This window comes from Bos indicus, chromosome 3 (assembly GCF_029378745.1).
Source record: "Bos indicus isolate NIAB-ARS_2022 breed Sahiwal x Tharparkar chromosome 3, NIAB-ARS_B.indTharparkar_mat_pri_1.0, whole genome shotgun sequence".
Lineage (NCBI taxonomy): Eukaryota > Metazoa > Chordata > Mammalia > Artiodactyla > Bovidae > Bos > Bos indicus.
In genome coordinates this window covers 19,916,187-20,200,860 of record NC_091762.1, presented here as the reverse complement: position 1 = coordinate 20,200,860, position 284,674 = coordinate 19,916,187, and the positions used below count along the sequence as shown (strand labels likewise).

Genomic DNA, 284,674 nt, shown 5'->3' with positions numbered 1-284,674 from the left:
ACAAATGTATAACAATTGTGACACACTTGATGAGTTATAATCAATTCCAACTTAAGTCTCAGAAATTTGTCGGTAATAATGAAGTACCAAAATTTACAAGTGATACATTTAAAATTAATTAGATTCAGGTTATCTCTGTAATAGCATCACTTTGAAAGAATATATGTACATTCCAATATGCTTTCTGGGGGAAGAAAGGGAAGTTTATGGATAGCTACCAGAGACTGACATTATTTCGTGAGTGTACCCATGGAAATGTGTCACAAGCAATAGATGTGAGCAACATCTGTCTTCTCCACAGGAGTGGAGAATATTAGAGCTAAAGCATGTCTTACAGTGTACATTATTTGTCTATTTCACCAAGCCATCATTTCCCCTTCTTGTGGTAATATCATCTTTATTTGAAATCAGGCAGAGCAGGACAAGGGGGAACAAGCAATATGTTCAAGGAAGTCTCTGAGGCAGCCTCCACAGAGAAGCAGAAGGAATTGGAAGATAAAGTGACGAGTCCAGAGAAAGCTGAAAAAGTAAAATTAATAGCAAGGGATCCTCATCTGGGACAAAAGCCTAGAGGTTCAGATTTTTTAAGAAAATGTTTGCAGAAAGGGAAAAAATACTTCAATTCTGGGGATTACAACATGGCAAAAATGAAGAACAAGCAACTTCCTATTGCAGTTCCAGATAAGACAGAGATCACTGGCAACCACAAGCCTACTCCACAGGATCTTTCTCAACGAAAGCCTTGCCTTGTTGCCAGCAAGCTGACTGGCTGATTAAAAGAGCTGAACTGCGTGAATCTTCTAATTTCCTTTATTTCTGTGCTGTTCAATTTATTCAGAAACATAGGTCTCCCATTATTTCTCCTTAATATGTTACTTCTCCACTTTTAGTTTAACAATGCACTGATGAAAAGAACATGTTAGTGTGCAATATAATCTGCTTGAAAATGATTGTATGTATTGTTGTTCAGTTGCTAAAGCATGTCCAACTCTTTGGAACCCCATGGACTGCAGCACGCCTGGCTTCCCTGTCCTTTACTATCTCCCAGAGTTTGCTCAAATTCATGGCCATTGAGCGGGTGATGCTATCTAACCATCTCATCTACTGTCGCCCTCTTCTCCTTTTGCCTGCAATCCTTCCCAGCATGAGGTCTTTTCCACTGACGTGGCTTTTTGCATCATGTGGCCAAAGTATTGGAGCTTCAGCAACAGTATTCAGGGTTGATTTCCTTTAGGATTGACTGGTTTGATCTCCATGCAGTCCAAGGGACTCTCAAGAGTCTTGCTGTTGTCTAAGTCATATCTGGCTCTCTGCCACCCCATAGACTGGAATACAGCCCCACCCATCAATAGATAGGCTGCCTAGTCATATTAGCTCACACGCTTAGTCGCTCAGTCGTGTCCAACTCTTTGTGACCCCATGGACTAAAAAAAAAATTTTTTTTTTTAAATAAGATAAAACAGGGACCCACCCCCTACCCCCCCCACACACATTGGGTTAAGAGAAAAGCAACTCCCCCACCAGCTCCAGGGGTGGGTGTAGGACCCAAGGCTAGACTATCAGAACTTTGCATCCTCTGGCTATAGTGACTAGGAAAAAAATATTTGGCTGCAGGAACTAGCAGGAGGAATTGAACCAAGGGCTACTGAATTGCTATAGAAACTTGACAAAGAATCCCCAGGCCTATCAGTCTATTGCCTTTCTAGGCTCCCAACTTGTACCACAGCTAAAGCTGAGTAGTCAGTCTCAAGAAAGGGCATTAACTCCATACCTACAGGGGGATCAGTGGTAAAGAATCTGCCTGCATTGCAGGAGACACAGGTTCAATCCCTGGGTCAGGAAGATCCCCTGGAGAAGGAAATACCCACTTCAGTATTCTTACCTGGAGAATCCCATGGAAAGAGGAGCCTGGTGGGCTATAGTTCACGAGGTTACAAAAGAGTCAGACATGACTTAGCAACAAAACAGTCACCACCACCACCTCTGGTATAGCCATGAAGAATAAGAACAAGCAAGATTATCTAGCAGGAAGAACCAGGGGCCAATAAAGAAGATCCCTAGAGAGAACAAATTTGGTGGTTGCCAATTGGCTGGCCAAGAAACTCACTTCACCACCAGGGAAGGGGGAGTCTTCCTTATTCTAGCCCCGCTGGGTATAATGTATGCTATGGATCAACGATAACTGTTCTATTTTTCATCCATTCTCTCCTTTCCAGAATTAGACTTCCATTGTAGTTATTCTATTTTTCTCCACCATTTTTTAGATATGTTAGATATAGACAAGTTTTGGTTGCCAGACCTCAAGGGGCCATATCCAAACTTGATGAGGAAGACAACATACATCAGTCAAAACTCTTCATCTTGAACCTGAACAAAGGATCCAGATAACATCATAGGTTGTCTCACTGGGGAGGGAAATTTGGTAAGCATTTTTTCAATATAAGCATGAATATTTTTTAACCACAACTACTCACCCCTTACTTCCTTTCTAACAGAATTCTAATCTTGTTTATAGAACTGTTTTCCACAAGGCCATGGCCTAAAATGAAGTCAGAGAGGTAACCTGGGACCATAACATGCTTGTAGGTCACTTAAGAATTTGCATTGTATTCTAAATTCACTAAAATATAAGCTCCATGAGGTCATAGATTTTTGTCACTGTCCTAGAACAGTGTCTGGCATGTTAAATACACGATAGTTTAATGGGAGGGCTTTGTGCAGGGCAGTGATATGACCTGCTGCCCAGAGAAGAGACTACAGGGTACAGAGCGTGCAGCATGGAAGTAGGGAGGTTAGTAAGTCTACCACAGAATCCAGGCGAGAAGTGACAGGGATTCAAACTGTGGGCAGGGGTTGTGGTTGAGGTAGAGAAGTGGCCAAAGCACATTTTGAAGACAGAGACAGAATTTTCTAATATGGATTATAAGAGAAACAGAGAAGACAGGAATAACAACAAAACAGTTATTAATAAACATGGAGCAATGTTTGATTCAAAATCACATGGCTAGATAATAAAGCTTTAAATAGTTGCTAGAACTTCTCTCCTTGGTTCATTTTTAAATTCTAGTAAACAATACATAACATAAAATTTACCACTTTAGCTATTTTTAAGTATACAATTAAGTGGCCTTAAGTAAATTAACAATGTTGTGTAATTATCACCACAATCTATTTCCAGAAATTTTTTTAAAACATAGACTTTTTAGAGCAGTTTTAGGGTCACAGCAAAATTGAGCTAAAAGTACAAAGAGTTCCAGTATTTTCCTTTTCCCAACATACTCATAACCTCCCCTACTTAGAAACTGTTCATCATTCCAAACAGAAAACTTGTACTCTTTAAACAATAACTTAGGATTTTGCTCTCTACTCCCTGATGGCGCAGTGGTAAACAATCCACCTACCAATGCAGGAGACGTAAGAGACACTGATTCGATCCCTGGGTCAGGGGGAATCTCTGGAGGAGGAAACGGCAACCCACTCCAGTATTCTTGCTTGAAAAATTCCACGGATAGAGGAGCATGGCAGGCAAAGTCACAGAGTCAGACATGACTGAGAGACTGAACACAGCCAGCCCCTGCCTATACTTCTAGTCTATTTTCTGTTTCTATGAATTAGTCTATTTTTAAATGCCTCATATAAGGCATTTAATGAATCATTTGTGCTTTTGTGTTTGGCATATTTCACTTATCATGTTTGCACTGTTCTTTCATGTTGTAGTATGTATCAATGGTTCATTTCTTTTTAAGGCTGAATAATATTCCATTGTGTACATATATATACCACATTTTGTCTATTCATCTGTTGATGCATACTTTATTTCTACCTTTTGCTATTGTGAATAATGTTGCTAAGAACATTAGTACACAAGTATCTGAGTCCATGTTTTCAATTTTTTTGATGTATATCTCACAGTAAAATTCCTAGAGTAGAACAATATGGTAATTCTATGTTTTACTTTTTACAACAGTTGCACTTTATGTTTCCACCAACAATGTACCAATTTTTCTACATTGTTCCCACACTTGCTATTTTTTGCTTTTTTGTAATAGCCACCATAATAAGCGTGAAGTGGTATTTCATTATTTGATGTGTACTTCTCTAAAGGCTGAAAGTGAAAGTCGCTCAGTTGTGTCTGACTCTTTATAACCCTATGGACTATACAAGTCCATGGAATTTTCCAGGCCAGAATACTGGAATGGGTAGCCTTTCCCTTCTCCAGAGGATCTTCCTAACCCAGGGATCAAACCCAGGTCTCCCACATTGCAGATGGATTCTTTACCAGCTGAGTTGCAAGGGAAGCCCAAGAGTACTGGAGTGGGTAGCCTGTCCCTTCTCCAGGGGATGTTCCCAACCCAGGAATCGAACCAGGGTCTCCTGCATTGCAGGCAGACTCTATCAACTGAGCTATGAGGGAAGCCCTCTCTGAAGTCTGGTGATGAGCATATTTTCATGTGTTTATTGACCATTTGTACATCTTTGGAGAAAAGCTCATTCAAATCCTTTGCCCATTTTTGCAATGGGTTGTTTTCTATTGTTGAGTTGCAGCTCTTTATATATTCTGGATATTATATTTTTAGTCAGATATGTGATTTGCAGACATTTTCTCCTACTTTGTGGGTTGTCTTTTGGCTCTCTTGAGTGATACTTTGATGTACAAAAGTTCTAAATTTTGATGAAGTCAAATTTATTTCATTGTTGTTACTTATATTTGTAGTGTCATGTCTAAGACAAGGTCAGGAAGATTGATTGATTTTTCGATATAAAGAAAAGCACTAAAATTATTAACTTGACATACCTATTCTTTGTAGTTAGCAGTAATTTTTTGACAAGATGTATGCTTGACTATGTGTATTTCCCAGCTAAGAAAATTCATATACATATTTGCTCCTCCCCCTAACTCTTTGGAGCAGTCCCCTTATAGCAACTGAGAGGCTGTTTCCCAGGCTATAGTACTCAGTAAGCTCCGTGAATAAAACGTAACTCACAACTTTCACCTTGTATGTTTTTCCTTAAGTTGTCACAGGAAAGCAGACTTTAGGCTATAAATGCCCAGAAGTGAAGAATCAAATTCCTGAAGTCCATGGACAAACTAAGCTGTATTTTAAAGGTTTTTCCAGAGTATTAGAGCCTGAAAATTCAGCAAGACGGATGTGTACTATAAAAGAATAAAACTGCCCAGTAGTATTATAATATCTGTGCCACTGAAAGTTAATGGGCTGTCTCTTGTAAATTTTCATATCCTCCTCACAACATCTATGAAAGATAATGAGAAATAGAGTATATTATAGCTAAGAGCACTAGGACCTTGGATTCCAAAAGAGCAAGCAGTCAGCCAAATGCAGAGTATGAGACATTCTATCGGACAAATGATCTGGCTTCTCCATGGAATCAATTACAAGAAAAAAAAGTAGGTGTGTGTGGGGAGAGGGCAGGGTGAGGAGGTGACTGTCAACAAATACAGGAGACTTCGGAAATACATGCAATGCATAAAACTGTTTGGATACTAATTTGAGAAAACTAACAGTAAAAAAACACCAGTAAATGATTGGAGAGGTTTTAAAATGGGCTAAATATTAAATGATACTAAGAAATAACTATTAATTTTGTTGGATGTACTAATGGCATGGTGGTTATATTAAAAAATTTCTCACTCAGAGAAATATAATGAAATATTTATGAAGTGATATCTGGGATTTGCTTTAAAACACTGAAAAAAATGAGAAGGGATAGACGAAACAAGATTGGAAAATGTTGGTAATTGTTGAAAATGGTGATGTATACAGGGATTCACTCTACCACTCTTTCTCCTTTCATATATATGTTTAAAGTGTTCTATAACAAAGTTAAAAATAAAAATAAATAATAAAATATGTAAATGGAGAAAGAAAAACAAAACAGACCTGGTCTGCATCCTGGTTCAACCACTTACTTGCTAGGTTACCTTGCAGAAGCTATTTGAAATCTGTAAAATGGCAATAATAAGGGTAGGTAAAGCATTTAACACATTATGGTCTGCATAGTAAAGCTCAATAAATGTTAGCTAATATTATTATGAAAAATAAAAAATATAATTACAGACTTGATTTACAGTAATTTAAAAACTTCTTTGTGTCAAAATATTAATATTTAATTACTGTATGATTTGTAACAGAACTCTGGAAACAATATAGATGTTCATTTACTGAAGTTTACTCACATGAATTATATACATTTTTATAAGGGAATTTCTCACACATCTATAAAAATAATCACGTGCTAAGTTGAGACCTATCAATTCTATTGCTCAGCATCATTTTGGAGATACTATCTAATATAAACAGACAAAAAAGAAATTAGAGGTAAAAATCAAAAAGAAAACAGTAATACTGACTTCTGTGGATGATATGCTCACATACTCAAAAACCTCTCCCCAAAATCAAAAGAATCAACCGCAAAAAGTACAAACCAAAAAAGAATTCAAGGTAAGGTGGTGGTTGTTGTATTAGTCGCTCAGTCGTGTCTTACTCTTTGCAACCCCATGGGATTGTAGCCCACCAGGCTCCTCTGTTCATGGGATTCTCCAGGCAAGAATACCGGAGTAGGTTGCCATTCCCTTTTCCAAAGTATAATGTTACCTGTAAGTATTTTGTGGATGTTCTTTATCAAATTGAATGTGTTTCCCCCTATTCCTAATTTGCTGAAGGTTACGTGACACCAAAAGCACAGTCTATACACGGGAAAACTGCTAAACTGCATTTTATCAGCAATAAAAATCTTTGCATTTCAAAAGACTCTCTTAAGAAATTGAAAAGAAGGGACTTCCATGGTGGTCCAGTGGTTAAGACTCCCAATGCAGGGGGCACGGGTTTGACCCCTGGTTGGGGAACTAAGATCCCAAATCCCATACGCCACACAGCATGGCCTAAAAAATTTAAAAATGGAAAGAAAATTTGCAGACTGGGAAAAAATATCTGAAAATCATACATCTGATAAAGGAGTTGTATGCAAAATATATAAAGAATTCTTTGGACTAAATAAAAGACAACCCAATTAAAAATGGGCAAAAGTTTGTAAGTTCACCAAGAAAGACATTTGAGTGGCTCTTTAGCCCATGCAAAGATACTCAACAGCATCAGTCACCAAGGCAACTCAGACCAAATCCACACTGAGACCCACCTCACGCCCACCAGGACAGCTGGCATCAGACAATACAGAGAGGATGAGGAAGTGAAGAAGTGAACACTCAGCACTCAGGTAGGAATGTGAAATGGTGGCTCCACAAGTCTACTTAAAGTAAGGTAGCTGAGTACAAAAACTAATATAAGAGAAATCAACAGCTTTCAAATATACATCCAATCAGAAATTATATTGGAAAAGATCACATTTAAAGTGCAAAATAATAATAAAAGGTAAACTCACTAGAAAAGAGGTTAGCAAGAAATGGGTAATATCTGTAAGAAGGGCACAAAAGAACATTTGACAAAATATAAAGGCACCTCTTACTCTTAGATAGGAAGATTCAATACTATAAAGAAGTCAGTTTTCCCTAATTAAAGATATAAATTTAATGTCATCCAAATAAAAATACCAGAATTTTAGACAACATGGCAAGCTAATTCTAAAGATCACATGGAAAAAATAGAAAACAAGACTTTTCAGGAAAAAAAATCTAGAAAAGGAGAGTAATAAGGGGAAGACTAATGTGACTAGATATTAAAACATTATTAAATGTATGAAACCAGTTAAGTACAGATATACATATTAAGGTATCAGAATAGAAAATCTAGAAATAAACCCAAATACATATAGGAATAAAATAAATCTTTGCTCACATAGCCATACAAAAGGAAATTTTAAGGGATGTTCTTCAGGCAGAAAGAAAAAAAAAATCAAAATACTAGAAGTGTGTAGGTTTGCATAGAGTGAGGAGTCAGACCTCTCTCAAGCTTGTCTTTACAAACATCACAGAGACTACCTGCAGATTACTGCATGTGCTCACTCATGCCTACACATTTCAATATACTATTCTTGGGGTCTGAATGCCGTTTTACATTCCCAATCTGCTAAATTAATACCTGTGCTTCAGAAAAGTTCAGGAGTAGGAGTTATGCTTCCATTAAATATTCTTTTTTGAGAAGAAATAGAGTATGTATGCAGAGAAGGCAATGGCACCCCACTCCAGTACTCTTGTCTGGAAAATCCCATGGACAGAGGAGCCTGGTAGGCTGCAGTTCATGGGGTCGAGAGGAGTCGGACACAACTGAGCAACTTCACTTTCACTTTCATGCATTGGAGAAGGAAATGGCAACCCACTCCAGTGTTCTTGCCTGGAGAATCCCAGGGACGGGGGAGCCTTGGTGGGCTGCCGTCTCTGGGGTCGCACAGAGTTAGACACGACTGAAGCAACTTAGCAGCAGAGTATGTGTGTGTGTGCTCAGTCATCTCCGACTCTTTGCTACCCCAAGGACTGTAGCCATCAGGTCCCTCTGACCATGGAATTTTCCAGGCAAAAATACTGGAGTGGGTTGCTATTTCCCACTCCAGGGAATCTTCCTGACCCAGGGATCAAACCAGCATCTCTTATGTCTCCTGCATTGGCAGGTGGATTCTTTACCACTGTGCCACCTGGGAAGCCCTAGAGTATGTGCAGAGTCTCCTAAATGTTGACTTTCCATTTTCTTGCATCTCCATTTTGTTCCTCATCTGTTATTTGTTCTTTATAGCACTGCCAGAGGAACACTGCTAACATTAAAAAAAAAATCTGATTGTGTCCTTCTCCTGCTGCTGCTGCTGCTGCCGCTAAGTCACTTCATAGACGGCAGCCCATCAGGCTCCACCGTCCCTGGGATTCTCCAGGCAAGAACACTGGAGTGGGTTGCCATTTCCTTCTCCAGTCCTTCTCCTACTCAAAAATATTTGATGCCAATTAAATGCCTGAATGTTTCTAGAATAAAGTATGAACTTCTTGGGACACCAAATGCTTTCAAGGCCTTCTTGGACTCACCTCCAAACTACTTTCTCTCCTCGGCTCTACCGTGTATATGTGTTTGCACCCCATACTTGCAGCCACTGCAGCCCTTATCATTCACATACATACTTTTCTCCTGGTGCTTTGTTCACCCAGAACCGTCAGCCTCACCTCATCCAACTCTTCACATCACGCCCAATCTCTCCATTCCCTCATCCCCTTCAATCCCCAGTCTTCTCTGCACATTCAGATATTTCAAAGCTTTGTTTTCAATGAAACTGCATCTAAAATATTTTAAGAATGAATGACTCAATCCTGAGCTTCCATAGTTCATATTTATTTAATTATGGTTGATATTATTAGTTGTTTTTATGTCTGTCACTAGTCTTTAACTTTCACAGAAGTCAGGGCCACATCTTACTAATTTGTTTTATCCTGGTAGCTTTGAATACATTGCAAATGACATGGTAATTAATATTGACACAAAAAATAAATGGTTTTTGCACAGCATGAAATAAAGTAGTGCCTGACACATGGTCAGTGTTCAATAAATGTGAACTCTTTCTAGTAGTAGTAATAGATGCTCAAAAAACATTTTGTGAAAAATGGCAAAAGCTCATTGTGCTGATTTACTATTAGCCAGCTAAGCTCTTTTAAAATTGATACTGCTTAGGAATTATTATAAAGAGTTTCAATTTCCTCTTTTGGTAAAAGCAAAAGTTTAGGTTCTCAAACCACAGATATTTTTCAAGACCTAGGTTCATGTGTCACTTAATCTGGTCTCCATACAGATAGAATTAAATATTGAAATCTTTTTATATCCATTTAATCCCTGAAACTTGATACAATTCTTAATACCAAGTAAGCACTAAAAAATGTTAGTGGAAGGAATAAACAAATAAATGAATAATAATAAACAAAGGAATAAACAAACAAATGAATTAGGATGAATTGTTTATGCAACAGAATCTCCAAACTGTGAACACATCATATATAAGGAATATGTTTTGTTCATTTTTTTGTCTCCAGCACCTCGTCCAATATCTGACACAAAATGAATGTTTACTAAACAGCTATTTATTAAATTATAGATAAGCGATAAACACAGTTTACTTTAAAAATGCAAAGAAGGAAAAAGAAAACACATTTGTTGTATCATGTAAACTTGTACCAAAGATTGTGGATAGATATATTAATGGGGTGGAATTTCTACCTGGAAGATAGAGAGGTAAACATGGAGACTGAGAGGTCAGGTCACCTTAGTCCTCTCAAGTGGTTAAAGCTAACTAGTCCCTGTGAATGAGAATCCAGCCTCTCTGAGGGTCTCTAGCCTCTATACAGCATTGGCCTCAGAACAACACAGTCAGGGCAGATGTTGGTCACATCTCTTAGCCTAAGAGTACATGCCTATTAGGGAAATTCTACTGTGGCAACACTGAAAAAATAAAGACCTTGGGTGAAGGGAAGAAAGCAGTAGGAGTGTCACTTGAAGCACAAACAGGGAGACTGAACGGACCATCTCTGTGTCACCACATCTGTGTCAAGAAAGGCACGCCAGTTTCCTTCAAGGTACATAAGCATGTTGCACCATTGTGGAAGGAATGGAAGAGCAGGACGGGGTTGGCTGGTGGAAGTCACATCTTGGGGAAGCTGGCCAGGTTGGCAATGCCACAAGCGTTGTTCTTATTCCGGGCCATGAGGATATAGCCTTTGTTTCCCCAGTTTTCTCCCCAGCTGTAGGATCAAGCAAGGAAAATACTTAGTACCCTCAGTTTATTCAATAAAACATTTACTGAGTATTGTGCTAGGTTTTGATGGTTTACCAAAATAAATAAATCAGTTTTAGCTTTAAAGACTTTAAAGTCAAGAAATGGAGAGAAGGCATAGTGTTACAAGAGAGATTACTTCTGCTCAAGGGGATAAAAAAGGGCTTAACTAAAGAGGTGGCATTTGAGCTGAGCCCAAAGGCTGATAGAATTTGGATCTGTGGAAACGGGAAGCCAGCGGGTGAGAGTGAAATGAGTAATAGAGGCAGGAAAGCATGGGATATGTGTTAAGATCATGTAGCTAACTGCCATACACCCAGAGCTATCACAGAATCGTGGATCAAGTATACTCCAAAAAAAAATCATATATCTGAAGAACAGGGTGCCTGACAGGGTATAGTGGGAGATTAGGTTAAGGGAATCTTTCTGGCCAAGCTAAAGATTTTGACTCTCTGGCCCATGATAGTGGAGGAGACACTGAAGTTTTCTGATTAGGAGAGTGAAGTCATTCAACTTGAGTTTTATGATGAATTATCTTGAAAACATGAGTCTAGAGCATAAGAAAGAGGCAAGAGAGGCTGAAGCTGGTGATTTTGGTTTGGGAGTGAACCCACAGAAGAGGTGGCGACAGAGGATGAGATGGTTAGATGGTATCATCGACTCAATGGACATGAGTTTGTGCAAACTCCAGGAGATAGTGAAGGACAGGGAAGTCTGGTGTGCTGCAGTCCATGGGCTCACAAAGAGTCAGACAAACTGAGCACCTGAACAACAATCATAGGAGAGATGAATGAAGCCATAAGAACAGATGAGACTGCTAAGGAGACAAGTGGAAAGCTTGGAAGATTAGATACAGATAAAGACAGAGGCAGACACAAAGACAGGGGAATGGGGAGAGATTGGTCCATATATCTTCCTAAATTATTTTCATAAGTTTACTGTCCTTTTTTTCCCAACCAGAAAATTCACCTATCACCTGGTACATTTACTTAAGCAATTTACCCCACCCCTGTTCCCTTATCCAGGGGTTCCCAATGACCCTGATCCTGCCTGGGCATGTCCTTTATTCTTCCTAGCTCTCTTGGATATAGAACTTACCACTTGATCAAAAAGAAAGGACAGGGTAAGTGCCTGGGCTGAGAAAGGAGAAAGGAAGAACACAAGACAGAAGCTGTGGGAGAAGGAATACACTCTTAGGAAGGTGCACAGGCTCACCCTTAGTTCAGACTGTGATTTAAAAAGTTATTCCCAGCCTCACATTCCATCCTGCCAGCCCTCCAGGCAGCATACCGAACTTGAGAACTCCCCAGAGTCTAGGATGCCTGTTCCTCTGGAGAGCATCAAGGACAGAAAGTTTAATCAGTGCTACTGCCAGGCTGGTATTGATCAATGAGGAAAGGAAAAGAATAATTCCTATAAATCTGCACCCCATCCATAAAGTCATAAGGAGCTAAAGAGAAATAGGGAGCCAATGGGCCCTATAGTTTTATTTGTTCCCAATAATAGAGAAGGAAATACTAATTTTGTTTTTGGTGCTCATATCTACTTTCTGAAACGCATTTATCTTCACAGACTTCAAAATCTCTGCCCAACTCTGATATATGTCTATCCTAAGAGCAAAAAGCTACACAAGGGGATATTAAACTTTTACATTGTTTATATTGTTCCCTAATGCTTACCATCAGACTCATGATGGAAACCTCCCTAAAAAACCAATCACATTAGAGAAAAAAGAAAAAATACATGTAATTCCACAGCTCCCGCTGGCTCCTGGTGCTCCTTTATGTTCTCACATTAGCTAGGTCTGTCTTTTTTAGGGGCTGTGAGATCACTGAAGACAGACATCTGCTCACATGTTTGTGTACGTGACTAAGTACCTTGAACACAGATTAGCTGTCCAACACATACCTTTAGTACTCTTGTCTGGCCATTATGTTAGAATAAATAGCCTCAGATTGGGAAGGTAGAATTGAAACATGTGAGAAAATTTTCTTTGAGGGAAAAAAAGGAATATTGGGAAGTTGAGGTTGAGTGTTAAGAGAGTGAGGGGGTGACAAATACAGGGTTCCCATAATTACCTGTTTTTAATTATCCAGTGCTTGTTCCCCTTCTGGATCCCATATCCCACTGCCAAAACCGCGTGGTTGAGATTATCGCTATTGCAGTTTTCATCGTAATACACACCTAGGAAACAAATTATCAAGGTGAAGCTTTCTGCAATCCAAGGGTTGCCCTGTGGGGTCTCCCACACTAGGAGACCCTCTGTAGAATCCTGTCCCAGTCTTTTGTAAGAGGACTTACAAAAGAGATGGTCTGTGCTGTGGGAGCTGTTTCTATCTGGTGGACTCAGTCTGATTATGGAAACAAGTACTGAAAATGCCTGGTACCCTTGGGGAAGCTGCCCAGTCCACATCAGGAGAGAAGGTTGATTGTGCTCTATAGGAAGAGCACCTTACCTTTTCTGTAAAACTGGAAGGAGGTCAGGCTTGCATCAATGGCCACAGAGATGGGTCCCACTCGGGCTACTGCCCTCTTCAGGGCTTTTTCATTTCCTTCGGGGATCTCTCTGTATCCTCTGCACTTAGCTGCCTTGCCTGTTGGATTGTACATACAATTTTCATCCTGGAAAAACAAGGTTAAAATAGGACTAGGACCAAGCAAAGGCAGTTAACTGGTGAGAAAGTCTGTTAAAGTTTTGGGTGACATCAGTGCACGGCAGCAGACTTGAGTCTCCACCAAGGGTCTGTTCTCTCCTCACCATTTTAGAAACTGTAAGAAAAGAATATGGGGTGGGAGGTGGGAGGGAGGTTCAAGAGGGAGGGGACATACGTATACCTGCTGGTAATTCATGCTGATATATGGCAGAAAACAATGCAATGTTGTGAAGCAATTATTCTCCAATTAAAATTAAATTAAAAATTTTAAAAAGAACATGAAAATTGTATACCTTGTACCATGCACAAAAATCAGCTCCAGGTGGTTTTAAAACATAAATGTGAAAGAAAACACTGTAAAACTTTAAAAAAAGAATATTTTTATTACCTCAGAGAAAGATTTCTGAAATCAGATTTTAAAAAAAAACAAAAACCCACAAATCAACTCCAGCAATGCAGTATGTGTGATCCTCAGTAGGCAAGGAGGCAGCAGCTCCTGCGTTGAGAGGAGGTCCAGCCCCAGCTAGACAGAAGACCTTGGCCCCATGCACCTGTATCAGGCAGCGTTCTGGCTGACCTTGTGCCCTCATGAGAGAGAGAGGTAAAATCACATAACAGGACACTAAAACAAATTAATAAAGAACTCAGTAATTTAGCCTGTGAATTTCCAACATTATGTTTTGCAGGTCTAGTTAACAATGATGTGTTTCACTGTCAAGCCAGAATCATGGAATCTAATGGCAACCCACCTCAAAGTGGTGTATTCTTTTTGGCAGTTCATTTTCCCAGAGGCTACCCCTCAAAAACCCTAACGCTGCATCTACAAGAATACATTACATAGGGCTTCCCTGCTGGTCCAGTGGTTAAGAATTCACCTGCCAATACAGGGGACATGGCTCGATCCCTGCTCTGGGAAGATCCCTTATGCCATGGAACAATTAAGCCTGTGTGTCAAAACTACTGAAGCCTGCATGCCTAGAGACCGTGCTCTGCAACAAGAGAAGTCACTGGAATGAGAAGCCTGCATGCTGAAACAAAGATTAGCTCCTGCTCGACACAACTAGAGAAAGCCTCTGCATAGCAACCAAGACCTGATCCAGCCAAAAATAAATAAATAAATACTTTAAAAAATTATTTAAACACTAACAATAATGGTAGCATTTGACATGATAGTCTAAGATTATAGTAACGTCCTGTATTAATAATTTCTCTAGATTCCTTTGCCATATAATCCAAACCCTTGGTGCCTCCTAGTACCAAAAATTGCATAGATATACAAGTACAATAAAATATCTAGGGGATGGATTTGGAAGGATACCATGTAATGATATTTTAAAGTAAAAATAACTTGTATTGTGGCTGGAATGAACCTAAATTACTGTATTATCTGCCTGCTGCCTTCTTTTCTAAGCTTTGTTTTTTCACAACCTCTTTCCATTCATTTACATGTTCATATAAGAAGTTCTTTCAGTTTTATACAATAAAAATAATGAGAACAGTTGTCCAAGATTCAGAATATTAAAAATGGAACACATGTCTTATAATGGCTAACTCTTCATTTTGACTGATTATAAAACCAAAATTATTACATATTCCTCTAAAATGCTGAAGAGATCATTTGAGGGGATAAAGGAACAAAAATTGTAAGTCAATTGTTCCTTCTATTTCAAAACAGGGATTCAAATGTTATATAATTTTTATTCAGAGTTTCTGAGTTATTAAACTATCCCTCAACAAACTGGTTAATACAGTACTGAATAAATGATGTAAGCTGTCAATGGATAAGTGATCAACACTAGTTCTAATAATATTTATTTTTTTAATATAGTTAGACAAACCTTTAAATTGGCTGCCTGGATAAAGCAACATGGAAAAAAAAGTTATAACCATGAATCTGTTTTTTTGTATATACTATTAGGATTTAATTTTTTTGATATCAAGTGACAACAAAAAGTTGTCAAAAAATATTTAACAATTTAAAACAATATTTTGTCACATTTGGGTTATGTCACTAATGGCCTGATGTATTCAGAATTAAAAAGCTAATCTGTTAGGGCAGCTTTAGTATGCTGCACCTTACACTAGCAGCCCTATGAAAACTGTATACAGATTAAAGAAAAATCTTTCCACATACAACCTCCAACTTTCCTGATATGTATACCTGACAACTAAAAAAAAAAAAAAAAACAACATGAAATAATAATGGCATGAAATTTCATGAGGATGTGTTGAAGTGACTTTACTATGTAGATTGTTGAGTATCCAGTGAAATGAATCTGTTCAGTCATTTATATTAATGAGCATTTTATTGCATCAGATATCATTTCAGATGACTAAATATAAATAAATAAAACTCACTGTTATTGGCTTTTTAAAGGCTCAAATTGCAAAGGAAAAAAATAATTTTTCTAAAATTAAGAAATTTTCTGGATTGAAAGACATCATAAACAGAAAGAAAAGAAAACACATAGTTAACACATAGTTATAGTTGTTGTTTAGTCGCAAAGTCATGTCCGACTCTTTTGCAATCCCATGGACTGTAGTCTGCCAGGCTCCTCTGTCCATGGGATTTCCCAGGCAAGAATACTGAAGTGGGTTGCCATTTTCTTGTCCAGGTGATCTTCCTGACCCAGGGACTGAATCCACATCTCCTGCATTGGCAGGCAGATTCTTTACCACTGGGCCACCAGGGAAGCCCAATACACATAGTATTAGTATCCAAATATCTTTTTACATTTTTGAAATATTAGTAAGAAAAAGAATAAAATCTAATTAAAAATGGGCAAACGATATAAATGCTTCCATGGTAGCACAGTGGTAAAGAATCCACCTGCCAGTGCAGGAAACCCAAGAGACACGGGTTCAATCTCTGGGTTGGGAAGATCCCCTGGAGTAGGAAATGGCAACCTGCTCCAGTATTCTTGCCTGTAAAATTCCATGGACAGAGGAGCCTGGTGAGCTACAGTCTACAGGGTTGCTAAGAGACAGACACGACTGAGCACACACACAATCACACACAAAAGATATAAGCAGTCAATTCATAAAGAAATGCGGATATTGACGAAGCTGTGAACCAACAGGATTTCTTATACTATGCAGATGGGAATATAAATTTTTCAAATACCTTGGTAAAAAATTTGACATCATCTAGTATGGTTGAAGATGCACAGATCCAAAGACTCAGATAATTCTGTTCCTAGATATTATATTCTAGTAAAGAAATTCTTGAATGTGTGAATAGAAGACAAGACTGGGGATATTTGCAGCAGATAAACAGATCTGATGGGTAGATCTTGGCTTTGTTACATAACTAGAGGCATGAATTTGAATATGCCATTTTATCTCCTTAAGTGTCTATGTCCTTCTATGTCCTCACCTATTGATGCTTTTGAACTGTGGTGTTGGAAAAGACTCTTGAGAGTCTCTTGGACTGCAAGGAGATCCAACCAGTCCGTTCTGAAGGAGATCAGCCCTGGGATTTCTTTGGAAGGAATGATGCTGAAGCTGAAACTCCAGTACTTTGGCCACCTCATGCGAAGAGTTGACTCATTGGAAAAGACTCTGATGCTGGGAGGGATTGGGGGCAGGAGGAGAAGGGGACGACAGAGGATGAGATGGCTGGATGGCATCACTGACTCGATGGACGTGAATCTGAGTGAACTCCGGGAGTTGGTGATGGACAGGGAGGCCTGGCGTGCTGCGATTTATGGGGTCGCAAAGAGTCGGACATGACTGAGCGACTGGACTGACTGACTGACTGACTGACAGGGCTTTTATAAGGATTAAATGAGAACATGCACTAAGTACACGGCTTAGCACACGGTAGCCATCATTTGTATTACTCAGACTTGCAATCCCTACTTTAAAGGCTCCTGCTGCAAAGGCCCCATATTACCTATCAACTCCATGTATATAAAAATGTCCTCAGATCTTCTTCCTTTTAGATAAGAAAGATCTTCCTATTACTAAAGGACCTTATGGGAGGAAGTGAGTTCATCTCTAAAATTGCAATATGAAGCAACTTGCTTTTTTCTCTCATTTTAAACATGCTAACATGTTAACTTACATAATTTGCTTAAATGTTCCCCAAATCCACATTGAGATCATACAAAATAAAGCCACATGATTCATGAAATTAGTATGGTGGGCTTAGAGATTTCTGATGGGAGTGGAAGAGTTGAATAGAGAGTTATAGAGACCTACTCAGAGATCTATGGGATAGCCTGTCTTTCTCCAGGGCAGAGAGACAGCTAGGAGCCATGGTAGCCTAAGCTCCCCAAATTTTCCCAGACTGGACTTCCCTGGTGGTCCACTGGGTAAGAATCTACTTACCAATGCAGGAGACACATGTTCGATTCCTGATTTGGGAAAATCCCACATGCTGTGGGGCAACTAAAACCTGTGCTCCACAACTACTGAGCCCACATATCTTAGAGCCTAAGTTTTGCAATAAGAAGCAACCACAATGAGAAGCCACCAACTAGAGAGTAGGCCTCACTCACCACAACTAGAGAAAGACCACGTCAAGCAACAAATTAATTAATTTTAAAACACACACACAAATTCTCCCAAACTATGGGAATCTTCTTCACCTTTTGTGGGAAATCATTTCATCAAGAAAGCTGGATAGGGTAACAGAAAACAAGATTTCTGGAACTGTTTCCAGAACAAAGTGTCATGCTGGAGAAGGAGAAGCCATTACAGAACTATATGGCTATGTGGGACAGTCTCACCTGTCCAACATATGGGTAGGCATCTTCAGAGTCAATGCCTCGGTTCTTCTGCACATACTGGAAGGCATTGGTCATATAGCCCCCTCCACAGCCATCATTCTCAGACACACAGTCCACCAGGTTCTGAGGACTCAGATTTAAGAGTTTGCCGGTTTTCTTCTTGAGTTGGCCCTCCAGGGCACCCACAGAGCTAAAAGCCCAACAGGAACCACACTGACCCTGAGAGGCATAACAGAGAAATCATTAGTAATTGCTGTTCACACTTTCTGTTTCTCTCTTCTACCTGCCCGATAAAATTTCATACATTTTATAAATTCCAGCACCCATCCCCTTTGCTATGAAGTATTCCTATTTCCCTTCACTTAACCTTTGTTGCAGTGTTCTATTGCTATTGTTGCTATTAATAACTGTTGTAGTAAAGCAGAGTACAGCACTTCAATAAATCAATGAATCCATCATGAATTGAAAAACAGTAAGGTGAAAATGCAATACCCCTAACTTACTGAATGTCACCACTTAGCCCAGCCTGACTTACATGTACTCACAACACTTACGTTAGCCTACAGTCAGGCAAAATAATCTCACACAAAGGCTGTTAGTGTTGAATATCTCCTGTAATTTACTGAATTATAATTATATTGAATATCTTATGGAATTTATTGAATTATAATTGTACTGAAAGTGAAAAACAGAATGGCTGTAGTTGTGTTCACCCTCAGGACCATGTGCCTGGCTGGGAGCTATGGCCTGCTACCACAGCCTAACATCAAGAGAAGGTATCATACTACATATTGCTAGCCTGGGAAAAGATCAAAATTTAAAATTTGAAGTACAGTTTCTACAGAATGCCTATTACTTTTACACCATCATGAAGTCAAAAATATCATAAGGTGAACCATTAGAAAGTCAGAGAACTACTCTAGGATAGGAAAAGTTTTCCATGTTCTTTAATACTTTTACAAATGAAGAAATACTGCAGATAAAAGAAATACTCTTTAAAGGTAGGTCTTGGGGGCATAGAGAATAGAAATGTGGAAGACTTATAAAAATATAACCATTGTGTTGGAAACAATGATACTAATTGTGTATATCTGCATAAGATACTTGCTGTAAAAACAATGTAGAAGAATAATTAAGGATTTATTATCTTGCTAAAAAAAAAGTCAGGGACCATCTGTACTGGCTTTGTAACACAATAGATCAGTGACCTTGGGTAAATTACTAAACTTCTCTGTACCACACTGTCTTTATGTATAAATTGTGAATAATAATAATGTAATGAGATTATGAGAATTTAAAAAGTTAATTCATATAAAGGATGAATTATCATGTGCAATAATAATAATCTCCCCAACAGTGCTAGCTATTATTATTGGTGTGTGTTCAGCTAGATGATACATTTTTTTCTTTCCTGCTAGTTCTATTTTTTAAGATTGGGGATTTCCTGAGAACACAAGTTAGGTCTTAGTCCTCTCTACTGTCTAGCACTATACCTGGTAGGTTCTGCAAAAACTGTAGTTGTTGAATGAATGTTAGATCAAGTGTTCATCTGGCAGATATAATCAGCATTGTTAAGACTGTGGGAAAACTTACATTCTCAGGCTGGTAAGAATGTAAGATTGTAAAAACTTTTGTGGAAAGGATTCTGTGACCTACTGATTCCAATTTTAAGATTTATTTTGCATAAATATTTGTATATATGCACACAGGTGCTTATAGCAATACTATTGTAGAAAAGAAAAAAGAAAAAAAAACAACCTAAATCTACAAAAACAGATGATGAGTTAAACAACAGAACAGGCTTTATTCTCTTGGCAGTGGGAGGTGTAACTTAATTCTTTCCCCTCTCTTTCTGGTGCCCTCATACCTTAGGAACAAAGAAGCAGAAAAAGGGAGAGATCATGCTAGCTTACATACCCACACCCAACAGAAAGGAGGATACCTGGTTTTTGACAGGAGTAACGTATCCCTTCTTCCGATAATCAATAGAGTCTGGGGCTCTGCCTTCCCAGTCTGGGATATAGAGGGTGTCATTACTGCGGGAACGAGAAGCGGGTACTTTGAGTCCAGTCATCTTCTGAACCACTTCTTCACTGGTCTGGGACAAAGAAGAAAGAGACCAGGCATAAGCAGGGAACCAAGACAAAACAGGCAGATAGACCAGGAACTGAGGTTCAACTCACCATGTCCCCCAAGTGGTTCATGGCCAGTTCATATGTATGGACACCAAGTGAGGCCTCAAGATTATGGATGGAAATATGCTTCAGGTTTTTTTCCCAAATTAAACGCCGAGAGATCTCATCCCCCTAAACAGAGCATAATTAGTATTGGCATAGACTGTGTCCTGTGTATAAAGTTACTTACATAGTACTGTGGAAGTTTTCAGAAGAGATTAAATTTATAATCATAGAGGATTTACCATCTAGTTGGGGAACTGACCATGGCATTGTTAAGAGCATGCAAAGATCAATATATAAACAACTACAAATAAAAAAAACTCAAAGCTCTTATTTATAGGGGAAAATTGCTTATGGATTAATAGCATTATTTGAGAAGGCTTCCCAAAAGAGACCTATAAGACAGTTATAAAGAAAAGATAGGACTTGATTGAGGATGACTTGAGGAGTAGGAATAGAGAGTATATGTTAACAGCGAACAGGGACAGGTTTGCTTGGTTGTTATTATAATACTGAATTTGAAGAAGGGAATTTGGAAGCTAGGGTTGGATGTCTTGGGTTCCAGCCCTCCCAGATTCTCCTCCAGGTTCCCAGGCACCTTGCTGTTATACTGCTTTCTGTAGGTCTTCTTCCATAGCTCCCACTGGGTGTCCAGTATCTCCTCAGGGTATAGAGCAAAGCTCACCACAGGCAGCAGTAGAACCGTGAGACCCCACATCCTGGAGAATAGGATAATTAGGGGCATGCGTGGTAGTTCCAGTCGTGTCCAACTCTTGCCGACCCTATGGACTATAGCCCACCAGACTCTGTCTATGGATTCTCTAGGCAAGAACACTGGAGTGGGTTGACATTTCCTCCTCCATGGGATCTTCCTAACTCAGGGATGGAACTCAAGTCTCTTATGCCTCTCGCATTGGCAAGCAGGTTCTTTACCACTACCACCACCTGGGAAGCCATAATTGGGGGAGACTCTTCTGTTTGTCCAGAGGTTCCTAACCTGACTTGGGATGAGGAAACAGCTGGAACCATATGCTCAGACAGATGGTTCTTAATCTTTGGGAAGCATAGACTCACATGACAAGCTAATAAAAAATTGCAACCCACTATTAATTCCTCTTGCCAGAAAAATGAATACACACACAATAATTCTGGGGAGTTCCTGAACCCAAAGTTAGGAGCCCCTTCCTCTGGACCATGAGGCAGAGGAAAACTAGGCTTTATGAGGAAGGCAGACAAAGACTGAGGGTGATTTCCATATGATAAAATGATAGGTAGGGGAAGGGGGGTCTGGGTTTGGATATGATGCTGATACATCTGGTCCCAAGTATTCTGGGAGATCACACACACATACACACACACACACACAACTTGGACAGATAACCAGAAATGGGAAAGAAAATGGACAATCAGGATGGGAACAACACCTGTCTGCTCCACTGTCCCCAGCAGACTTGGAGGAGATGGACAGGTATAGGGTTAAGATAAATGGAATTGGAGAATACACAAAGGAGAGCTAAGTCTTTCCTTCCTGATCATTTCTTCAAGGTATTCTTCTGTTCCTTGCCTAAATTCTGATTCTGCTCCTGATCTTGCCAGCAGGGAACAAGGGAAAAGTTGACAGCATCTCCTATTCTCTCTGAGATATCCCCTCAGTGTTCTTATGCACTTCCTCCTTTCTCTTCCTGCTCCTTTCTTAGGCAGGAAACTGTCCTAATCTCAACCAGCTGCTGTGGGAGGAAAGCTTTTCTTTTTCTGACCAAAAAACCCACAAATACCTCTGGGACTGCCTCACAGGACAAAAAAGCCTCAGAACCAAAGTGTGTTAGAAGAACGTAAGACAGAAAAGCAATGTTGTGTGATCAGTAGTCGCACAGCTTTTCAGAAGTTTAGCTTCGTTCACATCTTGTAGTGTCTTACTAATCACATGTCCTCCATTTTAAGAAAAAGTTTAGTCGGCGGCAAGTCGTACAGCTTGCATGATTTTTAAACTTGTCAATTTTTTGTGTAATCTTTGCACAATGGAAAAATGTCCAGCAGGACATAGTATCTGGAGTGTTAGAGCTTTTGAGATTCTCAAGAGTAGGAAGACCTTGAGCTACCACCCCTCTGCATTCTCCTCCTCCCTGCTAGTAACTTAACCCTTTTAGTACCTTTGCCTCCCCACCAAAAAAAAAAAAAAAAAAACCCTGAGGCCACTCTTTGAGGGATGGGTAAAGGCCTTATATTCTTTGCTTTCACTAACCACCACGTATACATACATATAAACCATAAAAGGAGTCCTAAAGATTTCCAGGAAGATTTTACTTAGCCAGGAAATAACCAAAGAGGACATCACCGTTTTCCTCCAGAAAGCCTATAAAGTTCATTTTGATATACAAGTCACTACGTTCCTAATATTCCTAAAAATGGAGAACTGACAGGAATGAGAGGTTAAAGGATCCAGGAAGCTGAAAATGTTACCTGTTGATGGGCATCTGTTCTCTGGGCTCGTCTCAGCAGAGAAGTGTGGATAATGTGGCCGGATGACTAGGGGTGCTGGATTTATTCCACCCGGATTGCGGAAGTCAGCTCTGGCTGCTGGCTGGAAAATTTGGATGGGGAGGGCAGTGGAGACAGAAATGCTGAGAGAGGGGGATTAGGGAGGAGGGAAGGAGGCAGCAGATTTGTATCGTTCCTCTGTGCGCATGTGGAGCATGTGTGGCAGGGCGGAGAGTTAGGTATTTAGTTTCACATAGCTGCCTGCCTTTGAGACAGACAAAAAAGACCTCAATACATTATTACCCAAGTTGGGGCTTACCTTCTCCTTGGTGGATAGACAAGCATATATTATGTGTTACACTAAGGGATTATCTCTTTTCTGGCCCTTTTCCTGTTATTATTCATTTCTCCAACTCTGAAACTTGCTTTAAAATTTGTGTCTGACCCTCACATCATGGGTGAGGAAATGAAGACAAAAAACTAGAAAAAAGTATCTTAGGGAAGTCACAGGCTCCAAAATCATTTGTATTTTATAGACCCGTTGCCTAAAAGCTGTCATTGCTTTCAGGCAGGGTAATAGCTTTTCCAGACTAACATGATTTTGCTGAGGAAGGATAGGCCCCCAAAATCCATATGAAACCAGTTCTAAAGTAACCAGAAACAGTACTCCTGGTTATGACAGCGCTTGAATCAATGCCATAAGCACTGACAAATTCACTTGTGACTTCTTCACTGCCAAAGCCTGATGAACATTATCTGTCTCAATTATTAAAATCCCCAATCCAGGGCCAGTCATATGAGCTTCTCCAAATGCTTCCCTCAATATCCAGGCATGTGACAGATCATGAGAATCTAGTTCAGTCCCTAAACCACATCCCCAAACATTTTCTTCCATAAACATATGTGGAGGGAAGAGGAAAAGAGGGTCCTTGGAACAAAAATAATAATACATGGTATCCAGCTTGTTTCTAGCTGGGTTACATACATAGAGCCTCAATAAAACAGGTTTATGCTCATGGGTTTAATTTCTTAATGAAACACATTATCCTAGAGGGAAACGATGTCTAGACCTAAATAGTTTAAATTTCCCTATCCCTGATTCCTTTAAATCCAGAAGTGCCCTATTGGTCTCAAGTCCCAACTTATCCCCCTCTCCCAAGGACTTGGGCAATCCCCTACCCTCCGTCCCATGGTCAGACGTCCCTCATGATTTTACTCCAAGTGAGTCAGGATCAGGAGGACAACTCAGGAATGCTGACTGATCAGAGCCCTATGATTTCTGACTCCTGAAATTACAGACACACTGTGCTTCATGTTTGTGTATTTGAAGCACAAGTTATGGATTCAACTGGTTGTGGGTGTTTGTTGTTTTTGAGCTGGGATGGAATAATAAGGCCGCAATTAAGATCACACAACACAAGGAAGTTTACAAAAGGAAAAAATATTTTGTTTTAAAATCTTTGCTACATGTCCTTATTTTTGCCACTGTAAGGCTCAGCACAGATGCCAGCAGTACAGAAATGGCCAACAAGAAAAAAAAAAAAAAAATCAAAAATAAAACCCTGAAGGAAAAGCAGAAACAAAACCCCCAGAGCATCTTCTCCACCCCTCCCCTTCTCCCAAAGCCCAATAATAACTGTACAATATTATAGTCCTGATCACATTTAAAAACAGTTGATTATTAAAAAAACACGGATTTCATTGGAAACTCAACTTTTTGGTTTCTTAAAGTGTGATATAAATATATATGTATATTGTATGTGTGCACATAGAATAAAAAAATAAACTGTCTCCTTTTCCACTTCACTACCTGGCACCAGACTGGAGACAAAAGGGAGGGAAACCTAATGACATTCTCTCAGCCCTCTCCAAGGCCACTATGCTCCTCAGTCCCCTATGGCTATATTTAGTATGTCTTCTCCTTGTCAATTCAGTCTTGCACTTAAGATACTGGCCTGAGCCAAACAAGTGAACAACAACAAAAAGGCTGATACACATGACTGTTACCTGAGGAAGGTAAAGAGTGAGAATAGTAACCTGTATCCGCATTTATATGGCTATAATTAATTATTAAGTGACCCTGTCGGGATGGGAGTCCAGGTCCCATCTATCACATGGATTTATTACACTTGTACTATAAAGCAAACTCCAGTCTCAAGATTGGAGAGGGAGCAAAGAAGAAAGAACTATAGGTCCAGAAGAGACCTAAATTTCAGTTCTTGCAGACTGGATACTTTGAGTATGGGATGAAAGAGGTTACTCTGCAAGAAGGCTTGGTATTTGGTTTAAATTCCAGCAGTGAGAATTTTCACTGGGACTCCTAATCCAAGAAGTTGAGTTTCCATGCAGACATAACCTCTAGAGAACACACATCATATGTGATTCTGACAGAAAAATGCAGCATCATCCTTATGGACAAGTAGGGGGTTCTGAACGTGTTTACCTTGCCAGCCTATTTCTGTAATGCAGATGTTCCATACAAGGTGACAGCACCAAAAGCAGGAATGACCCAGCTTTATCACTATATATGTTCAATGAGAGACCAAACATATCAATAGAAGACTTCATATACTTGCTTACAGTTGCATAGTGGCTGGGCACAGATATAATAAGCGCAGCAAAGACATTTACTTAAATACTCTTTGGCTGCATTACTAAGTGGAAACTAATTGGAAGATTCAACTCTTTAGGACTCTTTGAAAACACAGAAAAAGACAAAGATAAAATCTGGGACAAATTTTGCATAACTCCCTAATAGGGAGAAAGAAACAAACACAGAACAAATGTGCACACTCACACGCACACACACACATGCACGCGCGCGCACACACACACACACACACACACACTCTTTCTCATTTCCTTACTCATATTTCATTCCAGAGGAACTGCTCACAGGCAGCAGAAAGCGCCTGTACTCACTTCCGAAAACCCCATGTACACCTGCCATGTTTCATGGTCCTCAAACATTGAGGACATTTCTCCTCTCTCTCACCTTATTCAGAATTTCTTCCCAAAAATAAGCCATAGTATCCAAAGGAAATAGTGAATGTTTTCTAACCTGCTCCTTGACCCAGCACAAATCGTTTCTGCATAAATTTCTGGTCAGGAGACATAAGGAAAGACATTCTTAACCTAACCCAGCCTCCATTTTTCAAAGGGTCCCCAAAGCGTTGAGGAGTCACTCCATTTCTTCTATAAATGTTATCTCAGAGATGCAGGAAGACAAGGGAAAGGTCAGAAGGGAAAGGGGGTATACATCAGGGGTGAGGGAAGGGAAGGGAGAGGAACTTTTATTCTGTTTACAGAAAGATTTGCTTTTTTAAAAACAAATGGTGATTTTTTTTTCTCCCCCACCCTTTATCCTCACCCCAATAGTTCTATTCTGAAAAGGAGGGAAACATAGTTAGGTCAGGAAATTCTTCATTGTTGTAACTGTTGCTCTGGTCTCCCAGCATGGACAGCATCTCCTAATAAGAGAAAAAGAATAAGCTTGCGTCACACATCTTGATCCTTCCATTTACTGAGCTCCTTCCCAACATCCCCCTGAACTATCATCCCTGGCCCCAGAGTTTCTGCTGTGCTGAGTTCTCTTAGCCTTCTTTACTACCAGCGACTCTAACTTCTTCAGATGACAACCTATTTTCCTACTTCTCTCTCTGCCTTCCCCCTATAGTTCTACATTCTCCCCCTTTTCTAGTCCTCACTATTCTCAATTTGAGAAAAATCTCGTCATAGTTCATAAAATCCCCTCTGGATATTTATGGCGTATCTCTTATCCTATTTGTTTTCCACCAAAACCTTGTTTTGCCTTCTTCCCATCTGTGTTTTAAACTAAGCTCTTCCTTTATCCCACCTGAGATTACTAACTACTGCAGTCCCCTCAGGATTTATGTAAACAGACCCTTATAGCTGTATTCAGTATTTTTATACCTAAACTGCTATCATCAAATGGGCATATGGTTCTCCATGAATGGACCAAAATTACTTTCTTTTACGTCTTCACGTGATGCTTCATGTCACTAATGACAGTCTAGTGCAGCACATTAAGTTCACAATCTTTTCAATTAATGACATCTGTTTTCACGTGTCCCGACTCTTCTCCCGCTTACTAACCTCAATCCATGCATGCTTTCTTCTCTGTCTCTCCTCCCTGACTCTTTCTCTCCCAGTTTCTGGTCTTCTGAAGTCTTTAGACCCTCTCACCTGGAAGACCTCAGGCTGGCCAGGTTGCTGTGCTGATGGCTGTTGAACATGTTGCTCATTAGAACTTGAACGATGATGCGACTGCTGGCCCTGCCACTGTGGCCAGACACCCACACCCTCTGCTGTCCGTGTCTGGAATTGTCCTGCAGTTTGTCCAGTCTCAGGAGCTAGAAATATAGCAAGGAAAAATAAACAACTTCAATCTGCTAACTCCACTAGAGAGGAGAAACTAGCATATAACCGCATGCAGATCATTAATTTTACCTAGATACCCTCTGTCCTTTCTATTTCAAACCCTAGTCCCGAATTTATTTTTCTTCTCTAGGTAGAGTCTTTTCTACAGGATCCTTTGCTCATTCAGACTAAATGTGCATATTATTAAATTTATAATACTTTACATGCTTTTTGTTACACATGCTAATAAAGTCCTTTTCGTGCTGGTAGGTTTTCAATTCCAAATGGACTGTCACCATGCATTTCCCTATAATTAGGTCAGTACAGCCAGGACAAAAGCAAACTATTTTAACCACTAAATCCTTTCTCCTTTGTGATGTGATTTTCCTGTTCCCCTGACTCTGGCGTGAACTCACCAAAGTTGGATCCACGATTGGTGAGACTAGGATAGGCAGCTGCACCAGGTGACGCAGTGGAAGCACCAGGAAGGGACATGGGGCTGAAAGAAGATGGAGTCTGAAAGCTGCCTACACCAAACTGGGAAGAACGAGTCTTAGCTGTAGCCTGGGTAACCACTTGCTAAAAGAAAGAAAGGGGTAGAGAGTAAACAGAACATTAACATTATTGCACAGACCATTCCTATGAGAGTTAACCCTCTGTCAATCATTGGATTCTTCGGAGCCAACCTCATTACTTATTTCCCATTGCACATTTCTTCCAATTAACTCCCAGTTTCCTTTGACACTATTTTTAGGCACTTGTGATGAAGTGTAAAAAGCAAAGAACTATGCGATTAGTAAAAGTATACACATTTAGAGTTGAGAATTAAAATGAAAATGACATAAATGAAAGCATTTTATAAACTGTAAATCTATACAAAAACTAGAGGCATTAATAATAGTATAGCATTATATAAAGAGAAAAACACACTTTGTATCATTTTATTATTCAATCTGTACCACATTTGTTTGTTCCTAATGATATCTTTTTTTTTTTTTTGGTAACTAAACATTTTCCTCACTATAATAGTAATGCATACGCACCATGGGATATCTTCAAAATGAAGGAAAATAAAAAGGAAATAATCATCCATAATCCTACCACCAAAGACACATGGTTAACATTTTTGGATAATTTCTTCCAGTTTTCATTTATGTATTTTTTTATAAAATGAGGTTATACCATGTATAATAATTCTAGAGTTTATTTCTGATTTTGGCTTTTTATTTAAAATATTACTTATGCAAAATAAGTACACAGCAACATATAAAAGGATATTAGCTTTAGCCTTAACATATATATACACATATATATTCTATGAGGATTTTTCAACACAATTCCTGCTCCCAATAAGATAAAAATTGGAAGACAGAGGATGGCAGGGCAGTCAAGAAAAGACGTTTAAGATAGACAATAATAATTTTACATATGGAAAAAGCCTAACCAACCAAACAAACAATAAATACAAGGGACAGACAGATGAGAAGGTTTACCTGGGCAGAGAAGCCTGGGCGGGTGCTAGGGGTCCAAGCTGGGGCTGCTCCCTGGGTAGGATTGGAGTGGCGGGAAATCTGGGCCAACATCTGCCCTGCGGAAGTTGATGGCTGGACAATGGTTACAGGAGGGGCCAGACCACTATTTCTAGGAGTGAACAAATAGTGAGGTAAGGATGAAAAAGGTGCATTTATCACAGAATCTAGGAATCACAGGACAATCTAGTGCTATCTCTAGATTCCCTCGACTCCCTGGGGGTTAAGGAAAACTTGATAACAGAATCTGGAAAAGACGAAGAAGACTGACAGTCACACACTGATCAGGACACACAGAGATGGAACCTGGAATACGGCAGCAGGATAGGTGCAAAGAAAAAGGAGGAAGAAAAGCAAGCTCGTCTCATCTGAGGCCAACAAGTTCCACTGCTTTGTCTGAGATAACCAGAGAAAGCCAGGCAAGAATAAAACCTGGATTCAGTAACTGAATCCCTCAGTTGCCCTGTAAAGCAGCACACACATACGGGGCTCACCTGAAATTCTCTGCCGGCCGGGGGGTAGGAGGGAATGTGTTGCCCTGGGAGAATAGCTGTTGGGTGGCAGGGACAGTGCTGGAGGAGATGCCTTTACTCTGATCTGTGGACCAAAAGGAGTTGGGGGAGGGCCAGTCAAGGGGCTGTAGTATATTAGTTCAGCAAGTTCCTATTTATTCACGAGGTATTAGGGTTAAGTGGAAATATGCTGGGAGACTACTGACTGGGCAGCTGCAGGCCCATCAATAAATGATCAAAATAAGAATTTAAAATGAGAATAAGGAAAAAACATACCCGTACTGATGTTGGAGTAGATTTCTGAAAATCTTGGATCTCTATCTTGGGCAAACAGACTCTCTGACTTCTCAAGAGGCTTGCTGTGTTCTGGCCCTGTGGTTGTCACAGGCTGAACAGAAACCTGTGGAATGTAATGATAAAAATAACCATCAAGGTTTAACATGACAATTCAATAATTCGAAAATTCATATAAAGATACACATACACTTTAACTGGCTCTAGGGGACACTTCTTAAAGAAATGTTCACCATCCTTTAAAGACGACATACTAACCTGGGAATGATTGTAGCTGGTTAGTCCATCTCTTCCTGGTACCACATCCAATTCTGTTTGCTGCTGCTGCTGCCTACATGTTAAAGGCAAGTAAAAAGAAAAATAGGGGGAAAAAAAGTTATTTTAAAAAGGATCTGGGGAAAGGGCTTAAAACAAACAAAAAAGTGTGACTGTAGACTGCCACTCCCCAGGCTAGTCACTGCTCAATAAAGAATTGTTCCACCATTTCTCACCTGGGTGCCAGCTGCCCTGAGCCCATCTCCAGGGATAAATTAGCTGTGGGACCTAGCTGTGGCCTCTGGATTGTGTTCGACAGTGAAGGTCGTGGTTCCTGGCTAGAGTTCCTGGGAAAATGAAGAGTAGAGACAACAAAGAAAAAAAAAAATATCTGACTCTGTACAAAAGATACTACAGATTCACTGATACATGGGGTAATCACTGATAAATTCCCCTTTAAAGCCCAATCCCTATGATACCTGTAACCTCAGATTCAGCAAAGAATTCGCACTATAAACAACATGATACAAATAGAAACTATGTCCTACAGCCAAGAGCTCATCCTGTTTGGGCTCTAACTCCTTCCAGTACTCAATACCTAGTAGCTGTGGATGTGTGTATGTATATGTTGCATATCCATAGATTGTGTTTAAAAAAGCATAAGTAAAAAACTGATGAAAGTACACACTGAAACATTAACAAAGACTATTTCTTGATGGTGAGAATTTTTTTCCTTCTCTTTACTATTTTCAATACTTTCCAAATTTTCTACAAAGAATATTAATTACAAAATAAAATATTAAGAATTAATTAAAACTAACTACAGTAGGAAAAACTGTAGTATGCAAAAATGGGAAAAGCCATTATTTCCAGAAACAACTTCTTAAAAAGACTTAAACATTTCAAAATTTAAGCAAAAGAGAAACACAAAACAGCTGTTGTTCAGAAATATAAAAGATGTAAAAAAACAAAACAACTATAATGACCTGAGTCCTAAGTTAATGAAAATTTCTAACTGAATCCACTGTTATACTAAATTAATTAACAAAAAATTAAACTTCATGAGCCCTAAAAATTGAATTAGAGGACACAGAGACTCAATGTTGTCACCAAGTATTATTCACACTTAATAATTATTTCTAATCAGATCTTCAGAAGTGGGTTCAAGGCCAATTCTACACAGAAAGATTAAATGGAAAAGAAGTACCTTGACAACTGACACCCACTAGGTACAATAAAAAAAGACAGCAAGAATGTGGAGAGGCTGAACTCTCACACACTGCTGATGAGAAAAGTACAGCACTGCTGCTCAGAATGCAAACTGGTACAGCAGCTTTGGAAAACAATTTGGGAGTTTCTCAAAAGATTAAGCATAGAGTTACCATGTGACCCAGCAATTCTGGGCTGTGCTTAGTCACTCAGTCATGTTCAACTCTTTGCGATCCCATGGATTATAATCCGCCAGGCTCCTTTGTGCATGGGGATTCTCCAGGCAAGAATACTGGAGTGAGTTGCCATGCCCTCCTCCAGGGGATCTTCCCAGCCCAGGGATCAAACCCAAGTCTCCCGCATTGCAGGTGGATTCTTTACCATCTGAACCACCAGGGAAGGCCAAGAATACTGGAGTGGGTAGAATATTCCTTCTCCAGGGGATCTTCCCAACCCAGGAATCAAACCGGGGTTTCCTGCATTGTAGGCAGATTCTTTACCAGCTGAGCCAGTATATACCCAAGAGAATAACATATCCACACAAAAAGTTGTACACAGATTTTTACAGCAGCATTCTTAGTATCCAAAAAATGTAAACAACTCAATATCCACCAACCAATGAACGGATAAACAAAAATGTGTTTCCATTTATAAGAAATGTCTAGATCAGGCAAATTTAGAGAGACGCAGAAGAGATTAAGTTACACAGGTCTTGAGGAAGATACTGTTAATTAGTATAGGATTTCTTTGGGGGTAATAGCTATTTTGTGTGTGCTAATACCCACACAGCCCTGTAACATACTAAAAAAATTATACCCTTTAAATGAGTACACTGTATGGTATATGAAATCTATTTTAAAAAAACTCTTACAAAGCTGAGAAAAAGTTCAAACAGAAAACAATGAAAGACTAGAGAAACAGAAACTAATAGTTAATATAGCTATGCTCTAAAGCAAACTATGGTCCACAGGCCAAATCCAGTTCACTGCCCGTTTCTGTAAATAAAAGTTTACTGGAAAACAGCCATCTTTATTCATTTCATTTGTCTAGAACTGTTTTTGTACTACAAGAGCAGAGTTGAGAAGCTGCAATAGAGACTGTATGTCCCACAATGCTGAAATATTTACTATCTGTTCTCTTAGGAAAGTTTGCAGACACCCGTTCTAGAAAAAAAAAAAAAAAATCTGCCAGACTAGAACAATAAACTGATGTATAAAACAAAATTATTTCTAGACAAGACGGAAACAAAATTGAAATACAGTTGACCTTTGAACAATTCAGGGTTAGGGGCACTGACTCTCCAAGTAGTCAAAAATCCGAGTATAACTTATATAGTCAGCCCTCCATATGGGGTTCATGTAGTACTGTATTATTTACTACTGAAAAAATTCTGTGTATAAGTGGACCATTGCAGTTCAAACTCATGTTCAAAGGTCAACTGACCAAACTCTTCACGTCAGAATCTACTCTCTAAGTTATTGTTTGCTAAAATTTTACTCTACTAGTGTAAATCAACTATATTTCTACAAAAAATTAAAATTTTTTTAATTCTACCTGGATGAACTACCCCAAATTCTAAGCAGTTGGCAGATGCGCAACTAATGGTATTTACTACTACAAAAGTAGAAGGAAGAGGTAGGTAGCCAAGCAGACTTGTCCCATGAGAAATTCCAACACTGGAAAAGTTCTTTAAGGTACATACTTCACATTGGTGTTGGTACAGATGATATACTCAATTTCATCTGAGTAAGGGTTCTGGAAAGTAAAAGAGCTGGTTCTCATCCAGAGCCATTCTCGGTTCTTAGACCGAAACCGGAACATGACAGACAGCACCTGGCCTTTTAACTTCACGACCTGAAAAAGTTTTCATGCTATCAGTTGAAACTCGCAAAAAAATTTTCTTTAGACATGTAAAATCCTAGGATTCTTGTGTTACTATCCTTGAAATAACAATATTTTGCAATGTTACTAACAAAACAACATGGGGAGTGAAACATTATTAAGCGACTAAATAATAAGGAGGTATATTTATCATGTTTCTTTTTAGAGTGCCAAGCTATCTGACCACTTTCACCAATGTCAAACAAGAATAACAATTATTTCCAGGAGAGAAAAGACTATGTTTCCCCACTTCCTTTGGAAAGTCCCTTAAAGATACACTGATCTAGCAAATTTACTAAAAATTTAAAAGTTTAACGACAATGAACATAGCCTACATGCTGCCCCTCAATCCCAGTTTCTACCACTATGCCTGAGAATTTCTGTTTTCACAGCACACATGAAGGTTTCTATAAATAAAACCAAAATGGCTTTAGTTTTATTTTGCTTTTTAAAAGAAAGTAATTTTTTAATTATTTTCATTTCTGATCTCACAGAATAGAAAATAATCTTTTGAATCCTCCTCCTTTATAATAAAAATATTAGAAGCTAATATTTGTTTTGTTTTTACTATATGCCAAGCCCTAGGCTATGTGTTTTTTCTTTAAGAACAAATTTACTTAACATCTAAAAAAATGTGATATGAACAACTGTTAAGTAATCTTTAACACTTTCATGTGCTCACTGAATAATATATACACAATGAATATTACATTTGTATACAAACCAAGTACTGGATTTGAAACCTGATTATGGCTGTACGTATCTACACCAACAGATTATAAGTTCAGTACTTCAAAATACCTACACTATAAATTGCTTTTTAACCAAAAGTTAAGTGATAACATTTGTGTTTAAGTTGACAGAAGAGTGGCAGTTACTGCTGGTATTACAGTTTAAGAAATAATTATAACAGAAAATGGGATATATTTCACTTAACAATAATAAAATGGTACATTTTAAATATATAAATAAAACTTTAAAAAATCAAATGTGAAACAAAGTACAGCAAGAACCAAAATGGGAAGAAAACAAGGAAAACAAGTTTCATTAGAAATAGTAACTAAATTTATGTACTGAGAAGCAAAAAGAAATATAAATCCATCTAGACTTAAGAAATATCAAAATCTAGAAATCAGCAACTATTAAGCACCAACTAGTCTGCACAGTAAAAAGTACCTTTGCTTAGTACTCTAGTATCACAGCAGCAACTGATGTCAGAATAAAAACCTTGAGATCACAGTGTGTCTGAATCACCCATTGCTTTGGAATAAACACTTTCTACAAGTGATAAAATGGTAGGAACTCTGTGGCCAAATGTGTCAGAATTATGAATTTCATGGATTTAAAATATACTGTACAATATCTTCTCACACTGCCAGAAGTCCATGTCCTTAGCTTTGAACAGTTTCAACAGAAGTCAGAATAGCTTTTCTAAGACTGCACATATAAGGCAATGTGATCCTTCTGCATGGATAAAAAGTGCATGGATAAAAGTGATGCTGAAAAATCAGGAAACACTTTTTACTGCCATTGTCTGATTTCCTCTAGAAGTTGGGCTATGTGTTTTAAATGCTTTATCTTATTTGCCTACTGTATCAGTAAAAATACTATGCTGTGCTGGGCTTAGTCGCATCCGACTCTTTGCAACCTCACGGACTACAGCCCACCAGGCACCTGTCTATGGGAATTCTCCAGGCAAGAATACTAGAGTGGGTTGCCATGCCCTCTTCCAGGGGTCAAACCCAGGTCTCCCGCATTGCAGGTGGATTCTTTAATGACTGAACCACAAAGGAAGCCCAAGAATACTGGAGTGAGTAGTTTATCCCTTCTCCAGGGGATCTTCCTGACCCAGGAATCGAACTGAGGTCTCCTGCGTTGCAGGTGGATTCTTTACCTGCTGAGCTACCAGGGAAACCCAGTAAAAACACTAGTGAGGCTTAAAGAGGGAAATTAACCCATCTAATATAAATAATAATAAAAAATACATCTAAAGCCAAGTCTGTCCTGAAATTAGAATTTACCAGATGTTTTCAGAATCTAGGGCCTAAAAAGTACAATTAAGAGTTAGCTTACAATTAAGAGTTAACTCTTACTTATCTATAGAAGAACTGTGAAATGAATTATTCAACTACTACTCACTGTTCAATTAAGTGCAGAATATTTTAAATACTTTAAAGATGGCCACTTTAATGTTGAGTAGCCAAAGCCAATGTACCTTGAACATTACATTATCCATAATTTCCAAGTACTGGTCCTTTCTGTTTCTTAAAAATACAAGTTAAGTAATAGTGTAAAACTGCAAGGCCTGCCATACTGCTCGATTAATCAGTACTCAATAAATATTTGTTGGATGAATGTAATAATATATATTAGACAAAAATATTATTCCAATTCAAACCAGGAAAAAAAGCTACCTGTTGGAAGCTGTCTCTTAGAAGCTGCTGGTCTTCAGGATGACAGAATTCTACAATATTCTTTCCTAAGAGTTCCTAAAAGAGGAAAAGAAAAGTAAGATCAACACTTTTATGATCACTTAACTTCCCCTGGCCCATTAGGAGAGGAACTGGATTTAATTTCTCTTGCTTTTATCCTAGGATTATAGATTAGAGGGGAAAAAAACACACAAAAAAATGGAATCTGCTAAATAACTGACCTCTAGAGCAATTTTCTTTTTCAGGATATTGCACATTTATTTTAACTATACTTTTTACAGATTTGAGGTATAATTTACACTCATTCCAAGTGAATTTTATAATTTTAATTTAATGATCTATAATAAATTTATATAGTTATATAACTCTTATCCCCAATTTAGTTTTAGAACATGTCCACTGCCCCTAAAATTTCCTTTCTGCCAGTCTGAGGTCAATCCCTGTGCCATCCACTGATCTGCTTTCTGCTTCTTTAGTTTAGCTTCTCTGTACAAATGAAATCATAGAACAGGCAGTCTTTTGGGTTTGGCTTCTTTCATTTAACCTAATATTTTAACGAAGTTCATCTGTGTTGTTCCAAATATCAATAGTATATCCTTTTTATTGCTTATAAGTATTCTCACATGGATATATCACAGTGTGTACCCATTCATTAGTTAAAGGACATTTAGGCTGTTTTCACATTTTGGCTATTATCAATAAAACAGTCATGAACATCTGTGTATAAGACTTTCTGTGAACATATGCTTTCTTTCTCTTGGGTAAATACTTAGGAGTGGACCTGCTAATTTGTAGGGTAAGTGTGTGTTTAACTTTTTAAGAAACTGCTAAAATGTTTTTCTAAAGTAGTTTACCATTTTACTTACCTACCAACAATGTATGAAGGTTCTGTTTCTCCATGGTCTTGCCAATATTTTTTGATTATACCCATTCTAATGGGATACAATGGTATCTCATTGTGATTTTAATGTGTATCTTCCTAATGACGAGCAACTTTTTATGTGCTATTCATATTTCTTCTTTGATGAAATATCTGTTCAAATCTTGTGCTCTTTTTTTCACCGGCTGGTTATCTTAACGAGCTTTAAGAGTCCTTCATATATTTTGGATACAAGTCTTTTTTTCAGATATATGATTTATAAATATTTTCTCCCAATTTGTAGCTAGTCTTTTCATTTTCTTAATGATATCCTTTTAGGAGGGCAAATTTTAACTTTTATGAAACCCAACTTATCAAATTTATTTTGTGAACCACGTTTTTAGTGTCATAAAAAAAAATCTTTGTCTAGGGAATTCCCTGGCAGTCTGCTGGGGAGGACTCGGTGTTTTCACCGCCATGGCCCAGGTTCAATTCCTGGTGGGGAGCACTAAGGTCCAGCAGGCTGCACAGTGCAACAACAACAAAAAAGTCTTTGCCTAACCTAAGATCACAAAGATTTTCTCCTATTTTCTCCCAGAAGTTTTATAACTTTGGTTCTTACACCTTTACATCTTGGAGTTGACTTCTGTGTATGCTATGAGGTAACAGTCTAAGTTCTTTTTGTTTTATTCTATTTTGCACGTGAATATCCAATTGTCCCATCCCCATCTATTGGAAAAGCTTCTTTTCCCCTTGAATTATCTTGATATCTTTGTTGAAAATTAGCTGATCAGTTGACCATAAATGTGAGAATAGACTCCATTCTGATCTACTGATCTAATCCCTACACCAACACCACACTGTCTTGGTAACAACAGTTTTACAACAGGTGCTGCATTAGGAAGTGTAAATGACTTTGTTCTTCTTTTTCAAGATCTCTTTTTCACCAGCTTCTTTACACCGCCACAGCCACAAGTCCCTCCTGGTGACTAGAATTTTGAAGTTTATATAACGACCTATTTCTCAATTCAGATATAGTTATATCTGGTCTGCAGAATGAGATATCTAAATAAATTATAATAACTAGTTCTAAAGTTACAGGAGATCCAACCAGTCCATTGGTTGGATTCTGAAGGAGAATCCATTCTGAAGGAGATCAGCCCTGGGATTTCTTTGGAAGGAATGATGCTAAAGCTGAAACTCCAGTACTTTGGCCACCTCATGCGAAGAGTTGACTCATTGGAAAAGACTCTGATGCTGGGAGGGATTGGGGGCAGGAGGAGAAGGGGACAACAGAGGATGAGATGGCTAGATGGCATCACCGACTCGATGGATGTGAGTCTGAGTGAACTCCGGGAGTTGGTGATGGACAGGGAGGCCTGGCGTGCTGCGATTCATGGGGTCGCAAAGAGTCAGACACGACTGAGCGACTGATCTGAAAGTTACATATTTAATGGGTTACTATGCACCTAGATTGATTATATGAATTATCTAAAGGTAGCCATATCATTATAGCTAAAGTGCATCATTATCTGTATTAATATCATTAATAACAAAGAAATACATGTTCATACCTGCTGCTCCCACCTGATTTCACAAGTCGTATTTTTCTAGCTCAGATGCTAACCTTGGTAGGAAGCTGAGATTATACTTAGCTATCAATAGAATAGGGTCATCTCTTTTTCTGAGCTGGGGCTGCTATGTTTTGACTATCTCTGGAATTACATGAATGAATAATCTCAGCACATCCAAGGGAAAACAGAGGCCTAAATATCAGTGGTGTAACAACTCCAGCTCCTCACCTGTGGCTGGTAGCCAACAGTAGCCACACAGCGATGATCCACAAAAGTGAAGATTCCCTCAATATTGTGTCGAGAGATGAACTCTGTTGGTTGACAAACATTACTCATGTCTGTACAATTGGGAGAACTAGTTACCTGAAAGTAAAGAGATAAAAATGAGAAAAAAATTGAGATAAAAATGAGATAAAGAGAGACACTATTCTTTACAGATGTACTTCCCATCAGGTTCCCAATTTTAGGATTCTGAACTGTCACAACTTATCCAGAAAGGAAAAAACGATAATCAGATAGGGCATGAGGCCTAGCTCCATTCCCACACATGTACTCTTCACTAACTGTGAAGAAAGATAAAAATTCATTCAACCCCAAACCCACCTACTTTCATTTAGCTAAGTTGTATTCATTATTCATATTGGAAAATTATTCTCCCAAGTAATCAAGAAACATCTGTTTTTGTAAGGAGAATCAAAATAATTCCACTTCCCTACTGTCAGTCATGAAATGAAAAATGAGAAGAACTCTCTTATATTGTATAGGAGCAAAAGAAATTAGTTGGAAATAGAAATAGAAAATTTAGCACTGCAAAGCTAAAAGTATGAAAGAGGAAAAGACTTCTCTCTCCAAAAGATCTTTCACTGTCTTCAGTTTCTGCTAAATCGAACAGAAGCAATGTTAAGTGTGAATGCCATACTCCTCCAAATATTTGGAGATTTTCAGAATGCTTCATTTGTATTCAGAGAGTAAAAGAAAAAAATAACATGAACACATCCTGAAGATTTTCTCCCACTGAAAGTGGGTGATATATTAACCGATGCAGAAAATTCATACTTGCCTGCAGTCTGCCAATGGCCACTAGGCAAAACTTGCTCCCCTGGCCAGCTTCTGGATCATCATCTGGAAGTGAGACACCTTCAAGAAGTTGAAGTTAGAAGGTTTAACATGTATCTCAAACACAACTGCCTTCAAAAATTAGATGTGTAAAGATTTAAAACACACACAGATATGATGAGACTAGGTATAAAACAACAAAGAGTGCTAAAAGATAAGAATAAAGGTAAATAACCAAAAGAACTTACCATATATATCAGGTACTGTTTTAAGTGTTTTTATATATGTTAATTCATGTATTATACTCACATTAACTATAAAAAATTACAGAGCACAGGTCCTACACAAAATATTCCAAAAGATTAAGATGGCCAAACCAAATACATATGAAGACATTGTATTTGGTCACTCTGTGACCATATCATCGTTAAGAGAATAGATGTCTTGCCTAACCTGTGACTTTCAAATTAAGCAAACAACCAAAAATGAAATTAAACCAAACACCAACAGTTATCTTCTTTGGAAAAGAGAGAAGCCCTGGGATTTCTTTAATGTTTTATGTGGAAAGGGAAGACGGTTGCATTTTCCCGCTGCTCTTTGCATATTTATCTTCTTTTTACCAAGAAAAACAGTATTTCTTTCAAAGCTACATAGACATATAAAAGACCATATATATTGCAAATGTATCGTTTATACAGTATATAATCTAAAAAGTTCAAATATCATTACAACTTAAAATTAATTTATCTTAATTACATTTAACTACCACTTTGGGGGTGCCTACCATATGCTAGACAGTAGGCTAAGTTCTTTTCCTACATTAAACCTAACCTTCATAATAACTTTCTATGGGTTATATTATCTCCAGATTACAGATGAGGAAATTGAGGGTTTTTTAAGTCAAGTAACTTACTAAAATACACCACTAGTAAATAACGTCAGAAACAAACCTAGGTTTTTACAAATTCAAAGTTTAACCTCTTACCAAAATACACTACGTTGGCTCTCTTAGCTGCTATCCCTCTAGAATCCCCCAATTCCCAGTCATACCTATCTAGCAGGGAGGTAATAAAGTTGCTAAGAGTTGGAAATTCTGACCAGCCAGGTTAAAAGGCTGATCCTTGTACCCCAACCACTTTTCTCACATTCCCTTTTGACCTTTAGTTCCAGTAAAAGACACAGCCAATACTGAGTCATTTTCAAGTCTGAGAAATCCATCTCCCTAACTGGAATAGAAAATCCATAATGGAAGGAAGAGAGTCTACTTTTTCTCTCCTATCTTCTTACAGTTTATACCAAAGCACATTTCATATGCAACGGGTATATGATAAATGTATATGATAAACGTTAGCTAACTTTCTTGGACTCTGAGGAACTAGCTGCACCCGGAAAGAAATCACTGTTCAGCTTTCCTACCTGCTGGGGGCCAGGCCTTGATATAGCCTGTGCAGTGCACCACCACGAAATGAGGTTCCCCATCCTTCGCAGAGCCAAGTCCATTCCTAGAAAAATTAGAGGTGTGAGGAAAAAACTTTACTCAGTATCATTTAAAAAGCAATGCTGGCTTAGTACCTTTAACTTTAGGCTATTGGGTGTTTAAATAACAGGATGAATATACTTGGACCTTTCCCACCCAGAAGTGACCACCATATTGTTTACCTTTGCCAAAGTAAAGCAACTGAAAGGTACTGCAGCAGGAAGAAAGCAGGTAAAGTGGGAGTGTAACTTTCTTAAACAGGATGAGCAAAGGATGCTTTAGAAGTTCAGGAAAAATAAAAATGTAACTGAGAAGTAAGGGATGAGGGTAAGGGCTGCTGAAGGAAGTACTATAGTAAGACAGTTGAAAATGTGATGATCTCTACAGGTACTTGACCATCCCTTTGTGTTTTTTTTTTTTACTGCTTAAGATCTCACCTGCATCTGTTTCTCACAAAGCTCAGCCTGTTCATGGAGACTGAATCCACAGAGCTATTGCCACACCTGTTTCAATGAACAGAGAGATTAAAAGCAATTAAGATGCACTATCATTCACACAACTTGAAAAAAAAAAAAACCCAATCGAAAAATGGGCAGATCTAAAGAGACATCTCTCCAAAGAAGAAATACAGATGGCCAACAGGTATGTGAAAAGTGGCTCATTAATAGAGAAATGCAAATCAAAACTATAATGAGGTACCACCTCAAACTGGTCAGAATGGCCATAATTAAAAAGTCTACAAATAAATGCTGGAGAGGATGTGGAGAAAGGGGAACCCCCCTCCACTGATGGGAGGAATTCAAGTTGATGTAGCCACTGTGGAAAACAGTATGGAGGTTCCTCAGAATACTAAAAACAAAATTACCATATGATTCAGCAAAATTGTAATTAAAAAAGATAAATGTATTCCTATGTTCATAGCAGCACTACTCACAATAGCCAAGACATGGAAGCAACCTAAATGTCTATCTACACATGAGTGGGTAAACAAGATGTGGTACATATATAAAATGGAATACTGTTCAGCCAAAAAAAAAAGAATCCCATCTGCAGCAACATGGATGAATCTAGATATTATCATACCAAGTGAAGTAATAAAAAGAAAGGCAAACAACATATGATATCACTTCTATGTGGAATCTAAAATAGGATACAAGTGACCTATCTATGAAACAGAATCAGGGAAACAGAGAGTAGACAGGGGGCTGCAAGGGGGGCAAAGGTGGGAGAGGTTTGGATTGGGAGTCTGAGATTAGCTGATGCAAACTGGAATATATAGAATGGATAAACAAAAGGTCCTACTGAATGACACAGGGAACTATATTCAATATTCTGTGATAAACCATAGTGGAAAAGAATATGAAAAAGAATGTATACATAAATATATATATAGCTGAGTCCCTTTGCTGTTCAGCAGTAATTACTACAATACTGTAATTCAACCATGTTTCAATAAAAAAATAAATTAAGGAAAAAAAGCTGTACTATCAAAGAAGTTTTCATCATTTAACAGCCAGATAACAGGCTCTGGATACAACTTGACACAGAAAATTGGCAACAATGCTCCTAACAATGAAAGATAAAGAAGTCAGGTTTGGTATTTCTAAAACTTGTTAACTGTCTCAGAGTTTTTAAGTCAAAATGTTCTATATGCTCTACAAATGGAGATATTCTCTACATCAGGAGTTAGTACACTTTATCTGTAAATAACCAGACAGTAAATATTTTCAGCTCTGTTGGCCAAACAATTTGTTACAACTCGTCGACTCTGCTATTAAGAGTATGAAAGCAGCCAGACAGTATGTCAATAAATGGGCATGGCTATGTTCCAATAAAGCTTTATTTACAAAGAGAGCTGCGGTTTGTAGACTCGAGCACTATGCTGCAACAAAATCTATTTGCTGTATTTTGTTATTATCTAGGACTTCCCAGGTGGCACGAGTGGTAAAGAACCTGCCTACCAATGCAGGAGACTTAAAGAGATGCTGGTCCGATCCCTGGGTTCAGAAGACCCCTGGAGGAGAGGCGCCTGGAGGGCTACAGTCCATAGGATCATAGAGTCAGACACGACTAAAGCGACTTAGCACGCACACAATCACGTTATTATTTACCTTGCTCCTCCGTATGTCATTGCAATAGCCATGTCCACACATTGGGACACTCTCTCCCATTCTCACTACTTTCTTTAATAATAAATAAAACATACACAGAATTTTATGAGTCATGCACTATTCTAAGCATCTTTTAAAAATTTATTTATTTTGGTGTGCTGGGTCTTCATTGCTACACGTGGGCTTTTTCTCTAGTTGCAGCAAGTGGGCTTTTCATTACAGCGGCTTCTCTTGTTGAGGAGCATGGGTTCTAGGCAGTAGTTGTGGCACGAAGGCTTAGTTACTCTGAGGCCTGTGGGATCTTCCCAGACCAGGGATCGAACCTGTGTCCCCTGCACTGGCAGGTGGATTCTTAACCACTGGACCACCAGAGAAGTCCTAAGCATCTTTATATATATTTATTCATCTAATCTTCATAACAACTTTATAAGGCTGATATAACTCCCAATATTAGGTGAAGAAATAAAAACACAAGGCAGTCATTTAATCCATTCAAGGTCAGAAGATAAGTGATAAATCCAGTAGTCTGGGTCTAGAAGCTACTCCAAATAACTAAGCCAAATAATATTAAATTTTGTAACATCCCCAGGAAACCTTTCTTAATATCCTATTCATCACTTCTAATAAGCATCCTCTCAACAGTCAATTTCCATTACACAATCTGAATTTACTTTGTGACATGGAGATGTTTTCTCTACCTGTGATGAAAACTACCACCATCCTTTCTTCAGAATCCTAAAATGTACAGTATATAATTTATAAATGTTAACTATTAAGTGAAAGGAATCAGAAAGTCTACTGAAGGGAAGAGAGGGGGGAAGAAGTAGCCTGAGTACATGGACGTTGTCTTGGAATACACCAGGAAAAAAATATAGATACTGGCATCCAACTAGTATGCATTAAAATAAAATCCTGAATCAAACATGGGAAGTCAATTTCTTTGTGTCATTTTTTTTTAAATCAGCAAAATAGTAACCTTGAATTCTACTCTACAGGGCAGTTGTGGAAAATGAGATGACACGTAAAGCACCTACCTATCATAAGAAGAGTTCAGGAAATACTGGTTTGCTTATCACGTTATTTTGTGTTATGACTAAATCGGGTCTTGAGAGTTAAATTTAATCTACCTGGAGCTTAGACTTAAAAGTTTAACTCCTCTGACCAGAAATTAAACCCTCAGCTCTGAATTCTTCCTATGACAAGTCACAATCCTCATCCTGACACTCACCTCATACGGCAAATAAATGATCTCCTTGAGCCCATACACATCCTCATGGAAGACTGCTGACCTTCCTTTTTCACTGTTCCAGTCTTCAGATCCAGGATACGCCCTGTAAAGGATGTGAAGGAGAGTCTGGAGTACATTCTTGTGTGCAGAGAAGAGGGGGAGAGATACTGGAGGCCAAGCTAAGTAAATAGCCTATCCACACTCTTCAATCTCCTTGCTTATAACAGAATAAGCCAAGTATGAGATGGATTTTTTCCAAGTCTAAAACACCTCGATTCCCATCAATGAATCTTACGCTTTAGTTCAAAGGCAGCACTGGAAATAGCTTTGTGCAAGGCAAGGGAGGACAGGAGCAGAAGTAGGTAGAGCTGGCAAAAAAGAGCAAGGTTATATTCTTGGGACTGATTATTTTTATACACATGCATGCATGTACGCACACACACACACACACAAACACACACACACAGAGTGAATGTCATTGGTTTAAAAACAAATAATTTTATATGCTATAGAAAAACGCATCTGTCTCATGCTAAAATTGTCCCTCCTATATCATATAGAAACCAAATGGGAATGTTTGAGAAGAACTAGGAAAATGAAATCCATAAAAACATAAAAGAAGGGAAAGCTAAATACCAACATTAATATGACCATAACGGATTTGATTTCAATTACCAGCTTTAATCTGCTTCCACATTAAAATTTTTTCCAGATTGCTTAGAAGCAGATGTGACTTATTTCCTTCAGCCAAACTCTGGCAAAAGGACTAAATAACATTAAACAGAGGCAGCTGGGGGGGAGGGGACAAAAACAAGACAGAAAAATAGTGCAGATACAAACAAACAAAAAACAACTGAACAATAACCATTCCCCTCTAAAATAAAAATCTATCATCACAGAACCAAGTACAAAGTCAAAGCCAAGCACAACTTGGTAGAAAAAATACCCAGTAATTACCCATACAAATGAGACATAAACATGGGTAATTTAATTCTTTTAAAATGACAAGGGAGGTGGTGGTATTGTAGGTTTGGCCTTTATGGTGTATTTACACTAATATTAGGATTAAAGTAAAATTTTATATAAACACTGTCACTAATGAAACATTTTCTAGGGATGAGTTACAAAATATATTACTTGCATGTGGATAAAAAGAACAGATTATATTCATGAAAGAAGAAAATTCTAAAAGTTTTGCCAGATACAATGGGAAAATTTAAGCGTTAAAATACCTCTTCTATCTCAGAAAAAAAGAAGAAAGGACTTGCTATTCATTTCCCATCTATGTAACTCATACCTGTCAGCGCATTTTCTGAAGTGGAAAGCTGCTCACGAAGTTTGTCCACATCATCTGGGTGCACCTGATCATACAGCGTGCTACCAAACCACTCAGACTGTGGTTGGTTCAAAACTGGGGTCACTGAGTCAGAGACATATACCACCCGGCCTGTCTCACATGAGACAATAAACAGAAAGCCGTCTGCTGCCTCCAGGATCAAATGTTTCAGTTCCTGCCCAAGGAAGAGAAATACAAGTTAATACTGAACTCTCTTGAAAAACACAAATATTACTATGGAAAGAAGGAAGACCCTTCAGATCATATGTATCTTTCCATAAACAACGGTGGCCTTCTGTTTGACCCACAGGCACAGCTTTGTACCTTAAATATAATCACCTTCACTGACAAGGTAGCTTTTTCCAATAGGTAGCTATCAATGTGTGTATGTCACTATCCACCTCCCTCCTCTTTACCTCAGATCTCAAAACAGGTAATAAAAATGCTTACCATTAACAAAAATTAAGTTCTTGATCTCACCCTCTCTGGTCTCTTAGGAAGCTCTACAAATATTCATATTCTCTTTCCCCTCAAATCTTAAACATGATCAAGTTTTCTTAATTCTATACAAAACTTCCCTCAACTCTGCCCAACTCATCTTCCAGGGCCAAGCTTAAATTAAGAGTAATGTTATACTCACCGGCTCTACTGTCTTACTTTTCATGTATTTCTCAGCCCATCTGCAATCTTCACTCTCAACCACTACATCTTTTTTTAGCAGGTTACTATTAATCATGTATTCCTAACTGCCAACTCAAGTGCTCTTTCCCGAGTCTGGACACAACGTCACTACAGATCTGACAGTGTTGTTCATTCTATCCTTTAAAATTTATTTCTGCCTAGCTTCTATGACACCATTCTCGAACTTTTACTTCCTTTTCAAATGTCTGTTGTCTGCTTCAAGCTCCTTTTCCTCTGTTCAGGTGCGGGCATTTCCAACATTCTATCTTAAGTTCTCTCCTCTATTTATTCCATACTCTCTCTCAGAGAAATCATATCCACTTCTCCACTACGAAATGATACCCAAGTCTACATTTCTAGACTTGCCTAAAATCTACTAAGCATCTCCAAATAGACATTCTATCAGCAATTCAATTTCAACATCTCGAAACCCAGCATTATTTCCCTCTTCAAAAACTATCCTCTGTGCTCTTCCAGCACTCTCTTTCTTGACTAACAATATCCCCTTCCTCTCAGGGTATAGGTCTAAAAAATCTAACTAATCTCTCACACTCCAGTGATAACCCAGCTTATCAATTCTATTTTTGAATGCAACGCCACTTAGTTATCTCATGCCAAGACTAATGGTCTCCCAGCTTTCACTCTTTTCAGTCCATCCTCAAAATGCTACCACATTTCTTATAGCTACCCATTGCCTAAAAATTAAAATCTAAGTTATTTAACATAACACTTAAATATTCCTTCATCAGGTACCATCCTATCTTCCCATTATCATCTCCCAGGGCATGGTAAACTGATTCTCCTTGAATAACCTGATTATTCTCACAGGGCTTTTAATCAAGCTATTTCCAATATTTACAACACTATTCCCCTACTCTTCGTTTTCCATATTTACATTTCTACAAGACTTATTATTGCACCTCTGATATGGATTGGATTCTGTGTTTATATCATGATTTATTTATTTACACATGTTTTTTACCTGTGACTACCTCTTACCACAGAGAAGGCAATGGCACCCCACTCCAGTACTCCTGCCTGGAAAATCCCATGGATGGAGGAGCCTGGAAGGCTGCGGTCCATGGGGTCGCTGAGGGTCAGACACGACTGAGCGACTTTACTTTCACTTTTCACTTTCATGCATTGGAGAAGGAAATGGCAACCCACTCCAGTGTTCTTGCCTGGAGAATCCCAGGGATGGGGGAGCCTGGTGGGCTGCCGTCTATGGGGTCGCACAGAGTCGGACACGACTGAAGCGACTTAGCAGCAGCAACCTCTTACCATTCTTTACATTTCTAACAGCACAAAGTACCTGGTTAGCTCACAAAAAGTGCCTAACTGGAAACTGTTGAATCAATATCTGTATGTATTCTGTTAGTACCAACTGATTAGCTATTTCAATGTACATATATATATAATCTGTGCTATATGTGCTTTCATATAGACCATCCTATTTGGAAAAATTTTACTGCTTTCTTCTAAACCACATTCCTTCCTTCTGATCCTCTGAATAAAAGTATGGCTGCTGCTGCTGCTGCTAAGTCACTTCAGTCGTGTCCGACTCTGTGCGACCCCATAGACGGCAGCCCACCAGGCTCCCCCGTCCCTGGGATTCTCCAGGCAAGAACACTGGAGTGGGTTGCCATTTCCTTCTCCAATGCATGAAAGTGAAAAGTGAAAGTTAAGCCGCTCAGTCATGTCAGAGTCTTCGAGACCCCATGGACTCAGCCCACCAGGCTCCTCCGCCCATGGGATTTTCCAGGCAAGAGTACTGGAAAAAGGATGGCATTACAGGTCAATTTTTTCTTCCTTGTACTTCCCGTATTTTCTGAAATTTTCTGCAATAAATAAGTGATACTTTTAACAATCAAAACAGAACATGGCTACCTTATACTCTTTGAAGTCTCTGCTGACTGTTCTCACTCAGGCCTAGCCGCTCTATTTACTTTAGCCATCCAGCTAGTACATATGTATTTGTGTGCGTCTGTGTGCTCAGTCTATCAGTTGTGTCAGACTCTTTGCAGCCCTATGAACTGTAGCCCGCCAGCTCCTCTGTTCATGGGACTTCCCAGGCAGAAATACTAGAGAAGGTTACCATTTCTCCTCCAGGGGATCTTCCCCCCAGGGAGGGAACCCATGTCTTCTGCATTGCAGGTGGATTCTTTACCACTGAGCCATGAGGGAAGTCAACACATATATTTAATCCTATATAAATTGTTAATAAGTTCTTTAAAGGCATTTCTTCCCATACTCATTTTTCACTTATGTGTGTATCCTGCTACTCACATATTCATATTCAAACCGAGTTTCTGAAAAGCTGGAAATGTTTCTACCTTCTATTTCTCTCATAGTGCATCGAATGTAACAGAGCGTATCTCTAAGCAACAACAACTGCCTGTTAAATTCCTTTCATCACTAAAACTGGAAGCTGCTTCAAGAAAAAGAAATATATTACTTTCATCTTCTATAACCCTAAAGCCAAGGAAAAGGACTGGTTCTTTGGGGATGAACACAGTCATCCCCAAGATTCCACTGTTCTTCTACCCTGAAGACTGGATTCATGAGTAAAGTTCTAAAATACCTGTAAGCGTGCTAAATAGTTTTCACAATTCTTCTCTACTTCTGTTTCAAAGCTAATAAATGGTATAGTCAGGGATCAAAACTCACTTTCCTATGACCTGAATATTTCCTTCAGAGCTGAATTCCTATCCTTTAAAGAATCTACAGATTCAGCTCTGCTCTGACTCCCAATATAACACACACTTCACGATTATGGGCATCTACCCCCAAAAGATCAAAACTTTCAAAAAATTCTAGACCCCCTCATGTGTGCTTCCCAGAGACCTGATCAGTGAGGAAAGACGGCTTGTAGGTGCCGTCGGTGGACGTGTTGCCAGTTCCTCTCAAGGACTTCATGTGAGAAACTGCCATGCGTAAGATGGTTAGCTTGTCTGGTTTCCGAGCCAGGGCGCTACAGGTGGGTACCATGTCTGACAGTTCTGTTATGTAGGCTGTCATCTTGTTCCGTCGTCGCCGTTCAATCTCACTGTGGTTTTCCCTGCATGGAAAGAGAGAGAGAGAAGCCCCATCCAGGTGGTCATATCTGGCCACTTGGGAGCAGATAGAGTGATATGGATACCAAGTGAGCTGCTGAAGAAATGCGGTACTTAGATTTAGTAGTGCTTAAGTCTCTGATGTTAAAGTCTGCCAAGCTTCTCATGCAGAGCAAGCATGGAATAGAAACTAACGAGGTAGACAAGAGTACAAGCAGATACCAGCAAATCTCTCTAACTCCTGGAAACTTCCCTTCCTGTGTAAATTACCACTCCCTCAGAACAAAAAGTGTTTTAAGAAATGACAATCTTAAAAAATGTTGATTTTATTCACTTAAGTTCCTCAGCTTGGCTGATTTCTTATTTACCAATTCAACTTTTTAAAGGCTGAAAACATAGAACGACCAATTTTTTCCAACAGAAGTATGTTGCTCAACAGTTGATACAAGAATTGATTAATATAGACTCCCTTGATCTATAAAATATTGTTTGTTCTAAGTATCTCTCTTATTCTCAACACTAGGAGGCAGAACTGGAAGTTCTACTTGTCCCCCTAATGGACAAGGCCCTAGCTTCTCTATCTGGGTGTGGTGCCAGTACACTGAGCTCAAGAGATTTATAAGATGCCATTTACTAGAAGTCCCTTATGATGCCCAATTTGGGACAAAGTGAACTGGAGAACAGGATGCTTAAGAACAGACAATCTGGATCTCACCAGGGAGAGCAGAACACATCTCCAATACTGACTTTCTCAAAATCAGGGTAACTGCTGCTGCTAAGTCACTTCAGTCGTGTCTGACTCTGTGCGACCCCACAGACGGCAGCCCACCAGGCTCCCCCGTCCCTGGGATTCTCCAGGCAAGAACACTGGAGTAGGTTGCCATTTCCTTCTCCAATGCATGAAAGTGAAAAGTGAAGTCACTCAGTCGTGTCCGACTCTTCACGACCCCATGGACTGCAGCCTTACCAAGCTCCTCCGTCCATGGGATTTTCCAGGCGAGAGTACTGGAGTGGGTTGCCATTGCCTTCTCCACAATCAGGGTAAAATTACTGCTAAAAGTATAATTCAGTATTTTTCAAATTGGATTTCTGAAAAGCCTAACAGTTCCTCAGTATCTTTCATAGGAATGCTTCAAGGAGAGACTCAAACAACATGCTGCATTCCTATTTCTGTTTTGAGCAGCTTTGCTTTATCTTTTTTACGGACTTCTATTACCACTAAAGATTCTATCCGAACAAAAGTTCTCTGCCAAAACAAAAAAAAAGAAAACAATGAATCTAACTTAAATCTCTTTTTTATGATTAGAGCAAACTAATGTCCAGTAGTTAACCGACTTTTCCAAGGGCGGCCCCCATTCCCAATGAATGCAACGTTCTTCCCACCATACCACACGTTTTATGAAACGTGAAAGTGTTAGCAGGCATAAGTTAAACTGGCAGCAAAATGAGACTGTGACCCAGCTGAAAGAGATAACAATAGGTCTCACAGCGTAGGTCCATATTTAGTTACTCTGCCTGGGAAACATAAAATTCTACTCTTAAACATAAAGCACCCATTTCCTTGTATCTGACAGGTTTCTGACACTGAAATCCAGAAGACTGATCTTTTAAATAGCCACATCAAGGCTGCTAAGCTTTTCTAAGAAACCACAAGATTCACTCACCAAAGCCACACCAGTACTGCTGTGACAAAGTAATCTAGGCTGTGAGTGTACCCAGGAAAATAAAGGTGAGCTTTCTAGAAGGGTGTGGAGTAAATACTGAGGCCTAAAGACTAGGAACTAATTGCAAATACAGATATATTTATTGGCTTTCTGATAAAAGAGCATTTTCCTGCTGAAGTATCGACTGGCACAGCTGCACTGTTTCTAAAAGCTTTTTATTCTGCGAAATTTAGTGTGCTAAGATAAAGATAAAGAGAAAAATCTATAAAACTAATAGCAATTTCTTAAATTCTTAACTTCCCTCAACTCACCCACTTTCTGGTGGGGGAAGCCAAAGTTCCTATTATATACAAACTTCTAAAAATCTTGTCCTCTCTTGACACAAAGAAAAACATGAAGAGAAAGGAGAAGAAAAGAGCAGAAATAAGAAAAAGGATAGAAAAAGCAGCAGCATCCACTTCATCGTGCTAAAAGATACCATTTTCCTACCTGGCGAGTCTCTCCTTATCCGCAGAGCTCTGCTCATCATCCGACCTAAAAACAGAATTAATGAACTAAGCTAAACGTAAAATAAAAAGAAGGAAGGAAGGAAGGGGGTGGGGAGAAGGAAGGAAGGGGGGAAGAAGGGAGGAAGGAAGAAAAGGGGGAAGGAAAGAAGGAAGGGGAGAAAGGGAAAAAGGAAAGAGGGAGGAGAAAGGGGGGAAAGGAAGGGAAGAAAATAACAGAAAAAAACAGATGCAGAGAAGAGGGGGAAATGGAAATATAGACAAGAACCTTGCCTGTACTCGACAAAACCATCTGTCAGAATAAAGGAAAACTAACTTACAGGACAAAGGTCAACATAAAAGCAAGTCCAATATTCATTATAAATGAACATAATCTGAGCAGAGAAAGCCAATTATCTCTTTAGAAACCAAGCAGACATACTATCTGAATAAGAATGAAACAAGGGGTACCATTTTCACATACTGCTTCCAATCTGGAAAGAAAGTAATATTCACATATGCTATTTCTACATTGAAAAATAAAAAAATCAAACAGTAAATCATGTCAAGAAAGTCAAACAAGTGATCACAAACACAATCTCTCAATAACACACATACAGCACACATGTGCTCACAGACAAAATAACCAACCAGGTTTCCCTGGAGAATTATATAACTAAAACTAAGAGCTAGGTATCTAGTATATCCCCTATCAATGATTTGATCTTGAAGTGGTATATTTCTCTTCTGTCGCTTTCCCATTTCTCTGCAATAAAGCCATAACGTTGCTGGATCCTAGATCAACTCCCTCTTCCCTGGAGGGGGCTACAAAGGATTACCACTAAATTTCTCTGAATAACTGAAATACTATGAGGGTTTGTGGCAAGTTGGTAGTTGGTATTGGTAGTTCAGTTTATCAGTAATCAATTCCATCTTAAATATATATATAAGTATGTGTATATAAAGATATTAAGAATAGATTAAGCAAAAATATCTAAGTATGATATATTGACAGGCTGAAAAACCAGCTATTAAAAAATGACAACTACAATGATTTTATCAATACACAGGGAAATTTCTAGAAAATGGTCAGCAGGGGGGAAAAAAGAGACAAAAAAATAACACAGTAATGACAAGAATCACCTGAGAACTTATGCATATTGACAAGAGAAAGAAAAAAAAGGTGATATTAAGTAAAGTTTCATATTCACTGGGTTATTGTAATTCCTTAACAAACTACAAATATTTTTTCAAAAAGTTGGGAAAATTCACTTCATCTTTTGAAGACACTCCACTGAATCCCAAACGAGAATATTTGAGGTGAACTAGCTTAACAAATCTTAAAGAAATGAGTTCTGGGAATTCCCTGGCAGTCCAGCAGTTAGCATGCCACACATTCACTGCTGAAGGTACCAGTTCAATCCCTGGTCATGGAACTAAGATCACACAAAGAAATGAGCTCTGTTGTTTGCAAGTTAAATATCTAAAATTACTATTACTACTCCTACCAATACAGATCCATAATCCCTTATTTACTTCAGTATTTCCAAATAAAATACAGAATGTATAAAAATTCACATTAAGCAAGGCAAATGAAGACTAAAACAGTTCAGGTCATGTTTTCATAGCTTTCTGGAATTTCAGTCAAGAGACTGTGAAACCCATACCACCACTATTATTTGACGACTTCACTTTCTAATGCAGTTTTTTAAAAACTACTGCCCAAATATCTACTATTAACTTCACATTTGAGAGATGATTCACAGCCTAAAGTGTTCGTATCTACTTCAGATTTGAAGTAACTACAAATTCTTCAGAAACCTTTAAATCTGCTCCTTTTCTATTGCCACTGCCACCACTCTAGCCCAGGCCCTCATGATTTTATCACTGTCTTATTGTTTCAACGGTCTCCCATTTACCTTCTTGACTACAGTGCTTCTCTCTAATGAGTCCTATATAAAGCTACTAGAGAAAAATTCATATGCATTTTATATTAATACATTATCATTTCATTCAAAGCTTATGATGGCATCTCACTGCTTCAGAGTAGTTTAAAACTACTCTGATTGATATTGCTTAGCCCTTGACATCAATGGTTCTCAACGTATGGGCCCCAGACCAGCAGCATCAGCAATGAATAAGTAGTAATTGCTTAGTTAAGCAGTGGATTTTGCATGATTCACTTTTCTGATGTGGTTGCAAATTCAATTTTTAAAAAACAAATAATTTACTGCTTAACAATATACAGAATAAATGTTCTAAGAATAAACCAATATCTGAGTTGAGAGGATTTGTTTAATATAAACCAAAGTGTTTTTCATGCTCTAGACAGGTAACTTAAATGTATTTCAATAAAAACTGCACTCTTTGTGTAAATTGTTTCTTTGCTGTCATCTTTAAAAGAATAAAATCATCTGTAGAGATTTTGTAGATCCACTTAATAATAAATGCAACCAAGAAATTAAATATTGTTTGTGTTTCTGTGGACACCCAGCAAGCACAATGTGTAGCTATTTATCACATATATAAAAACACTGTTTAAGTATACCATTAGTTTGGTGCCATAAGTCTGAAGCCATGTTACCTGACCATAAACAACAACTGTAATACTAATTTTCACCAGTTGAGACTGGGCAGAGAAATTAACTCTCATTGAGAGAAAATTAAAACTGAGAATTTTTAAATTGCCTGGTCCCACAACAAGGACCAAGATGCTCTACTACATTACCTGGCAAACCGCTCCTTATCATTAGACATCTGATCATCATCACACCTGAAGGAGAAAAAAAAAGATTAATCCAAGGCATTACACTTGTTATATCTATTTCATTCTGAAAGGAGAACCAGAAAGGGGTAAAAATATTCAGCAAAAAAAGCCAACTGAAAAGGCAGCACAAAGCAATAGAGATAATATCATCTCACAGAACTTAAAAATCCATGATTATTATTTGTCTGTTTTCTAATGTCTCCTTTACTCTTACTTACCAAACATTCCAAAAAAAGATGTTGAGCTCATGAGGGCACAGCTGACTGCCCTGTCAATACCTCCCTGAAGTTAGAGATAGTTTTGTTTTTCTTAAATTACGTCAAAAACCATGTAACATCAAATTTGCCATCATAACCAGGTTTAAGTGTATGGCTCAGTAGCACTAATTATATTCACACTGGTGTACAAAGTATCTCTAGAACTTTTTCACACTGAAAAACAAACTCTACAGCTACTGAACACCATCTTCTCATTCTCTGTCCCCATCCCACCCCCAGCTCTTGACAACCACCACTCTACTTTGTCTCTCTGATTTTGACACTTTACAGCCTCACATAACTGAAATCATACAGTATTTATCTTTTTTTGACAGGCTTATTTCATTTAGTATAATGCCCTCAAGGTTCATCCATGTTAGGTAGTATGTGACAGAATTTCCTTCTTTTTTAAGGCCGAGTAATATTCCATTTGTGAGTGGATATGTGGGGTGCTTCCACCTCTCAGTTACTGTGAAAAATGGAGCAGTGAACATGAGTGTACAAATATCTCTAAGATCTTGCTTTCAATTCTTTTGGATATATAACCAGAAGTGGCACTGCTGGATCATATAATATTTCTGTTTTTAATGTTTCAAGGAACCTCTGTACTGTTTTCCAAAGTGGCCAGACCATTTTACATTCCTACCAACAGCGCCCAAGAATTCCAATTCCTCCATATCCTTACCAGTGCTTGCTATTTTCTGGATTTTTTGATGGTACCATTCTAATGGCCTACTCATTGTAGTTTTGATTTGCATTTCTCTAAATGATTAGTAATGTTCAGTGTCTCTCCATATGATTTTTGGCCATTTGTGTATGTTCTTTGGAGAAATGCCTATTCAAATCCTTTGCTCATTTAAGCAGGTTGTTTTTTTGTTACAGGAGTTCTGCAAGTATCAATCAGATATACGATTGGCAAATATTTTCTTTCATTCCATATGTTACCTTTCCACTGTGCTTCCTTTGATGTGCAGAAGTTTCTAAAAGTCTTAAATTTTGATTTAAACAATGAACGATATCTCTTTGATTAAGAAAACACAATCCATTCATTTCAAGAACGTCTACTTAACAAGCTGATGCATCCTGTTTGCTACTACAGAAATCACAAAGGAGGATGTGTTGAAGAAGGTAAACCTAACTATGAAAATACCACTCTCTTCTCCGGATGGTCTAAATTTTCCTCTTCTCACTGCTATAGGACGTAACAAAAATCCATCAGCTTTGGGCAGAAAGAGCCTTTGTGAGACAGGTAAGACACAAAATTTTCAGTTAAACCAGTTATTTGTATTACAGCCCAAATTTATACTTCACAGGCTATATAAATCCTCAACTAATTTGACCCCAAAATTTTTCTTTGAAAATAACTGGAGAGGTGTAGTGGAATTTCAGCTCAAGGACAAATTTTTGTTTCTAAGACACAAAATATACTATAAATCACACGCTACAAACTCTTAATGAAAAAAGAGACCTATAATTTACATATTAACTTTGAATCTCAAGAATGTATCTTCCAGGTCCTTGCTACTCAAAGTGTGGTTAGTGGACCAGAAGCAGCAGCATCACTTAGGAATCTGTAAAAATGCAGAATCTTGGGCACTATCCGAGACCTAACAAATTATAATCTTCATCTTGTCAAGAACCCGTTGGTGGATTTGTACCTGCATTTCTTTGAGTTTGAGAAGGATTATTTTAGTACTAGCAACTCTGATATTGTATATAGAATTTCAAATCCTTCATATTCTTAAAAATTATTTCATAGTGTTGTCTGGAGAATATAAGAAAATGACACTTGAAACAAAGTGATGAAAAGAGGTAATACATTACAACTTGGATCCACCAAGGAGACTGATTTAATCCACCAAGTATTCACCAAGTATTAAGCTGATTTACAGATTTACAGATACAATGCAAGTAAGACTTTCACTCCCAGACCAAAGTGGAAAATTCCAATTAAAAAAATGTACTGGGAATTCCTGTTTAGGACTCCATATTCCCACTGCCTGGGGCATGGTTCAATCCCTGGTTGAGGAACTAAGATCCTGCAAGCCATGAGGCCAGAAAAAAAAAAAGTTCTGATGATCAAGTAAAAAAAATTTGGTGATGACTCTCCTGGGCATGCATAATGACCTATTTGGTAAGATCAATTATGAATACTTTTCTTTAAGGTTGGGGAAAGGACAAATCAACCTTTTAAAATTTGTGTGTAGTTTGTGACTACCAGATTTTGTGGAATGGAAGCAATGACTCAGGGCTAGAGCTAAATGACAGTAATAAATAAGACTAGTGATTACCTCTATCCCATTCATATACACATCTACTACTACTATTATATTTATTATTATAATTAGGAATTTCTAATTGGAGGAATGTACACTGGAACTGTGTGGAAAAAGTCTATTCTTGCATAGAAACTGAAATCTTTTCCCCTCTTTACATTTGCTGACACTCATTAACGTTCAAGACCTCTCTTGGAAAATGGTTTTCTCCAATATTTTACAACTATTTCTTTATGATAGCCAAGTCACAGTTATTGTTTTCGAGAATACCTGGCAGTGTTCCACAGCTGGGCAGAAGCTAAACACATGAGCTTTAAATACTGCAAAAACAATAATAATAGATAGACAAATGTCACTGACTCAACTAAGCACTATAAAACTAAACAATGGCAAGCAATTTACAATATGGGCATCTTCTGTATAAAAACAAAAAATGAGGAGACAATGACTGTATATGCACACATATACGTGCATTTAAATACACTTACATATGCACCGAATATTCGTGGAAGGATACTTAATAAACTGGAAACTATAGTCTCAGGAGAAGGATTCTGAAGGTATAAAGTGAAATGAAGATATACTTTCATTACATATAACCTTGCACTGTTTAACAATTTTGTGATAAAGTATGTCCATATTTCGGAGAAGGCAATGGCACCCCACTCCAGTACTCTTGCCCGGAAAATCCCATGGACGGAGGAGCCTGGTGGGCTGCAGTCCATGGGGTCACTAAGAGTCAAACACGACTGAGCAACTTCACTTTACTTTTCACTTTCATGCATTGGAGAAGGAAATGGCAACCCAATCCAGTGTTCTTGCCTGGAGAATCCCGGGGACGGCGGAGCCTGGTGGGCTGCTGTCTATGGGGTCGCACAGAGTCGGACACGACTGAAGCGACTTACCAGCAGCATGTTCATATTTCTTTTAAGAACTTAGTTCAAATAATAAAATCCAGAAACTCACATAGTAAAATAAATTTTTTAAAGAACAGGGTTCCTTTATTTATTTTTCAAATATGTGTTACTCTGCAATGCAGGCATTACCTAGGTAGCATTTTCAACTTTGAAAAGAAAAAAAAGGCAGGGTGCAGTCAAGGTTATCTTCCATTCTTTGACTCTTATTGCTTTCCTGACTTAAAAACAAAGCAAAGTAAGGACTTCCCTGGTGGTCCAATGGTTAAGACGCCATGCTCCCAATGCAAGGGGCCTGAGTTCGATCCCTGGTTAGGCAACTAGGTCCCACATGATGAACTAAAGATCCAACATGTAGCAACGAAGATCCTGCATGCTGCTAAAACCCAACACAGCACCAACCCCACCGCCCAAAAAAAACTCCACAAAGCCAAGTAACTGGTCTTAAACAAGAATAGAAATTTCCTTTCTCTGAAAGTACTCCTTCATCAATATATTAAAAAGTTCATTTTCAGTTCTCTAGAAGGTTCAGTACTACAAGGATACAAATTCCAATTCCTGCTCTGTAGGAGAAATCAATGAGTATCACAGGGCAACATTAGAACATTAATGACTTGCCAACTAATTACTCCTTGCAGTATTCACCACCTGGTGCAGCCCACTCCCACACTGAGTCAGAACTTGGACATACGACTTGCTTTGGCCAATGGGACAACAGCAAATGTCAATACAAAGCAGATGCTTGATATTAATAAGCACCTGGACTGAGACTTGCCCTTTGTATTACAGCCATCACCATGTAAAGAAACTCATATCTGCCCTCTTTAAGGATAAACGACCACCAAAAAAAAGGAGAGAGAGAGAGAGATACCCAGCATTATCATCTGAGTCCAGTTCCCAGATGACAAGGCAACTGAATGCAGTCTTAAGAATGAGCCTAGGCAAGATCAGCAGAAAAACCAATCGACAGAATTGTAAGAAATAATATATCATTGTTATTAAGCCACACAACTATAGGTAACTGATACAGAGGGTCTTGTAAATTCTATACCCTCTTCTCATTGAGCACTTTCCTCTGGAGTTATTACCAGAATGCTTGGAAATTGTATGGGGTATAACAGGAAATTTTAGTTTTAGGATGAAGGACTCTCCTTAGGTCTAAAGACAAAAATATGAGTCATAAAGATAATTAACTAATTTTAATATCAGAAATCCAGATAAAGTTTTACGATCTTACCTCAAAAATTTACTGTTCCCTTCTCCATCATCATCAAAATCCAATCTGAGGAAAGTCAACAAAAAATATTATAAGCCTACTGATAATGCAGAATATTAACAAAATTAAAATTCTAAACCCACAATCTATCTGAACACCCACTCAGAAGGAAGAAGGAAAAGAGGAAGTGGACATAAGCAAAGATATACTTACTACCTCTTCCTGTTGAACCAAACTGGGCAAAGAAATTGGTCAATCAAAAATGAGTACCAGACTTCCCTAGTGGTCCAGTGGTTAAGAATCTGCCTGCCAATGCAGGGGACACAAGTTTGATCTTTGGTCTGGGAAAACCCCACATGCCGCAGGGCAACCAAGCTCATGTGCCACAACTACTGAGCCCGTGCACATAAGCCCAAGCCCTGCAACAAGAGAAGCCACCACAATGAGAAACCCAAAATCGCAACTAGAGAGTAGCCTCTGCTCTCCACAGCTAGAGAAAGCCCGTGCACAGCAACAAAAACCCAGCACGGCCAAAAATAAACGATAAACAAGTAAATAAATAATTTTTTTCTTTAAAAAGAGTGTGCCTACTGCTACCTTTATTTTCCTAGGGTAGCAATCCACCTTTGTCAAAGTTTTACATCAGAGTACAACCTCACAAAAGGAGCAGGAATCTACTCAAAAAGGACAAGGAAAACATTAGTATGAGTAATTCATGTCTTTAATTTTCATTTCTATAGTCTATCCTAGGCTATGTTACCAGCTCTCTGAAATATCTCTCAAAACAGGGAAGTGATTTAAGACCTCTGAAGGTTGGGTTTTTGTTTGGCCACACTGCGCAGCTTGTGGAAACTTAGTTCCCAGGTAGAACCAAATATGAGCCTTCAGTTGTGAAACGGAGAAGGCAATGGCACCCCACTCCAGTACTCTTGCCTGGAAAATCCCATGGGCAGAGGAGCCTGGTGGGTGCAGTCCATGGGGTCTAAGAGTCCGCTAAGTCCGCTAAGAGTCGGAGACGACTGAGCAACGTCACTTTCACTTTTCACTTTCATGCATTGGAGAAGGAAATGGCAACCCACTCCACTGTTCTTGCCTGGAGAATCCCAGGGACGGGGGAGCCTGGTGGGCTGCCGTCTATGGGGTCGCACAGAGTCAGACACGACTGCTAAGCGACTTAGCAGCAGCAGCAGCAGCTGTGAAAGCGCAGAATTTTAACCAATGAACCACCAGAGAATTCCCTGAAGGTTGTTAAATAATGTTTCTTTCCTTCATTCATCCAATGAACATGTAATACATGCTACATTCCAGATACTGTACTAGATGAGTTGAAAACAAAAGATTTGCCCTCAAAGGCTTCTTCTCCTAGACAAATATAAATACACAAGTGAAAATGAGAAAGCATCATATGAGGAGCACAATCAATAAGCTATAGATGTGTAGTGAAAAAAGAGGTGACTTTCATTTCAAGGGATTAGGCAAGATTATAGGTAATGAGATAGGCAATCTCCTATTAATCTGTATACTAAACTAAAATGTAACTCATGTTACCACCTTAACCCAGTGATCTTGGCATCTCCATTAGAGCGATAACCTGATATTATAGACCTCTAAATGGATTATGAAGTACATAGTATCAATCCTGAAAGTGTCCATTTTTCTTACATGTCAAAATCAGCCTACTGACCCAATAACTTCATTTCTAAGACTCTATCCTAAAGAAACAACTCAGAAAAAATTTATGTACAAAGATACTCATTAAGCATTACAATATAATAGTATATCTTCAAAATTGTTTAAATGTCCCAAAATAGAAATTAAGTACATCCTTCTATGTAGCTATTTTAAAATTATGTTTCTATACAATATGTAACAGGTATGGGAAAAAGAGTTATTTTATACAATTAGATCAAAAGACTAGACTACATAAACCAATATAATTATATGATTATAACTGCACATAAAGAATTAAGTAATTATGCAAAAAAACTAATGGGAGATGAATTTGGGTAGTAAGATGATTGCTTTACTAGTCTTCTAACTTTCTACATTTTCTAATATTTCTTTAAAAAAAAGTTATTATTTCTTTTAATATATTTTCCTCATTACCAATATTACAAACACTTCAGAAAATTTAGAAATAATTAAAAACAAAAGAAAAAATAAATCACCCATAATCCCATCATCCAGACTAACTGATAAATATCCTTTCAGCTTTTTGGCTATGCATATGTGTTATATACATATTTATTTCTGATAGGAGTTGATACATTACATACACTGTAACCTCTTTTCTCAATATATTATGAACATTTTTCTGTACTGATACATATTTGCCACTTCTAATAGCTGTACACTTTCAATATAACTTTCTCAGCCAATCTCAATTTTGATATTAATATTGATTCTGATTCTAATTGTTAAGATTATATATAATCTTAATACTGTGTTTCAGGGAGTAGACTCTAAAGCTAATCTCTCAAGGTTTACACTATAGATCCTCTACTTACTAGCTTTAAAACCTTGGGTAAATTACTTATTCACCCTATGCCTCAGTAAACTAAATGCTTCTTGGAGACATAGCAAGCTTTAATTCTGTTATTCTGTTACCATCTGAATGCAGAGAACACTCCTGCATTACTACAGGTAGGAGGAAACTTAAAGACTAGGTGTAACATTACCTACAGAATTTTTTAAAACAAAAGAAAGAAAAAAACAGAAAATATAAAGTAGGTAAAATACTACCCATTCTCCCAGGCCTTTCTAAAACAATCTCTTTTCTGAAGCCTTTCCCAACCTCTACCAACCAATGGTGATATTTCCGTACAGTGAAATACACAGCACTGTATTTGTTCTTTTCTTAGCAAACCTGGTGTATTCTATCTTGAATTACATTTATGTGTGTGATGATTATCCCTTTAAGAACATAAGCAACTTAGAGACAAGGACCGTGCCTTATTTACCTTTGTATTCTAGGAGCAATCACACAATGCCTTACACTAATTAGGCATTTAAAAAATAATTCTGGAACCAAATGGACTCCGGATTCCCAAAGAGGCAACATATCAATAACTTAAAGGAAAAATATTCTAGATTTCAGCATTCTCTAAATTCAGGAAAGTAAAAACCCTACCAAAAAGATTCTGAGAATGGAGATACAAAGCTTAATGAAAGCAACGAAATTTTCTCAGCAACAGTGAAATATCTGGGCTTAGCTACAGTCCTTTACCTTGCAGATTTTTGGTTTAAGAAAAAATAAAACTGCCTCTAAGCAACTTAGATAAAAACATCAATTCCACACAAAGAAAAATCCAGGGACTAAAGAAAGTTATCTGAAAGGAGTGTAAAATGCAGCCAAAAGAAGCAAGAGGATTAGGAAAAGGGGTTTAGTAACTAACAAAATTAGGCAGCTTAAAGGAGAAGCATTCATGACACACTACACTCAAACTTACCCTGGTCGCCGCTTAATAGCCCTCTGGACGATGGCTCCTCCACCTTGAATCCCAGGCCCAGGGTTTCCAGAGGCAATGGCTGGACCCAGAGGTGGTACATCTGATGTCATTTCTGTCAGACAAAAACAGAAATACAGATTTTAGAACGATTGCCCTTGTTTATCATAATCATCACTATCAAACTAGCTAGAAGAAAGGTTGAAGCTATGGATGATATCTCAGTAGTTTGCTAGAAAACTCAAATGCTCATTCTAGATTGCTTTTCTTGAATTCTTACTCTGGAAAAAGATTTCTCTACTTCAGTTTCCCCAACTTTATACAGTTTGGAAGAGGTGGCACTATATTCTGCAGCTTCCACTTCTAAAAGCTTGTAAAGTGACACTAATCTAAAAGACACAAATTGGTTTACATATTTCATTCATGCAACAGATATATATAACTTAGCTCCTCTGATTTACTTAGAAAATGCAGAACAACCTGAAAATTAAAAATCACCTAAAGTCCAATATTCAAAAATACTTAGAGTAAAACTCTAAGTCCTTTGTTATGGCTCCTCTTTTTAATCCTTCCTCTCTCCTATCAATTCAATCTCATACCCCAGAAGCAATCATTTTTAACACCTGAGTTCAGTTTATCTCTTATTTTTCCCCTCAGATTATATACAACTATCTCTCTGATCAAAAATGGGCACATTTGATTACAGTGGGTTTGTTGAAGACGACCACTGGCCTTTAGGGACTAACCTTACGTGAGAGTCCACGAGACAGGCCAAAAATGTTGTATACAAAGATTCTTGATATTTTTGGACAAATCTCTGAACATGTAGCATACAGAAAGTATACAGAACAGATTACAAATGAGAAGCTGGGTATGGGTAAAGTGAAACCAGATATTAAAAGAAAAAAATTAAGAGCAACTTCAGGGTGGCCAAGTAGAAGAGGTATTTCTCCAGGCTGAAAATGATCTAAGTCTGGAGAGAAAAATGATGCAATGGAATGGAAACATGGGGAGCCGTTAGTGCAAGAGTCTCCTGCCAACCAACAGATATGGCCATCATTAAATGACATGTGTGTTGATGGGGGAGGAGGCATTTTTCCTAATAAAAAAAGAATCCTGATCTGCAAGTTGCTTTTAGCATTTAAATACGTATCAAAGATATCCATACACACACACACACACACACACACACACACACACACACACTCAAGACAGATGCCTCATCCCTTTTCATAACCTCACAGTGTAAGAATATATCATATCTTATTCAACCATTCCCCAAGTTGACTAACATTTATGTTGTTTCTATTTACTATTACTAATTATCTACTATTACAAATAAGCAAATGTATTTATACTTACTAATACAAGCACATAAAACATTTACACATACAACTTTAAATTCTCTTCTGCTTTTTAGGACAGATTCCTAGAGATGAAATTCACTGTATCCAGGTATATAATAAGCACTTAAAATTATGATGGGTACTGTCAAATTACATTCCAAAAAGGTTGCTACAATTTCTGCTCCCACTAACAGGATATGAGAGTACCTATCTCCCTCACCAGGACTTGATATTATACTTTGTAATTTCACCAAAACTGATAGGCAAAAATGGTACAGTATTTAATTATTATGTGTTTTTACATTAGTCCTCTGAAGTCAATGAGTTGATGTATCTTTGATATTTTTATACTTAATAATGTATCTTTTTGTAAAGCAGCCATGAAATTAAAAGATGCTTGCTCCTTGGAAGGAAAAGTTATGACCAACCTAGACAGCATATTCAAAAGCAGAGACATTATTTTGCCAACAAAGGTCAGTCTAGTCAAGGCTATGGTTTTTCCAGCGGTCACGTATGGATGTGAAAGTTGGACTGTGAAGAAAGCTGAGCGCCGAAGAATTGACGTTTTTGAACTATGGTGTTGGAGAAGACTCTTGAGAGTCCTTGGACTGCATGGAGATCCAACCAGTCCATTCTAAAGGAGATCAGTCCTGGGTGTTCTTTGGAAGGACTGATGCTAAAGCTGAAACTCCAATACTTTGGCCACCTCATGCGAAGAGCTGACTCATTGGAAAAGACTCTGATGCTAGGAGGGATTGGGGGCAGGAGGAGAAGGGGACGACAGAGGATGAGATGGCTGGATGGCATCACTGACTCGATGGACAAGAGTTTGGGTAAACTCTGGAGTTGGTGATGGACAGGGAGGCCTGGCGTACTGCAATTCACAGGGTTGCAAAGAGTCGGACACGACTGAGTGACTGAACTGAACTGAAGTGAAAGAATTTACAGGATCTATCAGTATATAAAAGATATTATCTATTGGTATATAAAAGATATTAAAGGATATCAATTTATAGAGAATAATGCATGCCTATTATGTATTACAAATATTTTCCATCACCTACCTCAGCCTTTAAACATATAATGTTTTACAATTTTATGTTGTTAAACTTATCAATGTTTTCCTAAATAATTCCTGGATTTCTGTCTTGCTTAGAAAAGCTCCCCACCTTTGAATTTACATCCTTATAATACTTTTGTGTTTCTCATTTAGATTTTTAATCCATCTGAAATTTATTACTTTTGCCTACCTGGCATAAGGCAGAACACTGAGTATCTTCTTGTAAGTGGTTAGCTAATTATTCTAATATCATTTGCTGGTTAATCCATCCTTTTCTCACTTATCTGAAATGACTCTCTTTACTATATTTTTGGGTAACTACAAGCAATTAATCTCTTTCTATACTTTTATTGTATATTAATATATTTTCTAGCTCCTGTGTCAATACTGAACACTTTTGATAAAGTGTTTTTATAGCACATTTTAATTATCAAATAGGAAAGTCCTCCATTCTCCATTAATTTATTCTACAAAATGTTCTTATTAAATGGCATACACTACTTCTGCTTCCAGGACAATGGAATAGATGTACTTTTCCCTATTCCTCCTGCTAAGCACAACTAAAAGTTCTAGACATCATACATAAAACAAACATAAGAACATTCTGAAAGGTAGACAGAAGAAGGCGGACCAGCTAAAGACTTCAGGATCTGAAGAATTTATGGGGATGAGTTCTGCTGGGTTTCCCTTTCCTAAAGGCTTAGTCTCTCTAGACAAAGGACCAGGAAAGAGAAGAGGTTATCAGGACAGAGAATCCTTAAACAACTACTACTCTACTTCAGCCAAACACCAGAGGAAAACTGTGACCCAACCTTTACTCTGTCAGCAAAGGCTGAGTGGGGAACCTAAACATCTGTCCTTGCAAGGCTGTAACAAAGTACCTCAAAAGCCCTCCTGGGATGGTGTCAGAGAAGGCCAAGTAGGGTCTTGCAATTTTCATTTCCAGTGGTCAGAAATGAGGACCTGTCCCTCCCAAGTGTCAGTGGAGACCATGTGGGGAAATGTAACTCCCATCCAAATCCAGCAGTAAGAAGTCCTACCTCAAGTGTCAAAATAGGCTCAGTGGGGAACCTGGAATTCTATCTCTACCGAGTAATAACAAGGTAGCGCCATTATTGATAGCACTCTTCTAAAGTGGTATCGTGAAAGCTAGATAAAATAGGTTTAAATAAAGGCCAATATCACAGAATACAAAAATGTTCAGGCTTCAAATTTTTTTAAAAAATCACTCATCATACTAAGAATCAGGGAGATTTTAAATTCGAGAAAAGTAACAATCAATAGATACTAACAATGAAATGACACAGATGTTAGAATTATCTGATAAAGACTTTAAAAGTGAGTATGGTAAAAATAATAATAAACACTGAGTCATGTCTGAGTCTTTGTGACCCCATGGACTATAGCCTGCCAGGTTCCTCTGTCCATGGGATTCTCCAGGCAAGAATACTGGAGTGGATTGCCATTCTCTTCTCCAGAGGATCTTCCTGACCCAGGGATGGTAAAAATGCTTCAACAAGCAATTACTGTCACAGTTGAAACAAATGAAAAAATAGCCTCAGCAAAAATAGTCTCAGCAAATATGTAGGAAATATAAAGAAGAATTGAATAGAAATTTTAGAACTGAAAATATGAATTGAAATTAAAAGTTAAGTGGATAGGCTCAACAGCAGAAAGGAAGGAACAAAGGAAAGAATCTATGAAATGAAAGAACACTATAAATCACCTAATCCCAAGAGAAAACATCTGTAATCCAGTCCCATCGCTTCATGGCAAATAGATGGGGAAACAATGGAAACAGTGACAGGCTTTATTTCCTTGGGCTCCAAAATCACTGCAGATGGTGACTGCAGCCATGAAATCAAAAGATGCTTGCTCCTTGGAAGAAAAGCTATGACAAACCTAGACAGCATACTGAAAGGTAGAGAGACATTACTTTGCTGACAAAGGTTCATCTAGTCAAAGCTATGGTTTTAACAGTAGTCATGTATGGATGTGAGAGTTGGGCCATAAAGAAAGCTGAGTGCCAAAGAATTGATGCTTTTGAACTATGGTGTTGGAGAAGACTCTTGAGAGTCCCTTGGACTTCAAGGAGATCAAACCAGTCAATCCTAAAGGAAATCAGTCCTGAATATTCATTGGAAGGACTTATGCTAAAGCTGAAGCTCCAATACTTTGGCCACCTGATGCAAAGAACTGACTCACTGGAAAAGACCCTGATGCTGGGAAAGACTGAAGGCAGGAGGAGAAGGGGACAAAAGAGGATGAGATGGCTGGATGGCATTACCGACTCGATGGACATGAGTTTGAGCAGGCTCCGGGAGTTGGTGATGGACAGAGAAGCCTGGAGTGCTGCAGTCCATGGGGGTCGCAAAGAGTCGGACACGACTGAGCAACTGAACTGACTGACTGAAGAGAAAACAGACAGGGAAATAAAATGAATAGAAAAAAAAAAAAAAACAAGAGATGCTCAGGGACTTGCGTAACTAACAAAAGAGCTAGTATTTGTGTCATTTGAGTCCTGGAGGGGAGAAAGAAGGCAAAGCTGAAAAATAACATCTAACTTCCCAAATTTGGTGACAGTTGTAACCTATGGATTCAAGAAGGTGAGCAACCCTTAAAGGATAAACCTAAAGAAACTCATTTCAACACACATCACAATGAAACATAAAAAAATTAAAGACAAAGTTTTGAAAGAAGCTAGAGAAAAATGACACTTAAAAGAGGAAAAATAATTCAGATAGCAGATTTTCATCAGAAACCATGGAGGCCAAAAGAAAGTGGCAATAATTTTTTAAGTTCTGAAAGAAAGAAACTACCAACCCAGAATCCTTTACCCAGTGAAAACATCATTCAAAAATGAGCAGAAAATAAACATATTCTCTGATGATGGAGAACTAAGGAGGATCTGTCATCAGCAGCCCTATGCTAAAGAATAGCTAAACAAAGTTCTCTGAAAAGAAAGGATGTTAAAGAGAAGAAATTTTAGAACACCAAGAAAGAAGGAAAAAACACTGTATTAATAAAAATCAATAGGTTGTGCTTCTCCTTTTGAAGTTTCTAAATTATATATAATGGTTGAAGCAAAAATGACAACACTGATGCTTCTAAATGTAAATACAGAAATTTAAGGCAAATTATAAATGGAGAGGATAAAAGAATGTAAAGGGAGGTAAGATTTCAACACTTTACTCAAACTGGTAAAATGACATCAACAGACTGTGCTGAATTATGTATATGTATATACAACATAAGGCCCACTATAGCAATTACTGGAAAAGCTATTCAAGAAGATACACTAATAAACATTATTTGTTGTTACTGTTCAGTTGCTCAGTCATGTCCAACTCCTTAGAAGTTTTAAAAATGTTCAAATAACCAGGAAAAAGAAAACAGAGAAACAAAAATCAAAACGAACAGAAAACAAAAAATAAAATGGCAGACTTAAGCACTAACACATCAATAATTTTATTAAATGTAAATGGTCTAAATACACCAATTAACAGACAGAGATTGGCAGAGCAACTTAAAAAACATGACAACTATATGCTGTCTACAAGAAACTCACTTGAAATATAACAGTTGGGGTGGGGCGAAAGTAAAATAATGGAAAAGATACATCTTGTAAAATATTAATCAAAGAAAAGTAGAAGTGTCTATATTATTAATAACAGATAAGGTAAACTCTGGAAGATGATGAGGGACAGAGAGGCCTGGCATGCTGCAGTCCATGGTTCTCAAAGAGTCAGACACAACTTGGTGACTGAACAACACGAAAAGGTAAACTCCAAAGCAAATAAAATTACCAGAGACAAAGCAAAACATTCTATAATAAAGATTCATTTCAGCAAGGAAACATTTGGTGTACATGTATGACAAAGCTGCAAAATATGTTAAACAAAAACTGCCAGAACAGAAAGGAGAAAAGTTATAGCTGAGAGACTTCAACATCCCTCTCTCAACAATGCACAGAACAATTAGAAAGAAAATCAGCAAAGGTACAGAAAACCTCAGTGACACCTCAATCAACAGGGTCTAATCAACATTTCCACTTCATGGGTCACAGCTTGTCATGATGAAGGGGCTTGTGTATGAAGCTATACAAGCCACGCCATCAGGGCCAGCCAAGATGAACGGGTCACAGTGGAGAGTTCTGACAAAATGTGGTCCACAGGAGGAGGGAATGGCAAACCACTCCAGTATTATTGCCTTGAGAACCCCATGAACAGCACGAAAAGGCAAAAAGATATGACATCGGAAGATGAAGCCTTGAAATCCTTCAAGCTAGGCTTCAGCAGTACAAAAACCAAGAATTTCCAGATGTACCAGCCAGGTTTAGAAAAGGTAGAGGAACCAGAGATCAAATTGCCAACATCTGCTGGATCTTAGAAAACCAAGGGAATCACAGAGAAACATCTACTTCTGCTTCACTGACTACGTTAAAGCCTTTGACTGTGTAGCCTTTGACAACAATCTGTGGAAAATTCTTCAAGAGATGGGAATACCAGATCACCTTACCTGTCTCTTGAGAAACCCGTATGCAAGAAGCAACAGTAAGAATGAGACATGGAACAACGGACTGGTTCAAAATTGGGACAGGAGTACATCAAGGCTGTATGTATATTGTCATCCTGCTTATTTAACTTATATGCAGAGTACATCATGCAAAATGCCAGGCTGGATGAATCAAAAGCTGGAATAAAGATTGCAGGGAGAAATATCAACAACCTCAGATACACAGATGATATCACTCTAACAGCAGAAAGCAAAGAGGAACTAAAGAGTCTCTTGATGAGGGTGAAAGAGGAGAGTGAAAAAGTGGGTTAAAACTCAACATTCAGAAAACAAAGATCATGGGATCCAGTCCCATCACTTCATGGCAAATAAAAGGAGAAAAAGTGGAAACACTGACATTTTATTTTCTTGGGCTCCAAACTTGCAGTAGACAGTGACTGCAACCATGAAATTAAAAGATGCTTGTTCCTTGGAAGGTAAGCCATGATAAACCTAGATAACACATTAAAGAGCAGAGACATCACTTTGCCTACAAAGGTCCATACAGCCGAAGCTATGTTTTTTTCCAGTGGTCACATACGAATGTGAGACATGGACCATAATGAAGGCTGAGCACCAAAGAATTGATACTTTCTATTATAGTAATGGAGAAGATTCTTCAGGGTCCCTCAGACTGTAACGAGATCAAACCAATCAATCCTAAAGGAAATCAACCCTGAATATTCACTGGAAGGACTGATGCTGGAGCTGAAGCTCCAATACTTTGGCCACCTGATGCGAAAAGCCGACTCACTGGAAAAGACCCTGATGCTGGGAAAAACTGAGGGCAGGAGAAGGGGACAACAGAGGATGAGATGGTTGGATAGCATCACTGACTCAAAGGACATGAGTCTGAGCAAACTCCAGGAGATGGTGAAAGACAGGGAGGCCAGCGTGCTGCAGTACATGGGGTCACAAAGAATCAGACACAACTTGGTGACTGAACAACAGAAGTCAACATTTATAAAAATACCACACCCGACAGCAGCAGATATACATTCAAGTGTTCCAGAACAGATACCCAAGACAGACCATATGCTGTGCCATTAAGGAAACCTCAATAAATTTAAAAGAACTGAAATTATAGATTGGATTCTCCACCCACAATGGAATCAAACTAGAAATTAGTTAACAGAAAGATAATAGGAAAATCTCCATTCGCCTGGACACTAAATAACACATTTCTCAATAACTTAAGAAGAGGTCTCAAAGTGGATAAAAAGTATAGCAAACTAAAATTGAAATTACAAGATGGTAAAATTTGTGGAACACACCAAAAGATATACAGTCAGAGGAAATCTTACAGCACTAAAATGCTATGTAAGAAAAGAGGAAAAGTCAAATAAATCATCTAAACTAATAGGGAAAAAACAGGTCACTTCCATCCAGGCCAGATCCCAAGATGATTGAGCTCTTGTTGAGACATGTTGGCTATCATTGCCTCCACGCCCACCTCAGTCCTCAGTCCAGTACCAGAAATGTTGTTCCTTTGGGAACCACAGCCAGTGAAGAGATTGAGAGGTTCTGGAAAAAAATACTATTTCAAATAGTCCTTTGTCTCCCCATATCAGTATCTACAACTGGTCTCTTTCCATGGTGACGTCCATGTGCCACCGTGGCACTGGTATTGCCTCGAGTATAGGGATCTCTTTGGGCTGCTGGCCCTCTTGGTCCCTGTGAGCTTTGATTCTCATTTGGAACTTGTGAAGTCCTGTGTTTGGGACCAGCACGGATCACACAGCCAAATTTGCACTCGTCTTCCCTCTCCTGTATCACACCTGGAATGGGATCCGATACTTGATGTGGGACCTAGGAAAAGGTTTGTGCTTGCAGATCCTCTTGAAGCTTAGCAGTAGAGTGCCTTATAGAACCACAATAATGGAAAGGGTCCAGTTTTCCCCTTATTTCTAAAGAAGGAATGACTGCAAAAGTTCCCTTTTCTTGCCCCCAGCTTGCAGCCTACTCTGGACCTGGGAGCCTTCATTCTCTCTTCATGTTAGGTCTTGATTTATGATGAGGGTCAGCTTTTGGCTTCTTCCTGAGACAGTGGAGGGCTTCCCTTGTGACTCAGCTGGTACAGAATCCACCTGCAACACGGGAGACCTGGGCTCGATCCCTGGGTTGGGATGATCCCCTGGAGAAGGGAAAGGCTACTCACTCCAGTATTCTGGCTTGGAGAAGTCCACGGACTGTATAGTCCGTGGGGTGGCAAAGAGTCGGACACAACTGAGCGACTTTCACTGAGACAGTAGAAAAAATGTCAGCTTTGTGGCCTCTGCTGTAGGGACTGGGAGTGGGGCTTTGGCCTGTGGGTTGCTGGCTTAAAGGACAGTTCTTTCACTGGTCAGCGCTCAAGGTCTTTAGCATTCACACATTCTGACTGAAAGAGGGGTGGAGGTGAAAGGGAAGTAGCCTGTCCCAGCTAGACAGAGATAAAAAGAGTAAACTAACTCTTGGAGCAGGTGCTTTGGGGAGATGTATAGCTTTTGATGCAAGAGGAAGATCCAGAAAATTATCATTGAACCTATTAAGGGTTATTTCTCTTCCTTGTGTTTCCAGAAAAACCAAATCTCTTATTGTCATGTTTTCTAATCCAAATTCCTGTGACAGCTTTTTCTGAAGCTGAATTAAAATTACTGTCTTTGGGAAAAAAGAAAGAACAAAATAAACCCAAAACAAGCAAAAAGCAATAATGAAAGACATAAAATAATAAACTGTAAAACAGAATAACAATTTAAAAATAAAACAAAGAGTTCTTTAAATCAATCAATAACATTGACAAACCAGACCAAAAACACACAAACTACCAAAATCAGGGGAAAAAACAGGAATTATCATGACAGACCCCAAAGAAATCGAAGAGACAACTGAGAATACTAACTTAAATAAATCTGACAACTTAGACCAAAAGGACCAATTCCTTAAAAAACACAAACTGAACTTTCCTGGTGGTCCAGTGGTAAAGAATCCACCTGCTAACGCAGGGGATGTGCGTTCGATTGGGAAGACTCCACTTCATGGGGCAACTAAGCCCTTGTGCCACAACTACTGAGCCTGTGCTCTGGAGCCCCTGTGTCCTAGAGAAACTAGAGAAAGCCCATATGCAGCCACAAAGGCCCAACAAACCCAAACAAATAAAAACATTCAATTTTAAAAGAAACAAAAACACAAACTAAAACAACTAACCAAACACAAAATAGGTGACATGAATGGTCCCATAATTACTAGGAAACTGAATTCATATTTCAAGAGCTCTTAAAAAAAATTCTAGGTCTAGATGATTTCACTGGAGAATTTTACTGAACATTTAAAGAATGAACAGCAATTTTACATAATCTCCTCCAGAAACTAGTTGAGGAAGGGAACACTTACAAATTGATCTTATGAAGCTATAAATCTGATACAAAAACCAAACAAAGACAGTAGAAAAACAAAACAAAAACCCAAGACCAATATTCCTTAGGAAAACAGATGCAAAAATTCTTAACAAAATATTAGCAAATAGAATTTAGCAAACAGAATTTGGCAATAGGCAAAAGAATTTTACAGTGTAACCATATGTGATTTACTCAAAAAAAGCAAACTGGTTAAACATTTAAAATCAATCAACACATTACTAGGCTAAGAAGAAAAATAATGATCATATCAGCCTATGTATAAAAAGTATTTGCTGTAGGGTGAGAGGGAAGTGCAACAGGGAGGGGTAAAAAAGAATTTAAAAAGTGAAAAAAAAATAAAATAAAACCCATGGGGTATTAAAAAAAAGAGTATTTCCTAAAATTCAACACCCATTCTGACAAAAACAGAAAAATTAAAGTGAAATGTCTTCACCTTGACAAAAGTATCTACAAAAAGGGAAAAGAGAAAAACTACCACTGTGTGGGGGTGTGGGTGTGGGTGTGTGAATGCGCTCACTTGCTCAGTCATGTCCAACTCTACAACCCCATGGACTGTAGCCCGCCAGGCTCCTCTGTCCATGGAATTTTCCAGGCAAGAGTATTGGAGCAGGTTGCCACTTTTACTTAACAGTGAAAGACGATGCTTTCTCCATAAGATCTGGGAACGAGGAAAAAAATGTTCACTCTCATCACTTATTTAAACACAGTATGGGAAGTTCTAGCCAGTGCAAAAAATGCAAGAATAGGAAATAAAAGGCCTATAGATGAAAAAGAAAAAAAAAAAAAAACTACCCCCATTTGTGGATTACATGATTATCTTTGTAGAAAATTCTAAGGAACCTACCAAAACAAAAAAACCTCTTAGAACAAAAAAGTAAATTCAGCAAAGCTGCAGTATACAAGATAAGCACACAAAACTCAACTGTGTTTCTATATGCCAGCAATTAATACATGGACATAAAAATTTTAAAGCACAAAACCATTCATAACCCTTTCAAAAAATAATTAAATGCGAATTTAACAAATGCACAGGATTTGTATGCTGATGCTGATGAAAGAAATCAAAGCTCTAAACAAATGGAGAGACATCACATTCATGGACTGGAAGACTCAACAAAAGATGTAAATTCTCTTCAAACTGATACACAAGTTTAATGCAATTCTTATCTAAATACTAACAAGATATTTTTGAAGACATAAACATGACCATTCTAAAATGTATATGGGAAGGTAAAAAACTATAATAGCTAAAACAAAGTGGGAGAAAAGAGTCTACTTGAGTTCAAGACCTCTAATATAGCTACAGTAATTAAGACTGTGCAACCCTAGCAGAGTCACAGACACTTAGGTCAATGGAACCCAGAAACACTCACACAAATATGCCCAAATGATTTTGACAAAAGTGCAAAAGCAATTCAAAGGAGGAAAGATAGTCTCTTCAACAAATAGTGCTAGACCAACTAGACATCCTTAGGGAAAAAAAAAACAAACCTTGACCCCTCATTACAAAATTTAATCAAAATGAATCATGGACTTACATGTATAATGTAAAACTATGTAACTTTCAGAGAAAATATACAGGATCTAGGGACTAGACAAAGAGTTCTTTCTTAGACTAGGTACCAAAAACATGATCCAGGAAATGAAAAACTGATTAACTGGACATCATTGAAATTAAGAACTTTTGCTCTGGGAAGACTGTCAGAGGATCAAAAGACAAGTTACACAGTGGGAGAAAACAGTGCAACAAAGGACTTGTAACTAGAATATAAAAAGAACTCTCAAAACTCAACAGTAATAAAGCAAAAGTCTTAAACACACATTTTACCAAAGATTGTTGTTCAGTCGCCCAGTCGTGTCCAAATTTGCAACCCCATTGACTGTAGCACACCAGGCCTCCCTGTCCCTCACCATCTCCCAAAGTTTGTCCAAGTTCATGTCCATTGCATCAGTGATGCACAAATGGTAAATAAGTGTATGGAATGTCATTAGACATGAGGGAAATGCAAACTAAAGCCACAATGAGATGTACAACATATCTATTAAAATGGCTACAAATAGTACTAATAAAAAACAGGAAAGATACAAAAAAAGATCACTATATACTGCTGGTAAGAATATAATATAGTACAGCCACTCTGGGAAATAGTTTGGTAGTTTCTTTAGAAACTAAACATGCAATCAACATAAATTCCAGCACTGCACTTGCAGGTATTTATCCTAGAAAAGTGAAGACTTATATTTACAGAAAAACCTGTACCCAAATGTTTATACACTTTTATTTGTAATACTCAAAGACCAGAGAAATTGTACATACTGTACAATTCCATTTATAGAACATTCTTGAAATAGCAAAGTTACAGAAATAGAAAACAGGTTAGTAGCTGCTGGGGATTAAGGAGAGGGTGAAGTACGAGGAAAGCGGATGTTGCTTTAAAAGGGCACCACAAGGGACCCTTATGATGACAGAAATACTCTGTACCTTGACTACCAATGTAAATATCCTGTTCATGATATTATACTATAGTTCTGCAAGATACAACCACTGGGGGAAACTGGGTTAAGGGTAGGGGATCTCTGTATTATTTCTCAAAACTGAATATGAATCTAAAATCACCTCAAAAAAAGTTTAAAACTTTTTAAAACATTTTAATGTCATATACTTCATCTTCCTTTTGAAATTTAAAATTTAAGTAAAGTTCTAATAACAAAAAACTCTTAAGGTTAACTAAATTACATTAAATTTATATAAGAACTTTGAAGGAACAGTAGTATGGTACTGCATTTCATCATCCAGGAATATGGTACGTCTTACATTTATTCAGACATTTCCTAATGCTCTTTGATAAAATTTTACAGTTTTCCTCACATAAGTCTTATTTTTAAGTATTTTATAGCTCTTAATACTATTATATCTTGGAATAAAATCTTCTCCATTACAACCTCTAATTGGTTACTGCTAGAATAAAAGAAAGCTACTGACTTCAGTGTGTTTATGTACTCAAATATCAAATAACTTTACTAAATTCTCTAAAAGCATTTAGTTTACTGGATTTTCTTAATACATAATCACATCTGTAAGGAATGATTATTTTACCTTTCCTTATTCAATATTTAGTTTTATATACTTATACACTATTTAGTTTTCTTCATTTACTGCATTATTGCAAGGGCTCTTGATCTGTGGGTCAGTGGCTAAAACCTACTCATAAACTTGGACGAAGAAAAGTTTTATTCTCATTAATCATTAACTGAAATTTAGCATTTCCTTCAATCAGGAAAGTAAGGTAAAACACAGTGGTTTCAGCAGCTATCTGTGACTTTGTCATCAACAGAAATCAGATATTTTCATATCACATGACAGTTAACACAAACATCCAGAATTGTTACATTCAATACTATTTTGAGAATATAGCAATTATGAGACTTGTCACTACACCTTATTGTGTTAATAAAGAAACATTAATTACTGCATTACAAACTTGTAATTTCTCCTATTTTGGTAATTGTACTTTTAATAAAATTGATTTTTTCATAACGCTGTATAATGTTATCTTACGCAGTAACACGCTAGGGGTTCAATGGGGAGAGCAAGCCACAGCGCAGTGAGCCTGGGGCCTAGGCCCTGCACCACCAGCGCCCCAAGGTTTCCTCCCACGTGCCTGTCTTTCTACTCCTCACCAAGGGCTCCAATCTGGCCCGAACCAGGGGAGGTTTTTACTAATATTCTGGAGTGGGTGCAACACAAAAGTGTGACAAGAACTTTTGAAGACTCAAAGTAAAAGTATTACTCCTGGCTTTACAGTCAGTGCGTGGATAATCAGTGATTTTTCCTAAGCCCTCACTGTGTATCAGGCACTGTGCTGAGCAACTTGCATGCCTCTCGTTTATTTCCACAGTGATCCAACGAGGCTGAAGGGCTTCAACAGATTTCACCAGTCGTAGAGAATGTAGAATAGAAGAATGTAAAAAATGCATGTCCACAGAGACTCAGAATGTGATCTTATTTGGAAACAGGGTCTCTGAAGGTATAATTAGTGAAAATTGAGGTCATATTGGATTAGGATGTTTTCTAAATCCAATGAATGATATCTTTACAAAAGCAAGGAGAGGGACATTTAGATACAGAGACTGGATGATGTGTCTAGAAGCTAGAAAAGAGAAAACCAAATCTACCAATACCTTCATTTCAGACTTAGAGCCTCCAGGGATGCGAGAGAATACATTTCTGCTGTTTTAAGTCCTCTAGCTTGTGATACTTCGTCACTACAGGCCTGAGGAACTAACACAATAATGATGCATGATTCTTTCAAAATACTCTGGATTTAATTTTCTAAGATCAGCTCCTTTTAAATGGAAGAGGAACTTAGTGTGATGTCAAGTGTGGCATAGTTAAGCAGTATTCTTAGTGTACTGAACTCAAGCACCTTCTATTAAAATCACCATTTGATAGAAATTACAAAAAAAAACCCCAAACTAGTAAATATTTCAATCAGTCAACACAATCTCACAGATTTATAGAAAAGTCACTTCTGAATGTGACTTCCTTTCCTGAAATAGAAGAAATAATATAAAACTAAGTCACTGAAAACATGAGTGAGGAAAACAGAAATGATAAAAGTAGCATTGTAAGTTGAATAGATGTTCAAATGTTAAAAAAAAAAATACTGGTAACAATAATTCATCATATTCCTACACTGTATAAATATGAACCACTTTGGATACGTTTTTTAAAATTTTACTTATTATTCCTAAAATCTTCCTCCACACTTGACATCACACTAAGTTCCTCTTCCATTTAAAAGGAGCTGATCTTAGATCAGATCTAAAATCTACCTCCAAACTGTATTGATAATAAACTGCACCTAAACCCAAAACACAAAACCTCTTTTCTGCACGTCTTTTATTACAAGCCCAAGGATTGTAACTGCCTTCAGTACTGGATAAAGAGAGTACTCGTACTCACCATTAAAATGATGATACGTCACAAAGCTATCATAATCAAAACAGTGTATCACTGATATAAAGACATACAGACCAATGGAATAGAATACAGAGCTCCAAAATAAATCCTCACATATATGATCAAATGATTTTCAACAAGGGTCCCATGACCATTCAGTGGGGAAAGACTATCTTTTCAACAAATGGTTCTTGGAAAACTGGACATCCATATGTTAAAAAAGTGAAGTTGAAAAAAAAAAAATGAAGTTGTATCCTTCCTTACATTACTCATATACAAAAACTAACTCAAAGTGGATCAAAGATCTAAATGTAAGCTAAAACTATGAAATTCATACAAGAAAACATAGGGTAAAGCGTCCTGATACTGGGTTTGGTAATTTCTTAGATATATAAAAAGCACAAGCAACGAAAGTAAAAAGTGATAAACTGGACTTCATCAAAATTAGCAACTTCTGTGCATCAAAGAACACTATCAACAAAGTAAAAAGACAACCCACAGAATGAGAGGAAACATTTGTGAATCATTTATGTGATATGGGATTAATATCCAGAATACATAAAGAACTCCTGCAACTCAACAACAAAAAAGTACAGCCTAATTTAAAAATGGACAAAGAACGTGAACAGACATTTCTCCAAAGGAAATACACAAATGGCCAATAAGCATATGAAAAGATGCCCAACATCACTAATCATTAGAGAAACACAAACCAAAACTACAAGGTATCACCTCACACCCATTAAAATGGCCACCATAAAAAAGAAAAAAATAATAAGTGTTAACAAGGATGTGCGGGATTGAAACTCTTGTACACTGTAGAAATGTAAAACCTGCAACCACTATTGAGGATAAAATAGAGATGCCTCAAAAAATTAAAACAGAATTACTATATAATCCAGCAATTTCACTTCTGGGTGTATACAAAAAAGAATTGAAAGCAGGATCTTGAAGAGACACTTGTACAACAGCAATGCTCAAAGCAGCATTAGTCACAATAGCCAAAAGAAAAAGCAACTCAATATTGATCAAGATGAATGGATTTTTAAAAATGTAGCCTATATAGCCAATGGAATACTATTCAGCCTTTGAAAAGAAAAAAATTCTACAATATGCTACAATATGGTTGAATCTTGAAATTATTATGCTAAGTGAAATAAATCACTCACAAAAAGACAAGCACTACAGGATTCTGCTTTATATAAGAATAATCAGATTCATAGAGTGTAGAATTGTGGCATGGACTGGAGGAATTGTGGAACAGGGAGTTATAATAGCTAGAGTTTTTAATTTTGTAAGATGAAAAAGTTCTTGAGATGGAGAATGATAATGACTACACAACAACAGGACTATACTAATACCACTAAACTATACACTGAAAAACAGTTAAAAAGAATATAAAAAAGAGGGACTTCCCTGGTGGTCCAGTGGCTAAGACCCCATGCTCTCAATGCAAGGGGTCAGGGTTTGATCCCTGGCCATGGAACTAGATCCCACGTGCTGCAACTGAGAGTTCACATGCTGCAACTAAAGAGCAAAGATCCCATGTTCTGCAACTAAGACCCAGCATGGCCAAAATAAATATATAAATAATTTTAAAACAAAGAATATGTGTGTGTGTGTGTGTGTGTGTGTGTGTGTGTATAACTGGGTCACTTTGCTATACAGCAGTAATTAACACAACATTGTAATTTAACTATACTTCAACTATATAAATTTTTTTTAAAGTTAAAAGGGCAAATTTTATGTTATATGTACTTTCCCATAATAAAAAAATTTTAATATATAAAAAAATGTTTGAGGTGGATCTACATCACTGAAAGGGAAAGCTATTCACCATATATGACTATGGAAAAATGGAAACATAAGCTACAGAAAATTATATACAGTAAGCTTATATGCATAACAAAAGCCTGGAAGAATTCATTTAATATTTATTCCATGCCTACTATATGTCAGGCACTGTTGCAAGCCCTAGAGATAAAAAGAACAGACAAAAATCCTAACTCTTACGAATTCTGCATGCTAGTAGAAGAGCAAGACAAATCGAGAAACAAAATATAAACTGGGCTGACATTTTATAGATAAGAAATGGATAAACAGCAATTTCATTTGGTTTGATCTAACAGTATGTTATATAGTGATAAATATAGAGAAAAATAAACTAGGGGAGTCAACTCAGATGCATATAAAGTTCAAGCAATTTTAGATAGGGAAGACCTCGCTGAAAAAGCAGCATTTAAGGAAAGGTCAGAAGACGGTAAGGGAATAAACCATGCAGGTATCTGGGGGAAATGCATTCTAGGCAGAGTACAGATGCCTGGAGGTGAGAGTATGCCTGTTAAATTCTAGAAATAGTGTGCATGACCTCATGGCTAGAATGGAGCAAGCAAATGTTACACAATAACCTATTAACAGTGGTTATCTCTGGAATGGCATTTAGAGACTTCTATATTCGATTTTCTCCATATCCATTTTGTTTTATCTTTTATATTAGACATATATTACTTTTATAATCAGAAAATGCATGATCCCAATTTTTTAAAAAGAATATTTATGTGCATGTACCTGTGTGTGTGGCATGCACTGAAAATCTGACAGAACATACCTCAAACTCTAAAGTGACAGAAATCTAGATTCCAATCCTAGGGTTACCACTTACTACATGTATGACCTTGGGCAAATTATTTAATCTCTCAGGGTTTATCTTTAAAATGCAGCTGTAACAGTACCTACCTTCTGCGAAGATGAGATAGTAAACGTGAACAGTGCCTAACATACTCTAAGTACTCCTTAAATAGGAGCTTTGTAAAAAATACATCAAACACTAAAAAGGCTAACTGATTTGGCCATTACTAATTTTTACATTACAAAAGTAATGTATTAAAATATGGGTATACAGAAAATAAGATGTAGAAGTCTCCAAAAATAGTCAAACAATACAGAAGCAAACTGTCAAAAGTAAAGTCTTTTGTACATATACCCCAATTTCTGCCATGGGAAATTGCTGTTAACATTTTGTTATGAATCCTTCCACTATATATTACAGGATCTTAGCAATTTTTACATAACAAAGGAAAAGGAACCATATCATATTTATTCTGAAACTTTTATTTTCCAATTAACAATGTATTCTAGAAGGTATGTCACATCAATAAATACTGTTAGGTCATTCTGTTTTAACAGTTACACAGTATTTCACAGAACATATATATATGACTGGAGAAAGAAATAGCAACCCACTCCAGTACTCTTGCCTGGAGAATCCCATGAACAGAAGAGCCTGGCGGGCTACAATCCTTGGGGTTGCAAAGAGTCGGACACAACTGAGCAACTAACACACATACACACACACACATTTATGACGTTCAAGCTATCACTATCATAAATAATGTTTCATCAAATATCCTTGTACATTTTTAAACACATATGCCAAGATTACCTACAACAAAAAATTTCTGAAAATGACTTTCTGAATCTAAAGAAGCACATTTAAAACTTCGCCAATTACTCTCCAAGACCACTGAACCAGTGAAATTGCTCAGTCGTGTCCAACTCTTTGCAGCCCCATGGACTGTAGCCTACCAGGCTCCTCCATCCATGGAATTTTCCAGGCAAGAGTACTGAGTGGGTTGCCGTTTCAGTCATTCCAATTGAGAACTTCACCAATGATATAAATTATCCATAGCTCCAAAAGCACTGGATCTCAGCAATCCTTCAAAGTTTTACTAATTTTCTAGGTATAAAATGATTATCATTGTTGGTTTGATGTGGATTTCTCTATTATTAGTAAGGCTGAGTTTATTTTATATATTATCGCTATTAACTTTTTCTATTTCACCCTATAAATTTTAAAGTTAGTATACGTAACTTTTCTAAGAAAAAACAAAATTTTTCCTTAAAAAATAAATTCCATACTTTCAATAATAGGTTTAATTGGGATCTAAGAGTTGGAGAAATTTAAAGAAGATAATTGAGGTGGTTTAAATTAAAGTCTGACACAGTCCTTAGCACAGAGAAGGTACTCAACAGGAAGGAAAAACTAAAGGAAACAAAGCTGCCGACCAGCCAGCCAGGAAGTTTCAGAAAGGTAGGTCAAGCTGAACCTCAGTAAAAGTGAAGAAGAGGAGAAAGGTATGCCATATACAGAAAAGAAGATGAGCAAATCATAATGGGGGGTGGGGGGTTATGAAAACAGCTGTAAGGAGATAGAGGGAAACAGGCCTACGAAGAAGCACAGAATCTGTATTCGGCAGAAAATATAACATGTCAAGTGCTACCCAACTGTGAGAAGGCCCTGAAGGTCAAAATGAAATCTTAAATCTGATTCAATAGCAACTGAAAGACAAAGCATACCTTTAAGTTGGAGTGACAAGAAAATATAACTTAAAAGATCAATCTGACAGACTTAAAATTTGAATAGAAGCAGAGAAACAAATCAGACTAACCAAAAAGGAGGTGATAAAAGGCCTAAATTAGGATAGCAGGATGAAAAAGTACAGGAACCTCTAAAGTTTTAAACTATGTAACTTCTGAATAAGAACAGTATTTTAAATATATATACACCTACTTTTAATCTCTTCTGCCCCCACCACCTCAAATTACATAAAGGAGAAAAAAATTTTACACAAGATAGAGAACCATATAAATGGGGGGGAAAATGGGTGAAAGAAAAGAATAATAAATTTATGGAAACTGGGACCACTACCTTTGGTAGACCCATAAGAACCGAATTCTAAACCAGAAAGGGAAAAAGCAAAGCAAAAAACCAACTCTATTTACATACCAGAATGCCCCAGGCTCAGGAACTAGAGACTCTGGGCGCTTCTGGGGGAGGGTAGGGGGGAGGGCAAATGAAAGCTAAAATAAGGATTAGTTCAGTAACTGTTTAAGCAGCAGGTCAATTTCCAGATCCTCTCCCTGTTTCTTCCAAAAGGGAAAATGCCCCTCCTCAACCCAGTCAAAAATTGATTTATTCTCTCGAAGAGTGTAAACTAAACCAGAGGTCCCCTGGCCCGGGGAACACCAGGCAAAGCTGTAAGTGAGGTTACCAACCTGAAAACAGGGAAACTAAGAACAGTGTCTGTGAAAGGGCTGTACCCTATCGACCACTTCTTCCCTGAATTTCATGTGTCCTCTTTCTTGGTATAGGCCTTCCCTGTAGCTCAATGGGTAGAAGAATCTGCCTACAATGCAGGAGACCCAGGTTTGACCCCTGGGTTGGTAAGATCCCCTGGAGAAGGGAATGGCAATCCACTCCAGTATCCTTGCCCGGAGAGTCCCATGGACAGAGGAGCCTGGCAGGCTACAGTCCGTGGGATCTCAGAATCGGACACGACTGAAGCGACTAACACTACTGCTGCTGCTCACCCTCTAGAAGCTCCTGGCAGAGAGTATACAGGAGACCTTGAGTATGTGAAAATATCTTTCTTCCACTTCACTGATAGTCTGCCTAGCTATGGAACTCTAACTTGGAAATTATTTTCCCTCAGAATTTAGAAGGCATCACTCCACTGTCATCTATCTTCCAGTGTGATTACTGTACAGAGAAGCAAAACCATCTGATTGCTATTGTTTTTCACTCATCAATTTTCTCCTCTCTGGAGCTTATAAAATACTCTGTATCTGATGCTGAAATTTCGTAATAATGTGCCTTGAGTAGCTTAGTTTTCATTCATTGTTCTGGCTTTTTCAGTTTAAAAACTTGTATCACATCTGTAAAAAATGAAATTCAAATAAAAATAGCAATGGAATAAAAAAAAAAAAACTTGTATCTCCTATTTCCGGGACATTTAATAAAAAAATTAAAAGTTTGGTTAAAAGAAAAGAAAAACAGATGTCACCAGAGAAGGAGGTAGAGTACTGCTGTTTTTATAACAAATCATGTAAAACCAACTAAAATAACTTTTAATATATATGTTTAAATAAATTTAAGAGTCACAGATATAAAAAACAAACTTATGCTTACCAAATGGGAAAGGGGGGGAGGGATAAATTGGGAGACTGGGATTGACACATACACACTACTATATATAAATGGGGCTTCCCTGGTGGCTCAGTGCTAAAGAATCCGCCTGCCAATACAAGAGATGCAGCTTTAATCCCTGGTCAGGAAGATTCCCCTGGAGAAGGAAATTGCAATCCACTCAAGTATTCTTGCCTGGAGAACCCTATGGACAGAGGAGCCTGGTGGGCTAGAGTCCTTCAGGTCGCAAAAGAGCTGGAAACAACTAGCAACTAAAACAAACAACATATATAAAACAGGTAACTATTAAGTACCTACTGTATAGCACAGGGAACTATACTCAATGCTCTGTAATGATCTATATGAGAAGACTCTAAACTAGAGTGAACATATGTATGTGTATGACAAATACACTTTTACTGTAAACAGCAGAAACTAACATAACATTGTAAATCAACTATACCCCAATAAAAATTAATTAAAAAATAAATCTATTTTAAGTATATATTTTATATAGTTAAAATGTTTTATATGCTTTAATATTCTTATATGCTTAAAATGCTTTTTTTAAATGGAAAAAAAAACAAGATGTGATAACAAATCTGATAAAAACATAAAAGAATCCAAACACTTCTAGTTACTTAGCCTGGGGAACTGGAAAAACTGTGATAGTCATGAAAGATACAGAAAAGTTAGGAAGGGCACCAAATCTTAAAGAAATACTGGTGACTACATATCTATATATACATACAAACATACACACACACACACACACACACACACATGCACACACATATATATAAAACTTGGGAAAGTGTTAGGCACTCATTCAAGTCCAACTCTTTGCAACCCCATGGACTGTAGCCTTGCAGGCTCCTCTGTCCATGGAATTCTGCAGGCAAGAATACTGGAGTAGGTATATACTTGTATAGTGCTCGGTCACTTCAGTCGTGTCCAACTCTTTGTGACCCCATGGACTGTAGACCTCCAGGCTCTTCTGTCCATTGGATTCTCTAGGCAAGAACACTGGAGTAGGTTGCCAAACCCTCCTCCAGTGGATGTTCCTGAGCCAGGGATTGAACTCATGTCTCCAGCATCTCCTGCATTGCAGGCAGATTCTTTACTGCTGAGCCACTGCTGCTGCTGCTAAGTGGCTTCAGTCGTGTCCGACTCTGTGCGACCCCATAGACAGCAGTCCACCAGGCTCCCCCATCCCTGGGATTCTCCAGGCAAGAACACTGGAGTGGGTTGCCATTTCCTTCTCCAATGCATGGAAGTGAAAAGTGAAAGTGAAGTCGCTCAGTCGTGTCTGACTCTTCGAGATCCCATGGACTGCAGCCTACCAGGCTCCTCTGTCCATGGGATTTTCCAGGCAAGAGTACTGGAGTGGGGTGCCATTGCTGAGCCACTAGAGAAGCCCACATACCTGTATATATATAATAAATAATATGTTAGTTCAGCTGCTCAGTCGTGTCCGACTCTTTGCGACCCCATGAATCGCAGCACGCCAGGCCTCCCTGTCCATCACCAACTCCCAGAGTTCACCCAAACCCACGTCCATTGAGTCAGTGATGCCATCCAGCCATCTCATCCTCTGTCGTCCCCTTTTCCTCCCGCCCCCAATCCCTCCCAGCATCAGAGACTTCTCAGATTATTCAAAAAGAGATTTTTTTTTAGACAGATGAAAATACAGAAAATAAGCTTATGTGAAAAGACAGGAATAAACATTTTGGACAGTCTTCAATACATAAAAGATAAATGAAGGGAAGGAGATACAGTAGTTACCAAATAAATTTGAGTCAGGTGGATGGGCAAACAGAAATGAAGGAAGTTGACTGGCTTATTAACTAAAGAGTTCCAGTCCTAAGAGTGAGACTTGGAGAAGCATAATGAACAAGAGAAAGAAAATGAGCAGGCCTAAGGAACAAAGCAGGAAGTCAGTGAGAAAAAGCAAGCAATGCACTGTTTCTGAAGCCAAATTCAAAAAGTTAATCAAAAAGGCACAATTATGGATTATTAAGAACCAGGAGAAAGATTCCAGTAAGAACCTTAAAGTCCTTTAAAGAGCTGAAAAACAATTATGAATAAAGGATGTTACAGAAAAGATTTTAAGAACTACAAAACTTTTCCAGCAAATTTTTCAGCACTGTGCACTCATCTCGCCATCCAAGCAACTGTGCTCTGCTGGCTGCCATATGTGGTATTTCACCTTCATCTACAAAAAAAGACAATACCCCACCCTCCTCCTTAAAAAGAATCAATTGTGCTACACTTCTATAGAAAGTGACTTTAAGTCCAATGGAGAAAATCTTGTAACTTAGCAGTTAAGAATACTGACTGTGTAAAGACCACAAACAATAAATGTTGGTGAGGATGTAAAGAAATGAGAACCTTCATACTATTTTCCACTGTGGCTAAAATGGTATATAAAATGCCTATAAAAAAATTTTGTGTAAATGGACTGCCAGCAATCACAATGTCTCTACCCGCCCCCAAAATTCTCTCTACCCCTACTAGCTATGTGACTGCAGACAAACTAATCATTTGTTCTGTGCCTTAGTTTCCTCATCTAAAAACAAGAATATTAATGCATACCTCACAGGATTCTTACAAAGATTAAATGAGATAATATACACGAGCATTAAAAGAGATGATATATTTAGAATAAGTGACCTATAATGTTAGCTATTATAAGTGAATTCATGATGTTATGGTTTAATGAGTGTTATCCTTTCAAAGGTATTTTCATGTTAACAGTGCATAAAGATATAAATCTCCAATGCCAGGTGTTGTAACATTCACTTATTCAATATTTACTCAGCATACTAGACACCCCTGAGAGCAGAAGGGTACTGTGGTGAACAAGGGAGATAAAGGTCCTGCTCTCATGAAACTTAAATTGTAATTAAGTTGTTGAAATCAGGGACTTCCCTGGCCATCCAGTGGTTAAGACTTCACCTCCAAAGCAAGGGGTGTAGGTTCAATCCCTGGTTGGGGAGCTAAGATCCCACATGCTTTGTGGCCAAAATATCAGAACATAAATCAGAAGCAATACTGCCACAAATTCAATAAAGACTTTAGAAATGGTCCACAACAAAAATCTTTTTTGAAAAAGTTGTTAAAGTAATAAATTTAGTTTGTCTACTCAACTACAGAAAAATGTGAAGAGGCAAATACGAAACAAAGAAATGATGAAAAGAGATGCAAACTGAGATAATTTATCTGGAAACTGAGAGATGGTTTCTAAAATACATAATAGCCAACAAAACAGGAAACGTGCAGCCTGGTATACACTAAGAACTTAATACATGTTTAATAAATGTGCCCATTCCTTTCTCTAGGTTTGTTTCCTTACGCCTAAAATGATAGGGGTTATCTTTTTTTTTTTTTTTTTTTGGCCACACCACACAGCCAGTGAGATCATAGTTCCCTGACCAGGGATCCAACTCGTGCCCCCTGCATTGGAAGCTTGAAGTCTTAACCACTGGACCACCAGGGAAGTTTCGTGATAGAGGTTATCTTGAATCCAAATTCAACATTTGTTAATGTCTACTTATTCAAATCATCATGGCATGTTAAGCAGCATTCTTAAGAACAAATAGCTCTACAAGCAGGGCCTATCATTGTCTGTGAATGATGGGCCCAAAGAAACTCCACTGAGTTCAGGCCTTGTATTTCACAAGAGCTTTAAATATATCCCTTCAGTTATATTTAAAGGGAATCAGCTATACAACCATAGAGACATTGGATAGCACTGACAGAAATGTCACCCTTTCACCTCTATAACAGGGCTATACCACCAGGGGAATTAACATTTAAAATAACCATTGTCAACAGCCTGAAGGGGAAAAAGTGAGTGAGTGAAAGTCACTCAGTCTTGTCTGGCTCTTTGCAACCCCATGGACTATACAGTCCATGGAATTCTCCAGTCCAGAATACTGGGAGTGGGTTGCCATTCCCTTCTCCAGGGGATCTTCCCAATCCAGGGATTGAACCCAGGTCTACCACATTGCAGGCGGATTCTTTAGGAGCTGGGCCACCATGGTTTCAAAGACAGTTTCCCCAATCAAGAATTCAAATTTTACCAGTTTTGAAATTAAATATGCCCCAAATGTCACAGCCTAAGTAAAATCATGGGAAAGGGGGTTTAGTTTCCTTGAGTGTTGCAATTTAGTTTTTTGAAAATCAACCATCACTTGGCACTGCGGAAATCCCCATTGTTAATACCTTAGAAGAAAGTCATCCATAGCAGAGAACCACAAAAGACTTTCACAAAGCATCCATAAAACAACAAATTATTCTCATCTGTTAGTGATGAGTAGAGAAGTAGGACTGGAATGCAAATAACTAAAGTGAGAGACCACTATTTCAAAACAAGAAAACAAGTTCCAAGAATGCAGCAGTATCTACTTCTTAATTTCTAACAAAACAGAAAAGATTCAATTTGGTGCCACAATTCGAATAGTCTAAAAAACATGTGGAGAGGCTTCCCTAGCGGTCCAGTAGTTAACAGTCTGCCTAGCAATGCAGGGGAGACTGGTTCAATCCCTGGTCTGGGAAGATCCCACAGAGCAACTATGCCCATGTGCCACAACTACTGAGCCTGAGTGCTTAAAGCCCACGCTCTACAAGAGAAGCCACTGCAGTGAGAAGCCAGCCCAGCACAACAAAGATTAGCCTCTGTTGCTGCAACTAGAGAAAGCTCAGAAGCAGTAACAAACACCAGGCCCAACCGAAAATAACCAGCTAAGTAAGACGTACTTAACAAAAAGTAAAAATATTTTTAAAAATTAAAAACTACATGGGTTGAGGTTCTTTTTCAAAAATGTTAACTGTTTTTCAATTGCTGAATCAGTAAAATATATTTAAACACTTCTGAAAAAGTTTTTTGCAATAGAATATAATTTTTTTTTAAGTATCTTGGCATCTTAATTTTATACTACATAAACTCCTATTTTCCGGTATCTGAAAAAAGTAAGTAAAGGTAATAGATAAAAATTAAGCTAATTTAGTTTAAAATTATAATCTAAGGAGGTTAAAAACTATGTGAAAAGAAAAAGTCTTCCTAAATGTCAGCCTTAAAAACCCAAACATGTATTCCTTCCTTTGCCTTCTACCCATTCTGCACCCACAATAAATGGTACCTAATAGCACAAAAAGAGGTCTCTGTTAAAGAGAATATTAGAATCAAGGGAGGAAAAACCTGTACTACTAAAAACTCATTCATATCTCTGGTTTGAATACTGAAGTATAAATCAAATAACTAATCTGTTCCCAACCAGTGCCTTAACCAATGTATTACAAATCACATGATTTTAAAAATGTTTTTCAAAAGTGTTAGTATTACACAGACAAGAAAGATATAGCCTTCATGAACCACCTACCCACTTACTTCTGCTTCCCAATGGTAAACAGAAATATTAACGAGTATGAAAAATTATCAATTACAGAGAAAAAAGGCACCACCATATTAGAACTATTACTTCAACGTAACTCAGAGTACAGTATAAACCATATCTTACTCTTCTTTTGATCCAGCACCATTTTAAGACACACACAGCAAAAAATGCAAAGGAACCAGGTCTCCTGAAAGTCTCTGTAGGACCACCAACAGTCTCTAAGTCAAACTCTATAAACACAACTAAAATGATCAAGTATTGTTATTAATGCTAAGGATTACCTTAAAGGAAGCTTAGAAGAGTAAAATAATTATTACCAAAAATCTTTGCAGACACATGTGAAAAACGAACAAACAAGAACCATAGGGAAACTTAACTAGGAAAAAGACAAAGTAGAAAAACTCAAAGAAACATGTATGATGTCTCTAGTGCCTAAAATGACCCTAAGAAAAAAAGGTTTGACCATGCACAAGGAATTCAGACCTGAAAGCCATTTACTATCTTTTCACTGAGCACAGAACATTTCCACCCTGTGTCCCTACATTTATGGCCCTCATATGCAACAGGCTACCAAAAGTCCACAATTGATCTCTTCCTTTTGATACAAAGAGGCAAAAGGAAAACTGAAGGAAGAAAATGCACTTTCTAATTTAAACAACACGGTTGAACTTGGAATCAATAACTTGGAAGCTATGGGAGAATTCTCCAACATCAAAAAGAAATCTAAAAATTGCAGAAGCAGGCTGCCAAAGGGAAATAAACAAAATAACTGTTCCTTCATAAGCAAGCATTCTGTACAAATACTATTTTCCACTTACAGATTTAAGCTGATATTGATCAGCTAATGAAAATGTGGTTAAGAGACTGTCCTTCTGGTTACTGTTGTTTAAAAAACAAAACAAAATAAAGCAACCCCACCCACACTGCTGGAAAAAAAGCTTCTGACATATGCACTAAACTTGTTTACTTCTCCATCTCTTAATAAGAGAAATGCTTTGCAACTTGACTATGGTTATATAAGTATTTTGCAATGTGTTAGTTTAAAATCTTGTTTATTTACTCCCTAGTTAACAGATAAGTCATTTTACTTCAAGGTCAGGTTTGCCATAATAATAGCATCTTTCCAATTTTATTCCATCACTCAGCACTTCCTGCAATGGAATTTTAGCCATTAACTTTATCTCCTTTTCCTTTAAAAGGAAAAAACTAAAAAGATTTAAAAATATGATATTGACATCTGGCAAATTAAACTTCTTTAAATAGTTCTGTTCCCAGAAACATGGTAGGAAAGACAGTAAATTTCACAGTGATTCAATTGTAATAGCAAAACCGGGGTATTGCAAAATACTGCTGCCTTTCAGAGGCACGAAAAAAATCCATTTAAATTTTAACAAGGGAACAGCAGTGAAGCCCTCCCACTACTATACTTTCAAATTATTCATCCCCACCTCTTACTTCTTTTCTGAAGCTATCAAAGATAAGGATTTCTAAGAAATGGCCAAGGTCAGCAAAGTAAACTAGGATCCCTAAAATGAAATACTTCCCAGGGAGAAATAACTGTAATGTACTGGAAAGAGGACTGGGACTAGAAATTTCAAAACCTGATCTGTCCAGACCTGTTGCACTACACCCTATTCTATGTCTGAGACATGACTGGTTAATTTTTTTTTTTAATGTTCAAGCTCTCACTATAGAAGAGATGTTCATTGAGACACAGCATGAACTGAACTTAAAGAAGGGGGACAACCTCGACCCACCTAACAAGATTTCAACCTGGGGTCCCGGATGCTTGCTGTTGGCAACATTTATCCTGAAACTCAAACACTGTACACAAACCTCAGCCTTCAGCAGCTTATGACACTAGAGGCACCTCTTAATAATAAACGCAAGTTTCAAAGGACAGCCCCCTCGGGGGGGAATACAGGTTTGTTTGTCTGTTTTTAAGAAACAGTATAAATTCAAAGATTTTGAAACTTTAAAATCTAAACGTTTGGAAGTAACATCTCAGCTAAACGGCAACGCCGTCCAGCGTTTATAAGCCCAAACTACTTTTAAAGTAAAACGAGCCACTCTGCCCAGTTATTCGGCATCAAGCAGGTCTACAGTGGGCAGAGTGTTGAAAGAGCACAACGCACACCAGAACGCCGCCACAAGAGTGCAGGCGGGCCAGCCCCGCGCGGACTGGCGCTCCACCAGAACTCCGGGCAAGGAATCCGCAACTAGCACCCACCTGCTCCCTCCCTCTACCTCGGGTCTCCCCCGTTTCCCCCGGGTCCGGCCCCTCCCCCAGGTTACTCCCCTCCCCCACCGCCCCATAGCCGCCCCCGCGCGCCCCAGCGCCCTCAGCCCCAACTACGGCCCCTCAGCCCGGGTCTCCCCAGCTGCCAACCCCTTCAGCCCCTCCTCCTTTACAAACAACCCAGTCCTCCGTCTCCTCACCGGGGTTAGCAGCAGTCGCCGCCATGGCCGTAGATGCCACTGCCGCCGCACCACCCCCCCCAGTGGGAGGAGCCGCCGCCACGGAACCGGGGGGGAGGGGGAGGGAAGAGCCACTCCCCAGACGCGGCGCCGTACTGCCGCCACCGCTACCGCGGAGCCCAAGATGGCGGCCGCAGCAACCCCCACCGTCCCCAGCCCCTACAGCGGGGAGAGCCCACGTCTGAGGCGGGGTCAGTCTCAAAGCCAGCCTCCTCGGGAAAACTGACCAATGAAATCCAAAATCTGTCAGAGGGCGGGCTGGCCACTGAGCCTCCAGCCCGTCCCGTGGAGGAGGGTGGGCGAGAAAGAAGTCCAGCTGTCTTCCTAATCCCGCCTCTTCTGAGTTAGAGGTCAATGATCGTGTGACGTCAATGAAAAACAATTTTACTAAAAAGCTTCTCTGGGTGGCGGATTCGCCTGGTTGGCCGTTCTGCATAAGATTTATTTTGTAAATATCTTTTAGGTGCTCTAATGCGTAAAGTTCACTTAGTGATTTGTACTCTTTTCTAGTTTTTTCCTCTTTTAAGGACCTTTGTCCCCGGCAATAAAAGTTCAGTAAGTTTTGAGTCTCTGCAGGAGACCTAGGTTCAATCCCTGGCTGAGGAAGATCCCCTGGAGAAGGAAACGGCACTCGAGTACTCCCACTCCCGTATTCTTGTCTGGGAAATCCCACGGAGAGAGGAGATATGGGCTACTGTCAATGGGGTCGCAAGAAGTCGGACACGACTTAGCGACTAAACCACCACCATAGAACTGGTAATGTGAGACGATCTGGGCGATTATGGTCTGGTAACCGACAGCCAGAACAGGAGGCAGTGTGAAGCATATAACTTCCTTTGATCCAACGGGACAGTGAAAGGTTTTTAGTAGAGAATTGATGACTGCGCAGATTTATTTTCTAATGACAGGAAGCATTGAGCACTTTTGAGCTAGACATGGTCCAAAATGCTTTATAAGTATCTACTCATTTAATTTCACATAGCTTTCACAAATTGTCTAATGTAAATTTAATTCTAATTTTAACAGAAATCCCATTATGCTATTGAGCATCTTTGAATTCTTACAGGTTGTGTATATACTGCAAAGATTACATATATCCATTTCTCTAATTTAGTTATCAGTATAGTTTATGTCGACCAAGATAGCTTAACGTAATTTGTATATTAGTGTTTACATTTGTTAAAATTAAAATTTTCTTTGTTACCACTTTCTTGTGTTTTATTTCCAATTCACCAAAAACAGAAAAATCACTCACTCAAAAGAAATACACTGACACATAAGAAGTAGTGATAAAAAAAAGTAACAAGTACTTCAAAATTGCAAAGTAATGCTAACTAGCTATTAAACAAGATTGCAATGCAGATATAGCATATAAATTATTATGTGGCTTTAAATGTGGTAAGGTTCATCCAAGCAGCAATAAATTAAAAAAATAGTAACTAGGAAGTACAATTACAGATATCTAAATATTGGATTTTATTGGGTTAGCACCCATTTGTCCCTTCCCCACTACTCCTTGACTATTAGGAAATTTTGTCAGTGACTTGGAAAGCCAACAAAGCTTTGAAGTCAATTTTGACCCAACTACATAATCCCATTGCCAAGAAATGTAACTTTCTGGAATAAATGCAAAGTAATGTTTTCCAGAATGACACAGATGTTTTCACCATAAAAAAATATCAAGTTACATCCCTCATTTTTTAAAAATGGTAAATGCCACTGTGTTTCAGACAAACTTGTGCAACTAGCAACAAAGTTAATAAATGTTTTGCAGGGAGAAAGTATAATGGACTTTTTGCAAAATCCCTAAGCAAATATCCTACAAAATCATAGTATATACAACATGAAAGGGCACTATCTGCCCTGTACTTGGAAACAGATGTTTATCTTTCCAGTGGGCATAAATGATATACACAATATGAATCATTTCACAGCATATATGCAGTACACAAAGGAAAATGCCCAGAAATTTCTTATTTAGTATGTCATTAAAAATTCAAGTTACAGAAAAAGTGAAATATAAAAACTTTTGTGAGGCATGAGAAAATCTGTAAAATGTAGGTTGTGATCAAAACTGATAGAGTTGTAGCTCTGGGTACACAAAGAATATTATCTCTACAATAAGCAAAATGTCAGTCCAATTTGTGTTTTATTCAGAGAACAGTTGGTAGTCAAATGGCATTTCTCCTGATTCTCATTCAACATAAAACAAACCAGTGAAAACTAAAAATTTATTACTATACATATAGTAATCAGTTCAGTTCAGTCGCTCAGTCATGTCCAACTCTTCGAGACCCCATGAATCGCAGCACGCCAGACCTCAACCAACTCCCGAAGTCTACCCAAACTCACGTCCATCGAGTGAGTGATGCCATCAAGCCACCTCATCCTCTGTCATCCTCTTCTCCTCCTGCCTCCAATCCCTCCCAGCGTCAGGGTCTTTTCCAATGAGTCAACTCTTTGCATGAAGTGGCCAAAGTATTGGAATTTCAGCTTCAGCATCAGTCCCTCCAATGAAATCCCAGGGCTGATCTCCTTTGGATGGACTGGTTGGATCTCCTTGCAGTCCAAGGGACTCTCAAGAGTCTTCTCCAATACCACAGTTCAAAAGCATTACTTCTTTGGCACTCAGCCTTCTTCACAGTCCAACTCTCACATCCATACATGACTACTGGAAAAACCATAGCCTTGACGAGACGGACCTTTGTTGGCAAAGTAATGTCTCTGCTTTTGAATATGCTATCTAGGTTAGTCATAACTTTCCTTCCAAGGAGTAAGCATCTTTTAATTTCATGGCTGCAGTCACCATCTGCAGTGATTTTGGAGCCCCCAAAAATAAAGTCTGACACTGTTTCCACTGTTTCCCCATCTATTTCCCATGAAGTGATGGGACCAGATGCCATGAGCTTCGTTTTCTGAATGTTGAGCTTCAAGCCAACTTTTTCACCCTCCTCTTTCACTTTCATCAAGAGTCTCTTTAGTTCCTCTTCACTTTCTGCCATGAGGGTGGTGTCATCTGCATATCTGAGGTTATTGATATTTCTCCCAGCAATCTTGATTCCAGCTTGTGCTTCTTCCAGCCCAGAGTTTCTCATGATGTACGCTGCATATAAGTTAAATAAGCAGGGTGACAATATGCAGCCTTGACGTACTCCTTTCCCAATTTGAAACCAGTCTGTTGTTCCATGTCCAGTTCTAACTGTTGCTTCCTGACCTGCATATAGGTTTCTCAAGAGGCAGGTCAGGTGGTCTGGTATTCCCATCTCTTTCAGAATTTTCCACAGTTTATTGTGATCCACACAGTCAAGGGCTTTGGCATAATCAATAAAGCAGAAATAGATGTTTTTCTGGAACTCTCTTGCTTTTTCCATGATCCAGCGGATGTTGGCAATTTGATCTCTGGTTCCTCTGCCTTTTCTAAAACCAACTTGAACATCTGGAAGTTGATGGTTCACGTATTGCTGAAGCCTGGCTTGGAGAATTTTGAGCATTACTTTACTAGCATGTGAGATGAGTGCACGGAGAAGGCAATGGCACCCCACTCCAGTACTCTTGCCTGGAAAATCCCATGGACGGAGGAGCCTAGTAGGCTGCAGTCATGGGGTCGCTAAGAGTCGGACACGACTGAGCGACTTCACTTTCGCTTTTCACTTCCATGCATTGGAGAAGGAAATGGCAACCCACTCCAGTATTCTTGCCTGGAGAATCCCAGGGACAGGAGAGACTGGTGGGCTGCCGTCTATGGGGTCACACAGAGTTGGACACGACTGAAGTGACTTAGCAGCAGTAGCAGAGATGAGTGCAATTGTGCAGTAGTTTGAGCATTCTTTGGCATTGCCTTTCTTTGGGATTGGAATGCAAATGGACCTTTTCCAGTCCTGTGGCCACTGCTGAGTTTTCCAAATTTGCTGGCATCTTGAGTGCAGCACTTTCACAGCATCATCTTTCAGGATTTGAAATAGCTCAACTGGAATTCCATCACTCCCACTAGCTTTGTTCATAGTGATGCTTTCTAAGGCCCACTTGACTTCACATTCCAGGATATCTGGCTCTAGGGGAGTGATCACACCATCGTGATTATCTGGGTCATGAGGATCTTTTTTGGACAGTTCTTCTGTGTATTCTTGCCACCTCTTCTTAATACCTTTTGCGTCTGTTAGGTCTATACCATTTCTGTCCTTTATCGAGCCCATCTTTGCGTGAAATGTTCCCTTACTGCTGCTGCTAGTGCTAAGTCACTTCAGTCATGTCTGACTCTCTGAGACCCCATAGACAGCAGCCCACCAGGCTCCACTGTCCCTGGGATTCTCCAGGCAAGAACACTGCAGTGGGTTGCCATTTCCTTCTCCAATGCATGAAAGTGAAAAGTGAAAGTGAAGTCACTCAGTTGTGACCAACTCCTAGCGACCCCATGGACTTCAGCCTACCAGGCTCCTCCGTCCATGGGATTTTCCAGGCAAGAGTACTGGAGTGGGGTGCCATTGCCTTCTCCAATGTTCCCTTGGTATCTCTAATTTTCTTGAAAAGGTCTCTACTCTTTCCCATTCTGTTGTTTTCCTCTATTTCCTTGCATCGATCGCTGAGGAAGGCTTTCTTATCTCTCCTTGCTATTCTTTGGAACTCTGCATTCAATGCTTATATCTTTTCTTTTCTCCTTTGCTTTTCGCTTCTCTTCTTTTCACAGCTATTTGTAAGGCCTCTTCAGACAGCCATTTAGCTTCTTTGTATTTCTTTTCCATAGGGATGGTCTTGATCCCTGTCTCCTGTACAATGTCACGAACCTCATTCCATAGTTCATCAGGCACTCTATCTATCAGATCTAGGCCTTTAAATCTATTTCTCACTTCCACTGTATAATCATAAGGGATTTGATTTAGGTCATACCTGAATGGTCTAGTGGTTTTCCCTACTTTCTTCAATTTAAGTCTGATTTGGCAATAAAGTGTTCATGATCTGAGCCACAGTCAGCTCCTGGTCTTGTTTTTGCTGACTGTATAGAGCTTCTTCATCTTTGGCTGCAAAGAATATAATCAATCTGATTTCGGTGTTGACCATCTGGAGATGTCCATGTGTTGAGTCTTCTCTTATGTTGTTGGAAGAGGGTGTTTGCTATGACCAGTGAGTTCTCTTGGCAAAACTGTATGAGCCTTTGCCTTGCTTCATTCCATACTCCAAGGCCAAATTTGCCTGTTACTCCAGGTGTTTCTTGACTTCCTACTTTTGCATTCCAGTCCCCTACAATGAAAAGGACATCTTTTTTGGGTGTTAGTTCTAAAAGGTCTTGTAGGTCTTCATAGAACCGTTCAGCTTCTTCAGCATTACTGGTTGGGGCATAGGCTTGGATTACCGTGATATTGACAGCAAGCCAGTAAGGATAATCTTTGAGAAGAAACAAGCAAATGTTAGAAGACTGCTTTTATTGTGTGGAGGCCAGGAATGGGGAAGGTGCTCTCATAGTTTCTAAGCAAGGACTGGAGGACTTCTGGCGGTGGTCCATTAGTTAAGAATCCACCTGCCAATGCAGGGGACACAGGTTCAACCCCTGGTCCAGGAAGACTCTACATCGACTAAGCCCATGTGCCACAACTACTGTGCCTGCACTCTAGAGCTCGGGAGAAGCCACTGCAATGAGAAACTCAAGTACCACAACTAGGGAGAAGCCCCTACTTGCTGAAACTAGAGAAAGCCTGCACTGCAACAAAGACCCAGCACAGCCATAGATGTATAAATAAGTAAATAAAATAAAGAAGGGCTGGAGTAAAAACCCCTTCTTTCCTATACAGATAATACTAAAAAAACTATTTTAATTTTTCTAAGTAGGCTTATCTGAGCAACATTTTCATTATTTTTATTAATCTTCAATTATTACTTCAAATTCTAAATGCCATGATTTTTAATGTTAAGAACAAGTATCAGGATTTTTGGAAGAAAATAAAACTTTTATGCAAATGCCTTTACTACCAAGAGTTTATTATTTCCCAACAATACATGATAATTTTCTTTCTTCATCAGAGAAAAAAATGGATGACACATTATTCAAATATTTCAAACCACATCCAACTGCTGCAACTGAATGGAAAAAATGCTTTTCAGAGCTGAATGCAACCCATGTAAATTGAATACAACTCCTATTCTCTCCCAAGTTGAAATCTTCAACCTTTGAGGTTGCCATTTACTCTACCACTTAGGATCTAACACTACTAAAAGCTGTCTTTAATTAGAAGCTCCCCATGATGCTGGCACCCCACTCTAGTACTCTTGCCTGGAAAATCCCATGGATGGAGGAGCTTGGTGGGCTGCAGTCCATGGGGTCGCTGAGGGTCGGACACAACTGAGAGACTTCACTTTCACTTTTCACTTTCATGCATTGAAGAAGAAGATGGCAACCCACTCCAGTGTCCTTGCCTGGAGAATCCCAGGTATGGGGGAGCCTGGAGGACTGCCGTCTATGGGGTCACACAGAGTTGGACACGACTAAAGCAACTTAGCAGCAGCAGCAGCAGCATAATGCTAGATGGCTTCCCTGGTGGCTCAGTTATAGAGAATCTGCCTGCAACACAGGAGATGTGGTTTCAGTCTCCGGGTTGGAAACATCCATCCCCTGGAGAAGGAAATGGCAACCCACCGCAGTACTCTTGTGTGGGAAATTCCATAGACAGAGGAGCCTGGTGGGCTATAGCCCATGGAATCACAAAAGAGTCAGACATAACTTAGTGACTAAACTAAACAAACATGGTGCTAGCTCTATCTTAGATTCAAGTGTTCAGAATTATCTGGTAGTCACCAAACACTCATTGCCATATCTGATAAGCTCATTGTGCATTTAGATTTTCTAATTTTAGTAGAAATAAAAATTAAGTTGATTGTGAAACCTGACCTTTTACATGTCTTTTCTGCTTTCCAATATGAAACAATTACCACTACTACTATTAATTTTTTAACTATCACAAATTCTGGGTTAAGTTCATGGTAAGCCAGTTTTTTAAATTACTTAAAATGGTGATAAAATTATCACAGTAATCCAAGTCTATGCCCCAACCAGTAACACTGAAGAAGCTGAAGTTGAACGGTTCTATGAAAACCTACAAGACCTTTTAGAACTAACACCCAAAAGATGTCCTTTTCATTATAGGGGACTGGAATGCAAAAGTAGGAAGTCAAGAAACACCTGGAGTAGCAGGCAAATTTGGCCTTGGAGTAGAGAATGAAGCAGGGCAAAGACTAATAGAGTTTTGCCAAGAAAATGCACTGGTCATAGCAAACACTCTCTTCCAACAACACAAGAGAAGACTCTACATATGGACATCATCAGATGGTTAACACCAAAATCAGATTGATTATATTCTTTGCAGCCAAAGATGAAGAAGCTCTATACAGTCAGCAAAAACAAGACCAGGAGCTGACTGTGGCTCAGATCATGAACACTTTATTGCCAAATTCAGACTTAAATTGAAGAAAGTAGGGAAAACCACTAGACCATTCAGGTATGACCTCAATCAAATCCTTGTGATTATACAGTGGAAGTGAGAAATAGATTTAAGGGCCTAGATCTGATAGATAGAGTGCCTGATGAACTATGGAATGAGGTCCGTGACATTGTACAGGAGACAGGGATCAAGACCATCCCCATGGAAAAGAAATGCAAAAAAGCAAAATGGCTGTCTGGGGAGGCCTTACAAATAGCTGTGAAAAGAAGAGAAGCGAAAAGCAAAGGAGAAAAGAAAAGATGTAAGCATTGAATGCAGAGTTCCAAAGAATAGCAAGGAGAGATAAGAAAGCCTTCCTCAGCGATCAATGCAAAGAAATAGAGGAAAACAACAGAATGGGAAAGACTAGAGACCTTTTCAAGAAAATTAGAGCTACCAAGGGAACATTTCATGCAAAGATGGGCTCGATAAAGGACAGAAATGGTATGGACCTAACAGAAGCAGAAGATATTAAGAAGAGGTAGCAAGAATACACAGAAGAACTGTCCAAAAAAGATCTTCACGACCCAGATAATCACGATGGTGTGATCACTCCCCTAGAGCCAGACATCCTAGAATGTGAAGTCAAGTGGCCTTAGAAAGCATCACTACGAACAAAGCTAGTGGGAGTGATGGAATTCCAGTTGAACTATTTCAAATCCTGAAAGATGATGCTGTGAAAGTGCTGCACTCAATATGCCAGCAAATTTGGAAAACTCAGCAGTGGCCACAGGACTGGAAAAGGTCTGTTTTCATTCCAATCCCAAAGAAAGGCAATGCCAAAGAATGTTCAAACTACTGCACAATTGCACTCATCTCACATGCTAGTGAAGTAATGCTCAAAATTCTCCAAGCCAGGCTTCAGCAATATGTGAACCATGAACTTCCAGATGTTCAAGCTGGTTTTAGAAAAGGCAGAGGAACCAGAGATCAAATTGCCAACATCCACTGGATCATGGAAAATGCAAGAGAGTTCCAGAAAAACATCTATTTCTGCTTTATTGAGTATGCCAAAGCCTTGACTGTATGGATCACAATAAACTGTGGAAAATTCTGAAAGAGATGGGAATACCAGACCACCTGACCTGCCTCTTGAGAAATCTGTATGCAGGTCAGGAAGCAACAGTTAGAGCTGGACATGGAACAACAGACTGGTTTCAAATAGGAAAAGGAGTACGTCAAGGCTGTATATTGTCACCCTGCTTATTTAACTTATATGCAGAATACATCATGAGAAACGCTGGACTGGAAGAAACTCAAGCTGGAATCAAGATTGCTGGGAGAAATATCAATAACCTCAGATATGCAGATGACACCACCCTCATGGCAGAAAGTGAAGAGGAACTAAAGAGACTCTTGATGAAAGTGAAAGAGGAGGGTGAAAAAGTTGGCTTAAAGCTCAACATTCAGAAAAGGAAGATCATGGCATTGGTTCCATCACTTCATGGGAAATAGATGGGGAAACAGTGGAAACAGTGTCAGACTTTATTTTTGGGGGCTCCAAAATCACTGAAGATGGTGACTGCAGCCATGGAATTAAGACACTTGCTCCTTGGAAGAAAAGTTATGACCAACCTAGAAAGCATATTAAAAAGCAGAGACATTCCTTTGCTGACAAAGGTCCGTCTAGTCAAAGCTATGGTTTTTCTGGTAATCATGTATAGATGTGAGATTTGGCTATAAAAAAAGCTGAGTGCCAAAGAATTGATGCTTTTGAACTGTGGTGTTGGAGAAGACTCTTGAGAGTCCCTTGAACTGCTGGGAGATCAAACCAGTCCATCCTAAAGGAAATCAGTGCTAATATTCATTGGCAGGACTGATGCTAATGCTGAAACTCCAATACTTTGGCCACCTGATGTGAAGCATTGACTCATTGGAAAAGACCCTGATGCTGGGAAAGATTGAAGGCAGGAGGAGGAGGGAATGACAGAGGATGATATGGTTGGATGGCATCACTGACTGGATGTATGTGAGTTTGAGCAAGCTCTGGCAGTTGGTGATGGACAGGAAAGCCTAGCGTGCTGCAGTCCATGGGGTCACAAATAGTCAGATACAACTGAGTGACTGAACTGACATAGGCCAATGAAACAAAAGAAAATGATTGCCATGAACACTGTTATGAGAGAATAATCAACAAGGCCTACCATGTAATTGTTCTGGAATGAAAGAAGGCTGTGATGTCAAAGAAGGCTTTTGAATGATATTGATGGTAATGACAGATGCCAACTGCAATTTCAGATTTGTCCAGTCGAAGTTGAGTAGTATTGGTTGGTGCGAAAAGCAGATTATAACGCTTATTAAACATGTGGAATCCTAGGTGGTGGTGGTTAGTTGCTAAGTTGTGTCCAACTCTTGTGATCTCATAGACTATAGCCCATCAGGCTCCTCTGTCCATGGGACTTCCCAGGCAAGAATACTGGAGTGGATTGCCATTTCCTTCTCCAGGAGATCTTCTCGACCCAGGGGTCAACTTGGGTCTCCTGCATCTCCTGCATTGGCAGGTGGATTCTTTACCCCCAAGCCACCAGGAAAGCCCTGGAATCATAGAACATCAGAAAATAAAACACCAATACAGTATACTAACGCATATATATGGAATATAGAAAGATGGTAACGATGACCTTCTATGTGAGACAGCAAAAGAGACACAGATGTAAAGAACAGTCTTTTGGACTCTGTGGGACAAGGCGAGGGTGGGATGATTTGAGAGAATAGCATTGAAGCACATATATTATCATATGTGAAACAGATCACCAGTCAAGGTTTGATGCATGAGACAGGGTGCTCAGGGATGGTGCACTGGGATGACCCTGAGGGATGGGCTGGGAAGGGAGGTGGGAGGGCAGTTCAAGATGGGGAACACATGTATACCCATGGCTGATTCATGTCAATGTATGGCAAAAACCACTACAATATTGTAAAGTAATTAGCCTCCAATTAAAATAAATTAAAAAATAACAAACAACAACAACAAAAAAGATATACCTGTTTCAATCACATGTAAATCAATGAAGTTAGAACATTCCTTCACATTCTACACAAAAATAAACCTAAGAAGGCTTAAAGACAAATGTAAGACATGACAGCATAAAACTTCTGGAAGAGAACATAGGCAAAACATTCTCTCATGTAAATCATAACAATGTTTTCTTAGGTCAGTCTCCCAAGGCAATAGAAACAAAAATAAATAAATAGGACCTAATCAAACTTATAGGCTTTTGTACATCAAAGGAAATCAAAGACAAAATGAAATGACAACCCACAGATTGGAAGAAAATATTTGTAAACAGCACAACCAATGAGGGCTTAATTTCTAAAATACACAAACAGCTTATACAACTCAATAATCATTAAAAAAAAAAAAAAGATCCAAAATGGGCAGAAGACCTAAATACACATTTCTCCAAAGAAGATGGAGATGGCCAATACTCACATGAAGAGGTGCTCAACTTTACTAATTATTAAAGAAATGCAAATCAAAACTACAATGAGGTACCACCTCAAACTGGTCAGAATGGTCATCTAATTAAAAAGTCTACAAAAAAAAAAAGTCTACAAATAATAAATGCTAGAGAGGGTGTGGAAAAAAGGAAACCCTCCTACACTGTTGGTGGGAATGTAGATTGGTACAGTCACTATGGAAAATGGTATAAAAGTGAAGTCGCTCAGTCGTATCCAACTCTTTGTGACCCCATGGACTATAGCCCACCAGACTTCTCTGTCCATGGGATTTTTCAGGCAAGAGTACTGGAATGGGTTGCCATTTCCTTCTCCAGAGGATCTTCCAGACTCAGAGATTGAACCCAGATCTCCCGCATTGTGGACAGACGCTTTCCCTCTGAACCACCAGGAAAGCCCCAGAAAATGGTATGGAGATTCTTTAAAAAACTAGGAATAGAGTTGCCATATGACCCAGCAACCCCACTCCTGGGTATATATCCAGACAAAATTTATCATTTGAAAAGATACATGCATCCCAATGTTCATAGCTGCACTATTTACAATAGCCAAAGCATAGAAGCAAGTAAAGTCCATCAATAGATGAATGGATAGAGAACATGTGGTATATATCTACAATTGAATACTAACCAGTCATTAAAAAAGGATAAAACAATGCCTTTTGGACCTAGAGATTATCATACTAAGTGAAGTAATTTAGATGGATAAAGACAAATATCATATGATAACACATAGACATGGAATCTAAAATATGATACTAATGAACTTATTTACAAAACAGAGTCATAGAATACAAACTTATGGTTACCAAAGGGAAAGGGAGGAGGGATAAATTAGAAGTTTGAGAATAACACATATGAAGTACTATATATAAAATAAGCAACAAGGTCCCACTATAGTCCCTGTATAGCACAGGGATCTATTGATGTATGTATTCAATATTTTGTAATAAACCATATTGGAAAAGAATACATATATATGTGTGTGTAACAGAATCACTTTGTTGTGCACCAGAAACTAACACAGTATTGTAAATCAAATTTTTTAATGCCTGTTTCAGATTATGGAAGAAGGAAGATGCAATATGGAAAGAGCTAGGCAATGGAAGCCAAAGGAGTTTCAAGATAAAAGTTTGGGCAAAACATTGGATGTTCAGAGATAAGAATGGACAAATCTAAAGAAAGTAGAAGGAAAGAAAATCACAGTTCAAGTGAATGAGAAGTGAATGCTGCTGCTGCTGCTGCTAAGTGGCTTCAGTCATGTCCAACTCTGTGCGACCCCATAGACGGCAGCCCACCAGGCTCTCCCGTCCCTGGGATTCTCCAGGCAAGAACACTGGAGTGGGTTGCCATTTCCTTCTCCAATGCATGAAAGGAAAAGTGAAAGTGAAGTTGTCTAGTAGTGTCCGACTCTTCGCAACCCCATGGACCGCAGCCTACCAGGCTCCTCTGTCCATGGGATTTTTCCAGGCAAGAGTACTGGAGTGGGTTGCCACTGCCTTCTCAGAAAATGAGTAAATACAGGCAGGTAGTTAGCATATACCACTTTCTCAAGAAATATGACAATTAAGAGAAAATAATTAAACATTAGTTGGGGTGAGACATAAAAATCAGAAATAGAAAAATATGTTTATAGACTGAGCTTATAGAAGGGGGCAAATTAAAAATGCAATAAAATATATGCTCAGGAAAATTAAGACTGGTCCTAACCAGGACAAAGAGATAGGTTAGGGCTTTGTGTGGAAGTGTTTATTCTCAGAAAAATCAAGGCACTTTTTTACTGAAAATGTATACACATTTTGAACTGAAGAAAGAGAAATTGACAAGTCATATGCCATGACTTTGATTCTCAGCGAGAAATAACAATGGAAATTTCCACTGAGAATAAGAAGTAGAAATGGCGTTGGTTGTAGCTGTACAGCTATAGGTAATTGGTTCAGAAGTGTATGAATAAAGAAAGTATGATAAAAGGATTGTGAAATGCCCTGAGGTCCCAAAGTGGGAAGTCATAAATTCTCATGAAACTATGCAGAATTGTTATTACTTTCTCTGCCAATACTCAGAAGCCTAAGGAAAGAAAATGAACAGAGCAATTTACCCAGAATTAGAGAAATGACTGACAGATTAGTATCTTGGGTGGTGGTTCAGTGATTAAGAACCTGCCTTGCAATGCAGGGGTCATGGGTTCGGTCCCTGGTCCAGGAAAATTACTCATGCCTCAAAGCAACTAAGCCCATGTGCCATAGCTACTAAGCCTGCGCTCTGAAGCCCCCGAGTCATAACTACTGAAGCCTGGTCACCCTAGAACCCGTGCTCCAGAACAAGAGAAGTCACCACAATGAGAAACCTGTGCATTGCAACCAGAGAGTAGCCCCGACTCGCTGCAACTAGAGAAAAGCCCACATAGCAATGAAGACCCAGACAAAAATAAATAAATATTTTTAAAATAAATAAAAGTGTGTGGGAGGGGTGAGACTGCTCAGGGAAATAAGAAAAGCCTGAAAGAAAAGAGCTTGAATTCTCAAAGCTAATGTTGATAAAGAGCAGATTCAAAAGTGAGGGAGTAAGAGAGGCAGAGGATAGGAACTGGGAATAGCACCAATCCCAAAAAGTTATAAGTCAAAAGGATTTTAATACACCTATATTTAATATACCTGTATTTGTGTATATATATTCATATATTCTACAAATATTCTTCATGTATTCTACAAATATTCTTTCAATAAGTAAAAGATGAATAGCCTAGTCAAAAGAAGAAAAAGGATAGATTACAGAAAATCTACAAAAGATATACAAATAATAGAAATTCAAATATCATAGTATTTACAGAAATGCAAATTTTTAAGAAACAATTATTTTTGCATATTAACTAGACAAGCATTTCAGAGATAGAAAGTAACCTATATTTGTGATATGTTAAAAAAACAGAAATGAATCATAAATTGCTATAACCTTTTTAGTGTGTAATTTGGCAATACCTAATAATATTCTAAATGTTAATATCCTGTAATGCAGCATTTATATTTCCAACATTTTGAGGAATTTATCCACAAAACATTTCTACAAGTACCCAGAGAAATATGTACAAGGGTATCCAACACAATGTTGGTGTAATAATAAGAAATTAGAAACAACCCTTATGCCCACTTCAGGTATTTCTGTAATGGAGTACCTGGGTGCTCAGTAGCCATTTAAAAAAATGACGTGGATTTATATGTATTAAAATGGAAAGATGTTCAAGATTCATTGCTAAACGAAAAAGCACAAAATCATTATTTTGTAAATAATAATAAATTATGGTAAATAAAGAAATTTAACATACACATCCTATACAAGATTTTTTTATAGAACCAAATAAAACCTTAGAGGAACTATTGCTAAATTTTGCATGAAGTATATGTTCATGTGTAATATCTTCCCTGGTGGCTCAGAGTTAAAGAATCCACCTGCAAAGAGGGAGATGGAAGATCCCCTGGAGTGGGAAATGGCAACCTACTCTAGCATTCTTGCCTGGAAAACCCCATGGACAGAGGAGTCTGGCAGGCTACAGTCCATGGGGTCACAAAAGAGTCAGACACAACTTAGCAACAAAACAACAACATAATAATTAATGCTTAATGAAATAGTTTTTTACTTTTCTGATCCAAACATCCTAAGAAAATTCTTTTTGAAGAAAAGGGGAGGTTTTAGAGATTCACTGATCTTGTTGGCAATGAGTGAGTGAGTTAAAGTCGCTCAGTTGTGTCCGACTCTTTGCAATACCATGCATTGTAGTCCACCAGGCTCCTCTGTCCATGGAGTTTTCCAGGCAAGAATGCTGGACTGGTTTGCCATTCCCTTCTCCAAGGAATCTTCCCAACCCCAGGGATCTGACCCAGGTCTCCTGCATTGTAGGCAGATTCTTTACCATCTGAGCCACCAGGGACGCCCAATCTTGTTGGCAAGTAATTCTCAAACTTGAGCATACATCACAGTCACCTAGAAAAGCTGGTTAAGACATAGGTGCCAGGACTTCCCCAGTGGTCCAGTGGTTAAGAATCTGCCTTGCAATGCAAGGGATGTGAGTTCAGTCCCTGGTCAGGGAACTAAGATCTTACATACCTTGGAGGCAACTAAGCCTGAGTGCTGTGACTAAGAACCGAAGCAACCAAATAAATAAATATTAAAAATAAAAAAGTGCCAACACCTCCAAAGTTCCTGATTTATTAAGGCTGGAATGGGGATTCAAGAACTGGCATTTCTAACAATTTATTGGCTGATGTACTAACACAGAGAATCATTGCACAGACCAAAAAAGCTGGCTATTGACTCAGCCTCTACCACCCATAAGAACTGAGTTAGCCAATACTACTTGAGCTATTAACCTTGGCTGCCTCAGCCCTAGCAGAGTAGTGGAAATATACTTCTACTGATCTAGGCTCCAATTTAACCTAGTGGGATCATTTTCTCACTCACTATGGGAGTGTCTGAAACTTGATCCTCTTTTAGTTGAACTATTCATGAAGCTTCTGAGTTCAGTGTGGGAGTAGGGAAGGGGAGAGAGCCACAACCACTCTCCTTCTTTAAGAAGGGGCTGATGAAAAGAGGAGAGGCTGCCAAGAGATGTGTTTGAGTAGGAGGAGACTGCCCTGCCAACATCCAGCCTTGGATATCACTCTCTCAAAAGGTAAATAAATACCCATATGGCCCTTCCTGGTAAAGTTTTTATGGGAATAATTCCAACAATTCTTCTGAGTTTAATAACACTTTTCTACAAGCTTGGGGAATCCTGGGGAAATAAAGAGCTTTTTTTTCCATTAGTGCCTCTTTTGAAAAGTGAAACATATCTTAAAGGGGATATCTTGGGGATAGTCTTATTTTGGGGGGGGGGGTCCTCTATTAGTCCTATTAACTAGAGGATGTCTTTGATTTTAGAGATTATGGTAAGAAAGTTTCCTTATTGTATTTCTTCACAATCACCTTTCCTTTCAGACTAAACTTACGGCCAGGAAAAAAATCTGGGTCTTTTTACGTTTAGTTGTTGTTTTTTTGTTTTTTTGTTTTAAGAAACATGTGGCACTACAGATGGGAAAAATTAAGTGACTTGAGAAGAGAACACAAGAGAAGGAAATGGTGATTGATCTTTCTGGAAAGTGTTAAGTGAAAGAGGAACTGACATTGCTACAGATTTGTAAATAAGTACTGTTGTTCTGTTTCATACTTTAGCAGGACCTAATTTTACACAAGCCAGTAAATTCATGCCCTCTTTTTCCCTACTCTAGGGAGCAGAGCTACTATTCAACTCAGACAAAACAAGAACCTTAAGAGCCACTGTAAAAGATTCTAGGGCAGGTCTTCTCTCTGGAAAACAGATTTTGAATTTTATCTGCCATTTATATTTGTCAAGAAAAGCTATCTTATCCAAGAGATTTCAGAAGAATGTATGCGGTGCTAAGTTGCTTCAGTCGCGTCCAGCTCTGTGTGACCCTATGGACTGTACCCCATCAGGCTCCTCTGTCCATGGAGATTCTCCAGGCCAGAATACTGGAGTGGGTGGACATGCCCTCCTCCAGGGGATCTTCCCGACCCAGGAATGGAGCCCACATCTGTTATGTCTCCTGCATTGGCAGGCGGGTTCTTAACCACTAGCGCCACCTGGGAAGCCCTATGGAAACTAAAATTCTCCAATATATGTCTCCAATAATTTCTTGTGATTTTTTTTTTCCATTCTAAAAACTTTAAACCTAATTTTGTATTAAAAATCTTGTAGTGACTAAACAGGGCTTCCCAGATGGCGCTAGTGGTAAAGAATCCACCTGCCAGTGCAAGAGATATAAGAGACGTTGGTTTCATGTGTTGGGAAGATCCCCTGGAGAAGAGAATGGCTACCCACTGCAGTATTCTTGCCTGGAGAATCCCACAGACAGAGGAGCCTGGTAGGCTACAGTCCAGGGTCGCAAAGAATTGAACACTATTGCACCCCACTCCAGTACTCTTGCCGGGAAAATCCCATGGATGGAGGAGCCTGGTAGGCTGCAGTCCATGGGGTCGCTAGGAGTTGAACATGACTGAGCAACTTCACTTTCACTTTTCACTTTCATGCATTGGAGAAAGAAATGGCGGCCCACTCCAGTATTCTTGCCTGGAGAATCCCAGGAATGGGGGAGCCTGGTGGGCTGTCGTCTATGGGATCACACAGAGTCAGACACGACTGAAGTGACTTAGCAGTAGCAGCAGCAGAAGCAACTTAACACAGGCGGCACCAGTGGCTAAACAACCACATTCTTTTCTTAACGACAGATCTCCAATTTGTATAAACTTCAAGCCCTATAAAACCTGGATCAGATCCTTACATCTAAAAATAAGAGCCAAGAATCAAAACATTATCATCCTATTTCTTTTCTCTTTTCAACAAGAATGTATTTTACTTTTTTTTTGTCTTCACTGGGTCTTCACCGCTGCTCATGGGCTTTCTCCAGTTGTGGTATGCCAGCTTCTCACTGGGACGGCTTCTCTTGTTGCCAAGCTCAGGTTCTAGGGCACAGGAGCTTCGGTAGTTGTGGTGTCGAACTTAGTCGCCCCTCGACGGGTAATCTTTCCAGACCAGGTATTGAACCTGTGTCCCATGTGTTGGCAGACAGATTCTCAACCACTGGACCACCAGGGAAGTCCCTATTTTACTTTGTAAGGGAGAGAGAGGAAAGATATAAGCCTAATAGAAGCAAAATCCACTTATTGGAATATGGCAGCTATGAGTGAGAAATTTGAAGAGACCTTTGATTCAAAGTTCAGGAATTCAGATTTAATTAGTGGAGAAGGAGAATCCAAGATAATGTTTTCTAATTTCCAAATATTGAAGATTTTCCATCTCTTTGAAGCACACAAGGTTGTTTGCAAACTGTCCTCTGCCTGGAATTCTCTCATGTCTTGTAACTATTACAAGTTCTACTTGTAACTATTCCATCTGCTGTTCCTTGACCTCTTTCCTCCACCATAAATGCTGCTGCTGCTGCTGCTAAGTCACTTAAGTCGTGTCCGACTCTGTGTGACCCCATAGACGGCAGCCCACCAGGCTCCCCCGTCCCTGGGATTCTCTAGGCAAGAACACTGGAGTGGGTTGCCATTTCCTTCTCCAATGCATGAAAGTGAAAAGTGAAAGTGAAGCCGCTCAGTCGTGTCCGACCCTCATCGACCCCATGGACTGCAGCCTTCCAGGCTCCTCTGTCCATGGGATTTTCCAGGCAAGAGTACTGGAGTGGGGTGCCATTGCCTTCTCCGCTAACATTCCCTTGTTTCTAATTCTCCTTCGACCATCTCATCTACTCCTATAATTTCAACTGTCCTATCCTTGGGTGACTCTTAACTCAAAAGATCTTGCTCTTCTTTACCCTTGAACTTCAGTCCCACATTTCTGCTTCCTGAGCATGCCACACCAGTACCTTTAAATTCACCCTACCCCCAGGGGCTTTGCAAGAATGACTGGAAGGCTAATGCAACAAGGTTACTTTTAAAGGTTCCTTCCAACTGTGAGATTCTACAACTTTATACCTTTCATTATTATGTATTGTGATCTCCACCATACTGAAATAAACAGTAGTTCCACAAAAATTCCCATGTTTCCTTGTCTCTATCACGGTTCCTTCACTGGGAGTGTACCTTCCTTACTCCAAATTGAGCCTGGTCATCACTTGTAGAAAGATTTCTATGACTAATCTTACCCTAGCTGAGTTTGTTAACCAGATGAGTGTCATACTATCCATTCTCTTCACCCGAGAGATGCAGAGTGTTCCTTCTGACACTGGAGTCTCCATGTTAACAAATATTTCCTTGTAGGCGTGGTGTGTGCATGCCAAGTCGCTTCAGTCATGTCCGACTCTTTGCAACCCCATGGACTGTAGCCTGCCAGGCTTCTCTGTCCATTCTTGCCTGGAACTTCCCAGGCAAGAATAATGGAGTGGGTTGCCATTCCCTTCTCCAGGGGTCTTCCCAAGCCAGGGATCAAACCCATGTTTCTTATGTCTCCTGCATTGGCAGACGGATTCTTTACCATTAGTGCCACCTGGGTGTGGGCACTATGCTAATAAATGCTGTGAGAAATCACACACAAAAAACAAAACTTTCAGATTTTTGCCCTCTAGAAGTTCATGTTAATGAAAGACTTTAGATTAATTGCCCTCATGCACCCTCCATCTTCCTGCCAGTCTAATATTTCTACTGCTACTGCTAAGTCACTTCAGTCGTGTCCGACTCTGTGCGACCCCATAGACGGCAGCCCACCAGGCTCCCCAACCATCAAATGGTGTAATTTCCATGCTTAAAAGCTTTTTGATGACTCCCCACTGATTGAAAAGCTGAATCCAAAACTTTAATGTGTCATACAAGGGCCCAGGTGAACTTGCCTAGGCTGCTTACTCAGTGGGAGAATATATCTCAAGCACTTACTGAACATTTACCGTTTCTCAAACATACTATGCTGTCCTCTCTTCTCCTTTCCTGCTTCTCCCCTTCCCCACCTTTATCAGCTTGAAAAGTGTGAGTTGCTCAGCTTTGTCCGACTCTCTGTGACCCCATGATCCCATGGACTATAGTCCATCAGGCTCCTCTGTCCTTGGGATTTCCCAGGCAAGAATACTGGTGCAGGTTGCCATTACCCATTCCAAGGGATCTTCCTGACCCACGAATCAAACCTGCATTTCCTTCATTACAGTCAGATTCTTTACTGTCTGAGCCACCAGGAGCTACTCATTCTCAGGCCTCAATTCAATTCAGGTATTTGTCTCTTCAGTGAAATTTTCCTGACTCTTCCCTTTGGGTTCTTTTATCAGCAGATTACTTTGGAATGATTTCTTTACATTCAGGAAGTATATATTTTTGTATATATTTCTCTTTAACTTTATAAAATGGAGATGGTTTATACAGTATATAAAATCATAGCTAGGAATCTGTGATAAGGAGAACAAATGATAGGAAAGACACAAGTCTCTTGAAATGCAATTGAGAGGAGAAGTTGGAAAATTAATAAACTATCCAGACTGTAAGGGGTCTAGTGAGATATTTAAGTACCAGAGTAAAATAATATGGATTTTTTGAGAGAATATGGCCTTTTTGATGAATAAAGAGAAGGTATATGCCTCCATATATAATGAGGCATTAAAGAAATATATCTAGAAAATGACATCTGAGGTATATACAAGTGGATAAAGACACTGGCAAGGTACTAAAAATACATTGAAATTGGTTTTCTCACTACAATTTAATTATCAGCAAGTACATATTAAATAGCTGGTAAATGCCAGGACACATTTCCCATTCCAGTTACAAAAATTCAAGAGAAGAGCTTTGGCCCAGCCGGGATGCTTACCCCCGACCACTGAACTGAGGCAGCCAGCACGGTGGGGCCGTGTCAGAACACGGTAGCTCCCCTAACAGCCATATGAGTGGACAGGAGGGGAAGTGTCAGGCAGACAATTTCAGAGAGACCTGCTACTTTTTGTTCTGGTGTTTATCCTTTCGTACCTGTGTCACAGTTGTATGGATATGTCTTATCCCCCATATCAGACTGTAAGTTTTCTAAAGACAGAAATCAGGCCTTTTTATATCTTTTTATGCCCACGGGTCCTAGTTTTTGTGCTTTATTTGTTAAATAGTAAATGATGCGTTGAAGTTAAATTGAAAGCTAATAGAGTTTGTATGATAATAGGGAGGGACCTGTTTGTAATCTCTAGTTCCCAAAGCACACAAGTCTGTAAATAAAATAAAGTAACAAGAGCAATGATAAAGAAGTTCTTGACTCTCCCATACCCTTGGACTGACATTTGAGTGAGCTCAGTGTCAAAAAACACTGTCTCTTAGAGATTGTATGGTCAGAATCTTACCTCTTCTCTGACTCTAGCTAAACTCAGAACCTAGACTAGCTCTTCCCTTAGAATGAATTTTTCACCAGGAAAGTCTCAAGTTAAAAATAAACCAGGGGGCTGGAGGACATATTTCCAATCACCATAACGACTTGTTTTGACACTTAATTTCTGTGAAACACACAGCCTAAGCTTAAATTGGAATCCTTTCTTCAAGTCATATAATACACTGAAGATCTATTACATTCTTAGCACCAAATGAACTGTATATGACCCGGAGTAGTTAGCTGCCAGTACTTTGAAGTGTGGACCTTCTCAGCCTCCTCCTTCTGTTGATGTTATACATTAGCAATACTGTGCAACTGTAATATGGGGAAAACTTGCTCTATAACTCCACTTAAGTGACAAATTAAAACAGCAATGCCTTCCAGATACTCCATAGCAAGACAAAGGGTGCAAGAAATGAGGAACATAGTAAATCCAGGGAGGGTAATAAGAGTGAACACTTACATAGCAGTTGTTATGTGCCAGGCACTGTGCTATCTTCTACATATTTATTTAATCTTAGCATCTATATCATAGGGTTATTGTATTATTATCCCCATTTTACAGATGAAGAAACCAAGGTTCTGAAAATGTAAGTAACTTGCTTAGGATCACCAAGCTTTGTTAGAGCCAGGATCCAAATCCACATGGACTGACTGTAGAAACCATGTTCTCCACTACCACATTATAGTTCATGATCGCCATTGAATTGTTCTCACTGGGGGTTAACTTATCTAGAAGGAACACCCTTTGCCCTTCCAAAACCAAGAACTGTACGGACCATTAACAGTTTCTAATGAGCTCTCTCTAAACTGTTCTCTTTCTGGCTCTTCAGAGGACACCCTCACAAACCCAGAGTGATCTCTGGAGCCAATGAGTACTGGATCCCAAAGAACTTTTTGTTTCTTTTTTATTTATTTATTTATTTTTGTCTGTTCGGGGTCTCTGTTGTTGCATCTGAAGTGTGTCTAGTTTCGGTGAGCAGGGGCTAGTCTTCATTGCAGCGCACAGGCTTCTCGTTGCGGTGGCTTCTCTTGCGGAGTACAGGCTCCAGGTGCTGGGTTTCAGTAGCTGCAGCACGGGGGCTCAGTAGTTGTGGCTCATGGTCTTAGTTGCTCCACAGCATGTGGAATCTTCCAGACCAGAGATTGAACCCATGTCCCCTGCAGTGGCAGGCTGATTCTTAACCACTGTACCACCAGGAAAGTCCAGAACTTTTTGATTTCTGATAGCATATTTGCAGTGCAAGATAGTGAAACCAAATACTTTAACCCACCACTTCTCAAAAACGTGTAAAATACTTGATACATTGAAAAGAAGACACGTAATATATTTTAGTTATGAAATACAATAATAACTGAACCATCTCAATGCATTTACCTGAGTGTTCTTTCCTTTAGATCATCTGCCTGCCTCCCTTCGAGAAGTAATCATTACCATGAATCTATATCACTCACTCCTTGGCTTTTTCCTTTTCTTTTTTTGGCCACATGCCCAGTAGGAGACAGTGAAAGCACTTAGTCCTAACCACTGGACTGCCAGGGAATTCCCTCCTTTGCTTTTTCAGAAGTAAATTTATCACATATGTGTGCATCCCTAAATAGTGTATTGTTATTGTAAAAAGTGCTTTGTTTGTTTTGAGATTTATAAAAATAATATAATAATGTATGCTGCTGCTGCTGCTAAGTGGCTTCAGTTGTGTCCGACTCTGTGTGACCCCATGGACGGCAGCCCACCAGGCTCCCCCATCCCTGGGATTCTCCAGGCAAGAACACTGGAGTGGGTTGCCATTTCCTCCTCCAGTGCATGAAAGTGAAAAGTGAAAGTGAAGTCGCTCAGTCATGTCTGACTCAGCGACCCCATGGACTGCAGCCTACCAGGCTCCTCTGTCCATGGGATTCTCCAGGCAAGAGTACTGGAGTGGGGTGCCATTGCCTTTACTAGATAATGCTAAATGATTTTCTACAGGGAATTTTTATCAATCTGTACTCTGATATTACTGATGGGGAGTGTATAAGAACTTTGAATAAGTTACATCCTTGCCAACATTTTGTATTATCAGACTTCTTAATGTCTACCAATCTAGTGAATAAAAAAATTATGTCAATGATTACTAGTGAAATTGAACACCTTTTCATGTACTTTTTACCCTTCATATTTCTTTTTTTTTAATGCCAGTTCATGTCTTTTGCTAATTTTCCTCTTGAGTTATTTGTCCTTTATTTATTCAGTTGGAGGATTCAGTTTGCTAACTTGGATACTAACCCTTTTTTAGAAATATGTTTCTCCAAGTTTGTGGTGTGGTTTGTATTTTTACTTACTTTATGGTGTCTGAACTGATCAGGAGTTCTTAATTCTAAAGTTAAACTCATGCATCTTTTAAAATACATATTGTACCATTTGTGTCTTGTTTAAGAGATCTTTTCCTAACCTGAGGTCATAAAAACATTCTATATTTTCTTCTAAATTTTTTGTTGTTGTTGTTTTTAAGAACTCGTCTTACTTTTAGCTGCACTGAATCTCTGTTGCTGTGCTTGGACTTCCTCTAATTGCAGCAAGCAGGGATTACGGTCCGGTTGCAGTATGTGGGCTTCTCACTGCAGTGGTTTCTCTTGTTGCAGAGCACAGGCGCTAGGCACACAGGCTTCGGTAGCTGTGGCCCTTGAGCGTAGTTGCTCCACCGCATGTAGAACCTTCCCAAACCAGGGATTGAACTCATGCCCCCTGCACTGGCTGACGGATTCTTATCCACTATACCACCAGGGAAGTCCTAAAGGTTTTAAAGTTTGCTCTTGACATCTGGCTCAGAGGATAAAGCATCTGCCTGCCATGCAGGAGACCCGGGTTCGATCCCTGGGTTGGGAAGATCCCCTGGAGAAAGAAATGGCAACCCACTCCAGTATTCTTGCCTGGAGAATCCCATGGACAGAGGAGCCTGGCGGGCTACAGTCCACAGGGTCACAAAGAGTCTGTGGGTTTTTTTTTAATGGATATCTTATTTTCCCGTATCCATTATTAAACAGGCCATTCTTTTTCTGTTGACAGTGCGCATTTCACTATAAGTCAAGTATCCCTAAATGTGCAGTTTGTTTCTGGGCTTTCTAGTCTCTTCAAATGGTCTATTATCTATACCTGCACATATATCCCACTGTCAAAAATACTATAGCTCTGTAATAAACCTTAATAACTGATATGGGAAATCTCTCCACCATATTCTCTCTCTTCAGAATGCCTTTTTAATTCGTGTACCTGTGAGCTCCCATGTACACTTAAGAAAAACAGTTTGTCAGTTTTCTCAAAAACCTTGATGGAATTTTGTTGGAGTTATATGGCCTCTATAAGTAAATTTGAGGAGAATTAACAACTTAATCATGTGGAATTCATACATATCGTGTATCTCTCCATTCACTTTGTTCAGTCACTGTGTTGTGTCCGACTCTGCAGCCCCAAGAACTGCAGCATGCCAGACTTCCCCGTCCCTCACTATCTCCCTGAGTTTTCGCAAACCCATGTGTCCATTGAGTCAGTGATGCCGTCCAACCATCTTATCCCGTCGCCTTCTTCTCTTGCCTTCAATCTTTCCCAACATCAGGGTCTTTTCCAGTGAATTGGCTCTTCGCATCAGGTGGCCAAAGTATTGGAGCTTCAGCTTCAGCATCAGTCCTTCCAGTGAATATTCAGGGTTGATATCCTTTAAGATTGACTGGTTTGATTTCCTTGCAGTCGAAGGGACTCTTAAAAGTCTTCTCCAACACCACAGTTCGAAATCATCAATTCTTTGGTGCTCAGCCTTCTTTATGGTCCAATTCTCACATCCATACATGACTAGTGGAAAAAACATACCTTTAACTATATGAAGCTTTGTCAGGAAAGTGTTGTCTAAGATTTTTACTATGCTGTCTAAGTTTGTTATATTCTTATGCTACTGCAAATAATGCCCCCCCCTTTTTTTTGGTGGCGCCACACGGCTTGCAGGATCTTACTCCCCTGACCAGTGATTGAACCAGGACCACAGCAGGGAAAGCTCTGAGTCTTAACTACTGGACCACCAAGGAGTTCCCAATGACCCTTTTAAAATTAAATGGTCTTTTAAAAATTACATTTGCTTATTGTTTGTTACTGGCATTTACATATGTAACTAACTTGTGTATCTCATCCAAACACCTTGTTAAACTACTTATGTCTCATATTTTCTGTAGACTATTCTATAGGAAATAATATCAGTGAATAATGAACATTTTTGTTTCTTCTTTTTAAATCCTTGTTTTTTTCTTTCTTTATCTTATTTTACTGCACTGATTAGAACCTCCAGAATGATGTTGAATAAATTGAAGATAATGAACCTCTTTGTCTTGTTCCTGATTTTAAGAGGAATATCTTTCAACTTTTCACCATTATCTGGATGTTTGCTCTATATTTTTTTTGTTATACCCTTAATTGGGTTAAAAGTATTTTTTCTACCCCTATTTTGCTAAAAATATTAATGTAGGTTTTTTTTAGTATTGAAATTTATCAAATGCTTTTTCTGCAACAACTGTGGTATTCATATGGCTTATATACATAGCATGCTTCTACTTCTGGGATAAACTCAGCTTGGTATCTATATACATCAAGGCTTATTTGCAGAGACCAGAAACCATTCTAGCTATTTTCAGCAGAAAGGAATTTAATAAATGGAATTAGAATGTTTTTAGTTTCACATGTCAAACCCAACTCAAATGAGATTGAAAAGTATATGGAAAAGTACGAATTTGCTAAGTGTTGGACGCATGTTCTATGAATCAAGGTTGTTCACCATATCAAGCAAATATTCTGTATTTCACCGATTTCTGTCTAGCTGACCTATCAATAACTGAGACTATTTTGATTATCCACTATAATGGCAATTTTTATCAATTTCTCCCTGTAGTCTTATTGTTTATTTATCCTGAGACTATTTTATTAGGTACATACAATTTAGAACTGTTACATCTTCCTACTGAGTTTCACACTTCATTATAATCTGTTAGTCCTCTGTATCCCTAATAATGCTTCTGGTCTTAAGGTCTATTTTGTCTGATATTAATACAGCATCTCAATTTTGTTTTGGTGAGTATTTACCTCGCACACCTTTTACTTCCAATCTTTCCATGCCTTTAAATTTTAGGTGAATCTCTTAGGAACAGCATATAGATGGATTGGGACCAAGACCAAAAAATAGATGTTCGGCATTTTGTGTCTGCTCAACTTCCAAAACTCCTTATTTGAGAGAAATGCTCCTTTATGTGAGTCTATGAGAGACAGAACTTCATTTTCACTACAGCGCCTAGAGATAATGAATATTGCCTCTCCTATCCCCGGGGTGGCTAAGGTGCTGGTGCGTGACTCAGCCTTGACCAGTCGGATGCTCCAGACAGGGTCTGGAATATCAAGTGACACAAAGATGACACAATTGATAATTCAGGCATGGCAGGGCCAGCAGTGTCCAATGACAGTAGCAGCAGTCCTCAGCAACAGCAGTGTCCGGGGGTGGTGGCTAGTGTCCAGTGCCGACAGCGCCTTAACCACACTTTTCCTGTGCTGACCTGGGTTATGATTCTCAGGGCCTGGCCTCCCTTGGTTTCTCCCTGTTTTCTGGGACCAATTCTCCTTCTCCTTGATTCTGGAAGTCACCTGGTCTCTTTATAATAAATACCTTTTGTGCTTAAGTAAGTGAAAGTCGGTCAGTCCTGTCGGACACTTTGTGACCCCATGGACTGCAGCCCACAAGGCTCCTCTGTTCATGGGATTCTCCAGGCAACAATACAAGAGTGGGTTGCCATTTCCTTCTCCAGGGGATCGTCTCGACCCAGGGATTGAACCCGGGTATCCTGCATTCCAGGCAGATTCTTTACCATCTCAGCCACCAGGGAAGCTCTTGCTTAAGTAAAGGAGGCCCTGTTTTCATTACTTGCAAAGAAGAATCCTGACTGATACAAAATTGTTCTTTCTCCCTCTGGAATTGAGGAGGAGGTAATATGAAGAAGAAATATGTGAAGTCTGGATTTTCTGTAGCCATTCTTGCTACCATAGGGAAGCTGGTCCGGGTATAAAATTAACATAGAAGAAAGGATGAAAGTGAAAGTGAAAGTCGCTCAGTTGTGTCCCAATTCTTTGCAACCCCGTGGACTATATAGTCCATGGAATTCTCCAGGCCAGAATACTGGAGTGCGTACCTGTTCCCTTCTCCAGGGGATCTTTCCAACCCAGGGATCAAACCCAGGTCTCCTGCACTGCAGGCGGATTCTTTACCAGCTGAGCCACCAGGGAACCCCAATGTAGAAGAAAGGTAGATACATAAAGGCAAAACCATGAAAACACCTCGACTCTCTGGATCAAGCCCTACTTAAAGTTATCCTTACTCTGGACTTTAGTCTCATAAGTCAATAAATTTCATGTATTGTTTAATCTCACTTAAGTGGACTTTTCTGTCACTTGCAACCCAACACATCCTACCTGATACCTTTCTATTCTGCCTTTGAAAAGGAATCCCTTGTTTGATTCTTCATTAGGCTTTTGGCTGCTATTCTACTTCTTTCTTTCCTAGTTGAGCTCCTCATAAATGATTTAAAATCTTGGTGTCTTCATTTCCTCACTGCCTTTTGTTGTTTAATCCACAAAAGTCTGGACTCCTTCTTTATCACTCTGCTACCACTATTCTTTTAGATCAGCAACAGTCTTCTTCTTTCAATGCCACATTCTCAAAGTCATTCATTCATTCAACCAACATTTTTACATGCTCACTTTTGCAAAGTATAGTACTATATCATTCATTGGACAGATACTTGTTGAACATCTAATATATCCCAGACTTTTAGGATAAAAACAAATTATATAGGGCCCTTAGTCTCATGTAGAATTACTATTTTATCAGAAAAGACAGAAATTAAAGTAATTGAAATAAACTATAGTGAATGTTACTAGAATATCTCCCTAGGAAATTGACATTTAAGCTAAGGCCTAAAAGTTGAACATAGAAGGATGGGAGTAATACAAAGATAATGTTAATGGAAAAGGCCTGGAGGCAAAGGCTGCTGCTACTGTTGCTAAGTCACTTCAGTCGTGTCCGACTCTGTGCGACCCCATAGACAGAAGCCCACCAAGGCTCCCCCGTCCCTGGGATTCTCTAGGCAAGAACACTGGAGTGGGTTGCCATTTCCTTCTCCAATGCATGAAAGTGAAAAGTGAAAGTGAAGTCGCTCAGTCGTGTCCGACTCTTAGCGAGCCCATGGACTCGCAGCCTACCAGGCTCCTCCACCCATGGGATTTTCCAGGCAAGAGTACTGGAGTTGGGTGCCATTGCCCTCTCCGAGGGAGGCAAAGGAGGATCATGCAAAACTCATAGAGCTGTGACAAGTCCAGCATTGCTGGGTAAAAATGTACAAGGAAGAGTGGCAAGAAACAAGGTGAGACCAAATCGTGGACAGCCTTGGTAACCCACTGAAGACAGTAGGCAGATGCTGTAATATTTTAATCAGAAGACTGATTGAATTACATTTATTAAAGATTGCTTTGCGGTTTGGGGAGGAGACTAAGAATGTTTTCGGAAAATCAGAAAATATTTGCAGGTGTTTGCCATTTGATGGCCTAGAGCACAATGGTGGCCACAGGGGTAAAGAAAAGGGAATGGATTTGAGACATACTTTGGAAGTAGCCCCAAAAGGATATTAACAGAGGTAGAGTGATATGTGCTAAGTCGCTTCAGTAGTGTCCAACTCTTTGCAACCCATGGACTGTAGCCTGCCAGGCTCCTCTGTCCAGGCAAGAATACTAGAGTGGGTTGCCATGCCCTCCTCCAGGGGATCTTCCTGACCCAGGGATCAAACCCAAGACTCTTACGTAGCCTGTACCACTAGCACCACCTAGTGATAAGCCACTGAAATGTGGAACACAAAAATACACATGTCCTTGCTCTGAAAGAGCACTGTAGAAAGGATGACACATAAAGAATGCAATACATATATAAGTGAGATATAGATCTTAAAATGGTACAAATATCTACCAATTTTCCCACATTTTCCAGCTACCAGATTAGTTTTTCTCTCGTCATCAGGGGACAACAGAGGACGAGATAGTTGGATGGCATCACTGGCTCAATGGACATGAGTTTGAGCAGGCTTCAGGAGATGGTGAAGGACAGGGAAGACTGGCGTGCTGCAGCCCATGGGGTTGCAAAGAGTCAGACACGACTGAGCGACTGAACAACAACCTTACAATTCTCTGCCAACGGACAACTCTGCCCATTAGGAACACAATTCTTGATGCTATTTCATGGAGCAATTCAGCTTCCCACCATGTCAACTAATTTATTTTTAATTTTTAAAATTTATTGATTTTTGGCTGTGCTGGGTCATCATTGCTTTCACTGGCTCTCTAGTTGCGGGGAGAAGGAGCTACGCTCTTCATCGCAGTGTGCAGGCTTCTCCTGACAGTGGCTCCTCTTGTTGCAGAGCACGGGCTGTAAGATACTTGTGCTTCAGTAGTTGTGGCTCAGTAGTGGCAGCTCATGGGCTCTAGAACCAGGGTTCAGTAGTTGTGGCATATGAATGCAGTTGCTCCAGGGCATGGTGGAATCTTCCCACACCAAGGATTAAACCCACATTTTCTGCATTGTCAGGCAGACTCTTGTCTATGGCACCACCAGGGAAGTCCCCAGCTAATCTTTTACAAAACAATATTTTAGGACTTCCCTGGTGGTCCAGTAGTTAAGACTCCACACTTCTGCAGGGAGCACAGGTTTGATCCCTCGTTGGGAAACTAAAAGCCCACATGCTGTCTGGTGCAGTCAAAACAAAACAAAACAGTATTTTAGCTTTCTCTCGGAGAAGGCAATGGCACCCCACTCCAGTACTCTTGCCTGGAAAATCCCATGGATAGAGGAGCCTGGTGGGCTGCAGTCCACAGGGTTGCTAAGAGTCAGACATGACTGAGCGACTTCACTTTCACTTTTCACTTTCATGCATTGGAGAAGGAAATGGCAACCCACTCCAGTGTTCTTGCCTAGAGAATCCCAGGGACGGGGGAGCCTGGTGGGCTTCTGTCTATGGGGTCGCACAGAGTCGGACACGACTGAAGTGACTTAGCAGCAGCAGCAGCTTTTTCTACATCTCTCCAAGGACTTCCCAGGTGGTGTTAGTGGTAAAGGACCCACCTGCCAATGCAGGAAACATAGGAGACAACGGTTTGATCCCTGGGTCAGGAAGATCCCCTAGGAGAGAGCATGGCAACACACTCCAGTATTCTTGCCTGAAAAATCCCATGGACAGAAGAGCTTGTCGGGCTACAGCCCAAAGGGTCACAAAGAATCAGACAGAACTGAAGCGACTTAGCGCTCATGCTTGCTCCTTGGAAGAAAAGCTATGAAAAACCTAGACAGCTATTAAAAAACAGAGACATTACTTTGCCAACAAAGGTCCACATAGTCAAAGTTATGGCTTTTCAGTAGTCTTGTATGGATGTGAGAGTTGGACCATAAAGAAGGCTAAACGCCAAAGAATTGACGCTTTTGTGCTGTGGTGTTGGAGAAGACTCTTGAGAGTCCCTTGGACTGCAAGGAGATCAAACCAGTCCATCCTAAAGGAAATCAGCCCTGAATATTCATTGGAAGAAGGATTGATGCTAAAGCTGAAGCTCCGATACTTTGGCCACCTGATGCAATGAGCCAACTCAGAAAAGACCTTGATACTGGGAAAGACTGAAGGCAGGAGGAGAAGGGGAAGACAGAGGGCAAGATGTTTGGATGGCCTCACTGACTCAACGGACATGAGTTGGAGCAAGCTCTGGGAGATGGTGATGGACAGGGAAGCCTGGTGTGCTGAAGTCCAAGGGGCCACAAAGAGTTGGACACAACTAAGCAACTGAACAACAATAAGCACACAGGCACACCTCTCCTAAAGATCCAAACCATTTTTCAAAACAAATCTATTGGCATCTTTTTTTCTCTCTAGGCTTGAATGTTGTTTAGGGCCCTTTCTCTCCTTTTTCATGAGCTCCTCAGAAATTCTCTACTAGGGTTATCTAACTGTAGATCCCTTCAGGTCAATATTTCTACTCTGGTCATTCTAATGCTGAATCCAAGTTCACCTCCAGCCATTTTCTAAGATAATTTTATCCTAGCAGGAAGCCCTCTCGGCTTAGATCCTCTTTTTGTGACCCCCCGCTAAGGCTGGTCCCTATCTGTATCCATACCTGGTCCTCAAGAAAAAGAAAAAAATTCCCCTTGGGACTTCCCTGGTGGTCCAGTGGTAGGAACTTCAAGCTCCCAGTGCAGGGGGCCCAGGTTTGAACCCCAGGCAGAGAACTAGATCCCACATGCCACAACTAAGACCCAGCCAAATGAATAAATGATAAAAATATATATATTTTTAAAATCCCCCTCATTCAGTGCAATCTCAACTCTGCCTTCTTTTCTACTGCCACAGGCTGCTTTAGCCAATTTCTTTTCTTTCTTTTTTCAAATTTTATTTTATTACAGTTAGAACACTTAATGTGAAATCTACCTTCTTAACAAATTTTTAAGTGTACAATCAGTTCAGTTCAGTCACTCAGTTGTGTCCAACTCTTTGCAACCTCATGGACTGCAGCATGCCAGGCTTACCCGTCTATCACCAACACCCGGAGTTTACTCAAAGTCATGTCCATTGAGTTGGTGGTGCCATACAACCATCTCATCCTCTGTCGTCCCCTTCTCCTCCTGCCCTCAATCTTTCCAAGCATCAGGGTCTTTTCAAATGAGTAAGCTCTTCGAATCAGGTGGCCAAAGTATTGGAGCTTCAACTTTAGCATCAGTCCTTCCAATGACTATTCAGGACTGATCTCCTTTAGGATGGACTGGTTGGATCTCCTTGCTGTCCAAGGGACTCTCAAGAGTCTTCTCCAACACCACAGTTCAAAAGCATCAATTCTTCGGTGCTCAGCTTTCTTTATAGTCCAACTCTCACATCCATACATGATTACCAGAAAAACCATAGCTCTGACTAGACAGACCTTTGTTGGCAAAGTAATGTCTCTGCTTTTTAATATGCTGTCTAGGTTTGTCTTAACTTTTCTTCCAAGGAGTAAGCGTCTTTTAATTTCATGGCTGCAGTCACCATCCATTGATTTTGGGACCCCCCCCCAAATAAAGTCTGTCACTGTTTTCATTATTTCCCCTTCTATTTGCCATGAAGTGATGGGACCAGATGCTATGGTCTTAGTTTTCTGAATGTTGAGTTTAAGCCAACTTTTTCACTCTCCTCTTTCACTTTCATCAAGAAGCTCTTTAGTTCTTCACTTACTGCCATAAGGATGGTGTCATCTGCATATCTAAGTTATTGATATTTCTTCCAGCAATCTTGATTCCAGATTGTGCTTCATCCAGTCCAGCATTTCTCATGATGTACTCTGCATATAAGTTAAAGAAGCAGGGTGACAATATACAGCCTTGACATACTCCCTTTCCTGATTTGGAACCAGTCTCTTGTTCCATGTCCAGTTCTAACTCTTGCTTCTTGACCTGCATACAGATTTCTCAGGAGGCAGGTCAGGTGGTCTGGTATTCCCATCTCTTTAAGAAATTTTCCAGTTTGTTGTGATCCACACAATCAAAGGCTTTGGCATAGTCAATAAAGCAGAAGTAGATGTTTTTCTAGAACTCTCTCGCTTTTTCAATGATCCAGTGGATGTTGGCAATTTGATCTCTGGTTCCTCTGCATTTTCAGCAGAGGAAATCCAGCTTGAACATCTGGAAGTTCACGGTTCACATACTGTTGAATCCTAGCTTGGAGAATTTTGAGCATTAATTTGCTAGTATGTGAGATGAGTACAATTTTGTGGTAGTTTGAGCATTCTTTGGCATTGCCAAAGAATTAAGTGTACAATAGATTATCATTAACTATACATACAATGTCATACAGAAGATATCTAGAGCTTATTCCTCTTACTTCACTGAAACCTTATGCCTGTTCTTTAGTAACTCCTCATGACTAATGATGTTGAGCATCTTTACATGTCTTATTGGCCATTTGTAAATCTTCCTTAGAGAAATATCTATTCAGATCCTTTGTCTAATTTTTAATTGAGTTATTTGTCTTCCTATTATTTAGTTGTACAAATACTTTAGATATTCTAAATACAAGTCCATTATCAGATATAAGATTTTCAAAGATTTTTTCCCATTGTGTGGGGTTTTTTTACTTTCTTGATTGTGTCCTTTGAAGCTCAAGAGTTTTAAATTTGAAGAAGTCCAATTTATCTTTTTTTCTCTTACTGTTGTCATATCTTAAAATCCTTTACCAAATCCAATGCTATGAAAATTTATTCCTTTTCTCTGAATTTTACAGTTTTAGCTCTTACATTTGTGTCTTTGATCTGTTTTGAGTTAATATTTATATATGGGGTGAGGTAAGTGGCTAACTTCAATCTTTTGCATATGACTATCTAGTTTTCCAGGTTTCCCAGGTGGCTCAGTGGGTAAAGAATTCCCCTGCAATGCAGGAGACACAGGGGAGGTGGATTCAATCCCTGAGTCAGGAAGATCCTCTGGAGGAGGGCATGGCAACCCACTCCAGTATTTTGCCTGGAGAATCCCGTGGACAGAGGAGCCTGGCAGGTTACAATCCATAGGGTCACAAAGAGTCAGAGATGACTGAAGTGACTGAGCAAACATGGGCATCCAGTTTTCCAAGTACCATTTGTTTTCTTTCCTTATTGAATGGTGTTGACACTCTTCTCAAAAATCAGTTGACAATACATATATGTTTATTTCTGTACTCTCACTTCTATTCCATTGATGTGTATGTCTATTCTTATGCCAATACTACACTATTTTAATGACTGTAGCTTTATGGTGAGTTTTGAAGTTGAGAAGAGAGAGTCCTCTGACTTTCTTTTCAATATTGTTTTGATGGTGGACTTAATAACTTGATCGCTTCTGGGATGTACCTGATTTTTCATTAAGAGACAGGAATGACAGCACAAACATAGTGATTAGAAAAAATAAAACAAAAAAAAGAAAAAAGAAAACAATTATGTTTATACCTAGTAAGTTGACACCACAATAAATTAATTACAGTAAGTACTCAGAATTTGAAAAAATATTAGAGAGTGGTTTGCACTTAACACAGAATTGGGGTGTTCAAGACAATTGTACTGGGATTTAACAGAGCAAGGAAGCCCCAGTTGTTTTCTGAGTTACACATATTTTTCACGTCTTGCCTTGGAGTATTTCACCTACTTTTACATATGCTTATGTCTTGAAGGTCACCTATACTAATGTTACCAGTGTCATGTGTGTGTGAATGTGTGTGTGTTTGTTGCTCAGTCATGTCTGACTCTTTGCGACACTATGGACTGTAGCTCTCCAGGCTCTATCCTTGGAGTTGTCCCAGCAAGAATACTTGAGTGGGTAGATTCCTTGCTCCAGGGATGAAACCCAGCTCTCCCATATTGCAGGCAGATTCTTTACTGTCTGAGCCACCAGGGAAGGAAGCCCTATCAGTTTCATGAGTACCTCTTAAATAAATCTTGCTAAATGTTTTGGAAACACTCTTTGGTTTCAACATAACAGTGTTAAGAAAATACATACATAGAGGAGTGCGTTGGGTTGGGAGATTGGTATTGACACATATACACTATCATGTGCAAAATAGGTAGCTAGTGGAAACCTGCAGTGTAACATGGGGAACTCAGCATGGTGCTCTGTAATGACCTAGCGGGGTGGGCTGGGGGGTGGGGGGCGATGGAAGGGAGGTCCAAGAGGGAGGGGATACACAGTGCAATGCAGAGCTCAGTCCTGCCTTACTCTTCAAAACCCCATGGACTGTAGCCCACCAGGCTCCTCTGTCCGTGGAATTTTTCAGGCAAGAAATACTGGAGTGGGTTGACTGATTCACTTCATTGTACACAACATTATAAAGCAACTATTACCCCAAGCTACTAGCTCAGATGGTAAAGCATCTGACTGCAATGCAGGAGACCTGGGTTCAATCTCTGGGTCGGGAAGATCCCCTGGAGAAGGAAATGGCAACCCACTCCAGTATCCTTGCCTGGAAAATCCCATGGACAGAAAAGCCTGGCAGGCTGTACAGTCCATGGGGTCACAAAGAGTCAGACATGATTAAGCAACTAACACACACATACCCCAATTTTAAAAAATACATACATACAAATATAAGCCAATAAACTTGTTTTATCCTCTTTTGTCTAGGAATATGACAAATCTGAAGATACTCCTGAGGAAGTAGCTACAGTTGGATGAGGGTAAAGAGGTGTGTGTTCCCATGGATGACTCAAGCCTGCCCAGTGTTGATGTAGACAAAGGCTTTGCCATTGCCTTTGTTGTTCTCCTGTTTCTCTTCCTAATAGTGATGATTTTTCGGTGTGCCAAGTTGGTGAAGAATCCCTATGAGGCCAGCTCTACAGCTACGGAGCCATCTCTGAGCTGAAGTGTGAGAAAACCTGATAGACTTCCCTTCACAGGAGATTTGAAATCTCTTACACAGACATTTATGAAACAGACTGTTTATTACTCAACCTCCTATTTCTCAGCCTCCTCCGCCTTGCATTCCACAATAGGCACATGAGGGTGAGTTGAGAATAATAATAGGGATGAAACACAAGCTAGTCTGTATCATTCTATTCAGGGAAATCGCTACCAAAGCGGGGCAGAGACAGGTTGAACTTATCTTTTAAAAGAAAGCCATGAGGGCCTTCCCCCGTGGCTCAATGGTAGAGAATCAGCCTGCTAATGCAGAAGAGGTGGGTTTGACCCCTGTTCTGTGAAGATCCCACATGCTGTGGAGCAACTAAGCCCGAGCACCACAACTACTGAGCCTGTGCTCTCGAACCCAGGAACCACAAGTGTTGAAGCCTGGCCACCCTAGAGCCTGTCCTCTGCAGCAAGAGAAGCCACCACAAGAAACCTGCACACAGTAACTGGAGAGTAGCCCCCTCTAACTGCAACTAAAGAAAAACCCAAAAAAAAAGAAAAAAAGAAAAACCCACACAGCAACAAAGATGCAGCACAGCCAAAAATAAATGAATAACTCAGTAAATAAAAATTTAAAAATAAGGCCATGGATTTCAATCCTCCATTATCTAATATTCTTAAGATAACTAGACAGTTGGCCATAATTTTATGAGGTAACGTAATATAATATCATGATGCTCGGTCAGGCGCATGTAAAACCTGATGCTTGGGAAGGTGCGTCTAAGCCCTCCTAGAGGTGGTCTTAGGATGTCCCTTTAGTTATGCAAATATAAGGCCAGCAAGAACCAGTTATCCTATAATAAGAATCTAACAGGACTTTTTTAGTGTATGAAGCTTAATAAAAGCTGATGCCCTTCTCAAGTGGGCAGAGTTCTGTGGTAGAGGGGAACTAATGTGCCTTGGGTAATCCCTTAACTTCCCTCAGCCTACATTTCCTCACTTAGAAAATAACATCTAGTGGGTTGAAAAGGAACCCTCAAAATGATTTGTCCATGTCCTTATCCCTGAAATCTATGAACATGACCTTATTTGGAAAGATGGTCTTTGCAGATGTAAAGTTAAGGATTTCAAAATGAATTCAACCTGGATTAGTGGGGTAAGCCCTAAAACCCACGACAAATGTCTTTACGAAAGACAGAAGAGGAGACATACACACAGAGGGGAAAAGGTCATGTGAAAATGAAAGCAGAGACTGGAGTTATGCAACCACAGCTAAAGAATCCTTGCCTGGAACCATCAGAAGCTGGAAGAGGCAAGAAGTTTTCCCTCCAGAGCCTTTGGAGGGAGTGCAGCCATACCAACACCTTGATTTTGGACTTCTAGTCTTCAGGACTCTGAGAGAATAAATTTCTGTTGTTTTAAGCCACCCAGTTTGTGATAATTTGTTATGGCAGTCACAGGAAGCTAATACATAATACATGATGATAAGTGTCACAATCACCATCCTAGGGACTTTTTAAGAGAAAAGAGAAGGAAATCATAACTCCATTCTCCGAAGTCTGAAGTTATGGAAATTTGATAGAGTGAGCTACGGCTAACTGGCAGGAAAGTCCATAAGAGAGTTCACTAGAGGGACTTCCCTAGGGGTCCAGTGGTTAGGAATCCGCCTTGCAAGGCAGGAGACATGGGTTCTGTCTCTGGTCCTGGAACTAAGATCCCCCATGCTGCGAGGCACCAAGTCTGTGTGCCACAACTAGAGAGTCCATCCACCTCACAGAAAGATCACTCATGATGCAACTAAAATCTGTTGCAATAAATAAATTAATTAAACTTTTTCCTTATTATTCTTTGTCACCCTCTTCCATGCTGTCCTCTTTAGAAGTCACTATGTGTGGGCCACACTCAAGAAGTATAAAGTTACTTTCTCCTTCCTTTTTAAAAAAATTAATTTTCTAATTGGAGGAAAATTGCTTTACAAGGTGTTGGTTTCTGCTGTACAATAACATGAATCAGCCATAATTATACAAATATCCCCTCCCTCTGAAGCCTCCCTCCCCTCCCCCATCCCACCCCTGTAAGTCATCACAGAGCACCAGGCTGGGCTCCCTATGTTATATAGCAACTTTTCCTAGCTAACTATTTCACACATGGTAGTGTATATATGTCAGTGCTACTTTCTCCATCTCATCCCACTCTCTCTTTGCACTCTACCCCCTCACCCCTGTGCCCACAAGTCCATTCTCTACATCTGCATCTTCCCTGCAAGGGATTGATTCCTTCACTGCAAATGGATTTATCCGTACCATTTTTCTAGGTTCCATATATATGTGTTAATATACGATATTTGTCTTTCTCTTTCTGACTTAACTTCACTGCATAACAGGCTATGGGCTCATCTACCTCACTACCACTGACTCAAATTTGTTCCTAAAATATTTTTATTGGGAGACAGAGAAGGACTTCCCTGGTGGTCCAATGGCTAAGACTCTGCACTCCCAATGCAGGGATCCTGGGTTCAATCCCTGGTCAGGGAACTGGATCCTGCATGGTGTAACTAAGACCTAGAATAGCCAAATAATTAAAAAGAGAGAGAGAGAGAGAATTCACTAGAAGGAAAGGAGGCACCTAGGCCACTGATGAAGGCTCAATACAGGTCTGGCTGGAGAGAATTGGTTCTAGCACGGTAAATAATAGAGACTAAAGCTCTCAGGTCCAGCCAGGCTGGGCCAAATGTTCTAGGCAACAGCAAATTCATATGGGAATGTGAACTAAGAGTTTCGTAATCTTGGAATCTAAGTGTGGGGCTTAGATTGGAATCTAAGTGTAGGGCTTAGATGCATAATCTTGGAATCTAAGTGTGGGGAATCTAAGTGTGGGCTTGTGCAGGTACTTGGACCAACACACAGTCACTTCCAAGGAGACTTGTATCCTTGGCGACCAGGCTGAGCCAGGCTTTAGCAGCAATACTAGGTGGTATTGGAAATAGAACTCTAGCCATGCACTGTTAGCAGAGACTTGACGATTATCTCTGTTCCTGATTCCTGGAAACAGGGCTTCTTCCCCCATCCCTGGCTTGAGTAAATCCTCAGGATTATTTGAAAATAGAGGAAAGGAAACCAAAGGCTTCCACTGGAGATACTAGACTTTGCCTTCACCAGAACAGAAGGTGTTATATTGGTTAAACTGGAAAAGAGATGATTCGTACCCTTATTGAGTGAAAAGAAATTCATGGTAAGGTGCAGGTCAGGACAAAATAAAAGCAGATTTAGATTGAAGCAGCACTTGAGGGTGATGTGTGTTCCCCTCCAGAAGCTCAGAAATTAACCTTTTCCCCACCTTCTAAAGTTAAATGAATAACTTCCTAGGTGACTCAGTGGTAAAGAATCAGCCTGCAATGCAGGAGACATAGGTTCAGTCCGTGGGTCAGGAAGATGCCCTGGAGGAGGAAATGGCAACCCACGCCAGTATTCTTGCCTGAAAAATCCCATGAACAAAGGAACCTGGCTGGTTACAGTCCATAGGGTCGCAAAGAGTTGGATACAACTGAGTGACTGAGCATGTGTGCACGCGCACGCACACACACACACGCCATCTAAAATAAAATGCAAGACCAACACATGTTTAATCAGAGCATCAATATACAGTCATAAGAGAGGCACAGATTTAACTGTTATCTTACTTTCTCCCTTAACTTATCCAAGGGGGGAAAAATGCATCAATTAGAAATGTATCAAATGTGGAAGCAGAGAAAAAGGAGCAACCCAAGGCAAACTCACACAGGGCCAATGTGGTGAATGCTGTTCAGGAAAGAAAGCAACTTAGCCATTGGACAGCAGAATATTTCCAGTCCTGATAGTCAGATAGTCCTTGGTATGGAGATTCAGGGAGTTGCAGCCCACAGACCTTGAATCCATCTGGCTTTAGTGCCCACATTAGCTCTGTTAATCTGGTGTCCTTAAATATTTCTTTCACTTACCTTAAACTGGTGGCTTAGAAATCCAATGGGTTTGCAAATAAGTTTTATTGGGCAGACCCCTCCAGTATAATCTACAAACCTTGTGCAGGTGTGTGTTGCATTTTCCATTTGATTTTTGAGTTAACATTTAAAAATTATTGTGAAAGTAATAAATGCACAGACGTAAAAAAAAATTTTATAAATGTTAGGGAAAGGGAAGTCGCTCAGTCATCTCTGACTCTTCGCGACTCCATGGACTGCAGCCCACCAGGCTCCTCCGTCTGTGGGATTTTCCAGCCAAGAGTACTGGAGTGGGGTGCCATCGCCTTCTCCGATGAATGAGTCTACCTATTTGTAAAAATGTGACTGATGAAAACAGTACAATCACTAGGTTATCACACTGTGCGAGTTCAGTTGCCAAGAGGGAGCAACTCAAAGGACATCACACAATCTATAAACCAGCTGGAAGGAGCCATCCAGATTTTGCCCTGCCGAACCCTTTCTGGGCAATGATTAGACAAGTCCTCATAGATGATATACTTAAGTAACATTTATAAATTTATAAATTATAAATATATAATTTATAATTTATAAATTTATATATAAACGTTTATAAATTAAAAATGCAGAAATTTCCTAGACACTGCCTTGTTTCACAAATCTTCTTTCCAGAATAACTGCTATTAAGGTAATTTGTTTTTACACATATGCGTATTTTTCCAGACATTCTTCTTTTCTTTTTATTTTTAAAGTAATATTTTTGAATAAACTCTCCATTTTTATGCTTCAGAATTCAAAAACTATTAAATGGCGTACTGTAAAAACTCTTGGAGTCAAGACTGTGGGGTGGGGAAAAATATCAATAACCTCAGACATGCAGATGACGCCACACTTATGGCAGAAAGCCAAGAGGAATTAAAGAGCCTCTTGATGAAGGTGAAAGAAGAGAGTGAAAAAGATGGCTTAAAACTCAGCATTTAAAAAAAGAAGATCATGACATCCAGTCCCATCATTTCATGGCAAATAGATGGGGAAACAATGGAAACGGTGATAGACTTTATTTTCCTGGGCTCCAAAATCACTATGGACAGTGACTGCTGCCATGAAATTAAAAGACACTTGTTCCTTGGAAGAAAAGCAATGAAAAACCTAGACAGTATATTGAAAAGCAGAGACATTTTTTTGCCTACAAAGGTCTATATAGCCAAAGCCATGATTTTTCTGGTAGTCATATATGGATGTGAGAGCTGGACAATAAAAAAGGCTGAGCACCGAAGAAGTGATGCCTTCAAACTGTGGTGTTGGAGAAGACTCTTGAGAGTCCCTTGGATAGCAAGGAAATCAAACCAGTCTGTCCTAAAGGAAATCAGTCCTGAATATTCATTGGAAGGACTGATGCTAAAGCTGAAGCTCCAATACTTTGCCCACCTGATGCAAAGAGCTGACTCATTTGAAAAGACCCTGATGCTTGGAAAGATTGAGGGCAGGAGGAGAAGGGGACAACAGAGGATGAGATGGTTGGATGGCATCCACAACCCAGTGGACATGAGTTTGAGCAAACTCCGGGAGATGGTGAAGGACAGGAAAGCCTGGTGTGCTGCAGTCCATGGGGTTGCAAAGAGTCGGACACAACTGAGTGCCTAAACAACAACAAAACTCTTACTCCCACCCTTGTCCCCACCTTCAATTTGCCCTCTTCAGAGACAACCAGTATAAATTTCTTAGGTATCCATCCAGTGATATTTTACATATATGTATAAAAATGTGTATTTTTGCTATTATTTAACAACTAAGGGACTTCATTTGTGGTCCAGTGCCTAAGTCACCACGCTCCCAATGCAGAGGACCCAGGTTCCAACCTTGGTCATGGAACTAGTCCCACATGCCAGAACTAAGAGTTCACATGCCACAGCTAAAGATCCTTCATGCCACAAAAAAGATCGAAGATCCCACGTGCCTCGGGATCTAACTAAGGCCCAGCACAGCCAAATAAAGAAATAAATATTTAACAACTAATATGATCTGATCTGAGCATGGTATATATTGGAGAAGGAAATGGCAACCCACTCCAGTGTTCTTGCCTGGAGAATCCCAGGGACAGGGGAGCCTGATGGGCTGCCGTCTATGGGGTCACATAGAGTTGGACACGACTGATGTGACTTAGCAGCAGCAGCAGCGGCAGCATGGTATATGGGTCTTCCCTGGTAGCTCAACTGGTAAAGAATCTGTCTGCAATGAGGGAGACCTGGGTTTTATCCCTGGGTAGGGAAGATGCCCTGAAGGAGAGCACAGCAACCCATTCTAGTATTCTCACCTGGAGAATCCTCATGCACAGAGGAGCCTGGTGGGCTACAGTCCATTGGGTTCCAAAGATTCAGACAAGACTCAGGGACTAAGTAGACCACAGCACAGCAAAGCATGGTATATACCATGTTCTGCACTTGTTTTTCTCATTTAATCATGTATCTTGAAGATCACTTCATATTAATGCACAAAGAGCTTCCTTAGCCTTTTTTTTTTATAACACTACTGAAGAGTATGCTCCTGTTTGGGTGTGCTATAGTTTGTTTAACCAACACTTGCTGATGACAATTTATTTTGTTTCTAAACATTTTATTTCAGATAATGTTGCAGAAGATAATTTAGCACTTTATGTCATTTCAGAGGTATGTAGTTTAATTCCTAGAAGTTGAATTACTGACAGAGTATTGCAGAATTTACAAAACAAGTTTTTTATTTTTTATTTTTTTGGCAAGCTGAGTCTTTGTTGCTGCCTGGGCTTTTCTCTAGCTGTGACAAGTGGGTGATACTCTCTAGTTGCGGTGTGCAGACTTCTTATTGCAGTGGCTTCTCTTGTTGCTGAGAGTGTAGTCTAGGGTGTACAGGCTTCAGTAGTTCTGGCACATAGGTTCAGTAGTTGTGGCTCCCAGGCTCTAGAGCACTGTCTTAACAGTTGTGGCACACAGGCTTAGTTGCTCCATGGGATGTGGACTCTTCCCGGATCAGGGATCAAACCCACCTCCTTTGCATTGGCAGGCTGATTCTTTACCACTGAGCCACCAGGGAAGTCAGAATTTACAAAGTTTTTTAAACTATTTGTGAATAATCAAAACTCAGAAGCTTTCATACCAAAAAAATCGGTTTTTAAGTTCTCTTGAAAAATTGGAGATCTGGCAGCATCATATGTGCCACACAGGAGAAAAATTAGCTAGAGCTAAATGTCAACTGCTCCTTGTAGGTGAGATATGTATTTCCCGAGTGACCACAGTTCTGTCTCACCCAGTTTTGCTCCATTACATTACTTTCTTGATGTTTGAAACCCTCTGAGTTGTTAATCCTTATGTTCCTTTGTTTTGATTCTGAAATTATGCAGTAACTTTCAGATTATGATTCTATTTCCCCTAAGTCTGTCTGCAAGGAAAGGATCATTTGGCATTCCAAGGTTTCAGCCCCCACACTATGATATCTCATGATCAAGTAATAAGTAGCATATGTTTGTGATTTTTCAACGTATAATAATAGATTATAGGTGTGAATGTGTTGAGCACACCAATATGAACACTGACATGAGTACAGGTGTATCAGTTATTTATTTCACATTATTAAGCTGGCAATTCAATTCAGTTCAGTCGCTCAGTCATGTCCCACTCTTTGCGACCCCATGGACTGCAGCACACCAGGCCTCCCTGTCCATCACCAACTCCCAGAGTTTACTCAAACTCACGTCCATTGAGTCAGTGATGCCATCCAAGCATCTCATCCTCTGTCATCCCCTTTTCCTCCCACCTTCAATCTTTCCCAGCAACAGGGTCTTTTCAAATGAGTCAGTTCTTCGCATCAGCTGGCCAAAGTATTGGAGTTTCAGCTTCAATAAGCTGTCTTATTATTATTATTTTCAATATTTTGTAAATTTTAATAAGGTTGGACTTACTTGGTGGTCCAGTGGTTAAGTCTCCACATTTCCATTGCAGGAGACACAAGTTCAACCTCTGATCAGGGAACTGATTTCACATTCCATGTGGTAAGGCCAAAAAAAAAAAACTGATTTATACCAATAGGTCATTCCATTGGATTACATTTAAAACAATAAAGAATATTAAAAATAATGTAATTTATATCAGGGCCTGATTGTCTCTGACAGGAGTTACTCTTCAATTCTTAACAAACAAACAAACAAAAAAAGCTAGAGTTTGGCTCCCTAACTATTGTCCTGGAAAGGATTACATAGCTCAAACCTGCCTTTCCTACAGTATTTCTAAAATTTTAGTGAGCAGGGACTTCCCTGGTGGTACAGTGGATAGGAATTCACCTTGCAACGCAGGGGATACTGGTTCAATCCCTGGTCCGGGAAAAGTCCACATGCTGCAGAGCAGCTAAGCCCCAGTACCACAATTACCGAGGCCTCACCTAGAGCCTGTGCTCTAGCAAGAGAAGCCACTACAATGAGAAGCCTGAGTATCACAATGAAGAATAGCCCCTTGCTCGCTGCAACTTGAGAAAGCCTGAGCACAGCAACAAAGACTCAGTGTGGCCAAAAATAAAATAAATAATTTTTTTGAAAAAGCTTTATAAGAAAAAATTTAGTGAACAAATTACCTGGCGGTCTTACTAAAATTCAGATTCTGATTCAGTACTCCCTGAGTTGGGACCAGAGATTTAGGGTCTCTAGCAGGTTCCCTGACTGCATGTTTAGCAGCAAGTCCTCATAAGACACTTCCCTGTGTCCCACCGCTGATCTATTGGACTAATTGCTTCAGTTTCTCAGGGCAATGAAGAAATCAGATTGGAATATGATGCTCCAAATTGCTTCTGTTTCTCTTCAACATCCCCATTCCTTACTTCCACCCTCAGCCCACCCACACACATATCAGAAAACTGAACGAATCTTAACAGTAACGTAATCAGGGCAGAGCAAAGATTTCCCTTTAATCATCACAAACTCCAGAGTATTGCATGTATGGGGCAATAGGTCAGTTGCTAGAGGAAACAAAGATAATTAAGATAGGAACTCAGCCTTGAGTTGATCACAAACCAGCAGAGGAAAGGCCCAGATAACTCATGACAGGAAAAGAATTAAGGTAATGGAAGCACAGGGGCAAGAGTTGATTCCACAGGGGGTAAGTGATGGTCCCAGGTACATTGCATTGGGTTGGGTTTGGGTCCAAGTTATGTCGTTTAGGATCTTTTGTTGCAGGGCACAGTCTCTCTGTGGCATTTGGGCTCTCTAGTTGTGGCTCTCTAGTTGTTAAGCACATAGGCTTAACAGTTGCTCCGAGGTATGTGGGATCTTAGTTCCTTGACCAGGGATCAAACCCAAATCCCCTGCACTGGAAGGCAGATTTTTAACCAAGGAAGTCCCTAGAAAAGAGATTCCTAAACTCTGGTCCCTGTTCCAACAGCATGGGTATCACCTGGGAAAATCTTAGACATGCAAATTCTCAAACTCCACCCAGACCTACTCCAGGGATGGTGTGGGGATAGCAGCCTGTGGTTTACAAGCTCTCCAGGTGATTCTGATACATATTAAAGTTTGACTACGAAAACTTCACATAGAAGACATTTAGTTTGACCCTGCTGCGGCTGCTGCTAAGTCGCTTCAGTCGTGTCCGACTCTGTGTGACCCCATAGACAGCAGCCCACCAGGCTCCCCTGTCCCTGGGATTCTCGAGGCAAGAACACTGGCGTAGGTTGCCATTTCTTTCTCCAATGCATGAAAGTAAGTGAAAGTGAAGTCACTCAGTCGTGTCCAACTCCCAGCGACCCCAGGGACTGCAGCCCACCAGGCTCCTCTGTCCATGGGATTTTCCAGGCAAGAACACTGGAGTGGGATGCCATTGCCTTCTCCATAGTTTGACCCTAGAGAACTAGTATTTCACCAACAGAAGGGTGGGCTTCCCAGGTGGCACTAGTAGTAAGGAACCCGCCTGCCAATATAGGAGACATAAGAGACACAGGCTTGGTCCCTGAATTAGGAAGATTCCCCTGGAGCAGAAAATGGCAACCCATTCCAGTATTCTTGCATGGAGAGTCCCACGGACAGAGGAGCCTGGTGGTCGACAGTGCATTGGGTTGCCATTAGCACACAACAGAAAGGCAAGGGTTGTTCCAGGAGATAGATCACAGTCAGCAAAGGAATGAAGATATAAAAGTGAAACACATAAACATATTGAGGGGAAAGCAAATAATCAGGAATGCAAATGGAGAAGTGGGAAATACGCCAGAGAGGGAAATGGGGGACAAATTATGAAGAGCTTTAAATTTTATAATTGAAGTTTGAACATAAAGAAAACAGTTTTAAAGCAGGGGAGTGACATGATCAAAGCCACTAATAGAACCGATCTACAGTAAGGGCTACCAACCAGGAGGCTACTTTGTCCTGGCAAGAAATAAGAATTAGGGGACTTCCGTGTTGGTCCAGTGGTTAAGACTGCATGCGTGCTCACTCAGTCATGTCCAACACTTTGCAACCCCATGGACTGTAGCCCACAAGGCTCCTCCATCCATGGGATTTCCCAGCAAGAATATTGGACTCGGTTGCCATTTCCTCCTTCAGGGGATCTTCCCAACCCAGTAGCGAACTTGCATCTCTTGAAGTCTCCTGCATTGGCAAGCAGATTCTTTACATTGAGCCACCTAGGAAGCCTCACTGGTTAAGACTACAGGATTCCAAAGCAGAGGTGGCAGGTTCGATCCCTGGTCAGGGAACTAAGGTTCTACATGCTACACGGTGTAGTAGAAAAAAAAAGAAAGAGTGAGAGAGAGGGAGTGAAAAGAAGGAAGCAAGAGAGAGGGAGAGAGAGAAATGAAGGAAGGAAGGACTAAATAAAGACAGCAGAATAGGAAATGAAAGTGGGGAAAAGATATAAAAAGCATTTACAAGCTAGGATAAACAAGATGTGTTGTATAATGGTTTAAGACAACAAGATGTAGGACCAAACTGCCATGTTCTAACATTTTTTAACTTTGTGGTCTTGGGAGATTTATTTAATTCTGTGCCTCAGTTTTCTATCCATTAAAAAAAAAAAATATATGCAATGGAATATTATTCACTCATAAAAAGGATGAAATCTTACCATTTGTGGCAATATGAATGGACCTGAGGGAATAATGCTAAGTGAAACAATTCAGACAGAGAAAGATAAATACTGTATAATCTCATTTATATGTGGAATCTTAAAAGCAAACAAACAAAAAGACCACCAAAATCCAATTCATACTGACAACAAAGTGGTGGTTTCCAGAGATGTGGGAAGAGGTGGGTAGGTAAAATGAGTGAAGGGAGTTGAAAGGTACAAACTTCTAGTTATAAAATAAAGAAGTCAGGGGGATGTAATAAACACCATGGTAGCTATAATTAATAATATTGTATTGCATATTTGAAAGTTGTTAACATAGAAAATCTTAAAGTTTCTCATCACCAAGAAAAAAATTATGTATGGTAGCATGTTAACTAGACTTATTGTGGTAATCATTTTGCAATATACACAAATATCAAATCATTATTTTGTATATGATGTTGTGAGTCAATTATATCTCAATTTTAAAATTTTACTTTAAAAAAAGGAGACAATATTATTATTGTTCCTACCTCATCAGATTGTTGTGAGAATTAAATTAACAACTGTAAAGTGCTTAAAACACTTCCTGTTATGAAGTAACCAATAAATACCATGTGTGTGTTTTATAAGGAGTAATATGTCTAAAAGATTCCTAGAATCTACAGGCTCTATGGTAACCGCGGCCATGAAATTAAAAGATGCTCGCTCCTCGGAAAAAAAGTTATGACAAACCTAAACGGCATACTAAAAAGCAGAGATATCATTTTGCTAACAAAGGTCTGTATGGTCAAGCTATGATTTTTCCAGTAGTCATGTGTGGATGTGAGAGTTGGACCATAAAGAAGGCTGAGCACCGAAGACTGATGCTTTCGAACTGTGGCATTGGAGAAGATTCTTGAGAGTCCTTTGGACAGCAAGGAGATCAAACTAGTCAATACTAAAGGATATCAACCCTGAATATTCATTGGAAGGACTGATGCTGAAGCTGAAGCTCCAATACTTTGGCCCCCTGATGCAAAAAGCAAATTCATTGGAAAAGACCCTGATGCTGGGAAAGCCTAAGGGCAAGAGTAGAAGGGAAATGACAGAGGATGAGATGTTTGGATGGCATCACTGACTCAATGCACACGAGTTTCAGCAAACTTCAGGAGATAGTAAAGGACAGGGAACCCTGTTGCAGTTCATAGGATCTCAAAGAGTTGGACATGACTGAACAACAGCAACAATACATCTAAAATTTCTACCTCAGGGACTTCCCTGGCAGTCCAGTGGTTAAGACTTCACACTTCCAATGCAGGGATGCAAGGGGCCTGTGTTTGATTCTTGGTCAGGAAACTAAGATCCCACAGGCTTCGTGGTGCATCCAAAATAATTAATGAATTAAAATAAAATTTCTAGCTCAGGTAAGAAAATACAATCATGAGGTGAGTTTGGAACATTCTGAATTTCAAATATTTTGAGAAGACTTTTACTTCTCTGTACCTCAATTCCTGGTGTCGTAACAATAAGAAATAGGTACTTAGCATGGTCCCAGGAAACTGGTGGACAGGTGAAATGAGCATAGTTGAAAGGGCGGTCACCAGGGGAGGAATTCAAAAACTTTGATGATCCTGCTTGGACCCTACTTTCAGTCTTACACAGAAGGTTCCATGAACTTCCCTGGCAGTCCAGTGGTTAAAAGTGTTTCCACTCCCTCCAACATAAATCACAGCAGGATCCTCTATGATCCACTTCCCAGAGTAATGGAAATAAAAGCAAAAATAAACAAATTGGACCTAATTAAACTTAAAAGCTTTCGCACAACGAAGGAAACTATAAGCAAGGTGAAAAGACAGCCTTCAGAATGGGAGAAAATAATAGCAAACGAAGCAACTGACAAAGAATTAATCTCAAAAATATCCAAGCAGCTCATGCAGCTCAATACCAGAAAAAATAAATGACCCAATCAAAAAATGGGCCTGAAGAACTGAACAGACATTTCTCCAAAGAAGACATACAGATGGCTAACAAACACATGAATAGATGATCAACATCACTCATTATCAGAGAAATGCAAATCAAAATCACAATGAGGTAGGTACCATCTCACTCTGGTCTGGCTGCTATCAAAAAGTCTACAAACAATAAATGCTGGAGACGGTGTGGAGAAAACGGAACCCTTTTACACTGTTGGTGGGAATGCAACCAATACAGACACCATGGAGAACAGTGTGGAGATTCCTTAAAAAACTGGAAATAGAACTGCCATACAACTCAGCGATCCCACTGCTGGGCATACACACTGAGGAAACCAGAACTGAAAGAGACATGTGTACCCCAATGTTCATCGCAGCATTGATTTACAATAGCTAGGACATGGAAGCAACCTAGATGTCCAGAAGCAGATGAATGGATAAGAAAGTTGTGCTACATATACACAATGGAATATTACTCGGCAATTAAAAAGAATGCATTTGAAACATTTCTAATGAGGTGGATGAAACTGGAGCCTATTATACAGAGTGAAGTAAGTCAGAAAGAAAAACACCAATACAGTATATTAACGCATATATATGGAATTTAGAAAGATGGTAACGATGAACCTATATTTGAGATATCAAAAGAGACACAGATATAAAGATCAGACTTCTGTACTCTGTAGGAGGCAAGGGTGGGATGATTTGAGAGAATAGCATTGAAACACGTATATTACCATATGTGAAATAGATGACCAGTTCAAGTTAAGTTCAATGCATAAAATAGGGCACTCAAAGCCAGTGCACTGGGACAACCCTGAGGGATGGGATGGGGAGGGAGGTGGGGGGGTTTCCGGATGGGGGACACATGTACACCCATGGCTGATTCATGTCAATGTATGCCAGAAACCACTACAATAAAGTAATCAGCTTCCAATTAAAATAAATAATTTTTTTAAGTGCGTTTCCGATGCAGGGGGCATGGGTTTGATCCTTGGTTGGGGAACTAAGATCCCACATGGGTGCAGTATGGCCAAAAAAAAAAAAGAGAAAGAGAATGTTGGCTTATACTTTTTAAATGAATTTAGGAGCACTTGGTGTAAAGATGGCTGAGCAAATTAAATTATTTAATGAACTCATTAAATTAAAGTAGTAATGAGATTACGTGGTAGTCAACAGTGCTGATTCATCAAATACATTACTCCAGTACTCTTGCCTGGAAAATCCCATGGACGGAGGAGCCTGGTGGGTGCTGTCTATGGGGTTGCACAGAGTCGGACACGACTGAAGCGACTTAGCAGCAGCAGCAGCAGCTCCATCCTTCTGGAGATGAGACATGACTGTTCTTCCTGGCCCTCTCCTGTTTGGGTAGGGCCTCATTCAAGCCAGTAGGTTGAGTCATTCTAGTTACCAGTGTGAAACTCTCTAGTGATATCTCCTTACGGCAGGGTGGCACATCAGCCTGGGTTTCTGAGTAGCTGTGGTGAGCAGAACTCCATTGTCACCCTTTTAGAGATGATTATGCGGTGTGAACGAATAACACATGCTTCTTGTTTTAAACTTTTGGTGGTGTTTCCGCAACATAGCCTAGTCTATCCTGACACAGGTATCATTTAAATACATATCAAATTCTTAAAAATTAAAGTTAACAAACAGTCCTAAATGAGAATGTGGGGAAAGAGACACTTTCACAGATTTGCTAGTGAAAGTAAAAATTGTTTCAACCTTTTTGAAAAGTAATTTGACAGTGGATTCTGATAAAAATAGGGGAAAATACATATTTTTTCAACTCAGATTCCATTTTGGGGGATCTCTTTCACAGAAATAAATGTACTACTGCAAAAGGATGTTTAATATTTATTGTTGAATTTTTGTTGTGGCTAAAAACTGAGCACAATCCAAATTTCTAAGTATGATTTAACCATATTACAAAGTATTACACAACTATCAAAAAGAAAACTTTTAATTGACTTCATGGAACGTCCACATGTTAAGTGAAAACAGAAACAAAAAAATTCATGTTTGATCTTGTACACACAAGCCTAGAAAACTAAGTTGATTTACCTCAAAGGAGCAGAGGTGGTTAAGTGATGGGGGTGGAAAAGCTATTTTCCTGTTTTTCATATTACACCTTCCACCTGATGCGAAGAACTGACATTGGAAAAGACCCTGATACTGGGAAAGATTGAAGGCAGGAGGAGAAGGGTACGACAGAGGCTGAGACGTGGCATCACCTACTCGATAAACATGAGTTTGAGCACGCTCCGGGAGTTGGTGATGGACAGGGAAGCCTGTCGTGCTGCAGTCCATAGGGTCGCAAAGTAGGACACGACTGAGCAACTGAACGGAACTCGACTTATTACAATTTGTACGGTTTATGTAACACAACAAACTCAAGTACAAGGGAGAATTCTAAACCTTAGTGTTCGCCGACTGAGCCTCTGCACAACAAACTTAGTACTACTACCACCAGTTGAGGGGTGGTAGAAGAGGCGGAGCCTTTCTGTAATGTATCTAAACCACGCCCACTTTACCCGCCAATCGTTTCTAACGTGTGCCCTGGAAGGATTTTCCTTGACGCATGCGTACGCCCCTGAGTTTCCCAGCCTTCGAGGGGAGCCCTGCGGCTTTGGGTTTGACCCCATCAGGCTACCGTCGCAGCAACCGGAACGGCACCTCAGGCTTGCTTCCGGCGTCTTTTTTTTTTTTTTTCCGGCTCCCCCCCCCCCCCCCCCCGCCTTCCCCTTCCCTCCCTCACGCTTCTTCCCCTCCCCCTGCTCCCTTTTCTGTTTGGTTTCGTTCTTTCCTACCGAGGCCGACCCCTGCGTCGTGAGTCTGGGGTCTGGCTGGTGAGAAAGAGCCATCTTTAGCTGGAAGCAGGGAGGTGTGGGAAATACTGTTAATTGAGGTATTCGGAGACCAAGGGCTTGTATGGAATGTTTTGTTTGTTGTAAGAGGTCGGGCGAGGGTGGGAAGGAGGTCTTTCCCGGAGACAAGCGGGGACGGTGTTGAACTGGATTTGCGGGTGGGTGGGACGCACCCCTAAAATGGGTAGCGCGGGGGTGGGGCGGCGTGTGGTCAAAAGAGAAATGGAGACAGTGAGAACTGGCACTGGGGTCGCATGGCGTTCTGGCTTCAGTTTTGCTTTAACCGTTTGATCGAAAAAGCAGTTAACACCAGTGTGTGTTGTATGTGCGAGTATTTGAAGTGTCGATTTAGGTAGCCACCTTTTATTCCCATATTATTTTATTTCATTTTACTTTGGGAAAACCTTTTGTGCTGCAAGCTTTTGTGTACTTAAGTGTCTTTCAACGTGAAAACAAAGTGATGTAAGGAGAAAAGTAATTAAAGAGAAAACAACGAATTAGGGAGTTGTAAACCAAACCTTCCCCTCCAGGTGGGGGTATTTGCTCAAATTAGCATAGCGTGTAAAGATTTATCTCATTAGTCAAGGAACACAGGTCACAGAAATATCTACCTCAATAAATTGCTTCTTTTCAGTTTCCTAAAACATTATTTTTGGTAGCTCCTTGTGTGATATATGTCCTCCGTGCCCTGTCAAACTTTTTCATTTTACTCAGGCCTATAGTCTACAGCCTATAGGAGATGAGAACTCTACAAAATCTCAGCTTCAGACACTGGAGAACTCGGGGGTTGGGGGTGGGGGGTGGACATGGACTCAAACCTAACTACGTATATCTGAGTAACAAGTAGCTGAGTAGGAATGAGTTTTATTAGGGGACTGAAATTCTCTATTGTGGTTATGATCACTCCAAAAGTAATTTTAGTTTCCTGCTCCATGTAGAGGACAGCAATATGTCCTCCCTCCCTGGGTGCCTTGGTTTGGCAGCTGCAACAGCAGCAGTGGAGTCTGAAGAAATTGCAGAGCTGCAACAGTCCGTGGTTGAGGAGCTGGGCATCTCAATGGAGGAGCTTCGACAGTTCATTGATGAAGAACTGGAAAAGATGGACTGTGTACAGCAGCGCAAGAAGCAACTAGCAGAGTTGGAGACTTGGGTAATACAAAAGGAATCTGAGGTGGCCCATGTTGACCAACTCTTTGATGATGCATCCAGGTAAGAACCACATAGGAAATAGTAAATCTGCCCATTGGCAGACATTTTTAAAATAGTATAATTGTTATGACATTGTACTTTAGAAGGTACAGACATGGAGAACCTTGCTCTTCCTCAAAGGTTAAGGCCCAAATTGTCTGCACAGTCATCATATAATATTCATCTATCAGCAGTTAATATATGATCAGCAGTGAAAGTTAGTCACACAGTCCTGTCTGACTCTTTGTGATCCCATGGACTGTGGCCCACCTGGTTCCTCCGTCCATATAATTCTCCAGGGAAGAGTACTGGAATGGGTTGCCATTTCCTTCTCCAGGAGATCTTCCTGACCCAGGGGTCAAACCCAGGTCTCCTGCATTGCAGGCGGATTCTTTACCATCTGAGCTACTGATCAGCAGTAGGGGAGTCCAAGTCTTGAGTCCCTTCCGCTTCTTTATCCTACACTCTACTTCAGAACAGCTGTTTTGTTTTCTTACTAGAATCATCTAGGGAGTGCATATTGTGAAGATTTGCTGTTTTATGTAACTGTGAAGCTTTAACAAGTTCCTCGAACCTTATTTCTACTCTAAACCCCCAGAAGAGTGGTTTCTTTTGCCCTACTTGTCACTTAGAATGTATTTTCAAACAACAAAAGGTAAATAATGAAGTTGAAAGGACCATGCTTTGAACTTACTTTGGATTTTTCAAGAAACCACAATTTTTTTTTTTTTTTCTATGGGATAAGCCTCTTAAATTCAAAACAGAGACACTTTGGAATATGATCTGTTTGAATAGAAGTCATTATATAGTTAAATATATATAAATAAATTCTAATGGCTTTTACCCCTGCTTCTGCTGGCTTTGACCTTTTCTACATGTGTTCCAATATTAGGGCAGTGACTAACTGTGAGTCTTTGGTGAAGGACTTTTATTCCAAACTGGGACTACAGTACCGGGACAGCAGCTCTGAAGATGAAGCTTCCCGGCCTACAGAAATAATTGAGATTCCTGATGAAGACGATGATGTCCTTAGTATTGATTCAGGTAAGAGATGAGGCTATGGACTGGAAAGTCTCTGGATTGAAACTGAAACATGGGAAGATGAGCAGATAGACGATAAGAGAGGAGAAACCGTTCTCACTAACTTCATATTCCTAACTATTGGACTTGTCTGTTACAGAAAAAAAAAAAAATAGAAGATTGTTAGTGTCATGGATCTTCCCTACCTGCTACTTCCTGATTGAATTATTCTCCTTTCCCCATTCTGTATAATCTGTATTCTAAATTTCCTTGCTTTTTTAATAGATGGCATTTAACATGTATGTGTGTGTGTATATATATATATCTCAAAGCAGATTATTTGGTTTTGTCTATAACAATTTTTAAGGTATAATTTACATACTATAAAATTCACCTACTTTAAGTGTACAAGTTGAGTTTTAGTGAATAATTTTATAGTACTGCAGTCTTCACCCCAATCCAGTTTTAGAACTCTTGCATCACCCCAGAAAGTGCCTTCATGCTTGTTTGTCATTAGTCTGTATTGTCACCCTCTGGCAACCACTGATCTGCTTGCTTTCTCTGTGAAGTTTTTGCCTGTTCTAGAAATTTACTATTAAGTAGGGTCACAGTATGTCATCTATCATGTCTGCCTTCTGTCATTTAACATAATGTGTTTGAGGTTCATCCTTGTTGCGTTTATCAGTAGTTTGTTCCTTTTTTGTTGAATAACTTTCCATTGTATGGATAGCCATATGTTTTTATCCATTCCTCAGTTGATAAACATTTGGGTTGTTTGCAGTTTGGGGTCATTATGAATAATGTTGCTATGAATATTTGTGTGGAAGTTTTAATGTCCATGTTTTGTTTCATGTCTCTTGGATATTCCACCCAAGAGTAGAATTGCTAGGTCTTAAGGTAAACGTATGAGTTTTGAAGAAACTGCTGTTGTGTTTTCCAAAGTGTATCATTTTACATTCCTGCTAGCAAAGTATGGGAGACATCCTTGTCAGTGATTGGTATTGTCATTCATTTAGCCATTCTAGTGGGTGCATGACAGTATCATTCTGCGCGGGATCTTGGGCCACAGCAGTGAAAGCCCAGAATCCTAACCATTAGACCACTGGGGGACTCCTTCACATTGTGATTGTAGTTTGTATGTTTCTAAAGACATTGAGCATCTTTTCACATACATTTGCCATTTATGTATGTATTTTAGGCAACTATCTGTTCAGATCATTTTGCCTTTTTGAAAAAATTGGTTGTCTTTTTACTGTTGGCTTTTCTAAGTCAATATATATGTCTCCTGACTTATTGTACTTTAGGTACTATTCATTTATTAGGTCTGTTTTATAAACATTTTCTCTCAGATGTGGCCTCTTCATTTTCTTAATGATGTCTTTTGAAGAATAAAAATTCTTAAAGTAAGGATTGAGGGTAGTTGGTTGGTTTGTTTCACTTAACAGCTATCTAGTTGTTCCACCACCACTTGTTGAAAAGAGTGTCCTTTCAGGATGCTTGTCGAAAGTCAGCTGGCCATATATTTGAGGGTCACATTTCCCTGGTGGCTACGATGGTAAAGCATCTGCCTACAATGCAGGAGACCTGGGTTCAATCCCTGGGTCGGGAAGATCTCCTGGAGAAGAAAATGGCAACCCACTCCAGTATTCTTGCTTGGAAAATCCCATGGACGGAGGAGCCTGTTAGGCTGCAGTCCATGGGGTCTCAAAGAGTCAGACATGACTGAGCGACTTCACTTCACTTGATCTAAATGTTTATTTTTTACCAGCACCACACTGTCTTAATTACTATAGCTTGACAGTAAGTATTAAAATCACTTTGTGAAAATCCTCCAAATTCATTTGTATTTCATATATAGTCCAAATAAATTTTCGCATCAGCTTATCAATTTCCTGGAAGTTTTTCATGGCTCCCTTAGAACTTTCTATATATTAGATCATGCTATGTGGAAATAGTCATTTTACTTCTTCCTTTCTAATCTAGAAGTCCTTTTTTCCCCCACCCTTGTTTTATTATGCTTGCTAGAACCTTCATTGTGATGTTGAAAAGAAGTTTGAAAGCAGACATCCTTTCCTTATTCCTGATTTTGGCAGGAAAACATTTTATTTACATATTAATATGGTGTAAGTTGTAGGTATCCTTTATCAGATTGATGGAAGTTGCTTCTGTTCCTAGTTTCCTGAGAGCTTTTATCATAACTGGATTCAATTTTAGATTTTGTTAGCTCCTTTTTCTGTATTGTCCTCAGATGATCATATGGCTTGTATCATTTATCCTATTAATAGAATGTATTACAATAATTATTTTTTGGATGTTAAACCAATCTTTTGTCCCTGGAATAAATCTCTCATCCTTGCCCCCCTCCCCACTTTGTCTTAGTGTATAATCCTTTTTATATGTTGTTGTATTGGATTTGCAAATGTTTAACAGTTTTTGCACATACATTTGAGGGCTGTTTGTAGTTTTGTAGTGATGTCTTTGGCTATAGCATCAAGGTAATACAGGCCTTACAAGATGAGTTGGGAGGTGTTCCTTCCTCTGAGTTGTGTGGGATGGTATTATTTCTTCCTTAAATGTTTGATAAATTCAGCAATGAAACCGTCTTGGCTTGGACTTTTCTTCGTGGAAAGCTTTTTTATAAATAAGCTTTTTAATTTGAAATCACTTTAGATTTGTGGAAAAGTTGCAGAGGTAATAGACAGTTCCTTCATACCTTTTACCAGTTTCTTCTCATGTTGCCATGCTAGATATTGGTCAAAACTGAGAAACAAACATTGATACTTTCTTTTTATCTAAACTCCAGACCTTATTCCATTTCTGGTTTTTCTGTTCCAAGATCCAATTCAGCATATCACATTGTAATTTATTGTGGGAAGGCTTTTAATTACTAATCCATTTTCTTTTCTTTTAATATACTTATTTGTATTTATTTATTTGGCTGCTCCAGATCTTAGTTGCAGCACATGGGATTTTTAGTTCCTGCATGTGGGATCTAGTTGTCTGACCAGGGATCAAACCTGGGCCCCCTACATTGGGAGCTCAGAGTCTTTACCACTGGACCACCAAGGAAGCCCTCCATTGTCTTTACCTGATATATTTATTTAAGTTTTCTATTCCTTCTCAAGTTGGTTTTGTTCATTTGTGTCTTTCTAGGAATTTGTTCACTTTATCAAAGTTGTCTAAATGATTGTCATATGTTATTCATCAGATCAGATCAGTCGCTCAGTCGTGTCCGACTCTTTGCGATCCCATGAATCGCAACACACCAGGCCTCCCTGTCCATCACCAACTCCCGGAGTTCACCGAGACTCACGTCCATCGAGTCAGTGATGCCATCCAGTCATCTCATCCTCTGTCGTCCCCTTCTCCTCTTGCCACCAATCTCTCCCAGCATCAGGATCTTTTCCAATGAGTCAACTCTTCACATGAGGTGGCCAAAGTACTGGAGTTTCAGCTTCAACATCAGTCCTTCCAATGAACACCCAGGACTGATCTCCTTTAGGATGGACCGGTTGGATCTCCTTGCAGTCCAAGGGACTCTCAAGAGTCTTCTCCAACACCACCATTCAAAAGCATCAATTCATCGGTGCTCAGCTTTCTTCACAGTCCAACTCTCACATCCATACATGACCACAGGAAAAACCATAGCCTTGACTAGATGGACCTTTGTTGGCAAAGTAATGTGTCTGCTTTTGAATATGCTATCTAGGTTGGTCATAACTTTCCTTCCAAGGAGTAAGCATCTTTTAATTTCATGGCTGCAGTCACCATCTGCAGTGATTTTGGAGCCCACAAAAATAAAGTCTGACACTGTTTCCACTGTTTCCCCATCTATTTCCCATGAAGTGATGGGACTGGATGCCATGGTCTTCGTTTTCTGGATGTTGAGCTTTAAGCCAACTTTTTCACTCTCCACTTTCACTTTCATCAAGAGGCTCTTTAGTTCCTCTTCACTTTCTGCCATAAGGGTGGTGTCATCTGCATACCTGAGGTTATTGATATTTCTCCTGGCAGTCTTGATTCCAGCTTGTGTTCCTTCCAGTCCAGCGTTTCTCATGATGTACTCTGCATATAAGTTAAATAAGCAGGGTGACAATATACAGCCTTGACGAACTCCTTTTCCTATTTGGAACCAGTCTGTTGTTCCATGTCCAGTTCTCACTGTTGCTTCCTGACCTGCATACAGATTTCTCAAGAGGCAGATCAGGTGGTCTGGTATTCCCATCTCTTTCAGAATTTTCCACAGTTTATTGTGATGCACACAGTCAAGGCTTTGGCATAGTCAATAAAGCAGAAATAGATGTTTTTCTGGAACTCTCTTGCTTTTTCCATGATCCAGCGGATGTTGGAAATTTGAACTCTGGTTCCTCTGCCTTCTCTAAAACCAGCTTGAACATCAGGAAGTTCATGGTTCACATATTGCTGAAGCCTGGCTTGGAGAATTTTGAGCATTACTTTACTAGCGTGTGAGATGAGTGCATTTGTGTGGTAGTTTGAGCATTCTTTGGCATTGCCTTTCTTTGGGATTGGAATGAAAACGGACCTTTTCCAGTCCTGTGGCCACTGCTCAGTTTTCCAAATTTGCTGGCATGTTGAGTGGAGCACTTTCACAGCATCATCTTTCAGGATTTGGAATAGCTCAACCAGAATTCCATCACCTCCACTAGCTTTGTTCGTAGTGATGCTTTCTAAGGCCCACTTGACTTCACATTCCAGGATGTCTGGCTCTAGGTCAATGATCACACCATCGTGATTATCTGGGTTGTGAAGATCTTTTTTCCCTTATGATCCCTTTTAATTTCTGTAGTTCTATAGTGATGTCCCTTTCATTCCTGATATGGTTTTTTGGATCTCATCCTTGTTTCTTGGTTAATCTAGCTACTGGTTTAATCAATTTTAGTTCTTTTATAAAGAACAAGTATTGGGAGTTCATTGATTTATTTTTGCTACTCTTTTTCTGTTAACCATTTCATTGATTTCTACTCTGGTCTTTATTATTTTCTTCCTTCCAGTTTTCTTGGGTTTGGTTTGCTTTTCTTTTTTTAGTTTCTTTCCTTTTTTTAATATTTATTTTGGCTGCACCAGGGTTTAGTTGCGGCACACAGGATGTTTGATCTTTGTTGTGGCATAGGAGTCTTAGTTGTGGCATGTGGGATCCCTCACAGGATCCCTAGTTCCCTCACCAGGGAGTGAACCCAGGCCCATTCATTGTGAGTTCAGAGTCTTAGCCACCGGACTAGGAGGGAAGTCCCTCCTTAAAGTTGAAGCTGAGACTATTGACTCGACCTTTCTTCCTTCCTGGTATAAACATTTAAAGCTATAAATTTCCCTCTAAGCATTGCTTTGCTGCATGCATCTCATAGGTTTTTTTATGTTGAGTTTTAATTTTCATGTACCTCATAAATTTTAATTTCCTGATTTTTTTTTTTTCTTTGACCTTGGGTTAATCAGGCATACTTGTGTCCTCTTTGCATGTGCGTATTTTAATAGTCACCCAAGAATGTATAGAGAATTTACCTAAAGCCTGAGTGTGGCTCTCTCATTTTCAGAATCTCCTTAAATCCCTGACTGGTTTGTTGTTCACTCTTAAGCAAGAGCTACAGCCTCAGACTAGCAGAGCTACTTGTTAGTGCTAGCCCTTTGATGGTAAAGGTACAGTTTTTGCCCACCATGCTGACAGTGGAACAGGGATGGGAGCTGCCCCAGGAAAGAGATCCGTAGACTCCCACTTTTGTTACCATAAGGTTAAGCAGTTTTTCGGAAATAAATACTTATCAATCTATTGTTTGCCTTTGGACAGTTTCCAGCATCCTGAAATTATTTTATTTTATTTTTTTGGCCATTTTGTCCAGTTTTGTATTTGTTTTCTGCATGGGGGGCTTGTCCAGTCTTGTCTCTTCAGTATCACCAAAAGTGCTATAATTTTGCCTATATTTGAGCTAGGTAAATGGAATCTTAGACACTGCATGGATTTTTCGATGACTTCATCAGTATCATGCTGACGTGCGGTGCTTCATACAGTTACTGCTGCAGTGTGGCACTCCATTATGTGAACATGCCAGTTTATCTGTCTCCTAACAATTGACATTTCATTTGTTTTTAGTTTTTTTGCAATTATAAATAATGCTGTAAATATTCTTATACTTGATCCTTGATGCACACATGCAAGAATCTTTTTAGGATATCGTAGGATACTGTAAGAGTGGATTTGCTGGTTCTTTGGATATGGAATTTTCAACCTTCAGTTCAGTTCAGTCAGACTCAACGGCCATTGAGTCAGTGATGCCATCCAGCCATCTCATCTTCTGTCGTCCCCTTCTCTTGCCACCAATCCCTCCCAGCATTAGAGTCTTTTCCAATGAGTCAACTCTTCGCATGAGGTGGCCAAAGTACTGGAGTTTCAGCTTTAGCATCATTCCTTCCAAAGAAATCCCAGGGCTGATCTCCTTCAGAATGGACTGGTTGGATCTCCTTGCAGTCCAAGGGACTCTCAAGAGTCTTCTCCAACACCACCATTCAAAAGCATCAATTCTTGGGTGCTCAGCCTTCTTCACAGTCCAACTCTCACATCCATACATGACCACAGGAAAAACCATAGCCTTGACTAGATGGACCTTTGTTGGCAAAGTAATGTGTCTGCTTTTGAATATGCTATCTAGGTTGGTCATAACTTTCCTTCCAAGGAGTAAGCATCTTTTAATTTCATGGCTGCAGTCACCATCTGCAGTGATTTTAGAGCCCACAAAAATAAAGTCTGACACTGTTTCCACTGTTTCCCCATCTATTTCCCATGAAGTGGTGGGACCGGATGCCATGATCTTCGTTTTCTGGATGTTGAGCTTTAAGCCAACTTTTTCACTCTCCACTTTCACTTTCATCAAGAGGCTTTTGAGTTCCTCTTCACTTTCTGCCATAAGGGTGGTGTCATCTGCGTATCTGAGGTTATTGATATTTCTCCCGGCAGTCTTGATTCCAGCTTGTGTTTCTTCCAGTCCAGCATTTCTCATGATGTACTCTGCATATAAGTTAAATAAACAGGGTGACAATATACAGCCTTGACGAACTCTTTTTCCTATTTAGAACCAGTCTGTTGTTCCATGTCCAGTTCTCACTGTTGCTTCCTGACCTGCATACAGATTTCTCAAGAGGCAGATCAGGTGGTCTGGTATTCCCATCTCTTTCAGAATTTTCCACAGTTTATTGTGATGCACACAGTCAAGGCTTTGGCATAGTCAATAAAGCAGAAATAGATGTTTTTCTGGAACTCTCTTGCTTTTTCCATGATCCAGCGGATGTTGGCAATTTGATCTCTGGTTCCTCTGCCTTTTCTAAAACCAGCTTGAACATCTGGAAGTTCACGGTTCACATATTGCTGAAGCCTGGCTTGGAGAATTTTGAGCATTACTTTACTAGCGTGTGAGATGAGTGCATTTGTGCGGTAGTTTGAGCATTCTTTGGCATTGCCTTTCTTTGGGATTGGAATGAAAACGGACCTTTTCCAGTCCTGTGGCCACTGCTGAGTTTTCCAAATTTGCTGGCATATTGAGTGCAGCACTTTCACAGCATATTCTTTCAAGATTTGGAATAGCTCAACTGGAATTCCATCACTCCCACTAACTTTGTTCGTAGTGATGCTTTCTAAGGCGCACTTGACTTCACATTCCAGGATGTCTGGCTCTAGGTGAGTGATCACACCATCATGATTATCTGGGTCATGAAGATCTTTTTTGTACAGTTCTTCTGTGTATTCTTGCAATCTCTTCTTAATATGTTCTGCTTCTGTTAGGTCCATACCATTTCTGTCCTTATCGAGCTCATCTTTGCATGAAATGTTCCTTTGGTATCTCTGATATTCTTGAAGAGATCCCTAGTCTTTCCCATTCTGTTGTTTTCCTCTATTTCTTTGCATTGATCGCTGAAGAAGGCTTTCTTATCTCTTCTTGCTGTTCTTTGGAACTCTGCATTAAGATGTTTATATCTTTCTTTTTCTCCTTTGCTTTTCGCTTCTCTTCTTTTCACAGCTATTTGTAAGGCCTCCCCAGACAGCCATTTTGCTTTTTTGCATTTCTTTTCCATGGGACTGGTCTTGATCCCTGTCTCCTGTGCAATGTCACGAACCTCATTCCATAGTTCATCAGGCACTCTATCTATCAGATCTAGGTCCTTAAATCTATTTCTCACTTCCACTGTATAATCATAAGGGATTTGATTGAGGTCATACCTGAATGGTCTAGTGGTTTTCCCTACTTTCTTCAATTTAAGTCTGAATTTGGCAATAAAGTGTTCATGATCTGAGCCACAGTCAGCTCCTGGTCTTGTTTTTGCTGACTGTATAGAGCTTCTTCATCTTTGGCTGCAAAGAATATAATCAATCTGATTTCAGTGTTGACCATCTGGTGATGTCCTTGTATAGAGTCTTCTCTTGTGTTGTTGGAAGAGGGTATTTGTTATGACCAGTGCATTTTCTTGGCAAAACATCAGTCTTTGCCCTGCTTCATTCCATATTCCAAGGCCAAATTTGCCTGTTACTCCAGGTGTTTCTTGACTTCCTACTTTTGCATTCCAGTCCCCTATAATGAAAAGGACATCTTTTTTGGGTGTTAGTTCTGAAAGGTCTTGTAGGTCTTCATAGAACCATTCAACTTCAGCTTCTTCAGTGTTACTGGTTGGGGCATAGACTTGAATTACTGTGATATTGAATGGTTTGCCTTGGAAACGAACAGAGATCATTCTGTCGTTTTTGAGATTGCATCCAAGTGCTGCATTTTGGATTCTTTTGTTGACCATAATGGCCACTCCATTTCTTCTGAGAGATTCCTGCCCGCAGTAGTAGATATAATGGTCATCTGAGTTAAATTCACCCATTCCAGTCCATTTGAGTTCGCTGATTCCTAGAATGTCGACATTCACTCTTGCCATCTCTTGTTTGACCACTTCCAATTTGCCTTGATTCATGGACCTGACATTCCAGGTTCCTATGCAGTATTGCTCTTTATAGCATCGGACCTTGCTTCTATCACCAGTCACATCCACAGCTGGGTATAGAGAGTTAATAATTTACATAGTATTTAAATCTCCCATACAAAGATAATGTATTTAGTCCTTAATATTTTTCATTAAGGTTGATTCATTTTCTCCACAGAAAGCTTGCACTAACTTTTTAAAAAAACTACATTTCTAAATAGTTTTGCTAGTATTTAGACATGAAGTTGACTTTTGCATATAGATTTTTTTATCTGACGATCTCACTAAATTTTTATTTCATTTTTGGTCATTTACATTGCTTTTCATTTATTTATTTTTGCCACTTTTCCCTCCAAGTTTTACTGAGATATAGTTGATAATATAGTATTTAAGGTATAAGACATAATGATTTGATATATATATTTATTGCAAAATGATTATCACCATTGCCTTCCATTTTTAAATGTTATAAATCTCTGAAACTTCACTGTATAATACAGTAGCCACCATTCACATGTGGCTATTTAAATTATGTGAAATGTGAGGATTCCTGGTGGTCTGGTGTTTAGGATGCTGAGTTTTCATTGTGGAAATCCTGGGTTCAGTCCCTGGTTGGGGAACTAAGATCCTGCAAACCACATGGCAGGGCCAAAAATTAAAAAATTACGTGAAATGTGAAGTCTAGTATTTTCCAGGATATATGAGTAACTCTTAAACTTAAGAGTAAAAAGACAAATAGCCCATTTAAAAATAGGCAAAATATTTGAATAGATACTTCTTCAACGAAGATGTGTAAATGACTAATAAGTATATGAAAAGATGTTTAACATCATTAGCTATTAAGAAAATGCAAGTCAAAACTACTTATTAGGATAGCTGTAAGAAAAAAGATAGTAATGTAAGTATTGGTAAGGATGTGGAGAAATTGGAACCCTCTAAAATTGCTGGTGAGAATGCAAAATGGTACAGCCACTTTGGACAAGTCTTTGAATTCACCAAAAGGTTAAACATTGAGTTACTTTATGGCCTGGCAGTTCTACTCCTAGCCATAATCCAAGAAAAATGACAATATATGCCCACATAAAAACTCATATAGGGACTTCCTGATGGTCCAGCAGTTAAGAATCCTCCTGCAAATGCAAGGTACATGGGCTTGATCCCTGGTCCAGGAACTAAAATCCCACATGCCTTAGGGCAACCAAGCCTGTGTGCTGCACCCTGCTGAGCCTACAGCTACTGAAGCCTAAGCACCCTAGAGCCAGTGTTCCACAACAAAAGAAGCCACCGCTCGGAGAAGCCCATACACCACCACAACTAGAGTAGTGCCCGCCCACTGCAGCTAGAGAAAGAGAAAGCATGTGCATCACAATTAAAACCCAGCACAGCCAGAAATAATTTTTTAATTATTTTTGAAAACTCATATACAAATGTGCCTATCAACATTATTCATAACAGCCAAAAAGTATAAATAACCCAAATGTCCATCAACTGATGAATGGATAAATAAAATATAATATAGTCATACAATGGAATATTAATCATAAAAATGAAGTGCTAATAATGCTGCAACATAGATAAATCTCATGTGACGTACCACATATGATTCCATTTATGTGAAGTATAGAAAAGGCAAAACCGTAGAGACAGATAGTAGATTAGTAGTTGCTGGAGGTTGCCAATATGGTGGAATGGGGAATGACTGTTAATAGAAACCCCATACTTAGTGGGATTTCTTTTCAGGGTGATGAAAATGTTCTAGAATTAGATAATGGTGATGGTTGTACAACCTTGTGAATACACTAAAAACCACTGAATTAAACATTTTAAAGGGATGAATTTGTTATGTAAGTTACATCTGATTTTTTAAATTTTTTAGTCAAATTTAAAGGCTTCCATCGGAGAAGGCAGTGGCACCCCACTCCAGTACTCAGTCAAACAACTGAGCAACTTTCACTTTTCACTTTCATGCATTGGAGAAGGAAATGGCAGCCCACTCCAGTGTTCTTGCCTGGAGAATCCCAGGGACGGGGGAGCCTGGTGGTCTGCTGTCTATGGGGTCGCACAGAGTCGGACACGACTGCAGCAACTTAGCAGCAGCAGCAGCAGCAGCAAAGGCTTCCTTGATAACTCAGTTGGTAAAGAATCTGCCTGCAATGCAAGAGACATGGTTTGAGTTCTAGATCGAGAAAATCCGCTGGAAAACGGATAGGCTACCCATTCCAGTATTCTTGGACTTCCCTTGTGGCTCAGCTGGTAAAGAATCCACCTGCAATGTGGGAGACCTGGGTTCAGTCCCTAGGTTGGGAAGATCCTCTGGAGAAGGGAAAGGCTACCCCTTCAGTATTCTGGCCTAGAGAATTCCATGTATTGTATAGTCCATGGGGTCACAAAGAGTCGGACACTACTGAGCAACTTTTACTTCACTTCAGTAAAATTTAAAACTCATTTCATGTGCTTAGTAGCCAAATTTTAATAGATTGGACAGTGCAGAAACAGAATATGTCTATCATAGCAGGAATTGAACCATGGTCTCCTGCATTACAGGCAGATTCTTTATCAACTGAGCTATCACGGAAGCCTTTAAATTTGACTAAAAAATTTTAAAAATCAGATGTAATTTACATAACAAATTTACCCCTTTAAAATGTATAACTCAGTGGTTTTTAGTGTATTCACAAGGTTGTACAACCATCACCATTATCTACTGGACAGCACTACTCAAGAAGAAACATTTTAGCTTAATTCACTGGCCACATTTCATTTTTCAAATCATTCAGATAACCCATAAAAAAATTATAGTTATAAAAATTCAAGTATTTGAACATCCCAGATCCCATAGACTGTCATCTGTACCAGTATTTTGTCCCCAGGTAAGAATTGTCATCTATTTGCTGTTTATCTTTCTGAATGCTTTTTGTACTTTTACATAGATATGTGTATCTATATCTGGTTCATAGTTGTTATCATTAGTGTTCCCATGATAGTTTGGTTCTTGATTTCTTGGAAATTCTTATGTATAAGTCTTTTACACTCAATTTTTCTTATCTAGGTGATGCTGGGAACAGAACTCCAAAAGACCAGAAGGTAACTTGAAATGAGTAGGAGAAGGATGAGAGAGAAGAATATGAAGATAGAAGAAACTTTTGGCCTAACCGTTAAGTCAGTTCAGTCATCAAGATATAACCAGTCACCCTGAAGTCAGCCTCACGGGTTGCAGTTCTCTAATAGATGTTATAAGAATGCAAAGGCTCCTTATAGATACATACACTGAGTGCTGTATGAATATAGAATTTGGCAGTGATAAGCTAGATTAATTAATCAAGGGAAGCTTCCTTAAGCTGATTTCTGAACCAGATTTGTAAGAAAGGTCAAGTTTTGCCTGATAGAGTAACTATAAGCTTCTAGAAGTAACTGTAAGCTTCTAAACATAACTCAGTCTTTTTCATTTTTTAAAAGACAAGTTGTTATTCTCAAGAAACGGTGCTACTATTTAAAAACTTGTCTCCCTTATCCCCTTCCTTACAGCTCCGTGAAGCTATGGCTGCCTTAAGAAAATCGGCTCAAGATGTCCAGAAGTTCATGGATGCTGTCAACAAGAAGAGTAATTCCCAGGATCTACACAAAGGTTAGAGTCAGGAGGCATCTTGGTATAGGTGCAGAGGTGAAGTCCTACAGAGATTTCATGGCTACTGACTGTGTTTTAACATTTCAATATCTTTCTCTACCTCTGTAGGATTCTTTTAATACCACAGATTCTCCTTGCTGTTTGCTTAAGTCTTTTTTTTTTTTTTGGCTGCATCACTCAGCTTGTAGGGTCTTAGTACCCTGACCAGGGATCGAACCCAGGCCCACAGCACTGAAAGTGCAGAGTCCTAACCACTGGACCACTGGGGACATCTCTTGGCTTAAGTCGTTTGTCTGCTGGCTTTCTACCATGTGATGCCTTTGTCCAAATACCTTTTTAGCTCCGTGCTAATGATACCTTCTTTCTTTCTTTCTTTCTTTTTTTGATACCTTCTTTCAGATGAAGGTTAAAGAAAACAGTAACTCAAACTCGAAAAAAGAGGTCTGAAGGAAGCTTTGTTTGTAGAATGCAGCTATTAAGAGATCCCTCCCAGGAAAATGATTTATAAAAGCTGTGCTGTGCTTAGTTGCTCAGTCATGTCAGACTCTGCCATCCCATGGACTGTGGCCCACCAGGTTCCTCTGTCCATGGGGATTCTTCAGGCAAGAATACTGGAGTGGGTTGCCATGCCCTCCTCCAGGGATCTTCCTAACCCAGTTATTAAACCCAGGTCTCCCACATTGCAGGTGGATTCTTTATGGTCTGAGCCACCATGCTGCTTGGCATTTAATGAGTAATAGTTAATGTTGTTAATAAGGAGTCAGAAATATTTGGTTACAGTGAGATGGTCTTGAGTTACATGTGAATTTCAATTCATATTTTTCCTGTTAGCGTAAAGAGTTGAGTCAACTGTGTCTTATATTTCTGCCCTTGGCCAAGGGAGCAGGAAAAGTGGTTAAGGATCAGAGATTACCCCATTTGTCCCAATAACCCAGTACCCTCTTTATTTTCCATTCTTTCCCCAATCTGTGCCATATCTCTTTATAGCAACTTTGCTTTCTTCCTAGGAACCTTGAGTCAGATGCCTGGAGAATTGAGCAAAGATGGTGACTTGGTCGTCAACATGCGCATCCTTGGCAAAAAAAGAACTAAGACGTGGCACAAAGGCACCCTTATTGCCATCCAGACAGTTGGTATGTTCAGGCTAGAGGGAGGGCTAATGCATAGCCCACAGGCCGCCGTCACTGATTGTGTCTTTTCCCCACAGCCTTTGGCTTTTGTCTCTCACATAGCAACCAGAACATAGCATCAGTGTCTCACACAGAAACTGATGGTTTTTAAAAATTTTTGTTTCTCTTTTCCGTTTGACTCAGGGTCAGGGAAGAAGTACAAGGTGAAATTTGACAACAAAGGAAAGAGTCTTCTGTCAGGAAACCACATTGCCTACGATTACCACCCTCCTGCTGACAAGTTGTATGTGGGCAGTCGAGTAGTGGCCAAATACAAAGATGGGAATCAGGTCTGGCTCTATGCTGGCATTGTAGCTGAGACACCAAACGTCAAAAACAAGCTCAGGTACCTAGACAGAAGATTGTAAAGAGAGTGGAAACCAGGAGCACATCATCTGCCCTGTTTAAGCCATAGCCCAGATCTCACAGTTAGCTCTGATGTTCTTAGTCCTTAGTGGCTGGAAACTCTCTTTTCTTTGCCACAGAGTCATGTGGGTGGTTCTTTCTTGCTCCCTTTCCCCCCTTTTTTTCCCTTTTCCCTTTTCTCAAAGAGAAAATTTGGTCAGGGGAGAGTAATCCAGATTGATTAATGGTTAGGGGAATAGAGAATTCATACAGAAGGAAGAAATGGAGACTAAATATTTTTCAGCAATGTGAGAGTCCAATAGTATAACAAGAATAAATCACTTTTGGGAAAGTGGGGATATGTTGGTTAGATTAAGGGAGAATTCTAATATTCTTTTCCATTATGATTTATTACAGGATATTGAATATAGTTCCCTGTGCTATACAGTGGGACCTTACTGTTTATCCATTCTATATATAATAGTTTGCATGTGCTAACCTAAGGGAGAATTCTTAACTCTTGGGATGAGAAGAAAGACTAGTAGAAAGAAAATAGTACACTGGAACATGTTCCCTGGATTGTGTCTTGTTTGTGATCCAGAGGAATGGAAGCTATAATAATTTCTGGTCATGTTAAATATAATAACCTGCAGTCTTTGTACCATCACTCTTTCCTTACAGGTTTCTCATTTTCTTTGATGATGGCTATGCTTCCTATGTGACACAGTCTGAACTGTATCCCATTTGCCGGCCACGTGAGTGTCCCTCCTTTTTTCCTTAGCTCTTTTTGCTTCCTCTTCTACCTTGTATTTCTTAAGACAACCAGTGGAAAAGCCCTAATGTTCTTGGTGTTTTAGTCTCTGAGAGCATAAGTTTGATTAATGTTCTTTGAGAGAGAACAGTTTTATTTGCTCATGTCTAGTGTTAGGTCTTGGCAGCCATAGAGTCAGACATTAGAAGATCATGACTGACTTTGAGTGGATGCACGTATTGTAGATGTGTTTTAATTTCATTTCTGAGTGATTTAAGTTTGAGAAGATGTTACTTCTTTCCTAGTCTCATGTTTAACATTTGTGTAAATCTGCAGTCTGTGTAGTGCTTTCAGAGTGCTTTCTACAGAGCCTGTATTAGATGGGGTCTTCATAGTGTCCTCTATACTTGTGACTCTGGCTTAGGAGAGACTCTTATAGAAGCAACTGTTTTTAGTTGCAGGAAAGTCAAGTAAAATGGCTGTTTCCACATAACACGGCAGTAAATACACTCAGGGTCCTTTGAAAGCCTGATGGAGCATGAGAAGGAAGGACAGGTTTTTTTTAAATCAGTTTATGGTGCCACCTGATTCTTTTTGATTTACCTTTAGACTTATCAAGTAAGCAAGAACTTCCACTTGACTTTTCCTAAGAGGAAACATCCATGTCTAGGAAATGAGTGACTCACCTGTGTTTACATACTGCTAATTCATTTAGTATTTGCAGAATTTGAGTGTGCGTTTGCACATTAGGTTCAGTACTTTTAAGTGGTCATGGTTTTGCTTCCCTTGAGGTTATGATTTCTTCATTTATTTTTTTTCTCCCTCCCAACTTGAAAAATGCCAAACGTCTCCTTGTCAACCCTTTTCCCCTATCAAGACATGCCCCACCTGCCCTCTCTCAGCCCTACTTCTTCCTTGGGACAGTGAAAAAGACTTGGGAGGACATAGAAGACATCTCCTGCCGAGACTTCATAGAAGAGTATATCACCGCTTACCCCAACCGCCCCATGGTGTTGCTCAAGAGTGGCCAGCTGATCAAGACCGAGTGGGAAGGCACGTGGTGGAAGTCCCGAGTCGAGGAGGTGGACGGCAGCCTAGTCAGGATCCTCTTTCTGGTACTCTTCTTTGGAGGCTCAGGGGTGGGGATTCGGGTGGGTGGGGGAGCGTAGCATAACTGTGGATATGTAGCCATGCCACAGCTTTTCTTCTTTGTTACTCTCTTACCTGTTCTCACTGTTTTGGGTCATGTTTTACTTTTTTTTCATTCCTCTATGCGTGGTTATTAAAAATAAAGTCCCTGAATTTAAGACTCTAATCTGCATGATAGTGTTTTGGTTTTTGCTTTTCTCCAGGAGTATCCACAATGCATGTAGGTACAGAGAAGGCTGCTAGTTCTGTTTTCCCACGGTTATCGATAGTGTAATGGGACAAAAAAGAGGGATCAGTGAATTCTGAGGTGTTGGTGATCTTTCAAGGCCCAGCTTAACTCTTAAATCTTCTGTACTTGTCCTTTTCTCCCCTCTCACACCTTTCTTAGAATTATATTTCTTCTCTGAGCTATCTCAGCCCTCTGATCCTAATGATCCTTGTTACATGTCTTATACTCAGTATAAACATCTATCTCTTGTCATTTTTTTAAACAAGGAATATACGTGTTTTTGTTTTGGGGGGTTTTATTGTTGTTGTTTAATTCCTGATGCCTGTTGTGGAGCCTAGCACATAAATTTATTGAATAGATAGGGAATTGGGCGTTCATCAGGGAGATTTCCCCCAAGGGAGGCACATGGTATTCTTCACAAGTGGCAGGGTAGATTCTGGCCTTTAACCCATTCCCCTGCCACCTTTCCTTCCTTGCAATCCTCTAGGATGACAAAAGATGTGAATGGATCTATCGAGGCTCTACGCGACTGGAGCCCATGTTCAGCATGAAGACATCATCCGCCTCTGCACTAGAGAAGAAGCAAGGGGGACAGCTCAGAACACGTCCAAATATGGGTAAGTCCTGAAAGCTATCTGGGAGAGGGAAGAAATGGACGAATCAGCAAAGAGGTGTATGTACGATGGCTATATCCTTTGTTTACCAGGATGACACTACTGCCACATTGAAAACAGGACGTGTTCCTAAGTTTCCAGTAGTGGTGATGAATTTGTGTTGCTGCCTCAACATGCTATGGCTCTGATTTGTTCTCAAAAACACATAAAAATCTGAAACAACTGGCTTAGGTTAGGGGTATTGTTGGTAGTAACTACCTCTGTTATTCACATGAGGATTATCTGCTTTGTGTATGTTATCTGTGGTCTTTTGTTTTTGTTTTTTGTTTTTTTTTTGGCTGCCGTGGGTCTTCATTGCTCAAGGACTTTCTCTAGTTGCAGCTAGCAGGGGCTACTCATCATTTCAGTGTCCAGGCTTCTCATTACAGTGGCTTCTCTTGTTGCAAAGCATAGGCCCTAGAGCATGCGGGCTTAGTAGTTCTGGCTCCCGGGTTTTAGAGCACAGGCTCAGTAGTTATGGCACATGGGTTTAGTTGCTCTGTGGCATGTGGAAGCTTCTCAGTTCAGGGATTGAAGCCATATCCCGTGCCTTCCAGTCTAATTTTTCTCCACCACGTGTGGTTAACTTGTTTTAAAATTTTGGTTTTGTTTTTATATGTTCCTGGCATACTTTTTGGTTAATTTTTCTTGACAACATCAATTGATCAGAGAGTGTATTTTTGAAAATTTTTACCAAAGTATAACATAATTGGCTTCCCTGGTGGCTCGGTAGTAAAGAATCCACCTGCCAATGCGGGAGAAACAGGTTCAATCCTTGGGTTGGGAACATCCCCTGGAGGAGAAAATGACAGTCCACTCCAGTATTCTTGCCTGGGAAATCTCATGGACAGAAGAGCCTGGTGGGCTAAGTCATAAGGTCACAAAGAGTCAGACATGACTTAGCAGTTAAATAACAATGACAGCAATAGAATAATTATGAATGTAAATTGTCTGAGGCGGGAAGATAAAATCTTACTATTTAAATGAAAGTCAGCCTGTGTCAGTATTCCCACTTTTTGGTATAAATAATGAGATCTAACAGTCTTAGCACTTAAAATGTTTCCGTTGTTGCTTTATTATATAAATTGAGAATCAGATCTGTGGATGAATATAAATGGCACAGCTCTTATGTTCTCTATGGTCAATTTCCTTTTCTTATAGGTGCTGTGAGAAGCAAAGGTCCTGTGGTCCAGTACACTCAGGATCTAACAAGTACTGGAACCCAGTTCAAGCCTATGGAACCCCCACAGCCGACAGCCCCACCTGCCCCACCTGCCCCACCTGGTCCAGCTCTGTCCCCCCAGGCAGGTGACAGTGAGTGAGTGCTATTCCTTCTTTTTCAGCAGTTTCTTTTATATTACATTTTCTGTATCCCTTACTGTATGATCTCTAATCTCCTAGAAGCTTGGAAGGCCAGCTTGCCCAATCTCGGAAGCAGGTAGCCAAAAAAAGCACATCTTTCCGGCCAGGATCTGTGGGCTCTGGTCATTCCTCCCCTACATCCCCTGCACTCAGTGAAAATGCCCCTGGTGGGAAACCTGGGATCAATCAGACATATAGGTGAGAAAATCTCAGGCTCTCTGTGGGGAATGTTGGCAATGTGGACTGAGTGGTCACTGTATGGGGAGGTTCCTTGGCCACAAGGGGCCTTGTTAAGATTATGATGGTGAGAAGTTTGGACTTGAAAGCTTTAACCTTGGAATTTTCCAGGAAACAAAAAGTAAGAATAATTGAATTAGAAACTAGGTGCCTAGAAATACAATCACCAGAAAGTCATTTGTTAAGACTGCTTGTTGAATATGGTGTCGTCATCAGTACAATAGAAAGGGAACTTGGTAGCCTCTTTCCTTGAATCCTGGAGGTCAGTAAGGGCATTTATAGGAAACATAGTAGAAGCAACTAGCATGGATAGAAGACTGGATGCTAGTCCCATAATTCACAGGAAAAAATAAAATTCAGGAAAAGACACACTGTTGAAACAGTTATTATCAGTTAATGAAGAGTAACCAGGGTGTTTCCTTGTCCATTAAGACAAGGGGAAGTTTGATTTACTTGTGTCATCTTTAGCTTCAAGAGTATAGCTATTTGACAGGTTAGAGAAGTGGCTTAGCCAGCTAATGGGCTACTTATACAACAGAGAGGTCCTGTTGCCTTCTGATCTGATCTCTTGCATCTCGTTTTCAGGTCACCTTTAGGCTCCACAACCTCTGCCCCAGCACCCCCAGCTCCCCCAGCACCCCCAGCCTTCCATGGCATGCTGGAGCGGGCCCCTGCAGAGCCCTCCTACCGTGCCCCCATGGAGAAGCTTTTCTACTTACCTCATGTCTGCAGCTATACTTGTCTGTCTCGAGTCAGACCTATGAGAAGTGAGCAGTATCGGGGCAAGAACCCTCTGTTAGTCCCACTACTCTATGACTTTCGGCGAATGACAGCCCGGCGCCGAGTAAACCGCAAGATGGGCTTTCATGTTATCTATAAGACACCCTGTGGCCTCTGCCTTCGGACAATGCAGGAGATTGAGCGTTACCTTTTTGAGACTGGCTGTGACTTCCTCTTCCTGGAGATGTTCTGTTTGGATCCATATGTTCTTGTGGACCGAAAGTTTCAGCCCTATAAGCCTTTTTACTATATTTTGGACATCACCTATGGGAAGGAAGACGTTCCTCTATCCTGCGTTAACGAGATTGACACGACTCCCCCACCTCAGGTGGCCTACAGCAAGGAACGGATCCCGGGCAAGGGTGTTTTCATTAACACAGGCCCTGAGTTTCTTGTCGGCTGTGACTGCAAAGATGGGTGCCGGGACAAGTGAGTTGCTTAGGGAATTGTGGCCCTGCCTCCAACTTTGTTGTGGTTTCCTGTATTTCCACCACTTTCTTTGCCTTATACTGCACTTCTCCTTGCCTCACCTTCCTTGATCTGCTTTCTTAGCTGTAGCTCCTTCTATAAGGCCTCCAGAGAGGCTGGGACCCCACAGCATAATCCTGGGTACATGTTTAGATAGCATCACGACTCATTGGACATAAACTTGAGCAAACTCCAAGAGATAGTGGAGGACAGGGAAGCCCAGTGTGCTGCAGTCCATGGGATCACAAAGGGTCAGACGCAACTTAGCAACTGAACAGCAACACATGTGTCTTATGTTTGTTTTTTCCTCTGATTCTCCTTTTCCTTTGCTTCCCCCCATCATGCATTCAGTTGCTAGTTGTTATTCTGTGTCTCTTTATCTTACTCTTACTCTGTCATATTCCTACTGTCCTTTCCTTTCTCATTTACACATATGGGAGAAGAAAAAGAAATGTTACTACCTTGTCACCCTCCTTTTCTCAGTAGTACTTCTCGCCTCTGAAGAAAGTCCCCCAGCTCTAGTAGTTGTACTCTTCTGTTTTATGCAGGTCCAAGTGTGCCTGCCATCAGCTAACTATCCAGGCTACAGCCTGCACCCCAGGAGGCCAAATCAACCCCAACTCTGGCTACCAATACAAGAGACTAGAAGAATGTCTGCCCACAGGGTAAGTAGTCAGGGGAAAGTTCAGCACCTCAGAGACTGAATTCTTGTTTGTCTGTGTTTGTAGGAAACAGCAGCATTATAAAACTGAAGCCAAAAAAAAAAAACCTGAAACAGACATTTTATCAATTAAATCTTACTTACCAAATTCCCAGCACATATTTCTTCTTTGGGCTTTCCTTGAAATGATTGAGTAGTATCTAGTAGTTTTCTGTTGCAGTAAATATGACCTGATTTCATAGCTATATGATTATTCTAACAGATTGTGGTTTACTCTGGCAAGTGAGACGTATTCAGAGAGGAGAAATAGGCAGGGGCCTGATTTATAGTACTTTATAAATCAGAATAAAAATTAGAACGAAATTCATGATGTGATAGGAAGCTGTTAAGAGTATTTTAAGCAGACTACTGATGTCCGCCTTGTAAAGATTACTCTGACTTCTCTGTGAAAAATAAGCTCTAGGGCAGCAGCAATAGAATTTGGAAGCTCAATTAGATAATTTCAGGAACACAGGTAAGAAGTGGTGGTTGCTGGGCTTGTCCTAGAATGAAAGTGGCAGTAGAAATGAGAAGATAGATACCACAAAAGAGAAGTGATTCACAGTGACTTCGGCCTTCTCAAAATAATGCTAGACACTAGATGGCAATTGAGTAATCTATTCAGAATTCTAAGGAAAATGGTTTTTTTGTTAATAATTTTATATATTTATTTTTGGCTGTAGTGGGTTGCCCTTTCTGCGCAGACTTTTCTCTAGCTGTTGCTGGGGAAGCACTACTCTCTGGTTGCGGTGCACAGGCTTCTCATCGCCATGATTTCTCCTGTTTGCAGACACAAGCTCTGGGGCTTACAAGCTTCAGTAGTTGGCGGCACATGTGCTCAGGGATGCACTTGGAGATAGAGCTACAGAACGTGATAGATTGACTATGGAATGCGAAGGAGAAGAGAATCAAGGACAAGTCCTAAATTTTATACTTGAAGAACTAGGTGTGTGTTGGTTTTTGTACCAAAATGGAAGACTAGAGCTAGAGTTGCAGGTTGGAGTGAAATTCAGCTGTTCTGGTCACATTAAGTTTGAGGTGTCTGTTAGGCAACCCAGGTGGAAATGTCAAGAAGGCATTGAGATTTCTAGAGAGAACTGTAAGGACTGGCATAAAGAATTAGGAATCGTCAGCTCAGGAGTGGTAGTTACAACTTGGATGAGTTCATCTGGAGAGAACATTGATGATAGAAAAGAGAATGTGCCCAGAAGTAAGTCCTGGGATCTGCAACTGGAAATTGGACAGAGGGGATAAAAACATGTAAGACTGAGAAGAGACATGAGATCAGCATGTGAGATTGAGAAGGACAGGCAAGGCAGAGAGAGGACAGTGAGCAAAGTGGGACATAATGTGGTAAGTTGGATATACAGGAATGTGTGACCTAATTAGCCTAGTACGTAAGCAATACATAATTAACAGGAAGGACAAAGAGGAAAGAATGATCAGTGAAATAATTCAGATGCTGCCCCTTAATGAAAGGGTCTGTGTTTCCAAAGTGAAATCAGGTTCTAGCATAACAGATGCAAATAGATGCCCACTAAAGCACGTGGTAAAACATGATCATTATATCCACAGCACACCGAGGACAAAAAGAAAATACTGAAACTTTCTACATAAGCGAAAGATACCACAAAAAGAATTCAGAGTAACTTCAGCCTTCTTAAAATAATGTCTGTAGTTAGATGGCAATTAAGGAATCTATTCCGAATTCTAAGGAAAATTATTTCTTTTATATGTATATAATTTTATTTGTTTCTTATTTTTGCCTGTGCTGGGTCTTCGTCGCTGCACAGGCTCTTTTCTAGTTGTGACAAGGGGGGTGCTACTCTAGTTGCCGTCCGTGCACAGGCCCCTCACCACGGCGGCCTCTCCCGTTGTCATGGCACAGTGTGTAGTGCACGTGAGCTCGTAGCAGTTCCCGGGCCCTAGAGCACAGGTGCAGTAGCTGTGCTGCATGGGCTTAGTTGCTCTGTGGCTTGTGGGATCTTCCCAGATCAGGGAGCGAACCTGTGTCTCTTGCATTGGCCGGCAGATTCCTTACCACTCAGCCACTAGGGAAGCACAGGAAAATTATTCCTAACCCAGAGTTCTAAACCCAGGAAAACTATCAGTTGTGGGTTAAAGTAGGCTAACATTTTTTTAGACATGAAATACCTCAGATTTTTCCATTATTTCCCCTCTCAGAAAGTTACTGGAAATGTTCTAAGTGAGGGGGAAAGACAAGACAGAGGAAGGCATATACTGATCCAGGAAACAGTGGATCCAGCTCCAAAGAAGAGTGAGGGGAATCCCACATGATAGTGAAGTTAAGGGGGCTTCCAGGCTGACAGCTGTGCCCTAGATGTAGAGAACAGCCAGTGTGAGAGCAGATCAGACTTGGCTGCAGGAGAAGCTTGTGGGAAAGAGGGTTTGATAGAAAGCCTGATGTGTCTGAGTATCATCAGAGGAAATCAGGACGTAAATTTAAGCTGAATGCATATTGAAAACTAAGCAAAGGAAAAGACAGCTGTTAGCTTTAGCTACATTGTATCATTGATGTTTTACTTGTAATAAAATTGGATCCTGTAACAATGTTTAGATTTGATAATGCTGTGAGGGTTCATTATAGCTTTTTTATAGGTTTGAAATGTTTCATAAAAGTATTTTCACATAACCACAAATATGTTCCTCCCCTGCTTAAAACTCTTCAAGAGCTTTCCACTGCACTTTGGGTTTTATTCTGACTCTTAATCTTGGATCACAAGACGGTGTACTGTCTGACCCCTTCCTATCTCTCTCCTTCCAAAACTGTTCCAGCCACACTGATACTCTTCAGTGCCTGGATCCAGCTCACTCAGTGTTTGCCAGCCTACCTCGAGAGCCTTTGTACATACTGTGCCCTCTTCTTGGCATCCTTCCACTGTGGTTTGCATGATTATCTTCTTTGACCTTGAGCTCTCAGCTTTGCTGTCACCTCCTCAGAGAGACCTTTCCTGGTCACTCTAAAACTAGGTCATTTTCACTCCTTTAATTGTCTCATTCAGAGTTTGTCCTTTTATAGTATCTGTGACAACTTTCATTTTATTTGTTGACTTGTTTTTGGTCTCTTTTTCCATTAAGAGGTAATCTCCATGAGGGCAGGAACCTTGTTTCTCTTGCTTACCATTGTATCATCAGCAGATTTTACCCAGGGCACAGCACATAGTAACCACGTAAATCCTGTTGAATGGATGAATGGTACTCTGTTAGCTGTTCTGAAAGTTCCATGTGGTGGTGATTAGTAGTAGTTGTTCAATCACTCAGTCCTGTCTTGACTCTTCCAACCCTATGGACTGTATCCCGCAAGGCTCCTCTATCTGTGGGATTTCCTAGGCAGGAATACTTGGGTGGGCTGCCATGTCTTTCTCCAGGGATCTTACCAACCCAGGGATTGAACCCACATCTCCTACATTGGCAGGTGAGTTCTTTACCGCTGAGCCACCAGGGAAGCCCTTAGTGGTGCTTACACCTGAATTCACATTCTGGACTTGTCCTTTCCAAACTGATCCTGTTTTAGTTAACAGAGGATATGAACATTAATACTTTCCCAACCCCAGTAGAGTGTTAAGAGACCTAACAAAGTTCTTTCTTGATGTGGTATTGGTTACATGGTGTGTTCAGTTTGTGAAAAATTGGTGAGCTGTAGACTTTTACATATTCTTCTCTCTATGTGTATTATGCTTTAATGTTTTCATAAATTAAAAAAAATACCTTTATAGGGCTGCTGTAAGGATAGAATAAGAGAATGTATATAAAGCATTGATATAATGCCAAACACAAAGTATATGTGCTTGGTAAATAGAAGCTGCTGTTACCTTTGCCTAGAGAGATTTTACTGATGTCATCAACTAACTGTACTGTTGTCATCTTTCTAAAAGCAATTGTCTTCCTTAAATTCACACACCATAAAAGTAAGAAGTTAAATCATAACATGAAATAGAGCATAAAAATAGATACTCCCTAAGAATATGACAGTTTTCTCAGTGTATTATCTTCCTTTAATGTTGATATTTACTAGCTCTCTGATTAATTTCAATAGTTTATTTTTTAAATAGTTAAGTTGTAATACCTTAAACTAGATAGAAATGAGCTCCCTGAGAGGAGTGATCATGACCTTTTCCATTGCCGTGTTCCCACTGTCTAGTATAGCTCTTGGTGTTTAATAAATGTTCACTGAATAAAAGAATGAAAATCAGTACCAAAAGCAAGAGTCCCGTGAACTTCCAGTTCCTCATCTTTTGCTCCCTTTCAGTATCTATTATATGGGCTTCTGATTTCCTTAAATATATTTTATTGTATCTGTTTCTACAGGCTGATGTATTTTAATGGCTCTTAATCCATATTCACATCCTGGTTCGCTTAGCTTTTCTCCAGGTGTTGGGCATTCTTTTATTCACTGTAACTGTCTTTAGTGCTATAAATATCTGTATTAATCACTTTTCCCCCTTCTGAGTTATTTCTTTGAGCTATATTTCCAAACAAATCGAAGAGCATAGACAGTTCAGTAAGTCTGCTTATTTAGATCATTACCTGATAAATGATGACACCTTAAAAATTGTAACAGTTCTGTGAATGTAACAGATGCTCTAGTGATCATGTTATGATTGATTTTATTGTGATCTCCTCCCAGAGTTTATGAGTGTAACAAACGCTGCAAATGTGACCCTAACATGTGCACAAACCGGTTGGTACAGCATGGCCTGCAGGTTCGTCTGCAGCTCTTCAAGACCCAGAACAAGGGCTGGGGTATCCGTTGCTTGGATGACATTGCCAAAGGCTCCTTTGTCTGTATTTATGCAGGTTAGTGATGAAAGGGTTGCTTTCTGGGGTTAGAACATGGTGGAACATTGAATCAGAGACAAGTTGAATTTAAGAATAAAATGCTTAACCTGTGAACTAGGAGAAAGAAGAAGACAGAATTTTCTTCTATAAAGAACATGAGTGATGTGACTGTCTGAGTGGATCAGGAAGGGTCAAAAGTGCTTCAGGAGAATAAGAACAAAAAGGGATGAAATTGTGGACATGTTTCAGCAGAGAGAGACATGGTTTTAGAAAAAAATGACATGTGTCATTTTTCCCCACATCACTCTACCCAGAGATTCAGCATAACTTAGGGAGAATGGGGTGGCAGAAAGGGCAAGATTTAAAGCTCCCCTTACTCTCACAGTTAAGACACTAAGGAGGAGGTATCATCAAAGGGAAACAAGAGACCATAATGAATGTTATTTGACTCTGTACTGTGGGGCTAGGTATTGATGAAATGAACTTTATTCTTTCTAAAAGCTCCTCATAACCCTGGAAGGCTTTCTCTTCATTCCCAGGGAAGATCCTGACAGATGACTTTGCTGACAAGGAGGGCCTAGAAATGGGTGATGAGTACTTTGCCAATCTGGACCATATTGAGAGCGTGGAGAACTTCAAGGAGGGGTATGAGAGTGATGCCCCCTGCTCCTCTGACAGCAGTGGTGTAGACTTGAAGGACCAGGAAGACGGCAACAGTGGTACAGAGGACCCCGAGGAGTCCAATGACGACAGCTCAGATGACAACTTCTGTAAGGACGAGGACTTCAGCACCAGCTCGGTGTGGCGCAGCTATGCTACCCGACGGCAGACCCGGGGCCAGAAGGAGAATGGATTGTCTGAGATGTCTTCCAAGGACTCTCGCCCCCCAGACCTAGGGCCCCCACATATTCCTGTCCCTCCATCAATCCCTGTAGGTGGCTGCAATCCACCTTCCTCTGAAGAGACACCTAAGAACAAAGTGGCCTCGTGGTTGAGCTGCAACAGTGTCAGTGAAGGTGGCTTTGCTGACTCTGATAGCCGTTCATCCTTCAAGACTAGTGAAGGTGGGGAAGGCCGCACTGGGGGAAGCAGAGGGGAAGCTGAGAAGGCTTCCACCTCAGGGCTTGGCTTCAAGGATGAGGGAGACATCAAGCAGGCCAAGAAAGAGGTAAGCAGTGGCAGGAAACTCTAAGAATTGTGGCTGTTACATAAGTTTGATGTGACAAACTTAACGCAATCTCACGACGAGACCATGAGTGCTTTTGTTATCGTTTTTGACCATACCACATGGCTTGGGGATCTTAGTTCCCTGACCAGGGATTGAACTTGTGTCCCCTGCAGTGGAAGCACAGAGTTCTAACCACGGGATAGACTGCCAAGGAATTCCCTCACCATGAGTCTTCACATGCAGATGATTTATTTGATGGATTTTTATGGCAAACCTGATTAATCTTCCCCCTGATACATTCCTGTGGTGGTGTAGTTGCTAAGTCGTGTCTGATTCTTGTGACCCCGTGTTTGTTTGAAGAACCAAATTATTTTAAAATCAGCCTGCTGTGGGGAAAGTACCTGATTCATTCCAAAGTGGGGGATTTAAAAATAATTTTTTAAAACTGCTACCTCAATTTATCTACATCATTGTTTTCATTATAGTAGAAAAACAAGAATTGATCTTAACATATTTTTAATGATGTTGAAACTTAGCACATTACAGGTGGTGAACGGTCCCTTGTCCTTAGAATATTCTGCCCATGGTGTTTTCCATGCACATTTTGTAATGCCCTATTATTGGGAAGGGTTAAAGACCCCTCCCAGTGGGGCTTCCTGATGAAAATGATCGTTATTCTCAAGTTGGAGAGTAATTTCTCCACACACACCCCACTTGAGATAGTGTACCTCTCGCTGGCTGATATCTTTAGAGGTCATCTGAGGTGAAGTCTACAGTTGTTGGATATATTATCTAGAACCATGGAGACATTCAGCCGTTCACTCGCTCTGTTTTCCAGGACCCTGATGACCGAAACAGGATGTCAATGTAAGTGCTTTGCTTTTTTACCTGTTTCCAAATCTTCCTTCTCTCGAGCCTACAAAATCAGCCTGAGAAACAGCCAGTAAACCTGACCCCTCTCATGTCTTCCTCTCCCATCAGAGTTACTGAAAGCTCTCGAAATTATGGTTACAATCCTTCTCCTGTGAAGCCTGAAGGACTTCGCCGCCCACCAAGTAAAACTAGTATGCATCAGAGCCGACGACTCATGGCCTCTGCTCAGCCAAACCCTGATGTAAGTGGCCTTTCTCAAGCTGTGCCTTACCCAGCCTCCTGTTTTACTCTAGAGCGCGAGTAAAGGAGCGTTCTTCTCGTGTCAAGTCTGTCACCGTAATTACTGTTGGATATTTTCCTTTTTCTCTGGCCTTGACTTCCTGCCTCATTTTCCTTCATCCAGCATCTAATCTTGCTATAGTCTCAACCCCTTCATGCCTAACTGTACCTAAAAGCAGGGATTCCAAGAGGTCCTTTGCATTTACTCGTTTTTTTTATACATATATATTTTTTGGCTTCACCAGGCCCCAGGTGCTGCACGCGGGATCTTCTATCTTCCTTGCAGCATGGAGAATCTTCTTTAGTTGCAGTTTGTGGGATCCAGTTCTCTGACCAGGGATCCACACCAGGTCCCCTCTCCTGGGAGTGTGGAATCCCAGCCACTGGACCACCAGGGAAGTCCCTCTCCATTTACTCTTATTCCTTCTTTTCACCCTTCTGCTTCCTCAGGATATCCTGACCCTGTCCAGCAGCACAGAAAGTGAGGGGGAAAGTGGGACCAGCCGGAAGCCCACTGCTGGCCAGACTTCAGCCGCAGCCGTGGACAGTGATGATATCCAGACCATCTCCTCTGGCTCTGAAGGGGATGACTTTGAGGACAAGAAGAACATGTCTGGTAGTCTGGAAGAATTTGTGGAGTAGTAGGAAGGAACCAGTAGGGGAAAAATTCAGATCTTAGGAAGCATCCCTGGGAAGACTCCCTGACTTCCAGCTAAACTGTTAATAATGTGTGACATATCCCCTCCCTCTGTTCTTTCTAGTTCTTTTCCCTCTGCTTCTGTATCCAGCAGATCTAATCCTGCTTGAAAAAAACTGCCACCTTGGGCCTTTGCCTCAGAGTCCCAGCTTATTGGTATTCCTGAGGTGCACTGGGTGGGATAAAAATGGAAGCAGGAAAAAAAAGGAAGTAGAAGGTCCAATCATGAGGTGGGGTGGACCTAGCCCCATTCTTCTCCTTCTCCAGGTCCAATGAAGCGCCAAGTGGCAGTAAAATCCACCCGGGGTTTTGCTTTGAAATCAACCCATGGCATTGCCATTAAATCAACCAACATGGCATCTGTGGAAAAGGGGGAGAGTGCACCCATTCGTAAGAACACACGCCAGTTCTATGATGGGGAGGAGTCTTGCTACATCATCGATGCCAAGCTTGAAGGCAACCTGGGCCGCTACCTCAATGTGAGACCCCTTTCGCTCACCTGTATGTGCTGGTTATCCCCTAGTCCTCACATTTCTAGTTCTTTTAAATACAACTCCATAAACCCATCTTTTCTCATTAAAATTCTTGATTGCAAAGGATCTTTAAAGAGGTGCCTTTCAAAATCTCTGTTGCCATGGGAGGATCAAATGGCATTGTTTTCATCCAGCTCTCACTCACCCCACAAAACCAGATTCTGTTTCCTTGGTTCCAAAGTGAATCTGTACTTAAACTTACAGCACAGTTGCAGCCCTAACCTGTTTGTCCAGAATGTCTTCGTGGATACTCATGATCTCCGCTTCCCGTGGGTGGCCTTCTTCGCCAGCAAGTAAGAGGGAATCAGGAAAGGGGATGGGTGGGTGGGAAAAGCCCAGGTTGGGGAGGGGCCAGGACATTCAAAGGGCCTCTCTTCCATCTGGGATCCAGCTCCCCCTGCACATTCAGTCATCGCAGGCCTGGGTTTCTGCTGTTTGACCACACCCCTTCCTCCTCTTCCTCTTCAGGAGAATCCGGGCTGGCACCGAGCTTACCTGGGACTACAACTATGAGGTGGGCAGCGTGGAAGGCAAGGAGTTGCTTTGCTGCTGCGGGGCCATCGAATGCCGAGGGCGTCTTCTTTAGAGGACAGCCTTCCTCCTAACCTTCTGAACTGCCCTTTCCTCAGGAACTGGGTCTTCCTGACTATTGAATTCTGACCCCCAAGTTTCTAGTCTAGCTACTCCCCAGCTCCTAGTAGATAGAAATGGGGGTTCTGGATCAGGAGACCCCTTCCATTGCGGTGCTAGCAGGCAGGGCCCCTCCCCTGCCTCCTGAGGCACTGGGGGTGGGAGAGGTTACCACTCTAACCTGGGCCTGACATCCCTCCAGTCCTCCTGTGGCTCACCCCTCCCATCCTACATTTGTTCAAGTGTTCATCCTTTTAACAGACTTTATTCCTAGAATGAGGGCTGTGTATTTTACTATCCCTGGTTTGTATTGTTTCTTGAAAGTAACAAGATGTTAAAACTAAGATTGTGATTTGATTTCTTTCCCTCAGTTCCCAGTTCTAGGTCTTGATGAGAGATGAGCTTTTCCCCCACCCTTCCCAACAGGCAGCTGTCATTAATCCTGACCTTTCTCTACTTTGCTTTTTCTTATTTGCCATGTGATATTTTTTAAGGTTACATAACCATGAGGAAGGCATGAGGAAGACTACCTTAGTTTATTTAGTTGATCACTCTTCTCAGTTCATAAGAGTCTCAAACACTTGTTGCCATGTTTTACTTAATCTTTAATATATTTTAATTAAAAAAAAAAACCATTAACAGTACATTTTGGTCTGAAGTGGTCCCTCTGCTGAAATGCCAGGTGCTAGCTGTAATTCAGGCTTTAAAACCCAAACCCCAAATGTTTAATAAATAAAAATTAGAACTAGTTGCCATTCTACTCCAAACCAGCTAGCCTAGGGAAAGAGGCCAGAGAAAGGAGGCAGTAAGATCTTGGACCTGTGACTACAGGGACAGCTGGCAGAGAAGTAACAGAAGACTGTCTGAGCAGTCCACATTGTGGCCCCCACTTTTTGGCAGAGGTAGGATAAGGGTCACGTGCACCCACCTACACTCAGTTCATTTGGATCTTAGAAGGGAAAAAGTTAAAAGTCAGCTCAGCTTTGGTTTCTGGTCCAAGTTAGGGAGATTAGAAAGGTGAGCCTTGGTCCAACTTTGGCAGAATGAGGCCCACAGGTGGGACAGTAAGGCACGACCCTGGCTCTGGAGGTCAGGGAGTCAAAGGCAGACAGACAGGGCCAGATTCTGAAGAGTAAGGAATGTGACTTATAACCCCCACCCCCAGAACTGAGGAAAGGTCTCAAAATCAGTAGAAAGGACAACTTGGAAAATAAGACCAATCCCCCTCCCCCAACAAAGGATATAGCCAACCTCCCATTCCTGGAGATGGGCTGATAAGAATTTGGTTTAAAGGCAACTGGGTGACAGTAGCAGGGGGTGGGGCACAGAGAAGAACACGCTCCTCTCGCTTTCTCCTTCTCCCCAGAGCTTAAAGTGACCCTGTGGGGAGGGTGGGGTATTTCCTTGGCTTTATACGTTAATCTGAGGGGCAGCAGGGACAATGGTTCAGTCATTCTTACGATGGTTGTTGTTGAGGATGGGGTGGCCATTGGCCAGGGGCCGGTTCTTTGCTCCTCCCCCAGCTGCAGCCTCCTCCCCCTCTGAGCTCTCTGTTTCTTCCCGGTCACTGCGTTCATCTTCTACTACCTGTGAAAGGGATGAGCAGGGTTACCAACCCCTAAGGACTGCCTCTCTCGGTGGGCTTTTTCCAGCTATACCCAGGGCCCCACAGTAGGTTTTAGAGGGTTGCTGATATGGGAGGGAATTTGGGCCGTTCCTAGAGTTGAGAGTAGTAGGGCCTACAGAATGGAGACAGAACCATTACCTTTCCAGTTATGAACTTGTGGGCCATGCGCAAAATGAGGTAGGCCCAGAAGATATGCAGCAGCTGTAGCACTCCCATCATGAAATTGAAGAAGTAATAGCCAAAGAAGGCGGGATAGAGCTCCAGTGGGTACACCAGCGTGCAGTGCAGGATCCTTGGGATGGGGAGAGACAAGAACTGTTAACACAGAAAAGAGGGGGTCAAGACTGAGGACAGACAAATGGGGCCAGGGAGAAGATTCCTGATTTCTTCAAACAGTCTAGTCTGGTATCCTACTCACCAGAAGGGCAGGATGACCAGTCGGGTGATGATGAAGACAATGGCGAAGACGATGAAGATGTTGTTGCAGGTGTTTTTCCATCCCGCGTAGTTAAACATCTTGGCTGACTGTGTAGATAGCCCCCACCGATCATCACGGGCTCCTGACTCCCATATACATTCATACATACATCCCACTTAACCACACTAGCTCTGTGCCCCCACCTCCTTGGTCCCAGGAACACCCACCCCCACCCACCACTACCCCAAGCAAAGGATAGAGGGACAGAAGAACCTGCACCAAGGTCTCTAGGCTTGAAGAAATGCCCAGGAAGCCTGACCTCTAGCAGGTAGTCAGAAGAGTCGTGCAGAGCCATGATAAGAGTCCCTGCTCGGACGTAATTGGCAAACCAGGAGAAACTGATGAGGATGATGGTGGCCACGTGATGGATGATCTGCTCCTTGAAATCCTGTAGAAAAGATGCAACCTCCAGAGGACTGTTTCCTGTTCCCTAGCTTCCGTTCTTCCCCCTTTAATTCCACTTATCCCACAACTCCATCCAAAGCACCCAGAAGTCAAAGGGGAGGTGGTTCATACCGCGCTTCATTTTGGCTCCTACTCAGTGGTACAGCCCCATGACTCACCTTTCGCTTGACGTCAGAAGCAATGCTGAAGAGCAAGGACCAGTAGAAAGACAGTTCAATCATGTAGTACCAATACTGGGAAGGGATGATGCTCTGAGAGAGAAAAGAGGAAGTTTAACGGACCCCAGAGCCACTGGACCCAATGGTCTCGCCTCTCCAAACCCAGCCCTCCTTGCACTTAAGATTAACACCATGACTGCAGTCCCTTCTGCCACGTGTCTGAGATCAACTCTTCACAAGGATGTGTATGTCCCAATCCTATCCTACACTGATTCTCACCCCACATAAGGACTAATTACCCCATATAAGGAATCAGGACCCATCATGTACCTGTATGGGATATCCCTCCCAAACTTTCCTCAGGTCATAGAACCAGGGTTTCTGCAGAGAAATGGTAATAAGAGGTTAAAGGAGGAGGCACCTAAATTCTGGGCTTCACCCCACCTTGCCAGAGAACCTACTCCCCCACTTGCCCTCCCCAAGTAATCCCCACTCACGTCTACAATGACGGCCGTGCCGGCGATGAAAGCAATCAGGTAAAATGTGAATCTCCAGCTGGAAGAGGAAGCAGACATGGCTAGGAGAGTGGAATGGAAGAACGGCGCAGCCCTCCCCCCAGATACCCTCTCAAGGAAATACTCAACCAAATGTGCCTCCTCACCCGGGAGTAATTTCTCCACATACAGCTGCAGCCCCACCTCCCAGCAAAACACAGTAGACCTTCCTCTGCCACCCAGTTTCTCTTGCCTCAACTGCCCCTACCTTGCTTCTCGAAACTTCTTGAGGAGACTGGGCCGGTCCTGGTTGCGACGGCGGCGGAACCAGCGCTCTACCTGGCGGCCAGAGAGCCCGCTCTGCCGTGACAGAAGCTCCACATCTGCCTGGGTGGGGTGAGAAGCCCATTATGTTCTGCTTCACTCGCCCTCCCCGCCCCTCTGCCAGTAATGACCCAAGTTGGCCCCATCTGAAGGGAAGGGGAGATGCCTTCCCATTTCTGCACCCCACCTCCTCACTCCCTACCAGGACTCAGTAACTCCCAGAACAGGGTCTGCAGCTCATACCTGTTTGGGCTGCTTGCCACTGGTCATGTAGAAATGCTCCAAAGTGGGGTTTGGAGGTGCCCGCAGCCGGGTTTTCTCTTTGACATTCAGGAGGGCAGCCAGTGGTGTAGCCACGTAACTGGGGAAGGGATAGGAGTGAGGGGTGTCTGACTCTCTTGAAGCAGGCAAGCCTGTTAGCCCCTAAACTAGAGGGCCTGGAGGGGGATATTGCAAGCTCAGGCAACTTTATCCTGGGCCTCAGTTTCCCAGCAACCCCCTCTCTGGCTGCCTTGGGCTGCCCATAGCTGACAAAGCTGCCTGTGTTCACTAGCCACCAGGCGGGTGGAGGGCAAGAACAAATAACCATTGAAGGAATGGGCCTGGGGGTGCTGAGCCCTCAGAAAGACAATGCTGCCTTTAGTGGGGGGCACACAGTAGGCAGGGACCTGGGTGGTGAGAACACCAGTGTGCAGGACCAATTAAACAGCAAGAGACAAACTTGAAGTACAAGAAACTGCAGCTGGGAGCCAAGGAAGGCATGGGGGTAGGTTGGTATGCTCACAGCTCAAAGAAGTATCGAATGATGAGGAAGAGCAAGGCCAGGGGTAGTGTGATATAGAGGTCAGAGGCTTTGGCGTAGACACGTCCATCTCGGTCTTCTAGATCAGCCCAGGTTAAGTTCACAGGGAGCCACAGCCGTTCCCACCAGAAGTAGTCATGTAAGGTCTGGAGCATCCTGAGTGAGGAAGGGAGAAGTAGAGGGCATCAAAGCAGGCAGCAGTGCAGAAGGAGACGGAAGACAGTTTTCACAGTGTAACAAAAAGAGCAGGGGCAAAGACTCAGGCCCTGGGCTCTGGTCTTGGCCATGTGGATGAATCAGTGTGCCCATCTGTAATATAGTGGCTTTCCAGTTCTAACAGTTACTCTTAATATCAACCAAAGGTGACATTAACATCCCCTGGAAGTCCTGATTCCCTAGACAAGAACCTTGGGGTCTCGCCATCATTTTGCTATTCTTACACGGAAACTAGACAGGATCTAGCCTAGAAGCCGTGGCCAAAAATCTTAAGTGAAATCAGAGTCATCATCCCTTCCCCCCACCCTCCAACCTCTTCCTAGACCTCCCATGTGTTAGTCACTCAGTCATATCCGACTCTTTGTAACTTTATGGACTGAGCCCGCCAGGTTTCTGTCCATGGAACTCTCCAGGTAAGAATACAGGAGTGGGTAGCCAATCCCTTCTCCAAGGGATCTTCCTGAGGCAGGGATCAAACCCAGGTCTCCTGCATTGCAGGCAGATTCTTTACCATCTGAACCATCAGAGCTCCCAAATCAACCCATAACTGGAAGCTTCCTTGCCAGGGAGCCCAAGAAAGGATTGCAGGGCTGGGGCAAGACCTTTCTCCCCCTTCCCTATAACCCACTGAGGCAGCAGGTCCTAGGGAAAATTAAGAGGCCAGAATAAACCAAAATCATGCCCCCAAATAGTGCTGAGCTCAAGGACAATCAATGGACATCAAAATACTGCACACAAAATTAATAGCCCATGCCCAAGCCATCCATTCCCAAACATAAGGCAGAAGGACTCTATGTGAAGCCTATTCTCAGAAACAAAATGAAGACAAGGCTGCAGGGAGTCAGGAGTTGGAGGATAGAGAGTCGATACAGCAGACTAAGACATCTGGTAGAATTAGGAGCTACTTGGATTAAGGCTCCTTTGGAAAATAAAATACTAGTCTGCTCAGGGAACACCCATCACAAATACCCTCAGTGCTCAGGAAAGAGCTGCTGCTTTGTACCACCTCCCTCCCCCGTTTCGTCCACGGAAAGAGAAAGGATCTACAGGGTGGTGGTGACCACTTGGATACCAAGTGAAGGAAGGTACGATCTGAGGCTCACGCGGGAACAGCAGCTGCTTGGAGCTGAGAGAAGGAGCAAGATGATGGTGTAGAATCAGCGATGGTGGTCCACACAACTGGCAGTCCTAGGACTCAGCAGTGAACCCAGTAGGATGACAAGGGCAAAGCTTCCAGGCTACCAAGCCCTCATCCTCCGAGGAGGGAGGCCAGGTAGGTGGTCTCCAGGCTGGCCTTGAGACTAAAAGCTGACACAGAAGGAAGGTGGTCCCCTCCCTGCTGCGGAGGAAATAGAGTTGGGAGATTGTTCTCTGCTGTGAACTGGAGACCAACCGGTGCCTCGCTGAAGGCTGATCATATCACAGCTGAGCTGGGCTGCTCCACAGCTCCGCCCCCACCCACCACAGAAGCACTTGCGAAATCCCTCTCAGCCTGTCACGGGTCAGCATTTCAGCTCAAGGACTTTACCCTCTTGTCCCCACTCCTGGTCACTGCTCTTTCAGATGAAAGCAGAGGGCAGCTCTGACAGTAAAGGAGTTTCAGCTCCACCCGCCCCCAACAGCACGGGTTCTACACACATACACGCACGCACACACACACACACACATTCCAGGCCTCAGCTCCTGAGGACACTGCCCCTTCCCTCTCCACCTTGGCCAGAATAAATATTTAATTAGTTAAAGAGATGGAAGCCTTCGGAACTGAACAAAACTAAACACAGTTATCAGAGTAGAACTCTCCCCACACGACAGTGCACACAGACACACTTTTTTCTTTGAGAGAAGTTGTAGAAAATTTAGTAAAGAAGGGACAAGGCAGAAAGCCTACATGCGGTGGCACCCCTCCAGCTCTTCTTGCCACCTTCTTTGCTTAGTCTGATTGGAGGTGAAGAAACAGACCTGACTCAGTCACCTGACTGCTAGTCCCTTGGGGCCCAATTTGTCCTCCATTGAGGACTAAAGCCAAGGGTACTGTCTGGCCTAGACATTGGGCCCCATTCCTACCCTGGTCAGTGGAAACCGGCAGGTAAGTTTCTTTTGTCACAGATATTTTGAGGATTAAAAAGACTCAGAGGGCTGGCTGGGATCCTGGAGGCCAAGCATAGAGTCCCTCTCCATGACTCCCGGGGGCCCAGGAATGCCTCATGCCTACAAAGAAGGTGAGGAGGCAGAGAAGCAGGCAGAAAGTCAGAGATGGGTCAAAGGCAAGCGCCTGGACAGCGCAACTATCTCAATCCCAGGACAAGGTAGCACCTGGCCCCTGCCTGCTCCAAACAGGGACAGCAGAAGATGGTGTGAGCAGAGAGTGTGATGTTTTGGGAGTTGTGAATGGGGGCTCTCTCACCCCCGGGTTTCAGGCTTTCTGTGACCACAGCCCTCCCCTACTGCCCAGCACTTCCATTAGCAGAGGAGTGGTGGCCTGGACCCTGCCCCTCACCCCTGGAGCCTAGCCCAGCAGGAAGAGGCACCAGATTCAGCAGGGTCAGGACTTCGGACTCCATGTGAGGGGGAAGGGAAGACAATAGGGGCTCCTGGGCCAGGCCCGCCAGCTGCACTTATACATCCCCACAGAACCTACCAGTCCACTCCCAGTGGCGTCCCTGGCACACCAAGCCAAGCAATGGATCCCACCAACAAAAAGGTGGGTCAAGAAAAGGGAATGTGCCTTCGTGCTTGCTTTTCTGGGTCACATTACTTAATTTCCTGGTGGAGAAAATCACACCTGTAGGTATTTTTCCACTCAAACGATTTACTCCCCCACACACATGAAGAAACAATAGGGTGTGTGCATGTGTATGTGTCTCTGTCTCTCTCATGCACAAATACACCTGCCTCAGAGACACAGACACCACTTTATGAGGCACAGGCTGGAGAACGGCCAGCTGAGCAGGGATTTCATGGGCATTGGATTACCAGGAACTTGAACAGAGCTCCACCCAGCTGCTACCTTTTGCCCAACTCTGACTGACCCATCCCAGACTCCCACAGACAGATGAAAAGGGGCAGAGAGTCCCCAAGGGGACTTGTAGACCCAGTCTGCTAGGAGGGCAGAAGTTTGAGGCTATGAGGAAGAGATCTCACAGACTCAACGTGATAATAGTCCCAACGGCTCTCAGAGTGTGGAGAAATAATTGAAGAAGATACAATACAATCAGTAAGGGAAGAGAGAGTGACAAAGACAGGATCCCAGAGGCTCCCAGCTTTCACTGGAGCCTGGCGGTCTACAAAAAAGAAGTGGAAAGAAGTGGCAGAGGACCTGAATAGTCCAGCTTGTTGAAAACTTTTTCAGGCAGCTACACCAGGTCACAAACTAGAAAGCTGTGAGCAATGGATGAAGCCAAGAAGAGGTGTGTCATCCCTCCAGGCTGAAGTAGAGGTCTCAAAATTTTAGTTTTTCTGTGGCCCCAACACAGCCAAAGACTGCAGGAGATTACAGCCCCCAGAGGGAGAGAATGACTGGCAAATTCAGGAAGTAGATGGGGATGTGGGGGGCTGGGCGGGCAGGGGGCATGCTAAAGGCACAGTGAAGGATCGGCCAGCCTGTGGCCAGTGACGGGAAAGTGAAGGCCCTCCCTCCCAGAGGGGAAGCCGGCCAGAGGCCCCAGTGAAGGGAGTGGACTGTGGGGTACCAAGGAAGACAAGGAACTCTCTCTCTCTTCAAAACAGGGTTTGTGCAGGTCACTGTATGATTAGGGTCAGGCCCTGAGGGAGGAGGCTGCAGACAGTCCTTACCCTTAGGAGCACCATCACAAGCCCAGTCAGCCACCCACATTAGGCCCAGCCACCTGGACTCCGCTATGGGACTGCAACCTCCGCTAAGACAGATGTGGGAGTGACTGCCTGCTGGAGGCCTTTCCTGATTCACTTCTCCAGAAAGAGGGGCTCACTCCATTCCTCAGGATCCTCAGAACCCCCTATCTCCTGTACCTAGCAACTCAGGTGAAGAATCGATCAGATTTTGACACCAAGAGTCTACCTTAGGAAGTGAACCTCTAAACTCAGGCCACAGATTAAAACCCCACACATGCAATTAACCTACTTGCCAGAGAGCCTCCGGGCCAGAAATTAGCAAAGGGAGGCCCAGAAAACCAGTTTCACCAGCAGCTCCCCCTACCCCTGCCCCACACACCCCATAACGGTATAAGAGCCTTAGCCACGGGGCGGGGGCCAGGGGCAGACACTCTGAGCCACTCCTTCCTGTTTCCCGTTAAGCACATGGACGCCCTGACCTCCCTCCCGGAGTGGGCACAGTGAACCGATTAGAAAAAGCTTCACTCTCCTCTCACTCTAGCCACGGGATTCCCCAGCCAGGGGCCGCGCCGCGGGCTCTCTGCCAAGCAGGGGGCTCTCGTGCAACTGCTCACCGGACTTTCTCCTCCCCAAAAAAGGGCGCCGGAGGCTCGGCCGTCCGTGGGCAGCCCCGCGTCCTCAACTCCCAGCTCCTACCTGTTGCCCAGGAGGACTCCTCCGCGCTCCGGGCGGCGCGCTCGAGGACGCCCGGGCGGCCGGCCAGCCTGCCCTCAGGCGGCGCTGGGGGCCCGGCCGCTCCCGCGAGGCGCTCCGGCCCGCCCTCCGCCAGGCCCGCCGCCGCCATGAGCGCGCGGGGCAGAGGCCCCAGAGCCAGCGGCGGCGCCCAGCGCCGGCCGCCCGAGGGTGTGCGCCCGCGCCTCGCTCCGCTCCACGGCCCGCTCCCGGCCCCGCCAGGCCCTGTCCGCCGAGCCGCGTCCTCGCGGCCCCCGCAGTTCTCCCAACTTTTCCGCGCCCCGTGCCTCCCCACCCCTGCGCGCGGCGCCGCGGACTCCCGGGCGCGGGTTCCGACTCACTCGGCGGCGGCTGCGGCGTCGCGGAGCTGGCCCGGCCGGGAGCCGCTGCTCCGTCTCTCCCCTCGTCCGAGCTCCGGGCCCCCTCCGGACTGGCTCCGCTCGCTCCTCTCCTCCCCCTTCCGCCCGCCTGCCTGCCCGCTCCCTCCCTCCTTCCTCCTCCTCCCGCCGCCCGCCGAGCCCAGCCGAGCCGAGAGCGAGCCCAGCCAGCCCGGGAAAGAAAGGCCGCGAGCAACACAGCAGCCGGGAGACTGGGCGTGGGCCTACGGCCCGGCGACGGAAGGGGAGAGGAGGGCGGGCGGGCGCGCGGCGGGGCCCGGGCCTCCGCGCGGGGTAGCCGCGCCCAGCGCCCGCCGCCTGCCACCGCCCCCTCCCCGGCCGGGGGCGGGCGGTGGAAGCTTGGGAGCTGAGCCCTCGCTGCACCCGGCGGGCGGCGGAGGCCCACTGCAGGCGCTGCACCGGGGGGAAGAAGCCCCCGACGAGGGAGACAGTGTGGGGTCTCCCAGCCTCTGGTCTCTCGGTTAGGGGCGCGCTCCGAGGACCCCGGGACAAACCCGCGAGGGGCTCGGGGCGCGGAACGGCCGGGCCCCTGCACCACCCCGGCAGCCCCCAACTGCGGCCCTCGCCCTCCGGCCGGCTGCGGCCCCCAGTTCTCTCAGCGGCCAGACCGGTGGCCACACTTCCCACCTCCAGCCCCACCGGGCAGCGGAGAGAGGAGGGCGCCCCGGCTCCCGGCCCCCGCAGCCCCTGCGGTTTCTTCCCAAGGCCCGCGCGCCGAGGCCCAGGACCTCTCTCTCCAGAACCGACCCGGGCAGCGGGCCCTCGAGATTCGGCTGGGACCCCTAGGGCGTCCCCCACCCCAGCTCGGCCTTAAAATCCCCACCGTTTCCACACCAGTGCTGTAAAATCTACCCCCCAGTGGCACACATACCCTACTGCCGGCAGACTCTGAAGGAGCCAGTCCCCAACTTTTGCTATGTAAAACGTATCTGAGATTTCAATCTAGACCACTGCTTATCCGTGTTCAAAAATTCATATTTTAAAATGTTTTTCCCCTAGACTGGTAAAATTGATGTTTCAGGAAGATGTAACATGTTTATCCTAGAAAACTGGCCTTGATTCCTAAGGACAGAGTGTGACTAAGATGTGTTTGAGGGTTTGTTTAAAGAGGGCCCGCCTAGCAGAGGTAACCATTTTTTACCTTAATGAAATGTTGGTGTTTTTATACCGAGACAGGTAGAACCTCTGAGGGCAGCTTGTTTCAGGGTTTATCTAGTCAAGTTCAGGTGTTTTGACAGTTCTCTTAAGAAATAATATGATGTCTCACTCATCCAGTTTGAGAGCTTGGTCCTCACTGAAGACACTATCTGGAGAGGTAAAGAGGCAGAAGCTGTCTGATTTCCAACTTTTCCTTTGCTTTTGCAGTGGGCCCCCCAGCCCAGGCCAACAGGGGGGGAATGAAACTTGTTGGGCCACCCCCTGGCCCCTCACCACTGAACCAGTACCCAGGGGACTCTAGCCTTTTTCAGCCCCAGATTTGCCTGATTTTCCAGTTCCCAGCAATCCCTCCAGCCTTTAATTCCTTTGCCAAAGGGTAAACTCCTTTATTTGCAAGTCATATCCTTTCTACACCTAGGCTACAACCCACCCACCCCCACCCCCTCCCATTCCCAAGTTCCCCCCACCTTTCTTGAGTTCCCGCCCCAGCTTCCCTTTTCCAGTAGGGTTCCAATGTCTCCTCTTTGGGCCCCAGCTAAACTTTGGGTACCTCTCTACCCCCTCCCCAGATCTGTCTTACTTGGCTTTCCTCCTTTAGTTTCTGAACCCTTTTCTCAGGAAATTTTCCTAGACTTCCCCAAGGCCCTCACCAGACTTTATAAATGATTCCTCAGAGCACTGAAGACCAGTTAACTTTAAGATAGCAGTGGGAGGGGAAGTTTGGGGCTGAAGCTGAATAGACAGGCCTGAAAAGTAAAGATAAGAGGGTATACCCCCCCAGGAGACAAAGAAGATGGATGGAGAAAGAGAAACTGGACCTCAGGCAGCATTTGAATGATGCTGCCTGTTTAGAAGGGGCTTCCCTGGTGGCTCAGTGGTAAAAAATCCATCTGCCAATGCAAGAGACGCAGGTTCAATCCCTGGGTCAGGAAGATCTCCTGGAGTAGGAAATGGAACCCACTTCAGTATTCTTGCCTGGAAAATTCCATGGAAGAGAAGCCTGGCGTGTTACAGTTCATAGGGTCCCAAAAGACTTGGACATGACTGAGCAACTGAGCACAACCAATTTAGAAACTCACTCTCCCTCTCTCTCTCTCTCTGCATAGTTTGGACCAGGAGCTCTTGATCACTCTGACCCATCCCCCATGGCCCAGGCCTGGCATGGCCACGCCCACAGTGCCCCAAGCTGCCCGCCTTGCAGTGACTCACTTCCTCTGTATGGGCTGCTGAGGTGTCCGGAGGCACAGGACACAAATAGGCCTTTGGCCGGGGATTTAGGTATCTGGAGCAGGCAAAGATGTGGACTCCAGTTGTGGAAATGGGTCTTGGTCTTCCCAGGTCAGGCTTGCCTGTGTAATACACAAGACTCTGGATAAAAAGAGTAGAGCTTGGCCAAAACATGAGCAGCGGGATTAAGATGCAAGGAATTCTGGGGAGAAAAAGTTTTATAACAAGAGGAGAAATAGCCAGGAGGAATTTCTGTGTATTCTGAAACCCATGCAGAGTGCAGAAAAGCAATATGGACCTAGAGCTGAACAAGTTTTCATGAGTCAACAGCTATGGCTCTGTATGTTACTTGCTGCTTGTCCTCCTAAGAGGAGACCCCAAGTCAGTCATGCCCTTCTGAATGAAAAAATGTTGCCTACCATATCAGTAAAGAAAGGATATTGCAGCCATCAAGCCATCGTATTATAGCTGCCAGGATGATGAGTCCTGAGAGAACTCAAAATGAAAATAGGATGCCCTCCATTAAGCTATCAGCCATTGCAGTCACTCCCACAATGGTGCACCCTTTGGAGACGCAGGATGGGAAAACACAGGATACTGGCCCCAGATAGCTGAGATAGATATCAAAGGAATGATTTCAGCGAGCCCTGACTTTTGCATCTTTCCTTACATAAAAAAGCACTACATTCATTGATTTGACATGTCTTGTTTTCCTTAATAAACAGTAATCTTTTGATATTCTGACTACCTGGCTTTTGTTACAAAATTCCTATATATCCTGGCTCCTCCTTTACTTCTTCAGAGCAGACCGTCAGAGCTATTTGAGAGGCTGCATTCCAGGCTTAAGTTCCCAGTATTGTCCACCAAACAAAACATAATTCTCTACTTTTAAGTTGTGCTTTTTTTTTTCCAGTTGACCTTCTCATCTGAGTGATGAGGAAAACACTGAGAAGTTAGGAGACCTGGATTCTGGTCCCAACACCATGGCCCTTGGAAGTCACTCAGTCTCCTTGAGTCAGTAACAAGAGGGTGGTAGGTCAGGTCATCCCTAAGATCTTCTCCAACTCTGAAATTCTAAGATTTAGAGCATGGGTATGGAGGGTGATTTGTTGCTGTTGTTCAGTCGCTAAGTCTTGTCCAACTCATTTGCAACCCCATGCACTGTAGCCCACCAGGCTCCTCTGTCCATGGAATTCTCCAGGCAAGGATACTGGAGTGGATTGCCAAATCCTTCTCCAGGGGATCTTCCTGATGCAGGGAATCAAACCTGCAACTCCTGCAGCTCCTGCATTGTAGGAGCATTCTTTACCCTTGAGCCACCAGAGATGCCCTGGAGGGTGTTTTAGTAAATCTGAAAAGGGCCTCAATCTGACCCTGGAGTTTAACAAAACAAAACCCAGGGACAAAAGGAGTAAAGCTTCCACCAGTCTCAGAGAGACATCTGTAAATGCATCACACACCTCCTCATAATGCTAGGCAGTCAGGACCACTCTTCTGCCTCCTCCAAATTCAGTATTCAGCCTTGCAGGTCAGCCAGCATTACCTTGCAGAGGTTTAGACTGGAGAAACAGGAGCCCTCTTTTGCCCTTCATTTCCCCCTACGCATACTTGGAACATGCCCAAAAGAGATTCTCAAGGGTACAGAAAGCCAAAGCCCAGGGACCCTGGCTGTGAAGCTGCTCTTCTGCTATACCAGCCTAGAAGTCTCCTGCGTGTGTGCTGAGATCCGTCTCAGCGGGGCCCCTGGAGTGAATGTCTACCTGAGGCTCTTCCCCAACCCTGCCTGCCCATGGAGTCCTCTGGGGAACCTCATGTCCTCGGGCCAAGAGAGCCCCTTGGTATCTGAGGGATACCAGGGGGAATCAGAGCCTCCTAGACCACGAATGGCCACCAGGGGGTCTCAAGGCTTTCTTGCAGTGGCTCTCTTTTGATGGCCTCTTGTGGCCAGATTGGGGATTTAAAAAAAGAAGCGGCAGAAGAGAGCCAAGGTTGGAACTCTTAGGGAGATGCTAATAACAGTTACCACTATAAAATAACATTATAACATATGTATTATTAGAAATTAGTAAATATTTTACCTGTATTTACCATTCAACGCCCAGCACTCTCCTAAAGTGCTTTCCATATATTTATTTAATCCTCACAATAGTCTATAATATAAACACTGTTATTATCACCAGTTTTTTTTAACCTCTGTTTTGACAAGGAAGAAACTGAGGAGAGAAATGTTAAGATGGTTGCCAGAGTCACACAGCAGACCAGAATTCTAAGTCAAAGGAGTCTGGCTTCAGAACATTTGCTTTTAATCACCATGCTGAAACTGCATCCCATTTTTCAGGCTGCCAGATAAAATATAGGACACTCAGTTAAATAATTTATTAGCATCGTGCATGCATGCTAAGTCGCTTTAGTCATGTCCAACTCTTTGCGAACCTATGGCCTATAGTGCGCCAGGCTCCTCTGCCCATGGAATTCTCCAGGCAAGAATACTGGAGTGGGTTGCCATGCCCTCTTCTAGGAGCTCTTCCCAACCCAGAAATCAAATCTAGTCTCTTATGTCTCCTGAATTGGCAGGTGGGTTCTTTACCACTAGCATCACCTGGGAAGCCCTATTAGCATTGTATAGCCTTGCTTGGGGGACTCCCCATGGAAGGCTACAGTCCATCCGGTATCAAAGAGTCAGATACAATTGAAGTAACTTAGCACACACACACACATTCTATGAAACATGTGGGTCATACTCAGTACTAACAAATTATTGTTATTTACTAAATCTGGCAACCTTAGTTTATAATGCACGTCAGAATATTGTTTATTATTTTAGATGTAATCCCACAGAATGACCTATTGGTATAAATCAGGATCTGGGCTTTTTTTTTGGCCACCCTGCAGCATGCTGGATCTTAGTTCCCTGACCAGAGATTGAACCGTGCCCCCTGCAATGGAAGCATGGAGTCTTAACCACTCGACTGCCCTACAGGGCATTTTTCTGTCTCAAATGCCATCACACATATTACTTCATTTAATCCCCCCAGGAAGCCTATTCCCAGGTGCTGCCAGGATTCCCCCTCCAATCACCCAACCCTCCTACTCCCCCAAGCCCCACCCACAACACTTCATCCTCTCCCATTATTCCCTTTTTTTCCCCTGGGTAAAGAAACAGAGACAGGAAGACCTGAAATGACTAGCTGAGGTTATAGAACTTAACAAGTGGCAGAACTGGGACTGAATCCACGTTCTTTAGCAAAAATCGGTGCATGCTTTCCCCTTTAACAGGAGAGAAAAATGAGGTGCAGTGATTGTCACCATGAAAATCTCCCTTTATAGCACCTCCTTAGGCCTGGTCTGCTCTGAGGATGAGCGGCCGGTCCTTCCTCAGGGATGCAGGAAAACCTTCCAGGGTAGGAGCATGGCAGAGGAGTGCAGATAGCTTCTGTGCCCAGCCCCTGCCTGACCTGTCTAGCATTGCAGGAAGGAGACTGCTCCCAGGCCCTAGGGAGTTGTCGGTGAGATTCGAGTAATTGCCTGCTCAGGGGCCCCTTTGGCTCCCTAAAACTGTTTACCTGCTGTTCTGTGCCCTGACAGCCTCCAAGAAAGCTGCTGGAGTTGCATCACCTACCGCTAAAATAGTCCTGGCTGCTAAAAGGCAGCAGCAGGAATCTAAGACGCAGGGACCCAGGAGCCTCCTTCATCTCCCTATTGCCTTTTGGGCACACGATGCTTCTGTCCACGGGGATTACCCTTCTCATTTTTCTTTCTTGACTCTGCTGATCTTCCCCCACTCAGAAATACCTGTGCTCTTCCTTCCGCGGAGGTTTACACAGTCTCCCCACCCTACTCTTTCCATCAGTCCCACTCACTACTGCTCCAATAAGTCAATCATCAAGGGGTTCTGGGTTGGGATCTCTCTGGGGTACAGGCTGGGGTGCCCCACTGGTATGTGCCCCAACAGGTTTTTCTCTATCAGCCTCCAAATCAGCCTGGAGCCTGTCTGACCTGCCCCCCCAACCCCCCCGCAGGGAGCTGGAGTCAGAGGCAGAGCCAGGTCAGAAACTGAACTCAGAGACTGGGCTTCTGTGGTCCCAACCCAGCCCCACAGAGAAAGCAGTGCACAAAGCCTCCTGTGTCAGGGCTGAGCTGCTGAGAGGCCAGCGGAGTTCTCTTGTTTGGGCTGAGGCCAGTTCCTGGGAGGAGAGATGCTGTAGGGAGGTGTTTGCATGTGGGACACGGTACAGCCTGGTCCTCTCCCACAGTTGGGAGGGGCCAGAGCCCGAGGACAGTGGGGCTGGTCTGCTGCAGAGGTCATCTGACTGGCTGTTCGGCTTGGGCGGCACATACCGCTGTCCTGTACCAGGCCACACCGGAGCTGGTGCCCACAAAGGCACCGCGCCAGAGCCTGACGACACCCACTTAGCCCCCAGCACCTCTGGGTAAGCACTGGACCTGGGCTCTCATGCTGAGGGAGGGGGGAGATTGGTAGGAACTCGCTGATCACTTGGGGGAGGGAGAAAGGACTTTTCTAACATGAGTGCCTGAGTCCTTGTCCAGGTACCCATGTACCCACAAGAACACACACTCACCTCAGCTCAGAGACTGTGGCTGCTGACCTAAAGATTCCAGCGGGAAACTCCGAGGGCGAAAGACACGCAGCACAGTGGTGGAAGCTGACAGGCAGGTGACAGTCTCACTTGTAGTCTGGGGCTGACGGTGAGGGGAGGTGCTGTTATTTCCCACTCTGCATACTTAATCCTCACCTCCTCCACACTGCCCCAGGAACAACCAGCCAGGCCATGGAAGGGAGGGGGAGGTGCACCTCAGGAGGGGATCATCCATCTCAGACCACGGGGCTGGGGACCCTGGGGACCAGCCCTGGAGTCTGGGAGGGTCTGTTTTGGCACTAGGTCTGGCAGCATCCCTGATCAAACCTTGCTTCCTAACGACGGTGAGTGGTGGGAAAGGTGGGGGCACCATTCTTACCTTCCCCTTGGGCTCCCCAACCTGCCAAGCAGGTTGTTCTTTTTTTCTGCAACAAGGGAAAGGAGTGGGCAAAGGGCTCCCAGGCTCCCAGGCCTGGGTGTCATAAAGAGGCCCTGAGGGGCGAGGGGGACGTTCCCCTCAATTGGCTCCTATGTCCCTCCCCCCAGGGCAGCCAGTAGCACCATGTCTGTGACCCACGGGAAGATGGGACTCTCCTTGACTCAGGAGATCCTCAGTCACCTGGGCCTTGCCAACAAGGTAAGGGCTGCTGGGATTGTAGGAATTATTTTTTAAAATTATTTTCATATCAATGCAGAGGCTGTGGGGTGGGGTGAGGAGTAGGAAAGGAAGATCTAGCCTGAGGCTATGCCAAGGGCCTGGCTGGGTCACTGGGGAGGAGCATGGGCAGACTCTGGTACCTCCCTATCTTACAGACTGCAGCTTGGGGCACCCTGGGCACCCTCAGGACCTTCTTGAGCTTCAGTGCGGACAAGGATGTACAGAGGCTGCTGAAGGCCATAGCAGGTCAAGGTGAGCCATTTCCCTCTGCGCTTGGGCATCTATCTTTTAGAAACCAGTCTGTAGACCAAGGAGCCAGAAGGAGGAACTGACAATACTCAATAGATGTTTGTGGAATGCCTTCATTCCTGTGTGTCTGGTACCCAGTAGGTATTTATCTCCATTTTCACAACAGCCCTGTGAGGCAAGTCATACTATTTCTGTTTCACAGATGAGGAAACTGGGGCTTAGGGAGGTCAAAAGCCTTGCCCAAGATCACACAGCTCAAAATATTGCATAGCTGGGATTCTAAAGCAAGCCTGTGATCCCAAAAGGCCATTTTCTGCACTGTACCAGGCCACCTTTGCTTAACTTTGGGTCAGATTTACATGCCATTGGCAACTTCTTCAGGATCAAATGGTGGTAGGGGTGATGTAGCTTTTCCCAGACCTTGTCATTTCCTCCTCCGGAGGCTTCAAGTCAAGGACTAAGGGGATCTCAACTCTGTAAAGACCCTGACAGGGCTCTGCCAGGCTCACGGGCCAGCCCTCACCTTGGTTCAGGTGTTGACCGTATTGCCATTCTGGACGTGCTGACCAACCGGAGCCGAGAGCAAAGGCAGCTCATCTCTCGAGCCTTCCATGAACGCACCCAGCAGGTGAGACCACACTGATTCCCAGGAGCAGTGGGCTGGGATGAGAAGCTCCCAGGAAACTTGGGCACAACAAGAGCAGTTGAGACCAGCTGAGACCAGCCCTTACCCCCTGCTAAACCCAGTCTGTGGGGGGAAGGTAAGCCTGGTGGTTAGGTCTGAGATGAGAGCCAGCGAAATATTCCCAAACCTCCTCACACACCTGGGACTCTCCCCCTCATGCCGTTCCTCTGCCATGGGGACTGTTTCTTGTAGGACCTACTGAAGTCCTTGCAGGCAGCACTCTCTGGCAACCTGGAGAGGATCGTGGTTGCTCTGCTGCAGCCTGCAGCCCATCTCGATGCCCGGGAATTGAGGACAGCCTTGAAGGTACCCTGGTAGCTCAGCTGGTAAAGAATCTACCTGCAGTGCAGGAGACCCCGATTCAATTCCTGGGTCAGGAAGATCCCTGGAGAAGGGATAGGTTACCCATTCCGGTATTCTTGGGCTTCCCTTGTGGTTCAGACAGTAAAAACTGCCTGCAATGCAGGAGACCAAGGTTCAATCCCTGGGTTGGGCAGATCCCCTGGAGGAGGGCATGACAACCCACTCTAGTATTCATGCCTGGAGAATCCCCATGGACAGAGGAGCCTGGTGGGCTGCAGTCCATGGGGTCGCAAAGAGTCAGACAGGACTGAGCAACTAAGCACATTGAAGATACCAGGAGAGGAGCTTTGCCAGGAGTGATGACCCTATTGAGGGAAAGAATACGTTGACTGCCTTGCCTTTGCCCACTCCAGAGGAGTGGACTTGGCAGAAGCCCCCTGGAAAAGTAGTCCCTGTTGACCCTCAGAAGGACAAGTGGTCAGCGTCTGCTCCCCACCATTCTAACAACATGGCTCAGTCTCAGAGTGGCTTCCCAATTTCTTGTAGGGCTCAGGTTCTGCTGAAGATGTGGCCTTGGAAATTCTTGCCACCCGAACCCCACCCCAGCTGCAGGAGTGCCTGGCAGTCTACAAACATAGTAAGAGTGTGGAGGATGGAGCTTTAAGAGCTGGACAGGACAGTCCTCGCCTCCCCTGCACTCCCTGCAGGGAGCCCTCTGGGAGCCTTTCTGCTTCTGTTGTTCCCTTGGGGTCTCTCCTCCCCCACCGCCCACTGGGCTCAGTCTCCCCAGGGAGACAGCCAGTTGTCATCATTAAAGAGAGAGAAGCAATCATTAACTGTCATAGTCTGGGGTTCCAGGGTGGATCCCGAGGTAATGACAATGTTGAGCCCTGTGACAGTCCCAAGGGCACCCAAGTCACCTTCCCAGCCCCTTGCTGATTCTGCCATCACCCCACATCCCAGGCTGAATGGAAGCTCGATGCAGCCAGGGGGAAAGGTGGGGACCTGCTTTTGTAGGTGTCAATTCTCGGCCCCTGGCTGCTGTCCCTGCAGTGACTGCCACATGCCTCACCCACTAATTGGTAACTAGTTTTTTCTCACCCTCATCTTAACACACCCCCTCTTTTTCTTGCTTTCCCCAGTTTTCCTTTGATGTCCCACCTCGGCCTATCTTTTTTTTTTTTTTTAACTTTTTGGCTATGCCAAAAGATCCCGGGCATGTGGGATCTTGGTTCCTCAACCATGGATGGAACCAGTGTGCCCTGCATGAAAGTGTGGAGTCTTAACTGCTGGACCTCCCGGGAAATTGATTTTCTTAACCCCTCTCCTACCCCTTTTTCCTTCCTGCTTCTCTTTTCCCCTTCCTTTTCTCCCTTTCCTGCTCTTTCCTTTCTTCACATTCTACCTCCCTCATCACCTAGCCTCACTTCCAAGGAGGGGGACTGGCCCTAGCCATCTTGCGTCACAATATGGGCACCCCCATCCTCTTTTCATTGTCTGGCCACCACCCGAGTAACTGATTGCCTCCCGCTCCCCGCAGTCTGGCACTGGGAGATGAGGCCCCACAGGGCACGACCCCACAGCGCACAGGTTACTCGTGGCTTAGAGATGCTTTCAGGGTGGCCATGGTGGTGCTTCTGCCTTACATGCTGGGAACTAGTGGCCATCAAGCAGGGGACAGCGGGACTGACAGGGCACAGGCATCTGACAGGTCCTGGAGGTATCCTCATTGGGAAAAATCAGGAGGATTCAGAGAGCTCCTGCTCCCATCCCAGATTTCCAAGTGGACGCTGCGGAGGACATCAAGTCTGAGACCAGGGGCATCTTGCGGGACTTGCTCCTGGCCCTGGCCAAGGTAAGGGGGACTGGTCTGGGAGGAAGGGAGTTACCCCACTGGGGAGCACCCACCTGTGGTGTAATGAACAGGAGAGGGCTTTAGGGGAAGACCAGGGTTTGGTTTGTTGGTCTGGTGATAAAAAACTGCCCTCCAAAGAGTCCTCCTGAGAGTTTCTCCTCCTAGGGGGGCCGCGAGGCCTACACTGGAATCATTGACTATAACCTGGCTGCACAGGACATCCAGGTGAGCAAGGGGTGGGGGGAGTTTACACCGTCGTGCACGTAAGACACTGTATCTTAGAGCCGGTGACCTGTGTCCCCACTTGTCTTGCACAATTGTCCTTGCCTTGGGAAGGAATCCTCGATGACGTAAGGCGGACATGGAGGGTCGGGCAGTGTCACACATGGAGCTTTTTCCACTCATCTGGACTCTGACTCCTGAACTCACACATTCTCCTCTCATGGGCATTTGGGGATCATTTAATTCCTTCCACGGCAGGGGGCATAGGTTCTATCCCTGGTTGCAGAACTAAGGTCCCACATGCTGTGCTACACAGATAAATAAATGCAACTAATTTATAGGTTAAAATAAGCTTTTCCATGTTTATGGATTCTGGGAACACCATAACCGTGGCTCCCCAATCCCCAAACCAGTGATTCTGATTTGCTCCCTGCTCCCAGGCATTAAAGCAGGCTGAAGGACCCAGCACAGAGAGGACGTGGGTCCTTGTCTTCACCCAGCGCAATCCCGAACACCTCGTCCGAGGTACACAGGAGTCTTCCGGTCTCTCCAACTTGCTTTAATGATGAGTTCTGGCTGAGGAAGGTGGGGAGGGCTCATCCTTCTCTGGGATAGCCACCCCCTCCCCCATGTATTCTTCTAACTCCCTTCCGTGTGCACCAGTGTTGAACCAGTACCAGTGGTACACGGGGCATGAGTTGGAGAAGACTGTCCGGGCCCGTTTCCATGGAGCCGCCTGCGTGGCTCTGCTCAACCTAGGTAAGGGGTCTGCTTGGAACCCGTGGGGCAGAGGTCTCCTGTGGAATGGCGGTGGTCTGTCTCCATCTTTGTCTCTTTGCTTCCAGCCTCGGTGATCCGGAACACACCCCTGTACTTTGCTGATAAACTTCATCAAGCCCTCCAGGTAAGACTGACGCTCCTTTCCCCTTGCGGTGGAACAAAAACCGGCGGGAGACACCTCCTGGGCAAGAGAGAGGAAGTTTCACGCTGTTGCTAATGTAACCATCTCATATTACTTTGTAAACATGGAGTAGCTCTCTTTTCCTAAGTTTACAAATTGTCTTGTCAAGAGTAGAGGAGGGAGCTGTGGTTAGAGATAAGTCCATTGACCCATCAGGGCCCTAAAGCTAAAATTTTTGGTCCAATGAATGTCTAGGTGGCCAGATACAGATATGAATTTGCTCTGTAAAGACACTGCCTTGTCCGGGTTCAGTTGTTGCCAGAATGAGGCTGGCGATAACACTAAAAAGAAGAAAGAAATAGCCGCCCGTTTCTGAGGGGCTCCTTGTGTGCCAAGGCCTCTGCTGAGCACGTTTCAGTAAGTCCTCACATTAACACTCCATCCTTGTTTAATAGACAAAAAACTGAAGCACAGAGAGGTTAAGTACCTCGCCCAAGGTCACACAGCAGTCTCCCTACAATACACATAATGATCCTATAGGACAAATTTTAACTGCCACATGTCAACTCCTAGTCTATTCCATAGGTGTTGGTCTATACTATAAGCTATAGCCTACTCTTGGTACCCAAGATCACCTTTCTCCATACTGATCAGACTTTGTTCTATATAATCCAAACTTAAATTGGCAATCTTGGTTTGAGTAATTTCATAAACAGAATCCAGTCATTCTGCTCATTCAACTAGGTGTCCTAATACAACTGTCCCCCAAGGCCTATAAATAAAAATCCCACCCAAACTTTGAAGATGGAATAGTTTTTGGTACACTGGTTGAGAAACCATGATGCCTATTGACAACTATTCAAAATGTTACACAGAAACTTTCTTAAAACGTTTTCTTTTTGTTTATTTATTTACGGCTATGCTGGGTCTTCACTGCTGTGAGGGCTTTCTTTAGTCGCTGCGAGTGGGGTCTCTTTGCTGTGGTGTGTGGGCTTCTCTTTGCAGTGGCTTCTCTTGTTGCAGAGCGTAGGCTCTGGGGCACTCGGGCTTCAGTAGTTGCGGCTCTTGGGCTCTCCAGCTCGAGCCAGGAGTTGTGGTACACGAGCTTTAATTGCTCCGTGGCATATGGGGTCTTCCTGCACCAGGGATTGAACCCGTGTCTCCTGCATTGGCAGGCAGATTCTTTACCACTGAGCCATCAGGGAAGCATTTATTTATCATCCAGAGATTTCCATTTTGACAGTAGATTATTGTACTTATCCAATAAATCCTGTACTATTATAATCAGTGAACTCTAGGATTCACTTGAAAAGTTGTAGTTCTCTAAATTCCTGTCATAAAAAGAACCTGTACTCCAGCAGTGATTGTAATGTATTTGGATTACAGGACTTTAGACTCCTGGATATAAATTGTGGGTTTAATCTTAGAAGGAGTCAAGAAGTGATGCAGGCTTATTTTTCTGGAAAAAAAATTTTTTTTTAAAAGAAAAACTCAGTCAAGATACTTCCATACTATTCTTTTGTGAGAAATATGTAAAAACATAATTGTGATAAATATTTATTCAGAAAAATGACCTTTAAGTGATGGCTGATTCAGGACAGTTCAGTTCAGTCGCTCGTCGTGTCCGACTCTTTGCAGCCCCATGGACTGCAGCACGCCAGGCCTCCCTGTCCATCACCAACTCCTGGAGTTTACCCAAACTCATGTCCATTGAGTTGGTTACGCCATCCAACCATCTCATCCTCTGTCGTCCCCTTCTCCTCCTGCCCTCAATCCCTCCCAGCATCAGGGTCTTTTCAAATGAGTCAGCTCTTCTTATCAGGTGGCCAAAGTATTAAGAGTTTTGGCTTCAACATCAGTCCTTCCAATGAATATTCAGCACTGATTTCCTTTAGGATGGACTGGTTGGATCTCCTTGCAGTCCAAATTCAGACCAATTTGAACCATAAAATGAATGTTCTTTATAAAGATCCTAGGGCAGTATGAGATGCCAATATACCCTCAGGTAACAAGAGAAGAATGATATTTGATATAGGTTTAGTGTGGAGAGCCACTTTACACACTGGGAATATTCACTTAATGAGCAACTCTTACCCCAGTTCTACAACTGTGGAGTACAAGAGTTGCAAGAAGGGAAGAATGGATACTGGGAAGCATTCAGCAATCTTCGTCACAATACAAAACCAATGGTACATGCCGTCCAAAAGAGTAGCCATCAGGGAATTCCCTAGCAGCCCAGTGGTTAGGATTCTGTGCTCTAACTGCTGATCCCTGGTGGGGGAACTAAAATCCCACGAGCTGTGCAGCCAAAAAACTAATCAGATTAAATTAAAAGTGAAAAAAAAAAAAAAAAAGTAGCCATCAGGCCCACTGACAATTAGGTAATGAGTCCAAATAAAATATAGCATCCTATATTCCCTCCATCATTTTTTGTTTCTTCTGGGAGTTTATGATGTGTAGGGTTGCCATAAGTGTGGGTTTCAGGCAATTCTGGGAAGGGTCTCAGAAGGCAGGTGCCTGAGGAAACTCTGAAAAAGAGGATATTAGAAAATGATGACAGCAGCAGTACCCAGCTCATGACACAAACAGGATTTTTCCAACCAAAATACTTTATTTAGAAATCTCTCATGATAACATTATTATAATCAGTTATAGCTCCTGATTTGATGATACCTCTATTGGGGCTTCCCTGATAGCTCAGTTGGTAAAGAATCCGCCTGCAATGCAGGAGACCCCAGTTTGATTCCTGGGTCGGGAAGATGTCCTGCAGAAGGGATAGGCTACCCACTCCAGTATTCTTGGGCTTCCTTTTTGGCTCAGCTGGTAAAGAATTTGCCTGCAATGTGGAAGACCTGGGTTCGATCCCTGGGTTGGGAAGATCCCCTGGGGAAGGGAAAGGCTACCCAATCCAGTATTCTGGCCTGGTGAATTCCATGGACTGTATAGTCCATGGGGTCGCAAAGAGTCAGACACGACTGAGCAACTTTCACTTCACAGGTGGCGCTAGTGGTAAAGAACCCTCCTGCCAATGCAGGAGACATAAGGGACAGTGGGTTCAACCCCTGCCCTGGAGAAATAAATGGTGCCCCACTCCAGTATTCTTGCCTGGAGAACACCATGGACAGAAGAGCCTGGCAGGCTACAGTCTATAGGGTTGCACAGAGTCAGACACTACTTGAAGCGACTTAGCACACATATACCTCTATTATTTCTAAACTGAACCCTCCGTGACTGTCTTTAACCAAAAGGCAAGAGGCCTGTTGCAGGTACAGGAGAAAGAGAATGATGCTGAACCTCAGGGGTCTAACCAGGAGAAACCGATGACAGTTTAGGGATAGGGTGAGTGTCCTCCTTAGACATTCCCTGTTAACAGTCTCTTGACTATCATGCTGTAAGTCTTCACAGGTAGCACATCTCTATCCTTTCTTGAGTCCTTGCTCTTGGAGTGAGACTCTAAGCTAATGGCAACGCCAGAAAAGATGTGGAAGGAATGAGTGATATTGCTGTAAATATTCCCCGCAGCAACTGATTTTTCCTGCCACATCATCTCCCTTGAGGATGGACACAGATAATGTTTGCCCCTAGATAATGTATATTTCTCTTTTTCTTGACTTTCTCCTCACCAGCACTCCCTATAATAATTCACCATGTGGCCCAATCCCTGCCCTGTGAGAATTTCCCTACCACCACATCCCCATTCTGTTTTTTCCTCTACCAGGAGACTGAACCCAATTACCAAGCACTGATGCGCATCCTTATTTCTCGAAGTGAGACTGATCTTCTAAGTATCCGAGCCGAGTTCAGAAAAAAATTTGGCAAGTCCCTCTACTCTTCCCTCCAGGTGAGGCTTGGCTGGTTCTTAACCTGGAGCCCCAGAGCTTCATCTTTTACCTCCACCCTGCACACAGTGGGGCATATTCATGGCCTGGAGAACTCCTGGGTCTCTGGTTAATTTAGAACCAGAACTCTAGAACTCTAGAAACCAAACAAGCTCTGGACCAGCACGAGGGAGAGAACAGAGTGCCTGAGCCACGATGGTGGCAGGTCTTCCTAACATCTGACTTTGCTGTCTGCAGGATGCAGTGAAAGGGGACTGCCGGTCAGCCCTACTAGCCCTGTGCAGGGCGGAAGACCTTTGAGACCTCATCCCCGCATGACCTTCAAGGATCTGAGATTTTCTTGTTTGGCTGAGCCTGCAGGAGACTAGCTGGGCCTCCAAATAATGACCCCTCACTGAGCACCACATGTTCCAGCTTCTTGTTGAGGCCAGAACTCAAAGTTTCTTTTAAATTCCTTCACCTCTCTCATTTCAAAGTGATGCCTGCACCTGGATCCCCTAGCTCTGTCCTGGGTGTGCAAAACAAGATCGCTTGGATAGTTTCTGTCCTATTCATTCTTCCTGAATTCTGGCCAGAACATCTCGCTGATGCTTGATTTCTTTTGGCAAACTTCACTGTCATTTGTGTCCCCTGACTGAAGTTTGGGTGGAGCAGGACACTGGCTGGGAGCAGGCCTTGAAGTTGGAGGTGCCTTTGATGTGCCCTTGGATATTCAACAGGAGTCCTGTTTGAGGCTCTGAACTGCAGTTGTCAACAACCTGCCTCCTCTGTGCATCCCCCCTCACGCCCATTATTCTCTCTTCCCCAGGAAATTTCAGGCAAAATAAGAGAACCAGGAACCACGAGGCCAGAAATGGCTAGAAGTAGCAAAGGACCGTCTGTATGACCTGAGAAGCAAGTAGGAGGATCAAGCTACCCTTTCCCTGAATGGGAACATTTGGGTGGGTTAGCGGGGCATACAGTCCTCAAATTCATCTGTCCAAAGCTGGGACTTAGAAACCCACCCCCCAAATTAGAGTTCTAGCTCCAAAAGAAGGGGCTTCCCTGGTGACTCAGTGGGTAAAGAATCCGCCTGCTAATGCAGGCGACATGGGTTTGACCCCTGGGTCGGGACAGTCCCCTAGAGAAGGAAATGGCAGCTCATTGAAGTATTCTTGCCTGGAGAATCCCCACGGACAGAGGAGCCTGGCAGGCTACAGTCCATAGTGTGGCAAGAGGTGAACATGACTTAGCAACTAAACAACATGTGTACATGCTAAGTTGCTTCAGTCATGTCTGACTCTTTACGACCCTATGGACCGTAGCCTGCCAGGCTCTCTGTCCATGGAATTCTCCAGGCAAGAATACTGGAGTGGGTAAACAGCAACAACCACATGAAAAAAAAAAAACAAAAAACAAGAAAGGACAAAGTGGACTTTTGGCTCCCCCTGCTGGCTCTATTAGAAATGACAGGCCACCCCCTCTAGCCTCTACCATCCCTGCACCCCTCCCACCCCCACCACGCTTTGCATTCCTCAATTGGGTCAAATACTTAACCGCTGCAGGGTAAGGCAAACAACAGACTTCAGGAAAGAAGTTTTATTTCCAAACCCCTAGGAAGGCATTAAAAATAATAGAGATAGAAACCCAAATCAAACCCTGAAACAAACAGATGGATGGATGGATTCGGATGGGCCTATAGGATGACCCAGCCAGTCAGGGGTGGGAAATAGCAGAGATGGATTCTAGACAGGAACTTCACCCTGGAGCCTGAGTCTGTACATTAATGTGACTATTCTGGGGGAAAAGAGTTAGAAATCAGAAATCCTCACCCCATCAACTCCAATGTTGTCCTGGATGGTTGGGAGGAAGAGGAGGCAGCACATGAGGGCAAAGAGGTCACCAAGTCTGACCTTAGCATTCACTGCCTGCTCTGATCCCCAACATCCCATAAATAAGTTACCCTGCATATCTCAAGTTGAGGGGGAGCAAGCAAATAGCCCCCACCTCTGAAAGCTGAGGCAAGGCAGCCGGGCCCGAGCAGGGCTACAGGAGGACACAGTCGGACTCTTGCTTCGGCCTTTGCCGACGCTCAGCAGCTGGGCGTCCAGATGCAGCTCCTCTCCCCTGTGTCAGATTTAACAGCTGGTCACCCATCCGAACCCATGGCGGAACAAGGACAGGGACTCTAGATGGAAGCAGGGTCAGGACTGGGAGGGGCTGTGGGGAGAGAAAGACAGGAGGGGACCCAGGGCAGAGGGACAGACAGAAGGGCCCCGAGGGAAACCTTGAAGAAATGCTGGTGGCAATAACAAGTCTGGATCAGGGAAGCCGGAGTGGCACGCTGGGGATGCAGGGATGCTGGAGGGGCAGCACTAAGAGCAAGGAGGAGCAGGCCCACCTGCGGTGATGGGGCCCGTGCAGGGGCAGCCTGGGCCGCTTGGTGCTGCTGGTACTCCTCTTGCTGAAGCTGCTGGGCCAGTTCCAAGTCGCTCAGACCCGATGTGCCCTGGGGCGGGGGCTGCTGCTGCTGTAGGGACAAGGCGATCAGGTAGTCCTAGAGACAGGGGCAAGAACAAGGGCAGTGAGGGAGGCTGGGGCAGGGGGCTGGCCAGGCTGGGCTTAGGCTTCCAAACCAGCTCAGCCTTTCCTTATCCTTCCAATCTCCCCACTCCTCCTCCAGAGAGAAACACACAGCCGCGTATTTTATCTGTGATGCCAGAGAACACACACCAAGCGCAGAGATGGTCTACAGAGCCCAGAGAAGGGCACAGTGTCATAAGTTACAGTCTCTAGAAGATAAGATACAGGCTGCCCGCCTTGGGCACAAAGCTCTCCGAGGCAGACATGCGCTCTGCACCCCACCCCGGTCCCCAAGGCCCCACACACCTGGTCCACCTGCCGCTGCTTTTCTGGGGAGCCACTCCCACCTCCCGTTCCGGGTCCCTTGCCCGGGGAGTGGCTGAGGTGAAAGTCAGAGTCACAGAAACAGCTGTCTCCGTCCACGTTGTGCAGGCTCTCCCACACCACTTGCTCCTCCTGGAGAAAGCCCTGGTCAGTGACCAGTAGGTACAAGTGGCCCTGTGCGGGAGAGAACACACGCGCTGGTGGGACGGGCGGCAGGAGCAGCGCACGGCAGAAGTGATCTGAGCTTCGCAGAGCCCCTGTGACTGGTCGGCACGCTAGCTGAAACGTGCAGTGTGAGTGCGTGGACCTCTTGCTAAGTACACATGGCTGTGGGCAGAAGGGCTGAGGGCATGGTCAGTGGCGTGTAAGTGTGGCAGTCACTGCGGTCAAGCACTGCGGGGCGGGAGTCTTCCTACCCTACTTCCCGAGGTTCTCTGGGCTCACGGGATGCCTATGAGGATAAGTCCTTTAAGAACCAAAGATCTTTCTCTCTTCTACTCAATTCCTAGAACGCTTAGACAATTTCTAGCTTTGGAAAACTATGTGTGTGTTAGTCGCTCGCTCGTGTTTGACTCTTCGTGACCCCATAGAGTGTAGCCCACCAGGCTCCTCTTTCCATGGAATTCTCTAGGCAGGAATACAGGAATGGGTTGCCATTCTATTCTCCAGAGGATCTTCCCAACCCAGGGATCAAACCCGGGTCTCTTGCACTACAGGCAGATTCTTTACAGTCTAAACCACGAGGGAAGCCTTGGAAAACTATAGTATTGTTCAAAACTTCCACTGCTCCTTCCTGGCAGAGGACGTGCACTTTCTTGGCCCACTGATGGCAAGCTCACTCCTTACATTTCGCTCTGGGCAGTGAGATGGTAGCAGAGCCAACGCCGTGCGTGGTGTGTTCCTCTTGCTCTCCTATGTTCCAGAGAAAGGCTGTTTTGTCAGCCAGGGCCCCAGACTGAAGATGATGTGGGACAGAACTGCAGCCAACCCACAGTGGACACACACATGAATGAAAAAATAAACCTTTGTCATGGTGAACCACAGGGATTTTAGGGGTCATTTGTTACCACAGCTTAATCTACCTTGTCCTGACTGAAATACTGACCCGGAAGAAATAGGCATGAGGAAATAGACAGCACTCCAACCTCCCACCTCCAAACCCGAATCACCTTATGCTTAGTCATAGTGCTGAAGTGGTTGTTCCGGAAAAAGACGCTAAGTTCGCCCTCCTTGGCAGCTGCTGTTAGTTCACATAGGCCATGGTAGGTCAGCTGGGCAGCAGTGGTCTCCAGAAACTGCTCTGCAATCAGGCCTGGCAGCAAGGACAAGAAAAGAGGGACAGGGGACTCAAATCCAAAGTCCACAGGAGGATCATCCAGAGAGCCCCTATCAAAGCCCTAGGGATCAGTCCCACCTTGGGAAATCCCTTCCTTGAAGCCTGGTTAAATTCATCCATTCAACAGATGCTGAACTTCCCTGGTGGTCCAGTGGCTAAGACTCCGAGTTCCCAATTCAGGAAGCCCGGATTCGATTCTTGGTCAGAGAACTAGATTCCAAACACCATAGCTAAGAGACGCAGGTGGGGACCTCCCTAGTGGTCCAGTGGCTAAGACTCTATGCTCCCAATGCAGAGGGCCCAGGTCAGAGAACTAGATCCCACATGCCACAACTAAGGCCCTCCACAGATAAATAAATCATTATTTTTAAAAAATGAGAGAGAAAGATGCAGGTGTACACACATGCTAAGTTGCTTCACTCGTGTCCTACTCTTTGCACCCCTACGGATTGTAGCCCGCCAGGCTCCTCTGTCCACGGGGATTCATAAGGCAAAAATACCGGAGTGGATTGCCATGCCCTTCCTCCAGGGGATCTTCTCAACCCAGGGATCAAACTTGAGTCTCTTGCATGTCCTGCACTGCAGGCAGATTCTTTACCCACTAAACCACGTGGGAAGCCCATGCTGCCACTAAAAAAAAATCCCACATGTTGCAACTAAGACTCAGCCAGATAAATAGATGCTATCGGAGCAAACAGGCACTGCACTAGGTACCGGGGGATACATCAGTGAACGAAACAGACAACTCCCCAAACTCCCGCTCCCGGTGCCTACATTCTCATGGGATGTGGTGGTGGAAAAACAGACAATAAACACTAAACCTCGGTAGCCATCATTCCCTCCACATAAGATTGCTGAGGAGAAGGGAGGAATGTCACCTTCTGTCACAAGGTTGGTGTCACTGGAGTGCTTGCAGGTGATGATCTTCTCTACCAGCTGGTTGTAACTCAGCTTCCCGACTGCACTCACAGCCTCAGGACTCTGCGTGGGCAGTGGAGTGGGGTGGTACCCCCAAAAATGGAGAGCTTTTTTTAGGAAGGAAATGAACCAAGCCCACAAGGATTGCAACCCTATGACAAAAGCTTCCTGAAACTTTTGATGTCTAAAGAACTGACCCATCTTCAAATTGCTTGCTTGTGTTTGAATGTTACCCCCAAAAGTTAAAAACTAAAGGAATTCCACACTGAATCCAACCTTGAAACATCAATCCCCTCCCTAGCCAATCTACTCCCTACCTCCCTAACCCCAACCCCACAAAATTCTGCTTCTCTCTCAGCTTGAGCTGGCTGTCTCATTTGGGCCCTCCCACCCTCACCTGGGGATCAACAAGCCAGCCATGGTACAGAGGAATGCCAAGGAGGTCAAAGACACTGCACTCAGGAGTGTACTCAAAATCAGAGACGCCTGTGAACCGCACATTGACATCCAGACCTGTGGCCAGTTTAGGCAGCACTGTCATTGCATCGTCCACATTCTGGGGTGGAAAAGAAAACAATGGATAGGTCAAATCAGCACACTGTACATTTTAAACTTAGTGTTATAGATAAGCAACAAGGATATACTGTATACCACATGGAATTATAGCCAGTATCTTTTTAAAAAAAATTTTATTTATTTACTTGTTTACTGGCTGTGAGGCACGTGGGATCTTAGTTCCCCAATCAGGGATCGAACCCATGCCCTCTGTATTGGAAGCACAGAGTCTCAATCACTGAACCACCAGGTAAGTCCCATATACCCAGCCAAACTAATTATAAGATACCCAGTATCTTATAATAACTTATTACAGAATTTAATCTGCAAAAATACTGAATCACCACACTATATACCTGAAACTAACACAGTATTGTAAATCAACTATACTTCAATTAAAAAAATTAAATGAAATGAAAAAATAAACCTTACACAGTATTATATGTCGATTATATATCAATAAAACTGGTGGAAAAAGAAAATGATGGATATTCTAGCCTTCCCTCTTCTTGTTCCACTCCTACCTCCAGAAAACAAAACAAAACAAAACAAAACAATTAATCTTGTTGCTTTTTCCCCCTGGTTTCCTCTTACAATGGAAAGTCCTCCCTTTTCTCAATCCTTCTTTATTTTATGTAAACGAACATGTTTTCTAAGACAGAGATACACTCTCTCCCTCCTGCAGAAAGAAATGATGGTTCAAAGAACCCTCTTGAGAAGCATCAGAAAGGCTTCTCTTAATAGCCTGGGTGCCCCTTATGAACCTGCAAGCCCCCAGTTCACAGACCTTTCACCTCACCTGCTGAAAATTAAGCTGAAGTCCCTCTGACTTTTCCTGAGGTTTGATGGACAGAAGGCAGTCTCCTACAAGACAGGATTCCTTATCAGCTTACCCCACCACTGTCCCAAAAGCTGCTTCCTCTTCTCTAAGAAAACAGAGGTATATCACAGAACCACAGATTTTCAGAGTTGCAAAGGGCCTTCGTTTATCAGAGGAAGAAAGAAGCCACAAAAGGTGAAGGACCCACTCAAGGTCACATGTGAAAGCTAAGGGAAGAATGAGGGTGACGACCCAGGACTCCTGACACCTTGATTTTTGCTTTTCATTCCCCAGCCTTGCAGAGAAACCCTATAGACATTTACCCTCCCTGCCACATAAGATCCCTGAATGCGGAGTCCCTCTCAATACTCTGGATTTCTGGCTCAGTAGATAGCACTGGAACCTTTCAGGTAATTCCTCTTGAAGGCCCAGTCACTCACCGAGATGGGCCATGAGCTCGTCGGATGTGATCACTTCTTTCTGAGGCGGCAGCTTTACCTGGAGGCAAGGAGAGATCAAAGAGTTGGCCAGTCATTGGTAAAGAATCTGCTTGCCAATGCAGGGGACAAATTCGATCCCTGGTCTGGGAATATTCCACATGCCATGTGGCAGCTAAGCCCACGCACCACAGCAAGGAGTAGCCCCCACCCGGCCACAACTAGAGAAAGCCTGTGTGCAGCAACAAAGACGCAGCACAGCCAAAAATTAATAAATTAAAAAAAAAAAAGTGAGCCAGGTGTGTGCTTTCCTTCAGGGAGCACTGAAGGAGGAACCCAGAGAAAGGCGGGAGGGCAGGGCTTATCCAGCAGTCAGGTGTGGTGGGCAAAAACGGCTTGCAACTGGAGCAAGGGACTGAATGGGAAGAACTGCAAGGCATTCCCATTTGCCAGACAGTGGAAGACGCAGGAGTAGGACAGATAATTGTCTTGTTTTTGCAAATATCTGATCTCATTTGTTCAACCTGGAGATAAAGGAAGAAAAACCTGGAAAGTTTGACAGGCTTGAGAAAAGCAGAATGATCAACATTTCCTAAGACCCCATCCAAACTCCCTCTTACCTTCCACTGAAGAAAAAGGATATTCGCGATGGCGATGAGAGGGCAAGGGCCATTGGCGCTCTGGGTGATGATAGGTGTCTGTTCTCCTTTCCAGGGGATCCACTTGACACAGTAGAAGTCTAGCTCAGGCTGTCGGGCCCTAGGGGACTGGGGAAGCTCCTGGAGCCTGGAGCAGGCCCCCGCTGTCTCTGTCTCAGGTCGAGTCTCCCTGGCTGGCCCTGGTTGGCTTGAGCTAGCATCTGGTGGAGGGGACTCGAAGTTATCCTGGCCTTGGGCTGGCAGTGAAGCTTGGTCTACTGGCTCCTGCTCTCCAGCTGCCCCGTCTGCCTCTTTGGCATCCTTGTCCTGAGGGTGCTCTTTGGGTTCTGACAAGACCTTGTGGTTTTCAGGGCTGACCGCTTCTGCAGTCCTGGTCTCACCAGGGGCTGGATGCTCAGGTTGATAGTGTTCCATGGTCAGGAAGGGCTGACTGAGGGGCTTTACTGTCCTCAGAGACTGACCTTACTCTAAGCTTGATATGCAAAAGGGAGACGGATCCAATAAGAAGGAAATCATTGGGCTGAAAAGTAAACAGACCCAGAAAAATTTGGCAAAGGAATGTAGTGCAGAAGGCTTGGTGAGCGTCTGTTCAGCCACTCCAGGCTACGGGCAGTACAGTTTTAGGTTAAACAGAAGGGTCCCAGGCTGAGCTGTCACCTCTAACTTGCTGTGACCAGATGGGACCAAAGAGGGTATAGGACTCAAAGGTTTGGAAGGGATAATTCTGGTGGGATTGAGGACATTGGGTGGCGTCAGCTTTCCTGAAACAGAAACAACAAGGAATGAAGACAAGATAGAAAGGGAGAGCAAAAGGAGAAAGAAGGAAAAGAGATGGAGAAAGAAATGTTATACAATACTGACAGTGATCTTAATACGGTGATCTTTAGCTAACCTTGAAGTAAGCATTGTGTCAGTAAAACCCACCATAGCTGGAAGTAGGGTAACTCCTCTGCCTCATCTCCCACCCCTGCCCTTGACTCTTCAGGGAACATCCTGAGCACACAGGGCTTATATCTTTAGGGTCCTGTTTTCTCTGCTTCATCCCAAGGCCAAAGAGCTAAACAGTGCTTGGGGTGGAGAAAAAGAGTCAGTATCATACTCCTAAAGGGGAAACACTGGTGAGAAAGAAGTCTTTCTCCTTGAAGGATTCCACCTTTATAATTCCAGCTTTATACAATTGCAAACCACAACAAAAAGGTCCTGGGAGGAGCTTCCTGTAGGCTGGAGAGGGGAAATGCGGGCAAGGTGACTTGAAACAGAGACGGGTTCTGATAAGTGATTTCAGGTTAGAGGTACAACTTGTCCCACCCCACCCCCAGCCCCGTTCTTCCAGTAAGCTAGCTTCTCTTGCCAGCTGGAGTTGGGATAGCAACTTCTCCTCAGTTCCTCTATGCTCTGAAAACTGCTCAAACCCAGTACTCCCTTGCTCACTACATGGAATATGAAAATACTGATTATTGATTTACATTAAAAAAATTACTCCCTCTACATTCACCTATCTGTGCAAATGTTCTTTCAATCTATTCCCATCTAGGTCATTTTAAATGTCAACTCTGGACCTGTTTAACCTGCTCTCTCCCAGCACTAAGCATGACATTTAATTAACACCATGGATAGTAGATGATAAAAAGCCACAAACTCTGCCTCCTGGAAAATATCTCCCTTCAACCTCCTTGCTCCCCTCTTCACCTTGGTCAGGGTGAGAAAGGTAGAGAAATAAACTTGTTAGAAATCTTTTCTCTTGCTTCCTCCTAACCTGAGACTATGCTTCCTTTCACAATCAGGTAGGATTTAGGGCTAAGGTAAAGCCTCGGAGGTGAAGTTGAGAAATGTAAAAGTTATGGAAATAAGACTAGTCACCCAAATTGATCATCCTTCTGATTCAAATATAATCTATGCTGCTGCTGCTTCTGCTGCTAAGTCGCTTCAGTCGTGTCCGACTCTGTGCGACCCCACAGACAGCAGCCCACCAGGCTCCCCCGTCCCTGGGATTCTCCAGGCAAGAACACTGGAGTGGGTTGCCATTTCCTTCTCCAATGCATGAAAGTGAAAAGTCAAAGTGAAGTCGCTCAGTCGTGTCCGACTCTTAGCGACCTCATGGACTGCAGCCTACCAGGCTCCTCCGTCCATGGGATTTTCCAATCTATGCTAGCTGCATCTTATTTCCATGTGATTAATTTAGAATCAGAGTAGCAAAATTTGCCCGCAGGCCTTACACCTTTTTTTTTTAATCTCTCTCCTTTTTTCCTTCCTTCCCAAATGACATTTAGAATGAGCCTCAGAAGCAGAAACCAGAGCCTGGGACAATTTTTTAAAAGCCTGGAGAAAAACAGGGCTTACTTCTTATCTTTTCTATCCAAATGCCAGAAATGATCTATAATTAAGTGGGGGCTGGGCAGTCCAGTGAGCCAAAAGAACCCAGAACTGGACTACCAGAGGAAGCTGGGTCTCAGAGAAACTGGGTTGAAAGCTAAGAGGGCTAATCCTTCAGAAGAGGGGAGGGAGTGTAATGGAAGAGTTCCAGGCTACAAGGTGCACACCAGTGGAGTGAGCATGGAGTACTCCAGAGCGTGATGCATTCTGAGACTCACAGGTCCTTAAACAAACTAGGAATTCATTCTTCCCCTCTTAACTAAGTCCTATACTTTCTGGAATAATCCTCTGGTGGCGGACAGAGGAGGTAAAACAGCCCCTGCTCCTCCCTAGCCAGTGGCAATAAATAGCCAGAAGTTGGAAGAATGCAGGAATCAGGTCTGTAGCTTCAAGAAGACACGTCCCCGCTCCCACCCCCGCTCCCCAGGAACTTTACTCTCCCTTCAAGAGCGTAGGGTTCCCCTCCAATCTCCCTCTCACTCTGACCCAAATCTTCACGCAACTAATGGTTTAGATTTTCCCCTCAAAATAAGTCCACCACAGTGCCCTGTCTACTTGTTAGCAAGGGAGAGGGGGAAGGTGTAATTAAACGGGGGAAAGGTAGCATCTCTTTTACTTACTCCTTCTGCCCGAGCGCCTCTAGAAACCCAGACGTACAGAGACCCAGGGTGGGAGGATAGGCAGTGTCACCTCCCCAAAGCTAGAGAGGAAAAGGAGAAAAGGTGAAGGAAATGGTTAAGACGGTTTTTACCTTAAAGAAGTGGGGGCTGTTCCAGGACTTCGAAGGAGGGTTCAACTCCCGGACTGCGGTGAGGGAGGTGGGCTCAGAGGGGGTCGCCGCCACAGTCCCGGCCGCCTCCCAGCTGTCAACGCCAGAGTCTACACAGGTTTCCCCACGTTTACGAGCGGCGGTCCCGGCTGGCTCGTGGCTACTTCCGGGCTCACGCCCACGACCGGGGGGCCCTGGAGAAGGGTGCAGGCAGGCAGGGGTGCAGGCAGGCAGGGGTGCAGCCCAGGTGCGCCCAGATCGCTCAGAGCGTCTTCAGGATTTCTGAATCGCCGCGTCCAGGGCGCGCGCTCCAGGCCCCGTCTACAAGCGCTGGTTTTCAAAGGAAGTTTGTGGTTTTTCTTTTCTTCTTTCTCGTTCTCTCTTTTTTCACCATCGGGACAAAGAAAAATCAGTCAAGGACAAGCTCCCCGAAGGAGGAGGAGCTTGCCCGGCACTGGCGGATTTCTATTCGGGGTTTCTGACCTGGTCAGCAGCTTGGTGATCAGCAGTGAGCGAGAGAAACAAGGAGAGAAAAACAACAGACCCTTTCTCTTCTCTCCGCCTGCCGCTGGAAGGGATGGAGCACTTGTGCCTCTCTGGTGAGAATAGGGAAGAGCAAGGGCCCTGGCTGCGCTGGGAGGAGCAGGGCTGGACAGCAGAAGCTTGTTGGATCTCCCTGGGTGCGGCAGTCCTCTGCTCTGCCTCCACAAAAACAGGGCCAAAGAGCCTGATATTTTCATATTTATTCATTTAAAGGGAAAAAAATCCCGATCCTTTCGAAATCCTTACTGTATCATTTTTTCGTTTTTTTTAGTTAAGAAATGAAACCGGTTGGGCTGCACCCTGGTAATGCAGAAGGTGTGGAAGAAGCAGCGGGCTCTGGGGAGAGTGCAGCAAGCAGAAAACTAGCTGAGCATGCAGGGGATCCCATATCCCTGTGGTCTGGTCCTTGTTACCCCCAAAGGCCTCAGCTTCTCATCCATCACTTCCTCTCAATTCCTAGCTTGGTGAGGAGGAAAAACTGGTGTGAGGCTGGCGGCAGAAAAAAAAGGGACGGATTCATAACTGAGGGAACCTTTGATGATGAGAGTACATATACTTGCAGTACTCTGCACTACTCTGGGGCTGGAAGGTGGCAGTTAAAGGAGGTTGGAACACAACTCTACATTCTGAAAGGCCTTCCAAGCTCTACTCAGGGCTACGGCAGGATGAAACTTCAAGCAACTCTGCAGGCTGAAAGGGGAGTTGGAACAACTGGGGAGGCAGGGAGTATAGATCCCAGGTTACAACAGACCGGGGAAGAATGAGACATTTGCCAACAGGCGACAGAGTTGTAAAAGAAGCAGCAGGAGTTGGCAAGAGACTGTAGGTGTTAGGTAAAGAAGAGGGGTCAGAGATTATTAAAATTTTTTATAACAAGGAAGACCACATAATTGGTCAATTTGGTAAGGAAGAGAATTCAAGAAAGATGAGTTAGTTGTTTTTGCCCAGGGGAATTTTAGATGTCAACCAGGTGGTCGATATAATTTATGGAAAGACGCTATACTTAGCCTGACTAAAGACGGAAAGTTCAGAAGCCACAAGGATAGATTATATGACACATACACACTTGTGAACTCAGATAATTCTCCTTCCCGCAATTCTTGGGGAAACCATAGCGGAGATGCGGGACTACATTTCCCAGGATGCCCCCGCACCACGCTGCACTTCGCGCCTCCCGTGAGTCTCTGGGCGCAGAACTTGGCCTCCGCCGCTGGGGGCGGGGCATCGCCGGACTCCCGGGGCGCCCGGTTACGCACTTCCTCCCGGGGTGAATCGCCGTGTGGCGGGTTCGAGTCCCGCCTCCCGACTCGCCGCAAGCCCCTGAGTCCGGGGCGGGGCTCATTCGCCGGTTAACCTCTCCGCGGCGAGGGGCGGCGGCACACCTTGGGCTTCACCATGGAGAACTACCTGCAGGGTTGTCGAGCTGCTCTGCAGGTAAGGGACCCCTGTTTGTTATCGTAAGGAATGGATCCTGGGGTCCAGGAAAGACGAAGATGTGGGATCTGGGGAGCACCGAAGGTTTGTGTGGAGGGAACGCGGAATTGTGGGGTGGGGGCTTGGAAACCTGAGGAGGGAGGAAGGAGAACCTAGCCTTTGAGAGTGGGAATGCATGCTCACTTAGGGGCGCCAGCCTTTGGGGTCTGCTCGTGAGCGGGGAGGCGGAATCGTGGGGCCGGGTCCTGCCTCTGAGCCCCTGCTCGGTGTCGCTGGGTTAGTTCCGTCAATGGGACCCGGGCTGTGCCGGCCGCGAGGTGTATTTGTTCCCTTTTCCCCGCCCTTCTTTCAGTTCTCCATTCACGAGGCCTTACTGGCGCCTTGGCCTCCAGGTGAACCCCGGGAGTACGAGGGAACCTGTGCCCACGGCTTTGTCGCCTCTCAACGGCGGTTTTTGTCTGACGGGCCTAACTCCTTCTAAATTAAAGGTGGTCATGGTGTTACACTTTAAATCTGTTTTTAAGGTAAACGCACACAGTACATCAGGCTTGCATTCCTTTGCCTCCAGTTTACTTCCTTGGCCTTAACACACACAAATTACATAAAAATCCGCGACCTGGATGGGGATAAGCACAAAGTATATTTGGAATCAAAACTGTATGCATGACTCCTGAATGCTTTGTGGCTTATTTTTGGTACTCTCTGAGCCAGTTGGAGTCTCCCAGCCTTGCTAACTGGTCGTGCAACGTTAGGTCGCTATTCCCAGTTAGCAGCAAACAACGGGCCAGAGAGAGGCTCCAGGAGGTCACCTGGCCCCCCTGCTTCAAGTTATACTACCCTTGGAGAAACCTTGACAGATGGTTGACTCTGCTTCCTTTTAAAGTATCTTAAACTCGACAAATTCACCTGGGAAATAAGATTCTGGTCTGTAACAAATCCTAAAAGTCACCTAATTCCTCCTGCAGAATCAGCTGCTGTCATAAAGGAATGTCCTCACCTGAAGAATGGGAGTGAAGTTCTGGACTTCCCTGGCAGTCCAGTTGTTAAGACTCCACCCTTCCAACGTAGCGGGTGCAGTTTTGATCCCTAGTGGGGGACATAAGATCCCGTGTGTGTCGTGTAGCATGGCCAAAAACAAAGAATAGGAGTGAAGTTCAGTTAGTGTAAAACGAATTACTCTACGTTTTTCCTTGTGAAATACAAATTTGGGAAGGTCATTTTAATGTATAAGACAATCTGGGACCAATTCATTTTGGTTACCTCTGATTTCCACCACAGGGACCTCATTAAAGACTAATATAGAGGCTTTTGGGCACCATTCCAAGGGCCAAGAAGTTGGATTTTTCCCTAATGACCCAAATAACCAGTCTTTTTCACCATTTGATAAAGAGTCTTTGAGCCTGAAACCTTACCAGATAGCATTTCATTGCATGCCTCTATTCTATAGCATCTACTCTCTAGAAGTGTCCCAGGTTAAGAGTATGTCTTCCTCAGGAATATGAAGCTGAGAAACACTGGATTTTTTCAGTATTACTGATATCCTGACTTTTCTCTGCCTGAATTCATTCTCCCAGGGAACAAGATCTAGATCTTCCTTTTTCCAAACTTGCGAAGGAAAGATCATATCTTAGAGCTCTTATCACACAACCTAGCGTGGGCCAAGAGAAATTAGAAAGTTAGACTAGCAATGTTAGTGGGTGGCCTGGTAGTAGGAGATACCGGTGGACACCCAATGATTTAGATTGTTTTTAATTATGGAAGTAGAAAATGTACAGAGTGAAAAAAAAGTTAATACAAAAAAGTTATACAATTAGAAAGTGAGAAAGATCTTTTTCTTCTCCATTTCCAACTTCCCAGAGGCCACACTTGTTTCTTAGCTAAAGAAAGACATGATTTAGAAACTATTTTTTTAAACTTTTTATTTTGTATTGGGGTATAGCTGATTAACAATGTTATGATGGTTTCAGGTGAACAAGCAAAGGGATTCAACCATACATATATAGGTATCCCTTCTTTCCCAAACTCCCTCCCAATCCGGGCTGCTACATATCATTGAGCAGACTTCCACGTACTCTACAGCAGGTCCTTGCTGGTTATCCATGTTAAATACAGCGTTGTGTACATGACCATCCCAAACTCCCTAACTGTCCATTCTCCCTGGCAACCATGTTTGTTCTCTAAGTCTGTGAATCTCTTTCTGTTTTGTAAGTTCATTTGTATCATTACTTTTTAGATTCCACAAATAAGGGATGTCATACAATATTTCTCCTTCTCTGCTGACTGACTTCACTCAGTATGACAATCTCTAGGTCCATCCACATTGCTGCGAATGGCATTATTTCATTCTTTTTAATGGCTGAGTAATATTCCATTGTATATATGTACCACATCTTTTTTATCCATTCCTCTGTCAATGGACATGTAGGTTTATTCCATGAGATACTGTTGTGGGTTTTTTGTTTTTTTTTTAGTTTTTATGTATTTGTTTGGCTGTGGCGGGTCTTAGTTGTGGCATGCGGGATCTTCTTTCTTCATTGTGGCATGCTAGATCTTTAGTTGCAGATTGTGGGATATAGTTTCCTGAGCAGGAATGGAACCTGGGCCCCCTGCATTGGGAGCGTGGAGTCTTAGCCTCTGAACCACCAGGGAAGTCCCCAGAGACACTATTAAGTTTGAGGGTTGCTGTTAAAATACAGTATAACTTTTAGGAAATTGTGAATACTTGGACTTTTATATAAGACAGAAACAGCTGATAACTCAGCCAACTTTCCTATTGATACCATATTTTCAGCATTTGATACCAGTGAAATTTTCTAGTCTGCCACCACAATGATAGTAGATTGTTCTATTTAAAAGAAATCTTATTTAACTAAATGTCCTAGTCATGGTAAGTCATCTGTCACTTTTAGTTTGGCGGCAGGCGGGGGAGTCTTGGCTTCAGGGTGTGGCCACATTCTAGTTGAGGTGTTCATCCAGAAGCTTTGGATAACGTGTGTTGTCTGCACTTCTCAGGCATGAGGCAGAAATCAGGATTGGCTGACTCTCCCTAGAAATTTACAGTCCTTGCATCACTGTCAGTTAGTCCCATCTTCCCTGCCGGAAATGCTTCTCTATCTCTGACTCCTTGTCTCCTTTTTTCTTTCTTCATTAACTAGTTTGTAGAGTAAGCATCAGACCGTATTCAGCCTCAGAAGGGAAGGGGTTGACTCTGCTAGCCCTAAAACCATCCCCTCTCACACCATTGAGGCCACAAAGAACATCAGAATACAGTCATTTCAACTAGTGGGTTTTTTAAAGGAAGGGAAAAAAAAAAGTTTATATCTACTTGTGGCTCTCAGATTGTATTTCTTCCATTGGCAGCTCAGGTTTCCTCATGCTCTAAGTATAGCTATATTTGCCCTGAACTCTTCTCTGATGGTCAGAAAACTGAGGCTGTTTGGCTTGTGCTTTCAGCTAGTGGGGGATGGCATGGGGGTTAAGAGTTACACGTGTTTTTCCTAAATGAGGAGAATCGTACCTTGTAAGTTAGGCATTCATATACCTGGCTTGCCCAGGATAGTTTATTGAAATATAATCATTAATTGCAGCCCTTTTCATTCTCAAAAGAGTACTGGTTTGAACAGCAAAGTATATAGTCACCTAACTTGTAAGCTATGTTAAGGATTTGTGATACACGCCCATGAACAGATAGCGAGCTCCTTAAGGTGGTAGTTAAGTTCTGTACCCCAGGTACAGGAAGCTGGAAGTAGAAGAGGCTGGTGTGGCTTGGGTGCAGGGACAATTTGCAGAGAGCGGGGGCTCGGGTAAGGACAGCAAGGGCTGGAGAAAGAAGATGGAAGGAAACTCCTCTGAACTATGACAGAGTTGGCTCTTATGTGCTGTCTCATTTAATCCTCATAACAACTTCATGAAATTGGTTACAGTGGTATCCCCATTTTTATATGAGGAAAAAGAAGCTTAGAGAGGCCAAAGTCCTACAAGAAGCAGAGCTGGGATTCAACCCCAGCCTGTGGTCTTTTCCAGTGACAGTTCGGCTGCTCTCAGAGAAAAGCAAACAGTGCAAAGGACAGAGCTGGGAATGTGCGCATCGTGGGCGGTGAATGGACCAGTCAGGCTAGGGGAGTGGTGGGTGCTGACGGCGGGGGGCGGGGGGAAGGAATGCCACCACCTCCCTTGGTTGCTCCTGTTCCAAGATTTGCTGACGGTCCCAGAGTATTCCTTTCGTTTTAATTCTTTCTGGTTGCGGTCTGAGCTTGGCTGAGCACAAGGGCTTAGTTATTCACCTTCCTCTGGTGGTCATTCCTCCTCCCCTCAGAGCCATGACGTTGTATTTGGTCCCTACTTTCTGCTTAGCCTTCTCCTGGTGCTGGGGATCTGATTGAGTCTAGTTCAGCTGCCACTTGGAAGGAAGCAGCACCAGTGTGAATTTTGGAAGGGTTCTCTGAGGGCCTCTTCAAGCCCAGCAATAGACCTCTCCTGCTCTGCCTGTCCTGTGTTTCTCTTACCTTTATTCTCCGGGGTCAGGACCGTGTGGCCTCTCTTGTGTATATAGTTCCTCTAGAGAACACGTGCCCTCCCTTACTGCTTCTGTGAGCCAGTTATCTCTGCAGCCACTTATCTCAAGTGCTTTGTTGTCACTTTGGTCCACAGCCATCTGGTCCGTGGTATCCAGGAAACAGAGGCGCCTTCTCTGGTATCAGGAGGACAAATTGCAAGTCAGAGGGGTTATTATGGGCCTTGGGTCTTGGGTACAGAATTCTCATATTGTGTTGGCAAAGAGTTTAATATTGAAAAGAATCTTCCCTCTCCCATGCTGTTCAGTGTGAATGGGTCTTGGCTGCCACACTCTTGAAATAGGCTTAGAGAAATGGGCAGAAGGGAGAACCTAAGGGCAGACTTTCCCCAGAGGTAAAAAATTAAAAAATGTGACCTTTGGGGTGCGTGTGTGTTCAGTCGCACGGTCGTGTCCGTCTCTGGGACCCCATGGACTATAGCCTGCCAGGCTCCTCTGTCCATGGGATTTTCCCAGGCAAGAATACTGGAGTAGGTTGCCATTTCCTCCTCCATGGGATCTTCCCAATCCAGGAATTGGAACCCATGTTTCCTGCCTCTCCTGCATCGCAGGCAGATTCTTTGTCACTGAGTCCACCGGGGAAACCCTTTTTCCCAGAAGCTGTTTGTGCAAAACCTTGACAGACAACCTCTGCCTTTTGTCCTTCTCTGTAGGGCTACTCACTGCAGTATTCTTGCTTGGGAAGTCCCAGAGGAGCCTGGCGGGCTACGGTCCATGGAGTCACAGGAGTTGGACATGACTTAGCAACTGAACAAGAACAGCAACTAGGGCTGGGAGTAGAAGATGGAGAAGAGGGTGGTTTCAAAATAAAAGCTTACCTAGTTACTAGACAGGACAGTTTTTACCACCAGAAGTCTTCTAAAATTGGCCCTTTCTGGCTTTGGGTTTCTGGCGAGTGAGGAGAGTGGATAACAGTCAAATACAGGGAAGCTGATTCTAGGTCCCCCTAGATTCTCTTTCTTCCTAAAGTTATATTACTTGATAAACCATTGCTTATTATGTTTTACTCTTCTAAATGCTTCCCCACTTCTCTAAAATCTTCTGTCTAGCATATCTTCCCTGACTGAAGAAGCCAGAGTGGATTTTCACTTTTCTGTAACCCAGCAGTTCTCAACTGGGGGTGATTTTGTCCCGTGTGGAATATTTGGCAAATCTGGAGACATTTTGATTGTCATGACTGGAGGTGGAGTTTGGGGGTGCTGCCAAACATATGACAATGCACAGGCAGACAGCCCCTGCAGCCAAGAATTGTGCAGTTCAAAAGGCCACTGGGGCTGAAATTCAGCAGCTAGTGCATCTCTTAAGGAATCTCTCGTATTCCTTCCTCTCTTTGAGAAGTAGGCTGAGATAGAAATTCAAAAGTAAACTGGTAAGAGAATCCTTGTGCCTAAGCCGAGCCATGGATGATATGGTCTCATCTCACCTGGCCAAATGCATCTTTGCTATTTTGGGCATCTGTAGGTTTTAGTGTATTTTATTTAAAGTCCGATAGGGAGATGCAAAATTACAAGGTTAATACTAACAACAGATGTGCCTCCCTCTTCAGACTTCTTATCAGCTGCTGGATTTTCAAAGCTTTAAAAATAAAAGTTCCAGCAGCAGCAATTGTTTTTGTTTTAGTCTGAACCCATTGGAGAAAGTGTCAGTTTCTTGGGTGTGAGAGTGTTGGTTAATCTGGCTATCATTGACACTCCTCTGAGTAGGGGGAATTTCATGGACTAGATATTTGGATAAGGGACTTGATCTTATTTTTAGTTTTATTTTCAAAGTCTATTCGCCTGTTCTCATTTAGAAGTAAAAGGATTCTTTTCCCTATTTGAAAATAGGAAAAAAGTACAAACCAGAGTTGGTATGGTTTGAATACATCAGCTACCCCAGATGCTGTACCTTTGACTACTCCTTGAGTTTCCCAAGGAGCGTAAGAATCAGAGGATTATTTACTGCTCTTCTGAAAGTTTAACATTCAAGGAGACAGTGTGGTAGAGAGGAAGGAGTACGTTTCCATTAAGTAGACACGTGTGGAATGCTTAAAGCTTGGCCAGAACACATATGCCCTTTTAGCTAATATCCTTATCCGGGAAATGAGGACCCATAAGAATATCTGACCTACCTCCTCTATGAAGATCACCGAGAGGATGTGTGTGCAGCCCTACATGTGTATTAGATAAATGGACATGATTAGAGGATGCTTTTGTTAATCCCATTCTCCCGCCTCTCTAGGAGTCCCGACCCATACATGTTGTGCTGGGAAATGAAGCCTGTGACTTGGACTCCATGGTGTCAGCCCTTGCCCTGGCTTTTTACCTGGCAAAGGTGAGTACCTAGGAACAGAGTCCCTTAGAAAGAAAAGATTTGGATTCAAAACCCAGCTTTGCTGTTTGATAGCATTTAGCCTTAGGTAACTCAGATCCCTTAACTTTGCTAAGTCTCATATCAGTAACTATACAATCTGAAATGATAATACTTTGCAGTGTTGCTGTAAGGATCAAATGAGCAGATGTATTTTGTACAATGAGCAGAAGAATTTGTAAACCATAAAGCAGTATTCATAGTCAGTTACTGGGTTATCACTGACTCATTGGGCATGAATTTGAGCAAACTCTGGGAGATAGTGGAGATAGGGAAGCCTGGTGTGCTACAGTCCATGGGGTTGCAAAGAGTCAGACCCAACTTAGCAACTGAACAACAGTGGGTGTCAGTGGTCTGTGTATATTCCTCATGCCCGTGTCGGCTCTGGAGGACCGATAGTTTCTTCTCTGCAGCATCCAGAACTAGGCCTTTTCCATGAGTTGTCTTGTTGACCTTCATGTTATTGCTAAGAAAGAAAGAGGGTAAGGGTCATCCTTTTATTTTGATCAGACTGGAAAACTGTGGCTTTGACGAAGGCAGTAACTTCCCCAAGATCATGTCTCCTTAGTCCCAGTGGTCTTGTGACTTCCTATCCTGTCACATAACACAGCCATATCTTCTTTTCACTTTCCTATCCAGACAACTGAGGCGGAGGAAGTCTTTGTGCCAGTGTTAAATATAAAACGTTCAGAGCTACCTCTACGAGGTGACAATGTCTTCTTCCTTCAGAAGATTCACATTCCAGAGTCCGTCTTGATTTTCCGGGATGAGATTGACCTCCATGCACTGCACCAGGCTGGCCAGCTCACCCTCATCCTTGTTGACCATCATGTCTTACCCAAGTACGTGGAAGAAATAAAGCTGATACATATCGTGTGCCATGGGCTGTGATGAGTAAGATTTTCAAAGAGAAGAATGTTTGCTCTCAGGGATCTCATGGGCTAATCATAATTGATGAGTGATACCAGATATAGAAAGGCAGTAAAAAATATTGTCACTTCTTTAATTATACAAGTAATAAAAAGAAATAGAAACATGAAGAGTTCAAACTAAAGGATAACTCGGAAATAATTTAGATCTACCTTTGGTATCATTGTTTTAAGATTTCATGGCAGATTTATTGTAATAGAAACCTTTGAATAATGGTTACAATTGTATTTTTAAAAAATTAGCAAAATCATTTCCTTCATAAAGCAGTATCTCATTAGTGCTATTTAATAAATGAACACACCTATAATAATTCCATCCCTAATTTAGGATTGGAAAAAACTGGCCAACAAAGCAATATGAATACTGATCTTTCCAAGTGTCTCTGGCTCCTACTAATACTAATATGTATATTTTTCTCCTTGAGCACACTGGTTATAGCAGGGGTACTGATAGGATAGCCTTCGGGCGCTAGTCCATCTATCTACTCACTCATTAATAAACTTCTGTTTAGAGGATGAAGGTGAAGTGGAGTCTGTTCTCAAGCAGTTGTTAGTCAGGAGGGAACTAGACAAACGGGTCCTTGTAATGGGTGTTAGAGGTAAGTGGTAACTGTCATTTAGGGGACAGTAGGTGCATGGAGGATGGAGTGGTTAAATATACAAGTGGGGAGTGGAGGATGTCAGGAAAGTTTTTCTAACAAAACGGATCCTTGATCTCAGTCTTGAAAGACTCGATGTTTGCTTGGTGTATGAGGAGGTGAGGTAATTAGGAAAAGTATTCAGGCAGAGTAATGAACATTCAGATAAGTAAAATGCAGGTAGGCATGAAATAGTATGGTGACTTGGGAGAACTGGAATTTGTTTTGCATGACTGGAACATAAACTATGAGGGAGAAGCAGGACATAAAAAAGATAACTAATAGGCAGGGGCCTGATCATGAAGACCTTGTAGGCCCTTCCAGGAGATTAGACTTTATTTTAGAGCAGCGGGGAGCTATTGTCAGTTCTCTTTATTCCAGGTCTTAGCAGAACCAAATTTGCATTTTTCAAATGATCATGCAGGTAGCCTTGTGGAGGACAGTTTAGGAGGACCCTGAAAGCAAATGTTTGGTTAAGGAACTATTGGAGTAGTTCAGATGAGAGAGATTAAGGGCCTAGAATAAGGCAGCAGCAGAGGGCTGGAGAGAAGGGAATGGATGGGAGTTGAGCCAGAAGCCATAGGATCCTGTGAGTTGCATGAAATTGCGATGTTAAGTGAATTAAGGAAATAGGAGAGATTTAGATGTTGGGTGTCCAGGTGTCAACTGGAAAGGCACATCAAACATGTGGATGAGATATGGGTAGCTGATACTTTGTCAAATTCACTTATGCAGTATTTAAAGATGGCCTCAGTTATAGTATTTAAGACAAGAATTGAGAGGAGTGGGGCAGAGGTGGAAGTGATCAAAGATCTACGTGTTCACCTAGGATGTCTGTATTTTCTTCGTGTGGAGGTGCAGCTGGAGTGCCCCTACCTGTCTTTCTTTCTCTTTCCCCCACATCCCCCCTTTCCCACACAGAAGTGACGCAGCCCTAGAGGAGGCAGTGGCAGAGGTGCTAGACCATCGGCCCATCGATCAGAGACACTGCCCTCCCTGCCATGTTTCAGTTGAACTGGTGGGGTCCTGCGCTACCCTGGTGGCCGAGAGAATCCTGCAGGGGGCACCAGAGATCTTGGACAGGCAAACTGCAGCCCTTCTTCATGGTGAGGGTGGCTTGGGGGTTGGGACCTGACCCTTTATCCCATCCCAGAGAAGGGAAAGTGAAGAAGTTCAGAGTCTTCCAGCCTGACCATACCCTCTCAAAGCCAGTTAGTCCATAACGAAGGAGGTTCTTTCAAGGAGCAGTTAGGCATTATAAAGGCTTTCAAGTACTTTGTCCTTTGAAGGCTTGGGGAATATTTTGTTGGAGAGAGTAGAAAGGAAGCATGAAACAACAGACCTAGGAGCTGCCTATTAGTAGCATTGTATAATGGAAGGAGGACTAGCCAAAGAAGCAGGAAATGAATTCTAATACCATTTCTGCCCAGGAAGTAGTTATATGACCTTGAACAAATCTCTTAACCTTTTTTGTTCTTATTTTCTCCATTTGTTAAAAAAAAAGAGAGAGAGAGAGAACTGGATTCAACTATCTCTTCCAACTGGAATTTGGCCTACGGAAGAGAGGTCATCTCTCTCTGACTAGGTTTCAAAATCTCCAGGAATTGAGATACACTTCCTTTCTACCTTTTCCCCATTTCTGTGCCTACATTTCAGTTTGGATTTGGGATGTCTCACTCAGGACACGGTCCCAGTTGTTTTGTTTTCCGTGAGTTGCCATACAGTCTCCTTAGGTATTGTGTCCATTGGGTTTGAGGGTAATGTGTGCTCTAGTTGCCAGGAATGGAGTGCCACAGCATTTGAGTTCTGCCATGCTCCTTCTCCGCAGGAACAATCCTCCTGGACTGTGTGAACATGGACCTTAAGATTGGAAAGGCAACCCTCAAGGACAGCCACTATGTAGAGAAGCTGGAGGCCCTCTTCCCAGATCTGCCCAGCAGAAATGACATCTTTGATTCTCTGCAAAAGGCCAAGTTTGATGTATCAGGTATGAAATGTTAAACTAGTGGACAAAAGCCTTGTTCATTATATGCTTGAAAACCAGCGAAACAATGTCAGAGCATGCTAAATGATTTAAGCTTTACACCAGAAAGAAGCTGGCTAGTATGTTGTGTGGATAAGAAGGAATATATTAAGAGTCTCAGAGGTTTTCAGTCGAATTAGAAAATACAGACATTTAAGGACTTCCCTGGTGATCCAGCAGTTAAGACTCTGCACTTCCAATACAGGGAGACCAGGTTTGATCCCTGGTCAGGGAACTAGATCCCACATGCTGCAGCTAACACCCAGCACAGCCAAAAAAAATGAATTTTTTTTTAAAAAGAAAGAAAATATAGACATAAGTATGCTGAAGGAATATAGTTGTCCCTCGGATCTGCAGGTAAGTGGTTCCAGGATCCCTCACAGATGCCAGAATGCTTGGATGAACTCAAGTCCCTTATATAAAATAGCAAAATATATGAATACAGCCGGCCCTCCTTATCTATGAGTGTGAAGCCTGCATACAGAGGGTCAGCTGTACTGAATTATGAGAGGGAGATCTAGATCACTGGTTAGGGAAGCAGAAGAAACATTTAGGGTAAGTATACAAAGGATATTGATGCTTTTGAATTGTGGTACTGGAGAAGACTCTTGAGAGTCCCTTGGACTGCAAGGAGATCAAACCAGTCAATCCTAAAGGAAATCAACCCTAAATGTTCATTGGAAGTACTGATGCTGAAGTGCCAATACTTTGGACACCTGATGCAAAGAGTCAGTTCACTGGAAAAGACCCTGATGCTGGGGAAAAAATGAAGGCAGGAGAAGGGGGCAGGCAGAGGATGAGATGGTTAGATAGCATCACTGACTCAATGGACATGAATTTGAGCAAACTCTAGGAGATAGTGAAGGACAGGGAAGCCTGGCGTGCTGCAGTCTATGGGGTTGCAAAGAGTCAAACACGACTTAGCGACTAAACAAAAACAGTAATAGAAAGGACAAAATAAAAGAAGAAAAACTTCCATGACTTTTTTTACCCAGCTATTTCTTGTTGATATTTTAAAAAAGAGAAAGAAATGGACCACCAGCTTTCCCTGGTGGCTCAGACAGTAAAGAATCCACCTGCAGTAGAGGAGAGCCAGGTTCAGTCCCTGCGTCGGGAGAAGGGCATGGCAACCCACTCCATTCTTCTTGCCTGGAGAATTCCATAGACAGAGGAGCCTGGCGGGGTACAGTCTAAGAGTTGGACATGACTGAGCGACTTTCTTTCACTGCTTGTGGATATTTAAAAAGGTCCCACATGTACTTTTAGAAAAGTGAAACAACCCAGAAAGGGGAAAATCAGGAGTAAAAGCCTCCCTTCTTCCATTCTCCCTGCTCCCCAAAGTCCCTTGCTCTAAAGGTAACTGTTGTGACCCAGTAATTGAAAATAATTTTTTATTTAAAATAAATTTCCATTCTAGAATTACATCCTGAGGTATGAGCCCTGTTCTTTGTGCCTCAAAGAGCGACTGTGTTTTTCCTCTTCCTTGACGTGTCTTGGTGTCATCACCTTCCTGATCCTAGGACCCTGGGTTCTCTTGGTTCTCTTGTTTGACCCTTAGTCTCACATCCAATTTCTAGGACTGACCACAGAGCAGATGCTGAGAAAGGACCAGAAGACCATCTCCAGACAAGGCACTAAGGTGGCCATTAGTGCAATATATATGGATATGGAGGTAAGAGCAAGATGTAGGTGTGAGTGGAGAGAGAAAACCTTCAGTTTTGTTTGTAACCTTGTCCCTTATTCCTGGCTCACCTCCAAAATATATCTTGTACCTACTTTTCTCCATCTCTACTGTAACTCCACAGTCCATCATCTCTCACTGCACTGTGAGACCCCCAGTGACCTGTAGTGACCCCACGCTGGTTTCCCTGTCTCCACTTTCAGTCCCTGCAAACCGTTCTCCCCACAGCAGCCAGAGTGATCCCTTTTAAGACATAAGTCAGATCCAGGGGCATTCCCTGGTGGTCTAGCGGTTAGGATTTGGTGCTTTGGCTGCTCTGGCCTGGGTTCAATCCTTGGTTGGGGAACTGAGATCCTGCAAGCCACAAGGCATGGACAAAAAAAGACGTGTCAGATCCTATTGGCCCTCCTCCCTTTACTGCCTTCTCATCACACTTCTAATAAAACCTAAAGCCTTACTGTGGTTTAAAGGGCCATCTTTGATCAGGCCTTCATCCTTTTCTCTGACATCTGCTCATTCCAGCCCCATTCCTGCACTTACAGTACTGCAGCCACCCTGATTTGCTTTCTGTTTTTCAGAACCATTAAACTCACTCTCAACCCAGAGCCTTTGCACTCCTGCAGAGCTGGCTCCTTCTTTTAGTTCAGGACTTAGCTCAGGTATCTCCTCCTTTAAAAGGTTTTTGCTGATTACCCTAACTAAAGTAATACCCTTTGTGCTCAAAAGTCTCTAAGAATTACTTTTTATTTTTGGCCATGCAGTTTGCAAGATCTAGTTCCCTGACCAGGGATCAAGCCTGGGCCCCTGCAGTGGAAAGCACAGAGTCTTAACCTGCCAACAGGTTTTTCATAACACTTAGCACACTGAAATAATCACGTTTCATGGTTTCCTTGTTTTTTGTCTCTATTCCTCTGCTAGTTTATCAACTCCCCCAAAGCAGGGACCCTGTTTGTTTTGTTTTGGGGTATATCTCCAGCACTTTGACAGTGCCTGACACGTAGTGGATGCTCACTGAATCTGTCAAATGGGTGAATGAATATAACTCTGATAGTGGTATTTTAATACCTAGTTCCATATCATATTGGGTTAAATCAGTCAACAACCTGATCTAAACACATACTTTCATAGACTGCACAGCTTTCTCCTAAGTAACATGTAAAAAACACTAAATAACTAAAAAAAGGATAGTTTGGCCTCTTCTCTTGCTACTCATAACCTAGTTTGGGAACCTAACATAAGAGCACAAAAGGCTTGGAATTCCCTGGCAGTCCAGTGGTTAGGACTCTGCGCTTTCACTGCAGGGAGCAGGGGTTCAGAGCCTGTTCTGGGAACTAAGATCCCACATGGCACATGGCACAGCCAAAAACTTTCTTTAAAAAAACTTTTTTTATAATAAAAAAAACTAGAGAAAAAAAATTAAAGAACACAAAAGGCTTTCCAAGTACCATAATCACAGTATAAATTGACTCATTAGAAATACCAAGAACAAAGAAAAGCCCTAATCTGGAGCAGCTGGTGGTGTTATTCATTGGAGGAAACACTGCATGAGATTTTGGAGAAGAATATAGACAGACAAAGAATGAAGAGCCCAGGATGCAGTTGTCATGTTGTCTGTGCTTATTTGTATGCACCATTTATATTCTGTTTTTATTTAGAATAAAAATACCCACAAGGCAAAGACCTTGCTTGTTTGATTGCAAAAGCAAGATAGCCTTGGACATGTCCAGCATGTTAGTTACATTATCATTTTTTAGTTCTTAAAACAATTATGTGGAGATGGAAATGGCAACCCACTCCAGTATTCTTGCCTGGAAAATCTCATGGACAGATGGACAGATGAGCCTGGTGGGCTAGTCTATGGCATCGCAGAGTCGTACACAACTTAGCAACTGAACAACAACAACACACAATCAGGCAGATTGTGATTTGGGGAAATAGTTCTTGATGGAAATGTGACATAAAATGAAGAGCAAAGTGACCTAGCAATATGGAATACAGAGTTTTGTAAGAAATTAACGTTTGTGTATAGAATAATAATTGCAAATATTCAAACAATAAAGTTCATGGCTAAAGAAGCAAAAAAAAACCAAAAACAATTATGTTCGATAAATGATTTATCCTCATTTGACATAAGGAAATTTATGATCAGGGATCCTTGATCATATAACTGAGAAGCAATAGAGCTGATTTTCTAACCAATTCTGTCGGAACCCAAAGCCTATATTCTCCTCATTCTATATGTTGCCTTCCAGCACACACATAGCACAGAGGAAATACTAGATACCTTTTTTATGGAGTACAAGTCCCAGGTTATCATGCAAGAAGCCTTTCACAAGCATCTTCTGTGGGGATGATAATGAGGGTCCAGCTGTAGCCCTCAGCCCTGTCCGTTTCTTCTGTTTTAGGCTTTTCTGCAGAGGTCTGGCCTCCTTGCAGATCTCCGTGCCTTCTGCCAGGCTCATAGCTACGATGCCCTGGTTGCCATGACTATCTTTTTCAACACTTACAATGAGCCAGTGCGGCAGTTGGCTGTTTTCTGTCCCCACGCAGCACTTCGAATGACGGTGAGTCTCTATCCTAGGGGTCCTATGGAGTACAGCCTGTGTGCACTGCTCTGTTCTATAAAGACTTCTCCTTGGTTCTTGTATTTATACAGAGGTCCTTGATCTATTTCCAGACTCCCTCCTCCTTTTTTTCCATTTTCTCTATATATGACTATCCTTAATCATGCTATTGGTGAGAAACGGAGATTCCAAAGAAAATTAGAGACACAATTCCTACTTAGTAGGACTTGAAATTGGGCTAAAAGAACCTGTTATAAATCTGGAGTTAAAACTTGACTTAATCACTATTTCCTAATTCCTGGAAATCAGTTTCTTTCTTTTTACCTTATTGCTTTGAAAACTGAAAACAGAAGAGAAACCTTTTTCACTCTTTAACCGGGCAAGGATTAGTTACTCTGTGCTAACTGCAGAGTAGTTGAGGAGCAGGTTTGGTTTTTAACTCTGATCTTCCATTTGGCCATCTTTCTCACTTCTTCACCTTTCTTTTCCTCTGTTGGTTACTTATAAACTCAGGGAAGAATTTAAGAGTGGACTTAAGGCAGTCCAGAGATTCTTTGGATTTCTTAGCAATGAGGACTGCTAGACTGGTCTGGATTCAGCCAGATAATCTTTTTGATCATAAAAGGTATGTCTGCTTTTTCCCACCTCTCTCTGTCTTTATCTTCTCCTCCAGGAAGCAAACATAATTTCATTCAATGGAAAGTAAGTTTGGCATTGTGGAAAGAGCTACCCTTTTAAAGGTAGATAAATAGGCTTTACTGTCCCAGATTTGCCACTTACTGGCACGTTGACCAAAGGGAAGTCAGTTGACTTCTGAGTCCATAAATGGCATATTACTACCTAGTGTGATGTGATCGTGAAACATAGTATCATATGTGAAGTTCATTGCTGGGCACAAGGAACTCTTAGTAATCATGTCATGAAGGAAAGGGTGCTTTGACCCCACCTTCCTGAATCTCCCCTCTTCTGCCTGCCACAGTCCCTCTGATGACTTGACCATCGCCCTGGCTGCCTCTATGCTGGGAAATGGTAGTCCTCTTTTCACCGTCTGCCCTACCATTTCCTCTCTTTCTCCTTTGGTAAGATGGTATATAATAATTTAGGACACTGCTCTAGTGACAGACCTGAGTTCAACTATCAGCTTTGCTTCATTCAGAGTTGACCTTTGGCAAGTACCTAATCTATCTAAGCTTCAGTTTCCCTAACTATAAATGAGGGTAATAGTAATACCAACCAGTAAGGTAGTTGTGAGGATTGAGAAAATTAGTATTTGAAAATGGCCAGACATAGCGCAGTGCCTGGCATACTTCCCAGCCCCATTGGATCTATTCATTCTTTCTGCCTCTATCGTTCCCCTGACTTCAATGCAGATACTTGGCCCATCTCAGCTAAGGATAGAGTTCAAGTTTTTAAACAGAGCAGTACCCTTGGAAACAACAAAATTCTAGGAGCGGGGAGTCCCAGATTCTGGTTCAGACTCTACCATCATCTGTGTTCAAGACATCAAATCTCTCTGGACTTTGGTTTACTTATTAATAAAATGAAATATATGATCTCAAACGTTTCTTCTGTTTCTAAAATACTGTATATTAATAATCAGTATTAGCTGATGTGCAAGCAATAAAACAACTCTGGATGACTTAATTTAAATTAAAAAAAAAACACATTTTTTTTTTTTCCTCTTCTGCTAGAGGCGTCTCTTAGAAGTCTCAGCCTTTTGCTTCACCACCTTATATACCATCTCCCCATCTTGTCTCCTCTTTAGATCTGTGGAATCCTGGAACATTCCCACTCTCCACCCCTGAAGCTGACCCCTGTCCCAAGCAGCCACCCTGACCTCCAAGCCTATCTTCAAGGCAACACCCAGATCTCTCGAAAGAAAGTTCTGCCTCTGCTCCAGGAAGCCCTGTCAGCGTATTTTGACTCCACGAACATCCCTTTAGGACAGCCTGAGACAGAGGGTGTGTCAAGGGAACAGGTGGACAAAGAATTGGACAGGGCAGGCAACTCCCTGCTTTCTGGACTGAGTCAGGATGAGGAGGAGCCTCCACTGCCCCCCACGCCCATGAACAGCCTGGTGGACGAGTGCCCCCTGGATCAGGGGCTGCCGAAGTTCTCAGCCGAAGTCATCTTCGAGAAATGTAGTCAGATCTCGCTGTCAGAACCTACCACTGCCTCCCTGTCTAAGAAATGACCGTTGAGAGGGAAGGGGAAAGTGAGAGAGGTTGCTTGAACCATCCTGAATGCATGTTTTGAGGTGTTTCAGCAGTTCCGTCTTCTTCATTGTTCCAGGATCTGGTGTACTGTTGTCATTACTAGGAGGAGAAAGAAGAGAAAGAAAGCTGAGCTGGCTTTCTACCTTTTTCCCCCACAATCTCAACCAATCAAACAAATTTTATTATTTAATTTAACTGTTGAATACCGCACTGACTATCATCTGTTTCATTTGCCAGGGTCATAATGTGATAACATACATTAGTATGTATTACATAATGTAGTAACATACAGGTGCCGCAGAGTGGCACAGAAATAATGTGTACCCCAAGAGTGCCCTCAGTCAGGCTCTTTGACAGAACTGGTATTTCTTATGGAACCAAACATGCATTGTCTCCAGTATTCATTTATTCTCTTATTAATTCAAGTATTTATTGAATACAGTACCTACCTTAAGCTTATTCTGGTTTTAGCCTTTAGCTCATTTCCACCTCCATAACTCCTCTCTCTGCCCCCCAGTTAGGTGATGGTGTCTGATCCCAAATGGCTAAATTTCTATTAGCTTATTGTGACTGTTTCAGGATTATTTAGGGGCAGATTGGAGGCCCTTGTCTTCTGTCCTGATCAGGTGGCCTAGCTCTCAGTTTCTCTGAATCTCTGAGCCAGAGCCACAGGGATCCAGAAGACCCCTGGTTCAGGAGACCCCTGGGAAGACCTTAAGACTCCTGGGCACTCTTCTCAAAAGATGGCAAAAATACCATGAGAGCCCTGGCTCTACTGATTTCTTACCCATCTCATTCTCCTCTTGGAGAGAGTAGAAGGAAACAAGAAGTTTCATAACGAGTGCCATAAACTATGTCTTTTGTCCAGACACTCACTCCTTCAAGTCTCATTTCCCCGTCTGCAAAACTGATGTTCCCTGGTTTCTGTCCCGTTGCCACCTCAGCCCCTCTGGTTTTTTGTTTTTGTTTCTGTTTCCCTGGGAGTGCTCAGGGTCACTGGATTGTTTGTTTCTCTGTAATTGTACCAAGGTCCTCAGCCTCATGTAGCATGTACAGGGGTATGATTCCTACCATAGTGACCCAGCACAGAGCCCCCCCACCCCCCGACTTGTTCTGCATGTGTAGAGTCCCTCTTTTCTCTTCAGACCAACCTTCTCCCTCTTTTCCTCCCCAACAGCTCTGTTTCCTGTGGGTTGTCAACAGTTTGGCGGAACAGTGGGGTATGTGATGGTTTTGACATGATGTCTTCATATAAGGGAAACGGTCTGACTTCACTTTGAAGGGATGATGTTTGTAGCCATTGGAAGGTAAAATAGTGGTGTGATTATTGAACCAAAGGAATTTACGTTTTGTAACTTGGTTACTTTTATTTTGCATTTTGTTAAAGTATTAAATACTTTTTTCCTGTTTGAGGTCTTATTGTCTCTTTTTACAACTATAATCAGCCCTTTCCCTTGGATAATTGTTTTAACTTCCTCAAGATTCATTTCCCTTCTTTCTACTGTACTTACTGTCTTCCTTCTGTTGACTCTCTTTGGGAATAAGGAGCAACAGTCTTTTTATCTCCCTTCATCCTCAGCCTTTCCTTTAATGTTTCTTCTTCCAGAACTCTATCACATACTTCTGTGTCCTTGATTTTGTTTATGCTTGAAAAAGTAGGCACACGATAATTTTAAAACCAAAATGGTTTATACCATTGCCTTTTTTTTTTAAAGCAGCTTCCAGAAGGTTTTAAGGAGTCTAGAAAATTGTCTTCCTAGACTCACCCAAGACTAGCCACTTTAGAAAATGTACTCTCCTCCCCACAACCCGCCCCCACATAGGCAGGGTTTGTCTTTTGTGCAGACCTGCTTCTTGGGAAGGGAGGTGGCAAAACCTGTTTGAAGGTGAGGTTACCTCCCTTCCACCCCTCCTTCCTCCTTGGAGGCAAGAGCAACGACAGCTGAGACAGAGAAAAAGGGGGCACAGAAGTGTTGGGGAGCTGGGGCATCCAGCTCCCCGACAACTACAAGTGTTTCAAGGTGACAGGAAGACTTGTGAAGATGGGAACTATACAAGAAGCCGGAGAAAAGACGGTGGATCTCGGGTGAGTAAGATCTTGGCTGACGTGATCGGAAACAAGGAGTGAATAGTCCTCAGGGATTTTCCCACCATCCAGCTCTTACCAAGTCCTAGCAGAGACTAGACTAAGAGAACTAATTGGCAGGGAAGGGATGGGGGTGGCCTTAGGTAGGAAGTACCAGTATCCTATGGGAATTAGGGAATGGGATTCCAGGGTAATTCCCTATTGCTTTTCTTTTAAGGAAATTTCTATACATTGATATCTGCCCCTGTTCTCCATTTTCTAACTCCCACCCTGCAGAATGGCCATGAGAAAAGCTGCCCCAGAACTGTGCTAAGATCCAGGTCTTCCTTCCCAGCAAATCTCTCTTCCTCCTTATCTTCTCCCCCCACCCGTCCACCCATGCCATGGTTCCCCTAACCACTCCCCAGCATGATGGAGGTAAAGCAAGCCTGACAAGGTGCCATCTTTCCCAGCTTTGCCCAGTGACAGCTGGGCAGGTCTGTCAGGTTCCAGCCTATTGTGATGTGAAATACCTCTCACCCCGACAGTCCAGGTGGAACAACTGCCACACAGGTCAAAATAATTTAGCTTTTGACCTTAGAGCTAGAGGGATCTTAGAGGGACCCTCCATGCTCCCTCTGCTCCTATACCCAGCAGTAGGGATGACTGCCTTTCAACAAGTGAAGGTGGTAGAAACATCTAGGAGACAACAGATCTGAGTTCTTTTTAAGGCCTGGCCTCTGCTCTGTACCTTACTACTATTCACACCAGTGTTCTCACCTACTATCCAGTTTCCTTAAGACATTGCCTAGGGACTTCCCTGGTGGTCCAGTGGAAGACTCTGCACTCCCAATGCAGGGGCCCAGGTTCAATCCCTGGTCAGGGAACTAGACCCCAGGTGCTACAACTAAGATCTGGCACAGCCAAATAAATAATATATATATATATATATATATATATATATAAAAGATATACCTAGTTTGTCTCATAATAATATTTTCTTTCTGCGGGACTATCTTAGCATCAAGGAGAATGCAGAAACAGCAATACTAGGAGCATCCTTGAGACTTGGGGAACTGGAGCTGAAGGAAGAATGGCAAGATGAAGAATTCCCTAGGTGAGATGTATGAGTGAGGCTGGGGAAAAGAAGAGCTGGTCACAAATGGAGGGTGGGGATGGTAAATTTGGACTTGAAAGAGAGAGAGATGGGAAAAGAAAGAAGAAATAAAATTATGGTAGGGAAACAGAGTTGATAAAGTGATACCTGGCTTAATAAGCCTTAACCTATGTTTCTGCCCCCTTTTTGGCTTTCCCCGTCTAGATTGCTTTCTGAAGAGATTGGCCCTTCTGAGGATCCTCATGATCCTGAAAGAGACACACAGGCAGGTAGGTAAATGAGAACCTAGGCCTCAAGTCCTTGATTCTAGAGTCAAGGTTATGCCAGCCTGTCCCCTGTGGGTCTACCTCCCTTTTCCCAAATGTCCCGCATTAGTCCTTCTTTAGAATTCACCCCATAGTATCACTTACATATACAGGAATTCTAATGTCCTGCGCCAACACATCCATCTTTCTCTTCTTTTTTTCCTCCTCCTCCAACCCCAGGCACCCCCAGCACTTTAGCCCTGTGTGGCCGGCGCCCCATGCGCAAGCGTCTTTCTGCCCCGGAGTTGCGACTGACTCTGACTAAGGGGCCTGGAGATAGTGGAGCGTCTCCCACCCACTCTGGACCTTCCTCTTCTGATGGCAGTTCTGACCTGGAGGTAGACGAGTTGGAAACACCTTCAGACTCGGAGCTGCTGGACAGTGGACATGAATTTGAATGGGAAGGTGAGAAAGAAAGCTGAGGACTGAGCTGGTAGAAGTAGAGGCCAGTCTTAAAGCAGCTCAGGATGGATTTAATGGGACTGAAGTTAGAACTAATAAGGGGATCAAGAGGTAAGATGTGCAGAATTTCCTTGGAATGGAAAGGTGGAGCCTACAGATCCAATGTAGTCAGTATGAGGGGAGGGCCACTTCATTTATTGAGGGAAATTTTATTGAATAACTGTTAAATGCTATCAGTGAGCTGGAAGTGAAAGTGTAGTCGCTCAGTCATGTCCAACTCTTTGCGAGCCCACGCACTCCAGCCTACCAGGCTCCTCTGTCTATGGAATTCTCTAGGCAAGAATACTGGAGTGGATTGCCATTCCCTTCTCCAGGGGATCTTCCCGGCCCAGGGGTTGAACCTGGGTCTCCCACATTGCAGGTGTATTCTTTACCATTTGAGCCACAAGGGAAGACATCAATGAGCTACAGCCAGGTTATGAAGATGAATAAGATAATCCATACCCTCAGGGAATTGTCTGTTTAGTATAAAATAAACATGTATAGATTAAGTTTGGTAAAGATTATGATCTACATGTATGTAGGATACAGATTAAGCAGGGAGAAGGCAAAGGTCAGTTCTGGCTGAGAGGTATTAAGAAAGACTTCACAGAGGAAACAATTCTGAGTTTATCAGGTAGCTGGAGAGGCATTCTAGACGGAAAAAGCAAATTGGGCAATAGCGTGGCATGATGGGGAATTCAAGGTATTGAGCGTGACTCTTTGGATATTAAGGAAAACTTTGATTTCTTCTCTACTCACAACACTTTTGATACCAAATGTATCAGTTTCCGCCCACCGATTCTCCAGACGCAAATTGGATGTCCTACAATTCAGTCACAACACTTACCTGGAGATAGTACAGACACTACAGGTTGAGGGCTCACCCACAAGACTGCCCTCAGACTTCAGACTTCAATCACACGTCCAGGTTGTCACCTGTGCTTCTGACTGACAGGGGATAAATCACAGGTGCCCACCACACCCTCCTCAGATTTGATAATTTGCTAGAACAGCTCACAGAACTTGGGAAAACAGTTTACTTACTAGATTACAGGTTTATTATAAGAGGATACAGCTCAGAAACAGCCAGAAGGAAGCAATACATAGGACAAGTTATGTGAAAGGGGAGCACCAACCTCCCAGCACCTCTGTGTGTCACCAAACAGGAACCTCTCCGCATCCCTTCAGTTAGGGTTTGTTTGTCTATAGTATGACTTTTCGCTTGTGCTGGGTCCTCATTGCTGTGCGTGGGCTTTTTCGAGTTGGGACGAGCGGAGGCTGCTCTCCAGTCGCAGTGTGCACAGGCTCTGGGCACGCAGGCTTCAGTAGTTGCAGCACATGGGCTCAGGAGTTGCAGCAGGGCAGGCTCTAGAGTGCAGGTTCAGGAGTTGTGGCTCTTGGGCTTAGTTGCTCTGTGGCATGTAGAATCTTCCCAGACCAGGGATTGAACCCATGTTCCTTGCATTGGTAGGCAGATTCTTATCTGTCGTACCACCAGGGAAGTCTCAGTTAGGGTTTTTTTTTATGGAGGCTTCATATGTAGGCATGACTGATTAAATCACTGACCATTTGTGATTTAGCATGACCTCCAATCTCTCCCCTTCTCAGAGGGCAGATGGCAAAAGTTCATCCCTCTAATCATGGTCACTTCGCCTGGTAACCAGTCACCCATCCATAGGAGCTTTCCAAAGTCACCTCATTGACATAAACTTGTGTGGTTGAAAGAGACCTGTTATGAATAGGAAAAGAGACTACTTTCACCTTTATTGTCAGGAGCCAGGAACAAAACCAAAATATACATTATTATATTACAGATCTGAAGGACTGGGCAGTGAAGAGAGTGACAAAAGACTGTCTTAAATAGGCAAGGGTCAAATTATGGAGGTCCCAGCTGCCACACTAAGGCGCTTAGATTTTATCCTGTAGGCAGTGAGTTTTAATCAAGGGAATAACATGATCAGGTTTAATGGCTTTTAAAAGATTGAAAACAGCCTAAAGATCTGTGAGTAGGATGTTAATTCTATTACTGTACACCCATACAATGGGATAGAATGAAACTATTTTTTAAGATGAAGCAGTTCTTTCTATGGCTATGGAAAAATCATGCAAAAAATTAGTGAATATAGAATATTGCTATTTGAGTGAAAATGGGAGGGGAGGAAAAAATGTTTGCTCTAGCAGTGGTGGGTGGGATGGAGGAAAACAGCTAAGAGTAGGGAGATAGAAGGCTAGTACTAAGGTCAGATAAGAAATGCTAAGAAGTTATACCAGGACAGTGAAAGCAGAAAGAATAATTTATTATCTAATGGAAGTAGATGGACGAGGATCTGGCTTGAGGGCTGGTAAAGAAGTAAGAGTCTTGGATGGCATAGAATTTTCTCTCCTAGGCAGTTAAATGGATGGGGTCATTCATCAAGAAAGAATATAGGAAAGAGGAGGAAGAGAATGAGTGTGAGTTGCACTGGTGACTTGGAGATGACAGAGAAACACAAAATAGAGGTGTCCACTCCAGACATTCAAGAATATGGGTCTGGTATCAGGAAAGCAGTCTAGGTTAGAGAGGAGTCATCACCATACTGGCAGTAACTGAAGACACGGGAATAAATGAGCTCACCCAAGGAAGGAAAAGCATTAGAAGAAAGAAGGAATCTGGGAAAATGGCAGGGGCCATCAAGCTACCATAGTTCAAGATTACCTTCAGGCCATTGTCCAGTGACAAAGTGAGGATGATAAGTCACAAGAAAGAGAAATCAGCAACAGGTTGGGTTGACTGGACAAACCAGGGCTAGTCATGGGGGGAAAATGAGAAATTAGTTGTTGGGGTAATAAATGCTAAGAATCTAAGGAAGTTTCAAGATGCTGAAGACACGTATTCTGCCTTGTTGATCCTTCCCCATCCCTCTTTTTAGATGAGCTGCCCCGGGCAGAGGGCCTAGGGGCCAGTGAGGCAGCTGAAAGGCTAGGCCACAGTTGTATGTGGGATGTGGCTGGAGAAGATGGTCATCGCTGGAGGGTGTTCCGAACAGGACAGCGGGAGCAGCGAGTGGACATGACTGTCATTGAGCCCTATAAGAAAGTCCTATCTCATGGAGGTAATGGCTATAATAAATGAAGGGTTAAGAACTGTGACTTCTTGAATAAAATGCTGAAGCTGGAAATTCAGTTATTGGGTTCAGAATCCTTCCTTCAACTTCTAGAGACCCACAGAGATGCTCAACCTAAACAGACGTACTGCCCATCAGTACTTATTTATTGAGTGAGTTTTCTCCTTCTCCTCCCCAGGCTACCATGGTGATGGCCTCAATGCTGTTATCCTCTTTGCTTCCTGTTACCTACCCAGAAGCAGCATCCCCAACTACACCTATGTCATGGAACACTTGTTCAGGTGAGGTGCAAGGCTTAAAGGGCTCCAGAGTGGATGTTACGGAGGCAAATGTTAAAAAGCACCCCTGACTGTCGAGTCTACAGCAATGTCCCTCTCTTTCCCCACAACCCAAAATGCATACCTTCCCTGACAATTTCATCTGTCCAGGTACATAGTGGGAACTCTGGAGCTGCTGGTAGCTGAAAATTATCTGCTGGTTCACCTGAGTGGAGGCACAAGTAGGGCGCAGGTTCCACCTCTGAGCTGGATACGCCAATGTTATCACACTCTGGATCGGCGGTGAGCCTCTTGGACAAGAGAACTGTAACTCTCTCTTATCCTTTTCTCTTTCATCTTTCCATTTTTTTCTTCTAATTGGTCTCTTCTACTTTTTTTTTTTTTGGCTCTGGGATCTCATTTTCCTGACCAAAGATTGAACTCCAGGCACTGTCAGTGAAAGCCTGGAATCCTAACCACTAGGGCCACCAGGGAACTCCCTCTTCCACTTTTCTTTGTCCCCCTACAACCCTTTCCAAGGTTCTCCTATTTTCTGTTTTCTCTTGGAGTCAAGGAAATCTAGTTTCAAATCTTACCTTTATCATTTACTACCTGTATGACTTTGGACAAGTTATTTAACCTTTCTGGGGTTCAGTTTCCTTCTCTGTAAAATGACAATGATAAAATTAATATCTTTGCCACTAAGCATTTGTGAAAATCAAATAAATCAACATGGTGCCTTGCCTGGCACATGGCAGGCAGCCCTTCCTTTTCTCATAGTGTTGCTGATTATTTCATTTTCCACATCTCCATTGTCTTTTCTTGTCTGCCTTCATCCCTGACCCTTATGCCCTTTTTTTTTAAATTTAACTGTGTTGGGTCTTAGCTGTGACGTGCAGGGTCTTCCTGTGTCACACAGTATCTTTTGTTGCAGTGCACAAACTCTTTGGTCTAGGTACACAAGTTCAGTAGTTGCAGTGCATGGGTGTAGTTGCTCCAAGGCATGTGGGATTTTAGTTCCCCTACCAGGGACCGAACCCACAACCCCTGCCTTATATGATTTTTTTCCCTCCTGGTTTTTCTTTTTTTCCTTTCTTCCTTCCATCTTCCATTTGGCCACTTTTCTCTTCTGGTTCCTTTTTTCTCTCTCCTCACTGGTCTTCACCTTGCCATGGAGGGATGAAGGACTATACAAAAAGAAATATGGGGAGCATAGGGCACAGGGCATAGGAAGGAAGTGGGGCTGAGAAGACCAGGCTAAAGGATTCTGAGAGAAGAGTTTCCTAAAAAATGAGAAGGTTAAGCAAGATGGATGGAGCTGAGATGGCAATTAAAGGAATGGGGATTCAATCCAACTGTCAGAGAACTCTAGAAATTAGAGAAGAAGTGAAGGAAACTAAAGTACAGAAGGTAGCTCCACCTGATCATCAGGTATGAAGGCGGAAAGAGAGTAGGATGGTCTCATGTTCTTCAGGCTCCGGAAAAACCTGCGTGCTCTGGTGGTTGTCCACGCTACATGGTACATGAAGGCATTCCTGGCATTGCTTCGGCCCTTCATCAGGTACTTGTTCGGGGGACAAAGACCCCCTGCCCCCTCCCCACTTTCACAATCAAGATTAAGACCTTCTTGCCCCACTGTGGCTCTTTCTAGCCTTAACCACTCTCTACTTGTTATGTTGCACTTTGTAAGTATCTCCAAGAGCCCTCTTCTTAGTATAAAACACACTTGGTTGATCCTCTCTTTTCAGTTCCAAGTTCACACGAAAGATCCGTTTTCTGAACAGCCTTGGAGAGTTGGCCCAACTCATCTCCATGGATCAGGTCCACATCCCAGAAGTTGTCAGACAGTGAGTCCTGGTTTAAGGATAAAAGTTTGGGATGGGATATGTAAAAGCCAGTTCCCGTTTTCTTAATGCCTTGAGGGAGATACAAAGGAACTGAAAGACAGGTTCTGCTTTCAGCTGCTTCCGTATATCTGGGAAAATGCCATACATGCAGAGAAGAAATTAAGGACACTACTGTAAAAAGAATGAAAAAATTACCCCTAAAAGTGCATCAAGGAATAAAGGAGTAATCACAGCAAAGAATTTAAGGAGATTCAGACCAGCTGTAGAAATTAAGAAAGGATGTTGGCAGTGAATAGGAGAGAATATCCAGTGGGGGAGGGTTGTTAGGGAGCAAAGGAATGATGACTGACCCAAGCATCTTCCAATTCACCTGGCTTCTCTCCCCAAACCCCTGAATTAAAACCAGGTCTGCTCTTGTACCGATTTTTCCCCCTCTTTTCCTCCTAGGCTGGACCATGATCTCCATGGCTCAGGAAGAACCTAGCATAGGACTGGAAAAATGGGCTTAAGAACCAATCAAAGATACGGATCTGCCTATACCCTAAACCTGAGCTGTTTTGTAAATCATCTCATCTTCAACCCCAGTACCACTGGATCTTCACATCTCTGTGGGATGTCTTTCCTTCCATGCCCCCGACTTCAAAGCAGGGCCCTGATGTGCTGGGTAACTTTCGTTTCAGCTGGAGGGCTGCATGTCCTGGCATTTTTTTTATAGGAAAGTGCAAAGCCGTGCTGCTTTAGCTGTAGAACCTTGGGCAAATCACTTCATCCCTTTTGAGTCCGTGATCCTTTTCACCTGGGGTATTCCCGCAGTGTGTAGAGGTGAGGGGCGGGTGGACGGGGAAGGCAGGCCTCCTCCAGGGAGCCAGGAACCAGTAGCCTCTATTTCCCTCTTCCCGTCAGTAGTCACGTCTGCTGCCTGTGAGCCCGAGCAGGGGCACTTTCAAAACCTGTACTTTGTCCTCTTTAGTAAATTCTGATCTGTAGTAAATTTATCTCTTAATAAATCAGAGATTTATTAAGCACTGCGCCCAGGAAGTGAACTACTCTTTACCCAACCGCTGCATCACACACGATCCGTCGGTCGGTTCCTGCACGGAGTTCTCGCTGCAGATGTTCCCGGGGATTTTCACCTGAGTCCCGGGGCCTGCCAGGGCGCCCCTTGGGGAGAGGGCTTGGGGGAGGGGCGCGGCGCGCGCGTGCGAGCCCCCGCCCCTGCCCCCGCGGGCCTCGGTTCTAACGACCCGGTGGGTCTGGGTCGAGAGCTGAAGGGAGGGAGAAAGGTGGGAGCCCCAGCCTTCCTCACTGGCTCCCTCCCAACCCCACACCGTCCAGCCCCATGGTCCCCGCCGCCGGCGCGCTGCTCTGGGCCCTGCTGCTGAGTCTGGGGCCCCGGGCGGCGGGGGCCGAAGGCCTGACTTCGACCGCGATGCCGCGGGACAGTTTCCGCTTCGGGGGCCCTATGACCCGCAGCTACAGAACCACCTCCCGGACCGCTCCGGGCGTTGTATCCCCGAGGATGAGGGTGACAATGGAGGATGAGGACGACGTCCTGGCCGCTGCCGACCGCCTGGCAGGCCCGGCCGCTGCGGAGCTCTTAGCCTCTACCGTGGCCACAGGCAGCAGGTCACGATTGTCGCAGGAGGAAGATGGGTCTTTGGAAGAAGGGGTTGTGATTTACGCCAGAAAGAATGACACCGAGTCGGAGACTGACAGTACGACTCGCATTACGCCTGGGAGACCTAGCCCATACTTGACAGCGAATGACCAGGATTCCGACATCAAGATGAGTTCAAGCCTACCTCACTCCAGCTGGAAGGCTAATGTGGACTCACAGCCCTCTGACAGTACCACGAACCCGTGGTCCTCAGCAGGGTCCACGCTGAACCAGTGGCCGCCTCCCTCGCCCACGGCCATGCCAGCTCCGGAGGATCTGCGGCTGGTGCTGTTGCCCTGGGGCCCGTGGCACTGCCACTGCAAGTCGGGCACTATGAGCCGGACCCGGGCCGGGAGACTGCATGGCCTTTCGGGGCGCCTGCGAGTTGGGGCGCTGAGTCAACTCCGCACCGAGCACCGGCCTTGCACCTACCACCTATGCCCCTGCAACCGCGAGCGGGAGGAGTGCCCCCTAGATGCAGGTCTCTGTGCTGACACCAGCTGCACCACTCAGACCACCACCAGGGCCACCACCAGGGCCACCACCAGGGCCACCACCACCACTACCCCCTTCCCCCCTCTAACCAGCAGACTCAGACCCGCCCCTTTTATCCCCAGTCCCATTCCCAGCCCCCACCCAGCCTATGCTTTTTGGAAACGGGTCAGGATTGGGCTGGAGGATATTTGGAACAACCTCTCTACAATGTTCACAGAGATGGAACCAGTAAGTGTTTAGTGATGAGCCAGGATTTTTGTTAATGAATCTGAAAAGTCCTGATATACAGAAACCTGCTGCTAAACCAGCCAGCATGTCTGCATGAACTGTTAACTTGTTTGGTTATTGATTCATAATATGCATTGGTTATTCACATTATTGTTAGCCATTGATTCCATATACCATTTCTTGAGCAACTGCTGTTTGGCTATTAGGCAACATGTACTGTTGGTCACTAGATGATTATTGACCAAATTGTTAAGATGGTAGTTATATAAAGAATTCTTGATGTGGAGATGATTAATGCATGTGGAAGATATTCATGGTTTTCAGTTTATTAATGCAGCTTAACAGTAACAGCCACCAATATCTGAGGTCTTCCTCTGTGCACTTTGCCTGGATCAATCCTCACAACAACCGTATATTATTATTCACACCTTACAGATGAAGAAACAGGGCTTTCAAAGCTAGTAAGTAGCAGAATCACAGCAGGATTTAAACTAGGTTTGTTTGACCCTAGTGCCAATGCTCTTAACCACTACTAACCCAAAGAATTGTCCTTCTGGGATTATTCCCAGAAACTTAAGAACTCTCAAGTAAAGATAGTCCTTTACTTTTACCAAAAGAGCTACCAAAGTTCCTGACTGACCTGATAAAATATTCTCAAGGTCTCAGGATAATAGGTCCTTTGGGGAAAGACAATAAAATGTATACTTGGTTATTTTGTCAGTTTCTGTCCTTGTCTTTCTCCTTGTACGTCCAGTACCATTATTCAATATAATAAAGCATAGTGTGCAATAGTGTTGAGGGGATGAGGGTTTGTGGAAAGAGGGAAATGAGGCAAGGGAAGGGAAAAGAATATGGATGTGGTTATAATATTTTCCCTTCTATTTTGTTTCCTCACCCAGATAAAGAGAAATCAGAGGTAATGGCCACTTCAACCACAAGAGGAGGTGTCAGCATCTCAACCTCTCCTCCCCCTCGAATCCCAGTACCCACTGGATATATTTTTAGTACAGAAAAACAAAACTAGAAAAAAACTGTTTGGTCATGTATCTTTGTACAGAGGTATCTGAAGGAGACCATAAATCTCCTGAACCTTAAACCTGAACTGAGTAGCTAACAGCATCTGACTTGGTCTCTTCCCCTCTCCTCCAGGATAAAAATGTTGATATTGCTTATCTTCCTCATTTCTATTTTTTTAATGTCTATTCATGTCCTCTATTTTTTAAATTTTTATTTGACTGCGCCGGGTTTACTTGAGGCACTCGGGGTTAGTTGCAGTATGTGAACTCTTGTTTGTGGCAAGGGGCCTCTGGTTCCTGTCTAGAGATGGAACCTGGGGCCCCCACATTGGGAGCTCGGAGTCTTAGCCACTGGACCACCAGGGAAGTCTTCATCTTCCTCATTTCTAAAGTTGTTTTTAAACAAGTACTTCTTTAAAGACTTGAAAAATCTCAGATGAATGCCCCCAAAAAAGGAACAGGAAGAACAAGTTGAGCCCTTGGAAGGTGATAGTGATCTTCTCCTTGCCTTCACAACACTTAGCCTTCTCTCCTCAGAAGAGGCAAGGTCAGAACAAAACTCTACGACAGCCACTTTCTTGGAGTGGCCTTCATTAACAATGTATCCCCTCTAACCCACACATACCTGTAGTGATTACTCTGCAACTATTTTGCTTCAACTTTTTTTTATTTCAAAATGTATTTAAAAGTCCAACAATTTTTAATATAAATTATGACTCTCAAACCCATTCCCATCACTCTCAATATTGTTAAAATGATGGTAGCATACACATTAGAGAAGGTAGCTAAAGGTGAGAGAGCACCAAAGAAAAGAAGATTGTGTGTAAAGAACAGGCAGTAGAATAAGGCTCAAGATCAGGGTGACCAGAGATTCCAGGAGGTCCTCATCTTCCTGCCCTATCCTGTTAACACTTTAGATCTAGTATAACCCTCAGGCTACTGAGTACTTGCAGAGCAATTAGCTAGACTGGAACTGAGTACATTGGGAATGTATCCCTATGACCAAGCTTAGACACTGAAAAACTGCAGGAAATACACTGAAATTTGAAAAAATGAAAACCTCAGTTACTATAGGTGGGGGCGAACCAGATGGATGGTGGAATCAGCAGAGTGGACCTTAGTTCTCACATTCCTGACTCCCACTCCCATCAAACAGGATGCTTCCTGTTACTGAGCTAAAGAGACCCCAGCCTTCTCATCTGAGCAGGCAGGAGCTTATCTGTTCTGCCCTTCTAAATACCCTGCAAGGAAGGGGCCAGAACAAAACACCTGAGAAAACTGAAAGCGCCTTAAAGACCCTGCTCCTACAGTATTTTCCCACCTAAGGCAGACTCTTCAGCCAGGTGGGCAGTGGGATGCTGGTCTTCAGACAAAACTCCCTGAGTCTTATTTGTGTCTGGTTCTAGGACTAGGGCACAGAAATACAGTTTAAATTTGGGGGGGATAAGCTGGGCTGGCTGCAGCTCTACTGTTTCTCTTCCTTCCTTCTGCAACCCCATTTCACCCTGTTCAGGCCCCCACACCGCAGGAACCCCTCCCCTGGAGAGAATAAGGATGGAGCATTGCAGCACATGTCCATACAGAGGCGTGAACCCACGCAAGCACAAGCAACACAGTGAGTAGAGTCTGGAGATTAGGTGCAGCCCTACTGAACCTGTTTTACAAGGGGCCCTCATTTATCCATGGTTCAGGCTTAGGATGAACAAGTGGAAGTCAGGTAAGAGGAAAATATCTTGACTCTAAGCTGTGGCTCTCAGCGGGGAGGTTGCCCTCTAGGAGACATTTGGCCACATCGGGGGACATTTTTGGTTGTCACAACTAGGGTGGGCAGGGATGCTGCTGAATGTCCTACAATGCACAAGGCAGTCCCTCCCTACAAAGAATTATCCAGCCCAAGATGTCAAAGTGCCTAGTTTTGAGAAAACTTGCTCTAGAGGTCTTCCAACTCCCATGCTATGAGGATCCTAAGCTCATTTTAGGATGACTGTTTTCAACCTATTTATCTCACCACCCCTACCATCCTCAGTGATCAATAAGTCTACCCTGAGACATAAACTCCTAGTTTTGTGGCCTTCTGGGTTCTTCTCCAAGATCCCTCTTCCTCCTCTCACCTAGGCCAGAAGGGAGGTTGGCAGAAGGCAGATCCCCAAGACTAAAAAGGGATGTCTCCAGGTTAAGACTCACCCCTTAACTCTTATCCAATGGGAAATAATAAGGCTCATGACAAGGTTGGGGTTAAGGGCAGAGGTAGTAGCAAGATGGGGTAATTAAGAGATCTCATCTTAAATTAAAATTTTAATTAAAAAAAGAGGAAAAGATCTGAGGGAGCCAGCAATGCTGCAGAAACAGGGCTAGAGGCCTGAGAGAAAGAACCCGGTACTGGCAAAGAGATAGGAGGGACAGTGAACTTAAAGTCCACACTCTAGAAAGAGCAGCCAGTTCACCCCCCAAGACCCGACCTGACATCCACTTCAGTTCCCTCCAGGAGGAAAGACAAACACAGGGGGGTAGGGAGCTCCTCAGCAAAGCTGGCTTCAGCTTAGGTCATCTCACCTACCCACCACATGTAAGGAATTCCAGGTTAGCAGTTTAAAAACATATGGCACCTAGACCATCATTCAGGAGACAGGAACTCATTCCAAGTTCTCAGAAATCTCCTATCTCAGATCTGAGAGTGTCCAAGGCTTCAGCCGAGCTCCTCTGGCCAATTAGTCATCACTTGGTCAGTCCTGCTGCCTTGACCCCATCTCCAGGAGGGGCTGCAACCAGAGGGAGGAAAGGGAGTCCAGCCCCCAAGCCTTGTGAGGCACTATGAGACAGACAGGGAAAGAGGGGCCCTGGGCCACTGATTCTGGGAGGAGAACTGGTAGGGGCAGCATCTCTCTGGGGCTGGACAGAGTGGAGGCTGGACACGCAGCAGATCCTGATTAAAGAAAAAAATGAAGATTAGCCTCGAAGATAACCTTTGGGAGAGAGCATCACCTGGCTTACACTCTTAACTGCTTCCACAATGTGCTCTTTTTTTCTATTTCTCTCTGTACATCCATTTCTCTCTGCCTTTCTGGATCCTAATTCTTTCTTCTTCCCTTCATTTCCCATTCCTGCAAAGGATCACAGTTCCAAGGCAGGGGGCTAGAGGCGCTGGATCAGTTGCTCTCATCACTCACCATTCCTATGGAGCTATAAGCCCCTAGAATTGCTCCATGGCCTGTCTCGGTTTCCCTTGGATCTCATCTGCTCCTGAACTGCACCTGTCTGTGAAAAAGCACATGTGAGACCCTCCAAAACCTTAATATAGCACAGCAGGAGTTCTGCCCTGTGCCCTCCAGGGAAGAGGTTGACCCCATCTCCTTGACAAGAAAATAATCACGAGAAGGTAAAAACTAGCCTCCATTCCTCCAAGGGAAGTTTCAATGCCTCCCTTCACATTGACCTTTATGAGATTCGATATACTAGGTCTTTTATAGGTAAGATTCTCTCACAAAGGACTCTCTCATATTTATCTCAATTTCATAACTGGTGAAAAGATTCCTTCAATATCTCCAAGCCCACCCCCTCTTTTTTTTTGGGAGGTGGGGCATGGCAGGTGGGATCTTAGTTCCCTGACCAGGGATTAAACCCATGCTCCCTGCATTCAAAGTGCAGAGTCTTAACCAATGGACCACCAGGGAAGTCCTCGGTTATTCTGAGAGCAGAAATGCATATTTAACAGTATTTAGAACAGAGGTGCTCAGCCCTTTTCCTGACCCAACACTCCCAACCTCAAACTGCTGAGACAGCAGTTTTGTTTTGTTTTGTTTTTGAGACAGTTCTTAATAGAAGAAAGGGTTATGATTTTGGGAAAAAAGCCCTCTAAGTAACTATTAAGACATATATCCTCCATCCCAATGGAGAACAATTTGCTAATTGTAAAGATGAGGGCGACTACACCAGAGACCTGAAATGCCAGATCTCAGATTTATGCAGCCTGCAAACAGGACTAGAATCCTAGCCTCTTGCTTCCCTTCGAGTATTGTGTTATGCCTCCAGGTTCAACTTTCAAAAAGGGGCACAGTTCCAGGCCACAATCCCATCTCAGCCTCTCCCCATTCCTTCGTTACCATGGCAAGTCCATCTCCGGCCCCCATCTCCCCAGAGCCGATGTGAGTCAGGTGGACAAAATTCATTGGTTCCCCAATCATGGTCCGGTCAATCCGTCTCCTCTTCTTCTTCTGCTTGGAGAAGACGGGGAGTTACATCACAGTGGAAGAAGGGAAGAAAGTCTTGAAAACCACTCAGGGAAGAGCTAAGGGTCTGGGGGCAAAGGGGATATGGCACTATAACAGGGAAATCATTAGGGTATGAAAGCCGGGGCTAGAACAACACAGATGCAGAGGACACAGGCAGGGTGGTAAGAGCAGTGGCCGGCACAGTGGACAGAGAAAGGCATGTCAGAGTCACCTCTGGCTGATGAGGGAACAATGGGGCAAACTGACAGGTATTAAGCTCCACCTACAACCTCCTGTCCAACTCAAAATGGACAGGAAAAGGAAGTGACAGCCGGCACTGTTCACCCCTTCCATCATTCAGCCCCTTTATTCCATGCCCACACCAGCCTGGCCTTAGAAGCTGTTCTGATAGAGAGGTAGGCAAGAAGTGGGCTCTTCAGACGGCAGATTCCAGATGATGTGTCTTCGTCACAGTCTATGGTAGCTGATTTCTGTGTGTGTTGGGGTGGGGTTGGGAAGACTCACCGGCTGGGGTTTCTCTACCACGCAGCAGCCCAGTTTGTGCCAAAATTCACTCATGTTCCCTGATGGTTCCAGTTTCACTCCTCTGCCTGAGGCCCCAGAGGGCTCTTGTTCTTGTGCCTTGACTGCCCTCGCCTCACTCCCCTCAGGTGTAACAACGCCCTGGGTTTCGCTGGACAGGTCTAGACAAAGTGGAGTCCTTGGAGCTCTGAGCTGAGCGGTTAAGGTCAGCGTCTCAGATCCTGAGAGGTTAGCAAGGTCAGAGAGTGGGGTGGGCAGGCAGGTGCAAGGTTATGTCTTCCACAGACTTGGAACCCTGGATGAACAGAGAGTAAAGAGAGAGAAAAGTTAAGGAGAAATCCCCCATCCCCCACTCCTTGAGAAGCCTCCTGATGAGCCTGTATCTTCTTGCTCCTGTTTAAGGCCACAGTCCTGTAACCAATGTTAACCTCTGTAAACATAACCTCAAAGTATGATGATCAGAGAAAGGCAAAGAACCAATAGGGCACCAAGGGGTTAAGAAGCTGTAGCTGCTGAGAGAGGAAGAGGGCTAGAAGCTAAGGTGACAGGATGGGAGGGGACCAAAAGATACTGGCAGAAATGAACAAAGTTGGGGTGCTCAAGCTCCACCTCCCTTCTCCCTGGGTTTAGGGCAGAAGGGGAGGGGCATTTAAGTGACTTTAAAGAGGAAATGGTGGTTTTTTTGTTCTCACAAACAAGGCCTCCACCCCTGACCCTCCCTTTTACCTTACCCTGAACACCTAGATTTTCTTTACCAAGAAAGGCTCTGACTGCCTAGGTCCTTCCTGGGTGACTAACTGCAGCAGGTTGGAACCTAAGAAAGATTTTCTTCAGTGAGGAATTCTTCCCTCCCTGTTCCCTGCCCTTGTTCCTCCTCATTTCCCTCAAGTGAGATCCAACCCCTCCCCAAAGCCATTTACTAGTTCCTTCATTACTTGACCTTGAGAGCCTTTCCGAAGACTGCTGGCACTGTGTCATCTGTGCTCTGCATCAGCGCACTCCTGTGTGTGCGCCTCAGCGTGCACATACGTGGCATGGCCCTTTCTCCATGTGCGTCTTGTGGTGATCACCTGTGCCCAGGTCGTAGGTACACATGCCAGGCATCTTCTGTCCCATGAGGAATCTCTTTCCAGGCTCCCCACCCTCTTCACGTGTCATGTCGTGCCACTCCGCTCTGCCTCACAACCCACAGGGCCTGGGCCAGCCTGCCTCCTCCCCTCATGCTGTGACCTGTTCTCTTTCTCCCTTCCCTCCTTAGCACTTCCACCCCCAATCTTCATCAGCCAACCAGATGTGAGGAACTTTCCAGCAGCATTAGTGTCCAAGGACACTACTTCACTACTGCCTGCCAGGGTAGGACACAGGGTTTCCTCTATCTTCAGTGCCTCTTCCAGTCGGATAATACAAGCAACCTCAAAGATTCCAGATAGGGCAATTTCACAGACACCATACTGGAGCCTGGATAGGAATCTCCCCTCCCTCCAGGACTGGAACCCCGATGCTCTGGCACCCTAGGCTGATCTAAGAGCTGAGAGGGATTTTTTTTTCTCAGCCTTGAGATGAGATCACACAGACACTGAGGTACAGTTTCTGGGGGATGGAAGGACCCAGGAGTCCAGGCTTCCTCTAACTTCCCTTTCCACCACTGGAGGGACAAGTAATGAGACAGGGAGGAAGTCAGAATGCAGCTGTCCAGAGAGGAGGGCTGTGGTCAGTGGGACAGTCAGTCAGTCACAGGGTTTGTTGTGATGGTGGTGGTGTTGGTTGGTAAGGGCTGGGGGGTGGGAGGGGATGAAGAAAACAATGAAGAATCAGAGGAAACCCCCAACACTACCAGACCGGCTGTGCTAAGACTGGACTCTCCCCCAAACCACCCCCCGGCCCTTGCTCAAAGCTGAGTGGACAGAAGCGGATGGTGGGAGGGAAAAGGAGAGAGGAGGGGGAGGAGAGAGGGAAAGGGGCAGTGGAGGGAACAAGGGCGTTTCTGTTCCTTTTCCAGGGACCTGGCCAGGGCTGGGTGGAGGGAAAGTGTGTGTGGGACTTGGCATGAAATGACCAATGATGATTAGAAGTGACCAGGAAATTCCATTCCCTAGGACACAGGACATAAGGGTCTCTGAAACTTGGCGGTGGGGTCAGCCTGAGAAGACTGGGCCGGGTGAATGCGGTGGCAGAGAAGGGGGAGGGGAACAAGGTCAGAAGAGGAAGTAAGAGTGATTGGCTGCCGCTCTCCTTTAAAACAGCTAAATCCCTAAAGAGTGAGTTGTGGACAAACGAAGTCCTGAATTGGTCAGTCCAGGAGGAAGAGGCACCCGAACCCACTACCCACTATTTCAACCCCACAAATGAAGGGGAAGGGGCTGGGTAAACAGCAGGAGAGGTCAGAATCTGATCAGATAAGGCCATATCCTGAGTCAAGCAGTGCCTTGACCTGGCTTGAGTCCCAAATAGGAAGGGTGAAATACAGAGCTGGAGAAGACACCAAGGTCACAACGGAGCTTAAGAACATTAAAACTGCCAGGGAGTGAGCAGGAGAATGGATGGGAGAAAGGTTCAGGGAGAAAGGATGCACAGAGGTAGTTCCCGAGTCCTGTTCTAGCCCCAAACCGGTTTTCCCGGTCCCGCTGCCTCCAGCCCCAAGGCCTCCAACCCGCTGCTTGACAAGCCTTCACAAGAAGCAGCTGGGGAAAGAGAAAGAGAATGGAGAGAATGGAGCGGGCAATTCTGGCCGTGAGCCCGGGGCTGCAGCTGGCCCTTCTGAAGACCTCCAGGGAGGAGGGCTGCTGAGGGGCTCTAGAGAAGTAGGGGGGACCCCGCTTTTCAGTCAAGTGACAGGCATTCGGCCCAGCACCAACCGGGCCCATCCCCCGGAAAGGTCTTGTGGAGGCTTGAGAGCAGAGATAGGCCTTCAACTCCCCCTCCCCAATATAATTAGTCCCATAGACTCCATTTCTGCCCCCACCCCCGCAACTCTATCCAGAAATTCTCTGCTTCTCCCAAGGTTGAACTAGGATTGGGGCCTCTCTGTGAATCTTTCCGACTTTGTCGCTGTCTTCCGTGACTGCTTGTCTCAGATTCAGACCTTCCTGGACCAGCTCAGCTTCACTTTGTTGGCACATCCCAGCACCGAGGTTGGTGAGTCTCAAAAGAGACCTTCTTTCCACCGCCCATCTCCCCCCAGCACTCCAGACCCGTCTTCCCTTCTGCTCTTTCACTGGCCTCACCTGCGCACCGCCGGAGCGTGGACCGGGACGGTTACTCACCCAGCGCATCCGCGTTTGCCACCGACCCAGCATCTCGACAGCCGCGGACTGCCTGCTCCCCCACCCCCAGCATCCGGTGCGTCTCCGCCAGGCTGGGCAGGCGGGGCGCACCGGCGGAGGGACAGACCCCAAAGCCTCACCTGCTCTGCTCTGGCATTGAGGCGTCCGGCGGCAGCTGATGGGGGGCTCCCGCTCGGGGAACGCCAGTGTGGGTTCCCGGGCTCGCTCCTCGGCGCGGTGGGGGAGCCGAGGGCGGACCGGCAGAGGTGGGGCTGGCCGAGGGCGGAAACGGCCGCGACGCGATTACGAAACCCGTCCGGCTGAGAGCCCAGCGCGCAGCTCTGCTTGGGACAGAGGAGGCGCTGCGCTGTGCAAGGACGTGGGAGGGGCCTCGGAAGCCCCCGAGGGCCGCCGCCCTGCCGGGCGAACCCGGGAAGGTGGGCCCTCGAGGAGGGCCTGGCACCCACCCTGGACAGTCCGGAACCGCACGTTCCCTTTGCGCGCCGGCGGTTGCGGGGCAAAAAGGAAGCGGAGCCCCGGAATCCTCCATCCCCAACCGAGTTAAGAGATTCGCAGAAGCACACCCCCGTCCCGATCTTCCTGTACCCTTCTCCAAATGGAAGGGGGCTAGGTTATTTACCCATTGTGAGGGTGGGGAGGCAATCAGGAGGGAGGGCTGGAGAATTTTTTCTGATTCTCGAAAACACTTCGAGTAATTCAAAATCCTTAAATCGGGGAATAAAGGGACACTCCTCTTCTCCATCGTTATCTAGAGTCAAGATTTTTTAATCCATAAACCTAAAATTAGAGGACAATTAAGTGCTCATTCATTACTCCATCAGTCAGCACGGGGGTGCTGGAACCGTGGTGCAGACCAATAAACCTACGGAGATGCTTTAGTCCTGTCTCCCTCCCTCAAGTGTTCTGGAACCTATCATTTGAATTAGCCAAGTCAGGCCGGGAGGGGGCGGGGAGTCCTTCCGCCCTTCTTAGGAGGGGCTGCATTGCAGGGGGAGACTGAGCAGACTGGCTCAGTCACTGAACAGGGAGAGGGAGTGAGAAGACAAAGCCGTCAAAGCCCCAGTAGCTTTCTTTTTCTCCAGCCCAGAGCACACACCGGAGCCCTGAGGTACTCCCTCCATCTTTGGAACACGCTAGTAATTCATTGATAACAGGTAAACGAGACTGAGGGAGGGGGGCAATGGGCTGAAAAGATTTGAGAGGTGCTGCTAGTTAGGTTGAAGACCCACTAATGAGGGTGGGGTGGGAACAATAGGTAGGTAGTTCTTCACCGTTTTACATCTTTCCGAAGATCTCCATCCATGCCTTATAATCTTTTACACGGACATTAATTTCTAACAATTTACGTGTAGCTATTTTTCAGCATTTATCTCCCTATTTCAGTTGTCAATCTGCCTAAAATTTGTCCTGAAGATAAGAAAATTATTGTCATCAGTTATCTGTATCTTCTTTTTCGAGCTGTCATTTGTTCTTTTTTTTTTTTTTTTTAAATGACTCTCTAGTCCTCCTGTATCAATCACTCTGGCCTCTACTTCCCTGTATTTTCATTTTTTTTTCTGTCATGTTCCATCGATGTGTCTACCCTCACCCCAAACTTATTTGTCTCCATAGAAAGGAGTTTGGGGGGAGAGATGTGATAATACTGAGCTTAATCCTGACTTTTCTTTTAAATCTTCTTCTCCTATTCCCAAACCTTTGCTCGGAAGTCAGTTTGAGGTAGGAAGGTAGGGACCTCTGTGTTGGACAACTGCCTGATTTCGTATTGCAATCAGTACAGTCCACAGGAGCTAGATATGGGGGCAGATTTTGGAAAGGGAATGCTTCATTGTAGCTCAGTAGAGTAGGTGGGGGAAGGACATGGCTAGTAGGAAAATCCAAGCCCAGAATGAGACACCTATAATGAGATGCCAGGGAGGTTCCATTCCCCTCCACCATCATCCCTTGTCCCCTCTATGGTGGCAGCATGACACAGCAAGGCCCTGTTGGGTAGGCCCTGGATTCCCACAGAGGGTCTGGACAAAGGGTATTTGGGCGTGTCCTTGTGGCTCAGAGAGAGCCACTTTATGCTGTATATTTGCTAATTGTGTATCTCTAAGAATAGATGGTGATATTTAGAAGTTATTATTGCCTATAACAAGTGAATAATTTAAAATGAAGGATAGTGGGAAGCATTTATTGAGCATATATTGTGGTACAAGGCACTATCCAAGCCCTTTGAGATAAATAAATGATATAAAGATAGATGAGGCATGGATAGAGAATATTTGGGGAAGAGAAAGCTAGCTGAAAAGGAACCTTATGCAAAATTCAGGTACTTGGGAATTAAATCCATACTATATTAAAAATGTCATTGCTAATGCAAATTTTAGCTTCATTTTTGGTACAGCCAGTATTCTTGACTTAAGCGCTGATATGCTTGATTGAGTGCCTTTCTGAAATGCATTTGGTACCACATACATGTCTCTGAGTCAATGAATGGCATGGCTAGGGATTTGGGGCTTTTTAAGTTATTATTTTGTAAAATTTCCTTTTGCTTTTTTAATTTCAAGAGTAGCTCTGCCAGACACTCAGAATTGGTTGGATGGTTTTTATACATACACTGGTTGAAAAAGGAGTCAGTTTGTCAAAGAGCTTTTTCCCTTTCTCAGATCCTATCTTCCTCTCTTCTGCCTTTTGCATTTTCACCATTCAGATACTAATCACAGGAATAATCAACACCAAACCCACTGAATGTCTGTTCCTCAGGAAGTAAGAATTCTTGCCAGTTCTGAGAATACTGGTATAGGATTATATCAAGCTGCAGGCAACTATGTATAACACATCAAAAAAGGGTCAGACCGGAAATTATGAGACCCTATCCAAACTGACTGGATAATTTCTAAGGTGTTTTCTTGTTTTAAAATCCTATGCTTCCCTCTCCTCCTCCATGATTCTATTCTTTAAAGAGCCTATTTAAAATAGAATTTCTAAAAAAAAGGTTGGGGGAGGAGGACCTCCCCGGCGGTCCAGTGGTTGAGACACCACGCTTCCAGTGCAGGGGGTGAGGGTTTGATTCTGGTGGGGGAACTCAGATCCCATATGCTGCATGTTATAGCCAATAAATAAATAAAATAGGATTTCTTAAAAAAAAAAGAGAGAGCCTATGATGTGCTCAGTATTATATTAAGCTTACTCTGGAGGAAATATAAAAGAGACCAGCTAGATGGGCAAACTAGTACTGTTAATTAAAATCCCTCTGGGAAGGTTTACTTCTTACAGTCTCTACAGTCCCAGACTAAGCCAGGGTTAGTTGGTTTATAGGAACTTTTTTTTTTTTTTTTTTAATAGCTTTCTGTGCACATGTCTCTGCAAATTACTGTGGAGATGATCAGCGCTGAATATCATAGGATGATGACCTCACCTTTCCAACATGCTCCCCCACCCTTTTCCAGTCCCCAAATTACTCTCCTTCTAAGCAGCTTCTCTGCTGAGTAATGCTCAGTTCTCAGGGTTTATTTTGGAGCTTTCATCTGAGAAGACAAAGAGCAACTCAGAATTCACTTTTAATATTGAAAATACCCTAGTCTACCCACTTAACATTCCTAAAACCCCTATACTCGCATATAACCGTACATTTATGGGGGCATTTTGGAACTTATTTAAGGTCACTAGGAGTCTCAAAGCTTGGTGAAAGCCAATGGAGTGTGTTGGAGGAAAGCCTTGTGAGATGGGTGAGATGGGGGTTCTATTTTTAGAGGCAGTGGAATGTTCTTTCTGCTCCTTTGGAACATTTCAACTAATGCTTCTTGCCCCCTCCCTTGGTTAGTAAGCAACAGGGAGGTCGCAAGGAGGTGTAATAGTCTAACTTGAGGGTGTGCATGGGACACACAGGAAAGATGAAAGGAGTACTCATTAGAACATGGAAAAGTAATCTATTAAAGGATCTTCTCCTTCTAATCTAAACTTTCCTGAAATTTCCAATCCATTTGCTGTATCAAGTGTATTCTAGCACTGAGATCAGAGAAAAGAAATCCTGTTATAGCATAGGAAAATTAACTTTAAGAACCCAGGTTTTGTTCTGAAGGAGAGGTAGGCTAGAGAGAAACAGATAGGCTGTAAGATTTATCTGTGGGCTTATAAATGGGAGTGGGAAAATATTCAATGTATTACATACTGAGGGAAAATTAGTCAGCAGCTTTGGATGTTTTTTTGTGTGTGTGCGAAGCCCAGCACTTGTGAAGGTGTAAAATAGACTGGTTTTTACTTGGGGAAACTCTCAGTCCCTGGAAAGAGTTAACATTATCCTTATATAAAACACATAACAGTGATCTGTAACCTCAAACTGATGTAGTCAGGTAAAACTCTACAAGGCATTGTGGGAAATATTGCAAGAAATAGGCTAGATGGAGTTAAGTTTAAGGATGTCCTCCTGGAAGAAGTGAGTTTACCGTAGGGTTTAGAAAGCAGGGAGGAAAATAGAAAAATCATGGACATGGAAACCCTTTTCAGAGGTACCATGACCTATTAAACAGGAAGAAATCAAGGATATGAAATATAGTAAGAGGTCAATGGAGATTTCTCTAGGGACTTGAATGGAGCCTTGAAATTTGGATAGTATTTTAAGATGGAGAGTGTAGAGTTAAGAGACAGGAGTAAGTATAGCTGTAGCATAAAATGTACTAGGAAATATGGGGCCAGATTCTGGAAGGCCTTGAAAACCAGACCCAAGCAGTAGGTAGTAAATAAGTTATTCCAAGATGGGGCAGAGTTAGGAAATGGCAGGAAAAGGTAATAGAGGCAGATTCCTGAAACTTGTCCTGGTTGGATTATGTACAGAGGCAAATGGGGAAAGGCCATGGGCCACAAAGTGGTGGCTGTAGCATGAATACTGATAATTGGTTTCTTTCCAGGAAGTTATGAGGGACCCTGTGAGTAGCCAGTACAGCTCCTTTCTTTTCTGGAGGATGCCCATTCCAGAATTGGATCTGTCGGAGCTGGAAGGCCTGGGTCTGTCAGATACATCCACCTACAAGATCCAGGACAGCAGCGCTGCCAAAATGACGGGGAAAGCACCGGGAGCAGAGCAGGAGAAAAACCCAGAAGGCGATGCCCTCCTCGAGTACAGCACCTTCAACTTTTGGAGAGCTCCCATTGCCAGCATCCACTCCTTCGAACTGGACTTGCTTTAAGCCCAAGACCTCTCTCTTCCACCACTTTGCCCTCATTGCCTGACGTTTCAAACCCCCTTCCTTCCACCCTTTTCCCCTATCAATCTTGCTGTCTCCCCTCTACTGTGTTGAGGTGGTGCTGATGAATCTGCCTGAGTTGTGTTTTATGTATTTATTTATTTATTTATCTTACCAGTTTTTCCCCAAAGTCCTCAAGTCACAAAGTAAAGGGTACAAGCAATGGAGTATTGGTCACAGGGATCCCTCCTTTCCTTCCCCAGACATTAAATCCAGAAAAAAGACTGGTGAGGCCACAACTGAGTTGTATAGCAGTGTAAAATGGAGGACTGATTTTTTTTTTTTAGTTCACTTTAATCAGCTTTCAGAGATTGCTCAAACCTTCCTAATTTGTTGTTCCAAGCCAAGAAACATAAATATTTCTTCAGGGGTTGGTGAAAACCCTGTAAATTTTGAGATTATCTGCTATAAAACTGTAGGGTTTCTAAAAGGTTAAGGTGATCCTGCTGCTTCTTGTGATATACTTTTTTTGCAGAGAAATTAGGGGCAGTTGAAGGTATGAAACAAGAGGAAATAACACAGTGTGGGAGATGATAAGAAGAAAGCCCTGAATCATTTCAGAAAGTTATACTCTCTCAAAAGTTGTTCCTTCTTTAAACCTACTCAATTTACAATTTTGTTCCTGTGGGCTGAAAATGCTAGCTGAGGAAAATCAGATTTCAAAGCTTAAAATGCAATCTTGCTGTTATGATAATTTGTAAGATTTTAGTCTCTAAAAGGCATAGGCATGGGCCTTAGTATTTTAGTTTTGCCCTCCTGCATTTTCAGTGTAGGATACTGATCAAATGGGCCTTGGGCACAGTTCTTCAGCTCCCTTGACACTATGAAATGAACAATCAACTCTGACCCTACACCATGTCTCCATTCCTCCCCAAATTATTGCTGATTTGTGCTGCCATTTAATCACTTCTTTAATAAAGATATTCAATCCCAGGACTGGATTCTAGTTTTCTCTCTTCACAGGAAGCAGCATAGATCTAAAAAATTAGCTTTGCTTCCATGTTCAGCTTATATATTTTATCTGATGTTCAACTTTGAGGAAGAAGGATTTAAGTAGCCTTTATACATTATAATGATGAACTTCAGGTTGAACAGATGTTACAAGGGTGAAAACAACTTAAAAAAATTATTTTGGGGAAAGCTGTAACCAACCACTCTTGTGCTTGCCCACTGACTACCAATGTATTAGGCAGTAATTCCAGATGCTGCAGAAGGCACCTGTGACATTAAATCTGCACTTCATTATCTCAGCCTGGGTCTCTAAGAAAACAAACGACTTAACCCAAATATGTTATATGCTTATACTTACAAGTCACTTCATTAAAAAAAAAAAAGTTATTTGGGGTAATTTATAAGTAGATTATGAGTGCCTACTGTATGAGACACCGAAGAGGTTATAAACAAGACTGATTTTGACCCTCAAAGATGCTGTAAACACCAACTTGGGCAATAAGCCAAAGAAGTCCTTTAAAGAACATGAACAGGATCTACGGAAATTGAGAAAAGGGATGGATTGGGAGTTTGGGATTAGCAGATGACAATTATTACATACAGAATGGATAAACAGGTCCTACTGTATAGCGCAGGTAACGATATTCAATACGTTGTGATAATCCATAATGGAAAAGAATATAAGCATATATATATAGTTACAACGGAATCACTTTGCTGTACAGCAGATATTAACACAGTACAGCAGATATTAACACACTATCATCTATACGTAAATAATTTTTTTTAAAAAGCACGTAAATCTTCCCCATAGGCTTTGAAAAGCGTTGATGGTCTCCACCAAGCCAAAATCGAATAAAGAGTGGAGCAGTGATGTCTCCTTTTCTATTTATTTTCAAAAGTCTTCTTTCCCAGCTTCGCGCTGTCCTTTAGTTCCTGGCGAATGGTAGGTGGAGATGGGAATCAACTGGTAAGTAAGGTGCCTTAATGAATTTGCAATTCCTGCTCCATCCTCTTCTAAGCCCCCACCAAGAAATAACTGTTGACCGCTTGGCTCTAGGATCCTTACGTTCAGGCTGTAGCGGAAAACATGTCCGTCCGGCAGAAGAGCTCAATTCACGCGCAAACCCTGCAACGTCCCAGACATCTTCACCCGAGGGTGGGACTGCGAAACATGGCTTTCCTAAAAACACCCAAAAAACAGCGGGACAGATGAGCAGAATCCGATTTCACCAGGTTCTTGGCGCCAAAACAAACCATCGGGTCCGTCCCCTGCCGGACCTATACGACACGTAATCGACAATCCTCCGCCTTGCTAAATAGTCCTGTCTAAAACGTCTCGAATACACACTATTTTACCTCAAAAGGCCTTCTGAGGATAGACAGTGACCTCTGGGGCGCATCATCGTCCTGTTCGAATACATATACGGTTTTCCTATCATTTTCTCTTCATAGATTCCTCCGCCAGAAATTATATTCGCCGAGTCTTCACTTCCGGGTCCGCCATTTTGCTGCCTCCATTTCTTCACGAGGGGGGGTTAAAGGCCCCCAAAATATGCATATGTGAAAAGGCCAAAAAGTAACCGTCATTGACAGGGAGTCTTAACTAGAAAAGGAAACAGGACAAAACTGGCAGGCTCGGTGAAAGCACAGCCGGCAGCGTCCCGGACGAGGAGGTGAGGGGGAAAAAGAGATGCGTGGGCTCAAGGGGGCGTCAGGGCTGGAAGGGAGACTGCCGAGAAAAGTTGCACCGCTTCCCAGCTCGGCCCCGAACTTCTCGGTGCAGTCGGAGCGGCGCCCCCTCGCCAGAGCGGGGGCGGCTGAGGGAAGGAGAGGAAGGGGATGCTGCCGGGAGGAAGGGGAGGGGACTGGGAGGTGAAGAAGGGGGTGGGTGTAAGACCTGGGGCTGGGGAGCTGGACCGAGGGAAGCCAAGGCCACAGAGGTGACCGCTAGGGGGCAGCGCGGCGCGCGGGCTGGGGGCTAACCTCGAGGCTGAGACCCTGGCTCCCTGTCCCTAGTCGATCCTTCTTGCAGAAAGACTGAAGAGAAAAAGGATTCCCTAACTCTCTGATCCCAGGAATAGCCTAAAGATTATGAATGAGCTCAGCAATCTGAGCAAGAGCAGTGAGGGCTCCGCCTCCAGTTCTTGCACAGTTTGTACAGCTGGCGGAGCAGTGGGGACGTGTGCAATAGAAAAAGGTCTTCAGATCATGGACTCTTCAATTCCATTTCTCCTTCCCTAACCATTCTCCTTTTCTCACAGATTTTCTTGAGCCCGCAGACATCGTCCCATTCTTCTCTCCCTTTCCAGAAGGACCTTTCTCTCTCATCTCTCTTTTTAAAACATCTATGGAAAAGAATATTCTATGATTTACCTTCAGCAACTTAACATTTTTGGCCATCTGAGACTGTATTTTCATTGTACCATTTGATCCACCCAGTCCACAAGAGATGTTCTTAAGCATCTATGTTCATATATGCTTTGAGAGCAGTGAAAGAAGTGCCCCACCTAAATTTTTGTATCAACAGGCGAAATTACTCTCTTGTAATAGAGTACGTTGTTGTGAAGAGCTCAAGCACTTCATCAGTTATTAAAAAACACTTATTGAAAATTCTTGTGTGTTCGTTTGGGAGGGGAAGTGGATGCTCTGTTATTTTATTCATCTCCAAAATCCTGGGAGGCAAGTTAGATCAGTAGGGAAAGTGGAGGTACATTCACTAAGGGAGAATGTTTTCCTTTTGTTTTTAGTAATCAAGGGAGCTCAGAAGTACCTAGACTGTCTCTTATCCTTAGGCTGCATCTCTCATCTTGTGGTATATGGGAGAATGACACATAGAGCCCCCAAAATGCCATTATTTTAAAAATACATTTTACTTTTAACTTAAAAGCAAAGAGTGAGAATAAGGGAAGAAAAGAACCTTGAATACATATCTAGGAAACTTTTTTTTTTCCTATCAAATGATGAATGCAACAGCCTATTCACATTCTGACCCCAAAGTTTAACTTACAATTTATAATAAGAAATAAGGTTTTTGGTGGCCTGTTTAAACAATGGGATGAAACATTTGGGTCACTTGTCATTTAGAGGTACTGATACACAGACTCATAAATATGATTTGAAAGTGATAAAATTGACATATATATGAAGGCAGACTGTAGTGGACAAAATTGAGGGCTCAAAAATATTTTGTTAGAGTTCAGGAGCTAAGGACACTAGTTGCAGTGGGATTAAAATCGACTTAATTAAAGGATCTTGTCTTCCAGAAGTATCAGCTTCCCAGGAATGTGAAACAAACTAGGTATCTCCTTAAGCAGATACCTCAGCCTACGACTGAATATTTTTTTGTGGTAGAGAATAGAGCTGAAATTTCAATATTAGGAGAATTTAATCTGCTGCATGTCAACATTTCTCAACATTCCTGTGTAGGACTTTCTTTCCCTTTGTAATCAGTTATCGTAGAGGTGTTTTGGGTTTTGTTTTGTTTTTCATTTTTTGAGGGGGAGGTGAGGGAATGTGCTGTGTGACTTGAGGCAGGATCTTAGTGGCCTGACCAGGGATTGAACCCAGCCCTAGGAGTGCTAGTGTCAAGTCCTAACCACTGGACCGCCAGGGGATTCCTATAGACGTGTTTAGGGCTTGGCGATACTTTTTTTATATATAGATATAACACATTGGCAGGCAGATTCTTAACCACTGGACCACCAGGGAAGTCCAGAGGAGTGTTTTAATAGATTGTTCAGGTAATGGTGATTATTCTTCTTCTATGTTACACAAAAACCCAACAAGTGGCAGGTGATTTCTTAAAAGTTAGTTGCAGTGAGGAATCTGAAACCATGTCAATGAATGTTTTATACTTGATTACCTTAAACCCCATTGATGTGCTTTCCTTTGAATCACACTTTTTACCTGTATATTTTGTGACATATATGGGTCATTTGAAAAATATTGGTTCACCAAATAATGCCCATCATCCAAATGATGTATTTTATACAATATTTAAAAATCACAGTTATTAGTATCACCACCGTTTTATCAGAAAAGTTTATAGGGACTTCCTTGCTGGTCCAGTGGTTGAGAATTTGCCTGTCAATACAAGAGACATGGGTTTGATTCCTGGTCCAGGAAGATTCCATATGCCACAGAGCAACTAAGACAAAAAAAGTACAAGATGAAAGCAAATAGATAATAAAAATTAGATTTATCAAGAACAGCCATTTCCTCACTGGTTGGAAAGTTTGTAATATGTGGTGATTATATACCATTCAGACAATTCTCCATCGCATACAGGAACTTATTATCCTCTGCAACTCTGAATTTATGCCCAGGCCTCTTTCTTATTTACTTTACAACAACTATCAATTTAAATGGCCATTTTGGTTGCTTTTTAAGACAATCTCCATCATTTATTGCCTTTGATTTCATGTGTTTAACGCAGCTTTTTTTTTTTGGCTGCGCTGGGTCTTCTTTGCTACGCTTGGGCTTTCTTCACTTGTGCAGACAGGAGCTACTCTTTGTTATGGTGCATGGGCTTCTCTTTGTGATGGCTTCTCCTGGGTGGACCAGGCTCCAGGGTGCTCCAGCCCACGGGTGGATGGGCTTAGTTACTCCCCAGCACGTGAAATCTTCCCAGATCCAGGGATTAAACCCACGTCCCCTGCATTGGCAGGCAGATTCTTATCCACTGCACCACCAGGGAAGTGACAGAGTTGACTGTATGCCTTTTATGAGGAAAAAACTCTCCTACTCAGATGCTTTTATTTTACTGTGAGCTTTCACAACAATTTAATAATGCCAGCATTATTAAGTGAAAAACTGTAATGATTTTAGACGTAACTGTACCTTTAAACAAAGTATATAATCTGGCCAAACTGATGACTTTAAAAAACTCTAGGTATTGCTGAGGCACCTCTGACAGGTACAGTGACATCTCTGTTCATTTTTGAAAAAGTGTCCTCCACATACCCAAGTCTCAATATCCTTGGTTTGTCTATTCATTTTTGTGTAACACATTATTTCTACCCATGGTTGTTTCGAAGGGATGCAATGCTGTTTTATTGAGTCCTTAAGCTAGAAAGGCAGCAATGTGTTTCATGTATTTTCAAAGTATTTTACTGGAGATTGAAAGTGAGGGAACTACGGTTTAGGGCCTGAAACTTTGCAAATACCTGACAATTTGTATTGAAGTAGAAAAGAAGTGCCTTATCAGATAGTCCACTTGAGAAGTATCTTACTTGTATTAGAATATGTATTCTAATACAAGAGGTCTTCTAAAAATATTTTTACAGGCATCTTTCCTTGTGTTTGAGTTACAGCTTCCTGAAAATTTGTGTTCCTATGTATAAAGATGTCTTTGGTGGACTTAGGGAAGAGGTTGCTAGAAGCAGCAAGAAAAGGCCAAGATGATGAAGTGAGAACATTGATGGCAAATGGTGCTCCATTCACCACAGACTGGGTAAGCTTTCTTAATTATTCCCAGCGTGTGCTGTTAGTAGCCTTTTTCTTAAAGACTAAATAGTCTGAATTGATTTTTGTTTATTGTCTTTCTGCCTCAGTCTCCCTACAAGAGTTTCATTATCTTTGTCTCATCTGAATATATGGTTTTCTTTTTCTTTTAGTTTTCCAAATTGAACGAATCTCCTGTGGATAGATAGGTGGTAATTGTAAGGTATTATATACTTGTAATTTTCTATAATGTTTTTTGGAGTATTTTCTAAAAGGTTTACTTCTCTCTGGAGTGTACTTGGGTTATAGGCTTCTGTAATTAGCTAGAAATTAAACAAAATCAGTATACTAAGAGTACATTTCTAAACTAATAAACTCCTGGTTTCCTTTTTTCTAAAATGTCCTCATTAATAACGAATAGCCTAGCCATTTTGTTTCCTTTTTCACTGTTAAAAAAACGTTAAAGAGGAAGGTGTAATTTCATGAGTTCGAACAATCAGCTTGGAGAGCAGAGTGTCAGAAGGTCCAGGGTCTAGTCTATAACACGGGCTTGCTCAGTAGTCATAGATTTTGTTAGCATTGCCTAATTTTAACAATTCAATAAGCGGTGTCCTCTATTCTGAGGTGATTAATTCATAACTTTAGAGGCCAACACATCACAAAAAGGAAGAAAGGAAACCCAGGAGATTAACATTTCTATAAATAGACTTGAAAAGCACAGTGTGAGTTAAATCCAGTCAGGCAGAGAGACTGAATATATGAAAAGCAAAGAATAAATGAAATAGGTTTTAAATTAAAGAGCATAACCCAAGGAAAGGGCTAGATCTCTGACCAAATGGATGCTGATAGATAACTTTGATAGTAACAAGATTTACTTTGAGATGATACAGCCTTGTTTGTTGCTATTGACACACTATTGCTAATCTTTTTTCTTTTGGCTCTTCATCTCATCAGTCTTTCTGCTTTGCTTTACTGTGGTAACAAACTTCTATTTCAACCAATTAGATTTGCACCCTAAATTTCACATGTCACTTTCTAGTTTTTGCCCTTTTCTCAAGAATTGTTTTGAACCTGCCTGTCCCCCCACTTTGTTCCTGACTCAACATGCTCTCTTCTATTTTTTTAACCTTCTAAGCCCTGTTTAAAATCATACCCTTTATGGAATTTTACTTGTTAAGTCCACCTGACTTAAAGCCATTATACTTAGCACTTATTTAATTGATAGTATGTTTATTTGTCCATTAGTATATTAATTTTAGTTAAATCATTTCTTCAGTTTATGTGTCCAGCCAGATTCTCTCTCCAAGGACAGGAACCTAGGCTTCTCCTTTTCTTCGTTTGTATCCCTCCAGTAACGATTTAGGACTTTGCACACAGTTGATATTAAATGAGTATTATTTCCCCACAGCTTGGAACATCACCCCTCCACCTTGCAGCCCAGTATGGTCATTATTCCACAGCAGAAGTGCTCCTTCGAGCAGGAGTTAGCAGGGATGCACGGACCAAAGTGGACAGGACCCCTTTGCACATGGCTGCAGCTGATGGACATGCACACATCGTGGAACTACTTGTTAGGGTAAAGCAAGAATAGTGGTGGGTCTATATTGTAAAAAAGACAAATAACCTTTCTATTTTCTTACTTAAACAGGCATTAGGAAACTAGGTTGGAAAAGATTAACTTTAGGACAGTTTATAGCACTGAGTTGTAGCTCTTTCAAGAGTCATCATAGCTATGAGTATTTTACTTTCTAATCTTTTGAAGGCGAAACAGACTATTGATTGTTCTTCATTCTTCTTCTGCAGGTGTTCTTTGCTCTTATGCCTGTTTCAGGCACTCAGCTTACTGTTAATAAATGCAACAAAAATCTGTTCTTTTCCCCTTTCTCTCCCATCTGTTATAATTTCCCAGTGATGTCCTTAAAAGACTCTCTCGTTGAAGGCATTGTGTCTGTCAGCATGCAGGAGAATTTTAGACGTGTTTTTCCCTTGATATTTCTTAAACCTTTCTAAATTTGAGTATGTGTAATCACTATGGAAATCCTCAGTATCTGGTGATGGGATATTGCACCTGTGCTACTATAACCAGTATCTCTTTGAAAAAAATTACTTTTTTATGACAGAATGGTGCAGATGTGAATGCCAAGGACATGCTAAAGATGACAGCTCTGCACTGGGCCACAGAGCACCACCATCGAGATGTTGTAGAGCTGCTTATCAAATATGGAGCTGATGTCCATGCTTTCAGCAAGTTTGATAAATCTGCTTTTGACATAGCCCTGGAGAAGAACAATGCTGAGATTCTGGTCATCCTTCAGGTCCTGTTCTTTTTATACCACCACAGTATACTTCAGCTGAAATTAAGGATTTTTCGTAGGAGCTGAATCAAAACTGAATTTTCTGTATCTTATCAAAGTAGTACTTTCATTATGTCTCAATCTTGTGATTGTCATTAATATCTTAAAAAAAAATTCTATAAACCCCTGAATTATCTGTGGTGATTGAAGAGCAATGTTGTGACCAGTACAAAAATGAGATTTATGTGGCTTTAGAAATTTTTTTTCTCCATGAAAATTTCCCTTTTTAATTAAGCTTGACTTGGGATAATATGAAAAGCCTCTTTATGTTTTATGAACATACATCAACTGATGTGAGATAGAACATAGCTCTAAAGCATATTGAGTCGTAAGGAAACTATCTCAGAATTAAAAATCAGCTGTGATGGTATCATCCATTGATTTCTTAAGCCAGTATGTATATATCAGAAATAACAGGATGAGTGATACAAAGATTAATAGGGCATAGCCCTGTCCTTGGAGTGTTTACAGCATAATGAAGGTAAAGAGAAAATATAAAGCAGTACAGTACTATACTGATGTAACACTATGATGATAAACAGATACCTGGTAGGTGTTACGAGGGAGTTTTGATCATGCTTAAGGCAAAGATCAAAGTATATGTAGACTCTGAACTGAGTTTTGAAGGAGCATTAGGCAGAGATGTGAGAAAATGATACTCTAGGCTAGAAAAAGCAAATCAAAGACACAGAAGTGTGAAAGGGCATGGAATGATCAGGAAAGAGTACGTATTAATAGTTCTGTGCCTAGAGATTGGTCAAGAGAAGCAGAGTTTAGGAGTGGCAGGAGCTAAGACTTGAAAGGCAGAGTTCTGAACATAGGGGTGTGCAAGAGTATGGGCCATTTTGTGATGTTTCAATAGAAGCTTTTAAATATAGGATTGATACGAGAAAGTTTTTTAAAAAGGTAATTGTTTGAAGTGCGGTACACAGACCTGAGAGAGAAGACAATGCTAAAGACCGTATAGTAGTAGTAGTAGTGTTAGTCGCTCAGTCGTGTCTGACTCTTTGTGACCCCACAGACTGTAGCCCACCAGGCTCTTATGTCTCCAGGACTCTCCAGGCAAGAATACTGGAGTGGATTGCCATTCCATTCTCCAGAGGATCTTCCCAACCCAGGGATCAAATCTGTGTGTCCCGCATTGCAGGCAGATTCTTTACCGTCTAGTGACTTTCATTAGGCCAGGCAAGAGTCAATGAGGGCTAGAATTAAGGAAGTGATATGGAGGGTAGAAGGGGCAGGTTCAAGAAGGAATTTTACGGTAACCAGAGAATGGATAATCTGCTTCAATTGAAACTCGTAGCAAAGGGATAGTTGTGTGTTAAAAAAAAAATAGCCAACGAAATAAAATAGAGATAAGCATCTTTATACCAAAATTGTGCAGATATCCCTGAAAGCAAAAATGCAGTGTATGAAAATAGCCTTTAAAATCTGGTGCTCATTTGATTGTTTGTTATATATTCTCTTAGGGATTTCTTCAGTGGCAGAATGGAATAAGTAGTTGGACAAAACTCTGGAGAATATTGTTCTCTGTAGATTCTCTGCAGGGATCTTCAGCTAGCACCATGTTTATACATAATTGATCATAGAATATTAGTGCTGGAAATTCCTTTTTAGGCTACCCTTTTATTTTTCAAATTAAAAGCCAGGTCCAGAGAGGTTAAGTGAATTGTCTAAAAGTCTTTGCAAATATACACCTTTTTTTTTTTAAGGTAGAAGTAATAGGGAAAGCAACCTAAGCTCTCTGTTGCCCTGGTCTGAGAAAAAAACAGTGGTGGTAATGAGAACTCTGAGGTCCCTAGGACATTGTGTGCCGGAACTAGATCTGCCTGACAGAGCATTGACGGGGGGAGAGGGCATGGCTGTTCAGTAACTATATAACTGAGGCTAGTTAGTAAGTGTTCTTACTTTGAAATATCTTGTGTTGTTTTATAGGAAGCAATGCAGAATCAGGTGAATGCTAATCCCGAGAGAGCCAACCCTGTGACTATGGCTACCCCATTCATCTTCACGTCAGGAGAAGTTGTCAACCTCGCAAGCCTTGTTTCTTCAGCCAGCACCAAGACAACCTCAGGTGATGTTCTGATAATGTGACATTTATTTTAGACTTAAAATGAACCCGAATTACAGGTTTTTTTAATAAGATGAATAGATACTCTGTCTGATATCCCCTCCTTTATTAAAATATTCCCCAAATGGAAGATTTATAATAGATTTTAAAGCTAATGCTTTATTCTTTCTGGAGGAAGGGAAGATCATACTTTAGGATTATACATAAATGCTTGACTGTGTTAAAAGTAAAATATCCTACAGATTAATCTGTTGAAGGGTTATGTCTGACCCCAAAATGAAAATATAAGGTGCTTTAATATGGTACTGCTAAGGAAAATAGTTAAATATTTATAGTCTAAATCAGTAACAAATAAGAAAATAAACATAAATGGTTGTTGGATGCTGATATAAAAGAGGTGAGTATGGTTATTCGACTAAAGTTGAAGAGTCCTGATTTGTTCTTGAGAACATATAAAACAACAATATAGCGAAGAAACGCCCTTGGTGTTGCTCTTTTGACACTTGTATGTATTTGTTTTAATTTATTCATTTTTGGCTGCTCTGGGTCCTTGTTGCTGCTCAGGCTTTCTCTAGTTGTGGCAGGTGGGGGCTACTCTTAGTTGGGTGCACAGGCTCTCGTTGTGGTGGTTTCTCTTATTGAGGAGCGCAGGCTCTAGGTGTGTGGGCTTCAGCACTTGCTGCGTGTGGGCTCCGTAGTTGCAGCTCGTGGGCTCTAGAGCACTAGCTTAGTAGGCTTGGTTGCTCTGCAGCATGTGGGATCCTCCTGGACCCAGGATCAAACCTCGTCCCCTGCATTGGAAGGCAGAGTCTTATCTACTGTACCACCAGTACACAGTATTTATGTTTTAAATAAAAATAAAAAATCTATCTAGAAAGGAGCAAATCTAATTTTGCTGTACAGCAGAAACTAGTACAACATTGTAAATCAACTATAATAAATTTTTTTAAATAAAAAAGAACAAATCAAGTTTATTTTCAACATCTCCTTACAGATATTTTTTTACAATGAGGAGATTATGTCTTCATTTAAATAAATGTTCCTACTGACCCTGGGTTTCTTTTTCTTTTTCTGATTTTCATTTAAAAATTGCAACTGCATTCATAGTTGTTTGTAAAATATCAGAGGAGGATCTTGACTGATGTATTATTATTGAGAGGCAGTATAAACTAGAAAGAATAGATACACAGTATACAAAGGTTTTTGCATTCCAGAACTGCTTTCAAATACTGATTTATTAATTGGCTAAGATACTTAGCAGCAGCAAGATACTTGACCTTAGAAATACTACTTACTTCCCTAAGCCTTCTGTACTTATATATTAAATTAGAATATAATAATCTACTTCACGAGGTTGTGGTGAGACTGAGATTTTGTATTTCAGTACCCATTTTATAGCAGGGCTTCAGTAATAGCTAATGTTGAATGAAAATGTAACTTCTCAGTGAAGGTTGACTCTCTCAGGCCCACAAGGGGGCAGTAGTGCCCTTCATTTTATAAGCTATCAACTGTCATTTAAAATTGCTATGCTTTAGTTTTCAGCTGGATGATTCAAAAAGTTTATCTTAAATATATGTATACATGTAATCAGAATATTCACAGCCATTTGGGTTTGTTGTGGTTCATGCCGCACTGATTAGAGCAAGTGTTTTTTTAATTCAAAAGTTTTTAGAAGCCAATAAAGTAATATGTTTACAACATGGGCTAGAATTAAGTCTTTAGTCTAACTACTGAAATTCTCCAGACTCTTACCTGAAATGATAAACAAAGTTGAAGGCGTGCAGCATAAGGATTCTTAGCCTTGGTTCCTGTGGACCTATATCATGCTTGTCATGTTGCTTCTGGCAAACCTACTCCTTTTTTCTCTTCTGTATGTTGACAGCAGCAAATTGAAATTGCTGAACCCTCTCATAATTAGAGCTGATCTCTCCGGTGTCATCCTACTCATGAAGCAGTTCTACCTAGCTGTTTCCCTTGAGGGGATTGGCCTATCAGTGCACATAAAAGAAAGGAGAAAAGTTCTAAGTCAAATTCGGGTTGTGTTGTTGAACTGGGTTTAAAGATTTTCTTTTCCTGAATGGTGGAGAAGCCCTCTTGTTTCCCATCATCCAACAATATTTTTAGGAATTAACTGAAAGTGGGCTTCCCTGGTGGTCTAGTGGTTAAGAATCTGCCTTGCAATGCAAGCAACACCAGTTCAGGAAGATCCTACTTGCTGTGGAGCAACTGAGCCTGTGCACCACAGCTACTGAGCCAGTGCTTTAGAGCCCAGGAGTCACAACTACTGAGCCCAAACACTGCAACTACTGAAGCCCACACACTTAGCACCTATACTTTGAGACAAGAAAAACCACCACAGTGAGAAGCCTGTGCACTTCGACGAAGAGTAGCCCCTGCTTGCCTCAACTGGAGAAAAGCCCGAACACACAACGAAGACCCACCACAGCCCAAAATAAAATAAATACATAAATTTTTTTTTATAAGAATTAACTGTAAGTATCCCAGGATTGTCATTTTGGTGGATATTTTTGATACCAAAATCCAGACTGTAAAGATTGCTTTCAATTTTCCATTTGTGACTAAAGATATCAGTTATCATCAGTGCCACCATCAAACTGCAGTGACTGGAGAAGGCAGACTTAACTTAAATATTAATCAGGGCAAAACAGAGTTATGAAGATAAATTTCCTTTTTCTGTAGAATCATAAGATGCACTCCAAAGTCAAGTACGAATTGCCTTGTATTGGTTCATAAAGAGTACAGGCTTTGGAATCTGACATAGGTTCTAATCTGGGCTCTTGAGATTCACTAGCTGCATGACCCTGGGCAAATTACTTAATTTTTCTGAATCTTAGCGACTAAACCACCACCACCAGTTTTCACTGACTTGGTGAGACTGCCTAGCCAACCATAGCACATGCCCCTAATCCTGATCTGAAGAGTTTATTTATATAAGCCACATTCTGAGTAGGTAACAAATTGTCACTAACAATGCCATTTTCCTTCCAGCAGCCATGCACATTTCACTTTATTGATGGGGGTCTTGTATTAAAACGAAGCAATTAGCATTGTTTAACAATAAGGTACTTTATTTTTCCAGAACTCTCTGGGATAAGTCTAAAGAGATCATTTGTATCATTTCTTTTCAGTTTCAACTTTTCAATTTAGTATTCTATCAGAATACTAAACCTAATTTTTCACAAATGTTCTTTCTTCATCTTGTTATTGAAGAGAAGTTGGGTGAGTCATTATGTTTGAATTAGAGGGAGAACAAATACCCTTAGGTTGGAATCATCATATGCTAAAAAGTATATAATGCCTTTTTCATGAAGCAGTTCTACACAAGTAGTCTCCTTTAGCTTGGTGGCCTACCTGATTTGTCCTACTTGAACTTTAAGTGTAACAGCCTTGTTTGTGTGTTTGTCTGTGTGTATTTAACTGTGATAAAATAATAGCAGTGTATTTTTTATTGTTAATGACTTACTGTCACATATATTCCAACCTCCATGAGGGATGTATCTAAAACTTGCTTGTCCCTTGTTTGTTTCATTTGTGAGTTCTTATGTCAGCACTTGGTATGATAGTCTGAGTGATAAGAAAAACATGAACTAAGCAGGAAAATTAGAGTATAAGCTATAGCTAATCTTGCTCTTACAAGGTCATTAGATTGACACAAGCTCTTTCTAGAGGTCACGCACTGTGTTTCACTGGGTTCCTTGAGTATGAGAGAATTGAAATAAGCATATCATTATTTTCTCCACCCTTATCTTCACTCCCACAGTCATTATCCAAAAGCTTTGAAAGTATTTTACAGATAACTGACTTTTTTTAAGGTATATTATTGAGAAAACAAAAAGTAAGAGTACATTTAGGGCTTCCCTGGTGGTTCGGAGGTAAAGAGTCTGCCTGCCAGTGCGGGAGATACAGGTTTGTACATGGTGCAGAGTAAGCCCGTGCCCCACAACTGACTGAGCCTGTGGTCGCGAGCCCAGCAATTGCAACTGTGGAAGCCTCACGCCCTAGAGCCCATGCTCCACAACTAGAGAAGCCACCACAATGAGAAGCCCATGCCCCACAGCTAGAGAGGAGCCCCTGCTCCCTGAAACCAGAAGAAAGCCTATGTCGCAATGAACACCCAGCCCAGCCAAAATAAATAAAAGTAACTAATTACTTTTTTTAAAAAAAGATAAGTGTATCAGTCCATTTCATTCAGGAGACAAAATCATGTGTGGTATATTTTAATTATACATAATTTTATTATACATATGTAAGAAATACTTATGTATATACAATAAATATATATAATAAATATATAATTAATAAACTTAATTTCTAAAAACTTGTTAGTAACAATGGATAACTATTAAGAGGTGAGGAGAACTCTAAAGAATATAGGAATAGCCAGTATGGGGAGCAGTCACTTCTATGTGATAAAACTTAATCTCCTGCCAGATGACAGGAAATATTTATAGGATTAGCTTCAGTATCACAAGGCAAAGAAGGGTGGATTTGGCGCCAAGCAGCAATTAATTTGTGATTGGTACAATAAGTTATTTCTGAAATTATAGTGAAAGACCTGGGGAAGTGCAATTCATGTTATTAAAGTTGGATTTATGCAAAAGTGTTGAGTAATACTTCCGGTTCATAAAATTAGGCATGCCTGTTGCCAGATCTAATGCACTTCCCTCTTCGAACTTAGCTGTAAGTATATTACATACATAAAGGAAAAGGTTATGAACGAAGTTTTTTTAAATAGCACATCATGACATAACTAAGTAATTGTTATTTTTTAGCATCAATTATTGTACTGTCCTTTGACATTCAAAATGTGAAACTGCATGTTTTTAACTGTCCTTGCCCTTGAGGTCAGTCCTAGTCTTCTCACCTCTGGTGAAGAGAAGAGGCGTGACTGACTAAAGCCCAGGAGGGGCCTATTCCCTCACCACTGCCTAGCTTGGGGTGTGGCATGCTCTGTATGCTTACTGCCTGCTGCCAAGAAGGGCTCTGAACAGCCAGCCTTGGGAGTGGTTGGAACTCTTGGTGTGTTAGCTGCTGATGCTCAGCCTTGACAGTGCCAAGAGAATGATCAGATGAAGAGAATGTAATGGCCCTATACCAAGCATATTATCTTAATCCACTTTAAAGGGAAAACTTTAAACCTTAAGAGTTTTAACACCATGATAATCAGTTTATATAAGTTTGTATTAGAAAGCAAGATTAAGGAAAAGCTGAGATTTTGATTTAATAAGCTATTTTAGTTCATCTCTATTCTCTCCACTGGACCTCATTTGCCTTTTTTACCAAAATAGGTGACCCCCATGCCTCCTCAACAGTACACTTCTCAAATTCTACCACCTCAGTGCTGGCCACCCTTGCAGCTCTTGCTGAGGCATCAGCCCCCCTCTCCAACTCACACAGAGCCACAGGTAGGTAAGGGATATCTGCTGGGTGAATCACCATTTCTTCTTTTGTTTTCAACTCTCCAGCAGATTTACTTTTCCATGAAATGTTAAAGAATTAGGGTTAGAGACAACTAGGATAAAGGGATGTAGAGTCACTGAGCATCAGGATGAAAAATCACTAAGTGATACAATCAGTCAGCTGAATAATGTCAGAGAATGAGTAAGTTACTCCTTTGTATTCTTGCAGCTTCAAGCTTGTTTGCACTGACTCGAGTTACATCAGATTGAAATGTTTCGTCTTATATAGCATAGTTTTGGAAATACTCTATGTTGTGTTTTGACTGATACTATCATAGAATGATTCAAAATAGCAGCCTAGATACCTTGTATTAAAGCATCAAAATACATGGGACTGCTGCCTCGCTCATTGTTCCATCCTGTGTACCCCAGGTTGGCATGCTTCATTTCACTGGAGATGTTACTTTGGCATTCCCAGTGGATTTGTGGAGATAAATCCTGTATAGTGCCTTCTGATTTTAAAACAGAAAGGTTTCATGTCCCTTAGCCAGAGCTAGTGGCCTCCAGGGAAAAGGTTTAAGACTTCATATAGGTAGGAGGCAAATAGTTATAGATAGGGGTACATAGTCATCTAGGAATCTTTCTGGAGCCCTCTGGCAATCTGCTCCATCATAAATGAAAGCAGATTGTTGATTTCTTTCTGCCATAGACATTTAGATGCTGAGAACATTCCTCTAATTCTATTTTTCCAACTGGTAGCAATCATAAAGATCTCTACTCAGATGTGTATGAATGAGCAGCATGGCAGAGGAAAAAGCAACATATTAAACTTGTGCTTGTTAATTTTTATAATTTGCTCTTTGATGTTGGATAAATCATTTGACTTCTTCAGGTCTGTCTCCTCATCTCTAACATGGTAGTTGGATTAGATTATCTATCAGGGTCCTTTCAGCTCTAACATTTAACTGTTCTTTGCTTCTAAGAGGTGTGAATGCTCTATTTCCATTGAACTGCCTGAACGCATCTCATATGGATAGTTCCTGCCCCTGTTGCAAACTTCTCCTTGTGACTCTTTAGATACAGAAATTTCATAGTAGTAGGAGCTGTTTCCCCTAATAGTTACTGGGGATATTGACTAACCAAAGTGAAAATCTTTATTCAATGTGATACATGTAAAGTTCTTATTAATAGAAAAGTGCCTGGCCCATAGTAAATAGTGTTCGTTGCTATTAATGTTATTGTTGATCAATCAGATGGGAGAAGCCACCTGTTTTTGTCTGTCAAACTTCTTCAGTGTTTTGACTTCTTGACATGTTATTTTGTTAATTCTCTATTAAATGCCTTTATTTCTTATAGAAATAGGTCTACTTTAATTTATAGTTATAGTTCTAGGCTCTATAGATTTATTTAGACTTTCAAGATACTTCCTGAAAAAAGAGTCCCAAGATCAAGTATGTTGGGGAAACTCAGCATATCTTATTTTCTATTAGAGAGTCACAATGCTCATTTGTCTATTAGGGTCTCTGATACTTACTGCAAAATAAAAACAAATTTAAGCATATTTAAACTAACATTTTGAAAATGTGTTTGTATATAGAACCTGTCTGGTGAAAGCTAACATGTCAGTGAAGACATTTTAGAAAATACTGTTCTAATGCATTTCAAGTTTTTCTATTCCTGATATTATCAATTTCAAGGAGGCTGAAATTACTCTACTCCTAATTTTTTAAGCTGTAGTTTTATATTTACTTTTGTCATCTCTAGCTAATTCAGAAGAAATCATAGAGGGCAATTCTGTTGATTCATCAATCCAGCAAGTGGTGGGGAGTGGAGGCCAGAGGGTCATCACCATAGTGACCGATGGAATCCCTCTGGGTAATATACAAACTGCAATCCCTGCTGGAGGCATTGGCCAGCCATTTATTGTGACTGTGCAAGATGGACAGCAAGGTGAGTTGTCCTATTAAAAGATATTTTAGACACTCAACACACCTCTAAAAACGAAGCATTAGGGCAAGTTAGGGGGAAATGGAGAATGCCATATCCTAGATGGGGCAAAGAAGCTCTGAAAAAGAAAAAAAAAAAAACCGAAACCAGTCAAATTCTCCTGCTGCTGCTGCTGCTGCTAAGTCGATTCAGTCGTGTCCAACTCTGTGCGACCTCATAGATGGCAGCCCACCAGGCTCCCCCGTCCCTGGGATTCTCCAGGCAAGAACACTGGAGTGGGTTGCCATTTCCTTCTCCAATGCATGAAAGTGAAAAGTGAAAGTGAAGTCGCTCAGTCGTGTCCGACTCTTCACGACCCCATGAACTGTAGCTTACCAGGCTCCTCCATCCATGGGATTTTCAGGCAAGAGTACTGGAGTGTGATGCCACAAATTCTCCTAATATATATAAAATATGTGAGTAAAACCAATAATCTGATAGAAAAAAGAGCAAGTATTGCAAACTAGTAGTTCACAGAAAATACTGATGGTTCTTAAAAATAGGAAAATTTATTTCATTTATGGCAAGAGAAATATAAATACTGTACCAATATACCATTAAAGCATGATGCTGTCAAGGGTATGGGGAAACAGGCACTCTTATAAATCACTGGTAAGAGTGTGAATGCATCCTCTAAAGAGCAAATTGTCAACATGCATCAGTATTGAAGCTGCACATACCTTCTGGTTAAAAAGTTATTTTTCTATGAATTTATATTCACACACACAGAAATGACCTATATACTATTTGTTACAGCATTATTTGTAATCATCAGATTAAAAAGAACCTAAGTAGAAGTCATTAATGGAACTTGATAAATAAATTATGGTATACCCTACTCATGCAATGGAATACTATGCAGCTATTAAAAACAATGAAGAGGATTCTTATATACCAGTATGGTCTGATCTCCAAAATACCTTAAGTGACAAGAGTAAGATACAGGCAGTGTGTAGAGTATGCTACACCGTATGTTTTAAAGGGATAAGTTTATATGTATATTTGCTAATATATTTGTAGACTTAGACTATCTCTGGAAGAACATTCAGAAATAACATTTAACATTGGTTCCCTTCTGGCAGGGCACCTGGGCAGCTAGAGATGGATGAGAAGCTTTTAAGTGTATATGCTTTTATAGCTTTTAATCTTTGAACCATCTGAATGTATTAGTTATTAAAAAATACTTAAGTAAAATTTTTTTTAAAAAAAGAGAAACTAACGTTACAACTTCATTCCTCAGAAATACTAGAGGTTGAAAAAGGAGGGTTGGTATCATTGCCTTTTGTGTCATCAGCAATTTGAGTTGGCCTAAATAATTATGAGGATTCTATAATTTTTAAATTATTTGAATTGATGGATCTTTGCAGTATGGGAAGAAAGAGTAGGAATTAAACCTTTATAATCCAAGCTTTGGTATCATAAGTTCTTGGAATTTTATTTGGAAATATACTACTGATGTTTTTGTGGACATTATCACTTAAAGTTTGGGGGAGCTCACAGAGTAGGTGAGAGACTACTTAGAATTAAGTAAATGAGAACGGTGTTTTGGGGTTTTTTTTTTTTTTTTTGCTTTTTTAAGATTGAAGTTGTTTTAAGGGAAAAAAATAAAAATTTAAAGTCCTCTGGCTTGCGGGATCTTAGTTCCCTGACCAAGGATTGAACCCGTGCCCCTTGCATTGGGAGCATAGAGTTTTAACCACCGGACCACTGGGAAAGTCCTAGGGGGGGAGTTTTTTTCAAGGTTTTGCCTGGATAAACTGCACTACTTTTTACAGATGCATTTAACCAGGCTCAAAGAAGGAAAGCCAAAATTTTGTGAATTAACTGTAAGAAATTTTAAATTCCAGACAAAACTTCCATTTCCACTTAGCAGATATCTAAGCTGCTTTCTACTGCTATCAATTGATGCTATCAATTTTTGCTTTAAACGAAAATCATAATGCATCCTAAAACCTAAATATAATTTTAACTTTTAATTTTGAGATAATTGTACATGTAATTGTACATGATAATTCATGTACAGTTGTAAGAAATAATATAGAAAAATCCCATATATCTATCACTCAGTTTCCCCAAGTGATAGCATTTTGAATAATAGTACAAATATTTTGTACTATTTTGTGCATGTGTGCTAAGTCGCTTCACTCATAATTCAGCTCTTTGCGACTCCACGGACTGTAGCCCGCCATGCTCCTCTGTCCATGGGATTCTCCAGGCAAGAATGCTGGTGTGGGTTGCCATGCCCTCCTCCAGGGGATCCTCCGGATCCAGGGATTGAACCCATGTCACTTATGTCTGCTGCGTTGGCAGGCAGGTTCTTTACCGCTAGTGCCACTTGGGAAGCCTACTGTACTATTTTGTATAATATACAAATAGTGCAATATTACAGACAGGAAATTTACCTTGGTGCAACCCACCAACCTTATTGAAATTTTTTTTGCAGTTTTCTCTGCCTTCATTTGTGAGTTTGTGTTCTGTGCAATTTACTGTATGTGCACCACCACAGTTGAGATAGAAAGTAATTCTATCACAGGGATTCCTTGTGCTACTCTGTATCTACAGCCACTTCCCTTCCCACCCCATTCCTAACCATTGGTGACCACTAATTCATCTGTTCTCTATCATTATACTTTCGTCATTTCAAGAATGTTATAGAAATGGAATCATATAGTATATAGCTTTTGCAATAGGGTTTTTTTCCCTCAGCATAATTCCCTGAAGGTCTATCCAGTTGATGTTTGTATCAGTAGTTCATTTCTTTTTATTGCTGAGTAGTATTCCATGGTATGGATGTACCATACTTTATATAATCACTTAACTACTTAAGTTGTCTCCAGCTTTTAGCTATATATGAATAAAGCTGTTATGACTCATCATGTACAGGCTTTATAGGAACATAAATTTTCATTTTCTGGGGTAAATGTCCAAAAGTACAGTTTCTGGGTCATATGGTAAATACATGTTCAGTTTTGTAAAAAAAAATTTCTACAGTGAAAAAAAAAAAATTTTTTTTTTTACAAAACTGAACATGTATTTACCATATGACCCAGAAACTGTACTTTTGGACATTTACCCCAGAAAATGAAAATTTATGTTTGACTATACCATTTTACATTTTCACCAGCAATTTATGAATAATCCAGTTTCTCCACATTCTTGCCAGAATTGGGTGTTGGGTGTTATCACTGTTTTTAAAATTTTAGCCATTCTAATAGGTGTGCAGTACATCTTGTGTGTTGTATGCATATGTGTTGACCCTTTTCTCACTTATCTATGAGAAGAGAAATAGTTAAATTAGATATAGCTGATGGTAAACTGCTTTCATGAAAGTTTTCTTAAAATTCTTATTTAAGACATTATACCTACTTTAGATAAGTTATTCCTCCAGAATTGCAAGCTAAGTGGTCACACCTTCTGATTTATAGTCAGACACTTTTATATAAAAGCTTCAGAGTTGGGTCTTAACTGCATGGCTTCCACACCTGCAAACCATTGCCCTTCCTTTCTGAAGTCGTCTTTATCTTTCTGTTTTTAAAAAATGTGTATTTGGCTCTGGGTCTTAGTTGTGGCACATAGGGTCTTCATTACATCATGCAAGATATTTAGTTGTGGTGCACGAACTCTCTAGTTGTAGCGTGCAGGCTTAGTAATTGTGATATTCAGGCTCCAGAGCACACGGGCTTCACTAGTTGCCACATGTAGGCTTAGTTGCTCCAGGTCATACGGGATCTTCGTGTCCTAAAGAGAGCTCAAACCTGTATCCCCTGCATTGCAAGAAGGATTCTTAACCACCAGGGAAGTCCCTCTGAAGTCTTCTTAGTGCCTCTAATCTTTTTGGTTTCTCTCTACAAAGCCATGCCTTACCGTTGATTCTAAAATCCGAAGAGATATGAACAGTAAGATATCAGAGAATATGTTTTAGTTTGTTTTCTGATTCAAAGTAAGCAAAATCTCTTTGTTTTACTATGTATTCATCACCTCCAATTGGTGTCCTTTGGCTTATAGTTCTAACTGTACCTGCTGGTCAGGTTGCAGAGGAGACTGTCATTGAGGAAGAGGCAGAAGAAGCAGAGAAATTGCCACTGACTAAGAAACCAAGGATAGAAGAGATGACAAACAGTGTGGAAGAAAGCAAGGTAATATTTTTAGCAGTGGTGGAGAGAAGGCAAAGACTCAAAAGCCAGACTTCTCAAGGCCTGAACCCTTGTCTTTTTGTCTGCTCTTAGGAATCCTCACCTGTGTGGCTTACTTTTACAGGAAGGCACTGAGAGAGAGCTACTTCAGCAGCGCCTCCAGGAGGCTAATCGAAGAGCCCAGGAGTACCGACACCAGCTCCTAAAGAAAGAGCAGGAGGCAGAACAGTACCGTCTCAGACTGGAGGCCATGGCCCGACAACAGCCCAATGGAGTTGATTTTGCCATGGTTGAAGAGGTGGCTGAGGTAGATGCTGTAGTAGTCACGGAGCGGGAGATGGAAGAGAGAGAGACAGAAGTGACTGGGGCAGTAGGGACCGCAGAGCCTCATACTGGAGTTTCCATGGAAACTGTTTCAACTTAATGTGCAAGGGCCACAACTTGTACTGTGTTCATCTTTTTCCTCTTAAAAAAAAATACAGAGGACAAACATTGTGTAAAAATTAAGAATGTCCTAAAGAAGAAAATTATAGCAGGGTACAATGCTATAGGCTACAACTTGGGCTCAGGAAAGCTCTCTATGCAACTGGAAAATTTGAAGCCAAATTTAGGGAACACGTCTTCTGAGGGTCCAGAATAATAAGGACCAGATTTCTCAGCTCACATCATTGCTTGAAGCATAGTGGTAAAAGAAAGGTGGATGTTATGGACCGATTGTTTTTTAAATAACTGACTTTCTATCAGAAGATTTTGAAATAATATTTCTAATATGTACATACCCAGAGCCTTTAATAGTTGTACCATCAAGTGACCTGAAACTTTGCCTTAGATTATGATGTGTACCCATTAGGGAAGAAACCTAATTGGGAGGAGGGATTAGATGTAAGCTTTGGGGAAGACAAAGAAATATACTCTGCTCCCAAAGGAACAGGCAGGCACTCCCCACTCTCCTGAGTTAATTTCCCTGAGAAGAAATCACCTAAGTAAATTTGCATCCACTGTGTGTCCATAGCCCAGATGCCCGTTTAAGAAGCTAAAATAGAATTTTTAAAAACTGGAAAGGAAAGAAAACTTGTTCATGTGCGAGAAGTGTATGTAGATCCCAAATCCTCCAGCTGCACCTCTGCGATGCTGGAAAGTGGCCAGAAAAGAGGCCCATGGGGTTAGGAAACAGTCTGGTCTCGAGATACCAACTTCGCTTTGGCTAGATTTTATGAAATTGCAATGAGGAGGGTAGTCTGCTGTCAGAACAACTTGCTTTCAAACATTTATTTATGTAATGTCAAGCTTTAATATCAACTTTTTTAAAAATATAAATTTATTTATTTTAATTGGAGGCTAATTACTTTACAATATTGTATTGGTTTTGCCATACATTGACATGAATCCTCCACGGGTGTACACGTGTTCCCCATCCTGAACCCCCCTCCCACCTCCCTCCCCATACCATCCCTCTGGGTCATCCCAGTGCACCAGCCCCGAGCATCCTGTATCATGCATCAAACCTGGACTGGCGATTCGTTTCACGTATGATATACATGTTTCAATGCCATTCTCTGAAATCATCCCACCCTTGCCTCTCCCACAGAGTCCAAAAGACTGTTCTATACATCTGTGTCTCTTTTACTGTCTCACATACAGGGTTATCGTTACCATCTTTCTAAATTCCATATATATGTGTTAGTATGCTGTATTGGTGTTTTTCTTTCTGGTTTACTTCACTCTGTATAATAGGCTCCAGTTTCATCCACCTCATTAGAACTGATTCAAATATATTCTTTTTAATGGCTGAGTAATACTCCATTGTGTATATGTTAAACTTTTTAACTTTATAAAATTTTGTTGAGTTTGCTAAGTGTGCCTTTCTGTGGAACTTACATGGTATCCACTCATATGCAAGAAAATACAGGAGAGATGAAGGCTGAGGATGTTGTATAGTTTTTATCCATCTGATTTGGGATGCGTACACTGTTTTCTAAGATCAGGTCTTGTGTAGAGCTTTTGTGCTTTACAGGTGCTCAGTGTGTTGGCAGAGGGGATAAGGACAACCAGTGCCATAACGTAAGGAACCCGAGATTCTGGCCAGATCTTTGTCACCTTACTCTTCTCTCTCCCACCATGCCTGCTCCTTTTGCCTAGACACTTTAGAAAGTGTTTCATTGCTGGGATTTCTTGGAGCTTTTTTTTAAAAAGAGAGTTGGAATATGGGTGGAGAGAGAGAGGTTGTGGAGAGGTCATCATCCTGGACTTGCTTTGTTATAAATTAGAAGCAACCAGAGGGAGATGTGAAGGACAGGGAAGCCTGGCACGCTGCAGTCCACAGGGTTGCAAAGAGTTGGACACGACTGAGCAGACTGAACAAGAGGGAGATGTGCCAAGTAAACAGTTGAATGACTGTTTAGAATAAGGTTTTCTTAATTAGCGATCATGGGGAAAACATATATTTTTAGTTTGGAATAAAATGTGACAGTTAACAGGGTTCTGTTTACCTTGATTAGTGAAGTAATTTGCTGCAGTTTTCCAGAGTAGCAGAATCATTTAGGGCTCAAAATAGACTGTAAACATAACTCCCCAAACCAAATTTAACAAAAGTGAAAAGAAAAGTGAAAGTGAAGCCGCTCCATCGTGTCCAACTCTTTGCAACCCCTTGGACTGTAGCATACCAGGCTCCTCCATCCATCGGATTCTCCAGGCAAGAATACTGGAGTGGGTTGCCATTTCCTTCTCCAGGGGATCTTCCCGACCCAGGGATTGAACTCAGGTCTCCCGCATTGCAGGCAGACGCTTTACCCTCTGAGCCACCAAGGAAGCCCCGAAAGAATTGGCTATTAGAGGCTTATAGACAAAAATATCAGTTTTGAAATGAATCTTGGCTATGGGCCACCTTAGCTAGGTTTTCTCCCTGGACCAAGTACTGAGCACTTTCCAGATGATCAGAGATTAGTCTGCACCATTGGGGATGGTGGAGAAATGCAGTGGAGCAGCCTAGGTAAGGGTGAGTGTAAAATGGTGGTTTCTGCTGTCAAATCGTCCTGTTTCTATTTGCAATGTTTTTCCTTTTTCTGAGTCCCTTTGTGAATCAGGTGCTAACAGTAAGCTGCTATTGTGTTCCATTTCAGAGCTTTAGCTTAACTATAGAGGGACCAAGTGTTATTTTAGATGTGTTTTGTGTGTGTTCTTGGTGTATATACTGACTTCAGTTCCTTATTTTTTTTTTTTTTTTCTTTCCTGTTAAGGGGGTGGAGGTTGACCTTGCAGAAAATATCTAGGTCCAACCAGCTTACTCTCTAAGGTAGCTTCTGATGGAGGTTGATTCCATCCAGCACACCCTTCTGAGTATACAGAGCCCCTACTGTTTGAAGGAACTGTTTAGAGGTTCTTATTCTTTTTCTGTAAAAGCCTATCATTCCCACCCAGAAAAAATATCTAATATAGCCCAAGTCATTTTTGATGATGGGGTCTCTGAGACGGGGGTTTAAGGAGGGGTTGGGTTAGGGAGAGAGAGAAGGGTGATGTTTGGAAAGGAGTGGGTACTAAAAGGGCATTTGTTTTTATTTACCTGGAATAGACCATTTAGCATTCCAGAGAAGGGAAATAGGATTTGATCTCTAGTTGTATTGCCATAGAGAGAATGGTAGGTCAGGATCCCTTGTAGTAGTTAATATTAATGACATTATTGGGAGTACCATTATATAATTGTGCATATTTTTCTGGATCAACCTTGGAAGTTGGGAAAATGTGGCTAGGTCTTCTGGGTTTGGGAAATCCAACTGGCCTATTGGCAAGGTTGGATTACAGAGACTCAAACAGACAGGTGGTTCAGAGATGGTACTTGAACAGGAAAATCTGAAACCTGGATGACTGCTTATTTTAAAATAAAGCTGCTTTAATAGTATCAGTATTAATATAGAAATTTTAGACCCTACATTTACATTATGGTTTTAAACTTCCCCCTAAATAAGAGAAAGAAATAAATCTTAATATTTCTGTTCTTGTTCCTGGCTTCAGGGAAATTACTTACAAATGTATAGATGGACATTCCCTTCCTATCACTACCTCTGTGGGATCTCTTAATTATAATGCCACAGTTGAGGTCTCTTACTTGAAATATGAGAGAACTTGGCTTTAGGTTTTCTGTATTTTGAACTCAGCACCTTAAAAGAGTTCCTTTTTTCTCTGTCATATCTGTTTCATTATTTTTGGCTTTGCCTCGTCCTCTTTTTCAGCCTCTGCATTGCTTCATTAAGATTTTTGTGTCTGCTCAGTAATACTAGAAATCTGTGGCATACAAAATGGCTTTCCTTTCTTTCTTTATATTGCTGTAAAAGAAATGAATTTACCAGAAGGCTCTCCAGTTGAAGTTAGGTATTTTGTGACCAGTGAATTTTTTTAACACCCCTTTGCTGCATATATATTATTGTGTATGTTTATAAATACATATGAATTTTCCCACTTTTCTCTTTGTTTTGAGGTCCAATTCTAAAAAGTACCTGGTAAAAGCTGGAAATATTTTTTATCTCATTGAACACTTTAGAGAGGGTTTCTTTCAATTCATTAAAGGGACTGAGGAAGAAAAAGTATTACTTTGGCCCTTTTCTGAGAGGCACACTCAACAGGCAGTAATGAGAAACCTGAGGAGTAAGGCCCTAGGGAGAGCCAGTACCTGGCTTTGCAGAGATTTCTTCAGCATGTAGTGTGATGACATCATGTAAACTGAAAGCTTCAGAGCAGAGTCGGGGGTGGAACTGGAGCAGCCTTTCCACAGAGCAAGCCTCCTTTCCACTCCTGTGGCAGCTGTTTTGACTGACATTTGCATAATTTCTTACACTTCTGAATAGGAAAGAAACTCTAGATAAATGTCCGTGGCAGAAGGTGCAGACATTCTATACATCTGCTTTTCTGGTTTAGACACCTCATCCCTTTAAGAAAAGATCATTTTGAGAAATTTCTGTGGCTCTCTCCTAACAAACAACATCATGGATCCCCAGAACTCAAAGACCTGAGGCATATAGAGAACTATTTCCAGAAGTTTAATCCTGAATGGCAATTAGTCCTTGTCCAGATTTATTGGAGAATGGCCTCTTGTTCTCTGCTCCTTGTGTAGACATCTCTGTATGGCCAGAAAAGGAGCTTTAGAATGGAATACAAGCCAAGCACACCTATGTGCTGCTCTAAGCTCTTATCTATTTCCATTTTATATTTTCCCCTTCTGAGTTAGTATTCTATTTCCTGTGCCAACATATTTACCAAGAGACAAGAGCAAGAAGGATGTGAATTCAGTTTAAGTAGCTTTGAACCTCTGGTACTGCCTTTTTTTTTTTTTTTTTTTCTAAGCCTCTCTAAGATTAGGAGGTGGGGTGATACCCCAAGATTGTACTACAGAGCAGTTTGGCTTGTTAATGGCAGGAAATTGTGATTCCCTGTCTCTCTCCTCCCCTTCCCCTCTAACTACTTCCGCTTCTGTGACCCCATTGTTCTTATCTCATTGAGTCTTTCCCAGGCACTGGGACTTAATTAGCAGGTCATTTCTAATCTATGGGACTTGTCTTTCCTCTTTCTATTCCCTGCCTTCCCCACCACATATTTTCTGTTTATTAAGTGGTTTATTCTTAATTCTGAGAATTAATCTAGGTCACGCTCTATATCCTGTGCTTCCTCATTGGTTTCAGGCATCTGGTTCTGTCAGCAGTAATGATAACAGCTCCCTTCTCTGGCTTTGCCCTGTGTTCTGTTCTTCTGCCAAGGCCACTTGTGTTAGGCCAGAGAAAGGGTAGGTGGGGTGCTTAGCTTCTCAAAACAGCTTCAGTTTTACAAGTTGTCTGACAGCTTTATGTACAATATATTTTAGGAAAACAAATCTACTTCTCTTTTATTTAGGATTTTAATAAAATAGGGTTTGAATCTGATGAGCAAGTTCATGTGTGTGTGTAAGCATTTATGTGTATGTACACCTATACAAATATATATATACAATTTTTGTACTATCATTTAAAATAAAAAGATATTTCTTAATAAAATGTCGAAGTCTTACCATTTCAAGTGTCACTGAAATTTTTTCCATCTCCTGAGCAAAAATTATATCTATTCCCTGGTCCCAGATAAACCTTAAGAGCAAGTTTCCCTGTCCAACTGAACTAATGAGAATGGAACAGTTGGAGGGTGTTGTGTTGGTTTTTTTTTTGAGGCGGAGGGCGGTGTCTTCTTTCCCCTGTTGAGGTCTCTTCTACCCATTCACACTCTCTACCTTTTCCTTACCTAGCTACTATTTGACAGTCTTAACAGGCAGAGCAAGTTGAGGCAAGAACAGAAGTGAGAATGAAGAGAGATTTTGACTGGGTTATTAATTTATATCTTCTTCCCTTCTTGATCACTCCCATCCCTAAAAGCAAACAACCAAGAGAGGAGAAGAGTAGCTGAAGGAAGTGATTCTGTGTCTTGTGTGGGAGTAAAGTCAATGCCAAGATATTCAGGGACGGGGTGGGTGGACATAAGGCCCAGGGAGGCTGGGACAGTTGATTTGCTCTGCTAACTTCTAAGCTACTCTTGGTTAATAAGGTGCTTGGTGTTATCTCAGTCCAATTCAGCACACATTTACTAAGTAAATATGAGTAGCAGTCTGGTTGTGGTACAATGCCCATTGATAGCCAGGCTTGAAGGCATCTGTCTGGCTGGCTACTAAGGTGTCCCCATCAAGTATATGTGAAAGTCGCTCAGTTGTGTCCAATTCTTTGCGACCCTATGGACTATACAGTCCATGGAATTCTCCAGGCCAGAATACTGGAGTGGGTAGCCTTTCCCTTCTCCAGGGGGTCTGCCCAACCCAGGGATCGAACTCAGGTCTCTCACATTGCAGGCAGATTCTTTACCAGCTGAGTCACCAGGGAAAGCCAAGAATACTGGAGTGGTTAACCTATCCATTCTCCAGGGGATCTTCCCCACCCAGGAATTGAACCGGGGTCTCCTACATTGCAGATGGATTCTTTACGAGCTGAGCTACTAATATATGGTGTTCTCAAAAGCTGCTCCATTGGCAGTAAAGATGCCTTTCTTAAATAAAGGAGGGTAATACCAAAATCAAGGACATTTAAGTATCAGTATTCAACATTAGAATCTCCAGGTAACCTCTCAAAGTCAGTATTTAGGAAACTGAACACTCACCATGTATTAGGCTGCATGTGGATAATTGCTTTTTGGTAAATAATACTGTGTACATATTAACTATAAGGTACATCTGGCAGGTACCTCATAAATGGATATATGATCTTTGTGGTGCCGAAAGAAAAACAGAAATTTAAAAAGCTTTGAAAAGCAAAGAACTGAAAGTGATGAATCTCTCTGTAAAAGTGAGCCCTCTACTCCAAGATCAGTAGGTAGAAAATACAAGAGAAGGCTGAAGTGTGAGCAGCCTCGTGATAATTACACCTACTCAGGGTTTACACAAGATGTCTGATAGCTAACAGTAAGTTAGTTAAGACTATAGAGGGGGACTATCCTAATGGTCCAGTGGTTAAGAATCCGCCTGCGAATGCAGGGGACACGGGTGTGATCCCTGGTTCGGGAAGATCCCACATGCCTCAGAGCAACTAAGCCTGTGCACACAACTTTGAGCCCGAAAGCTGTAACTACTGAGCCTGTGTGCTGCACCTACTGCAGCTTGGGTGCCTAGTGCCGATGCTCCGTAACAAGAGAAGCCACTGCAATGAGAAGCCTGCACACCGCAACAAAGAGGAAGCCCCACTCACCACAACCAGAGAAAGCCCGGTCCCAGGAAAGAAGACCCAGTACAGCCAAAATAAATAGAAGCCAGGTATGGGGCTGTACTCTGCTCCCATAATCAGTCCCAAAATTTAAGAAAGTTCTTATTGTAAAGTAAAATGGTATTTGAGAGAGAAGCCAATATCATAAATAGGCCCCCCACTCCAGTGTTCTTGCCTGGAGAATCCCAGGGACAGGGGAATCTGGTGGGCTTCCGTCAATGGGGTCGCACAGAGTCGGACACGACTGAAGTGACTTAGCAGCAGCAGCAACATGCTTTTAGCTTTTGCTATATATCCATCAATGAGCTAGGTACTTTGTATATACACAAGCATACCTATCTTGCAAGGTATGTATTATCTTCAGTATATAGATACTAAAAAACAGGCTGTGACTTTGCCCCAAGTCTCTCAGCTTAAAATATTTTTTT

General features: G+C 42.1%; 13 protein-coding genes, 2 long non-coding RNA genes, 2 other non-coding genes and 1 pseudogene across 43 annotated transcripts in view; 12 read left to right on the top strand and 6 right to left on the bottom strand.

The window, feature by feature from the left end:
- Positions 1-24,040, bottom strand: part of CTSK (cathepsin K) — a 29,524-nt gene extending 5,484 nt beyond the window's left edge. Inside the window, exons 1-8 of one of the 2 annotated variants that reach the window (XM_019956138.2) lie at positions 22,738-24,040; positions 20,876-20,996; positions 20,284-20,406; positions 20,043-20,198; positions 18,101-18,319; positions 13,170-13,335; positions 12,792-12,897; positions 9,264-10,681 (exon numbers count right to left, since the gene is read on the bottom strand). In XM_019956138.2, the coding sequence (XP_019811697.1) occupies positions 10,582-10,681; positions 12,792-12,897; positions 13,170-13,335; positions 18,101-18,319; positions 20,043-20,198; positions 20,284-20,406; positions 20,876-20,996; positions 22,738-22,751 (1,005 nt within the window). In that variant the 5' untranslated portion in view covers positions 22,752-24,040 and the 3' untranslated portion in view covers positions 9,264-10,581. Of the gene's footprint in view, positions 1-9,263; positions 10,682-12,791; positions 12,898-13,169; positions 13,336-18,100; positions 18,320-20,042; positions 20,199-20,283; positions 20,407-20,875; positions 20,997-22,737 lie in introns of those variants that run through there. The other variant, XR_011565691.1, reaches the window with a different exon arrangement.
- On the top strand, positions 441-773 carry LOC139182126 (cAMP-regulated phosphoprotein 19 pseudogene; annotated as a pseudogene).
- A 140-nt stretch (positions 24,041-24,180) lies between the features above and the next one.
- ARNT (aryl hydrocarbon receptor nuclear translocator) lies at positions 24,181-90,963 on the bottom strand. 2 transcript variants are annotated; one of them, XM_019956119.2, is made up of 22 exons: positions 90,772-90,962; positions 61,651-61,762; positions 58,223-58,267; positions 53,500-53,544; positions 50,776-50,820; positions 48,414-48,627; positions 44,850-45,063; positions 43,553-43,655; positions 40,651-40,716; positions 40,153-40,238; positions 38,741-38,817; positions 37,909-38,043; positions 35,230-35,304; positions 32,637-32,788; positions 29,962-30,072; positions 29,729-29,801; positions 29,453-29,576; positions 29,159-29,261; positions 28,629-28,776; positions 27,552-27,714; positions 26,962-27,128; positions 24,181-26,225 (listed from the first exon to the last, which is right to left on the bottom strand). In XM_019956119.2, exons 1-22 carry the CDS (start codon positions 90,794-90,796, stop codon positions 26,136-26,138), a joined length of 2,373 nt encoding a protein of 790 aa, XP_019811678.2. In that variant the 5' UTR covers positions 90,797-90,962; the 3' UTR covers positions 24,181-26,135. The 2 variants fall into 2 exon arrangements, with proteins under 2 accessions (XP_019811678.2, XP_070641836.1); XM_070785735.1 differs by lacking the exon at positions 50,776-50,820 and having other exon boundaries at positions 90,772-90,963.
- A 34,856-nt stretch (positions 90,964-125,819) lies between these two features.
- Positions 125,820-127,421, top strand: CTXND2 (cortexin domain containing 2). Its single transcript, XM_070780817.1, has one exon. It carries the CDS (start codon positions 125,889-125,891, stop codon positions 126,051-126,053), a length of 165 nt encoding a protein of 54 aa, XP_070636918.1. The 5' UTR covers positions 125,820-125,888; the 3' UTR covers positions 126,054-127,421.
- Positions 127,422-128,498: 1,077 nt separating this feature from the next.
- TRNAG-CCC (transfer RNA glycine (anticodon CCC)) lies at positions 128,499-128,571 on the top strand. The gene has a single exon. It is a non-coding gene; the product is annotated as a tRNA-Gly (tRNA).
- A 13,171-nt stretch (positions 128,572-141,742) lies between these two features.
- Positions 141,743-173,836, top strand: SETDB1 (SET domain bifurcated histone lysine methyltransferase 1). Of its 3 annotated transcripts, none has more exons than XM_070785732.1 (22): positions 141,743-141,854; positions 142,811-143,081; positions 143,953-144,104; positions 156,094-156,128; positions 156,570-156,669; positions 157,677-157,802; positions 157,983-158,184; positions 158,865-158,938; positions 159,859-160,049; positions 160,800-160,929; positions 162,127-162,283; positions 162,367-162,525; positions 163,150-163,773; positions 164,361-164,477; positions 169,161-169,330; positions 169,852-170,480; positions 171,319-171,347; positions 171,462-171,594; positions 172,083-172,248; positions 172,597-172,808; positions 173,067-173,155; positions 173,331-173,836. In XM_070785732.1, exons 2-22 carry the CDS (start codon positions 142,822-142,824, stop codon positions 173,446-173,448), a joined length of 3,873 nt encoding a protein of 1,290 aa, XP_070641833.1. In that variant the 5' UTR covers positions 141,743-141,854; positions 142,811-142,821; the 3' UTR covers positions 173,449-173,836. The 3 variants fall into 3 exon arrangements, with proteins under 3 accessions (XP_070641833.1, XP_070641834.1, XP_019811643.2); XM_070785733.1 differs by having other exon boundaries at positions 141,743-141,913; positions 162,370-162,525; XM_019956084.2 differs by having other exon boundaries at positions 141,743-141,913.
- Positions 173,837-174,073: 237 nt separating this feature from the next.
- Positions 174,074-183,025, bottom strand: CERS2 (ceramide synthase 2). Of its 3 annotated transcripts, none has more exons than XM_070785734.1 (11): positions 182,880-183,025; positions 177,763-177,936; positions 177,222-177,339; positions 176,923-177,041; positions 176,658-176,715; positions 176,491-176,541; positions 176,161-176,253; positions 175,857-175,985; positions 175,538-175,644; positions 175,258-175,411; positions 174,074-175,079 (listed from the first exon to the last, which is right to left on the bottom strand). In XM_070785734.1, the coding sequence occupies exons 2-11, from the start codon at positions 177,933-177,935 to the stop codon at positions 174,939-174,941; spliced, it is 1,143 nt and encodes a 380-aa protein (XP_070641835.1). In that variant the 5' UTR covers position 177,936; positions 182,880-183,025; the 3' UTR covers positions 174,074-174,938. The 3 variants fall into 3 exon arrangements, with proteins under 3 accessions (XP_070641835.1, XP_019811657.1, XP_019811666.1); XM_019956098.2 differs by lacking the exon at positions 182,880-183,025 and adding an exon at positions 179,069-179,429; XM_019956107.2 differs by lacking the exon at positions 182,880-183,025 and adding an exon at positions 179,100-179,428.
- Positions 183,026-189,514: 6,489 nt separating this feature from the next.
- Positions 189,515-202,555, top strand: ANXA9 (annexin A9). 10 transcript variants are annotated; one of them, XM_019955967.2, is made up of 14 exons: positions 189,538-189,751; positions 189,907-189,992; positions 190,466-190,556; positions 190,733-190,829; positions 191,309-191,454; positions 191,704-191,817; positions 192,361-192,451; positions 193,590-193,669; positions 193,835-193,894; positions 194,332-194,416; positions 194,555-194,650; positions 194,737-194,795; positions 198,511-198,633; positions 198,869-199,172. In XM_019955967.2, the coding sequence occupies exons 3-14, from the start codon at positions 190,482-190,484 to the stop codon at positions 198,929-198,931; spliced, it is 1,089 nt and encodes a 362-aa protein (XP_019811526.1). In that variant the 5' UTR covers positions 189,538-189,751; positions 189,907-189,992; positions 190,466-190,481; the 3' UTR covers positions 198,932-199,172. The 10 variants fall into 10 exon arrangements, with proteins under 10 accessions (XP_070641825.1, XP_019811511.1, XP_070641824.1 ...); XM_019956000.2 differs by having other exon boundaries at positions 189,547-189,751; positions 191,360-191,454; XM_019955952.2 differs by having other exon boundaries at positions 189,522-189,751; positions 189,907-189,996; positions 198,511-199,172.
- Positions 194,226-209,544, bottom strand: MINDY1 (MINDY lysine 48 deubiquitinase 1). Of its 4 annotated transcripts, none has more exons than XM_019955858.2 (11): positions 209,367-209,544; positions 206,204-207,003; positions 205,587-205,644; positions 205,126-205,190; positions 204,169-204,327; positions 203,732-203,834; positions 202,687-202,829; positions 201,500-201,691; positions 201,012-201,167; positions 200,618-200,737; positions 194,226-194,852 (listed from the first exon to the last, which is right to left on the bottom strand). In XM_019955858.2, the coding sequence occupies exons 2-10, from the start codon at positions 206,654-206,656 to the stop codon at positions 200,657-200,659; spliced, it is 1,410 nt and encodes a 469-aa protein (XP_019811417.1). In that variant the 5' UTR covers positions 206,657-207,003; positions 209,367-209,544; the 3' UTR covers positions 194,226-194,852; positions 200,618-200,656. The 4 variants fall into 4 exon arrangements, with proteins under 4 accessions (XP_019811417.1, XP_019811410.1, XP_019811424.1 ...); XM_019955851.2 differs by lacking the exon at positions 194,226-194,852 and adding an exon at positions 196,334-197,320; XM_019955865.2 differs by lacking the exon at positions 194,226-194,852 and having other exon boundaries at positions 200,195-200,737.
- Positions 209,545-209,843: 299 nt separating this feature from the next.
- On the top strand, positions 209,844-229,743 carry PRUNE1 (prune exopolyphosphatase 1). Of its 3 annotated transcripts, XM_019955890.2 has the most exons (9): positions 209,855-209,983; positions 210,199-211,361; positions 218,155-218,247; positions 218,923-219,125; positions 220,772-220,956; positions 221,679-221,837; positions 223,451-223,545; positions 225,960-226,118; positions 227,884-229,743. In XM_019955890.2, the coding sequence occupies exons 2-9, from the start codon at positions 211,323-211,325 to the stop codon at positions 228,310-228,312; spliced, it is 1,362 nt and encodes a 453-aa protein (XP_019811449.2). In that variant the 5' UTR covers positions 209,855-209,983; positions 210,199-211,322; the 3' UTR covers positions 228,313-229,743. The 3 variants fall into 3 exon arrangements, with proteins under 3 accessions (XP_070641820.1, XP_019811449.2, XP_070641821.1); XM_070785719.1 differs by lacking the exon at positions 210,199-211,361 and having other exon boundaries at positions 209,844-209,983; XM_070785720.1 differs by lacking the exons at positions 209,855-209,983; positions 210,199-211,361; positions 218,155-218,247; positions 220,772-220,956 and having other exon boundaries at positions 218,927-219,125.
- A 142-nt stretch (positions 229,744-229,885) lies between these two features.
- BNIPL (BCL2 interacting protein like) lies at positions 229,886-238,501 on the top strand. Its single transcript, XM_019956012.2, has 10 exons — positions 229,886-230,420; positions 231,421-231,516; positions 231,721-231,785; positions 232,002-232,226; positions 235,175-235,357; positions 235,548-235,650; positions 235,798-235,929; positions 237,101-237,187; positions 237,375-237,473; positions 237,921-238,501. The coding sequence occupies exons 1-10, from the start codon at positions 230,377-230,379 to the stop codon at positions 237,955-237,957; spliced, it is 1,071 nt and encodes a 356-aa protein (XP_019811571.1). The 5' UTR covers positions 229,886-230,376; the 3' UTR covers positions 237,958-238,501.
- Positions 231,217-231,286, top strand: TRNAG-CCC (transfer RNA glycine (anticodon CCC)). Its single transcript has one exon. It is a non-coding gene; the product is annotated as a tRNA-Gly (tRNA).
- A 135-nt stretch (positions 238,502-238,636) lies between the features above and the next one.
- Positions 238,637-243,028, top strand: C3H1orf56 (chromosome 3 C1orf56 homolog). Of its 2 annotated transcripts, none has more exons than XM_070785727.1 (2): positions 238,637-239,611; positions 240,753-243,028. In XM_070785727.1, exons 1-2 carry the CDS (start codon positions 238,813-238,815, stop codon positions 240,875-240,877), a joined length of 924 nt encoding a protein of 307 aa, XP_070641828.1. In that variant the 5' UTR covers positions 238,637-238,812; the 3' UTR covers positions 240,878-243,028. The 2 variants fall into 2 exon arrangements, with proteins under 2 accessions (XP_070641828.1, XP_070641827.1); XM_070785726.1 differs by having other exon boundaries at positions 238,637-239,853.
- Positions 241,518-249,162, bottom strand: CDC42SE1 (CDC42 small effector 1). 4 transcript variants are annotated; one of them, XM_019956054.2, is made up of 5 exons: positions 249,024-249,162; positions 245,603-245,915; positions 244,970-245,080; positions 244,037-244,124; positions 241,518-243,792 (listed from the first exon to the last, which is right to left on the bottom strand). In XM_019956054.2, exons 2-4 carry the CDS (start codon positions 245,654-245,656, stop codon positions 244,050-244,052), a joined length of 240 nt encoding a protein of 79 aa, XP_019811613.1. In that variant the 5' UTR covers positions 245,657-245,915; positions 249,024-249,162; the 3' UTR covers positions 241,518-243,792; positions 244,037-244,049. The 4 variants fall into 4 exon arrangements, with proteins under 4 accessions (XP_019811613.1, XP_070641829.1, XP_070641831.1 ...); XM_070785728.1 differs by lacking the exon at positions 244,037-244,124; XM_070785730.1 differs by lacking the exons at positions 244,037-244,124; positions 249,024-249,162 and adding an exon at positions 248,884-249,013.
- LOC139182125 (uncharacterized) lies at positions 245,331-249,782 on the top strand. Its single transcript, XR_011565690.1, has 3 exons — positions 245,331-245,557; positions 246,879-246,973; positions 248,622-249,782. It is a non-coding gene; the product is annotated as an uncharacterized lncRNA (long non-coding RNA).
- A 115-nt stretch (positions 249,783-249,897) lies between these two features.
- On the top strand, positions 249,898-255,062 carry MLLT11 (MLLT11 transcription factor 7 cofactor). The gene is made up of 2 exons (XM_019956039.2): positions 249,898-250,058; positions 253,794-255,062. The coding sequence occupies exon 2, from the start codon at positions 253,800-253,802 to the stop codon at positions 254,070-254,072; it is 273 nt and encodes a 90-aa protein (XP_019811598.2). The 5' UTR covers positions 249,898-250,058; positions 253,794-253,799; the 3' UTR covers positions 254,073-255,062.
- Positions 255,063-255,951: 889 nt separating this feature from the next.
- LOC109555299 (uncharacterized) lies at positions 255,952-257,191 on the bottom strand. Its single transcript, XR_002180250.2, has 2 exons — positions 257,067-257,191; positions 255,952-256,603 (listed from the first exon to the last, which is right to left on the bottom strand). It is a non-coding gene; the product is annotated as an uncharacterized lncRNA (long non-coding RNA).
- On the top strand, positions 256,599-282,522 carry GABPB2 (GA binding protein transcription factor subunit beta 2). Of its 3 annotated transcripts, XM_019955911.2 has the most exons (9): positions 256,599-256,756; positions 260,396-260,535; positions 261,934-262,101; positions 262,646-262,840; positions 264,815-264,953; positions 270,260-270,376; positions 272,135-272,320; positions 276,362-276,492; positions 276,614-282,522. In XM_019955911.2, exons 2-9 carry the CDS (start codon positions 260,428-260,430, stop codon positions 276,911-276,913), a joined length of 1,344 nt encoding a protein of 447 aa, XP_019811470.1. In that variant the 5' UTR covers positions 256,599-256,756; positions 260,396-260,427; the 3' UTR covers positions 276,914-282,522. The 3 variants fall into 3 exon arrangements, with proteins under 3 accessions (XP_019811470.1, XP_070641823.1, XP_019811479.1); XM_070785722.1 differs by lacking the exon at positions 262,646-262,840; XM_019955920.2 differs by lacking the exon at positions 270,260-270,376.
- The last annotated feature ends 2,152 nt before the right edge of the window (positions 282,523-284,674 follow it).

Excerpts from the sequence above, each read along its gene's own strand:
- ARNT (XM_019956119.2), bottom strand. The coding sequence starts at position 90,796 with ATGGCGGCGACTGCTGCTAACCCCG. Across the intron at positions 43,656-44,849 it reads TTCAGAAAATGCGCTGACAG|GGCGTATCCTGGATCTGAAG; the intron begins GTATGAGTTACA and ends CATCCTTTACAG. Across the intron at positions 38,818-40,152 it reads CAAGGCCTGGCCCCCAGCAG|GTGTCTCACTTCCAGATGAT; the intron begins GTAGGAAAGCTG and ends AACTTCTTGAAG.
- CTXND2 (XM_070780817.1), top strand. The coding sequence starts at position 125,889 with ATGGATGACTCAAGCCTGCCCAGTGTTGATGTAGACAAAGGCTTTGCC.
- SETDB1 (XM_070785732.1), top strand. The coding sequence starts at position 142,822 with ATGTCCTCCCTCCCTGGGTGCCTTGGTTTGGCAGCTGCAACAGCAGCA. Across the intron at positions 143,082-143,952 it reads CTCTTTGATGATGCATCCAG|GGCAGTGACTAACTGTGAGT; the intron begins GTAAGAACCACA and ends TTCCAATATTAG. Across the intron at positions 158,185-158,864 it reads AACGTCAAAAACAAGCTCAG|GTTTCTCATTTTCTTTGATG; the intron begins GTACCTAGACAG and ends CTTTCCTTACAG.
- CERS2 (XM_070785734.1), bottom strand. The coding sequence starts at position 177,935 with ATGCTCCAGACCTTACATGACTACTTCTGGTGGGAACGGCTGTGGCTC. Across the intron at positions 177,340-177,762 it reads ATTCGATACTTCTTTGAGCT|TTACGTGGCTACACCACTGG; the intron begins GTGAGCATACCA and ends TCCCTTCCCCAG. Across the intron at positions 175,645-175,856 it reads CTTCTGACTACCTGCTAGAG|TCAGCCAAGATGTTTAACTA; the intron begins GTCAGGCTTCCT and ends CTATCTACACAG.
- ANXA9 (XM_019955935.2), top strand. The coding sequence starts at position 190,482 with ATGTCTGTGACCCACGGGAAGATGGGACTCTCCTTGACTCAGGAGATC. Across the intron at positions 190,830-191,308 it reads GAAGGCCATAGCAGGTCAAG|ACCCTGACAGGGCTCTGCCA; the intron begins GTGAGCCATTTC and ends AACTCTGTAAAG. Across the intron at positions 194,651-194,736 it reads CGTGGCTCTGCTCAACCTAG|CCTCGGTGATCCGGAACACA; the intron begins GTAAGGGGTCTG and ends CTTTGCTTCCAG.
- MINDY1 (XM_019955858.2), bottom strand. The coding sequence starts at position 206,656 with ATGGAACACTATCAACCTGAGCATCCAGCCCCTGGTGAGACCAGGACT. Across the intron at positions 201,168-201,499 it reads AGCAGCGGCAGGTGGACCAG|GACTACCTGATCGCCTTGTC; the intron begins GTGTGTGGGGCC and ends CCCTGTCTCTAG. Across the intron at positions 200,738-201,011 it reads CACGGGCCCCATCACCGCAG|GGGAGAGGAGCTGCATCTGG; the intron begins GTGGGCCTGCTC and ends AATCTGACACAG.
- PRUNE1 (XM_019955890.2), top strand. The coding sequence starts at position 211,323 with ATGGAGAACTACCTGCAGGGTTGTCGAGCTGCTCTGCAG. Across the intron at positions 211,362-218,154 it reads GTTGTCGAGCTGCTCTGCAG|GAGTCCCGACCCATACATGT; the intron begins GTAAGGGACCCC and ends CCGCCTCTCTAG. Across the intron at positions 219,126-220,771 it reads GACCATCATGTCTTACCCAA|AAGTGACGCAGCCCTAGAGG; the intron begins GTACGTGGAAGA and ends TTTCCCACACAG.
- BNIPL (XM_019956012.2), top strand. The coding sequence starts at position 230,377 with ATGGGAACTATACAAGAAGCCGGAGAAAAGACGGTGGATCTCGG. Across the intron at positions 232,227-235,174 it reads ACATGAATTTGAATGGGAAG|ATGAGCTGCCCCGGGCAGAG; the intron begins GTGAGAAAGAAA and ends CCCTCTTTTTAG. Across the intron at positions 237,474-237,920 it reads ATCCCAGAAGTTGTCAGACA|GCTGGACCATGATCTCCATG; the intron begins GTGAGTCCTGGT and ends TTTTCCTCCTAG.
- C3H1orf56 (XM_070785726.1), top strand. The coding sequence starts at position 238,813 with ATGGTCCCCGCCGCCGGCGCGCTGCTCTGGGCCCTGCTGCTGAGTCTG. Across the intron at positions 239,854-240,752 it reads TGTTCACAGAGATGGAACCA|ATAAAGAGAAATCAGAGGTA; the intron begins GTAAGTGTTTAG and ends TTCCTCACCCAG.
- CDC42SE1 (XM_070785728.1), bottom strand. The coding sequence starts at position 245,656 with ATGAGTGAATTTTGGCACAAACTGGGCTGCTGCGTGGTAGAGAAACCC. Across the intron at positions 245,081-245,602 it reads TGGTAGAGAAACCCCAGCCG|AAGAAGAAGAGGAGACGGAT; the intron begins GTGAGTCTTCCC and ends TTCTCCAAGCAG. Across the intron at positions 243,793-244,969 it reads CCGGAGATGGACTTGCCATG|GATCTGCTGCGTGTCCAGCC; the intron begins GTAACGAAGGAA and ends TTCTTTAATCAG.
- MLLT11 (XM_019956039.2), top strand. The coding sequence starts at position 253,800 with ATGAGGGACCCTGTGAGTAGCCAGTACAGCTCCTTTCTTTTCTGGAGG.
- GABPB2 (XM_019955911.2), top strand. The coding sequence starts at position 260,428 with ATGTCTTTGGTGGACTTAGGGAAGAGGTTGCTAGAAGCAGCAAGAAAA. Across the intron at positions 260,536-261,933 it reads CTCCATTCACCACAGACTGG|CTTGGAACATCACCCCTCCA; the intron begins GTAAGCTTTCTT and ends ATTTCCCCACAG. Across the intron at positions 270,377-272,134 it reads CAACTCACACAGAGCCACAG|CTAATTCAGAAGAAATCATA; the intron begins GTAGGTAAGGGA and ends TGTCATCTCTAG.